This window comes from Sinohyriopsis cumingii, chromosome 17, assembly GCF_028554795.1.
Source record: "Sinohyriopsis cumingii isolate HCF-2022 chromosome 17, ASM2855479v2, whole genome shotgun sequence".
Lineage (NCBI taxonomy): Eukaryota > Metazoa > Mollusca > Bivalvia > Unionida > Unionidae > Sinohyriopsis > Sinohyriopsis cumingii.
Genome location: NC_142977.1, coordinates 120807745 through 121038759, shown reverse-complemented (window position 1 = coordinate 121038759; position 231015 = coordinate 120807745). Strand labels below are relative to the sequence as shown.

Here is a 231015-nt window from a genome sequence, read left to right as displayed (position 1 = left end):
TAGCCAACATCTATAGTAACAATTATTTGTATGACTTATTTTTAAATTAATACTACTTTTTACAACATTGTTTTACACGTTTGCTACTACTATTTGTATGAATCCTGTATCTATCAATCTTCAAATCCTTGTACATTTCCATTGCACACATGTTTGCTACTACTATTTGTATGAATCCTGTATCTATCAATCTTCAAATCCTTGTACATTTCCATTGTACACATGTTTGCTACTACTATTTGTATGAATCCTGTATGTATCAATCTTCAAAGCCTTAGATCAAGATCAACTGTCTAGTTTATAACAGCATTTGTTGTTTTAAGACACCGCATCTTGTAAAAATTGTACATTATATATATATATATATATATATATATATATATATATATATATATATATATATATATATATATATACACATGCACACACATATAATTGTAAAAAGTCTTGTCATTATTATTATTATTATTAATATTCCCAAAATAATCTGTCGGAATCAATTCTTAGTCTGTTTATTCTGTCCTTTTCTTCATTTTATCTGCTGCATATTGAAGCTAATACTCTTGAGAAATTACAAATTTGTCAACAAAAATATTTTTGCACATGTCTCTGTTACATGACACTAAAAATGCCATTGAAATAAAAGTACTTTTTGAAACATTTAAATTTAAATTTAAACGAGTTCAGGAAGGTAAATAGATTCAATTAGATTTTAATATTCATGACTTTTAATCTCATACAGAAGGATTCATTTAAGGGTTTAAACATCTCTTAAGACAATTATTATCTGATGTGTGAACTTGTTATAGATGTTTACATCATAAATTTGATGTCACATTAGCATCATTTTCATTTGTGCATCATAAGAAGTCTTTTGGTGACAAATCCATGTCAATATCAGGATCCATCCTGAGGGAGTAGGACCATCAAGACATGATAAGAAGTTGTTTTGGTAAAGACACCATGCTGATATGATTTCATTTTGGAAGAATAACAATAACAAGATTTTCAAGATGGCTGCCATGGTAGCCATAATGGATGCCAGATTGAAACATTTCCTTTAGACCAGATGGACAACGTTGATATGGCCAGCCATCTATTAGTGATAACAAGATTTTCAAGATGTGGAGGCCATAATGAAGGTCAAATTAACACCATCTTCATTTCAGGCAAAAAGTCTTTCAGTAACATCCCCCTATTTATATGACTATTCAATCAGAGGAAGTAGTGATGATATGATTTTCAAGATGGTCTCTGTGGTGGCTATACTGGATTTCTGAGTAGCACAATTTTCATTTAGAATCAACTTAACATCATCAAAAGACTTCTATTAAAATGATACAATCATCCATTCTTAATAGGTAGTTACAAAATTATTTTCAAGATTGCAAAAGCACTATTTTCATTTTGGATCAACTAGACATCATAAAAAGTCTTAAGTTCTGGCAAAAACCTCATGTCAATATGACTTTTCGTTCAGAAGATGTAGCAAAAAGATTTTCATTGGCTGCTGCATTGGCCATATTGAATTTAGACAGATCTGCAAAAGTTTCACTTAGGGCCAACTAGAAATTATAACAAGTCTTTCAGTGAAAGCACCATATTGATATCACCATCCATTCAGAAGGAATAATATACCAACATGGTGACCATTTTGGATGTCAAGTCAGAACCATTTTCAATTAGGATCAAAAAAGACATAAGAATTCTGGAGAAACCTTATGTCAACATGACTCTCTGGTTCAGGAAAAGTGACAATAACAAGATTTTCAAGATGGCTGCTGTACGACCATATTTAACGTCAGTCACTGGCTATATTTTCTTTCCAGACCAACTATACATCATAAAAAGACTTTAACTGAAAATGTTAGCATGACCATTCACTCAGAAGGAGTAGCAATAAGATATGGGATGACCCATCGGCACCATTATCTTTTAGGACCAAGATGACCATATCAGGAATTTGTGTTTAAAGTTTCATGGTACTCCTCCAAGTAGTTATGGATAACAAAGATAACAGCCATTTGCTAATGGATAGACTGGTCTATGACCTGTCTAGCTAAACACCAGAGTCAACATCTTTGACATTAAAATAAATGTATAGCACTCACTATCAACTTGTTCTTTATTGGAATGCAATAAGAAACAAAGTCTGATTAAATTTATTTTCTTTATGTACAAGTCGACGTGTTCAAAAGCTCAATGAAGTCCAAAAATGCAAGCAATGATCTCAGACTTAACCCCAAGGTCAATTAGGCATGGTTTACAATAATACTCCTACACAAAAGTGCAGATCTAATTGTAGTGAAAATTTCTGTCAATGACACAATTCATGCAATTTTCAAAATTTTCTAGATGGCCAATAATGAAGGTGATCTGAGTATAAAAGTGTTCAGTTAATTAAGGCCAATAACACACGAAAACTCCATGCTGACACCTTCAGGAGAAATAGTGATATGAAGACTGCCGCCATGGCTATAACGTTAGCAGTCTGATCAGCACAACTGTCATTAATGACCCACCAACACTCATAAGAAATCTCCAAGTCTAGATAATCATCTGTTCAGGAGAAGTAGCAATAAACATCATATGAAGTCTTTCAGTAACAACCCCATTTTGATATAGGTGGCGCTATACAGTTTCGCATTTTGCATAGGGTTAGGATTTTAAAGAAAAAGAATTTCCCCGGCTTTCCTCACTGGTTATACTGGCTATTTAAAAAAGACCTTGTATATCTTAGGTATAATGCAAAGAACCTTTAATTCCCTTTATTTTGGTGTATGATTGATGGGTGTACTATGGGTTATAGAGTATACAGCTTGGCCTTACTTCAAATGTTCACCTTTCAAAAAAGTGCTAGCTCTACTTGGTCATTTTCACTTCCTGAACTTCAGAGGTAAATTGTATAAAAAAGAGCCGATAACGTTTTTTACATTTTATATATTTGGTAATTCATTCATTGCACTTTCAGAAGCTGGTATTGTTTAGTCTGGCAAAATTCATTTTCCCTATTTTAATAGCTGCTATGTATAGTGTACTTTAGACTAATTCAGACTGATTTTTTAACACAAGGGAGCAGTCATTGTAGTTAGCAGTGTGCTTAAATCATGTAAAATTTCCAAAAGTACAATATCCAAAAGAAATATCATCCACATTACATTAATGTAGCATAGAGGTATGCAAACATTCTCTCCACTGTGCATGTTTTAAATGTGAACTACTTCACCTTACATACGTCACTCTCTCAAAAGTACATATTATCTGGTAAGCGCCACCATAACCATCCATTCAGGAGTATTGGTCATCCGATTTTCAAGACCACTGTGGGAGCCATGGTGGATGTCTGAGGGGCACCCTTTTCACACATGACCATCTAGTTTCTAGGATAAATGTGTGCAAGGTTTTCATGGCAATTTTAGCTCCCAGTAGTTAAAAAGGAGTACACAAAAAACAAACTTAATGAAGCAGTGACTAATGAACAATGGAGAACAGGCCATTGCATAAGATCCTTTGTTCTGTACCCAGTATAACTGGCTATTTTAATGTTAAACCACATATTAGTACTTGTGAATTAATATTCAGTGTATTCTATGTACTCATGCAAAAACATTAAATTTTACACAAAACATACAAAACGTGTTATCTTGATGCCTTGTTTGATGATCCTGACCTTTAAACTAATGACTGTTTGCAACAAATGATGAAGTCATGACGTGTATCTGGGGAAATTTTCATGAAAGTATCTCAATAAATTCAAAAATTACTGACCAGGCCCAAAAGCAAGTAAGAAACAAACACGTTGATAAGTTACATTTTCTCCATATGACTATGGCCTTTTAGCTAGGGACCTGACAATAGAAACATGGCACACCCTAGAGTCATAGAAAGTAAGAAATAAAGAAACATGGCACACCCTACAGTCATAGAAAGTAAGAAACACAGAAACCTAAGCACACCCCATATTCATAGAAAGTAAAAAATAAAGAAACATGGCACACCCTAGAGTCATAGAAAGTAAGAAACACAGAAACCTAAGCACACCCCATATTCATAGAAAGTAAAAGATAAAAAACATGGCACACCCCATAGTCAAAGAAAGTAAGAAACAGAAACATAGCACACCCTATAGTCAAAGAAACATAGAAACATGACACACCCTATAGTCAAAGAAACATAGAAACATGACACACCCTATAGTCATAGAAAGTAAGAAAGATAGAAACATGACGCACACGTACTATAGTCATAGAAAGTAAGAAACATGGCACACCCTACAGTCAAAGACACATAGTAATATGACACACCCTAGAGACAAAGAAACAGACAGTACATGGCACAAACTACAGTCAAATAAACAAATAAACATGGCACACTCTATAGTCATGATGTATTATAATACATGTAGGCAAAGATAAATAAAAATATATCAAGTGCTTGCAAAGTCAAAGCACTGACACAGACCAAGTCACATATAGTTCAGTTAAAAGAATTAGGCCACTGAAGCAAGTCATACTGATTCAAGTCACGTGCTATTTACATGTCCCTTACAATAGCTGCTACCGTTAATTATCTGAGTTAGGGATCAAAGTTGAATTTATAACACAATCTGATTAAAACTGAATTTTTTGACATAACGGATATCTGACAGACACAGGTAAGAGGTAATGTTCTGTTGACCTTTCCATTCATCAATCATTTTACAACTTTCACATTTATTAAAGTGATGAATATCATTCAAAACATAGCATCTCTAACAATAAATCTCCCTAGCACAAAATACAATGCTTTATCTTGACAGAATAATAAACAGTAAGTGGACTGGAAACTCCAAAGGTCACCAGCACATGACCTTCAATGAAGAAACAAGTCAGACTACCAGCTGATATAAATTTTAATCAGAATAAAATTATCATCTTCCTTTTTTAAACAGATGTATATGGCATATGCCATATACATGTGAAATACTATTTCATCCATGGTAAAAAGAATTGTATAAAATGTGAAATACTCTCTTTTTTCAATTTTTAAATAGATCAGCTATTTGCCATATGTAAAATATAATTTCACATAAGTAAAAAATAATTTCACACTATGCAAATAAGCCTTTTTTTCACATTTTAAATATGTAAAATAGCTTTATCATATACCACAAAAAGAGGAATTAATGCCAGATATGGGGTGGAACATGCTGTACTTCATCACTTTTCACTCTGGAGTCCTTAAATCCAAATCTTTGTTGCCACATTTGCACTCCTTTTTTAAGGAATTAATGTACAGTTTACAGTACTCCTGGTTTGAAAGAGAAAAAGTACCCTGTATTCCAGAGTACAGTTTTGAAATACAAAAGAAATTTAGACAATTAAAATAGCAATCCTTTCCTCACTAATATTTTATCTTCAAAATTTTTGTTTATATCCATACTAAATTCATCTTAGCAAAAGCAGAATATTTAAGCATTTCTTTTCTTCTTGACTGACCTTTATTTGTTAACCTAAAAGTCATCATAATTCCCAGGATTCTAATGGAAAGGACTGAGGATATTTAATACCCTATTGATTTCTGAAACCAAGAATGTGTGTACAGTGTATATGGTGTGGACTATAAGTAATCTGGTAAAAATACTGACAATGAAAATGTGTGCAAGCACACACATACACCTCATTGATAATGCATAAAAACTTTAAAAAATTTAAATTCCTACACAGCTGTAATGATCATGCAATGTTACTTTACTTAACTGAGAAACTGTGGCATGAAAGCAGTGTTTTCAAAAAACACTGTATTCATCATTAAGAAGACTGTCTTCTGTTTATTTATTTCAGTTTGAAATGTACTGGGTATCCGTGTTTCTCGAGCTAAACAATAAACACGTCCTTAATTATACAACTAACAATGTTCTGCATAGTCGACCATTCAATGTTACAGCTTTTCAAAGTCCTTTCTCTACGTATGCTCAAATACATAAAATTATAACATCTGCAGTTTCATTCTAAAATTATGATAACAGTTTCATTCTAAAATTAAGATAACATTAACAGTTTCATAAAATTTAGATAATACTGACAGTTTCAGAGTAAAATTAAGATAACAGTGACAAGTTTAGTCCAAAATTAAGATCACATTAACAGCTTCCTTCAAACATTAAGACAACATTGACAGTTTCAGACTAAAATTAAGATTTAATTTCCCACATCCCTTGGTCATATGAATCATATATAGGTGAACTTAAAGTTTATTACATACATGTGAACCCAAATTGAATGAATGTTTGTTTTGCTTTAATCATGTGGTTTTAAAAATAAAAAGTAACTCTCTTTATAAAAAAATGTTATGCTTAGAATAAAGGAATTTAGTGTGCAGTGCAACACAATACAGTTTTGTTCTTTCTTAAAGACCAAACAGTACAGTGTCAGGTTTCTAAATTCTATGCCAATGACATGTCACGAGTACACCATCTGTATCAAGAATATGTCAAAAGTACCCCATCTGTGTTGTGAGTATTCTTACTCCTAATTATGAAAGTAAAGTTCTATTCCTCTAAAAATTTATATTTGGATTTAAAATACTTTATTTCAGTGTTAGCTTCTCATCTCGTGATACCTCCCTTTTACTGTTGAGTGTGTGACTTGGATTTTTAACGTAGCTTTAACAAGTTTTCAGTCATATTACTACGATGTCTGCAGTTTGGCAGTTTATAGTGATGCCTAAGCACTAGGGCATCATGTTGCAGACATGTAGCATGATGTCCCACACAGTCACATGATCCTGACACCAGACCGACCAGTCCTAACACTAACCTCTTAATGCTGAGCACCAAGCGAGGCAGCTGTTAGTACCATTTTTGTAAGTCTTTGGTATGACTCAGCCAGGGACTGAACTCATGACCTCCCGCATCTGAGGCGGACGCCCTAACCCTTTTACTGTTGATGTTTATATATATATATATATATAAAATAAGCTTTTCTATTAGTGGTATAATTTTAAGTCAGAAGTATAATATTATACTATATTTTTAGGACAGGAACCATAGAAAGCAGAAGTCTCTTTCCCATGACACTGATACAGCCAATTCCAACCTAGGTAAGCATAGCTGGCATTTTAATCCAGATGATACATTCACCCCTGCTGTTTCTTTGACTGCTGCTGTTCCACAGACCACAAGCAACCTCATTTGTATCTTAACAGAAAATGGGTGATATCCGAAATCTCACTGGAATTTTCAGTCTCCTAGTATGTTAGTCCTAGATCATTGTCACACAGAAAAGTAACCTTCAGAACAACAAAGCAAAATCATACGTGTCATTACTTTATTAACATATGATGGGAACATTGTACAAAATGGAGATTGGCAATTCCTCAGTGCTACATGTTGCCATCAATTTCCTGTTGTATGTAAAGTGTGTTCCCGTCATCTTCAAGATCAAATGCACAGCAGGGGTTAATTTGCTCTCAGGCCAAAACCTAAGTGTGCTTAGCTAGATCAGGCAACAAGTTGGAAGTATCACTTTATCAAGTAAATTGATATAAATGTTCTTTCCTATTTTAAATTTTGATTGAGTATTTTACTTGTATCAATATCAAAACAAAAACAAATTCTTCCATCCACTCTGATATGTTTTTGTAGACAGCAAAGTAAACAATTCAGTGCAAAATTTCTTTTTCCCCTTACGTAATCCCGGAATTGTAATTTTAAGCATGAAAAATGGGTAGAATTAAATAAATTATTTAGATAAAATTAGTAGAAGTGCTTGTTTTTAAATGTACTGAGCAAACACAAACGTTATTCATTTATAATTTGGGTTAATGTTAATTACCTCAAATTAGTGAGCAGTGATTGGAATAGAATACTGTTTTTGCTTTGTTTAAAATAAGTTAGGCTTAACAGTCTAATATAGATAGTACAGTATAGTGTTTCATCATACCAGTGCTGCGGAGGGGTGACTTGAATGTCTCTGAAACGAAACAACATAAAAGACTGTCTGGGTTTTGCTACGAACAAAATTCCTGCCAATACAGTTAAATTTGCCTGGTTTCCTTTCCTCTTTGGCAATGGGATTTTAAACCTGTGGTCACCGACTCATAATACGGAAGAGGACTAAGGCTAAAATGCTGACTGGCGGATCCAGGCTTATAATACTTACTTCTTACGCAACCCGGTAGCCCAGTTTATAAAGGATCGTTGTGCATGCGTAATAAGTGATGGTTGCATCTAATATATTTTCAGGCAGCCTATTTGAACCTCAGAAGCTACGTGATAGAACATCTGACTCGTAATGTAAGGGTCGCGGGTTCGACACTATGCTCATGCCGGCGTGTGTCCTTGGGGAAGGCATGTAGCTCCCATCTCCTCCACATTAAACAGTTAATAATGTGTTAAAAGTGCCGTTAAAACCAACAAAACAAACTTAATACTGGCTGTAGTTTGAATTTTGGTACGCATCATTATCTTTTCTCGTAAACAAAGCGCATGCGCCGACTCAAGCTTAACACAATTTAGTATGTAACTGAGCCGATATTAAGTAATATCCAAGTGCGTTGAACTCTAATTAGTGTCTAAAACAAAAGAAATGATGAAACAAATGTCACTGACATTTCAAAATAGTGAATTTCTAATGAGGATTTTACTTCTCGTCCCTTACAATCTGCTTAAAAGTCAAATCTCGCTATACAGATAGGACTTCTGAAAGATGGACTTTTATAACTTGTGTTTTTAGTAGTGAAGTATACTGTATACTAATTGAAAATATCATCTCTTTTAATTTATTATTGTTTTAGCTGGGTGATCTTGCAATCGGGGTGGCCGTTGAGCATGTTCTAGTGTTGTGCTTATGCGTCTCATTCGCCACATACGAAAGTATAAAATTCAGCACACACTGAAGCGGTCCAGGAACATTAACACTTTCTGTATACTGCAGACTTGTATTTCGGTCTCGAGTAGAAGTCACATTTTGACGATATGCTCTCTGATTAGTCAATGTCCGATGGTACCCATTTAGCAAATAATTATTGCGCATTCTGATACGCGAACGTCACCGTAGCTACTTAATACCTGGCCTAGGAAACTTAATTTACCTTACATCGAGCCATAACTGTGAAATCAACTGGGGGGTGATTTATTTTCTCAGAAATAGCGAGTACAATAAATCCACTGACAGATGAAACGAAACTTCAGCGTTGATTAAATTTGACCAGATAATTGTCGTATCATTTGCATTGCTAGTTACATGACTTCCCAAATCTGGTAACCTACATGTCCATGAGATTAGAGGGATAGAGGCCACGTGATATCAACTATTGACTCCTTTCCAAAGTTGTTGTTCAAAAATATTTGAAAATATGAAAATGCAAGTCACGTAATGTTTCTGAGATAACGTAAGGACACATACTTTTCAAGTTATTTAATCCACAACAATGATCTGAAACTAATCGCTCTCGCAGCAACCTAAAGAAAGCCATAAATAATAGAGCACGTGTCAATGACGTTTTCCTTGGTATCACGTGTCTACCGCGTTGACATGTACTCTTTTCTTGATGAATCGGACTTTCTTTAGATTGATGAGACAGCGACAGGTTTCTGAGAGCGTGGTGTCCAAATAAAAATATTCAGTGTATTTTTACAAATTCGATTATGTGTAATGAATTTTCATCTCTTGAAAAGACGGAATCAGAAAGCAGCGGTTGCAGGTCTCACAAAGTACAGTCACAAGAGGATAAAGCTGTCACTGACTTGAATGCGTAGCAGAACTAATGTTGTGGAAGCAAATCACCATTAATGTATTTTAAAACTATTTTTGATCATTCCTCATTATATGTATATGTGTAATAATAAATATAAAATGTCTGTTTTTATATCATAATCATGTTTATCATCATCTGCTTTTTATTTTGCTCCTTCTTCTTCTTCTTCTTGTATGGATATTCAACAAAAACGGATAAGCATGGGATCCTAAACTCAAACTTGAAAAATCATTGACCGGTTTTAAATACGACAAGCTTCTCTTTTCCACTAAATAAAAGTGGACATATTTAGGTGACATTTGTTTCATCATTTCTTCTTTCTCTAGGCACATTTTAGGATCATGGTGCCTCAAAATCACATAATTTACATGGGCTCGCATGGTAAATTGTGACAATTCGTACTTAGTTCGAGTCCGCTCACCAGTATTTTTATATAAAATAATTACGCGAACTCGCAGTAAACTGCCATTATTAAGGCAATCTTGAAACATTAATTGTGCTTAAATTAGAAGAAATCATTAGTAATTATGTATCCCAATAATTCTTTATCAACTTGGCTCCTGGTTGAGTGATAGTACAAAAAGTATTGTGGAATATGAGAGTTTGCATTTTAGACTCTCTCGAGTCCGTGTTAATAAATTAGTACTAACCACTGTAAGCTGCAAAAGGGCAAAATGAATCGGTAAAGAACCAGACAAATGATCAGATGTATTCCGAATGATTCTGCACTTTTCGAAAATCTAAAAAGCAAGCGATGGTAATGTGAATAGGTGTAAAGTATTCTGAACGAGTTTGTCTATGTCTGTTCGAAACCCACTGATATACAGGGTAACACCAAGTGTTTTACTGAAGTAAGTTTGAGAAGAATAAATTAAAATCAAAATAGTTACTTTCATTTTGTGACGTTGATATAAATTTAAAGTCCAGGCTACTTGATGTAGGACCAAATAACAAATCATTGAACATGCATTTTTGAATGTTAATGTAACATGTAAGGGACAGGCAGAACAAGGTGAAAGATTTTCTGTTCAAAGTCTACGAAATGTGAAGGTAGGTTCGAAACAGCAGTGCATCACGATACCATTGAGATACGCGATATCGAGCTATGCACCTTTTCAGGGGTTCACGTATTTTATATTTCTTGTGTTGTCATGCTCTAAAATAGTAGGGTAAAATTAATAACAACTCATTATATAAACGAATGAATATAAATTAGCATTCACTTGGTATACCTTCTTGATCGTAATTATTTAAAACAAAAATATCTTTTTTTTATTATTTAAAAAGCTGATCAGTAGTGTCAGAGTAACATGGCCTAAAACCGTTTCACTGTCGGGAAGATTATATTCAGAAATAAGCAACAAAAATATCTATGATTGGTGCATTATGTAAGAGCATGAACGGCGTTTGGGGGTGGCAAGTGGGGCGACCGCCCCAGGCCCCGCTCATGAGGGGCCCCGCGCTTCAGGCCTGAGGTCGTCCATATGAATTTGTCGAGCTATATTCTCCGGAAAATTGGAATTACAGGTTACTACATTTGTATGGGAAAATATGAACGAGTTTTTCGAATGGAAATACTACACGACCTTGGGAGTGAAGTATATCCATCCGACAAAACGAGTTCATATTTTCCGATACAAATGCAGTAACCTTTTTATTATATGCTAAAAAAATTATTCTACCTAATGCTTAATTATATTAACAAAATATACTACATGAAACAAAGTAATTGAACGTATGCCGCATTCCAAACTAAATACACAAGCGCAAATTCATCATTATTATATGCTCATTTTTTCCCCCGTTAACTTTACATTATCAGAATTGTTCAATATTACCCGACACAGAACGCGCTGACAATACACATATAGCATTCACGTGCATAAAGGAACTACTTTCTATTGTAAACAAACAATGGACGCAGACGCCATCACTTTGATTTTGTACACAAATCATGTACACTCGCGTAAGAGGCTCTTTACGTTGTGGTTGTTTAAATTTGTTTCTGAATGAACTAAAACAGATGTTTCGTAGACTGTCACACACCAGCTGCTTTGGCACTTTCCGCGTTGATACAATGTTACGGATTTAGGCTAGCTACATTATATAACAGACGCAAGATAATCACCTTATAAATAACATACAATTGACAAGTCATATACTCTCTTCTTTAGCTGGTGATAAGAATCGCAAAATAAAATATAGTTTTACATTCTGAATTTCCTCAAAAAGTATTTTCTTAATTCTGCAAATCCGAATTACATGTGCCATTTCATAGGTTTTCAATCTGGATTACACATTTCGAAATGGCGCTGTAATTTCGATGATAGGTGCAATTGCATCCTACTTACTGCACTCAAAATGAAATAAGCATTAAATTCCATAGCGTCTTTTCGATAATTGCAATTGAAAGACTTCATATTTTTCCCACATTATGATTTCAAACATTAAATTACAGAAAAAGAAACACATATGCAGATGTCATCACGCTTCTCCCTAGCTTATTGAATCTCATGTATTTCATGTGGAATCGTCACATACAAATCCTGTCAATAATCACGAAATTTCCTAGAATCGAGAAAAATACCAAAATCTATTGATTCCAGATCAAATGGAAAAGTTTTTGCAATGCACATTCATTCACAATATGACTGCAAATTTCAATTTTAACTAGACACGCCATTTTCTTTCGAAAGTTATGTCGACCGCGCGACTAAGTTCAAATTTATCTGGGCGGAGTTATGTGCGCAGTAATAATGTTGATTTGTGTAATGATGAATATGCGCTTGTGTATTTAGTTTGGAATGCGGCATTCATTCATTTACGTTGTTTCTTGTAGTGTATTCTGTTTATATAAATAAACCTGAGGCAGAAGAAAAAAATGAGCATATAATAATAAGGTTACTGCATTTGTATGGGAAAATATGAACTCGTTTTGTCGGAAGGATATACTGCACTCCCAAGGTCGTGCAGTATTCCATCCCAAAACTAGTTCATATTTTCACATAAAAATGCAGTAACATATAATTATTATATGCTCATTATTTTCCCCGTTAACTTTACATTGTCAGAATCGTTTAATATTCCCCGATACTGAACGCGCGCGACAATACACATATAGCATTTACGTGAATAAAGGAACTACTTTCTATTGTAAACAAACAGTGACGCAGACGCCAGCACTTTTGATTTGTAAACAAGTCATATGCACTTGCGTAAGGGGCTCTTTACGTTGTGATTGTTTAAATTTGTTTCTGAATGAACTAAAACATGTTTCGTGGACTGCAAAAAAACCCAGCTGTTTTGGCACATTCCGCGTTGATACAATGTTACGGATTTAGGCTAGCTACATTAAATAAAAGACGGAAGATTATGTCCTTTCAAATAACATACAAGTGACAAGGCATATACTGTCTTGTTTATCTGGTGATAAGAATCGCAAAATAAAATATACTTAGTTTTACATCCTGAATTTCCTCAAAACGTTTTTTTTTTTTTTAATTCTGCAAATCCGAATTGCATGAGCCATGTCATAGGTTTTCAATCTGGATTACACATTTCGAAATTGTGCTGTAATTTCGATGATAGGTGCAATTGCATCCTCCTTACTACACTCAAAATGAAATACACATTAAATTCCATATTTTTCCCACGTTATGATTTCAAACATTCAATGACAGAAACAGAAACACATTTGCAGACATAAGCACGCTTCTCCCGCGCCACTTCAATCCGATGTATTTCATGTATAATTTGCACAGATGAATCCAGTCCAAAATCACGAACTTTCGTCGAATCGAAACAAAATACCAAAATATATTCATTCCAGATCAAATGGAAAAGTTGTTGCAATGCGCATTCATTTACAATATGACTGCAAATTTCAATTTTAGCTAGACACGCCATTTTCTTTCTAAGGCTATGCCAAGCGCGCGACTAAGCTCAAATTTATCTGGGCGGAATTATGTGCGCATTAATAATGATGACATTGTGTAATGACAAATATGCGCTTGTGTATTTAGTTTGGAATACGGTATTCATTCATTTACGTTGTTTCTTGTAGTGTATTTTTTTATATAATTAAACCTTAGGTAGAATAAAAAAAATGAGCATATAATAAAAAGGTTACTGCATTTGTATGGGAAAATATGAACTTGTTTTGTCGGAAGGATCTACTGCACTCACAAGTTCGTGCAATATTCCATCCCAAAACTTGGTCATATTTTCCCATACAAATGCAGTAACCTATATTACACAACAACATTATTACTGCGCACACAACTCCGCCCAGATAAATTTGAACTTAGTCGCGCGCTCGACATAACTTTCGAAAGCAAATGACGTGTCTAGTTAAAATTGAAATTTGGAGTCATATTGTTAATGAATGCGCATTGCAACAACTTTTCCATTTGATCTAGGATGAATAGAATTTGGTATGTTTGTCGATTCTACGAAATTTTGTGATTATGGACATGAAATACATGGGATTGGAGAAGCGTGCTGACATCTGCAAATGTGTTTCTGTTTCTATCACTGAATGTTTGAAATCATAATGTGGGGAAAATATGAAGTCTTTCAATTGCAATTCTCAAAAAGACGCTATAGAATTTGATGTTTATTTCACTTTGAATGCAGTAAGGAGGATGTATTCGAAATTACAGTACAATTTCAAAATATGTAATCAAGATTGAGAACCTATACCATGGCTCATGTAATTCGGATTTGCAGAAGTAAGAGAAAAATTGTGAAAAAGAAATATGCCATTATGTATAAGTTAGGTCGAGACTAAGCGGCATCTCTATGTGATTGAAGCACGTTCAAAAGGTTCATTTATATGGCTTGGTTTGGAAAATCCTTTTTACAACTAACTGGGGACTATGGTTACGTTGCGTATACACGTATGTCCCCTGATCGGTACAACATGATTTATCCATCGTATATTTATAGGCTACTGCATTTGTATGGGAAAATATGAACGAGTTTTCGGAATGAATACTGAACGAACTTGTGAGTGCAGTATATCCTTCCGACAAAACGAGTTCATATTTTCCCATACAAATGCAGTAACCTTTTTATTATATGCTCATTTTTTTATTCTACCTAAGGTTTAATTATATAAACAAAATACACTACAAGAAACAACGACAATGAATGAATGCCGTATTCCAAACTAAATACACAAGCGCAGATTTAACATTACAAAATGACATCATTATTACTGCGCACATAACTCCGCGCAGATAAATTTGAACTTAGTCGCGCGGTCGACATAACTTTCGAAAGAAAATGGCGTGTCTAGTTGAAATTGAAATTTGCAGTCATATTGTGAATGAATGTGCATTGCAACGACTTTTCCATTTGATCTGGAATGAATATATTTTGGTATTTTGTTTCGATTCGACGAAAGTTTGTGATTTTGGTTTGGATTCGTCTGTGCAAATTATACATGAAATACATCGGATTGAAGTGGCGCGGGAGAAGCTTGTTTACGTCTGCAAATGTGTTTCTGTTTCTGCCACTGAATGTTTGAAATCATAACGTGGGAAAAATATGAAGTCTTTCAATTGCAATTGGGAAAAATATGAAGTCTTTCAATTGCAATTTTCAAAAAGACGCTATGGAATTTAATGTGTATTTCATTTTGAGTGCAGTAAGGAGGATGCAATTGCACTTATCATCGAAATTACAGCACCATTTCGAAATGTGTAATCCAGATTGAAAACCTATGACATGGCTCATGTAATTGGGATTTGCAGAATTAAGAAAGCACAATTTGAGGAAATTCAGGATGTAAAACTGTAAGTGTATTTGTTTGCCATTCTTATCACCAGCTAAAGAAGACAGTATATGCCTTGTCACTTGTATGTTCATTGTAAGGCCCCTTTCTTGCGTCTGTTGTATACTGTAGCTAGCTTAAATCCGAAACATTGTATCAACACGGAATGTGCCAAAGCAGCTGGTATGTGGCAGTTCACGAAACATCTGCTTTAGTTCATTCAGAAACAAATTTAAACAACCACAATGTAAGTGTACATGATTTGTTTACAAATCGAAAGTGCTGGCGTCTGAGTCCACGGGAATCAATATCTGTATTTGCACGCGAGTTCAGTATCGGGTAATACTGAACGATTCTGAGAATGTAAAGTTAACAGAAAAAAAGAGCATATAATAAACGCTGATACAGGCCGCACGTAATGCACGCAAAGTTGCGAAGTCAACTTAGTCAACGTGAAAGTTGATCTAGTCTAGACATAATCAGTGTTTGCAGTAGTATACCAATCGAGACACCGATACTCTAACCCCGCGCGTTCATGGTCGGCCCTAGACCCCGCGTACTCCTAACGCCGCCTCTGTGTAAAAGTTCTTGTTTCTTTCAGGCTTAAATTCAAGTTGAAACATTGGGCATCATATAATATTAAGTTAATTGATATCGAGATCACATTTTGTATTTTTTTCTTCTTTTTTGTGAAAACGTTTGATACATATTATTGAACATGCTTCTACTGTGACTGGATAATTTTTGTTGTGTAGTCCAGCAGATCTGGGTAAAATTGACACTCTAATATTGCTATGACAGTGTATGAAACGCACGCTGAAGTCGAATAGAAAGTATATTTATTTCACCAAACGCTAGCATTGAGGTCTATGGAGAAACCTTAACGTAATATCATTATCTAAAGCAGGGTGGGCCCATATCATCTACACCGCGGGCCACATGGACCAAAAATGTATAGTTCGCGGGTCATATATATATATATATATATATATATATATATATATATATATATATATATATATGTGTGTGTGTGTGTGTGTGTGTGTGTGTCTTTTAAAGTGTTGGTATAAAGCAATTTGATATATCAGTACTGTAGGTATATCAAATTGTAATCCGCCCATGGCGCAATGATACGCATATATAAACATTCTTGCAGCTGTGTGCTGTTGATTTAGACCTGTAGATCAATGATGAATTTCCACTGAATTTCCACTCATCAATAATTTGTGACGTATGAAAATAACGATAAAAAGCATTGATAATCCCCGTTTTCTAAATGAATCCTTTCTGCTATTGGTTCCCCCCTTTCCTCTTATGCATAAGGGACAGTTACGCAGAAGTCTGGAGTGAGAGAGAAAAAGAGTTTGGGCTGGATGAAAACCTTGAAAATGAACTTAAACAAGTAACCTACAAGAATATGGTTCGTCTTAACGATATGTGCACATTTTCCTTGGGATTTATCTACAGTGTTTATATAATCAATGATACAAAGTTACAATAACTTGTCGACACTATACGGTAAATTTTCAGTTACGAGGAACACATACTGTAATTTAATGCTTTTTTGTTTCTCAAACCTATTGTAATGATATAAATAACAATTATTATCAATTAAATATAAAATTGTCCAAAGCCCCACCTCTCTCTCTCTCTCTCTCTCTCTCTCTCTCTCTGGACCATTGTAGCAATATACGTGCGAAAATCCATGAAAAGACGAGTGTAAAGGAGTTTCACTTGTGTCATACGACGATGTCTCTGGTCCTATGAATGATGGTAAAAGTTAAGGCAAAGTTAAGAGAGAATTCTCTGGTCGGTAATAATATTCGTTAAAGCAGAATAATTTTTTAGATCAACTGTAAATATATTAAAATATTTCAATTACCTCTTGTCGCTTCGCCATTTCGCTTACTTTCTATTCCACACTATGTTCCATGTTCTGGTACGTGATTGGCTGATAGTTCAGTGTTCAAGCGGTCAGCGATGTGTTTGCTGTGCTCTATTTTCTTTATTAAAACCATCTTTCATGTTTAAATCATAAGTGTGTCTTATACTGATTTAATCAATGTGAATAGAAACTTTAAAATGAAAACAATCAACTTATCAATATGTAAAGGTGATTGTGAATAGCCACAAAAGGCAGAAGACAACGTTTTTAGCGGACACACTCGGCAGTGATGTGAGGAGTTCATTCACTCAGTCAATACACAGTTGCCTGTAGTCATTCTTAAACCCGTTCAAGGGCAAATATGTGTATTAGTATATGATATAAATAAAATATATGTATAGTATGTAACCTGTATCAGTGGCACACCCCTTGTTGTATAAATTCCTCATTAAAGGAAACTCGGCAAGCCCGTTTCCTTTGTGAATGAAAAATGTATACATCTTGTAGTATATCACTGATACAGCGCAAATTATATATATATATATATATATATATATATATATATATATATATATATATATATATATATAATAATAATAATAATAAATTACCCGCGGGTCTGTAGTTGCACCACTCTGAGCTAAGCCCTGTTTGCAAGCGGTAAATTGTCATGTTTGCTAATTATCGTAAAACGTTCCTCCTGTCTCTTTCAACCAGACATGTCCCATGACTCACTGAGACCTACGCCATTATAGGGTCTGGTAAAGGTGTATACCATTGAGGCTTGCACACACCAAAAATGGTGAAGTCGTCGCTGATTTATTGACAGGTTAGTCGGCGATATAATATGTACATGCTTGTGTAAGTACACAATTGTAATATCTTTGTTTATGGCTTGGATCGACCACGTAAAATATGTATTGATAATACAAGTTTTTGCTACTGCACGAAAAAGTCGTGCAAATCGTCTGACCGCGGCTGAGTGCATAAAAGGGGCACGTTTAGGCCGTCTTAACACCAATGCATGCTACAAGCTCTAAAGTACGTTACAAACATGTCTCCATTTGTTGTTTAGGCACGGAAAATACAGTTACGATATAGACGCTATGTTTTCTGAACAGAACAAAAGAAAGAAACAAAAGAGAAAAGCGATATATCACTCACTAACAACCAGTTCAACAGACCTTTCCAGACTTTCGTTCAGCGTAGATCCCGATCTGGAAAGAGGCTGACTATGCAAATCTCATTTTCGCAGGCAGGATGAGACGGTCCTAAAGCAATATTTTATTATTATTTTTTTTATTTTTTTTATAATTATACATAATAAATTTATGGAAGATTTAGTCCAAAATGATTTACTCCCATTGGGTATTCTTCTTTTAATGGGAACACATTCATGTCACTCTGCACCATCGTTGCTAAGTAAGCGCCTCTGCTATCTGCCGACAAATTATCCAATTTTGGATAGTATCCCTACGACGACCAGCTTGGAGACTTGCACATTAAATGTAACAAAATAGTTCCAAACAATTGGTCTCATCACTTTATTTTTATAACATGCTTGTAATTTAAACTAAGTTTAATTCTTCATAAATAAATTGTATTAATACGTGTTTTTACATAAAACTGCCCAAACTTATGGGAGCACTTCTTTTGTAAAATCTTCTTTTTGGAGGTGAGTAGTTTTTCACGTTGTTAAGCGCTTCAGTTTCGGAGGTAAGTAAATCTTCAATGTAATCCTCAATCGCATACTACTTTATGGAAGTGATCGATTTTGAAAAACACCGAACTTGTGAAATTTATCTTCTTATTGAAAATGAGTGTTGCCAAGTTGTTTGCTTTATTGATGTAAAAAGTTATTTTAAAATATGTTTTTGCTGAACTTCGAATATTAACATTTAATTTATACGTATAGTTTTTGCTTGTACGTATGATATATATGTTTTTTTTATGTTTGCAATGTTTTTACTTTATATTTTAATTTAGATATATGGACAAAAGAGAAAAGAGATATATATCTTTATTTCCTTTAGAATTAATTTAGTGTTGACTACTGTTGCTTTTTGTTGTATGTTGCTATTTACTTCCCTATATGTTTAAAGCTCACTGCAGGAGGTATGGACAAACATTGCAGTCACAACTATAAGCGCTTTTTTGTATGTATTCAGTCACAGCAGCGATTACTTGGATTCAGAAAGGGTGTAAAAGATATGGTCAAATTTTCAGTATGAACACAAGTAAAGACGGCAAAGAGGAAAAATAAACAGAATAGAAAGCGAACGCAGTCATGGCAATATTGACAGATTTATAGATGCCATTTGTCTTTGCACGACAGATATCACATGTACTTAAAAAGTAATCTTGAACGTTTGTTTGTCAGGACTGTTTGACACCCAGATAAGGCATGAAAAGTGAATTTGACATCAGCCCATAGGTTTACATACATACATACATACATACATACTTGCATACTGTTTCTACGATTCACATGTGCAGAAGAGAGTTACTGCTGAAGACATGGCTGAAATGACAACTTTGTGTTGGGGTACGTCTGCCTGGAGTGGCAGTTGACACTATGACTAGTGCTAATGTAGCTATTATTATTCCAGAGAATGGCTTGAATTTTGAATTTGGATCTTTGCGACTTCTTATCATCGGTGGAATGTTTGCCTGTTCCGACAGATTGTTCTCCATCGCTACCAGAATATGACGATTTAAAAAAAAATAGAATGAAGAGTCAGAGTCAGAGACGTTTTCTCAACGCCAAAGGAGAAGAAAGAATACCAGACAAACAATAGCCATTTATAATGAAAAAAAATGAAAAAAAAAGAAAGAAAAAAGAACGCAAGAGAAAAAAAACCCCAAGAAGTAGAGGAAAAGAGAAAACAACAAGATGCGATGGAAACGATAAGCAATAAACAGAGTGAAGCTATTGAAAACAGAACTGTCAGTCTCTTACATGTCATTTTGACGGAGCTAAAAAACACTTGAGAGAAATGTATGAAGTCACTTTAGTGAAACCTAAGAGAAGGAGACACACACTTTATCAAACCCTCTAATAGCAAGATGGCAGCAGCCATGGAAGCATCCACTACCACAACGGTAGTAGAACATGGACGTGGTGATGGTTTAAGACAGTTATAGCCGATGTTGAAAAGTCTATGATATTTTTCACTTCAAACCCTATGGCCCTTTTCAGGGTTACTAATTTTTCTCAATAAAAATAAACTATTCTTGTTGCTGAATCAAAAGAGATATCTTACATTCATCTCGAGCCTAATAGTCTGGTATCTCAACTCATCTTGCTTGTGATGTATTTTCTACTCACTCTCGGTAAATCAGCATCCACAGGTGTGATCTATTGGAACCTCTTCTTTATTCGCAGACTGAATGTTGACATGAATTATATATTTTTGGGGTGGGTAAGCGGTGTCGGGGTTTATAAATATAGGTAGTTACGTAACTCTAATCATTACGTAACTCTAATCAAATTTAAAATGAACCGTATGAAGTAATGAAACGATTACATACTCCCAAGGATGAACCAGAGACAAAGCGACAATGCATTTCCTTCTCACGCAGCACTATCCAAGGATGAACCAGAGACAACGCGACAATGCATTTCCTTCTCACGCAGCACTATCTAAGACGTTTTGGCAACATTTCACCATATCGACTTTGAAAAGGAAATGATTGATCCCTATCCAACACCATCCACGTCTTGATTCTCAATACCGAGATAGTGAAAATTGGCAAAGAAATAAAATCATTCAGTAACTCTGCAAGATTATTTGCACGTTCATCCTTCCACCAAAGTGACTTTAAGAGTATTTAGAACGGCTGCTTACGCTTCCACGGTAAATTTTAAAAAGATCAAGTCTCAATTCCCTGCTGAGAAAGCGACTGCCTCTAAAACTGACTTATTCAAGTCTATTTAAGGAGTTGAAACGTTAGTTCCAATCTAAAGATCAAGATAGCCTGTGACTCTTGGTTACTCACGACAGTCTGAAATCTCCTGTCTGGATGGAAGTTAGTACACCTGCGGAATTAACTTCCTCCTAAACAGTTGGCAAACTTCAACACTTCCGACATTCCAATGATGAGTTCGATATAAATAATTGAAAAGTTAACCTTTATATAACACACGTTTAACCTCGTTCATGCAGCTGACGACGCAGTTTTAACTGTTGATCATCTCATCAGAGTGTGGTAAAGATTAATAACGACCAAAATCAGATATATTTTGCTCGCGTCATTTTGGTAACCAGAGCATTGGCAAAAGAAACAATACACCGGACCGGAATGGAAAGCATTATGGGTCAAAATTTAAACATCGGACAAAGCCAAATAACAACGATACGCAAACATCCTTCTGAAACAGTCAAGAATTTCGAAAGAACGTGTCTGGACCTGTTGAAATACAGAAAATTCATGGCATGTCAGCCCTTTGTTACACGTTGAAAGTTTACCCTCGGGTAATTCGAGGGTGTTTCATGTTTCAAGTATGCCATTTTCCGTTACATTCAAGGCTATCATTACGACATCATTTCTATGATACAGTTACTTTTGTGACAACTGTGACCAGGGATTTATCAATCGGGAGCAAAATATATATTGTGCAGGGATAGGTGTGTTTGTTTAGCGTTATGTCCATATATTCATGATGGTCAAAAATGATTCAGTGCTCAACAGTGGACGAACATTCGTGGCCCCTAAACAGCGAAATCTCATGAAACTGTCCTAAGAACAGAAAAGAGCTTTTAAATTATTGAAAGTGTGTCAAACCTGTGGAGAGTATGTTTGTACCAATAACAACTAGCCACGCGTTTGTCCAGGTAAGAAACAATGGCGTTCATGTGGTCATGTCGTTGAGTTGGATCATCAGTGTTACATTGAGAGAATTGACAACTAACTAAAGGAACCATCGTGTAGATTTATGTTTGACACTTTATGTTCTCAAGAGATACGTATTCACGTACCTTACATTCGTGTAGCTCATCTTGCCTGCCACGACTTTTTTCAAAAATTGTAGTTTGATATCAGGCGGACATGAACATACATTTCTTGAATCAGTGATCTTAGTGGTTGTAGACACCATGGATGATACCTGGGATGGAGATGAGGTGGATCGATACGCAACACTCGTTACCTACAAATTCTTGAGATACGAGATACGACACTTTCTTTTGTAAATATTTTCAGACCAAGGAACAAAAGTTCCACAAGTTATCATAAATGGAACCAAAATCATTTACATGAACGTAAGAAAATCACAGTTTAAAGATTCCATGAGTTATTTTGCTTTGCCCTTGGTTTAAATGACAAAAACTTTTGAAATAAAGGAAATGGATAAAGGATATTTTTCGCACTTTTTCAGTACCGAAGAAAATCAACATGTCGTTCTCCTGCATTTGCACGAATCCCATTAGTATGATTCCGACATTATGCGAACATAACTGCGAAACGTGTTTTGTTTACGCCCGGTACAAACGTCACTCTGACTTTCGATTTTCAGGAAGAAATGTAGCAATACTGTCGGTACGATGTTTACATTTTACAAAGTTGTTGTAGAAAATTTCAAACGTTATTTATTTAGCACGGAGGTGTCGATTCCTTGAAGGGAGCGTCCACTATGCCAGTGATTGTGGCTTGGTGCACCGAAAGAAGTTCATGCTTGAGAACAAATTTGCCTTCATACGCCTCAGTCCTGTCCATCCATTAGCTGTCGATATTCGGCAAAATCTTTGCTTTGGTTCCATTGCTTGTATGAAACTAAAGACAAGTGGATACACAATGCTAGGAATGGCGGTGCAAAGAAGATTACATCTTTTTATGTTGATGGTTGGGATTTGAAAAAACTCACATATTGTGTAAGAATTTCATGACTGTTTATTTCGCCCAGAATTGAAAAATTCCTTAACAGTTTGCTGCGGATGATTTGTGCGACAAAACGTACAAATGACGTCAGAGTTTGAAAATTCGGGATACTTTGCGGAAGAAAGATGTTACTTTGTTTATTTCAAATATAAAAAAGACAGACTCCAGTGCTATTGTAAACATGATTCTTACATATTGCTTTTAATGCTGATAACACAACGGTAAGTAACACTGGCCCCGACACTTCAGTATAAAGAAGGAATTATTTAGGAATTTTAATTGAGCAAATACACAGATGTATATGCAGCTAAATTTACATTGCAAATTGAAGAGATCGTATACTTTACAAGGTCAATCTGTAATTACTAAATAAAAACAAAGACAGAATTTATGGAGAATGAAGTTTAAGGATATAGTGACTAAGTGCATGAAGTAGTTACTTTGGAATCTACTAATGGTGTGGCAAAACTTTACATAAATCTGAAACCATTTATGATTTAGAAAAGACTGAAAAGACACTTCATATCGTTGAAAATCAAGGAAGAAGCTACAGACACTTCAAATCGTTGAGAATAAAAGAAGAATCTGTTTTAGTTTTTGTCTGTTGGCATATTAATGACGCCTAAAGATAATTTATGAAGCATAAAGTATGATAATGACAACGAACAGTATATAAGACATTGCTACACTTCTGTCCAGTTGCTTGCACCAATACCAATAATTGTGGCAACAAATTAAACGGAACAAAATGGAAATAAAATATAGTTAATAGAAGGTGTGGTTAAACTAGCAATCTACTTTCACGTTATGCAAGCGAGAAAATTATTTTGAGCATATATTTGTTACGTCGATGATCAGTAGCATGCAAATCCGACTTGTATGAAAGAATTATTAAAATTAAAGGTTCTATTTAAATAGACTATTACAGTGACATAATTTCTCAAAATATGTTCGGGCTGAAAAAGTGAGAACAAAAATGGAGATGATGTACATGATATTTCAAGATATATCTTCAATCTTCATAATTTTCAACAGACCTTATCCGGAAACAAAAACCAGAAATCTGTGGCTGTCGCAGCAGCCAGGAGGAAAAGCCACATTCATCACACAGAAAGCACGTGTAAACGCGGGTTTGTTGTCATAACCTGACTACCAGACCTCTGACGTTTCAGGCATATAGGCCGGAAAAGTTGTGTGGTCACGTGACTAGCACTGCAAAGTGGAGAGTACCAGATACAATTTCATCAACGTTGTAGTTTCTTCTTGTCTGTAAATGGAATAAAAACTCAACGAATGTTATATTTGCAATTTCGGAGAAGAGAAATCAACATTCTATCGATTTCATTCAGGTATGGCTTGATGTCAGGTCATTTACGTTTGATAGGCCCAGTATAAAGTGGCTACCCTTAGCGAGTTTCGCTTGTTTGATAGGAAATGCACTTTGACCCAACATCCCAACATAAATGTCAAAATATCTTAAATGGCGTAGGAAAGATCAGAGGAACATGGCCTATTGGAACATCTATACATACAAGCGGATACATGTTCCGAATCTATTCCATAACAGCCTTTGCAAATGTCTACCATTCGATCTTACTGAGGAAATATTAGAAATAGGCAAGTAATCTTAGGTGATCCAGAGCTTAACAAATTGAAGACTCTATGAAATAGAATATAAAGGGTATGGTGCTTCTAAATGACACAAAATGGCATATTCCAAGTTGAAACGATTTTTAACACAAAACGAATGAATAGTAGAAAGTATTATTTCTGAAATGGAAATCATACGATGAATCGATGAACACTGGGAAGGAGCTGGAACAGTATGCCAATAAGTAAATGATATGTCAAAGACACACATCTCCGGCGGAGGCACCGTACCTAAAGTACACCGCCATATAGGATGACTGAGGAGTTCATGCACAGAGGTATTAAAGATGACGATAACTTCTAAGTTTTGAAAGAGATCGACTTCTTGGAATATAATAGATGTGGAAAAACATTGCAAAAGATATTAATGGAGTCGAAACCTGTATGATATATGTAATATCAGAGGTAGAAACGAAGGATGGGAATCCACAAATCATCACATATAAAGAACATCGTGGCACACATAAACATCACAAAGATAACTTGTTTTTCAGTGTTTCTTCCAACTGCAGTTGACGCCAACGTTTGTATTAAATTTTTTTAACATATTTTCTTGATTGGTTAACACATTAGCACGCGCTCAAACCCAAACACAGGTGCCACATGGTCATTAGTTCAAATACACAAAATAAACTTTCCTTATGAGGTTATGCAACAAATTAAATCGCTAGGGAATAGAACGTTCGATCTAGAATAAGTTTGTGTTTGTCATCATCTTGCAAAACGAAATAAGTAAAAATAAAATTTCTCACTTATGTTCAGGTGTATTTTCAGTTCTTTTAGGATACAATAGGCACTCAAAACAAGGTGATTTAAGTTAGCGTCTACATAAAGAAACAATCATAGTCGTACATATGTGAGAATGTGCGACTGGTGACTGTCCATTGGAACGGTGAATCTAGCTTTGTTTCACAACTATATATATATATATATATATATATATATATATATATATATATATATATATATATATATATATATATATATATATATATATATGTGTGTGTGTGTGTGTGTGTGTGTGTGTGTGTATCTATGTATGTATTGCGCATACATATAATGCTATTACATACATGCGTAAGAGAGCGATATTTCATGTAAATTTTGGTATCTTCATACAAAACATTGTTATACCATTGCCATTGTTATAACGATCGTGATCATTGCTTCGAATGTAATTGAACTAAACAGTGGGTGTTACAAAAGGCTGATAAAACTCAACCAACATAGAATGAATGATTTGCACACTTATTTTGCGTCAAGTTAAAATGAATTATACAACTGTTTTAAACCTGAGAGTAAGGTACTTAGAATACCTCTGAGCATTTTGTGAGTTCTTAGCTATAAACATTTTTATAAAAACAGATGAAGAAAATGCCGCAATTCGTGAAGCAATTACACTTAACAAATAACCAAAGTACCAATCTCACAGATCCAGTTCAAACATTGGCTAATATGAATTTTGTTTTAAAAACAAGTTGGTATTGTAATATATTATGCTCCGAAGGATAACAGTTTGCAATAAACATTGACAATAAATTATAAAGCTATTGATCAATGACTTTACAAACTTTCAGCGCTACAAGGATTGACTGATGAGAATAGAAAAATCACATAATTCACTGGATACATATTAAGCATCTTACATGATGCTATTCAAGAAATACAGATGGTAAGGAGGAGAGAAAATGTTCTTCCAGATGGAAACCTATACAAAAGCAATACAATATTTAACATGCGAGAATTTATAGAGCTGATCGGAGATAAAGGTTTGGGATACCTATATCTGGAAAGTAAAATGTATTTTGTAGAATAAAGTAGTTTACAGCCTTGAACAGGTACAGAGGGACTTTAATTTACAAAATCGAACATCATGACCGTGAAATTAAAAAGATGATGAATGATTTTGGCTCAAAACACAAAATTGACTAGCCTAACAATAATAACATTCTCTTAGAGTTGCAGATATTAGGAACGATTTAACAGAGTTAACCGATATGATAGCTGGACAAAACACGAATGTGAATGGAAGCACCCTTAGATCTAAGAAAACAACATAGGATTTAAATATTACAGATTTAAATGATAACATAAAAACGTTAAAAGCTGTTGCAGTTAATAAATTTTGCTACAAACTACATTCGTAGATTGAACAATCTGAAATACATTCAAAATAATATGTTAGACAAAACTGGCTGAAAAAACCGGCGTGGCGCAAGGCAATATTCACGAAATAGACAACATTTGCCGTTGATTTGTCACATGTTACTTATAATTCGCCATAGTATAATCCTGGTGGCCGTCGCAGAATTCTCAGACTTGCTAATCGCGTCAAGAAATGAAGGAATAATCGGCACCACCAATTGTTTCATGATCATTACAGAACTGTGTTTAGAGCCAAAAATAACATTTCTCACTCCTCTGCAAAATCGCAGAAGGTGCGAAGTTGGAATGAAGCATGAAAATTTTTCTTCACCTCTAAGTTGTGTTTGACGTGCGGCAATCCCAAATTTAAATTAGGATTCACGCTGACGAGTACCTATTCGGGGGTTAGCAGTAGAAGTTGTGCGATTAATCTGATTATGTTCAGGAAGATCCGAGGTAAGCTTGGCGAACATCGCTGACAGGCCTGCTATGCAAGAATAATCAGCGCTGCATATTGCCAATCCGAATTTTGTCGTACACATATCAACGTTGTCTGAGCAGTTCTTCGCTTTTTTTTCCAATGATGAGAGATCGTACGTTCTTAAAGAGACCTATTATTCCGTTATTGAGGAATCTTATCCTGGTTACTTTTCCGCGAACGCCACAGATGTGATTTTAGTAAAACTGATCATCCTTCAACTTAAGTAAATGTATCGGTGGGTAAGAAATATCGACTTTTGTTTTGAACTTGTAGTTCTTTTGGCCAAAGATAGTTTGTAACTCTCGCGTCATAAGAATGATGTTGAAGAATGCGCACAGTTTTGTCTTTGAGCACCTGTTCGTCCATATAAAATGCTCTATCAGATAAATGCTTGAACATTTCTTTATTATACTCGTGCGTGCGTTCGTCTAAGTGAGCGCATTAGTCCACTGCCGTCAATTAAATTTACAGGTATATAGTCACGATTCATCTGTGAATTAGGTACAACCATCGTTTGTTCAGCCAGTGAACGAAACGACGTTTCCCGTGCCAGTACTTTCAGTTGCTGCTGTGCTGCATTGTTTATTATTGTTTTGATTCCCGCTGGCGCGTTAGCTGTTGACGGTTTGATGCGAATGTGTAATAGGTGGAACAGCCAAACAAAGTCTGCCGTGGTCGTACTAACCTGGCCAATCGATCCCGTATTAACGAAAATGCTTTTATGTTGCTTTTACTGACCAGATCACCGACGGTCCCGATGAAATTATCACAGATAACGTAAATGGCCTTCACACAAAGTTGTTTAGCGATAGACATCACTTTTGGAGCTTTCTTCTAAACAGATCTGCGACAACTTCGCCAATTGCATTGCACCGCGATATACATGCATCTCAAAGGTCGTGTGTGACACTCATGTTGCAAAATAGTTATTATTTATTTCATTCGGGACTAATCCACTGACTTGATTAGGGATACACACACTAATCGCAAGTGTCTTGCGCGCAAACATCAAAATGTCCATCGTGGTCCGTGAGAGAAAACCTTACTCGGAACAATGTCGTCTTATTACAGAGCAGATAAACCGGATGCGTAGGCGATCGAAATAAGGTTTCCCGACGTCATATCAGTGTTTAAACTGCATAAAATGTATCCTTCCACTGTTTAACATTACTGCGATGATTGACAAATGCCCTGAACGTTAATTCGTCGAAGCAATATTGACAATTTTGACGTAATATGAGACCCGTCCCCGTCAGGATACCTGTTATATCGGGATTTACAAGGCACCTACCCCAACCTATACTGGCCGAATCACAGCAAACTAGGACGTGTTGAGGTCATCTTGGTATCCATCGGTGGATATTGAAATGGCTACATTGAGTGCTGTTCTTTGACGTTGATGGCGATTTTAGATTATATGCCCTTGATTGATTTGATCCGCTGAAATTCTTTTGTAGGGATTATTTTGCCACGCGAACACGAGTGAATTATTTGAACGAAGAATTCCTAACGGTTCCGAACGAAACATGATTTCAAATTCCGGTCTGTTCGTACTATGGTGGTATTCAGTGTTCTATTAACAACCAAGCGTTGCATTGAGAAACTTGTGTCGATGGTGGTTAATTATTACAATTATGGTCAGTTAATTGTGATACCAATTATGAGTCGTTGTGATACACCTCATCAATTAATTCATGCATCAGTTATACGTGTATGTGTCCATTACGCGCGCGACAAGTAATCGCTGACAAAGTTGGGTGGCTTTGTTGATTGCTTCCGTGCAGTGTTACAAGCCCATAATGACCCAATGAATGATTTCAAATGATCAACCATTGGAATCACGTAGTGGGTCTGGCAGGTAACCAATAGGTCTCAACCGACGTCGTTGGTTGCACTGGTGACTTGCGTGTGTTTCTTTCGGTTTTCTTTAAGCCGGCTGTCTCGTTCATGGGTGGTGGGCTGTGGTGACAGATATTGCTGCCGTCTTTGGATCCAGAATTCATTCATCCTCGGGCGAACGCTAGCAAAAGAAACATTATAATTCATCGCTAAGATGCTCCCTCTTATTGATGATATCTGACATTGCTCACGAAAAATATATTTTTTAGCCAATCTTGAAATTCTTTGGGTTCGTTACCCAGTAGCAGCCATTTTCTTCTACAATTATAAAACTCTAGTTCTCTCAGATATTTTTGTAATGACTCGAGTCGTTGTTGGGCTAAGCGTTCGGTCTGGCTTGAACGGGCCAGTGCCATTATGGATTCTGATTATTTATTACCACGCTGGTGTGTACAACTCACAATCAAAAGTCTTCATCTAAATCGGTTCGATGGCGAGTGTGTGGAGCAGATACATTTATAGTTTCAAAGCCTTGAGGTTTCTCCTGTCAATGCGCGAAGAAGTTCTTGAATTAATTCCAATACATATCGCCAACGCATCTCTTGTGGTAAATAATTCTCAAGCTGTGCACGTCTGTCCCATTGAACACCATTGACATATTGGTTTTGTGACGGATCACTTTTTGAATCTGGGAGTATCTCTGGGTAACATAGATGACATCTGTGCTTTATGGCTTGTCGAACATCAAGTCGTCGTACACCACCAAATTGTTCACGGATGGACGGTGCTTCGCTGATATCGCTGATGAATTCAACAGATTATCTTTCTTGGCTACATCGTAGACCTGATCGAAGCCTTTCAACACGTCATAATATTGTTGTTGATCGTCCGCGGATGGGGAGGCTAGATATAATTTATCCCGCTTAAGCCATCGCATCAGATTTAGTTACACTTAGTCGAACTGTAAGAATGCAGCATAGTACTCTCTGATCGAATTGTGGTAATGGAGGGAAATTCTTGATATAATACACCCATGAGTTCATATTGTGTTTGATGTTAATCTTGGATCAAAACTATCTAAGAAATTCCAACTGTAACACCAATGGGTAAACAGGTACCCACAGAAACATGTGCCTGCTTTGGCAAAATAATATAGATTTTACGATTCACCAGTGACTCATGCACACGAGACAGTCTTGTACAGCGAAGATATCGCTGCCGCGTTGGGTAAGTTGCCAGGCACCTCGTCCGCCAAATATCCTGGCGGAAACCATCTTCTCTAGATACAGTAAATGGGGACCTGGAATACGATTGGATATACGATGGAACGGCAGTGATCAACCGTGCATTGTTGAAAGGCCGATAAACCATATTAATAGTGCATGTTACGGACACGATTTTCCGTAAAAGTATTCAAAATCACTTGTGGAGAGACATATCTCTAATGTAAAGTGTGAAGTATGTGCGATAAAGGATACCAGAATACGAGATGTGATCTCACGATGGAATATCAACACGTGCATGAAAGTAAAATATCATGCTTGGCGGCTCCACACTAGCGAGTTTACAGAGTGATAGCAAAATCTCTATGGGCTAAGCATCATTGAATATGTGTATTAGAGTCCACGCGGTTATTGGAAATGAATGGTTGCCATTAGCAAATTAGCGAGAGTCACTCGTGGCGTTACAGAGGTTGTTTTCGGGCAAGCTGTAATTTATTTACCGGCACCAAGAAATACCACAAGAGTCGTTTAATGTTGGAACGCAAAACGAAGTTCTTCAGGTTGATATTTCTTGTTGCTACACGACGTGGTTCGCATACATACATACAGGTACACTTGGACGGTTGTTGATATCGCCTTGTGATCCAAAAGCTGAACCACCAAATCTTCTGCAGGTGGATCCCGACAAAAATATTTTTAGGAACAGTTTCGACACTGATGAAACAACAGTAAGTATAAATTCGTCGCGGACACGTCAACGTTCATGGCGAATAAGGCATCGTTAAGCAATTTAACCGTACACACTAATATGCGCACCGGTTATAAGTCACCGCTCAATTGGCGTAGAGCCAGACGCCAGGGGTTGCTTCTGACGGTGGGAGAGATCAACAGGTTACACTGGACAGCTACTGCCCGCCTCAAACTGGACAGCCCCCACCCAATAAGGTGCCGTCCCGCTACAGTTCGCCTGTCTTGCTGGGTACATAAGGCTTAAGGTACGTGAGCACCTGACAAGCGGACTGCAACTACTGCACCAAGAAATAACAAAAGAAAACCAATAAGGAAACCTCCAATCCTCAAGCTAGGTACCTGGAATGTCCGGACCATGCTGACTGGGTTTTCAGATGATCTCCAGGCAATCAGCGACGTTTTAAAGACTTCAGTCATCAACGACGAACTTGCAAGACTCCAGGGCGACATCGCCTCGTTACAGGAGACACGACTACCAGATTCCTGGTCCCTCAGAGAAAAGAACTACACATTCTTCCGGCAAGTAAAGAGCGCAGACGAAAATAGAGAGTTTGGTGTCGGATTCTCCGTCAGGAACACTCTGCTGGGGATAATAGAACCCTGCCAACAAGGAAGTGGAAGACTGCTATCCCTTTGCCTCCACACCACAAATGGGCTTGTCAACCTGATCAGCGTTTACGCTCCCACACTAAGTGCCTCAAAAGACACCAAGGATGAGTTTTACGATGAGTTAAACTCGCTCATCGACAGGATTCCCAAGGAAGAGAATTTGATTTTGCTGGGCGACTTCAATGCTAGGGTGGGTGCCGACCATGACTAATGGCCCTCCTGTCTTGGCAAGTTTGGCGTTGGGAAGATGAATGAGAATGGGCAGCACCTTCTAGAGATGTGCTCGTACCACAACCTCAGCATCACCAATTCATTGTTTCAGACAAAGCCACAGCATAAAGTGTCTTGGAGGAATCCCCGGTCTAAACACTGGCACCAGCTGGACTTGATCATTACAAGACGGTCAGCCACGAAGGGTGTGCTTCTTACCCGTACCTTCCGCAGTGCTGTCTGCGACACCGACCACTCGCTGGTGTGCTGCAAAATGAAGCTTCAGCCAAAGAAGATCCACCGCTCTAGGCAAGAGGGTAAACCACGCATAGATGTGAGCAAAACGTCATATCCAGACAAGGCTGAGGGATTCACCTATGCTGTTTCCAAGACGGTTGATTCAGAACCTCCCAACGGCAGTGCCAAAGAAAGATGGGATCATATCAGAGATACTGTACAGCACAGCCACACGGATCTTTGGTGAGAAGCAATCAAAGAAGAATGACTGGTTTGAGGTTAACTCCTCCACACTCATGCCAGCCATAGAAGAGCTTCGCAGTGCTCACCTGCAATACAAGCGATCCCCCCCCCCCCCGCCAGAAGACACTACAGGCATACAGGTCTAACAGAAGCAAAGTGCAGAGATTAGCACGGCAGTGTGCCAATGAATACTGGCTTCAGCTCTGTCAGAGCATCCAGTCAGCAGCAGATATTGGAAACATCAGAGGCATGTACGATGGCATAAAGAATGCAATGGGTCCCACGAAGAAACTGATAGCACCACTTAAGTCTGCAACAGGCGATACCATTCACAACAAGGGCAAGCAGATGGAGCGTTGGGTGGAATACTATTCTGAACTGTACTCCAGTGAGACCCACGTGACCAATGATGCCCTCAACGCCATTGAAAACCTCTCTCTCATGGCCGAACTAGACGAGAACCTATTGTAGCCGAACTAAAGAAGGCCTTAGAGAAACTGTCCTTAGGTAAAGCCTCAGGGAAGCATGGCATCCCAGCAAAAATCATCAAGTGCGGCTGTAGCGTGCTGATCACACACCTGCATGACCTCCTCTGCCAGTTCTGGGATGAGGGTGCAGTGCCTCAGGACATGAGAGACGCCAACATCGTAACCCTGTACATTATTGTACAAGAACAAGGGCGAAAGAAGCGACTGCAACAACTGCAGGGGCATATCCCTTCTCAGCATCGTGGGTAAAGTTTTCACTTCATCCTGAACAGACTGCAAACGCTTGCTGACAGAGTGTATCGAGAGTCGCAGTGCGGGCTCAGCGCAGAGAGCTCCACAATCGACATGATCATTCCCGTCAGGCAACTGCAGGATAAATGTGGAGAAAAACACAGGCCCCTCTTCCTGGCCTTTATAGACCTCACCAAGGCGTGCGACCATATAGCTGGAAGTGGCATAATTTGTCACACAGATAACTTCGAATTATTGGAGCTACGCGATCAAACGCCTTTTTGGTCATGTCAGTGGGATCAATAAAAGATTCAATCATGCATCTGTAAGTATCATATACGGTTGTAATTGATACATGTGAGTCTTATATCTCTAATTTGAAGAATAACCATCAGTAACGCGTGTTAATGATTCGCTCGCTTCGCCAATGTTTTTATTAGCTTCGTTCCAAATTGTCCATTGAAAACTATTACCACAACACATTTTGCACAGCGCATATTTACCTTTAACACCAATCCTACATTGTGCACACGGAATAGGACACCAGCTTTTACGAACCGCAGCTGCGTGTATCGAGCAATATTCATGTATACATCGTCGCTCACACTTCACTATTTCTCCAAGGGAATCGATGTACACTGATTTTTGTGCAATCATTTTTTAATATGTTATATCATCTTCTATTTAATGAGTATTAATTCTGCAAAGAGACCTTCATGGGTGCCTATGAATACATATGCAAAATACGTAAAACCACAAAAGGACGCTCTTTCTCAAGTAGTCAGGAGGACAAAACCGGGTTTGTAAGATTCGCAAACGCCAACGACTAGGTTGCATGAAATCGTTTGGGGTCGCTTAGGGTGCTGTTTCGTGACTTCTTTGTTTCTACAAGATGATATTTTTCTGTCCAACTGAACATCTTTCACGGATCCAAATAATATATACGTAATAATAATATCGAATGTCTTTTCCGAAACCAAAACTAGAAACTAGAAAAATTATCCTGAACAGGCCAAGAACATTAATGCTATTCATCTCTACCATTGTTTACCAATCTCATTTGGTTTACTTTATTGTAAATATATAATGCCTCTGTTTTAAGATATATTAAAAATATTACAAAGATCAACGTCATGAGCGCATCATGCGACACAACATTTTGAACGTCGTTGCACATGTTCCTATTCCTAAAATCAATTTTCTTATGCAACAATGAAACTAAAAAGTATAAACATTATAGTGAACAGTACAATGACATTAATGTTACTCATCTCGAATATTGTTTGGCAATCTCACTTGATTTCCTTGTTCAATGTATGTATGCAGATCACATGTTCTAGAATAATGTGCTGAACGTGTCATGCGTCCTAGTATTAGACACATCTTTAGAGATGTTTGTGTGCAACGTTTGTACGCATTAAATATCGCACAAGCTTTAGATAAATCAATGACTAAGAAATGACTCACACAGCACTTTTTAAGGCACCGAAACCTGGTAAAAGACTATACGTAAGCATGCAACGATATAAAGTCGTTAATTTTATTATCATTGGTGGAAAGAAAACGTAGGAGTAAATAGAACCATGGTACAAAAGTCATTTTTGTATATCTCAAGTTCTTCAGGTGCTAGATGGTAATTCTGCATCAGATGTGTCGGTATATTCATATCCGCTCTAATATGCAACCTGAATTACTATTTTCAGGTATCAAGTCTTTCGGGCATGTTTTCTCCTACTCATATAGTTTGTACATCGTCTTTCATTTAAAGTTGTTCCTGCTCATGACCCAACAATATAAATTATTCATGTCCGGATAGATTTTGTATGGTTTTTACTTTGACCTTTCGTACGTGCTATCGTTTTCTAATTTGTCTTAGTATTAGTTATTTATTTTGTGTATATGTGTGGTATCATACAATTCCACTATAAATTCTGCTTTCCATCATTATAAAATGGCCTAAGCTATCAAAAGGTCGAAACATATATCTGTAAAGTGGCAACATGAGCTAGTTCAATAGCTCTGAAATAGTTTGTCCTACAGACATTAAAAACTTGTCGAACGTGTCAGGCAGCATTGTAGTATTATTTATGAAGATCACCCAATGTTTGACGGTAAAAATGTGATATCACATCATGCACGTAAAGCTCATCGACATCAAATAACTTGAAAATCATTAACCAATTAGTAAACTTTTGTACAGTATCATCGTTTCATTGGTCTATCAAAACTATCGAAGTTCTCAGAAATTGATTTCCTGTCTATTCAATCAAGCTCGTAGACCTTGTTGAATGAAATATATTTCATGTCTCTATTCGATATGGGCTTAACGTCATTTTATTGATTTATCAGTTATTTTTGAACAGGCGTGAATCGTAACCTGACAGATAGTGAATGAAAGTAGAATAAATTACGGATATTTAAATTTATATTGCACTTGTGTGCATGGCCTCTATGTAGTCAAATGGTGACGATTATGCAGCTTGTTTCGAATAATGATCACCATTACATATTTATATGTTTTCTTAGCGAAGACGATTGGTTTAGAATTTTCGTGTGTCAGTTCATCGCACAATATTTTGGCGATCGTACCCTATGCCTTGTAAAATACCTGATTGCAATCAGTGCCTCTGTAAACGAATGGTCTATAATATTTATCAAACAAATGCATCCAGAACCCTGATGTAATGTGTTTAGATGTTTGCATGGTGCAGTATTTATTTGATTTATGCATATCAATATCACACGATTGTGGTATGTTGATACTTTCAAAATCACAATAGACAACCGATGCTGATCATTTTCAAAGCTTTCAACTAAGCTTTATAAATAAAATGAGAGAGAGAGAGAGAGAGAGAGAGAGAGAGAGAGAGAGAGAGAGAGAAAGAGTTGTCTACTCTGGCAGATAATATTTTGTGTGCGGATAACTGTCTGTGTCTCTTGTAGCATTAAACTCTTTAATTTTTTACATTCTGTGTATAGCAGTGTTTTGTTATATTCGAAATGCTTTAACAGCTAATAGTGCTATTGTTAAATGGTAATTTTCCAATTAAAATGCTGATCAATTTTTATTTGATCACTAATTGAAATGTTGACTCTAATACATTTCCTCCACTATATATTTAATGTAGGCATTATAATTAGCACACGTTTAGAGAATGAAAAATCAAACTGTAATCGTTTAGAATTCGTCTCAGGTTTTAAACTATATCGATTCGCTTGAAGAAGTGTTTATATTATTCATGTACCATGCTTCTTCCAAAATAGCGCCGGTGCTATAAAATTGGCCCATCCCGATATTTCCGTATGAAAAATTGCCGATTAGGGAATGTTTTATTCGTTCATAACCTCTAATAATCACCCATCACTACTTATTGGTCATCTTTGATCAAATTAAACACATGTGAAAGAAACGGGTCTCATTCTCACCTGAAAATTAAAAAAAATTGCAGAACGGCTCAGTAATTTCTCAAGGTAATTTTCATAAACAATAATGTATCAAATGCTTTCTTGTAGCTCCGTATGACTGCCTAGTCTTCACATAGATCATGATACCCTTTGAACTGGCGACACCCAGCTGGAGTACCACGAATAACATTAGTTATGAAAAGAGCTGTGGCTAATACAAATGGACTTCGACAGTCGTTAAATTAGCAACATATTTAACTTACAACAATACAACCATACAGATGGGTATATTACCAGTTGAGAAGAAATGCTCGTGAATAACTGTTTCCAAACAAATGAAAAATATATTCTGTCAAAAAAGGATAATTTCCAATATTTTGGGAGTTATGTCATTACCAAATTTCAGTGTTACGCTAATAAACATACCCAAATTAATGCATGGATCACAACATTTATCAGTAATCTAGGGACACTCGTTAATTTGATTAGTACACAAAAATCATATCATGATAATACTATGATTAAACAGAATATAAAGCCTTGTCCAAGTTACATATAGGTGGAAGTGTCTTGATGTGAATAATAATCGCTATTATTTAGACCTAGTCTTAAGGTTCCGCTTTGTCGCATACAACATTCGTAAATATTAAATAAAAGCCTAAATTATACATTATCCATTCTTACCACATAATCTATATGCTATATAAAACCACTATTATACTACGGTGCCTATTTATGTTAGGGCATGAGTCTGACAAAATGCACATGAAAATGTCAAGAGTCATGTAATAAGCATCGTCCACTTTATTTACTATTTCGAAAATATTTTAACACCGATTTAAGTGTTTCCATTGCTGTTATTCTTCTTTACACTGTGTATAATCATGCATATTTTATTGAGTATTAAATTTTTAATGTACATTTATTGTTTTCTATCTCATCCTTTTGATTTACCAATAAGGATTTAATATGTCTACAACTTTGAAATGAACCATCAACATCAAAGTTTGAGTTCATGAAAGAAGTAAAACAATATTTTGTTTGCATATTTATTGCTACCTGTTTTGGTTGGCGTCAATGGCATTTTTAAGATACTATTTGCTACATCATGCTGAGAAAATGGGAGCTATGTGCCTTTTTCATGGACACACCGAAGCAAACGATCAATTGTTCTGAGCGAGCATCAAACCCGCGACCACAGGATTATAAAACATGCGTTACAAAAAAGATTTTATTAGACGACACAACACAGTATCGTAATGAAAAGAGGTTGAAATTGTATTGGACGCCTTGATCATTACAGTATTTACTTGTATAACAGTATGATGTTACTATTAGTCTCATTAGGTATTATGTGTATTTTATACAAAATAATATGATATGAGCATATGAATCGAGTAATAAAGTAGTCATTTATAAAACTTTTTAAAGAACCTTTTAAGGCTACCAACTATGTTCTAAGAACCATTGATCCAACAGTTGAGTGGAATCTTCCAGATACTCGACTGTTCCGTGTCAATACACATGTCATTGATAAACAATGCAAAATTTCATCCTATACCTACATATCATGAGCAGCTTCAGTTAACGTAACAGAGATCTACGAAGCAAATTGTTGTTGCCAGCACAATAAAGCTATAAGAAACATCTAACTGCTACGATGTACTAATAAATCTGCCTTGGAATTGACAGGAGACGAAGCACTGTTTCCATAATGATTACTGTGCCAATTGAGCATACATATTCAAATCCACCATCCGTCAGTTTCAATTCAATGTCGATGTGGCGACTCTCTCAGGTTTGTAAGCGCAGCTCTAAATTTCGAAGCTGAAATGGGTTGGAAACACAAGCTTGCAATTGTTTGGTATTTTGTAAGTCTCGGTAAATCAGTCAATCTTAAATTCCAATTCTGTACATAATTAACAGTAAGTTTTTCTGAAAAAATGAATGATCGTTTTATGGTATCTTCAACCTTGATTTAAACAAACGTGATGATAACCCAATGATAATAATTAATGTCGAAAAAGAAGACATGATAAAATCAGAATTCAAAATCTTAAAACAATATTTAAACAGTATTAATAATGTTTCTATACCTTTATGTGAACATCCAAGTTCCCAACTGCAAAATCTTTTCTGCATAGTTTTTCTTCAAATAAACGATTGAAAAGTTGCATATATACTTCTTCAGTATAATTTGTATTCGAAAAACACAAAACGTCTGATCCATGGTTATATACTGGCAAGGCCAATCTGACAAAACGGTTAAGTATTTGACATACACGTTTATTTATAAAGTGATGACACAGATATATGTTCATGTTCTGTAAAAACATGTTCGTAAGAGCTCGTCTACTAAAGTTCTATGAGTTTCCATAAAAGGTATTACAGGATGTTGCTGCTTTCGTTCTCTTATAAGTTGTACATGACATGGTCTATCTCAGTATTGTACAAATATGAAAAATATGCTGCAAGACAATATAGTTATCCTAAGTTACCTTTTTATATATATCCTATTCTAATATTCAAGTGGTCTGTTCGTTTGCAGATATACGGGTTTCTGTTGCCTAGACTTAGGTATGTTAGTCACAATTCATCCAACAGCGATGTACCATGTCAAAATGCACTAGTGCTCTGAAGATAGAGAAGGATCCTGTAGAACAACACCACCATTTGTAACATTTCGTGTGTACCACAGATAGGTTGTGGTGCTATTTTAATTGTTTCTCGATTCTGTAATTGGTTCAAGTTCTTCCAGTTTTAAGAAAGGTTCAGATATGCTCTTCCATCATATCGCTACAATGTCTGCAGTGTGACAGTTTATAGTGACGTCTTGCACTGGGGCATCATGCCGCAGACATGTAGCATGATGTCCCACCCAGTCACATTATCCTGACACCAGGCCGACCAGTCGTAACACCAACCTTTTAATGCTGAGCGCCTAACGAGGCAGCTGTTAGTATCATTTTTGTAAGTCTTTGGTATGACTCTGCCGGGGTTCGAGCCCACGACCTACCCCCTCTAACCAGTAATCCACCGGAGCGGTCCAAACGTGATGAAAACCGAATGATAATAATTATTGTCGAAAAAGAAGCCATAATTTATTTGGTTGGAAAATGATCGATTTCTTTGTGCAACATACTATTCAGTTTAAATATATTTCGTAATATCAGAATTCAAAATCTTAAAACAGTATTACTAATGTTTCTGTACCTTTATGTGAACATCCAAGTTCCCAACAGCAAAATCATTTCTGCATAATTTTTCTTCAAATAAACGTTTGAAAAGCTGCATATATACTTCTTCAGTATAATTTGTATTCGAAAAACACAAAACGTCTGATCCATGGTTATATATTGGCAAGGCCAATCTGACAAAACGGTTAAGTATTTGACATACACATGTGTATTTATAAAGTGACGACACAGATATATGTTCATTTTCTGTAAAAACATTTCCGTAAGAGTTCGTCCTACTAAAGTTCTGTGAGTTTCCATAAAAGGTATTACATATGTTGCAACAGGAAGTTGCTGCTTTCGTTGTCTTATAAGCTGTATATGACTTGGTTTATCTCACTATTATATAAATACGAAAAATATCCTGCACGGCAATATAGTTATTCAAAGTTACCTTTTATATATATCCTATTCTAATATTCAAGTAGTCTGTTCGTTTGCAGAAATACGGGTTCTGTTGCCTAGACTTAGGTAGAATGTTAGTCACAATTCACCCCACATCGATGTACCATGTCAAAATGCACTGGTACTCTGAAGATAGAGGAGGATCTTGTAGAACAACACCACCATTTGTAACATTTCGTGTGTACCACAGATTGGTTGTGGTGATATTTTGATTGTTTCTCGATTCTGTAATTGGTTCAAGTTCTTCCAGTTTTAAGAAATGCTCTTCTATCAGACTAGAACAATTCAACACAGAATAAACCGTCTGTATATAAACAAATTAAAACTGACTTCGGCGTCAAAAATAATTTCAGACTGTTGAAATTATATGCAAATATTAGCTTCAACAAATCTCCTAATGTCTGCTCATAATATGAGAACTAAAAACTGGCAGATTTTGGTGCAATCGAATCGATAGAAGTGAAATATATTGTATGCCCTATTCTGTGCGATAGCTATGTTGTTTCTTTAAGCGTGTTCAGGTCATATGTTATGTTAACAGTTTACTTCTTCAAAGGTCACCTTCAGTTACTATAAAAAGGACCAAGGTTTATAACTTTCAAGAGCAATGAAATATTACCAGTCAAATTGAGATTTTTGTTATAAATTGCTGCCAGTGGCTCTTTAGGCATGAAACGTATTTGTATATAGCTTATTTACACGCTAACGAATGTTATTTGGGGATCTTGTACAACATGAAACATTATTTATTGAAAGATTAAAAATTGAGTTTTCCTTGTTTCTTGATTGGCTTCGTATGATTTTGCCTTCTTTGGTATGTTCATATGCTATTTTAACATATGAACCATTGACAACAGCTGTAGTTAGCACAAAAATGTCAAGACGTCTACATACAACTGATTATTTCCGAGCAACACAACTGCCAGAAATAGACCTGTAAAATCCACGGATCTCTTCCATAAAACTCCTGTCACAGAATCCATAGATGATTGGATTGGCAATATTATTGATAAAGAAGCTCCATCTAAAAGTCTGGTAGGCCGCAGTTCCTTCAAATGGTAGATTTGGTAGAAAGGTTTTATCAAGGAAAGCTGTAATGAGAAGAGCGAAATGGGGAAGAAAGCTGCAGAAATATACAACTGTGATGAAGAACAAAACTCGAGTAACAAGGATTGGTTTATGTAGTGTATTTTTATTACATCTTTTATCAGTATATAACCTGAGAGAACTATAGTTTTTCTTGCTGCAATCCAAATATTCACCGCTTTTTTGCCTTCTGTTAATGTCAAGGTGTTGGTCTCGACGAGATCGTTGATATTTCCCTCCACTGTCTTTTCATTTGAGTCTGAACTTGAAAATTGGGTCGTTTGTGTTTAAACTATGTAGCCTTGCGAGGACTGTGCCTGATTCATGCCGAAACGTGTTTTCCTCATATCCAGTATTTGCTTTCTTATCAGAGTGTAGATAATGACTAGAACAATTAATGCTACGAAATTTACAGAAAGTATAAAAATGTTGAAATTTGCTGGGTATTTTGTGTGTGCAAAATCGTCGGCCACAGCACATTCGGTACCATTGATGTAATCAACTGCAGTTTCGTTGGCCCTGTTCCCATACATTGCACCGACAGGCCATGACAAGAAACATCTGGCTAGTAAGTCTAGAACGCATATATATCTGGACATGCGTTCTGAAAGTTGTGTGCCTTGGGGGGCACATATTTTACGATATCTGTCTACTGCAATATTTATCAGAATCAATCCAGACCCCATGCATAGAGCATGTGTGAAAAATATTATGGGATATCTCAAAATTACTATGAAGAAAGGCATTGATGTACAACATGTGGCCAGATCAACTATCGCCAGACAAATGATAAATGTCCTATAGGTTGATGGCTTATATTTTCGCAAGTACACAAATAGAGCAACGGTATTTCCAGGAATTCCCAGAGTCATCACAAGACTGATAAATACAATGCCTGGTATGTTTTCCGTGAACTTTTTGTTATTTATGTTTCGAATCATTACGTCCATCGTCTCTATCGTTTCCATTCATGACTTTTTTCGCACGAAATTATATTTTTCTGTCCAGCTGAATATCTTTCTCTTATCCAGATAACATATAAATACTGCTCTGAAATACCATAGTAAGCTTTTGTTTCCTAATATCAATTGTCTTTTCCGAAACCAAAACCGGAAACTAGAAAAATTATCATGAACAAGACATGCATATTTATCTTATTGATCTCGTCCATTGATTGGCAATATCACTTGGTATCCTGTGTAGTAAATATATAATGTCATAGTTTTGAAATAAAATCATTTTTTAAAAATTAAAGTCCTGAGGGTTTAACGTGGCACTGCATTTGCGACTTCATTACACATGATTTACACGTGATTTTGCTTCCTAATATCAGTTGTCTTATACACTGAAACTAGAAAGTAGAATAATTCCCCTGAACAGTACAAGAGCATTAATGTTATGCATCTCGAATATTGTTTGATAATCTCACATAATTTACATTTCAATGTAACTGTTTAATTCCTTTGTTTAGAAAAAAAATGCTGAACGCGTCATGTGACACAGTTACAGCAACATCTGTACAGATACTTGTGTGCGTAACAACCAAGTTTTATGATAATTCAATGACTAAGAAATTACTCGCAGATCACTTTTTAAGGCACCGAAACCTTGTTAAAGACAAAGAGTACATGAAAACATGCAATGATGCAAAGACGGTAATTTTGTCATGATTAGTGGCAAGAAAACACGGAGCACAGGAAACAATGGGTATGATGGCACAAAAATTGCAAAAAGGCGCAAGAATAAAAGAAATCTGCCCTATGTTTTTACCTAAAACAAGGTGTTAATTAGGGTATAATAAAGAACACGCACACAAAGGTTCGTACATACAAAGAGTGAAATAAGTAGAACAATACGCGTTTCCATTTGGCACAGAGAGTTAAAACTATCAAAATTAATGCTAAGGTCAGTGCAAAGGTAAATAATACAGGAAAAGAATCTTTAAAAAAACGACACAAAACCCCGCCACCGAAAACAGAATAACTTAAAAGAAGTATAGCAAGAGAAGAACTAAGTAGAATACAAATGACAGTTCTGAAAAGCCAATAACATCTGAATACTAAAGACCTATTTGGTTTGGAATGTGCCCAAACACAACACAGACAGTAACAATAATAGACTTATTAATACAAAAACATGGTCTCTCAACGACCATATGCCTATTTCCGTAAAGACAAGGTCTCCCTTCAGCCATCAGCTTATTGCTGTAAATACAAGGCCTCCCATCAGCCATCTACCTATTGCTGTAAATGCAATGCCTCCCATCAGCCCTCTACCTATTGATGTAAAGACAGGACCTCACATCAGCCATCTACCTATTGCTTTAAAGACAATACATCACATCAACCCTCGTCCTATTGCTGTAGAAACAAAACCTCCCATCAGCCATCTATCTATTGCTGTAAATGCAAGGTCTCCCATTAGCCCTCTACCTATTGATGTAAAGACAGGACCTCACATCAGCCATCTACCTATTGCTTTAAAGACAATACATCACATCAACCCTCTTCCTATTGCAGTAGAAACAAAGCCTCCCATCAGCCATCTATCTATTGCTGTAAATGCAAGGTCTCCCATCAGACCTTTACCTATGGCTGTAAAGGCAAGGTCTCCCATCAGACCTTTACCTATTGCTGTAAAAACAAGGCCTCTCATCAGCCATATACCTGTTGATGTAAATACAAGGCCCCATATCAAGCCATATGCCTATTGCTGTAAAGACAAGACCTGCCATCAGCCCTTTATATATTGCTGTAGAAACAAGACCTCTCGTCAGCCATCTACCTACTGCTGTAAATGCAAGGCATCCTATCAAGCTATATGCATATTGCTGTAAAGACAATGCCTCTCTTCGGCCATCTACCTATTGCTGTAAATGCAAGGCCTCCTATCAAGCCATCTGCTTGTTGCTGTAAAAACAAGGCCTCTCATCAGCCATCTACCCATTGCTGTAAATGCAAGGCCTCTTACCAAGCCATATGCCTATTGCTCTAAAGACTTGGTATCTCAACAGCCGTCTACTGACTGCTGTACCAAAGTGAATGCTAAATATCTCTAATTTTTAATGTACATAATAACTTTGGTACAGATTTTGAATATCCTTGGATTCATTGTTATGTATATTTAATTTAATTGTTTGCTTGTTAGTTTACATTTTGTATTTCATTAATTGCTATTGTAATGTAACCTTGTATGTAGGACTGGACCTTGTCCAAAACTGAGTTCATTTATGCTTGACAAAAGTCCACAAAACTGACACCCAATGTTTTATCTTTTTCACGTATTATTCACGATCACTCAGATTATATGAAGGTTGAAGTGTATTATCAAATCATGTACATACTGCTAATCGTCATCATATATATTCAAATCGTTAACCGATGAGAAAACTGTTCTAAAGGAAGTACCATCGTTTCAATGAATATGTCGAAACTATCCACATACCCATATGGTCATAGGTCCAATCTCAGATATGTAAGCTTCTTAAACTCAAGGAACTTTCTCAGAAATTGTTTTCCTATTCGAGTACCTGTCCTATAAGTTGTACCTAATTTTATATATCTCACGAGTATGCATAGAACAAAACCATCTTACAAAGGCACGATAGGGACACATAGTTATCTATATTATATTCTACTATTACAGTAATTTGTTCAGTTGCTGAGATTTACGGGTTCAGTGGCCATGACTTAAGTAGGATGTAAGTTGCAATTCATACCACACGTATCAAAGCATATAAGTGTTCTGAAAGTAGAGGACGAGAACACCAACATTAATAAATCCCTGTGCACCGTGTAGCCCATCGTGTCATATTAAGCACTGGAAGGTTGTTGTTTTTTTGCTGATGTTATTTTGTGGTTTAAAACCCTTTCTCAACGCAACATAGGCTTTATGGCAGCCAGAATAACTGGTTGATGAAGAAACCGGAAAGCCCCATAAGAATCACCAATGAACGGAAAGCGACTTAAGTAGAATGTTAGCTGCTATTCATACCACACCTGTGAACCATGTCAAAAGATGATGATGATGATGATGATGATGATGATGATAATCGTCCATCGTTGTCGATGATGACTATTCGCTGTCATCGATTCAGTGGGGGTGGGTCCGGAGATGGCTGATCAGTCCGATCCGGGCCCGGAAGAGTCTGTTGCAGTGGGGACATGGATGTACAGGTTGCTGACTGTGAGTTGCGGAACTTCAGTTCCTTGATTTACGCAGATTACTTTTCTCAGGTGCGTCTACCAGTCTTTTCTGCTCAAAGGATGCCGCACCGGCAATAACTTGACTTCGCCAAGCAGATCGATTAGCATCAACACTCTCCCAGCTGCCAGGGTTAATGCCTACGTTCTTCAGCGAGGCATTAAGGGTATCCTTTTACCTCTCTTTTCACCACCATGAGATTTCATAGAAGACGTTCTTAGGTAGAAGTTCTACTGGCATGCTGACAACATGGCCATTTAATAGTCAGCCTTGTCTTATGTATTACTTGCTTTAATAGCCAAACTTATGTCTTGCTTGCTTTAATAGTCAGCATTGTCTTGCTTCCTTTAATAGTCAGTATTTGTGTCTTGTTTGCTATAATAGACAGTCATATGTCTTGTTTGCTTTAACAGTCAGTCTTATGTCTTGCTTGCTTTAATATCCAGTCTTATGTCTTGCTTGCTTTAATAGTAAGTATTAATGTCTTGCTTGATTTAATGCTCAGACTTGTCTTGCTTCTTTAAATAGTCTTTGGTTTTGCTTGCTTTAATAGCAAGTCTTATGTATATCTTGCTTTAATATTCAGTCTCATATCTTGCTTGCTTTAATACTCAGCCTTATGTCTTGCAAGCTGTAATAGTCAGTCTTATGTCTTGCTTGCCTTAATAGTCACTCTCATTTCTTGCTTGCTTTAATAGCCATTATGTCTTGCAGGCCTTAATAGCCAGTCTAACGTCTTGCTTGATTTAATAGTCATTCTTATGTCTTGCTTCCTTTAATAGTCAGTATGTCTTGCTTACATTAACAGTCAGTCTTATATCATGATTGCTTTAATAGTCAGTCTTATGTCTTGCTTGAATTAATATTTAGCATTGTCATGCTTGATTTAACAGTTAGTATTTCTGTTTTGCTAGCTGTAACAGTCAGTCTTTGTCTTGTTTCCTTTAATAGTCATTCTTATTTCTTGGTTGATTTCATAGTCAGCCTGATGTCTTCCTTGCTTTAATAGTCAGATGTATGTCTTGCTTGCTTTAGCAGTCAGTCATTATGTCTTGCTTGCTTTAATAGTCAGTCTTTGTCTTGTTTGTTTTAATGGTTAGTCTTTCATCTAGGCTGCTTAAATAGTATTATGCTTGCTTTCTGTAATGGTCAGTCTTATGTCTTACTTGCTTTAATACTCAGTCCTAAGTCTCGCTTGCTTAAATAGTCCTATGTATTGCTTGCGTTAGTAGTAAATCTCATTTCCTGCTTGCATTTTAGTTAGTCATTGTGTCTTGCAGGCTTTAATATTCAGTCTAACGTCTTGCTTGATTTAATAGTCATTATTATGTCTTGCTTCCTTTAAAAGTCATTGTGTCTTTCTTACATTAACAGTCAGTATTATATCATACTTGCTTTAATTGTCAGCCCTAAGTCTTCCTTGCTTTAATAGTGAGTCTTATGTCTTGCTTGCTTTAATAGTCAGTCATTATGTCTTGCTTTTGCATTATTTAGCATTGTCTTGCTTGATTTAACAGTTAGTATTTCTGTTTTGTAAATTGTAATCGTCAGTCTTTGTCTTGTTTCCTTTAATAGTCAGTCTCACATATTGTTTGCTTTAATAGTCAGTCTTGTCCTGCTTGCTATAATAGTCATTCTTTGTTTGCTTGAATAGTAAGCCTTATGTCTTGCTTGATTTCACATTCAGCCTGATATCTTCCTTGCTTTAATAGTCAGCCTTGTCTTGCTCGATTTAATAGTCAGTCTTATGTCTTGCTTGCTTTAGCAGTCAGTCATTATGTCTTGCTTGCTCTAATAGGCAACCTTGTCTTCCTTGATTTAATAGTCAGTCTTATGTCTTGCTTGCATTAATAGTCAGCCTTGTCTTGCTTGGTTTAATAGTCAGTCTTCATGTCTTGTTTTCTTTAATAGACAGTCTTATGTATTCCTTGCCTTGATGGCTTTAATAGTCAGTCTTCATGTCTTGTTCGCTTTAATTGCCAGTCGTCATGTCTTGCTTGCTTTATTAGTGAGCCCTGTCTAGATTGCTTCATTAGTCAGTCTATATGTCTAGTCTGTTTTAATAGTCAGTCATTATGTCTTGCTTGCTTTAATAGTCAGTCTCTATGTCTTGCTTGCTGTAATAGTCTGTCTTATGTCTTGCTTGTTTTAATAGTCTTATGTCTTGCTTCCTTTACCATCCAGTCTTATGTCATGCTTGCTTTAATAGTTAGCATTATGTCTTGTTTGCTTTAATAATCAAACTTATGTCTGGATAGCTTTATTAGTCAGCCTTATATCTTGCTTGATTTAGTATTCAGCCTTCCGTCCTGCTTGCTTTAATATTCAGGATTATGTCTTGCTTTCTTTAAGACTCAATCTTATGTCTTGATTTGTTTTGTTAGTCAGCCATATATCTTGCTTGCTTTGATATTCAGTGATTATGTCTTGCTTGTTTTAATTGTCAACCTAATGTATTGCTTGATTTAATAGCCGGATGTGTGTCTGGCATTACAAGCCAGACTTATGTCTTGTTTGCTTAAATAGTCTTATGTCTTTCTTGATTTAATAGTCAGCCTTATGTCCCGGATACTTTAATGGTCAGCCTTATATATGGCTTGCTATAATTGTCAGCTTTATGTCTTGCTTCCTTAAATAGTCTTAGGTCTTGTTTGTTTTAATAGTTAGCCTTATATATCGCTTCCTTTAACAGTCAGTCTTATGTCTTCCTTGCTTTAATAGTCAGTCTTATGTCTTGCTTGCTTTAATACTCCACCTAATGTCTTCCTTGCTTTAACAGTCAGTCATTATCCCTTGCGTGCTTTAATAGTCAGTATTTGTCTTATTTGCATTAATAGTCGGTCATATGACTTGTTTGCTTTACTAGTTAGTTTTCAATCTTTCTTGCTTTAAGAGTCAGTCTTATGTCTTGTGTGCTTTAATAGTTAGTTTTATGTCTTGTTTGTTTAAAAGTCAGTCTTATGTCTTGCTTGTTTAATAGTTATTCATCATGTCTTGCTTACTTTAACAGTCAGTCTCATGTCTTGCTTGCTTTAATAGTCAGATTTATGTCCTGCTTTAAAAGCCAGTCTTTTGTCTTGCTTTATTGCTCAGCCTGATGTCTTTCTTGCTTAAATAGTTTTATGTCTTGCTTGCTTTAGTAGTCAGCCTTAAGTATGGCTTGCTTTAAGAGTCGCTCTTATGTCGTTCTTGCTTTAATAGTCAGTTTTATGTCTTGCTTGCGTAAATTGTCTTATGTCCTGCTTGCTTTAGTAGAGGATCTTATGTCTTGCTTGCTTTAATAGTTAGCTTTATAGATGCGTTGATGTCAATCTTATGTGCTGCTTTCTTTATAAGCCAGTATCATGTGTTGCTTGCTTAAATATTCAGCCTTATGTCTTGCTTTCTTTAACAGTTAGTCCTTATGTCTCGCTTGCTTAAATAATCAGATTTATGTCTTGCTTTAAAAGCCAGTCTAATGTCTTGCTTGCTTTAATAGTCAGTCTTATGTCTTGCTTGCTTTAATAGTCGGTCCTATGTCTTGATTGCTTTAATAACCATTCACCACTTCATGCTTACTTTAATAGCCAGCCTGTTTTGCTTGCTTTAATAGGCAGCCATATATATGGCTTGCTTTAATAGCCACTCTTATGTCGTGCTTGCTTTAATAGTCAGGCTAATGTCTTCCTTAATTTAATAGTTAGATTTATGTCATGCTTTAAAAGCAAGTCTTATGTCTTCCTTGCGTAAATTGTATTATGTCCTGTTTGCTTTATTAGTGGGCCTTATGTCTTGCTTGCTTTAATAGTTACCTTTATATATGCTTGCTTTGATGTCAGTCTTTTGTCTGGCTTTATTTAATAGCCAGTCTCATGTGTTGCTTGCTTTAGTACTCAGCCTTACGTCTTGCTTGCTTAACAGTTGGTCTATATGTATTGCTTGCATTAATAGTCAGATTTATGTCTTGCTTTAAAAGCCAGTCTTATGTTTTGCTTGTGTAAATTGTATTATGTCCTGTTTGCTTTATAATTGGGCTTTATGTCTTCCTTGCTTTAATAGCTACCTTTATATATGCTTGCTTTGATGTCAATCTTTTATCTTGCTTTCTTTAATTGCCTATCTCATGTGTTGCTTGCTTTAATAGTCAGCCTTATATCTTGCTTGCTTTAACAGTTAGTATTTATATCTTCCTTGTTTTAATAGTCAGATGTATGTTTTGCTATGAAAGGCAGTGTTATGTCTTGCTTGCTTAATAGTTAGATGTATATATGCTTGCTTTGATGTCAGTCTTATATCTTGCTTTCATTAATAGCCAGTCTCATGTGTTGATTTTTTAATAGTCAGACTTACCTCTTGCTTGCTTTAACACTTAGTCTTTGTCTTGCTTGCTTTATTAGTCAGATTTATGTCTTGCTTAAAAAATCAGTCTTATGTCTTGCTTGCTTTAATAGAGTTATGTCTAGCTTGCATTAATAGTCAGACTTATGTCTTGCTTGCTTTAATAGTCAACCTCATGTCTTGCTTGCTTTAATAGTCAGATTTATGTCTTGCTTTACATGCCAGACTTATGTCTTACTTGCATAAATTATCTTATGTCTTGCTTGCTTTATTACTCAGCCTTATGTCTTTCTTGCTTAAATTATCTTAAGTCTTGCTTGCTTTAATAGTCAGCCTTATATATGGCTTGCTTTAATAGTCATTCTTATGTCGTGCTTGCTTTAATAGTCAGACTGATGTCTTCCTTGATTTAATAGTTAGATTGATGTCTTGCTTTAGAAGCAAGTAATGTCTTGCTTGCGTAAATTGTATTATGTCCTGCTTGTTTTATTAGAGGGCCTTATGTCCTGCTTGCATTAATAGTTAGCTTTATATATATGCCTGCTTTGATGTCAGTCTTATATGTTGTTTTCTTTAATAGCCCGTCTTATGTGTTGCTTGCTTTAATAGTCAGAATTACGTCTTCCTGCTTTAATAGTTAGTCTTTATGTCTTGCTTGCTTTAATAGTCAGATTTATGTCTTCCTTTAAAAGCCAGTCTTATGTCTTTCTTGCTTTAATAGTGAGCCTTATGTCTTGCTACTTTAATGGTCAGATTTATATCTTTCTTTAAAATCCAGCCTTTTCTTTTGTTTGCTTTAATACTCATCCTTATATATTGGTTGCTTTAATATGCAAAGTTTTATTTGCCTGCTTTAAAAGTTGGTCTTATATCTTCCTTGCTTAAATAGTCTGATGTCTTGCTTGCTTTAATAGTCAGTCGTATGTCCTTCTTTTTTAAATAGTCTTATTTAGTACATGCTTTAATAGTCAGTCTTATGTTTTGCTTGTTTTATCAGTCAACCTCATGTCTTGCATCCTTTAATAGTCATTATATCTTGCTTGCTTTAATGGTCAGTCTTTGTCTTGTTTGCTTTAATGGTTAGTCTTGCATCTAAGTTGCTTAAATATTATGTTTTCTTGCTTTAATAGTCAGTCTCTTGTATCGCTTGCTTTATAGTCAATCGTTATGTCTTGTTTGCTTTAATAGTCAGTCGTATGTCCTTCTTTTTTAAATAGTCTTATTTAGTACATGCTTTAATAGTCAGTCTTATGTCTTGCTTGTTTTATCAGTTTGCCTTATGTCTTGCAACCTTTAATGGTCTGTCATTATGTCTTGCTTGCTTTAATGGTCAGTCTTTGTCTTGTTTGCTTTAATGGTTAGTCTTGCATCTAAGTTGTTTAAATAGTATTATGTTTGCTTGCTTTTATAGTCAGTCTTCATATCTTGTTTGCTTTAATAGTCAGTCTTTATGTCATGCTTGCTTTAATAGTCTGAGTTATGTCTATCTTGCTTTAAAAGTAAACCTTATGTCTTGCATGCTTTAGTAGTCATTCACAATGTCATGCTTACTTTAATAGTCAACCTCATGTCTTGCTTGCTTTAATAGTCAGACTGATGTCTTGCTTTATAAGCCAGTCTTATGTCTTGCTTGCTGTAATAGTCAGCCTTATGACTTGCTGGCTTTAATAGTCAGCCTTAATGTTTTGCTTTGATAGTCAGTCTAATATATGGCTTGCTTTAATTGTCAGCCTTATGTCTTGCTTGCTTTAATGGTCAGATTTATATCTTTCTTTAAAATCCAGCCTTTTCTCTTGTTTGCTTTAATACTCAGCCTTATATATTGGTTGCTTTATTATTCAAAGTTATGTATAGCTTGCTTTAAAAGTCAGTCTTATGTCTTCCTTGCTTTAATAGTCAGTCTTTATGTCTATCATATTTAAATAGTCTTATATATTACATGCTTTAATAGTCAGTCTTGCTTGTTTTATCATCAACCTTATGTCTTGCATCCTTTAATAGTCAGTCATTATTTCTTGCTTGCTTTAATGGTCAGTCTTTGTCTTGTTTGCTTTAACGGTTAGTCTTGCATCTAGGTTGCTTAAATAGTATTATGTTTGCTTGCTTTAATAGTCAGTGTCATGTCTTGCTTGTTTTTATAGTCATTCTTTATGTCTTGTTTGCTTAAATAATCAGTCTTTATGTCTTGTTTGCTTTAATAGTCAGAGTTATGTCTATCTTGCTTTAAAAGTTGGCCTTATGTCTTGCTTGCCTTAATAGTCATTTGCCATGTCATGCTTGCCTTCATAGTCAACCTCATGTCTTGCTTGCTTTATAAGCCATACTTATGTCTTGGTTGCATAAATTATCTTATGTCTTGCTTGCTTTATTACTCAGCCATGTGTCTTTCTTGCTTAAATAGTCTTCAGTCTTGCTTGCTTTAATAGTCACTCTTACGTCGTGCTTGCTTTAGTAGTCAGACTGATATTTTCCTAAATTTAATAGTTAGATTTATGTCTTGGTTTAAAAGCAAGTCTTATGTCTTGCTTCCATTAATTGTCTTATGTCCTACTTGTTTTATAAGAGGGCCTTATGTCTTGCTTGCATTAATAGTTAGCTTTATATATGCTTGCTTTGATGTCAGTCTTATATTTTGCTTTCATTAAAAGCCAGTCTCATGTGTTGCATTTTTAAGTCAGAATTACGTCTTGCTTGCTTTAACAGTTAGTCTTTATGTCTTGCTTGCTTTAATAGTCAGATTGGTCTTGCTTTAATAGCCAGCCTTATGTCTTGCTTGCTTTAATAGTCATTCACCCTGTCATGCTTACTTTGATAGTCAACCTCATGTCTTTATTGCTTTAATAGTCAGAGTTATTTCTTGCTTTACATGCCAGACTTATGTCTTGCTTGCTTTATTACTCAGCCTAATGTCTTTCTTGCTTAAATAGTCTTAAGTCTTGCTTGCTTTAATAGACAGCATTATATATGGCTTGCTTTAATAGTCACAGTTATGTTGTGCTTGCTTTAATAGTCAGACTGATGTCTTCCTTAATTTAATAGATTTATGTCTTGCTTTAAAAGCAAGTCTTATGTCTTGCTTGCATAAATTGTCTTATGTCCTGCTTGTTTTATTAGAGGGCCTTATGTATTGATTGCATTAATAGTAAGATTTATGTCTTGCTTGCTTTAATAGTAAGATTTATTTTTCCTTTATAAGCCAGTCTTATGTCTTGCTTGCTTTAACAGTGAGCCTTATGTCTTGCTTGCTTTAATAGTCAACCATATATATGTTTTGCTTTAATAGTCAGTCTAATATATGGCTTGCTTTAATTGTCAGCCTTATGTCTTGCTTGCTTTAATGGTCAGTTATATCTTTCTTTAAAATCCAGCCTTTTCACTTGTTTGCTTTAATACTCAGTCGTATATATTGAATCAGTCTTATGTCTTCCTTGCTTTAATAGTCAGTCTATGTCTATCTTTTTTAAATAGTCTTATATATTACATGCTTTAATAGTGAGTCTTATGTCTTGCTTGTTTTATCATCAACCTTATGTCTCGCATCCCTTAATGGTCAGTTTTTGTCTCATTTGCTTAAACGGTTAGTCTTGCATCTAGGTTGCTTAAATAGTATTATGTTTCCTTGCTTTAATAGTCAGTATTATGTCTTGCTTGCTTTATAGTCAGTCTTTATGTCTTGTTTGCTTTAATAGCCAGTCTTTATGTCTTGTTTGCTTTAATAGTCAGTCTTTATGTCTTGTTTGCTTTAATAGTCAGAGTTATGTCTATCTTGCTTTATAAGCCAGACTTATGTCTTGCTTGCGTAAATTATCTTATGTCTTGCTTGCTCTATTACTCAGCCTTGTCTTTCTTGCTTTAATAGTCAGCCTTATATGTCGTGCTTGCTTTAATAGTCAGACTGATGTCTTTCTTAATTTAATAGTCAGATTTATGTCTCGCTTTAAAAGCAAGTCTTATGTCTTGCTTGCGTAAATTGTCTTATGTCCTGCTTGTTTTATTAGAGGGCCTTGTGTCTTGCTTGCATTAATAGATTTATATATGCTTACTTTGATGTCAGTTTTATATCTTGCTTTCTTTAATAGCCAGTTTTATGTGTTGCTTTTTTAATAGCCAGACTTATATCTTGCTTGCTTTAACAGTTAGTCTTTATGTCTTTAAGACTTATAAAAATGGTACTATCAGCTGCCTCGCTAGGCACTCAACATTAAGAGGTTAGTGTTAGGAATGGTTGGCCTGGTGTCAGGATAATTGACTGGGTGGGACATCATACTACATGTCTGCGGCATGATACCCCAGTACTAGAGAGCACTATAAACTGCCACACTAAATGAAATTTTTTTAAAGTTAAGTTAACAATGCAAACCACACACACACACACACATACATACATAAGAATGGCATATGAAATCTTTGATAATGTGACTCAGCCAAAAATCATTTGGTTCTAAATCATGGCCATATGGAGCATGTGCTTTGTTATTGTGCAGAAACTGTTTTCCTTCTTTGTCACAATGACCTTGCCATTGAGCTTTCGACTCCAAAATCAACCTAACTTTTCCTTACCCATGTGCAAACCACTCACAAAGTATGGAAACTGTAGATGGTGGATTGCTAAAGTAATTGTGTGGAAACAGAATCTGTATTATGCATTCTTACCTCATTAAGTTCCTGGTTATTTTCTTTGAGGGTTCCAAGGTCATATAAAAGTAACGTGCAAATTGAATCAAATAATTGATACTCTAAACACTTATAATTTTGTATGCAAACGTTTATTTCAAATTTTATCTTTAAAACTTCACAAGTTATATATTAATGTTTTGCATGAAGTTTCTAACAAATATTCAATTCATAGAATAGTTGTTTACAACCTGTAGGCCGTGACCCAAGCCTAAAAGTACAACTATTTGCATGTGGGGGTTTGCACAAGTCTTGGGAAGTTATGGAGGGGTCCTCATGCTTGGAAAGGTTACTGGCATAGATAATATCTCGAAAGATGCCAAGGTCTTGTGCAGTTCATTCTGTGCAAATCCGGACACAGCCAGAGTGTTAATATGCCAATAAATGTTACCTGTGTGCTGAAAATATTGTCTTGTGTTCTTACTTCTATCCTTACGGTGGTCATTACCTGCCAGGATACAGATGTCATATGGGTCAAATTGGATTAATTATTCAAGAAGTGTATCTTTTGTTTTTTGTATGAATGAAAGATGGATGAGACACCATTTCAACTTTCTGTGTAAGTTGTGAAGGCATTTATAAATATTATCAAGGGAGCAGTTATATGTCACTGATGTGGTCATTTATGAGGAAATTTGATCAACTTTGATGATGACCATAAATGAAACCCAAACCTTGAAAATTTTCACAAAGCTATCTGGATATATTCCAGATGCCCTACAATTTCATCAGGAGAGAGAGAGAAAGTCCACGTTTCATCTTTGTTATAAAAAAAATGCCTACATGATTTTCTGTGTATGATAACATAAATAACAATGGGGTTGGGTGGAAGGTTTGTGCAGCATCTATGACAAATTATCCTACACATTTGTAGAGGAGTTCATGAGAGGAATTTGACTAAAATTAAATGCTTTAACAAAGAAAATACCAACAATTTATCACTAGGAGACCTGTTCTGCTTCCTATTAAGTTAACTTTATTTAATGACCTACATACAGCATAGCAAGGCATTTCAGTGCTCATGAAAAGCATTCATCTACTCGAGTAAAAATTGGTGGGGCCAAGTAAAACTTTACTACATACTCGTCCATGGACCGAGGAGATGTACCTTAAATATAAATCTGAATGCATTTTCAACCCAAAATAAGCACTTTTGTTCAATATTGTTTAACACATCAGTTATAAATAACTTTTACCTAATCTGCATACTTGTTGTCACTCTAGAACATGAAACCACTTTGTTTTTGTACACAGGTACCTAATGCAAGCTAAAATGGGTAACATAGTATACTGCAGTTTCACACATAGCCCTGAATTTCTTAATGGTGTTTGCATTAATTGTGTGTGTGTGTGATTAGGATTTTTAACATAGCTTTAACAATTTTTCAGTCATATCGCTACAATGTCTGCAGTGTGCCAGTTTATAGTGATGTCTAGCACTGGGGGCATCATGCCGCAGACATGTAGCATGATGTCCCACCCAGTCACATTATCCTGACACCAGGCCGACTAGTCCCAACACTAACCTCTTAATGCCAAGCACCTAGCGAGGCAGCTGTTAGTACCATTTTTGTAAGTCTTTGGTAAGACTCGGCCGGGGTTTGAACCCCGACCTCCCGCTTCCAAGGCGGACGGTTAAACCACTAGGCCACCGGAGCGGTTGCATTAATTGTCACATTTCAGTAATTTAAGCATCATTATGGAATGCATCAATGAATAAGAATGGACATTTTTCGGAAACCCACCCTCTCAACCCTCATATGTTGTTTTTCATAAAACTATTATGTTCCTGTCCAAGTCTAATTAAAAAACTCTTCAGTACAAATGGCTTTATCTGGTAACCAGCATAAGATGGTGCAGGAAATCAAAAGAAGGAAGAAAAAAAAAATGGTACAATTTTTAAATATTTGCTCAATCTGAAATAAGAGAATTTGATCCTTGTGGTATTTAGTGACTTCTGTTACCATGACACCTATAAAGAACATGATCACAATAAAATAAAAAGCATGTACAATTTTAACACTGGTAGAGAGGGAGCCATATATTTATGGATGATGTCACCTTGACCTGTATGCAGGAACCATATATTTATGGTCATATGTCACCTAGCTCTGTATGTATATTTATGGCACATGGCAGTGACGTCTGTGGTCTCAGCAATTATTAATCGTGTGCCTATAATGTCTGGGAGAAAGTATGTGTAATAGTCCAGTAGACAATGCATCTGAATTACTGTAACAGCTCATCAGAGAAACAAACATTATAACATATTTATTTGACTGGGAAGGTCTGTTATCAACAGTGGACGTTAATGTAAACAATATGGTGGCTGTTAAGTAGGTGCAGTCTCACAGATGTCTCATAGTTACTGCTGATTTAATACCATATATATAGGGTAGTCCTAATTTGAATAAACTATTGGCAGATGGAAGAACAGAAGAGCTGCTCCATTTACACATACATGGTATCCAGGAAAGGCCATTTCTAAAAATATATTACATAGTATTCTGATTACTGAAAACATTTCTAAACTGTATTTATTGGTGATTACACCTGTATAAATTGCCTTTATCACAGTTATGTTTTTGCTGCAACAGTCCAGAGATATTGCTATTAATCTTTCGTTCATTATTGTACACATACTGCTATAAACAGTTGTCACAAAATTTGACTAAATGTCATTTTCTTTACCAGTTAGACAAAAGTTCTTTTAACATTTAAAACATTTTAGAAATGAAATACATTTTTTATTGTTTTAAGTAAATGTAATACTATTAGTGGATAGGATTTCAATTACGGCTAATCATTTACTTAAATCTGAATAGTGTCCCTAGACATCAAAATTTAATGTGCCATTGGATCAAGATTCTGTGAATATTTTAAGACTGTAAAGTTTGTTACTGTTATAAGAAACACGACATATTTGGTATGGAGGGCACTATGACATGGGGGGGGGGGTGAAATCCTTCGAAGCAGAAGAAAAAGCAAGCTAATCTTACTTTCCAGTCCTTTATTTTACTTGACAATGTTTTTTTTAATACTCAGCATCATGTATATACAAAGAGACTAAACTCCCATCCCATCATGATCTTTTCAACATACATGTATATACAAAGAGACTAAACTCCCATCCCATCATGATCATTTCAACATACATGTATATACAAAGAGACCAAACTCCCATCCCATCATGATCATTTCAACATACATGTATATACAAAGAGACTAAACTCCCATCCCATCATGATCATTTCAACATACATGTATATACAAAGAGACTAAACTCCCATCCCATCATGATCATTTCAACATACATGTATATACAAAGAGACTAAACTCCCATCCCATCATGATTATTTCAACATGCATGTATATACAAAGAGACTAAACTCCCATCCCATCCCATCATGATCATTTCAACATACATGTATATACAAAGAGACTAAACTCCCATCCCATCATGATCATTTCAACATACATGTACCGTTTTTGAAATATTCATCCCAAAGTCCTTCCTGGTCTCCTAGAGAACCTATGCTTTGCATAATGATGACATCAAAGTTATGTTATATATATATATGTGTGTGTGTGTGTCTCATACTGGCATGAATATTGTTCAGTGCTTCATTCTGAAGGGGAGGGGGCCGAGTGGTATAAAGCGCTCTCTGTTACGGATCACTGCCATCTCACCTCTGGGTGGGTTCGAGTCTTGGATTTGGCCAAAGTTGGATTGTGAGAAAGCTTGCCAGTAGCTTCGCATGGGTCGGTGGTTCTTTCCAGGGTTTTCCCAGGTTCTTCCTTCACCATTTATAATGGCCACCATGTAAAGCCTATCGTGTGCTGAAAAATGGCGTTAAGCCCCACAACTTCTGAAAGGGGCATATATATAGCCAGCATTTCAGCTTGAATATCTTGGGAAATTTATCTTTATGACTGTTATGTATAATCTCCAGAGCTCGCAGATACACTGTATTATCTTTTGGATACATCTGCTCCAATATAGGATTTTTAACCAACATAAACTTTGTTGAATCAGCAATGGTTTACCGACTAATTTGCCAGATTTCTTATCTGTTCCATAATGCTGTATTACGGCTTTAAGTCCATCAATGCCATAGTCTTCTTGTGCAGACAGAGGTATTCAAAAAATATCTTTATTTCTTAATTTCACTTTTCATCCTTATTCAGTTTACCTTAACCCTGATATGGATATATGGTTTTGTAGCACATGATCCTCAGGGCCAAACATGACTGATAAAAAAAAAATGAAAATCGCATTATACTTTTAAATTGTCTGTTTTAAATAGGCTCAGTATTCTGCCCTTTCTAAATTTATAAATACTGCTGAGAGATTGACCACCATCATGCTGCCGATTTTTGTCCATTTAGTATGCAAATCTGACTCGTATTTAACACCATTTTTGGGCTCAAAATCACTCAATGGTACCTCCAGTAACTTTCCCACCTCCAATAATCTGATATGCCTCATAACTTTAGACATTACTGTCATCGCCACTACCATCAGCCAGTATTTGCCAAACGAAATCGAAATGAACCACACCAGGAACCGCCAATATTTTGGGTTTTCTAGGTAGTCTGTATTTCAAAGAATCATTGATAATACTTCCTGCATGGAAGGTTCAAACTACGCCATAATAATGCTTATTCCTAGTGACCATGTGCCAATCAAATTTAGTTTAACAACCATTCATGTCAGGCTTGAAGAACCCAGATGTGTAAACACTTGCCTAACCGAAAAACAGATGTCTTAACAAGAACAGTTAAATAAAATTTGTATACTTCACCAAACACATTTTCATATGAGAGATTTTCAACTAATTTGCAGGAGTTCTCACGCATCACTGTTCTCCAAATTTGTACAAATTTTGCATGATTCATGCAATTGCACACCATGGCATCATCTCCGTTTAAGTACATTACATATCAAGTAATGACATCTGTGTTAAGTTTGTATGTTGCTTTGGCAATAATTTCTGTTTGTCACACAAGGAATAAGCTACATTAAATTCTGATTGGTGGTTTTTGTTTAACCTGGAATGGAACAATCAATAACCACCAATGAGAATTCAATGTAACATATTTCATCGTGTGACACAACAGTAGTGTAGCTTTCAAATCAACCCAAGTAAACATAATACAATTCAACACAGAAACTTTGCGTAAAAGTGATTATTAAATGACGAGTAAAGTATATTCATTAAACATGTGGAACATGTCTGTAATGTATAGTATAGGCTGAACATACTGCTGGGTCAAGATAATTAGCTAGCTAAGGGGGTGGGGCAGATTACGAAGCATGTAACTTTTATCGTAATTTACAGATGGCAAGTAGGTAATCTCAAGTCTTTTTCATTTTACTAATAAAAATGAGTGCCTGTGACTGAAGATCACATTTCAGATGAATTCTAATTTTAAAGAATAATAAAGCAAACTAATAATAATTATTCATGACTGATGAAGACTAAAATTTGCACACGGTTAAGTATTGTTTTGTATTGATTCACTGTCTCTTGTAGTGATATGTGCATTTTTAATAGCAAAAGTATTGATATATCAATGAATCGTTTCATCCTTAGAATTCAATCCCTATCATACTTGGAGGCTTCTCTGTTACCTTGACAACCATTAAGAACATGATCACAATAATTCATGTACTCATGGGTGCAATTAAAGAATGTGGTCAATTGTATTTTCTGTACTGCAATAAACAGGTATAAATAACTTCTACTTGTGCATTTATATTGTATTTGATGCTTATTGTATTAACCCTTTTTTAACCTAGTATACTAGCATGAGGTGACCATTAAATCAATCCATATTCCTTGCAGAATAAACCTAAGGTTGATGGTCTCATTTTCTCTTCTGGGCTGTAAAAAAGTGACGCTTTTTTTACCCCACTTTCCATCAACATTATACTGGGTATAGAATGAATCATTTGCGAAAGCAAAACAAATTGTAATTGACCAAGCTTTTAACATATCTATCTTTGTGAAATTTTGTACACAATATGATTTGGTTTGGCTTGCTATTTTGTACATAAAATGAAACAGAAAGGTATTCTTATAATACATTACAACAAAAGAACAAAAATGTTTCTTCTGAGGTTGAAAAAAAAATGAAGCCCTTTAAGCAATTTGGTTCAGTGATTTATAAGAATGGCCACATCGTTTGCAAAAGCAATTATTGAATTACCTATTCAATATAACCAGCTAACATCAATTTTAATCATATATACATATGCACAATGCACATATGATATAACACACACACACACACACACACACACACACACGCAATTTATGCACCTTTTACTATAATTTGTTTATTATTCTGAACATTTTTGATACTCTTAGAAAACCATTCCACTGAAAGAACGAAGAAAAAAAAATGTTTTACTTGATATTACAAAATTAGATCTTGGAAGTACTTGGTACATCGATTTTTAAGAACCACACCATTTTCAAAAGCACAGTTGATGAATTGAATAATCAATATAATCAGCTAAAAGAATGATTTTAATTACATGTATATGCATATTGTAAGACAACTTTCTGTATATGCATACTGTAAGACAACTTTCTGTATATGCATACTGTAAGACAACTTTATCTACAGCTGTAAGTGTACCATTACATTATATAGAAATACATCGATAGAGGACCTCTAATGAGTTATGGAACTGATGGACAGAAGATATTATATATATATATATATATATATATATATGGTACTGCATGTATTTAGCACACAAATTCTTGTCATAGCTGCAACCAATATAATTTTTCTGATACTTTATTGCTCTAAAGCGTTCATTATTCAAACAAAGTCTTAGAAACTCTAGAATATTCACAGTGCATGTTGAAAAAGACTCTAACGTGACAGGACTCTTAAGACAAGCATATGAAATCAAGGCATTACAAATACTGATGGATTGGAGGGCTGAAAGCTAATTAACACAAGATCAGATAGAATAACATATGGGCTGCATCATTTAAATGTACACAGTACCCAGGAAAGGCAGTTTTAAAGAAATTCATGCCTGGGTATTTTGATTGCTGAAAGAGTTTATATAGAAAAAGATTCAAAACTGAATCTATTGGTGATAATGCCTGTTGAAAGTGCCTTTCCTGGGTCTCACAATGTTTTACTGGAGCAGTCATTAACTCCAGAGATCTTGATATTCATGGTATTTCCAGAATTATATATATATTGTTATAAACAGTCTTTATAAAAATGGCCTAAATTTTCTTTTTCTTTATCTATCAGAAGATAATTCATTTTAATATTTAAACATTTTAGAAATGACCAATTTCCTTTTAAATGCATTATCTACTACTGCACCAAGTTCTATCATCAGTGGCACGTTATCCAAGGGGAGATCATTTCAATCATGGTTAATCAGATACATAATTTGAATTGTCCTTCTTGACGTAAAAATTTGACGTGAAAAACTAATGGATCTAGTTTTTGTGGATATTTTAAAACCGTAATGTTTGTTACTGTTATTAGAAACACAAAACTATATTTGATAATGGTGGACACTACACCATAAGCATGGAGGAATCAAGATCCTTCAAAAGCAAAAGAAAGTAGGATAATTTTACTTTCCAGTCCTTTATTTTACTTGACAATATTTTGTAAAGTCAAACATTCATGTTTATATATACAAAGAGATTCCCATCCTATCAAAATCATTTATACATACAAAGAGATTCCCATCCTATCAAAATCATTTCAACATACTGGTTTAGAAATACTCTTCTCAAAGTCCATTCTGGTCTCCCACAGAACCTGTTTTTTGCATAACTGAAATACAAAAAGATCACTCTAGGAGGTCTTTAATATCTTTACATCTGCATTCTACAGAACACAAACACTGAATATAATATTTCACTTAATATGTCAAAATTTTATCTTTCTCCTTTAAAAGTCCAAGAACTGAACACCTTTTTTGTATTAAATAATTAAAAATAAATTTAAATTATCTTTATACAAAAAGAGATTAGGCATCAGACAACATTTTGTTGATATCATCAACAAGGCGACGCCCATGCTCTTGCCAATTGATAGGATTTGCTGTTGTACAAACTGTCTTGAGACGGCTTTCATTCTGTAAACAACAAAAGAGTAAAATAAGTAATATTTTTCATTTTTCATACCTCTGTATTTCTGAAAAAGGACAAATTGTGAAATTGCTGGTAATAATAGATACAGAACAGATGTGTATTATTATTGTTATAGAGACTCTCCAATGGGTAATGATTTAATACTGAATTTAAGAAACAAGTTGAATAAAGTCAAGCTTTTGCAAGCCTCGGATCACAAAAGCTGGACCACTCCAGTGGCCTATTGGTTAGAGCATCTGCCTCAGATGTGGGAGGTCTTGGGTTCAATCCCTGGCCGAGTCCTAACAAAGACTTACAAAAATGGTACTAACAGCTGCCTCGCTTGGCGCTCAGCATTAGGAGGTTAGTGTTAGGACTGGCTGGCCTGGTGTCGGGATAATGTGACTGGGTGGGACATCATGCTACATGTCTGCTGCATGATGCCCCAGTGCTAGATATCACTATGAACTGCCACACTGCAGACATCATAGCAATATGACTGAAAAATTGTTAAAGCTATGTTAAAAATCCAAATTACACACACACACACACACACACACACACACACACACACACAAGCTGGATATTACTGAATGAGTTTCATAAATTTAATATTAAATCATTACCAATCTGAAATTCTTTTTACCACATAGTTTTTATTTCAGTGGAAATTATTTAGATTGAAAGAAGAATGAATAATTTTCATTCTGACAGATGCTGTGCATAAAAAACAGTCCCAAGCAGAGTTGAACTAGTAAAGGTAGATTATACTTTTTTGCAAAATACATCCATCCAAATAAACAGAATATATTATAAAGACAAATAGGTAGATTATACTTTTTTGCAAAATACAAACTGAAGAACAATCATCCATCCAAATAAACAGAATATATTATAAAGACAAATTCATTTTTCAACACAGAATGTCCAATGCATGTCATGTCATATTGTTTGATAAGTTATGCAGTACAGGTTAGAGTCCATGTTCACCCTAACATGTCACTTTTACAACTAAACATTACATTGTTGTGATATTTGTGAAAAAGCAGATTATTGGATGCACAAATTCCCTATTTACTGTACTGTATTTGTGACCGGATATTTGCAGTATTTGATTTGGATCAGTAGACTGTACAGAAGACATACACAAATTTCTTTTTGAGTCAGATGTGCATCACATATTTGCCATGTAAATATGATGTGGTTGGACAAAGTTCAGTCAGTTGGGACACCGGTTATGTCCACATTCTTCTGTGAACAGAGGTGAGTTTATTTACTTATGTAAGTTAACATTTAAACCATGGTGGATTCTATGTTACAGATATACCACCCCCATCCCACACGCCTGCTATCAAATGAACAATACCCTTTGTTTTACTTCTAATTGTTGTTCTTATCTCTGCCATTTTTCATGTGATGATATTATTATTCATGACATAACAAACCCCTGTTTTGGTAAATTGGCCACATTCAGACAGACTGGACCATTTTCCCCCAATTCCCTTTTGTAAGTGGAGTAAAAAAATGCCCACCAAAATGTTCAATGAAAACAAAAAATTCCAGTAGTTAGGGTTAAAGTTTTTCCACGACTGCGGCCAATCAGTAAAGAGAATACTGCACAATAATTTCATGGACTTATTTGGGCAAATCAGAATTAAATAAAGTGATATGTAACATATATTTACATCAAAAATATGAAACTACATATACTATAGAAAAACTATACCAACTATGTGATAAATTGCAATCTGACAAGTATAACCTTGTACACCTCTCCCTCGATAACTCGCACACATTGGGGTCCACAAACATAGACCACACTATAAGCGAGGTGCGAGTTACCGAGGGACCTCCAAAAATTGAAAAAATCACTTTGACATCGAGATAAACGCAGGAGGGGGTGTGCGGTATTAAGGAACTGGGCTGTTTAATGACTGAATCCTCATTTTACAATCACGTCAATAATAATTTTTAATAATGCACTTTTTCTAATGAAGTTGTTCATCATTCTGTTTAAATAACATTTTTGTTTTCTCAAAATATCCAACATATGAAAGATCATTTCAACTGGTTTGAAGAACCATCACGTGTGCGCAAAAAATCTGTATTACATCACTGCTTTTTGTTTTCTTGATGAGTCTGGTTCCCATAGTGGTATTTAATATTATCTTGCCAAATCGTTAGACCACAATTTGGGAACTAGACTAATTGTTGATACACCACCAAACAAGAATCCTTTTTTTTCAAAAACACGTGACATTTATTTCATGACATGTCTAAGTTGAAATTCAATTTTTTATTGTTCAATTAGAACAATGTTAATGTCGTGACTTCATTGGAAGTAATAATGAAATTTCTTATCATCCCTGAGGATATCTCAAAAAGCCAGTTCAAGAATTCTCTGAAACTCGCTTGCCCACAAGGGTTCGTATCTGTGAAATCAAGCTCTTTATTTTACGAAGTATCCTTTTCGCTTTGCTGCCTTGTTATCTTTGATCACAGTTATGATAGTTAATTTAAGGTAGTTTCTGTTACATACACAATAATGTTTATTACAGTGTTCGCTTGATCAAATGAAGTGAGTTCACCTGACATACGACCAAGGCCACTCAATTTTAAGTTAGTCCGATTTTTGTGCCTTTTAACTTTTCTTTTATTCCACCTCCTTTTTTATTCAAAACACATAATGTGATAATATAAAGGAGGCCAGCTTTTAATTCAGTGCAACAATACAACAAATACCTCCCCAATTAAGTTATCATAACACAGTTGGCACTTAATTAGGTTCTCAGAGAAATGCTCGCGGACATAGCTGTTACGGTTGATTGATGTATTTTACGTTTAATTACAAGAGGACACATTGCATTTATGATGATTACACTTATAAGGAACTAAAAGATGGAATTAGAACACAACTTTCAATTGATAAAAAAATTATTTAATTTGTATTTATTTAATAAAGTACTGCCTTAATTTGGCGTGACATTTTCATTGATCGAACTTTCCTTACATATCATTAATTGCGGTGTACTAGGAATGTCATTTGGAAAGAAAATGTAAAAGATTAGATGAGTTATTTATAAATTTGATATTTCATAATGTTGATCAAAATTTCCAGGTCCTATCTACCGTTTTCAACGATAAAACGAGCGATACATCAGAGTTTCCGTTACCAATTTTGATCATGATTTTCTTCAAGTTCAACAAATAGGGATAATTTTTCTTTGGTATTTTTGGGTTTAAAAAATGGGATCCATGCCTGATACTGTGTTATAAGTGGGTTCGTGAGTTATCAGGGTGTGAGTTATCGAGAGAGTGGTGTATTATGATACAGAGGTTCTAATATGATATGCATCATCATAAAGAGGTACCAATAATATTTATAACAATACAAAAGTTTCAATATGATGTGCATCATGAAACAGCTTTCCCACCATGATGGTATTATTGGACACATAAGAGCTATGTATAATTACTAGGTTTGCAAAACAATGTGTATCACAATACAAAGATCTCAATATGATTATTTTTATTTTGACATCGCAATTTACTATTATTTTTTTCTTTTTCCTCCATAAACAGTTTAGCATATATTTTGTATTGAAAAAACCTGATGGATGAGAGTAAAATTTGAAAAGTTGAACCAGTCTATAAATTCTACATTTTTGTCTGTCTGAAAAATAATAGTACTGAAAAGTTTCATCTTGCCATGTCTTCTTACTGGATACATATATTTTCATGGCTGTGTTTTTCATGATACAGAGACTATGTTAATACATAATGTATCATGGCTGTGTTTTTCATGATATGGGGACTAAGTTAATACATAATGTATCATGGCATGTACATGTGTATGTAGAGAGAGAGAGATTACTCAAACTTACATTGTATGTCTCCACCTTTGCCCTAAGGTTGACGATAAAAGATTTAAACAGGGCATCCTGGAATACTTGGTCAAAAGCAGCTTCATTCTGAAACAAAAAGATAAAATATTAAGTTGGATAATATATCTTTTTAAAGACAGCATCTAATATATATATATATATATATATATATATATATATATATATATATAGAGAGAGAGAGAGAGAGAGAGAGAGAGAGAGAGAGAGAGAGAGATATACAATCTGGTATGAGCAGAAAAAACTCAAGCTCATGGTTAAGTTAAAAATTTAACAAAACCAAAACACGTAACACAAAAGCCTACAGAAAACCTGAACTATTTAAATGACTGAATGACTGGAAATCAACAAAAACAGAGTCAAATAATGGAAAAAAATTCAAATAAAAACAGCATCAAAAAGCAAATAATGAAGCAGGATGTAAAAATCAAAGCAATATTTACATGGGTCATAAGAATGATTTTGAGTGATGTAAATAATAAACAAATATTTACATGGGGAAAAATTACCATGAAGATTTATGAACAATTCATAAACTGATACCTGGCTGAAAATTTTGACAAGACTACATTGGGAAGGTTACATATTTTCATCTAGACCAAATTACCCATGAGTTTTTAGCTGCAGAATTATGAATCATTCCTTATATGTTATTGCTTTATCCAGTCTATCCCAGGTTAGACTTAATCGGTAGTTTGTCAAAGGACTTGATTCAAGGTCAGTCGAGTTTGTGATGGTTGGCTAGTATTGTATTGTACTGATTTCACTGTGAATGTGACTCTGATGGTCATTCATTTCTTCCTGAAAATCATCCATTTCACCAGAACATCAGATGACAGATTTTCATGTCAGCTGCTATAATACATTTCTATCTTACATCCTAACTTTTGATTTATAGTAGTACTAACTCTGTAGCTGAACTTCGGAACAATCTGGTCTCAGGCACAAACTTGCAGATTAGGCAGTGCATGTCTTTGTAACTGTATGTATCCGCATTTGTGATCATGTCTTAAGTTACTTTGGTATGTCCCTGATTGTCCTGAGATTGTTAGGTTTACTGAATCAACCATAGCAATGTCATACATTCAGAAGGTCTAATAAATGATCTGTTGTAATTTTGGGGCATCAAGGGGGTAAATAACCATAAATGGTGATGCTTTCTTGGTTTATTATTTTAAAAGGCATTTATGTAGAAGGTTATAGTTTTGTCTATGGCCTCATCAATCAGATCAAAATAAGTCTCATGAGTGGCAACAAGCTCAACTAATCAGATAACTCATAAATATGTACTGCTCTTGCATATGATTATCTCATCCAGAATCCTAATACCACCTCAACATCTTTGTAAGGCAAAGTTCTGATATGTTGGTGGATTTATTAGATATTTAAGTTCTTAGCTCTAGTAACATCTGTTGGATTTCAATAGTTTCCTCCCTTGGTATGTAATGCCAACTAACCAACAGCATGTAACAGTGACTCACTGTACATCTGATGAAAATTATGGAAGCAATCGATTTAAAAAAAGGATACTGTTCAAATTTAATATTGAAAGTATGCATGTTTGCACAAATGCATCCATTCCCTCAATTACACCTGTAATGGCTTCTTTCTGGTTTGTAGTTGTATATACCAGAAAGCAACCATTACAGGTGTATTTTGAAGAAAAGTATGTATTTGCACAAACATGGACTGGGCAGTGAATAATAGCTTATTTATTAGTCCATTTCAGTTGTGTACACCCCTTGTCTCAATCATGGAGGAACAGTGGTCTAATTTGAACAACTTGATTTTGATTGGATGCATCCAATGAAATTAACAGACCCAAAGCAGTGAAATATCTGAATGATCTGCCAAGGTGTAGCTAAGCTAACATATCATAACCTTGGCTTACGAAGATGCCATCTAAAGAATTTGACGAAAATCTGATCAGAAATAGAGCTGCTTGAGTGCAAGCAAACTCGGCCAATCAATTGCAAGATCACCCCATTAATATCCATGGATCTCACTCATCATCTAACTTGTTAGAGATCTTGACGGTACTTGCCCATATTTCAAGTCTGATCAAAACGGGATCAGGAATATGAACAAGCTCAGCCAATCAGATGCAAAATCATGCCAATAATATGCATGGCTATTGCCGATCAGAGAATATGATAAAAGTTTAAACACTGTGTTCAAGATCTTAATGACAATTGCCTAAATTTCATGTCTGATCCAAATCAAGGAATTCTTGACTGTCACAACGATGTCTGCAGTGTGGCAGTTTATAGTGATGTCCAGCACTGAGGCATCATACCACAGACATGTAGCATGATGTCCCACCCTGCCACATTATCCTAAGATCAGGCCGACCAGTCCTAACACTAACCTCTTTATGCTGAGCAACGAGGCAGATGCTCTAACCACAAGCCACCAGAACGGTCACTGACTCTTGTAACCATCTCTAATATTCACTGAGCAATAAGATTTTCCAATTAAAAACAGTGGTAACTATATTGTCTATATGATCTACTCCATTTTCATTTAGGACAAAATATATCTGATTAGAAGACTTTTGGTGAATCTCTGTGTTGATATGACCATATACTCAGGAATGTTTGTGACAAGATTTCAAAGTCTGAGGTCCAATTAGCATAATTTTCATTCAGGACCAACTAGATATCACAATTAGTCTTGAGGAGAAAACTTATGTTGATATGACTTTCAATTTAGGAGGAATAGCAGTATAAAGATTTTCAAGATGGCTGCCATGGTGGCCATAGTGGATGTAAGACCAACACCAATTTCATTTAATACCAGCATAAAAAGATTTCTGATGAAAATCCAATGATGCTATGACTTTTCATCTAGGAATTGCAATAAAATGTTTAAGATTGCTACTGGAGATTGGAGATCAGACTGGCAAAATATTCGACCAAATGGACAACACAAGAAACATCCTGTCAAAACCCCATGCTGATACAATCATTACTTCAGGTGGAGTACCATTAAAATTTAGCACAATTCTCATTTATAACCAACATGATTTTAAACATGGCAGCTTGGGTTGACATGTCAGTTGCCAAAGTGGAAACATCTTCATTTAGGACCAGCTAGAAGTTAGACATCACAAGTCTTCTAATGAAAATCCCACGTTGATTTGACTGTGTTCATGAGGAGTATTTTCAAGATGACTGCCATGGTGGTAATCTTGGATATCCAAATGGCATCATTTTCTGTCTAGCATTAACTAGATATTATAAGAAGCCTTTCAGTAGAAGTAGTGAAAAAAATTTCAATATGGCCACTGTGGTGGCCATACTGGATGCCCATGCAGAACAATTTTCAGTAAGGACCAATTATACATCATAAGAAGACCTTGTGTGAAAACCCGATGTCAACAAGACTATCTGCTGAGGAGGAGTAGCAATAACAAGATTTTCATAGTGACCATATTTGATGTCATACTGGTACCATTTTCATTTGGGACCAGCTAGCCATAAGAAGTCTTTTAGTAAAAACGCCTTGCTAGTATGACCATCTATTCTGGAGAAGTACCAATAATAAGAGTTTCTGTGCCTGCCATATTGGATATCCTAGCGATATTTTCATTCAAGAAAAACTATACTTTGAGATAAATGTGTTTGTGAAGTTTTGTGGCAATCCTAAAAGTAATTTAGGACAGCAATGATAGCAAACTTGTGCTAACAGACAGATGGATGACAAACAATACCCCATCCCATAAGCTGAAATGTTCTGGTCCAAAGCTAAATATAAGGATTCAAGTAATGACATAATCTTGATGCATATTACAGACAATTAACATGATGTTTGCTTAGCAATACCCTGCTCTATGGCTGACACAATTTTACTTACAGACTCCCTGAGGTGCCCCAGTTCAGCAGCTGTTTTTCCCAGGAGCATTTCAGCAGAATCTTGGAAACAAGTAACCCACTGATTGTCAGAGAAATCAGCCAGATTGACCTGAAGATGAAAATGACACATTTCGGGGCGGTAAAAACTACTTTTCTCAAGACCAGTACAAGTTGCAAATTTTGAAATGCAATAAATTAACATGCTAACTGCCATTTTCCTTTTAAATTTAAACTTGCTGCAACATATTTAGGTACATTTCTTAACCTCATTTGGTTGCAAAAAGTGCATTATATATCGGGGGGGGGTCTAAAAGAAGTCTTCCAATAAATGTAAAAATGTATTATTATAACATACAAAGGTAAAGAAGTTATAAGTTCGCAAATTGTATGTAAAATAAAAAAAATAATGGTAACAAAATTTAAAAAGTCTGTAAAATATACAAATCCACAATCAAAGTAACACTGTAAAAACCACTAGACCATGGCACCAAGGTTTGAACAGTATGTTGCAAAATGTCTTGGCTTAACAAGAATAAACAAAATCAATCAAGTAGTTTAGGAAAAAAAGTAAATTTTAACCAAAACCTTAATGCAAATGTTCTATGACTGGCTATGACACACTGGCAAGGAGAAAGAGATGGTATCACAGATTTGTCTTAGCTTCAAAAATGTTAAAACTTTAACCCAAATCTTTCAATGATCATTGCACAATTAAACATCTTCTGCTTTATAACGATTGATTCTAAATACATACATATATATATATATATATATATATATATATATATATATATATATATATATATATATATATATATGTATTATAACAGATCAGAGAGTCATAATTTGTCCGAATCTAACCCATATTGTGAATAAAGGCATCCCCCAAAAATGTTAGAACATGGTCAAATAAAAGGTCTTGAACATTCAGCTAAATGCACAAACTCTTATGAATTTTAGATTTAGAAATTCAAGTACATGTACATGAAATTTATAATTAAAAATTGACCAACATATCTATAGAAAGGATTGTAATTATCCCTGGATTGAACATTGTATGTGTGTATACTTCATAATATGAAAGAAATTTGCATACAATGATATCTGTATGATCAAACAGGTTACATCTTCGCTAGCCAAAGTTCCAATAACCCTATCTACACCTTGGCAGATCAAACAGCTTTAATGGTGCTTTGTCCAAGCAACATCTATTAGATTTCATGAGTTGCCTCCCTTTGTATGTAATGCCAACTAAGCAATAGCGTAATGCAATGTACATCAGACAAAAATGGTGGGGGCAATTGACATAAAAAGGATACATTGTAAGTTTAACATCAAAAGTATGACTATGTATCAGACGAAAGCCATTAGATGTATTTGAGTGAAAGGTATTTGTTCAAACACAGACCAGCAACAGAAAATTGGTTATTTATCAGTCTATTCAAATTTTGTGCTTCCCTTGTCTCGATCACATAGGAACAGTGTTCAAATTTGAACAACTTAATTTTCATTTGATGTGGTAGCTTGCCACCACATCCACTGAAATTCACTGAGCCGAAGCACAGAAATGTCTACTTGTTATGTCAAGGTGTAGATAGGGTTATTGAAACCTTGGCTAACGAAGATGAACAGGTTACAGAGTTAAATTTTGCCCCAAGTAGCAATCAATATGGTGTCACAAGAAGCTGTGTTATGTTTAGCTACTGTATTAACAATCAGCAATTAGTGGAGGGATTAGATTTGATTTTCATTGATGATTTATGGTACAGCAACACAAGTAGGTTTTTTGGTGCCGAAATAATCGGAGTCAAATTCATTGACCAAGGACACACCAAGAACTGAGCTAATATGAGTGAAGGATTTAAATCCAGTCCTTTCATTTTTGAGATCAGCATGCTAATCACTTTGCCACTGTGACTTCTGCTTAAATTAGTCACACATAATGACATGCAGGAAACATAATGGTACTACAAGAAGCTATGTTATGTTTAGCTACTGTATTAAGAATCAGCAATCAGTGGAGGGATTAGTTTTGGTTTAATTTGGTGATTTATGGTACAGCAACATAAGTACCATATACTTGCATAAAAACCCATTTGCATATATGCTAACCCGCCAAACTGAATAGGTATAAACACTAAATATGTCCATGACCTGCATATAAGCCGACCCAAAAGTCTGAGACGACATCACAAGATGCATGCCTTAAGTTCTAAATGCATTTATTTAGGCAAACTTACATTAGGAATAATTACCTGTATAACTCTCCGGGTTGGCATGTATGATTATTACACAGAAATGGTATAAATTTGTTTGAAAAGTAACAACTTTATTTAATTTTCAGTTTTTTTTATTGTTTTTGCCTAATTCAGATCTGTGTATAACTTGATCACACAATGACAAGAATTAAGCGGTGTTGTAATACTACCTCTACCTTTGACTTCATCATTGTTTATGTGTTATTGTATTAGACTTTTTTTTTAACAGTAATTAAATTTTTATTTTACCTTGAAATTGTAAATACCTAACTCATTAAAATATTATCCCAGTATGACAACAATGAACAACAACAGGGTTTAATTCAACAGTCGCAATTAGGCTAATGAGCGTATTTACATAATGGAGCCACCGTATGTACATTGTAGTTTTGAACAAGCATTGAATGAAGTATATTCCGCTAAATGAAGTACATCCCTTGCATTTGAATCATAAGCATCACTGCACTAAACTTTAATGATAAATCCAAAATACAATAATGAAGTTTCAGAAGTAATGGTTAAAAAATTATGCTAACACCATAAAAACTGAGTTGCAGTTGATCTTACACCCCTGATTTACTAAATTACGGTAATCACACTAATATTACAGACTGAAAGGCATCAAAGTACTGGTATAGTTCCTGTCAAAATTCCCAATTAACACAAGTCAGTTTCAGGGTTTTAATGATTAAGTGGCATGTATTGATTCGGAAAACAAAACAAAAATCTGCCAATTATAATCAGAGAAGATGCCGAAACATCCAGCTTTCCATTCTGTGGAAAATCATGATTTTGTTCAGCCAAAACACAAAAGCAAAATAGATTGATGATGATCTTAATTGATCTTTATTCAGGATTTTAGCATTTATTATTACCCTTCTTTCATGAACATGTAACGGTTATGCTAGTTGTGCCTTGCACAATTGAATGTGTGTACCTTTCCTCAATTTGTAGCATTGCTTACATCACTGAAAAAGAGTAACCTGTGAACATGTGGATCAATGTAAATGAAACAGCTATTACCAACAAGCTGAAGTATTATCTGGAAGAATGTGATTTGGTCAAAAAAAATGAATAAAGCAAAATCTGCATCTAATAAGATTGGAATACACAAGGCTTTGCACTGTGTAAGTACTGTACATTATAGTACAGCCTGGTCTCCTGGGTAAACTCCAACCAGCCCCTTGAATTATGAAGTCTTTATTTACCTTTATTTATTTAATTTTGTGTTGAAGAAATCAGAAATTATGCACATGCAAAATAATAACAAAATCAATCATGGTACTTTATAATAGTTTAGTGTTCACAGAGAATGTATTTTTTTTCTCACATGCATATACATCTTAGGACAAGGAAAAAAATTATTTTTTCATGTCCCAAAATTTACAGCCATTATGGTAGTCAAAAAATCTTAAAAACTTTCAAGTTTAGACCTTGGCCCATTGATAAGCTGAGCCACCTTCTTCCCAGCCTTTATTTTGTCCTATATTATTCAGCTTAAATGTGAGTAGATATGGTAGGTTATTTAGTGCCAAAATAATCGGAGTCAAATTCCTTGACCAAGGACTCACCATGGTAGCTAAACTGGGCTAATATGAGTGTTGGATTATAACCCACATCCTTTCATTTGCAAGTTCAGCATGCTAATCACTTTGCCACTGTGACTTCTGCCTAAATTAGTCACATGTAATGTGCAGGGTTTATTTTACATTCATTAATATGAATGCCCACTGCAGTGACTTAAATGCAAAACTAGGCAGACAGACAAATGGATGGACATGTTAACACCATATGCTCCCTCCAAATTTTGGACAAAGAATAAGTACCACTGACAACTTTTTCAGTACTCCTGTCTTTGACATACAGCCTCTGTAATGTTATAATCTTAGCTTACTGAAAGTATCATCCTCCACTTGAAATCAGGAAACTCTCTATTGCATTTCTCACACCTGAACATCCCGTTGCCCTGGTCAATAACTTTTTTGTTACATGTCTCTGTTGGACAGGCCTGCAATGAAGTCATGCTTTTAAAATGGTATAATATATGCATTCAGATTTTCTCCTCTGAGGTTTTTCTCCTCCGAAGTTTGTACAAAAAATATTTTCAAGATTTAGCAGTCACAGAGCACCTAAATTCAACATTTTCAATGAAAATATAATACAGCAGTTATTTATAAGTATCCCAAGAAATGAAACATAAACTGGTGTGAACTTTACGTAATCTAGGTGGATATAGTACAGCTGTTCCAAGAACACAATGTAATAAGTAAGCATGACTGACTTCAAAAGAGAATACAGTGGAACCCCACTATAATGCAATAATTGGGGTCCAAAAATTGGATCACGTTAATATCGAAGTCGCATCAATGCGGGGTTTTACAGTATTTTACTTTTTTCAGAGAACAGCTCATTGACACATATACGTGTATTCATGTCTAATGTACATGATGAATAGGGTATCAACATCGTTTACTATCGTGCCATCGTGGCATGCAATTCATCCATAAGGCATGTAATTCCATTGAAAATTGCACACATATTTACAATCTTCAATAATTTTTTCCCAGATCATTGTGTCTGAATTCAACGTCTAATATACAGCATGAACAGAGTATTAGCACCGTTTACTTGCCGTCTGATATCGTACCATCGGGGCTTGCAGTTAAAGAAGAAACACATGTTGGTTATTGTTTGAGCAATGATTGTAAACAGAATTAATTGAAGACAATCACAAAGATGACTTACTGGCTTTACTCATGGACCAGTAATAAGTAACATTTCTGATAAAGTTTATTTTCACATAACACTTCAAGAACCCCGTGAAATTGTTAAATTTCAGAAGTGACGCCAGGATCGTATTATATTTAATATTCATCTGCAACTCATATTCAAAATGATAATAGATGTATTAAACACTATTTTTCATACTTAAAAAAAAAAAAATTTCCCAGTATGAGAAAAATACACGTACATGTATTTCAAATTTCAGGAACCACGCCATGATCATATTATATTCGAATTCATATGCAATCTCTTCCCCAAAAAGATAATAAAATTTTTATACACTATTTCACGTACCTGGTTCAAAATATATTTTTTCATGTGCGAATGAATAAAAAAAATTTTGGGAGCCACCCCACAACCGTGTTATATCCAAATTTGTGCTATCGTGGGGCACGTTATGGCAGGGTCGCACTGTACATTCAGTTATTTTCATTGCTACATAAGAATAATAGGAACATTAAAGTGAAGTTAATGAATACAGAATAATATTTATGAAATTAAAATGATGGTCATTTCAGACCTCTGCATTAAAATTATACTTCCTGCTTCAATTTCATCAGTATGATTTCCTGTATGGAAAGCATCGGAAATGCAAAAATATGTCATCTTCAAAACAGGGCTTTTTTTAAAAGAACATCCAACAAATGATGTATGTGGCACAGCATCTAATTAATAAGTGTAGTATATTGTGTATTTGATTTGAAATGTAACTGTTATAAACTAGTAATGCAAGTTAGACAAGAAATCATTATATACATTAAATAGTTATAAAACATATAAGGACATGAACACATGTAAGCAAAGTATCTATGTATGTATGTATGTATGTATGTATGTATGTGTGTATGTGTGTGTATGTATGTGTGTGTATGTATGTATGTATGTATGTATGTATGTATGTACATATGTATGTATGTGTGTGTGTGTGTGTATGTATGCATGTATGTACAGATATCTCGCAAGGATTTTAAAACTAGGAGTCCAGGACTCCCATTTTTGGTAACAATAGGAGTCCAACCATCAAATGTTGCAGTTCCTTACAGACGTGAGTGTATCTAACTTTCGTAATGTAATCATCCACTACAATATAGATTCATTACAACAGTCCATTGAGAAGATTGCAAATTTATGGTTTATTTATTTGTATATGTACTTGTAGTAATTTTAGGCAAATAAATATTATCTGATTTGGTGTTTTTTACCCATATTTTCACACATACGTGTCAAGTCAGAAAACAGCTTAGACCTTAAAGCGCATCTTGCGAATTCCACAACATAGAACTGTCCCATATGTTTCTGACCTATATAATTTGCATTTTAAAGTTATATCTTTAAAAAAATAATACCTAGGCTTTGGTTCCAATGATTCATATATTTTTTCTGAATATATTTGCCCGATGATTTAAGAAAACAGACAACCTAATAAACTGGTACATCCCAGACTAGGCGGAGTCTGCCATTATTTCCCGTTAAGCCTATTGGTTCACTTACAGTTTCAAACTAATTTTATGATGAAATATTGTATAAGAGGAAGTTAATATATATCCAGATCACCGATTCTGATCTTAAAACACAAGTTTGTATGTTTTATCATCAAAGAATAGCATGCAGGAAATTGATAGTTGCTACCTTACTCGGAAAAGGGCTAATGGTCAATCAGCTATCAAAACATGCTTGTGAATGGGCAAGAGTTTGTTTGTCAACGTAATTGGTATCAAAACTAGGCCTAGCTACTTATGTCCTGATGAATACATTTTGCTACAACACTAGAACTAACCGGGCTAAGGCAAGGGGAATTTTTAAAAACAAAGTATGGTCAGTCAACATACCTCTTAAATAGCTCTTGTTCATCCATCAGAGTGATACTGAATTTTGTCAATCCAAGTAAGGACTTATTCCAAACACTAAGCTAGGCATCACACACTTTCTGACACTTAGCTACTGTCCTATCTGAACTATCAATTCCAGCAGCTTTAGGACTCTTCTGAATCTCGTTACAATGTTCGCAAGTTTGCCGTTTAACCCCAAAATATTTATCCAAATTTACGAATGTCATTTTGTCTAAGACCCAACATGTCTTGATTCTCAGGTCACGTGCACTATGTATTCCGATACATTCGGAAATGAACACAATAACAAAAGCTAAAGTTGTTTATTTGATGTACTTTTATAAATAACCGCATGTACATCTCTGGGTCTTTCTGACTCTGAATTCAATCACTGTAAACATCAGTACATTTTCCCAACCAACCGCCAGTCAAAGCCTTTGATCTTGCCACCCAGCTATTACAACATGTTCTTTTTTATGTACTCTTATAATGACAGCATGCATGTACATCAAGGGGTCTTTCAGTCACAGAATTATGTCATTGTAAATATCAGCACAGCTAACTGATCAACACATTTTCCCACAAAGCAGGTGGCTGAAGCAGGACTGGCAAGTCTTTGAATTTTGCCGTACACCTATTACATGCGTATGGAGGACTCCCGCCTAAGTGATTTTCTGCATCCCAGATCAAAAATTGGCATCCAAATACGTGTAATTAAGTGTTTCCGAGATCTCTGTATGTATGTATGATTAAATACAACACTACATCTGGCCTGCAAATTAAACTACAAAGTATAAATATGTCACTTTCACAAACTTAAAGCATTTTAACATCTGACTGCCACGAAAATTACCCTTGTGAAAAAGTGACACCAATGAATGTAACCAAGATAAACAGTCCAAAACAGTCAATGATCTTCTCACAGTGACCGATCTAGGATCGCTTTATTTTTAATAGATGTCAGCTTAAAACCCCTAATAAGCCATATGACATAAAAACAAGGAAATTAAAGTATACAAAAGTTTGCGTGAACCAATTACCATGCAATATATTACCTGATACATGCATTTATCTTTATGGAGGAAGACGACTGTTCCCTTGCTGGTAAAGTAGTCAGCTTTGTCTCCCTGACCCAGCTTCTCAGACTTCACTTGACTGAGGAACTTCCAATTGGTTTGACCTCCTCATTTTTCAAAACAGAGAAAGAAAACATTAGAACTAGAATCTAATTGTAAGAAAATTAACCAGTCTCCATTCTGCAGACACAAAGACATGAAAAATATTGGGTCACAAAAGGTCTACACAAATCTATAGTGATGCTACAATGAATGAAGCTCATGAATTTAGCAGGATGATTAGTTGGACTGACTATGTAAGCCCTTTGTCCTGCTTGCTTGCTTAAACAGTGTGCCCTATGCATTGCTTGCTATAACAGGAAAGAAGTAGTTTCCAGCTTGCTGGAACAGGTAGCCATAAGTCTTCTTTGCTGTAACAGCTAGCCCTATGGTTTGCTTGGTGTAACAGCTAGCCCTATGGTTTGCTTGGTGTAACAGCTAGCCCTATGGTTTGCTTGGTGTAACAGCTAGCCCTATGGTTTGCTTGGTGTAAGAGGTCAACCCTATATATTAGTATAACATAGAGGTAGTTAGGCCTATGTGTTGTTTGCTATAACAGTTAGGCCTATGTTCTGCTTGCTATAACAGTTAGGCCTACGTTCTGCTTGCTGTAACAGTTAGGCCTATGTTTCGCTTGCTGTAACAGTTAGGCCTATGTTTTACTCGCTGTAACGGTCAGCCCTATTCAGTAACACACAAAAAGTTATCCCTATGTCTTGCATGCATTAATAATCAGAAATAGGACTTGCTTGCTTTAACAGTTAGTCTTTATGTCTTGCATGCTTTAATAGTCAGTCTTTATTTGTTGCTTGCTTTACTATTCAGTCTCATGTCTTGCTTGCTTTGATAGCCAGTCTTTATGTCTTACTTGCTTTAATAGTCAGTCACTAAGTCTTTCTTCCTTTAATAGTCATTATGTTTTGCTTGCTTTAATAGTCAGTCTTTATGTCTTACTTGCTTTAATAGTGCAACATTATGTCTTGGTTGCAATAATAGTCATTTATGATGTCTTGCTTGCTGTAATAGTCAGTCCTAATATCTTGCTTCCTTTATTAGTCAGTCTCATATCTTGCTTTCTTTAATAGTAAGTCATTATGTCTTGCTTCCTTTATTAGTCAGTCATTATTTGTTTCTTGCTTGCTTTGATAGTCAGTCACTAAGTCTTTCTTCCCTTAATAGTCATTATGTCTTACTTGCTTTATTAGTCAGCCTTATGAACTGTCTGCTTTAATAGTCAGTCTCATGTCTTGCTTTCTTTAATAGTAAGTCATTATGTCTTGCTTCCTTTATTAGTCAGTCTCATGTCTTCATTTTTGTAATAGTCAGTCTTATGTCATGCATGATTTAATAGTCTTATGTCTTGCTTGCTTTAATAGTCAATCTACTGTCTTGTTTGCTTTGATAGTCAGTCTTATGTCTTCCTTGCTTAAATAGTCTTATGTCTTGCATGCTTTAATATTCAGTCTTATGTCTTGCTTGCTTTAATAGTCAATCTTATGTCTTAAATGCTTTAATAGTCACTCTTATGTCTTGCTTGCCTTAATAGTCAGCCTTGTATTGCTTGCTTTAATAGTCAATCTTATTTCTTCCTTGCTTTAATAGTCAATCTTATGTCTTGCTTGCTTTATTACTCAGCCTAATGTATTGTTTGCATTAATAGTTAGTCTCATGTCTCGCATGCTTAAATAGTCAGTTTCATGTCTTGCTTGCTTCAACAGTCAGTCATTTAGTTTTGCTTTCTTAATAAGTCAGTCATCATGTCTTGCTTGCTTTAATAGCCAGTCTTATGTCTTGCTTGCTTTAATAGTCAGTCATTATGTCTTCCTTACTTTAATAGTCAGTCTTATGTCTTGTTTGCTTTATAGTCAGTCTTTGTCTTGTTTGCATTAACAGTTTATCTTATGTTATGCTTGCTTTAGTTGTCAGTCTTATGTCGTGCTTGCTTTAATATTCACTCTTATGTCTTGGACGCTTGAAGAGTCAGTCATTATGTCTTGCTGGCTTTAATAGACAGTCAATATGTCTTGTTTGCATTAATAGTTTATCTTATGTCTTGCTTTAATTGTCAGTCATATGTCTTGCTTGCATTAATAGTCAATCTAATGTCGTATTTGCATTAATAATTTATCTTATGTTTTGCTTAATTTATTAGTCAGCCTTACGTCTTGCTTGGTCCAATAGTCAGTATTATATCTTGCTTGCTTCAGCAGGCAGTCTTATATCTTGCATGCTATAATAGTCATTATGTCTTGCTTGCTTTAATAGTCAGTATTATATCTTGCTGGCTTTATTAGTCAGTATATGTATTGTTTGCTTTAATAGTAAGTCTCAGGTCTTCCTTGCTTTAATAGTCAGTCTTATGTCTGGCTTGCTTTATTAGTCAGTCTTTATTAGTTGCTTGCCTCATTAGTCAGTCTCATGTCTTGCTTGCTTTAATGGTCAGTCATATGTATTGCTTGCTTAAATAGTCTTTTGTCATGGACGCTTTAATAGTCAGTGAATATGTCTTGCTTGATCTGATAGTCAGTTTTTATGTATTGCTTGCCTTATTAGTCTGTGCCACGGATGTAGACGTAGCAAATTTAAAAAGCTGCTGCAAGAAAATCTTATGTCATGCTTTAATAGTCAGTCTTTATGTCTTGCTTGCTTTAAGATTCAGCCATAGGTCTTGTTTGCTTTAATAGTCAGTCTCATGTCTTGCTTGTTTGAATAGACTGCTTTAATAGTCTTATGTTTTGCTTACTTTAGTAGTCAGTCTTATGTCTTGCTTGCTATAATAAGCGGGTCATTATGTCCTGCTTGCTTTAATAGTCATTATCTCTTGCTTGCTGTAATAGTCAGTCTTATATCTTGCTTGCTTTAATAGTGAGTCCTTATGTCTTCCTTTATTAGTCAGTCCTTATGTCTTGCTTTCTTTAATAGTCAGTCCTATGTCTTGCTAGCTTTAATAGTCAGTCTTATGTCTTGCTTGCTTTAATAGTCAATTTAATGTCTTGTTTGCTTTAATAGTCAGTCTTATGTCTTGCTTTTTTTAATAGTCAGTCTCATGTCTTGCTTTAATAGACAGCCATGATGTCTTGCTTGCTATGATATTCAGTCATTATGTCTTCCTTGCTTTAATAGTCAGTCTCATGTCTTGCATGCTTTAATAGTCATTCATTGTCTTGTTTGCTTTAATAGTCAGTCTTATGTCTTGCTTGCTTTAATAGTCAGTCTTATGTCTTGCTTTTTTAATAGTCAGTATTATGTCTTGTTTGCTTTAATAATCAGTCTTATGTCTTCCTTGCTTTATTACTCAGCCTAATATATTATTTGCTTTAATAGGTCAGTCTTTGTCTTGCTTGCTTCAATAGTCAGTCTTTATGCCTTGTTTCCTTTAATAGTCAGTCATTGTGTCTTGCTTGCATTATAGTCATTTAATACGTCTTGCTTTAATAGTCAGTCCTTATATCTTCCTCCCTTTATTAGTCAGTCTCATGTCTTGCTTTCTTTAATAGTCAATCTAATGTCTTGTATGCTTTAATTATCAGTCTTATGTCTTGCTTGCTTCAGTAGTCAGTCTTATGTCTTGTTTGCTTCAGTAGTCAGACATTGTGTCTTGTTTGCTTTAACTGTCATTCTTACGCCTTGCTTGCTTTAATAGTCAGTCACGATGTCATGCTTGCTTTAATAGTCAGTCATTATCTGTTGCTTTCTGTAATAGTCAGTCTTATATCTTGCTTGCTTAAATACTCTTATGTCTTGCATGCTTAAATAGTCTTATGTCTTGAATGCTTAAACATCCAGTCTTATATCTTGTTTGCTGTAATAGTCATTCTTAGGTCTTGCTTCCTTTAATAGTCAATCTTATGTCTTGTTCTCTTCAGTAGTCAGTCTTATGTCTTTCTTGCCTTAATAGTCAGCCTTGTCTTCTTTGCTTTAATAGTCAGTCTTATGTCTTGCCTGCTATAATATTCAATCTTTTGTCTTGTTTGCTTTATTACTCAGCCTAATGTATTATTTGCGTTAATAGTTAGTCTCATGTCTCACTTGTTTAAATAGTCGGTTATTATGTCTTACTTGCTTTAATAATCAGTCATTATGTGTTGCTTGCTTTATAAGTCAGTCTCATGACTTGCTTGCTTTAATAGTCAATCATTAAGTCTTGCTTTCTTAAATAGTCAGTCGTTATGTCTTGCTTGCTTTAACAGTCAGTCATTATGTCTTGCTTGCTTTAATAGTCAGTCATTATGTCTTGCTTGCTTTAATAGTCAGTCTTACATCTTGCTTGTTTAATAGTCAGTTATTATGTCTTGCTGCTTTAATAGTCAGTCTTACATCTTGCTTGCTTTAATAGTCAGTCATTATGTCTTGCTGGCTTTAATAGTCAGTCATTGTGTCTTGCTTGCTTTAACAGTGAATCTTATGTCTTGTTTGCTTTAAGAGTCAATATTATGTCTTGCTTGCTTTAATATCAGTCTTTCTCTTGTTTGCTTTAATAGTCACTCATTATGTCTTGCTTGCTTTAATAGTCAGTCTTAAGTCTTGCTTGTTTTAATAGCCATTATGTCTTGCTTTATTAGTCATCCATATGTCTTGCTTGCTTTTTTAGTCAGCTTAAGTCTATCTTGCTTTAATAGTCAGTCATTATGTCTTGCTTGCTTTAATAGTCAGTCATTATGTCTTGCTTGCTTTAATAGTCAGTCTTACGTCTTGCTTGTTTAATAATCAGTCATTATGTCTTGCTTGCTTTAACAGTGAATCTTATGTCTTGCTTGCTTTAATAGTCAGTCTTTCTCTTGTTTGCTTTAATAGTCACTCATTATGTCTTGCTTGCTTTAATAGTCAGTCTTAAGTCTTGCTTGTTTTAATAGCCATTATGTCTTGCTTGCTTTATTAGTCAGCTAAAGTCTATCTTGCTTTAATAGTCAGCCATTATGTTTTGCTTGCTTTATTAGTCAGTCTTTATGTCCTGTTTGCTTTAATAGTCAGTCTTTGTCTTGTTTGCTTTAATAGTCAGTCTTTGTCTTGTTTGCTTTAATAGTCAGTTATTATGTCCTGCTTGCTTTATTAGTCAGTCTTTGGGTTCTAGACCTCATCCAATGATAAACAGCAGACATGAATGTAATGCTATTTGTTATTGAAGAATAACTGCAGAAGGCGTTCTATAGTATTTATTATATACAAGACATCAATACAGCTTGGAAGGGGAGTAAAGTCTGCCCTGAGTGTATATTTCCCATGGAACTTAAACCCTAGTGAATGTATAACATAAACCAGCTGTTGGTGTGTATCAGTTCTAGTCCAGTGTGGAATGTCTGATTACTTTTACTGTCAAGTAATATTTCAAAGCTAATTAGATTAAGGCTTACACTACATCTCCCTTCCTGAGAAGTTTACATTAAAACGAAACGTGATCTGATGACCGCATTTCTAAAGAAGCTACATCAGCTTAATTTATTTTACAAGTTCAGTCTCTCAGGTGGTTTTGACAATCTTCCCGAACGTGTGAAATATCCGTTTTGACTGGTTGGCACTGCTTTGCTTTCATCTGAGTCAGTCAACGTATCAGGGTCTGAAGCAGTCACTTTGAGAGGCTCCGATAATGTGGTAGGCATGGGAACTAAATTTCTCCTATTACGCCGTATCTCTCCCTCGTCAGTTACTACCATGTATGAACGAGGTGTATATGCCTCAGATTTAATTATCCCTGAAGAAAAATGATCTTTAATCCATACCTTATTCCCTACCTGAAGATTTTTCATATTTCGGGCGCGATGTCAACGATCATAATTTCTCTTTTGAGTTTGCTTTTGATAGTTTTCCAATTTCTTCAGTTTCATTAAATCTGGCCATTTCGGCTCTAAGTTGTTTGGTGCCATTGGCAAAGTAGTTTGTAATTTTCTTCCCATCAGTAATTCAGCAGGGCTGTATCCATTTGGTAATGGTGTTGCGCGATATGTCAAAAGAGCTATGTAAGGACCGTTTGGTTTTTTAAGCATTCTTTTAATTGTCTCAACAGCCCTTTCGGCGAGCCCATTGCTCTGTGGATATTTTGGACTACTTGTAATATGCCTGAATCCATAACTTTTTGCAAAATCTTTGAGTATTGCGGATGTGTATTGTGGACCATTATCTGAAACTAAAACTTCTGGTATACCGTGTCGCGCAAAGATTGATTTGAGATGACTGACAATTGCTTTCGAACCTGTGCCTTGCAATTTTGCTATTTCGATGTATCATGAGAAATAATCAATCACCAAGAGATATGTTTGACCATTCAGTTCAAACAAGTCTGAAGTGACTCTTTGCCAAGGTCGACTTGGAAATTCATTTGGTATCATTGGTTCAGCTTGATCTCGTGAGTTTTCAATGCAATTTTGGCAAGACTTTACCAAGTGCTCTAGCTGAGTACTTAGTCCTTTCCACCAAACTGACGTTTTGGCGCGTTCTCAGCATTTAACTATGCCTTGGTGACCATTGTGAATTCTCTCTAGGATTTCTCTTTGAAGCGATTCTGGTACGGCAAGGCATGTACCTTTCATTAAAAGACCATTTTGAATTGTAAATTCACCTCTATCTGCCCAGTACAATTGAAGTTTTCCGTCAATAGTGGATTTCTCTGGCCACCCCGTTTCACAGAACTGTACAAGTTGTTTGCAAATCGAATCATTTCGATATTCAGACTTTATTTGTTCAAGTCGAGTATTTGATGCAGGCAAATTGCTAACTACGAAATCAACGTAGGCGTTAGTTTCAGCCTGAAATTCTCTGTCACTCTCAGAGTGATAACTTAAAGGTGCTCTGGATAGAGCATCAGCAGTTAATAGATTTTTGCCAGCAACATGAACTATACAAAAGTTGAATCTCATCAAATGCATTCTAAAGCGTTGAATTCTAGGGGGTAAATCTCCCAAGATTTTTGTGCTCATTAGTGACACTAATGGCTTATGGTCAGTTTCAAGTTTGAATTGTGACCCAATTAAACAGCTACTGAAGCGTTCACGAGCCCAAGTGATTGCAAGGGCCTCTTTTTCTAATTGAGCATGGCGTTGCTCAGTTTCTGACATACCTTGTGATGCAAACGCCACCGGTCTCAGAGTGCTACCGTGCTTCTGCCGTAGCACAGCACCTAGTCCAAATGAAGATGCATCTGCAGATACAACTATTTCTCTATTTGGATCATAATGTGCTAAAGTTGGTGAAGATATCATTTCTTGCTTGATATCTCTAAAAGCTTGTTCTTGATCTGGACCCCAAGTCCACGAGTTTTTACCTTTCAAAAGCTCACGTAATGGTTTTGATTTTTCTGCCAAATTTGGACTAAATTTGCCAAGCTGATTTGCCATACCGAGAAATTGTCGTATATATGTTACACATTTCGGTGTTTCCATTTCCGTTATAGCTTTGACTTTTTCTGGATCAGGTCGGCAACCATTTTCGTCAACAACATGCCCAAGAAACCTTATTGATGGTCTCGAAAATTCACACTTTTCAGCGTTCAAAGTGATGCTGGCCTTTTGAATTGATTTCATTACCATTTCTAGTCTTTCGTCATGCTGTTTCTGCGTTTCCCCAAAGACAAGAACATCGTCCATGTGACAGAGTGTTCGGTCAAGTCGCTCCAGCGTTTCTGACATCCTTTTCTGAAAAAATTCAGGCGCAGAACTGATTCCGAATGGAAGGCGATTAAAATAAAACCTACCAAAAGGAGTAATGAAAGTTGTAAGGCGGCGAGAAATCTTCTGACAGGTTTATCTGCCAAAAGCCTGAGTTTGCATCAAGTTTGGTGAAAAACTTTGCACCTGCTAGTTTTGCAAGGGATTCTTCAACTGATGGTAGTGGGTGGTTTTCTCTTTTAACTGATTCATTCAGTTTTGTTAGATCCACGCAAATTCGTACTGTACCGTTTGGTTTCGGAACAACAACCATTGCCACGCACCACCCAGTGGGCTCATCTACTTTTGAAATAACACCTATTTTTTCCATTCTATCCAACTCCTCTTGAACTTTATTTAATAAAGGGATAGGAACCTTTCTTGGGGTAGATAAGGCATAAGGTTTGTCATTTTTGTCCAGAGTTATGTTATAGAACCATTTTGTTTTCCCTAGACCTTTAAACAAATTTGGAAATTTCTCGCGATAATCCCTATCTAAATGTATGGATTTATCGTGAATTTTGCTTGCATTTTGTGAGTTTTTATCTGAGGCATTTACTGAGGATATATTTACCTGTTCAATTATCTTGAGAGCCTGATTTGCGGGCCTGCCCAAGAGTGCCTGATTCAGTCCCTTTACAACAAATATGCCTTGTACACTGAATGCATCGTTTGATTCAAGTCCACATGTGAATTTTCCCAGCACTTTAAGTTCAAAGTTTCCAGGTCCATACAGTTTTCGATCAGACTTTGATAGTTTTTGGTCTCCGATTTTTCTTAAATCCCTCTCAGGAATTACAGTCACATCAGGTCCAGTATCAATCTTGAATACAAGTGAAGTGTTGTTTAATCTCACACGCGTTATCCACGGCTGACCCTTCTTCATGCTAATAGTCCCTATAAATCCAGATTCCTCTCTAGATTCTATTGTGCGAACTGTTGACTTTGACAGATAGCATTTTGCATAGTGTCCTCTTTTCTTACACTTGTAGCATTCTGCTTCTTTTGCTGGACATTGGTCTCGAGAATGATTAATTTTCTTTCCACATCTCATGCATCCTTTTCTGCTGACATTATTTTGTTGAACATTTGGGATTTTATGTTTCTGTTTCCCATATTTCAGTGACGACGATTTTACTGCATCCATTTCAGACATTCGTTCTCCACTTGCTCGTATCGTTGTTTGTTGCTTTTTCACAGCTTCATTTTGTCGAGCTTGACTAACGGCTGACTCTAGAGTTAGATTTGCATCTAACTGCAATTTTTCTGACAGCTTTGAATTTCGCAGTCCAACTACAAGTCGATCTCTGATCATTTCATCATGTAGTGGCCTGAAATTACAATTATCTGCTAAAACATAGATAGCTGTAACAAAACTGTCCACTGTTTCTCCCTCTTTCTCATTTGTCTTTAATTAAATTTTGCCCTTTGAAAAATTACATTCCTCTTTGGAATGAAATATCGCATGAATCTATCTGTCATGGGCTTCCACTTCTTTTTAGCTTCCTCTGTCAGGTTGAACGAAGACAAAATGTCATCAGCCTCACTTCCCATGGAATAAATCAAGGTATTCACTTGAATTTCTTCCTCTTTTTCACTAAGTCCAGACGCTTGACGAAAGTGTTCAAAGCGCTGAAACCACTTTTCCCACGTTTCAGGTCTCGAAGAGTCAAATTTGTCCGGATTTGTAAATTGAAATGAAGCCATTTTCAACTCTGATATTTTCAATCCTGTGTTTTTACTGCTGCCACCATGTAATGTTATTTGTTATTTAAGAATAACTGCAGAAGGCGTTCTATAGTATTTATTATATACAAGACATCAATACAGCTTGGAAGGGGAGTAAAGTCTGCCCTGAGTGTATATTTCCCATGGAACTTAAACCCTAGTGAATGTATAACATAAACCAGCTGTTGGTGTGTATCAGTTCTGGTCCAGTGTGGAATGTCTGATTACTTTTACTGTCAAGTGATATTTCAAAGCTAATTAGATTAAGGCTTACACTACAATGAATGCTGTTTGTCCTTTGGCAATTAGTACATGCAATGTAGGTGGGATGTATAGCCCATGTGGCTTTTTTATGCACACATTTTCCCACATTCTACCTCTATACAACTGCAAACAGAAATAATAATAATAAAATTAATTGATCACATGAGATCTGTAGCCAAAAACAATCTGACATCGGCAATACTGTACCTGCCTGTATAGTATTGATGACAATTGTAAGTGTTGTGAGACCTATGGTCAAGCATGATCAACAATACTTAACGGAAGTATTGAAAATAAAAATGATTGAGACACCAGCAGAAATGTAATATTATTATAATGAAACAAATTAACATAGCTGCCAACCTTCCAGGCTCACAATTAGTGAAAATAGGGTTAAAAAGTCCTGAATTTGGACATGAATTCGTGAAAAATACCATGACAATAACTCCATCCACTCTGACCACTCCGACCGTCAATACTACACTATATCAAGTTCGCAAAATAAATATAAAACACTACACATATGCAGAAATATTTATTTATCAAGAGATTATACTGTGGCAGACTTGAACTTCCTCAACTGCTTGATCATAAATTTGTTTTCTAAACAGTTCCGACTTATTGCCTGCAGGTTGATGTTGGGACTAAAATTGCTGACAAATTTTCTGCAGCTAAGGAGGCCCTAAAATCGTTTTATTTTTCCTCGCTAAAGAAAATACTCTTATGCTGTCACTGTTGCTGTGAGTAATGCACAGGAACTGCAGCATTTTTGGTTCTTCCACAGGAAAAAAAGCGATTTTCGAGTCCGGGAACATTTGTCATAACAAATGTTTAGCATGGTCTCCAGCTGATAAAGGTAGATTGCATTCGACAAGAAAACTCACAAATAATGCTTCAGCGCTGGTAGCCTGCAGGTCTTCCGCAAATGGTTTAAAATATTCCAGAGATGAAATCTGCGAATTCTTAATTTTCCCAACTTCTACGTGTTTTTTTGCAAACGACATTCTTCCTCACATCGTCTCTGTGATGACACACTGAGCGCAAAAAGCATGAATGAATATCAATGTTTAATGGCAGAATGCACGGCAAATTTTTGATGTATTCCAAATTAAACTTCACTTTTTGAGTAATACATTTCTTTTTCCTTGGTGGTGAAGTCATTTTCAAAATCTTACATGCGAGGCTGAACGGTAACTCAAATCAGTGTTTTGACGCATGCGTGGAGCAAATTTCCAGTTAAGCCCCAGTTTCTCTCAAAAGCATTTGTAAAACTACTCTTATACATATAGATTAAAAGAGGCTAAAATGCTTGCTACCGGGCCAACTGTACTAACCGGCTGTAGATCTACTAATATCGTGACCAGCAGTACCGGACCGTTTCGGCAACTGCGAATATCACGTCTAGCGCTTAATGGGAAATCGGTTATTTTATTAAAGATTTAAAATAATTGAGGATTGGAAAATTCGTGAATTTTTGGCTTACGGCGTGAATCCGTGAATCGCTAAAAAAGTCGTGAAATTCACACCAAATTTGTGAGGGTTGGCAGCTATGAATTAATGATGCAACTCTGACTCACTATAGAACAAAATGAACGGTCTGTGACCTGTGGTCAACCATTATTTAATATCGGTAATACTTTACTCAAGTATTGTTGACAAGGAATGTTTTGTATTCAACACAAAATAATTGTAAATGAATAGTGTGACCATGTGATCACAGAAAAGGATAATAATGCTGGTGTATGACTCTCTAAACTGAGTCTAGAAATTAAAATTAGCATTAGTCAATGTATCATCATTAATCAGATGATTTCGAATTAAATGTAGACAAAACAGGTCACAGTCACAAACAAATCTGGAGATGAATAGGGAGACTAACTTCTAAAGAGTCTGGAAACAACCAAATATAATTATTTTCAAAATTAGGTACAATTAAAGAAGACCGAATCAACAATAGGAGCAGAGTTACATAAGGGCAGTGCTGTCAAGCAGAACACAAACATCCTCATCTCACAAGACAGCAACAACTGCGATTATATGTGGAATGGACTTGAGGGCGTAATATTCTAACAATATGGAACCTCTATTTGGATGTGTGCTAGACAAAGAGAAGGCAATATTTCTGTACAGTGTGAAAATTCCAATCCAATCCAATATGCTGTCTGTCAAAAAGAGGATGACTACTGCCTATGACATGCTGAACAAACTGAGTCTATGCTAATTCTAGTTCTGGACTTTCTGGAACTTTTCATCTAATGGGAGGGTGGACATTTTTTATACAGATTTGGATAATTTCTATTCTGGAAAATTTAAGTAAATCATTAACAGCAGGTAATATATTGATGATATAACTTACCAACTAATCCATTTGGTTGTGTCTTCTCAAGTTCATTTATCTTCACAAAATTAAACGTCATTGTGGGCAGATCCACATCATCTTCACAGGGCTCAATGCAGGTATTATTATTAAATGTCATCTCATAGTCATTTTTCACAGTGGAGTATTGTTTGTTGGCTGTCTTCACTGTTGCTCTGCTTATGTAGAAAACCTGTGGAAAACAGTAACAAAAACTAATTAACATTATATACAGCTTAATAGGTTTTTGACTCACTTAATCAGTGCAAGTTCAGGAAATTTAGCCCTGATGTTGGGTCTCACTATGGCTAACCAACAAAGCTGCTTCAGTTTCCAATTTGCATTGCATGCAAATTGGAGTTGAAATGAATCCAGCAACCTTTCCTCTGTCCAGCAGAAAACATATATTTTTCTTGTCTTTTGGTTAATAAGTGACATGAAAATTCATGGAAACAAATACATACAATACAAGTGAGAGTCATAAGAAGGGACTGGTGCTCAGCTGATTGAAAAGAATTTCCAGGTATGAAAGATAAGATCATTTTTTTTTTAAACTACTGTTGTTGTTGTTGTGGGGTTTAACACCATTTTTCAGCACACGATAGGCTATACATGGCGACCAGTGTTAATGGTGGAGGAAGAACCCGGGAAAACCCTGGAAAGATCCACCGACCCACAAGAAGCTACTGGCAAGCTTTCTCACATACCCACACTGGCTGAATCCAAGACTCGAACCAGTGCAGACAGAGGTGAGATGGCAGTGATCCATAATGGAGAGCGCTTTAGACCACATGGCCACTCAGGGCCCTTATTTTTTAACTGCAGAGAGTAGAAAACATCTGTGGTATTCTTGAGCAATAGCAAGATTTGTGAGATGTCTGATGTCCATTTTGGATTCAAGATCAGCACCATTTTCAGTGAGGACCAATTAGACCTCAGTAACTTATCTTTTGGTAAAAACCCAATGATGATATGACCATCCATTCAGGAGGAATAATGCAATAACAAGATTTTCAATATGCATTATTGGTGGCCATACTGGACATAAGATTGGCACCATATCCAATTAGGTATCATATCAAGTCCTTTAGTGAACAATCCATGTTCATACGACTATCCATTTAGGAGTAGGGAAAACAAGATTTTCAAAATGGAAGTCATGGTGGTCACATCGGATATCAGAGGGGCACCATCTTCCTTTATGAAACATCAATATTAGTCTCTTGGTGAAAACTTTATGTTGACACCACCATCCTTCAGAAGTAGATATAACATGATTTTCAAGATGACCACCATGGTAGTGCAACCAAGTTATTGTCAGAAAGCCATTTCTCTTCTTTCAGTCATACTGAACTTGACATTTGATCTTTTGACCCCGAAAGTGAATTTTTCCTTACCCCAAATGCAAGTCATCCACTGCTTGGTCCAGGTATGTAAGCAGCACTAATGTTATTGTTTGGAAACCATTTTTCTTCTTTTAGCCACATGACCTTGACATCTCACGCAAAAGTTGATAGAGCTATTCCTTACTTCAGGAGCAAGCAATCACCAAACTTTGGTAACAGTAGATAGTGGACATTTCAAGTTTTAGAAAATGGTAACTGCTTAAGGCAATTTTTTTTTTACAGATTTGTATAATTTATACTATCAGAATGTGGAACAGCATCATAACACAACATGCTTATAATGGGCTTATAATAAGTTATATAAATCTGTATAAAAAATACTGCCTGAAGCAGTTCTACATTTTGATAAAATATGTATACTTTACTTTATTTACCTGCCACAAATAATTTTTGCATAAATTTATTTACAAGGTGTTTGTCAAAAAAGTCAAAGTAAGCAAAGTCCAGAAATGTCTAAAACAAATATGAAACAAGGTCACAGTCACCAGACCTAAAACAGGCCTGGGAACCAAGACCAGGGTATCCAAACATCCAAACTGGTCTGGTTTTCCTCAAACGTTTTGCAGCTACCTTGCTTGCAAGTAAATATGACGGACAGACAGCAAAAAACACAATTTATATGTGTGTGTATGGAGACAATACATTTTACAGCACTTTACATATATTGTGTTTTAAATACTGAATTGCAAGTTTATTTCATGTGCAATGAAGATACAATATTTTGTGGATTGGAAAATTACCATTTTAAACACTCTGATACATTTGTAATCAGTTCACATGCATGAAAAAAAATAAGAAAACTGGCTATTAACATTCCTAGACATAATGGTGAAATTATATTATATCAATTAGTAAGGTATATAAAAGTTTACCAAGTTGGAAGGGATAAATTTTAATCTGCTAACCTGTTTTGTAGGTCCACAATCTTTCCAGCAACCGTTTGTGAAATAGGGATAAAGTAGGGCTACTTAAAAAAAGAAGGGCAAATGTAAGATATTGTATGATGAAATTTAGTATGAAATTGATGCACATTACTGACAAAATATATAACCTTTGCTTTACTTACCTTACAAAAGCATGCCCTTACATAAAAGCTGCTCTTTAGTTCAGGTTACCTCTATTTTCTTAACATCCTGCTCACCATCACAGAGGCCATAACTGTATTTTTATTAGTTAATCAGAATTTGTATAGCAAAAAAACAATCACTAAGCTTAGCAGTATATAAAAAATGAAAATGAAATGCTATGCTTTTACAAATTCTATTTAGTGCATTAACATGAAATTGTTAACATAACATCCTTTCTAAGCAGATCTGGAAATGCAGAGGCCAACATAGAATATCTTCAGTTATCAGCTGAATGATTTCCATTTTGGGGATTTAAAAACAATTTATATAGAAGAAAGGAAGAAACATATGCACAACTATTTTGTACCTGTATGAAAAACTCAAAGCATTTTATCTTCATTTGTGTAGCAAACATGAATAGAAACACAGCTAGGCAGTTAGTAAGATAAGAAGAGAAATAATCTAACTTTAAGCAGATCTCTTTGAATGTTATACAATGTATTAGTACTGAGCTGCTACAATGGTAATAAAAAGACCACTGAAAAATCATCATGATTATAACCACTCATACAAAAAATACAGGATAAGTGACAGAAGGAACAAAGATTATGCTGCTTTCTACAACTCTTGCAGATACCATATCCAAAAAAACTAGACTGATAATCTAAGAAAGATAGCAGATAATCAAACATCGCTAAATATGACAAAGCTGCATTATGATAGGACAACACAAATGCAGAAGTGCTGGTTTACAATTATGTGTAAGCTTTCACCAAAGTCACCTAGATGCTACATTTGAAATTTTCTCAACCATCCACAATGCATGTCATTGCAAAGAACTTTATCTTGAACAACTGCAAAAATTCTAAGGTAAATTACCATGTAAATACTCATAGTGGCCCTCCCACATGAACATTTTCAACCTTTATGATAAAAAAGCATTAGTCATACAAAGAATATAGTTTTAAATGCTGATTGTCAATTATTTCCACAAGCACTATGTGTATGCCTATACCATAATAATGCTGTGGCAAAACTCAGTGATAACATACCCACAAAGCACAAAAGAATTAATGATGGAAAAGTCAATGCATGTTTTATTTACTAGCCACACATCTAGCCTTGATAAAAGATACTAACAGCCTTGAAACATTTGGCAGATATCTTTCACTTTGAAGAACAAATCAACTTGTTGATGGGAGTATTAATCAAAATGGAACATTGAATTGAACTTGCATAATTATCAATCTTCCTTTCTTCTTGTCAATTTAATTTTTTAGTGTCCATGCTTTCAAACACTTCTGTTGTTTTCTGCAGGTTTGATATTACCACCTCCCAAAGACCATTAGCTATATTGATTTCCTTAAAGTTCAGATTCTTTACTACAGAATTCAGTCTTTCACTTCTGCAAACAACTTCTGAAGCTCTTTTTGAAAGGCTCATTCACTTTCATTCAGTTATGAATCTTTTTCTGATAGCCTTTGCTTCCTATTTTCATGCTTTTTCATGGCATCTGTCATGATGCTCTATTTGATTTTGCTTTTGCTTCCTCTGCAGTTCTGACTTGGATTTTCCCGTAACATGATCGTACAGTGTGATTTCTCCAGAGCACAAGCTCTGATTTAATATTAGTTATGTTTATGTCAGGTAAGTCTTAGTCTGATCTGCAATACTTTGTTTTAATAACTGTCAACCCTCTTATTAAGCTCTCCATTATCATGTTCCATCCATTCTTCTAGGACCTTTTCACTGATCCATTAAAAGAGGCACATCAAATTATCTGATATCTGCTAAGCTTTCTGCAAGCCTTCTTATGCATCTAGTTGCCACATCTTGATGTAAGCACTGTAAATTTTGAACAACGGACTTATCAAGAGGTAGGCATATACAATGGTATACTGAAAACTCCTGCAGGAAGGCTTAAGTTTTTGCCAAGAACCTATGTTGTTGGTCCCTCAAATAGTGTCATGCTACTATGGGGATGAGACCTCCAAAGAACATTTCCATCTCATGCAGTGCAGACCATAAATGGATGTTGCTGTTGTCCAGCAAGACTGTAGATGTTTCTAGAGTGGCATGCTAACAGAGGTAAAGCTCTGATATGAGGGCTATTCATCTAAAGCACTGAAATGCCCCTGAAGACAATGATTCATGCTTCAAGAGACTGAAGGAGTCCATGGAAAAGAAATTGGTGTGTAAGGCAATCATCACTAGAGTGCAGGCCTTAAGCTCTAAGGCCTCACGATTTTTTACTGGAAGGCATGCTCTGACCCTGGCTGATATCCCCTCTTGTGATACACCAAAGTTCAATGGTGATGGGGCCTAAGGGGCTAAGATGGAGAATGTACTCAATTTCTGGAGGCAGAAACCAGCAGCTGGACTACAAAAGGGGTTAAGATAACCCCTTCTGGTACCTGGATAATTCCTGGCCCTGGGAAAACTTCTGTATGTTATCAGGCCTTCACAGAGTGTGGAAGCAGCAGAAGACCTAGACAAGTGGAGGCCACAGAAAGCCTCTATGACTGGAGACAATCTTCTTGTCCTCAGTTTATTATACAAGTCCAGGGGGCAAAAGGCAGTGAACCAATGTTCAAACTTATTCCTCTTCCAACACCAGACTCAACAGATGGGAAAGTGCATGAAACTGTTGCCAATGGTGTTCACTCAACTCTTTTGAAGGACAGGTCCATGGTCTGTCATATCCTCCTTACCTTGAAACCAAGGCAGGGGCATCCATGACATCATGAGAGAAGGAGAACTCACTTTCCAGTAAAGGGGGTACCCAAATCCTATAAGGATTAAATGGGAACATAGAAAAGGGGAATGCCACTCCAATCCCTATCAATAGTTGGATGTGTACAACTGGACTCCCTATCACAAATGGGATTAAACAGTAACATAGAAATGGAGGTTGGGATATTAGCCCAATCCTTGTCCCCAGACTGATAAAAATGACCTGTCACCAATCAGATATAATCCAGCAACAAAGATCTGGTAAAAGAACAACTGTTACCTGACAATATCTTTATCTCTGGGAAGCTGACCGTAAGAGGACACTGCTCATCTCTTAATTGGAGGCAAGATTTACTCTCAGGTGTTTCCCTCCCTTGCCGATCCCTCAATGGCACTGATGGATTCATAATGAGCATCAGGGATCCTTGGCCTATGGGCAGTCTCCAAACCACAAAGTTTGCTCTAGTACTTTCCTTGCCCCACAAGATATGACTTCCCCAATACGAAAGAGATCCAGACCATAGTCGCTGCTGCTGTGGCACTGGCCTGGGTGTGCTAAGGATGTGTGCCACTCAACAAGCAGACTCTCATGTATGTCCTGTGGGATTTGAGGTGGGGAATGATAAACTTTACTGTTTGTTGGAAGACGGTCATTGGGACTAAGTCCAACACAGAATCTATTGCCACAATATTCTTACCAACTGTTATGTATCATTAAAAGACTTCCACCCATGTTTACTGAGTTTGGTTTTGACATCTCAAGGTTATAATATCTTTGTCAGGGATGTCCATGTAAAATATTCGAATTTAAGTCTTATAGTACTTCTTACTAAAATTTGATGAAAGGCATCATTGTGAAAAGAAGAGTCTGTTGACATTAGGTTTATTTAATTGTCTGTACTGTAAACAACCCAAAAGATTGGCATCTTGACCAGGCTGTGGTAGCAGTTTGAACACCAGTTCATCCTTCTTGATTAGCAATTCAACTGATACTGTAACTTTGGGAGGGGGACAAAATTCTGATGGAAAGAAACAAAAGATTTCCTTGACTGATACCCAGTCTTCTCTTGCACAATTTGAAATGTAGCTGGCGAAGACTGTCTAAAGGGGTGGACCATGATGCATGCCCAATGTCCTGAGTGGAATACCATCACTTCAAAATGATCAGTAAGTGCTCCCTTTAAGTGGTAAAGGCATGAGAATGAAATGAATTTATATCCTGTGTATAATGGAGCACAGAACTTGGACATCATGTGCATCGAGTGACTTGTGGCACTACCCTGGGAATGCAAAACCAGGAGAGTGCCTATGTGGGCTGAGGAGATTTGACTCTGTTGGCTTAAAGAGCAAGATCAATTGTGGTGATGAGATGACGGCAAAGCCATAATTTAACAGAGCAATTTTATGATGCTTTTCAATTCTTTATATTGGGATGATTTAAGGAATATCTGAACACAGAACCAGATTGTACTTCTAATGTGTGACACAATATCTGAGTTGGCTTGATTTAATTTCAGTCACACTCAAATGTGGCCAATAAAGATGAAAGGCCATCAAACGCATGTGGTATCAGGACTATTGGTTCCACAGAGAAAGGTTCGGCATCTTGAGGATGTGTAGATGGAGTCAGAGCTGCCACTGTCACTGATTGGGAAAACTTAAGATCACTTTGAGGCTGGAGTGTAATGCCCCTCAAGAACTAAATTATTCACATAAATGATGTCAGCATGTATACTAACAGCATCCTCAACAGTCAAGGTGTATTTCTGCGCATTTCACCTTTGTGGCAACAGTACTGCAGCCTACTGACCCACAGTCCAAGAGGAACATATCTAACTTGAATTTATGAATTGGCAACTGGAGCAAGCAAGACATGTAACATGTTTGTCATTCCCATGTTCCCATTGTTTATACAGCTTATACCTCATATTGCCCATGGACTAAATCTGTAAGCTAAAGATAGAGCAGGAAATATATACAGGTGTAGCCAAGCATGCATCCTGCTTTATAAACTCAGAGTGGATGTAGAGTGCTACAAACAATTTAAAAAATTAACCTGTATGAAGGGTCCATGTGGTGACCTATACAGGTAAAATTATTGAAGTGTCACAATTAATACTTACGAAGTGGACACTACTTAATAAATTCTAAACATATAAACTTACCTACAGTAAAGGCCAAATAGATTGCCTATACAGAATTGCTTTAATAACTAGGAAGTGGATGCTATGAATATAAATTATTTATTAAAAAACTGTATGTATAAGACTGCAGTGGAAATAATGCAGCAAGTTACATCAAGTTTTCTAAAGCACACATAACAGTAAATACCTGCACATAAAATAAAGCTACACCAGTGTTAGAGGATGCATTAGCAACCCATGCTGGTATGTACCAGGGGTGAGTATGTGCTTGATAACGACAAATTTATATTTCTACAAAAGACAGACAAATTGAAAAAAAGGAGCAAGAAAGAGTTGGACAATTATAGATGGAGTATAAATTCCCCTTCAAAGAGAAAACTCCAACTTGCTTTAAGGTAGAATGACTTTCAATGACTTGTAGATGGTTTAAAAGGCTTCTCATCAGGAGTGAGCACGCTGCTTGGCACAAGTGGAAGCAGTAACTGAATAATTCATGGAATGTAGCATCTATTACTGTATCAATGGGAGACCACTCTATTTAAATGCCACCTATGAGGGCAGGTAACAGCTTTCTAAGCTAAAACAATTAGCTTGGTAGAGCTAGATTTCCAAGGTAGTAATAGTTATCCTAAGGTATTATCAGGTCAGATATCTGAGGAAGAAACACTTATGATAGCTGGGTCTGATATAAAGTGCTGACCAAAAATGAGCATGGATGGCTTCTAAATTTCTCCTGGCTCAGTTGCTATGCATTTACATAAGAAGTTTTTTAGTGAAAAACATTTGAATCAGACCATTCATTCAGGAACAGCAACAAGAAGATTTTTCAAGAAACAAGGACAAAATTGGATGTTCGAGGGGCAACCATTTCCTTTTGGACCAGTTCAACCTCTGGATTTCATACAAGGAAATAGATTAGGAGGAGCAGTGATAACAACTACCAGACAATGAATGAACAGTGATAACAGTTACAAGACAACGAATGAACTGTGATAACAACTACCAGACAACGAATGAACTGTGATAACAACTACCAGACAACAAATGAACAGTGGTAACAACTACCAGACAACAAATGAACAGATTTAGAGCCATCACATAAGCTCTTCTGGTCTTGTACCAGTAAACTTAACATACAACTTCCATTTTGTTCAGTTTATCTCCTACTTAGCTAAAAAGCAAAAAATCTTTAACATTGACCACAATCTGGGGAGTTGACAGACTGGCATGCATACAGATGCCAAAGTAATCATTATATTTAGCTCCTGCCAAGGGAAACAGAAATGGCACAGAAGAGATAATAACTGAAAATTATATAACAAATACAGTACTATCACTCATTCTTTCCTCATAGGACATTTGATATTAGCATGTAAAACTATATCCATAGATATTTACTTTGCTGACTTCCAGCAAATTATAGAATTTCTCCACTGCATCATTGAATCCTGTTGCTCTTATTTCTCCACTCTCATCAACAAGGATGACATTGAATAGTCTCCCCTCCCCTCGAGAATTACTCCAGGTGCGGATATCGCTCTTGTATGTGACACAGGCACGAATACTCCCTCTATGATAAAAAAAGGCACAATATTTTAAAATTTATATACTAACATCTTCTTTCAGCAGTCTATGGTAGTATTTTTGAATTATCCAAAACAGATGTGATTTGCATGAAAAGTTAAACTTGTTTGATAAACTACTTCCCATTGGAGTGAATTTCAAGCAACAATTATCTCATATCAAGAGATACAGACTTTTTTCTCCTAACAAAACATCTAAAAGTTTTAATGACCCACTTTGCCAGGTGTAACTGTTGACAAAAGCTAAATTTTAAATATTAAAACCAGGTGCAACTTAGCAGGTAAAACTATATCCATAGACATTACTTTGTTAATGCAGTTAATTGAGTAGAAGTATCTGTATGATATATATGTTCTTTTATGTTTACAATGGTTTTACTTTATATCTAGGGGGCCCCGAGTGGCCGAGTGGTCTAAAGCGCTCTCCGTTACGGATCACTGCCATCTCACCTCTGTCTGCGTGGGTTTGAGTCTCAGATTCGGCTAATGTGGGTATGTGAGAAAGCTTGCCAGTAGCTTCTCGTGGGTCGGTGGTTCTTTCCGGGGTTTTTCCGGGTTCTTCCTCCACCATTAATACTGGCCGCCATGTATAGCCTATCGTGTGCTGCAAAATGGCGTTAAACCCTACAACAACAACAACAACTTTATATCTATATTTTAATTTAGATGTATGGACTATGTAGTCTGAAATAAAGAATTCTTATCTTAATTCAAGTATTCTTTACATTTAAGTTGTTAGTATGAGATCATCTTTCAGTTGCCAGATATGACCTGAAGAAAAGGATCAACCTGGGATCAAACTGTGAACTAGAGAGTTATAATGCAATGGTATGACCACTGTGCTATCAAGGATCCTAAAAAACAATCTTTTATTTCAGGACTAGAAGATGTTTTGGTGTCTTTATCATTACAAAGAGCCATTTTAGCTGCCTCAACAATGCTTTGTTAATAAAATGGCTATTTTGTGAAGGTAAAATGAAGTTGGCGGGGACTAACATTAGTTATGTAATACTCGTCTGTTACCATTGCTTTGCTTATTTCTTTTCCTGGAGGTAGTTCTCAGTCCAAGATATGTATTCCCTCCTCCAGATGCAGTTTGAAACCCTACTCACTGATGTTAGAAGGCATGTTCTACCTCACCTTTATCATTTATTAAATTATTTAAGTCCAAAACTCTGGTCTTTTTGATATAACACATGGGGTGTTACAGGGGTATATATATATATATATATATATATATATATATATATATATATATATATATATATATATATATATATATATATATATGTGTGTGTGTGTGTGTGTGCATTAAATGGCACCTCAGCACAATAATAATCATACAAGTCATACATCTGTGGATTGTTGTGCATAAACAACCCTCTTTGCTGTGACAGCAAATTCATCTTTGTACAGGTCTATGAGATTGCTGAACTATGACCACTGGCAACACAGAGGGCTATCGGAATTAGCCATAAGATTGAAATCCTGACACTGCTAAGGACTTAGAGGGATTATGACTTTCCAAATTAATTTTTAAGTGAAATCCTTATATTAATATGGCCATTCATTCATGAGAAGAGGCAAGAACAATATTTTTAAGATGGCCACTGTGTCAGCCATATCAGATAAATTGGATGTACAATTTTCATTAAGGATCCACTAGACATCATTGCGAGTCTTCTAGGAAAACTCCACATCAACATGACTTTACAATCAGGAGGAGCAGAAATAAGATTTGGAACATGGTTGCCATATTTGATGCCAGATCAGCACCATTTTCATTTAGGGCCCATTACACATCATAAAAAGTTTATTGGTTCAAATTTGATGTTGAAGTCACATTTCATTCAGAAGCAACAGAGATAAGATTTTCAAGATGCTTGGATGGTGGTCATAATGGTAGTCAGATTGGCACCATTTTATTTATGACCAACTAGACATCATAAAAAGTCTTATTATTAAAACTCTTCTTGATCATCCATTCAGTAGGAGTAGCAATAACTAGATTTTCAAGATTATCACCATGACAGCCACACTGGATGTATGAGCAGCACCATTTTCACTTGTGACCAACTAGACAATGGGATGAATGACTGTGCAAGGTTTTATGGAGTAGCAGCAACACACATGTGCAAGTGGACAGAAGGACAATATACAGCAGGCCATCCCACAAGCTCTTGTAGTCTAAGACCTGCAAAGCTAAAAAGGGATGGAAACAGTGCTTAAGTAGTGTGTGCAAAAAAGTAACAAAATGACCATGGCATCAATAATTGCAAATAAATGCAAGGACTGGGGAGGAAAGATCAACTATAACAAAGAAATCGATATGATAAAATTAAATTAAGGTAAAACACACATTAGAACATATATTAATCACCCAGAGATAGATGTTATACTTCAAGCCCATGAAAAAGAAGAACAATATTCAGAATGATGGAAGTGAGTTAGGCATTGGAATGAACTGTGTTGTTTTTGCTCTAAACCTACAATTACTAACTGGAAGAAGTAATCACCTTGGAAATGAGAACTAGTCTCCCGGATAGGAGACATGCAAAATAATAACTGCAGGTCATGTATTAATGCTATTCTAAAAAATTACAATTTATGTCCAACAGTTCTCAAATAAAGTTAGAACTGTGATATTCGGATTACCTGTTTTGAAGTGGTGTGAGGCTTGCAATAGGAAGAACATGGACACTAGTGGGTCTGGTTGGTGTGCTACTTTTGATGCTGCATGAACTACTGCCAGTACCTGTTGCTGCTGCTGGAACATTGGCTAATAAAGGAAGATGATAATAATTCAGTTATATCTGAAATTTCAGTCATATTTTATTCCAAATTTCCATAAAAAGAATTAAGTAACGTGAAGAATAAATTATTTTGGCTGCCTTTTTTAAAACAGAAGACAAAAAAACATTTGTTTTGCCTCACAAAGATCCTAGTATCACAACTCCAAACCCAAACATAAAAAATATTTCTAAAAAATTATTCAAACAATATGCAACATCTAATCAATATATCAAGATATGGTTAGAAACTTGCCAAGGACAATTAATGCTGAAGAGATACACCTGGACACCAAGGCTGGTTTAGAAAGAATATGGAAGGTTTATGAGTCTAATCTATCAACCAAGTCACCACGTGCTGAAAACAAAATATTACTGCATTATACTACTTATTATAATGCATCAACAGATATTTTGTTGGGTTCAAGCAAAGTTTTGATAAATACATCTACAAAGTTTATTTCAAGTCAAAATTGAAGGGCATAATAAGAAACTTTAACTTGCTGGAGTTACTTTACAGACTCTAAATAAAAACATAATTTATTGCAACAATCAAATTTGTTTTCCATTAAGTTATAAAATTAGGCTTTCTATGCTCAAACTGCATAAGAATAGATTTTACTCTCTCAGTTATACACAGTATTAACACACGTTCTTAATTACTGGCCAATACATATTTACTTAATTTATTTCCTGCCACCCACCCTCAATTTCTTAATTTCTATTAAAAAATTTACATGCTAAGAAATCAATTTAAATGCACAGAATATACTCTGTACTTACATACAGTGTTAAAATGTACTGGATAAAATAATGGCTGGCCAATACACACTTAATGATACCATTTTACATGCACACCTATTTTAAATATACAATGACCAAAACAAGACTACTATGCAAAACATACAGAAAGCACACACACACACACACACACAAAGATATATATATATATATGATAAGTGTTAATGCAAAGGAAGCATATAACTAAGAAGTAAATCATCTAAAATGGAAGGAAAATCCATCCAAAACCATGTGCAAGTGACACAAAACAACATTTAGGACAGCCAAAAGCTACAAGCATATACTAAGGCTAGAAAGAAGAGATGAAATAATGTTAAAGATAAAGAGGTGACAAACAAATGGCTGAACATACAAGTGTCACTTATGAGTGAAAAGTAGTTCACTATGATCTACTTATGGCATGGCTGAGTCAGTCTCCTTGTGAGGCATCACATACTAATTTTTAGCAGTGCGGGTGAAATAAGGTCCAAGATAATGAGGTTGCAGCTAAAGGTTAGCAGAAAATACAAAGTCATTCCTGTCTGAAAATCAGGACACAGCAACCTAGGTTGGGTTACTGTTTTTGAGATGCATCTACATACAAATTTTCATGTATAGTTGAAGTAAGTAAGTTCCAAAATAATGAGACTGTAATGATAGCTGAAAATATGCCACAAAGTGTGAAAAAAGGTCATGCTGATCTCATTTTTGCAATATTAGGTTGCTCACCTTTAGAAGCTTCCACATAACCAGTTTATGTGAATGTAGTTAAAATACAGTCCATGGCGAGGATGTAGAAAACGAATTCCTGAAAACTGGCTCACACTGACCTACTTTTTACAAGGTGAGTTACTCCCACTGAGATACATCCATGTGCCAATTTTCAAAATGCTGGTGAAATGTCCAAGATATTGTGGGTGTAAAAAATGAACAACTGAAAATACAAGTTCATCTAATGTGCAAATTAGGTCACAGTCATCTAGTTTTGGTATAGCGTAATCACTCTCCTTGAGATACATGCATATACAAAAATTTCATCACAGTTAATATTTAGGAATCTAACCAGTTTGTCAAGAATGGGTAGCATGTTGTGAAGATGTTAAGAATAAACTAGTGTATATAATTCATGAGCCTATACATACTTGTAGGCTGTGTCTACAGTCTACTGTCAGATGTTAGTGTTTGTTGAAAAGAGGCTCTGAAAGCACTTCAGACTTTAAATACTCATAAATATTATTTATTATATATGTTCATGTACTACTATGATAATAAAGACAGTTTTAACACAAAACATATTTTTGTTAATTATTAATTATTCATTTTGAAAAACATTACATTCCAGACACGTTAACAGTGCTGTGAAAAGTTTCCTTTTTGTAGGGAAAAAGTTATGCATTACATTTCAGACAGATAAAAATGGGACATTACTCATCTACATAAGAAAGATTACATTATCATTTTTTTATCATTGCAAGTACACAAAACTATGGCTGTTTGGTACAAACCGGCATACTCTGATCTATAACGTGTAAAAATTGTCTTGCTAGTTGGAAAAATGATGTTAAAATGTTTCATGCAGGAAGCACGTTATTCGTTGGGGAATGTAGATTCACTACCGCCATCTGTTTTGCATCTTGGTCATTACTGCAGCACTTGGGTTGCCACTATACATCCATTAAGTGCTATCTGCAACATAACCACCTCATTATTGTGCATTTAGCTCTGTTCTTTAGTAGAGGCTATCTGGGATTGAGATCACCTCAAGTCATTTTAGCTCTCAAGTAGGAATTACACTGGAATCTTAAGTAGGGAGCATAACAACTATGTGTCATGATGTTTTGATTTAGATAATATTGTTTACATGAGTAGGATATTCTAGTTATTTTAGTTAGACGGAGATTAATGTACATGTCATTTTTATGTACTTAATCAAAGAATATACAAATTTGAACAGACTTCTCGTCTTGAGTTCTCTGAAAGAGTATTTATTGTGATTCCTACACTCATTGTATTCTTATCTCTCTTTGCTTTTTGCACACTTACATCTGTTAGTGGTGATTATATCATGTATTAATATCTTACATTATCTATATTTGTCAAGTAGTAGGGCTGGGGTATTAGTATCTACTTGGATACCTATCAGGAGAACATAACTACCCCATGTCTATTCAGACTTAAGCAGCAAACTCATTTGGAGTTTCAGTCAATCATACATGCTCACTCTGTGTAGGCATGATGTCTGCCATAGAAAACTGCTGTCACAAATAAAAATGAAAAAAGGATGACTGGCTCCAGTCCAATATATTTATCTGACCTCACCCAGATGTACACCCCATCTAGAAACTTATACTTCTCTTCCAACACTTATGCTTCTTTTCCAACACTCACATTCTCATTGCTCCCAGTTACATCAAGTCATATGGACAATGTTCTTTTGCATATCTAAGGCCCAGCTACATGGAATGAATTGCAAACAGATTCTAGAAACAAGGTCAATGGGACCGCTTTCATGAAAGCTGTTAAAACTCATCTATTATGACTACAAGAGCAGACAAACAGTTAATATTTACTTTCTTATGTATTGTCAGCAATTTTTATCAGTTCTGTAATCTCATGGTTTTCTGTTCCTAATCTTGTCAGTATAATTTCTATGTGTTATCTATATATTATTGTAAAGTACTATTTTTTTATAACTCTTTCGTATGCTCAGTCGGGGTTTGAACCTGTGGCCTCCTGCATCCGAGGCAAATGCTCTAACCATTTATGCTACCAGGGGAGTCATAACAATGCATAATATTCATCCTCAATTATTACTAAGATATTTCTTTGAAGCAATGATACCCTCATATCTACCTATCTTGGTATTAAATGTATGGCTCAAAATTAGCAGTAGTTTGATTGCCCAAGCCAAAAATATTTCCTATCAGACTAATACTTTCATAATTTGAACTGTCCGATGGCAAGTGAATCTCAACATGTGCCTGACATTGTTTTGTGGGAAAAACTAGTGAAGATACAGCAGGACTAGTAAATTTACTTGTTCTTCTGGCTACAAAGAAATTAATGTTAAATTCTAGGTCTGTGATAAGGTTATCAATGTTCAAAATTCTGACAGATCCATATCTTTACCATATTACTGACATGTGTATTTTTGCCTATGATATGCATTTCAATTTGCTGTATGAACAGATTATATTGAATCTACATTTGTACCATTCCATAACAAGTAAAACATTTACTTTCTTAAACTGAGAATTGTTCACTCGTATCAAAATTTGTCAGCTGACATGAACATACATTCTTTTACCAAACTACTCAAAATTACTGAACTCTGTGTTTAAGTAAAATTATTAAATACAATTTTTACAAAGCAATATTGTACTTGAAAAAAAATATTACTAAGTAATAATATTTAACTTAGCAAAATTGTTTCTAAATTAGTATAAAACAGTAATATTTTACCTAGTAAAGTAATTACTAAGTAATATTTTACTTCATAATATTTACTTGCTGTCTTTTACTTGCAATTAATTAATTTTCTTTTACTTATTATTACTTGCAAATACCAGTAATTACTCATCAAACATTTTTTTACTCAGATTTTACTCCTTTTGAGTAAAGTAACTGCTACTAATATTTTTGAGTGGCAAGATCACTAGTCCAAAATGTTTTAGGAGGATACTGACCAATTAAAGCAAGGAACATTAAGACTGATGGGGAAAATGCTATTTTCATCTTCAGAATTTCCTAAAGCTCAAGTCTTCTCAAGGATAACATTACTGACTGACTGTAAAAATGTGACACATTATGAAATACTTTTGTGCCAATTATGAACAATTTTGTACAAAATGTAAATAGCTAACTTAATTCACATACTTCCATGTCTTGTTTATTTTCTCAAGAACTGCATGATCTTGCTTAAGCTATTAAAATGCAGTGCACACAATTTGGAAAAAAGCTTTGACATGTATTGCTATCCTTACCACTGCTGGTTGTCTCCCCTGGTTTGAAGGGTTGTGGTTCCTCTTCTGGTAACTTCATGACATGCCTGAAAGTTACAAAGGCTATTTTCTTTTCATGCTTCCTTGCCAAGCAGCTATATAAATGGAATACCTGGAAACTCAAGATGGTATGTGGAAGGATGCATACGTGTTTTAAACATGAAAACAGCTTTTTATCCATAGACAACACTAGATCACATGAAATTACTGTTTGATGAAGAAAAACAAAAATACAAATAAAATATTAATAAGATTTGAGTGATGATACATACCTCCATCCATCCCATCACCACTCCTGTGGGACCTCATTTATGTAAAGACACTTAATAAAAGTTGTTATCATCCAACACTCTCATTTTTTATACTGCTTATAGCGGTACAATATTATCAAGCAAATGCAATTAATAAACTACTTAAACAATTAGATAGTTTACTTCATACTTAAGTGTGAGAACACAACATGTTTATATAAATAATATTCTGTCTAAATCTGGAACAATTAGATATGGAGTACCACAAGTATCAATTCTAGGTCCATTACTGTCTATTTTATTTATTAATGACCTACCAGTGTTACTAAGAGACATCATCTACAGATCTCTATGCAGATGACACAACATTGTCAGACATTCAAAACACAAAGTATGAACTCGAAATTTCTTTACAGAACCTAAACAAACTGTACAACTGGTGCACATGCAATGGCATGGTGGTATATACTTGTAAAATTAAAATATTACTTATCTCAACAAGGCAAAAAAGGACAAATCTTGATAGTGATGAACTGTGTGTGACATGGAAGGATAAAAATTTGCAAATGGTCTGTCATGATAGACTATTTGGTGTTTTGGTACATAATAACCTATCATGGACTGAACAAATCAAACATATCAGTAAAAAAGTCAATTCAAGTTTATGGCTTCTCAGTAGGATAAGACATTTTCTTCCTGAAAGGCACAAAACATATTTTATAACAGTTACATACAACCCTATTTAGACTACTGTAATACAGTATGGGGGAATTCAAATGATAAAAACATAGCAAAGCTGGCATATCTTCAAAAAAAAAGCATTTGGGCTAATATCAATCCAGAAAGAAAGGAAGGAAAATTTAGCTGGTAAGTTAAAAATATTACCTATTAAAGACTGAATCCATTTGACAACAGCCAAATTAATGTACAGGATATCCAATAATAGTGCTCCTGAATATTTACAATCACTATTCCAGTAAGGGCTACTTGGCAATACTCCCCACCTGCAATCCATGTCTACCAAACAGTATAAAATTCCCAAACCAAATAACGAATTATTTTAAAAAAAGTTTCCAATACTCTGGAACTTTGCTCTGGAATAGTATTCCAGTTGAGATTAGAAATGCTCTATTTCCTTCTTCCAAACCTAACATATCCAGTGGCTTCAGAGATGCAACTAAAATAAATAAATTCCTTTGTATGAGGGCCTCAAGGTAGATTAGTTCTTGGCTAATTGTGTTACCCTCTTTAAATAAAGTCATTATTATTATTATGCTCCACTTTGTTTCCATGGAAATATAAAAAATACAGATTATGCAAAATAAATTTTAGGTATAACAAGACAACTTTAACTCGCTTGACATGTGTACCAAGATTGGTTGAAATACCTTTAACAGTTTAAAAATCTATGCTTCAGAAACTAAAAGGTATATAGGCATACACAGTATGGAAAGACAGACCGATGAATACAACAAATGATGGAGACAAATTATTGACAGACAGACAAAAGGACACAGTGGTAGCTATATCTCGCCATATTATGTTCCTGGGAGATGAAAATGGTTCAGCAGAACATAGTAGAGCTAGATATCATGAAAAAGTTTCTACGATGGTATGTCTGAACATACCACAATATGTATCATGATATTCCACAATTATATTAGGGACAAATACTTTAATGTTCTGGGGCAGGTACCTGACACTTAAAAAAAAAATCCATCTTTTAATAGCTGTTAATATCATACTATATCCATTATCTGAAGAAAAAAAATTCGTCTTGTGATAAAATAAGATATCTCAGCTCAAAAGAAACTTGCATCTTCCTCCCAAGTTAAACAGTCAGTACCTTAAAGCAGATAAATTTGTAAAGTGGGATGATTATGCTTGCACTGTAGCTGATGCCCTGTGAAAGACATTGTACTGATACAAGACAGCTTGTTGCTAAAACAGATCGTGTTGACAATGAAGCCTACATTTTACTGCCAACACTATTGATTTAATAGGCATGGAAACTTTGAGCACGGTGCCAACACTTGGGGAAGATATCTATCTGAGAGGGGCAATAAACATAAAACAAACCTACTCAACAAATAAAACAATGTTTTGTGGAATTGAGAAATTAAATAAAATTAAAATAGGAAACAACTCACTTGAAAATATGAGCGATGATCTATCTGCAGTCTTAAAAAGGAATACATGCAGTTGATGCATTAATATATGCTAGTCAATAAATAAATTTAAAAAAAGATTTTTCCAAAACTGATAATGAAGAACGTGAATTTCAAACCCTTTACACTGAATATTAGCACTGACACCAGCAGCAGTAAAAAATTAAAACTATGTCTTCGTGTTCACACAAAAGACAACTAAAGGAATGCTAAACAATTTGCTCAAATAAACGTACCCACTCAACCCCATCTCCTGCATCTAAGCCCTGCCCCATGACGGAGATAAGTCCATAGTAAGACAAGACAGAGTCCTTCCAACAGACAGATGCTCACAGAGCTGATTTCTTTTTCTTCCAGGAATCTAAGATAGGTCTTATTCTACTTTTCTTATATTCTTTTTAACTACTGAACCTTGAAACCATCTATAATATTCCTCAGAAACTGCAATATACTGTACCACATATACTGTACCACATATACTGTACCACATATGGTAACAAAAATATTTTCTTACATGTCTTAGTCACAAAGTAACTGTTATAAAATTCTTTGTCATGGCCTTTGACCTTGAATCTAATACCACAGAGTCATGATCATTGAACTTATTTCAATGTCATGATATACCAACATGCTAAGTTTGGCTTAATCAAAGTTTAAATATTTTTAGGGGAAACACCAAAATGTCAAGAGTTGAGAACTTTGACATTAAAATTAACATCAGAATGCTGACTTTGAAGTTATCCACTGGAATGCAACTAAATACAAAATTTGGTCAAAATTCACACGTAGAGAAAACCCAATGAAATCACAGTATTGAATGAAATACAAAATAAAAGTAATGACCATTGACTTGAGCCCTGTTTTTCAAAACTACTACACAAAATTGCAGATATGGTGGTTGTCAGATGTGCACAATATTCATTCAGAACCAACTGGATATTGTAAAAAGTGTTTCAGTAAAATCCCATATCAATGTTACAATTTAAGCAACGTAATGATTAAAATATTCTTGAAATGACCACTATTATGCCATGTTGGAAGTCAGATGAGCACCATTTTGCTTGAATGTTTTAGTTAAAATCCCATGTTGGTACAACCACATACTTCAAAAGAAGCAGCCATATAGAAACTTCAGGATGGCTGTCAAGACCGCCATTTTGGAAGTCAGATCATCATCATACTGATATAATATATTGCAAATAACATATTTTTTAAATATAAATGTTCATATGGCCATCTGTAGAGAAAATGTAGCTGTTAAAGTATATTTTAGATTTTGGGATTTCACACTGGACTCATTTTCATTTAGGACCAGCTACATAGAGATAGAAGTATTTCTGAGAAAACCGCCTGTTGAGATGAACATACTTACAAATGGAGAAGTGAAAATAAGAGTTTAATGATGGCAGCCACTGACTGTCATTTTTATTTAGGATAACAAGCTTTTTTGTAAAACCTCTATGTCTGTATCTGTCTGTTTAGAAGTAGCTATAACAAGATTTTTAAGATGGCTCCCATGGCAACCACTTTTGGTGGTTTGACTAGCACTGTTTTCATTTAGAGGCAACTACATATCATGTGAAGTCTATTAAAAAGAAGTAGCATTCACATGATTTTCAGGATGACCCCTATGGCCATGAATCTGGCTGATTCATTAGCACCATTCTGACATAAGACCAGCTAAACATCATAAGAAGTCTTTCAGTGAAAACTTATTGATTTAATCAATTTATCAGAAAGAGAGATGTAACAAGATTTCAATATGGGCACAGTGGTGGTAACATTGTATGCTTCAGGGGCAGTATTTTCATGTAATGCCAACTGGACATATCAAGAACTTGTTTAGTGAAAAGCCCATGCTGACACAACTGTCCATTCTGGTGGAGTAGCAATAATAAAGTTTGACAAAAAAATAATTCTGGCAAATTTATAAAATTGATAACAATCTGCCATCAAATATGGCCACCACTGCAAAATGTAGACAAAAAGATCTTTAAATGTCTTGACTTCTTCTCAAAACCCACAAATGAATTAGACCAAATTTTCATGAAAACACCTTGGATTGAATTCCTTTAATTTCACAGTGTACACTTTATGAAATATTTTTTGCTATTATTTATGTTGAAATAAGGAACTAGGTATGTCTTATTGTCAGGTTTAACATTTATTTTATCATAGTTTTTTGTGGTGATAGTCAACTTATGTTTCACATTATGTTGGTAATGCAAATGTGTTGAAATGTATTAACAAATTTGTGCTTTAGATGGATCCATTGGTAGCTGATAATCAAGTATACTATCACGTAGTATGGAGAAAGAGGATCTGACAAACTTTCAAATTTTTCTAAAACCTTTTGTTTGACTGCCAAAGGAGCAAATTTCTAACTGAAAAGCCATGCATATTTTATCTCTATATCTCTCCATTCTTTTTTCTGTCCATATTCATGGTCAACCTTTCTTTTCATCAATGTAATATCTGGGACTCAATTGTCACTGCTTTTTATATATATCTCCAATTTTGTTTAGTATGGTTTCTTTATGTGGTTGAAAAGCATGAGTTTTATAAATTTTCATGTGTATCAGGAGGGCGATTGGTCTGACTCTAATGAGGAATGAAAGAAGGATCAGTTCTGCTATGCCAATCTTTTTAGTGATTTGGTTTCTGCATTCACTTATCAGTCTGAAAATACATACACAGTTGATGGTTAAAAGCCTTACTCAGCAACTCCTTATTTCACTCTCTACAACCAACTGGAAAGCAATAAAATGAAGCCTAGTCTGATTTGTTACATAATGTTGGAATATTTATGGAAATGGTTACAACAATATGAACTAAAATATAGGAATTATACAGGAATTTGCTGTTGCAGAAATGTAAAAGCTACTGCTTTGATTTTGCTATAATCTAAGATTATCTTACTTTCACCTAGCATCAAGAGTCTGTACAATTTCAAAACTTTTTATGCATTAAAAAGTACTTTTTTATCTTATGGAATGTTGGCAGAGCTTGGTGCAAATTTCAAAAAGATCTGTTGAGGTTCATTCTGGTAATAATAATAATAATATTTTCTTAGAGAAGGTAGAAGCTAACTCAATTAGTTGCATAACTAATCTACCTTGCGGCGTTCTGTTTGTATAGACAATATTCACAGCTTAACATAATAAATTTGACTTGATACTACCAAGTTATTATGAAGAAAAAAAGCGTCAAGAACAGAATATATGCACAAGCACCAGTGAACACATAAAAATATGTTAAATATCATCCTGCACTGAAAAATTAATCTGTGAAAAAGACACATAAGAAAACCATGATATATTCACATTACTAAAACTGTTTGATTATCTTAAGAATGCATCCATTTGAAACACTGATTATGAGAAGAAGAAATGAAAGGAGCCTGACTTATTTTTATTCCAAAACAATGGACCAGTATACTGAAAACTCTTTTTAGCAAATTCCTTCTTTGGCCTTGTCATAATGTAAATTTTACTGCTAACAGATCTTAAATTTGGAGTACCATCAGCATTTCTTTTGTGAATGATATTGCTTAGGTAGATATGAATGGCTTTTTAGGACACTTTATACATCACTTTGGCCTTTCTAAGAAATATTGTTAAAAAACTTTATATTATTCATTGCATCCTGGAAATTGTCTATACATTCATCTAGAATTAAATGATATGTCCTCTTTTATGGTTTTAAAAGTTTCGTTATGTTTGAATTAGAGGTATTACCCCAAATTATATCAAAATGGTCAAGATATGGCTGAATATATTACTTTTAAAAGATGACCCTATAGTGAAAACGAAAGATTTTCCTAAATAGCCACAATAAGAATTAACCTTTTTTCGGGTGAATATATCAGATTAGATTATTATCTATAAATACATCAAGAATTTTATTGTGAGAGGTCATAGTAAGGTTCAGAGTCAAATAGAACTTAGAGTCTGTCATCATCTAGCTCTGCTTGTTTTTGTTTTGTTGTAACTAGCAGAGCTCTTGTTTTTCCTTATTTATAATCATGCTGTTCTCCTTGCACCATGCTTTAAGTCTGCTAATAGCATCATGGACATATTTTCAAATGCAGTTTTGGTTTTACCTGATGTGGATAGTGTAGTGTCATCTGCAAAAAGGTCAGTGAAAGAAACTGAATTTCCTAGCTTAAGCAACAAGTCATTAGTCAATAGAATGAATAACAGAGGTCCAAGAAAAGAGCCCAGTGGTATTCCACATTTCATAATTTTACTTTGAGAAAGTTGACCATTTAATTATATTTTTGAACTCTATCAGTCATGTAAGAACTAAACCCTATTAGGGAATTTTCATTGCACTGACATATTTTCAGGTTTTCAAGTAAACGTTTATGGTTTACAAGATCAAACCTCAAGGAAAAGTACCCATAACAGATTTGGTCAAAAGCCAGATTGATTATCATGAATTAGATAATGTGCTCGAATAGTTGATGGAAGAATCATGTACATTTTATTCTTGTAGTTTGGAAGGATAGAAATGGGTCTGTAGTTATTTACATCATCTTTTGTTCCTGCTTTAAGCAGTAGTGTAACCCTGGCAGTTTTCCAAGTCTGTAGAAATTTATTAGACCTAATACTATCATTGCAAATAAAACTATACTCTTTACTACAGCAAAGTGCCCCTGCCTTTAATAGTTTTGGTCCAATCATATCAAGTCCTGTAGCTTTACAATCATCCATTTACAACACAATTTCATGACACATATCAGGAATTTCAAACTTTATATTGTTACAGAGTATTTTTATCATGAACTTTTTGGGTTCCAGATGATCAGTGAAACTATTAGGTTCATTAAATTTTTTAGCAATTTGAATAAAAAAGTTGTTAAAATAAATTGGAGATCAGTTGGATTATCAATATAAATGACCTTCTGATTGAGGGATAAAATTTCAGTTTTATTCTTTCATTTCCCTGCACCAAACACGGTAAAAATCTCTCCAGATAGGTTTTGGGCTATTTCTATTTTCATCCTAGATTTTTTGTATTTTACTCTTTTGGCTTGACTTATCATTTTATTAACTTTATTCCTCCAAATTTTATATTCAGCTTGATTTCTCACAGATTTTAGATGGTTTCTTTGCTTCATTGTGTCTGAAATTTCTGGGTAGATCATACCTTTACCTTATGCATTTTTAAAGGTGCATGTTTGTTTACTATTTCCATGAAAAGATCCATCCAAGGACCAAAAATCATCATTATCTTCAAAGATTTGGATTGTATTCCATGGAATCTGTTTTAGATTGTCTGTGAATTAATAGTATAAAGATTTTAAAAGATCCATAAGTAAATTGGTTTATGGATATTATTTTTCTTTGATTTGCTACTGACTTTACATGTGAGAAAAATTGCAAAGTGGTCACTTAAATCAATCTTAGATACCATCACTTCCACAATCTTTTCGTTCATATTTGTAGAAAAATGGTCTATAAGTGTTCTCCAGGTACATGTTACTTTCATGGGATCATTCACCAGTTGCTTCATAACAGAAGAACAATAAAATCCATAAAATTCATTTTCATTTGATCACTGAGGTCTTGGTTTATGTTGCCTAGATTGTAAAATTCATTTTCTTTACTTGAAATATTATCTATCTTTAGTTCAAAATATTCACACCAATCAGTATGTAATCACAGAGGTCTGTACAAAAAAAAACAACTATGTAAGGCTTAGGTGACAGGAGTAATCTGTAGCCAACTGGATTCTATTTTTAGTGTTTCTAGGTCTTCCACTCTTTCAGGAACATTACCTATTTTAACATACACAAGGAGCCCATCTCTTCCTGCTTTCCTCTCACAATGAAAACTTCATCATATCCACTGATATACATGAAATTTTCATCCTGATTTCTGTCAACATTGTTTCTTAGAGTCCAAATAAATGTACATTATTATTCAGAAAAGTTAGCAATAGCTTCACTTTATCTATCTTTCCATCAATACCCTGAATATTTAAATGACCTACGTGTAAATCCTTACCAGAAGCCCATTAATTCATGAGATTTACATCAGTACTATTATTAAAGGCACTCAAGAAGAGATTAACAGTATTAAAACTATGGTCACAATAGCAGTTGCCATTTTTAGATTCATAGTATAAATCTGAAATTTCAGTTACGCTTGAACATGTCCTATTACTTATTAAGTAAATTTCCACATTCAGAACTACTATCAGCAAGGGGATCAAATTCTGTTTTGAGAAGGGATTGGGCAAATTGGGACACATGGTTTTTGAGTAAAGCTATTTAAAGGATTTTTTGTTTTTGGAAACAGATGGCATATTTGATGATAAATCAGAATCACCTGTACTAATGTGCAAGCTCTTCATTTACAAAGTTGGTCAAATTGTGATTAAAGGATTGATGGAAGGACAAATAGTGCTTAAAATATTAAAAGTGAAGAAAGTATTATACTGATTTTTCAATACAGTAAAGCTGTATTTTGGCTAACCTATTATGTTCAGTCATGTTATAAGTTGTGTTCATTTCACCAGTCTCCATCATTTCCTTCGGCTTAGTGGCAAGCATGGCATCTGAAATGGATAACAATCAAACATCTTACAGTGACTAGAATGCACATCATAAATGCATTGGAGTTTGGTTTATGATTTAGAACTTCTACAAGCTACTTTTAGAGGGCCTTTGGGATGGGAGAGGTTGCTGGAGGAATTATGTAGGGATGTGTTGGATTTGTGATAGCCTGAGCCATCAAAGTTTCTCTAATCATGCAAATGTAGTTATCCAGACAAGGACCCAGTAACAGCACTTATTTAATCAACTGAGATGAGTAATTTCAAGTCTGACAAGTAACAGTTTTCACTCACTTGACAGTTTGACAAGTGTTTTGTTTCAAGAAAAGTGTCAAGAAAATGTTGTAACATTTACATGATCCAAACCATCTGCATCCTTAATGAATGCTGCTTAAATAGCTGTCAAGAGTAACAAAAAATAACAATTTAAGTAAAAACAGGAATGAACACAATTTGTTGCACATACTCACTGAAAAGTATAAGTAGAATCAAAGGAGTACATTACAGCTAATCCTGCAACGTTGTTAAAAACGTACACCAGGCATCTTTGTACAAACAGTGATGTGATATTCTAGATGATGCACTGAAAAAGTCATCTGAAGACATCAAACTCAAAGATGAACTAGAAACAAACAATGGACTGAACATGGTATGTATGTATGTATGTATGTTATGTTTAATGTCACCTGAGCAAATTGCTGTATGGTATCAACTAAAAGTAAAGTTAACAAAAAATGAAGAATTGCACAAAATGTTTATGAACATAAACCCTTCCAAATAAATATGAACATGAAGTACCGCATGATAAAGAAATAAAAACTGGCAAAACTGTACAGGCAAAAACTATAAAAGCCTTAAAATACATAGTGAAAATTTGTTTTCTTTTCAATCAGCCATGCATATTTACCCCTGCTGAGGTTGTGTTTCTCATTCAGATTTTTAATGTATCTTTAATAATTTTCCAGTCATACTGTTATGATGTCTGCAGTGTGGCAGTTTATAGTGATACCTAGCACTGGGGCATCATGCTGCAGACATGTAGCATCATGTTCCACCCAGTCACATTATCCTGATGCCAGGCCAACCAGTCCTAAAACTAACCTTTTAATGCTGAGTGCCAAGTGAGGCAGCTGCTAGTACCATCTTTATAAGTCTTTAGTATGACTTAGCCAGGGTTCAAACCCATGATCTCCAGCATCTGAGGCAGATGATCTAACCATTTAAGCCATCAGAGCAGTCCTTCCTCCTGTTGATTCGATATAAGTTTGACTCCTGATTTAAGAATAAGTTGAAAATGATTCACATTACACGTGAAAAGATTTTTCGGTGCATCATAATATCTCTTAAGGGAAAGATCACACCATTAAAATTGGATTAAATTCTGGAGTTTCTAGCTCCAATCAAGGTTATGGTCAAATGAATCAATCAATATCACAGCCAATCCAATTTAACATAAGAAAGCAACAAATTATGCACATATGCCAGATGTACCAAAATCCTTAGTTTGTTATCATCAGGTAATGTGAGACAAGACTGAGCAGACGGGACTCTTGTAAAAATTGTTTGCAATTAATATAAATGGAATAAAATACATTATGTCAACATTTAAGATTTTTATATAATTTTATATATATATATAGTTAAATTTGAGTTAACTATCAGTTAATTTAGCAAAGTAGTTTCCGAAAATCAATTTAGTTCAAAATTCTAAAGGTGTTTAATGAAACTTCAATTTTTAAATTTCTGTTTTTGTTGAGTCATTATAGATAGAACTAGCAAAAGTCAAAATGTCTTGAATCAATAACATATCACAAAGACTACATAAATGTATTGCAAATATAAAATGAATACCTGTTTAATATTTTATAAATTTTATAGTTTGGTTTCACATAATTACGTTTTACTGGTATATTTTCTCTCACCAAGGGAACTAGTAATTTCAAAGTCATGCTAACTAAAAATTAGATGCAGTTCTCCTGCTTTATGAAACATCAAAGAACATTTTCCTTGATGCAAGACATGAGCAAATTAATGTTTTATTTTTCTTATTTTTCAAGACAGCTCTGAAGACCACATTATCTAAACAATATAAAATACATATATTTCAGATTCAGACTTTATTACCTTAGTACAAAAATCAGAATATACTCAAATACTTAAGATCTGATTTTAATGTAAATTTAACAATAATTTTAAATGATATTTTAAACATTTGAAATCAATGACAGCAAAGAAGAAAAATATTTAAGGCATCATTACTATGATCCTTAAAGTACAGTGGCTTCCAAAAATAGCAACCAATTGTGGAAACAAAATAAACAGGATAAAATTAAAATAGTGAAGCACAGACTAAGTCGAATTAAACACTCTAAGCTAAAAGAATTGTTAAGTAAATAATCTACATACGCATAACACAAACAAGCTAAAAGATCCCAACAGAAAGATTTATGTTAGTCAAATGGATTTTCAGCAGTAGACTGATAATGTTGACATGCAAATGTAAGAAAATTACAACAATGGATACAAATACATCTTGACAGGGGGCCCCGAGTGGCTGAGTGGTCTACAGCACTCTCCGTTATGGATCACTGCCATCTCAACTCTGTCTGCATGGGTTTGAGTCTCAGATTCAGCCAATGTGGGTATGTGAGAAAGCTTGCCAGTAGCTTCTCGTCGGTTGGTGGTTCTTTCCAGGGGTTTTCCCAGGTTCTTCCTCCACCATTAATACTGACCACCATGTATAGCCTATCGTGTGCTGAAAAATGGTGTTAAACCCTACAACAACAACAAAAACAGCATCTTGACAGTGACTGATATATTTTCAAAATGTCTTGGGTTTAGAAAGTGAAAACAAAAAAGGGAGAAAACATGCACAAAGCTTTCAGAGAAATCTTTAATTTGGAAAAGATAGTTTGATGAACAGAACAAATTTAAAACAAAAATGGTCAAAAGAAACTAAGGAAAAAAGAAAGCATCACTTTTCTACTTACTCTGAAGAAGAGGTCCCTACAGTAGAAAGATTTAATAGACTAGAATATGGAAGCATTTCTCTGAAAATGAAACAGAAAATGGGTAGATTTATTGCCTCATCTTATTAATGGATACAACAGTTCCCATCATAGGTCAATAGTTATGTCACCAATTAAAGTAAGTGCTTCTAAAACAGGTTAGAAGTATGGATTGACTTATTTGGCTATAACAAAAGGTGAGAAAATTAAGGATATCAACACAAAAAATATATTTTTGTGAAAGGCTAGCTTTCATGGAAGACGTTTTAAAAATCTGAGAAGTAATATTGGGTTAGCCAATATTATGTAAGTAGTTAGACTTAAAGGGAGGGAATATTGAGGGGTATTTTATGAGGAGGAGCTACCTCTATATGACAAAATGAGTTCAAAATTGAGTAAATTTGGAGAGAGAAAAAAATATATTGGCAAAATATGTTTGCTTAATAGTCAATTTTATATCTTGCTTCTTCAATAGTGAGCCATACATATTGTTTGCTTCAAAAGTCAGTCTCTTGTCTTGCTTGCTTTAATAGACAGTCATTATGTCTTCCTTGTTATAATAGTCAGTCATTATGTCTTGCTTGTTTTAAATCATTTATTAGGTCTTGCTTGCTTTAATAGTCAGTCCTTATGTCTTCCTTCATTATTCCGTCTCATGTCTTGCTTTCTTTAATAGTCAGTCTTATGTCTTGCTTGCTTAACAGTCAATCTAATGTCTTGTATGCTTTAATAGTCAGTCTCATGTCTTGCTTGTTTTAATAGTCAGTCATTATGTCTTGCTTCCTTCAATAGTCAATCTTATGTCTTGCATCATTTGATACTCAGTCTTTTTCTTGTTTGCTTTAATAGTCAGTCTTATATCTTACTTGCTTCAATAGTCAATATAACATCTTAATTGCTTCAATATTCAGTATTATATCTTGATGGTTCAATAGTCAGTTTTATATCTTGCTTGCTTTAATAGTCAGTCATTATGTCTTGCTTGCTTTAATAGTCAGTTTTTGTCTTGCCTGCTTTAAAAGTCATTATGCCTTGCTTCCTTTATTAATCAGCCTCATGTCTTGTTTGCATTAATAGTCAGCCTTATGTCCTCCTTGCCTTAAAAGTCAGACTTATGTCTTGTTTGCTTTAATAGTCAACCTTATGTCTTGCTTGCTTTAATAGTCAGTCTTATGTCTTGTTTGCATTGATAGTCAGTCTTTGTCTTGTTTGCTTTAAAAGCAAGCCATGTGACTTGCTTCCTTTAATAGTCAATGTTATGTTGTGGTTGCTTTAATAATCAATCTTATGTCTTGCTTGCTTTAAGAGTCAGTCATTGTGTTTTGCTTGCTTTATTAGTCAGTCTTGATGTGTTGCTTGCCTTATTAGTCAGTCTCATGTCTTGCTTGCTTTAAGTCAGTGATTATGTCTTACTTGCTTTATTAGCCAGTCTTATATCTTTCTTGCTTTAATAGTTCCTTATGTCTTGCTACCTTTAAAAGACAGTCTTTATGTCTTGCTTGCGCTAATAGTCAGTCTTTATGTCTTGTTTGCTTTATTAGTCAGTCTCCTGTCTAGCTTGATTTAATAGTCAGTCATTAAGTCTTGCTTGCTTTAATAGTCAGTTTTATGTCTTGCTTCCATTAATATTCAGTCTCATATCATGCTTGCTTTAATAGTAATTATGCTTTGCTTGCTTTGATAGTCAGTCTTAAGTCTTGCTTGCTTAAATAGTCTTATGTCTTGCTTCCTTTAATAGTCAGTCTTATGTCTTGATTGCTTTAATAGAAAATCTTATGTTGTGTTTGCTTTAATAGTCAGTCTTATGTCTTGTTTGCTGTAATAGTCAGTCTTATGTCTTGCTTGCTTTAATAGTCAGCCATTATATATTGCTTGCTTTATTAGTCAGTCTTATGTCTTGCTTCCTTTAATATTCAATCTAATATCTTGCTTGTTTTAATAGTCAGTAATTATGTCTTGCTTGCTTTAATAGTCCTTGTTATGTCTGGCGTGCTTTAAAAGTCAGTCTTACATCTCACTTGCTTAAATAGTCTAATGGCTCGCATGCTTTAATTTTCAGTCTTCTCTTTCTTGCTGTAATAGTCAATTTTATGTCTTGCTTGATGTAATAGTCTTATGTCTTGCTTGCTTTAATGGTCATAATTTTATGTCTTGTTTGCTTTAATAGTGAGCCTTATATCTTGCTTCCTTCAATAGTCAGTATTATATCTTGCTTGTTTTAATAGTCAGTAATTATGTCTTGCTTGCTTTAATAGTCCTTCTTATGTCTGGCGTGCTTTAAAAGTCAGTCTTACATCTCACTTGCTTAAATAGTCTAATGTCTCGCATGCTTTAATATTCAGTCTTGTCTTTCTTGCTGTAATAGTCAATCTTATGTCTTGCTTGATGTAATAGTTAGTCTTATGTCTTGCTTGCTTTAATGATCATAATTTTATGTCTTGTTTGCTTTAATAGTGAGCCTTATATCTTGCTTCCTTCATTAGTCAGTATTATATTTTGCTTGCTTCAATAGTTAGTCTTTTTCTTGCTTTCTTTAATAGTCAGTCTTATGTCTTGCTTGCTTAAATAGTCTTATGTCTTGGATGCTTTAATAGTCAGTCATTATCTCTTACTTGCTTTATTAGTCAGTCTTTATGTGTTTCTTGCCTTATTAGTCAGTCTCATGTCTTGCTTGCTTTAATAGTCAGTCAATGTGTCTTGCTTGCTTTAATAATCAGTCTATGTCTTACATCTTGTTTGCTTTAATAGTCAGTCTTATGTTATACTTGCTTTGATAGTTAGTCTCATGTCTTGCTTGCATGAACAGTCCTTATGTCTTGCTTGCTTTAGTCATCAGTCTTTATGTGTTGCTTGCTTTATTAGTCAGTCTTATGTCTGGCTCACTTTAATATTCAGTCTTATGTCTTGCTTGCTTAAATAGTCTTATGTCTTGGACACTTTAATAGTCAGTCATTATGTCTTGCTTGCTTTGATAGTCAGAATTATGTCTTGCTTGCTTCAATTGTCAGCCATTAAGTCTTGCTTGCTTTAATAGTCAGTCTTATGTCTGGCTTGCTTTAATAGTTATTCTTATGTCTTGCTTGCTTTGATAGTCAGTCTTATGTCTAGCTTGCTTCAATTGTCAGTCATTATGCCTTGCTTGCTTTAATAGTCAGTCTGATGTCTTGCTTGCTTTAATAGTCAATCTTATGTCTTGCTTGCTTTATTACTCAGCCTAATATATTGTTTGCTTTAATAGTCAGTCTTGTGTCTCACTTGCTACAATAGTCAGTCATTATGTCTTGCTTGCTTTAATAGTCAGCCTTTATATCTTGCTTGCTTCAATAGTTAGTCATTATGTCTTGCTTGCTTTAATAGTCAGTCTTATATCTTGCTTGCTTTAATATCCTTATGTCTTGTTTCCCTTAATAGTCAGTCTTTATGTCTTGCTTGTTTTAATAGTGAGACATGTCTTCTTGCATTAATAGTTATTTATTATGTCTTGCTTTAAATGTCAGTCCTTATTTCTTCCTTCCTTTATTAGTCAGTCTCATGTCTTGCTTTCTTTAATAGTCTTTTTTATGTCTTGCTTGCTTTACTAGTCAATATAATGTCTTGTTTGCTTTAATAGTCAGCCATTATATCTTACTTGCTTTAATGTGTCTGTTTGTGTGTGTGTGTGTGTGTGTGTGATTGAGATTTTTAATGTATCTTTTTAAAAAATTCAGTCATATCACTACGATGACTGCAGTGTGGCAGTTTATAGTGATGTCTAGCACTGGGGCATCATGCCGCAGACATGTAGCATACCGCATCCTTTAATACTCAGTCTTTGTCTTGTTTGCTTTAATAGTCAGTCTCATGTCTTGCTTGCTTTAGTAGACAGCCTTGTCTTGCTTGCTTTAATAGTCAGTCTTATGTCTTGCTTGATTTAATGATCCATCTTATGTCTTGCTTGCTTCAATAGTCAGTATTATATCTTGCTTGCCTTAATTGTCAGTCATTATGTCTTGCTTGCTTTAATAGTCAGTCTTACATCTTCCTTGCTTTAAAGGTCAGTCTTATGTCTTGCTTGCTTTAATAGTCAGTCATTATGTCTTGCTTGCTTTAATAGTCAGTCATTATGTCTGGCTTGCTTTAATAGTCAGTCTTATGTCTTGCTTGCTTAAATACTATTATGTCTTGCATGCTTAAATAGTCTTATGTCTTACAAGCTTCAACATTCAGTCTTATATCTTGCTTGCTGTAATAGTGAGTCTTATGTCTTGCTTCCTTTAATAGTCAGTCTTATGCCCTGTTCACTTCAATAACCAGTCTTCTGTCTTTCTTACCTTAATAGTCAGCCTTGTCTTGCTTGCTTTAATAGTCAGTCTTTGTCTTGCTTGCTTTAATAGTCACTCTTATGTCTTGTTCACTTCAATAGCCAGTCTTATATCTTGCCTGCTTTAATAGTCAGTCTTGTCTTGCTTCCTTTAATAGTTAGTCATTATGTCTTGTTTGCTTTAATAGTCAGTCTTATTTTCTTGCTTGCTTTATTAGTCAGTCTGATGTCTTGCTTGCTATAATAGTCAATCTTTTGTCTTGTTTGCTTTAATAGTCAATCTTATGTCTTGCTTGCTTTATTACGCAGCCTAATGTATTGTTTTCTTTAATAGTCAGTCTATAATAGTCAATCTTTTGTGTTGTTTGCTTTAATAGTCAGTTTCATGTCTCGCTTGCTTAAATAGTCAGTCGTTATGTCTTGCCTGCTTTAATAGTCAGTTTTTGTCTTGCTTGCTTTAATACTCAATCTTATGTCTTTCTTGCTTTAATAGTCAGTCTTATGTCTTACTTGCTTTAATAGTAATTATGTCTTGCTTGCTTTATTAGTCATCCTGATTTTTTCTTTCTTTATTAGTAGCTTTATGTCTTTCTTGCTTTAATAGTCAGTCATTATGTCTTGCCTGCTTTTATAGTCAGTTACGCTCAATCAACTTTTTGTAGCAATTCTGTAGCGCGTTCCTAGCCAGCGCTGTCAATTTCTGTCTCAATAATTCCTTAATCTTGTACAGCGTATCAAGTACCAAGTACTTGTGCACCAGCTTATTCCCATCAAAATGCGGAATCACTCTGTCGTACATTGCCAATCTATCATTAAACTGTACCGCAACGTACCTCCTCAGCAGCGGCTCCTTTTGTAGCTTAAATTCTTCGCTGCTCATTCGTTTCCACTCTTCGTTCTCCGTCATTATATCTCTAGCCTCCTTTTCAATCCAATATGGCCGCTCGTTCATCGTAATCAGCCAATAGGCTCGTGCAGTAAGCGTACCGCCAAAAGTCTTTGTAGTAAACTTGTTGCCATGCGCTCCATTTCTCAATGTCGCTTGGTTACTCACTTTGTTTAAATCGTGGTTCTTCCAGTCGCTCAGCAATATCAAGTTTTCTCTATCTTTAGGCGCAAATCTGCAAACTCCGTTAGCATCGTTTGCCACTTGCTTCACCTTGCTGTTTAAGTCTGCATAAAGGCTCTTGCCCGTCTTTGCCGCTCCGTAAAACACAAGCTCTGGAAAATTGTCTTGAAATTTTCGTTCGTGAATAAATGGCAAGTTCTGTAACACTCTTATAAACATAGCTCGTTGCTCCGGAAACAATCCTCGGAACATTTCATTATCTGTCGTAATGTTCGCTGCATCTCTGCAAATGCTCCGCATTTTCTTTGTTTCTCTGTTAGCCAAGTCTATAAATATATCTAAGTCCTCTTCCGGCTTGCTTTGCTCTTCCTCACAGAGAATCTCGTGGTAAATCTTTACCAAATGTAAGTCGTCCTTAATCTTCTTTATAAATCCTTCCTTCATGCCGTGCTTGTAAGCAGCCTTCATCAAATTGTCTTGCGTAATCGGCAGCATCTCAGCCATCAAATACTTTATCAAAGTCTTGTACTTTTCACCAGTATTTACTGCTTCGTGTATCCCCATCTTCCTGTCAGCTTTAAAACAATAGCCAATCGCGTTCTTTTTACTGCTCACCATAGGCTCCACATAGCTCAAAGCGCCTTGTATCTCATCTTCCTTTAACTTTAAAGCTTCAGCTATAAGCTTCCTTGCTCGGCTCCTCACAATTACTGCAGGAAAATTTCCATCACAAGCTTGTAGCATTAACACTCCGTGTCTGTGTTCGTAGCTTACTTCTTCGTCAGCAATCTCTCTATAGCCCAAGTAAACAGCGTAATGTAGTTTATCGTTGCCTCGCTCCGTCGCCAGTAAAGGCTTTTCCTTATCCTCAAAATATAAGCCCATCGCCTCCTTTATCTCTGTAAAATTTGTTACTAGCTGCTGTACCAAAGTAAAACACCAATTCCGGCTCCGCTTCTTTCCTTCAGCAGGCAAGTTAATCGTAAATTCCGCCATCTTCTTTCTCAATCAAAGTAATAGCTCTTCTCTAGTCAACACTCAAGCATCAAATGCCGTTACCCTTCAAAATCTGCTTTATATAGTCTTAGCCACCATCTTTAAACCAGGCAAAAAACTTTATAAAATATAAAGCGCTAGTCGCTGGTACCAGCAAAAAGTTTTAAAAAAATGTAACCGCTGGTCGCTGGTTGGCTGGTAGCACATAAAATTAGCCTAAAAATGGCTAAAATGTGCATAGTAAAATATCATTAAATGTGCATAGTTTGTGCATAAAATTGTTACACTAAAATGTGCACAATCTAAAAATAAATTAGTCAAATGGGCGACAGCTTCACGCGCTACCACGCGCTCGCTGTCGTCATAGCTCAACTTACAAATAAATAAAGTACCACGCGCCACAACTCCACTCGCTAACGCTCGCTCCGTTGTGTCACGTGTCTAAATTAAACAAAGTACCATCAATACTATCTCAATATAATAAACAAGTCCATATATCTCCCGGGGCCGAAGGCCCCGCGGGAGGCCGAAGGCCACGCGGAGTGCCGTTACCATCCAGCACCAGCTTACTGATATGCCAGTCGACTGGCATTAATCATTAATCAAATGATTTCAAATTAAATGTAGACAAAACAGGTCACAGTCACCAACAAATCTGGAGATGAATAGGGAGACTGACTTCTCAAGAGTCTGGAAACAACCAATATAATTTAATTATATTCAAAATTAGGTACAATTAAAGAAGACCCACTCAACAATAGCAGCAGGGTTACATAAGGGCAGTGCTGTCAAGCAGAACACAAACATCCTCATCTCACAAGACGGCAACAACTGCGATTATATATGGAATGGACTTGAGGGCATAATATTCTAACAATATGGAAACCTCTGTTTGGATGCTCAAAATGTGTGCTAGACAAAGAGAAGGCAATATTTCTGTATAGTGTGAAAATTCCAATCCAATCCAATATGCTGTCTGTCTAAAGGAGGATGACAACTGCCTATGACATGTTGAACAGACGGAGTCTATGCTAATTCTAGTTCTGAACTTTCTAGAACTTTTCATCTAATGGGAGGGTGGACATTTTTTATGCAGATTTGGATAATTTCTATTCTCGAAAATTTAAGTAAAGCATTAACAGCAGGTAATATATTGAGGATATTAAAATAATGGTATAACTTACCAGCTAATCCATTTGGTTGTGTCTTTTCAAGTTCATTTATCTTCACAAAATTAAACGTCATTGTGGGCAGATCCACGTCATCTTCACATGGCTCAATGCAGGTATCATTATTAAATGTCATCTCATAGTCATTTTTCACAGTGGAGTATTGCTTGTTGGCTGTCTTCAGCGTTGCTCTGCTTATATAGAAAACCTGTGGAAAACAGTAATAAAAACTAATTAACATTATATACAGTTTAATAGATTTTTTGACTTGCTTAATCAGTGCAAGTTCAGGAAATTTAGCTCTGATGTTGGGGCCCCGAGTGGCCGAGTGGTCTAAAGTGCTCACCGTTATGGATCACTGCCATCTCACCTCTGTCCGTGTCGGTTCGAGTCTCGGATTTGGCTAATGTGATTATGTGAGAAATCTTGCCAGTAGCTTCTCGTGGGTCGGTGGTTCTTTCTGGGGTTTTTCCGGGTTCTTCCTCCACCATTAATACTGGCCGCCATGTATGGCCTATCTTGTGCTGAAAAGTGGCGTTAAACCCTACAACAACAAAAAGGCTCTGATGTTGGGTCCCACTAAGTCTGACCATCAAAGTTGCTTCAGTTTCCAATTTGCATTGCATGCAAATTGGAGTTGAAATCAATCCAGCAACCTTTCCTCTGTCCAGCAGAAAACATATCTTTTTCTTGTCTCATGGTTTACAAGTGACATGAAAATTCAAGGAAACAAATAAATTCAATATAAGCAAGAGTCATAAGAAGGGACTGATGCTCTACTGATTGAAAAGAATTTCCAGGCATGAAAGATAAGATCATTTCTTTTTTTTTACTGCAGAGAGTTGAAAACATCTTGAGCAATAGCAAGATTTGTAAGATGTCTAATGTAATGTCCATTTTGGATGCAAGATCAGCACTATTTTCACTGAGGACCAACTAAACATCATTAAGTCATCTTTTGGTAAAAACCCAATGATGATATGACCATCCATTCAGGAGGAATAATGCAATAACAAGATTTTCAATATGCATTATTGGTGGCCATGCTGGACATAAGATTGGTACCATATCCAATTAGGTATCATATCAAGTCTTTTAGTGAATAATCCATGTTCATATGACTATCCATTTAGGAGTAGGGAAAACAAGATTTTCAAGCGGGCTGTCATGGTGGTCACATCGGATATCAGAGGGGCACCATCTTTCTTTAGGAGACATCAGTATGAGTCTCTTGGTCAAAAAATTATGCTGACATCATCATCCTCCTGAACTAGAGATAACATGATTTTCCAAGATGACCACGGTGGTAGTGCAACCAAGTTATTGTGAGAAAGCCATTTGTCTTCTTTCAGTCATACTGAACTTGACATTTGATCTTTTGACCCCGAAAGTGAATTTTTCCTTACCCCAAATGCAAGTCATCCACTGCTTGGTCCAGATATGTAAGCAGCACTAATGTTATTGTTTGAAAACCATTTTTCTTCTTTTAGCCACAGTGACCTTGACATCTCACCCCAAAATTGATAGAGTTATTCCTTACTTCAGGAGCAAGCTATCACCAAACTTTGGTAACAGTACATAGTGGACATTTCAAGTTTTAAAAAATGGTAACTGCTTAAGGCAATTTTTAAACAGATTTGTATAATTTATACTATCAGAATGTGGAACAGCATCATAACACAACATGCTTATAATGGGCTTATAATAAGTTATATAAATCTGTATAAAAAATACTGCCTGAAGTAGTTCTACATTTTGATAAAATATGTATACTTTACTTTATTTACCTGCCACAAATAATTTTTGCATAAATTTATTTACAAGGTGTTTGTCAAAAAAGTCAAAGTAAGCAAAGTCCAGAAATTTCTAAAACAAATATGAAACAAGGTCACAGTCACCAGACCCAAAACAGGTCTGGGAACCAAGCCCAGGGTATCCAAACATCCAAACTGGTCTGGTTTTCCTCAAAAGTTTTGCAGCTACCTTGCTTACAATATGATGGACGGACAGCAAAAACACAATTTATATGTGTGTGTGTGGAGACATAATACATTTTACAGCACTTTACATATATTGTGTTTTAAACATTGAATTGCAAGTTTATTTCATGTACAATGAAGCTGCAATAATTTGTGGATTGGAAAAATTACCATTTTAAACACTCTAATACATTTGTAATCAGTTCACATGCATGAAAAAAATAAGAAAACTGGCTATTAACATTCCAAAACATATTGGTGAAATTATATCAATTAGTACAGCATGTAAAAGTTACCAAGTTGGAAGGGATAAATTTTAATCTGCTAACCTTTTTTTTAGGTCCACAATCTTTCCAGCAACCATTTGTGAAATAGGGATAAAGTAGGGCTACTTAAAAAAAGGAAGAGCAAATGTAAGATATTGTATGATGAAATTTAGTATGAAATTGATGCACATTACTGACAAAATATATAGCCCTTGTTTTACTTGCCTTACAAAAGCATGCCCTTACGTAAAAGCTGCTCTTTAGTCCAGGTTACCTCTATTTTCTTAACATCCTGCTCACCATCACAGAGGCCATAACTGTATTTTTATTAGTTAATCAGAATTTGTATAGCAAAAAAACAATCACTAAGCTTAGCAGTATATAAAAAATGAAAATGAAATGCTATGCTTTTACAAATTCTATTTAGTGCATTAACATGAAATTGTAAATATAACATCCTTTCTAAGCAGATCTGGAAATGCAGAGGCCAACATAGAATATCTTCTCTTATCATCTGAATGATTGCATTTTGGGGATTTAAAAACAACCTATATATAAAAAAGGAAGAAACATATGCGCAACTATTTTGTACCTGTATGAAAAACTATCAAAGCATTTTATCTTCATTTGTGTAGCAAACAGGAATAGTAACACAGCTAGGCAGTTAGTACTGGTGCATTTCTTAGATAAAAAGAAAAATAATCTAACTTTAAGCAGATCTCTTTGAATATTATACAATGTATTAGTACTGAGCTGTTACTATGGTAATAAAAAGAACAGAGAAATCATCATGATTATAACCACTCATACAAAAAATACAGGGTAAGTGACAGAAGGAACAAAGATTATGCTGCTTTCTACAACTCTTGCAGATACCATATACAAAAAAACTAGACTGATAATCTAAGAAAGATAGCAGATAATCAAACATCGCTAAATATGACAAACCTGCATTATGATAGGACAACACAAATGCAGAAGTGCTGGTTTACAATTATGTGTAAGCTTTCACCAAAGTCAGCTAAATGCTACATTTGAAATTTTCTCAATCATCCACAATGCATGTCATTGCAAAGAACTTTATCTTGAACAACTGCAAACATTCTAATGTAAATTACCATGTAAATACTTATAGTGGCCCTCCCACATGAACATTTTCAACCTTTATGATAAAAAAGCATTAGTCATACAAAGAATATAGTTTTAAACGCTGATTGTCAATTATTTCCACAAGCACTATGTGTATGCCTATACAGTAATAATGCTGTGGCATAAAGAAGTGATAACATATCCACAAAGCACAAAAGAATTAATGATGGAAAAGTCAATGCATGTTTTATTTACTAGCCACACATCTAGCCTTGATAAAAGATACTAACAGCCTTAAAACATTTGGCAGATATCTTTCACTTTGAAGAACAAATCAACTTTTTGATGGGAGTATTAATCAAAATGGAACATTGAATTGAACTTGCATAATGATCAATCTTCCTTTCTTCTCATCAATTTAATTTTTTGGTGTCTGTGCTTTCTAACACTTCTGTTGATTTCTGCAGGTTTGATATTACCACCTCCAAAAGACCACTAGCTATATTGATTTCCTTAAAGTTCAGATTCTTTACTACAGAATTCAGTCTTTCACTTCTGCAAACAACTTCTGAAGCTCTTTTTGAAAGGCTCCTTCACTTTCATTCAGTCTCCTATTTCATGCTTTTTCATGGCATCTGTCAGGATGCTCAATCATCACTAGAATGCAGGCCTTAAGCTCTAAGGCCTCAAGGTTTTTTTTTACTGGAAGGCATGCTCTGACCCTGGCTGATATCCCCACCTGTGATACACCAAAGTTCAATGGTGATGGGGCCTAAGGGGCCAAGATGGAGAATGTACTTAATTTCTGGAGGCAGATACCAGCAGCTGGACTACAAAAGGGGTTAAGATAACCCCTTCTGGTGCCTGGATAATTCCTGGCCCTGGGAAAACTTCTGTATATGTTATCAGGCCTTCAGAGTGTGGAAGCAGCAGAAGACCTAGACAAGTGGAGGCCACAGAAAGCCTCTATGACTGGAGATAATCTTCTTGTTCTCAGTTTATGATACAAGTCCGGGGGGCAAAAGACAGTGAACCAATGTTCAAACTTATTCCTCCTCCAACACCAGACTCAACAGATGGGAAAGTGCAGGAAAATGTCGCCAATGGTGCTCACTCAACTCTTTTGAAGGACAAGGCCAGGGGAGACAAAGCAGGTCCATGGTCTGTCATATCCTCCTTACCTTGAAACCAAGGCAGGGGCATCCATGACATCATGAGAGAAGGAGAACTCACTTTCCAGTAAAGGGGGTACCCAAATCCTATAAGGATTAAATGGGAACATAGAGAAGGGGGAATGCCACTTCAATCTCTATCCCTAGCTGGATGTGTACAACTGGACTCCCTATCACAAATGGGATTAAACAGTAACATAGAAATGGACATTGGGATATCAGCCCAATCCTTGTCCCCAGACTGATAAAAATGACCTGTCACCAATCAGATATAATCCAGCAAGAAAGATCTGATAGAAAAGCAACTATTACCTGACAATATCTTTGTCACTGGGAAGCTGACCGTAAGCGGACACTGCTCATCTCTTAATGGGTGGCAAGATTTACTCTCAGGTGTTTTCCCTCCCTTACCGATCCCTCAATGGCACTGGTGGATTCATAACGAGCATCAGGGATCCTTGGCCTATGAGCAGTCTCCAAACCACAAAGTTTGCTCTAGTACTTTCCTGCCCCACAAGATATGACTTCCCCAATACGAGAAGAGATCCAGACCATAGTCGCTGCTGCTGTGGCACTGGCCTGGGTGTGCTAAGGATGTGTGCCACTCAACAAGCAGACTCTCATGTATGTCCTGTGGTATTTAAAGTGGGGAATGATAAACTTTACTGTTTGTTGGAAGACTGTCATTGGGACCAAGTCCAACACAGAATCTATTGCCACAATATTCTTCACCAACTGTTATGTATCATTAGAAGACTTCTACCCATGTTTACTGAGTTTGGTTTTGACATCCCAAGGCTATAATATCTTTGCCAGGGATATCCATGTAAAATACTAGAGTTTAGGTCTTATAGAACTTGCTACTAAAATTTGATGAAAGGCATCATTGTGAAAAGAAGAGTCTGTTGACATTAGGTTTATTTAAACTTCTGTGTAAACATTGCAAAAGGTCGGCATCTTTCTTGATTAGCAAGTCAACTGATACTGGAACTTTAGGAGGAGGACAAAATTCTGATGGCAAGAAACAAAAGATTTCCTTGACTGATACCCAGAGTCTTCTCTTGTCATAGTAAGATCCAACAAAGATGATGGACCTTGTGAGCTAACTTTGTCACCTCTAGGTGAGTGAAGCCATGGCAATGCCTTCTGCACAATTTGAAATGTAGCTGGCGAAGACTGTCTAAAGGGGTGGACTATGATGCATGCCCAATGTCCTGAGTGGGATACCATCACTTCAAAATGATCACTAAATGCTCCCTTTAAGTGGTAAAGGCATGAGAATGAAATGAATTTATATCCTGTGTATACTGGAGCACTGAACTGGGCATCATGTGCATTGAGTGACTTGTGGCACTACCCTGGGAATGCTGATCCAGGAGAGTGCCTGTGTGGGCTAAGGAGACTGGACTCTGTTGGCTTAAAGAGCAAGATCAATTGTGGTGATGAGATGACAGCAAAGTCATAATGGAACAGTGCAATTTTATGATGCTTTTCAATTCTTTATATTGGGATGATTTAAGGAATATCTGAACACAGAACCAGATTGTACTTCTAATGTGTGACATAATATATGAGTTGGCTTGATTTAATTTCAGTCACACTCAAATGTGGCCAATAAAGATGATAGGCCATCGAACGCATGTGGTATCAGGACTATTGGTTCCACAGAGAAAGGTTCGGCATCTTGAGGCTGTGTAGATGGAGTCAGAGCTGTCACTGTCACTGATTGGGAAAACTTAAGATCACTTTGTGGCTGGAGTGTAATGTCCTTCAAGAACTAAATTATTCACATAAATGATGTCAGCATGTATACTAACAGCATCCTCAACAGTCAAGGTGTATTTCTGCGTATTTCACCTTTGTGCCAACAGTACTGCAACCTAATGACCCACAGTCCAAAAGGAATATATCTAACTTGAATTTATGAAGTGGCAACTGGAGCAAGCAAGACATGTAACATGTTTGTCATTCCCATGTTCCCATTGTTTATACAGCTTATACCTCATATTGCCCATGGACTAAATCTGTAAGCTAGAAATAGAGCAGGAAATATATACAGGTGTAGCCAAGCATGCATCCTGCTTTATAAACTCAGAGTGGATGCAAAGTGCTACACACAATTTAAAAATTAACCTATATGAAGGGTCCATGTGGTGACCTATACAGGTAAAATTATTGAAGTGTCACAATTAATACTTACGAAGTGGACACTACTTAATAAATTCTAAACACATAAACTTACCTATAGTAAAGGCCAAATAGATTGCCTATACAGAATTGCTTTAATAACTAGGAAGTGGATGCTATGAATATAAATTATTTATTAAAAAATTGTATGTATAAGACTGCAGTGGAAATAATGCAGCAAGTTACATCAAGTTTTCTAAAGCACACATAATAGTAAATACCTGCACATAAAATAAAGCTACACCAGTGTTAGAGGATGCATTAGCAACCCATGCCGGTATGTACCAGAGGTGAGTATGTGCTTGATAACAACAAATTTATATTTCTACAAAAGACAGACAAATTGAAAAAAGAAGCAAGAAAGAGTTGGACAATTATAGATGGAGTATAAATTCCCCTTCAAAGAGAAAACTCCAACTTGCTTTAAGGTAGAATGACTTTCAGTGACTTGTAGATGGTTTAATAGGCTTCTCATCAGGAGAGAGCATGCTGCTTGGCACAAGTGGAAGCAGTAACTGAATAATTCATGGAATGTAGCATCTATTACTGTATCAATGGGAGATCACTCTATTTAAATGCCACCTATGAGGGCAGGTAACAGCTTTCTAAGCTAAAACAATTAGCTTGGTAGAGCTAGATTTCTAAGGTAGTAATAGTTATCCTAAGGTATTATCAGGTCAGATATCTGAGGAAGAAACACTTGTGATAGCTGGGTCTGACATAAAGTGCTGACCAAAAATGAGCATGGATGGCTTCTAAATTTCTCCTGGCTCAGTTGTTATGCATTTACATAAGTTTTTTATTGAAAAACATTTGAATCAGACCATTCATTCAGGAACAGCAACAACAAGATTTTTCAAGAAACAAGGACAAAATTGGATGTTCGAGGGGCAACCATTTCCTTTTGGACCAGTTCAACCTCTGGACTTCATACATGGAAATAGATTAGGAGGAGCAGTGATAACAACTACCAGACAATGAATGAACAGTGATAACAGTTACAAGACAACGAATGAACTGTGATAACAACTACCAGACAATGAATGAACTGTGATAACAACTACCAGACAACAAATGAACAGTGGTAACAACTACCAGACAACAAATGAACAGATTTAGAGCCATCACATAAGCTCTTCTGGTCTTGTACCAGTAAACTTAACATACAACTTCCATTTTGTTCAGTTTATCTCTTATTTAGCTAAAAAGCAAAAAATCTTTAACATTGACCACAATCTGGGGAGTTGACAGACTGGCATGCATACAGATGCCAAAGTAATCATTATATTTAGCTCCTGCCAAGGGAAACAGAAATGGCACAGAAGAGATAATAACTGAAAATTATATAACAAATACAGTACTATCACTCATTCTTTCCGCATAGGACATTTGATATTAGCATGTAAAACTATATCCATAGATATTTACTTTGCTGACTTCCAGCAAATTATAGAATTTCTCCACTGCATCAGTGAATCCTGTTGCTCTTATTTCTCCACTCTCATCAACAAGGATGACATTGAATAGTCTCCCCTCCCCTCGAGAATTACTCCAGGTGCGGATATCGCTCTTGTATGTGACACAGGCACGAATACTTCCTCTATGATAAAAAAAGGCACAATATTTTAAAATTTATATACTAACATCTTTCAGCAGTCTATGGTAGTATTTTTGAATTATCCAAAACAGATGTGATTTGCATGAAAAGTTAAACTTGTTTGATAAACTACTTCCCATTGGAGTGAATTTCAAGCAACAATTATCTCATATCAAGAGATACAGACTTTTTTCTCCTAACAAAACATCTAAAAGTTTTAATGACCCACTTTGCCAGGTGTAACTGTTGACAAAAGCTAAATTTTAAATATTAAAACCAGGTGCAACTTAGCAGGTAAAACTATATTCATAGACATTACTTTGTTAATGCAGTTAATTGAGTAGATGTATCTGTATGATATATATGTTCTTTTATGTTAACAATGGTTTTACTTTATATCTAGGGGGCCCCGAGTGGCCGAGTGGTCTAAAGCGCTCTCCGTTATGGATCACTGCCATCTCACCTCTGTCTGCGTGGGTTCGAGTCTCGGATTCAGCTAATGTGGGTATGTGAGAAAGCTTGCCAGTAGCTTCTCGTGGGTCGGTGGTTCTTTCTGGGGTTTTTCCGGGTTCTTCCTCCACCATTAATACTGGCCACCATGTATAGCCTATCGTGTGCTGCAAAATGGTGTTAAACCCTACAACAACAACAACAACTTTATATCTATATTTTAATTTAGATGTATGGACTATGTAGTCTGAAATAAAGAATTCTTATCTTAATTCAAGTATTCTTTACATTTAAGTTGTTAGTATGAGATCATCTTTCAGTTGCCAGATATGACCTGAAGAAAAGGATCAACCTGGGATCAAACTGTGAACTAGAGAGTTATAATGCAATGGTATGACTACTGTGCTATCAAGGATCCTAAAAAACAATCTTTTATTTCAGGACTAGAAGATGTTTTGGTGTCTTTATCATTACAAAGAGCCATTTTAGCAGCCTCAACAATGCTTTGTTAATAAAATGGCTATTTTGTGAAGGTAAAATGAAGTTGGCGGGGACTAACATTAGTTATGTAATACTCGTCTGTTACCATTGCTTTGCTTATTTCTTTTCCTGGAGGTAGTTCTCAGTCCAAGATAAGTATTCCCTCCTCCAGATGCAGTTTGAAACCCTACTCACTGATGTTAGAAGGCATGTTCTACCTCACCTTTATCATTTATTAAATTATTTAAGTCCAAAACTCTGGTCTTTTTGATATAACACATTGGGTGTTACAGGGGTATATATATATATATATATATATATATATATATATATATATATATATATATATATATATATATATATATATATGTGTGTGTGTGTGTGTGTGTGTGTGTGTGTGTGCATTAAATGGCACCTCAGCACAATAATAATCATACAAGTCATACATTTGTGGATTGTTGTGCATAAACAACCCTCTTTGCTGTGACAGCAAATTCATCTTTGTACAGGTCTATGAGATTGCTGAACTATGACCACTGGCAACACAGAGGGCTATCGGAATTAGCCATAAGATTGAAATCCTGACACTGCTAAGGACTTAGAGGGATTATGACTTTCCAAATTAATTTTTAAGTGAAATCCTTATATTAATATGGCCATTCATTCATGAGAAGAGGCAAGAACAATATTTTTAAGATGGCCACTGTGTCAGCCATATCAGATAAATTGGATGTACAATTTTCATTAAGGATCCACTAGACATCATTGCGAGTCTTCTAGGAAAACTCCACATCAACATGACTTTACATTCAGGAGGAGCAGAAATAAGATTTGGAACATGGTTGCCATATTTGATGCCAGATCAGCACCATTTTCATTTAGGGCCCATTACACATCATAAAAAGTTTATTGGTGCAAATTTGATGTTGAAGTCACATTTCATTCAGAAGCAACAGAGATAAGATTTTCAAGATGCTTGGATGATGGTCATAATGGTGGTCAGATTGGCACCATTTTATTTATGACCAACTAGACATCATAAAAAGTCTTATTATTAAAACTCATCTTGATCATCCATTCAGTAGGAGTAGCAATAACTAGATTTCAAGATTATCACCATGACAGCCACACTGGATGTATGAGCAGCACCATTTTCACTTGTGACCAACTAGACAATGGGATGAATGACTGTGCAAGGTTTTATGGAGTAGCAGCAACACACATGTGCAAGTGGACAGAAGGACAATATACAGCAGGCCATCCCACAAGCTCTTGTAGTCTAAGACCTGCAAAGCTAAAAAGGGATGGAAACAGTGCTTAAGTAGTGTGTGCAAAAAAGTAACAAAATGACCATGGCACCAATAATTGCAAATAAATGCAAGGACTGGGGAGGAAAGATCAACTATAACAAAGAAATCGATATGATAAAATTAAATTAAGGTAATACACACATTAGAACATATATTAATCACCCAGAGATAGATGTTATTCTTCAAGCCCATGAAAAAGAAGAACAATATTCAGAATGATGGAAGTGAGTTAGGCATTGGAATGGACTGTGTTGTTTTTGCTCTAAACCTACAATTACTAACTGGAAGAAGTAATCACCTTGGAAATGAGAACTAGTCTCCCAGATAGGAGACATGCAAAATAATAACTGCAGGTCATGTATTAATGTCTAAAAAATTACAATTTATGTCCAACAGTTCTCAAATAAAGTTAGAACTGTGATATTCGGATTACCTGTTTTGAAGTGGTGTGAGGCTTGCAATAGGAAGAACATGGACACTAGTGGGTCTGGTTGGTGTGCTACTTTTGATGCTGCATGAACTACTGCCAGTTGCTGCTGCTGGAACACTGGCTAATAAAGGAAGATGATAATAATTCAGTTATATCTGAAATTTCAGTCATATTTTATTCCAAATTTCCATAAAAAGAATTAAGTAAGGTGAAGAATAAATTATTTTGGCTGCCTTTTAAGACAAAAAAACATTTGTTTTGCCTCACAAAGATCCTAGTATCACAACTCCAAACCCAAACATAAAAAATATTTCTAAAAAATTATTCAAACAATATGCAACATCTAATCAATATATCAAGATATGGCTAGAAACTTGCCAAGGACAATTAATGCTAAAGAGATACACCTGGACACCAAGGCTGGTTTAGAAAGAATATGGAAGGTTTATGAGTCTAATCTATCAACCAAGACACCACGTGCTGAAAACAAAATATTACTGCATTATACTACTTATTACAATGCATCAACAGATATTTTGTTGGGTTCAAGCAAAGTTTTGATAAATACATCTACAAAGTTTATTTCAAGTCAAAATTGAAGGGCATAATAAGAAACTTTAACTTGCTGGAGTTACTTTACAGACTCTAAATAAAAATATAATTTATTGCAACAATCAAATTTGTTTTCCATTAAGTTATAAAATTAGGCTTTCTATGATCAAACTGCATAAGAATAGATTTTACTCTCTCAGTTATACACAGTATTATAACACGTTCTTAATTACTGGCCAATACATATTTACTTAATTTACTTCCTGCCACCCACCCTCAATTTCTTAATTTCTATTAAAAAAAATTACATGCTAAAGAAATCAACTTAAATGCAAAGAATATACTCTGTACTTACATACAGTGTTAAAATATACTGGATAAAATAATGGCTGGCATTAACACACTTAATGATACCATTTTACATACACACCTATTTTAAATATACAATGACCAAAATGAGACTACTATGCAAAACATACAGAAAGCACACACACACACACACACACACAAAGTTATATATATATATATATATATATATATATATATATATATATATATATATATGATATGTTTTAATGCAAAGGAAGCATATAACTAAGAAGTAAATCATCTAAAATGGAAGGAAAATCCATCCAAAACCATGTGCAAGTGACACAAGACAACATTTAGGACAGCCAAAAGCTACAAGCATATATTAAGGCTAGAAAGAAGAGCTGAAATAATGTTAATGATACAGAAGTGATAAACAAATGGATGAACATACAAGTGCCACTTATGAGTGAAAAGTAGTTCACTATGATCTACTTATGGCATAGCTGAGTCAGTCTCCTTGTGAGGCATCACATACTAATTTTTAGCAGTGCGGGTGAAATAAGGTCCAAGATAATGAGGTTGCAGCTAAAGGTTAGCAGAAAATACAAAGTCACTCCTATCTGAAAATCAGGATTATGAAAAGAAGAAATGTATGTATGTATGCATGCATGCATGTGTGCGTGCGTGCGTGCATATGTATGTATGTATGTATGTATGTATGTTTAATGTCACCTGAGGAAATTGCTTTACGGCATCAACTAAGAGTAAAGTTTACAAAAAATGAAGAATCGCACAAAATGTTTATGAAGATAAACCCTTCCAAATAAATATGAACATGAAGTACCGCATGATAAAGAAATAAAAAGAAAAGTTGTTGATATTCTGTAAAATTTACCAAACAATAAATTGTACAGGCAAAAACTATAAAAGCCTTAAAATAGATAGTGAAAATTTGTTTTCTTTTTAATCGGCCATGCATACTTACCCCTGCTGAGTTTATGTTTCTCATTCAGATTTTTAATGTATCTTTAATAATTTTCCAGTCATACTGTTATGATGTCTGCAGTGTAGCAGTTTATAGTGATATCTAGCACTGGGGCATCATGCTGTAGACGTGAAGCATCATGTTCCACCCAGTCACATTACCCTGATGCCAGGCCAACCAATCCTAAGACTAACCTTTCAATGCTGAGTGCCAAGTGAGGCAGCTGCTAGCACCATTTTTATAAGTCTTTAGTATGACTTGGCCAGGGTTCAAACCCACGATCTACCACATCTGAGGCAGATGCTCTAACCACTTAGACCACCAGAGTGGCCCTTACTCCTGTTGATTCGATATAAATTTGACTCCTGATTCAAGAATAAGTTGAAAATGATTCACATTACAAGTGAAAAGATTATTCAGTGTATCATAATATCTCTGAAGGGAAAGATCACACCACTAAAATTGGATTAAATTCTGGAGTTCCTAGCCTTAAATATATGGGTTCCAATTAAGGTCATGGTCAAATAAATCAATCAATATCACAGCCAATCCAATTTAACATAAGAAAGCAACAAATTATGCATGTATGCCAGATGTATCAAAATCCTTAGTTTGTTATCATCAGGTAATACGAGACACGACTGAGCAGATGGGACTTTTGTTAAAATTGTTTGCAATTAATACAAATGGAATAAATACATTAAGTCAACATTTAAGATTTTTATATCATTTTTTTATAAATACATAGTTAAATTTGAGTTAACTATCAGTTAATTTATCAAAGTAGTTTCCAAAAATTAATTTAGTTCAAAATTCTAAAGGTGTTTAATGAAACTTCAATTTTTAAATTTCTGTTTTTGTTGAGTCTTTATAGATAGAACTAGCAAAAGTTAGAATGTCTTGAATCTATAATATATCACAAAGCTTAAAAAGACTACATAAATTTATTGCAAATATAAAATGAATACCTGTTTAATATTTTATCAATTTTATAGTTTGGTTTCACTTAATTATGTTTTATTGGTATATCTTCTCTCACCAAGGGAACTATTAATGTCAATGTCATGCTAACTAAAAATTAGATGCAGTTCTCCTGCTTTATGAAACATCGAAGAATATTTTTCTTGATGTAAGACAGGAGCAAATTAATGTTTTATTTTTCTTTTTTGTCAAGACAGTTCTGAAGACAACATTATCTAAACAATATAAAATACATACATTTCAGATGCAGACTTTATTACCTTAGTACAAAAATCAGAATATACTCAAATACTTAAGATCTGATTTTAATGTAACTCATCTAAATTAAATGATATTTTTAAAATTTTAAAACAATGACAGCAAAGAAGAAAAATATTTAATGCATCATTACTATGATCCTTAAAGTCCAGTGGCTTTCAAAAATAGCAATCAATTGTGGAAACAAAATAAACAGGATAAAATTAAAATACTGAAGCAAAGACTAAGTCAAATTAAATACTCTGAACTAAAAGAATTGTTAAGTAAATAATCTACATATGCATAATACAAACAAGCAAAAAAATCCCAACAGAAAGATTTATGTTAGTCACATGGAATTTCAGCAGTAGACTGGAAATGTTGACATGCAAATGAAATAAAATTACAACAATGGATACAAATACATCTTGACAGGGGGCCCCGAGTGGCCGAGTGGTCTAATGCGCTCTCCGTTACGGATCACTGCCATCTCACCTCTGCATGGCTTCGAGTCTCGGAGTCAGCCAATGTGGGTATGTGAGAAAGCTTGCCAGTAGCTTCTTGTGGGTCAGTGGTTCTTTCCAGGGGTTTTCCCGGGTTCTTCCTCCATCATTAATACTGGCCACCATGTATAGCCTATCGTGTGCTGAAAAATGGCATTAAACCCTACAACAACAATAACAACAACATCTTGACAGTGACTGATATATTTTCAAAATGTCTTGGGCTTCGAAAGTGAAAACAAAAAAGGGAAAAAACATGCACAAAGCTTTCAGAGAAATCTTTAATTTGGAAAAGATAGTTTGATGAACAGAACAAATTTAAAACAAAAATGGTTAAAAGAAACTAAGGAAAAAAGAAAGCATCACTTTTCTACTTACTCTGAAGAAGAGGTCCCTACAGTATAAAGATTTAATAGACTAGAATATGGAAGTATTTCTCTGAAAATGAAACAGAAAATGGGTAGATTTATTACCTCATCTTATTGATGGATACAACAATTCCTATCATAGGTCAATAGTTATGTCACCAATTAAAGTAAGTGCTTCTAAAACAGGTTAGAAGTACGGATTGACTTATTTGGCTATAACAAAAGGTGAAAAAATTAAGGATATCAACACAAAAAATATATTTTTGTGAAAGGCTAGCTTTCATGAAAGAGGTTTTAAAAATCTGAAAAGTAATAATGGGTTACCCAGTATTATGTAAGTAGTTAGACTTACATGTTAAAAATTGAGTAAATTCAAGAGAGAAAAAAAATATATGCAAATTAATGGAAAGAATAAGATGATTCTAGCTGGTATCCTGATGAAAATCTTATAGAAAACTTCAAAAGGTGAAACTGAGCTTTAAAACATTTACTCCAACATTCGAAAAACAACCTCAAAAAAACTATTCTGAAGGACAGAGATTTAAACATTTTGTATGACAAAACAATACTTTTTGAAAGGCCTCAAGATATTTGTTGGTACTATAGCAAAGTTTTGATGATAATAAAAAAAGTAAATTCTTGATCAAAAAAGATAAAGGTACTATATTAACATCTGAAGATAAGTATTGCAGCCTCCAATAATTAATCTTTCTTCCAGAAAAAACACAAATATATAATCAATAGACAATTAAAATAATATTATCATCAGAAAGTTCCAGAAACCTCATTTATTAGATCTTTCAACATGTTTCGATTCAAAGTGGGAGAAAATTAAATTAATCTGGATTTGTTTTTAGTTTTTGAAGACACATAACCATACTAATGAAAAATAATATGTTGAAAAACTAGAGATTTGGGCATAGTACAACTCAGCTAGGTTTATCAATTACATATGGAGTGAGAGAAGATAACATATTATGTTTTATATACTGGTAAATTACCAAGTGTATCCTAGATATTAAAATTAAATGGAAGAAATTTTCTGAATACAGGAGGGATTTGATGAAGAAATAAAAGTGGGCCTTGTTTTTATTATGTGCAATTTTCATGCATGCAGTTCATTTTTCAGCTCAAATGTTTAGAAATGCATTCTAGAATAGGCAATGGATTTGTATCACAGACCAGTTCATATAATGATAAAAAGAAACTGAAATAGAAAGCAAATTTTAAAGCATATTTGATATACCAAACCACAAAATTTGGTTAGGTTGAAAGTCATGATGTACATTAGCTTCTTGTCAGAATATATTACACGTTGATAGATAGACCAATAAGAGAAAATTCACGAACAGAATTACCATAATGAATAAAAGATACAAGCCCTGCATTAATCAGACATGATTCTGGTGTTCCATAAAAAAAAGCAGAAAATTTTTAAGGGGCTTTTGGGCAGCACTGCTGATCCAGGCATAAAACGCATTTTACACTCATAAAAAACTGCTCCTAGTGCAACTTATGATGATAAAATAAACCAAAATAATCATGTGAAAAACTAATAAACTGACCAAAAATGTTCAACTTGACTTCAATAATTTCATGATATTTATAGTCACATGAACTTGTTCTCCAATACTATTGATGCTGAAGTTATTTCATGTGTATGTCAGTGTTCACATCATAATTAAGTCACAATAATTTCACAATATTTGCAGCAAATATATTATACTTTTCTCTTTCCAAAACAAATCTGTAAAATAAACACCCAAGTACATTAACTATCTACAAATAATCCCATACATTCAGTTGTCTTTTCTCCAAAGGACACAACCTGATGATTTGCCAGTCAAGCTCTTTTTGTGGCTTTGGCAAAGATTTCTTTAGCCTTCCTTTTTGTCACCACTGACGTTTTTGGCTCAATGTACAATTGTTTCTTTTCCTTCTCAATAAGAGTATTTTTCCTTTCAAGTTGGTGCTTGTATTGGCGACATGCAGTGTGCATATTCTAACAGAGGGCTACATCTGTTCTCTCATGTAGTAATAGCAATTAATTGCACTTTTTCCAGATGCATTTTGAGCTTCAATTTTTCCGTATGCAGCTTCTTTTGTAGGTGCTGTTCCAAACTCTTCCAACCGTGATTACCCTAGAGCAGAGGTCACAAAATGCCAGTCCACTAGCATTCAGTTTTCTTACAAACTGACTAACTAAATTTCCATCAACTTTTTGCTCCAGCCTTACCCATTTCCATATGGTTTTTAAACCTTTATCTAAACTTTTCGTGTCATGCTCTCTCTCAACAACTCAAGATGCCAAGTTTTGAAAACATGCTTCTTCTTTCCATTGCCATCAGTTTCCATTACACAAAGATTCATTGGATGAATTTAAACCTTTCACTAATCAGAATACTCTTTACAAGAGTCGTGTGCAAACTAATATATGGAACGAATAATTTTGCAAGGGTAATCGCAGAATGGGAGCAGACAGACCTTTCTTAAAAAACTGGATTGGAGATGATATAAAAAACGGACTATAGCAAGAAAAATCTGATTCAAGTCAGGAGAAAAGCGGATTTCTGCTTTAAAACAGAGAAAAATCATGTCTGATTAATGTACAGAAAAAGGACATAATTTTATGCAGCTGAATCTATTGGCACTATTAACCTGCTTGTATGGAGTTGACAGACTTCCTTATGAAATTTGATGAGTATATTTCCACCTAAGAAAAGATTTTCAAATTAGCTGCTTTTGCAGCCATAAAGGATGCAAGATAGGCACCATTTGTATTTATGACAAACCAGACACCATTAGAAGACTTTTGGTGAAAACCTAATGCCAATTTGACCATTCATTCAAGAGAATTAGTGATAAGAATTTCAATATGTTTATTGTCACAGACATATTGCACGAATGCATGCCACCATTTTCACTGTGTAAGAACTAGATCATAAGAAGTCTTCTGGTAAAAACCATGTGCCAATATAACTTGCCACCTAGAACAAGTAGGTAACATTTTTAAGATGGCCAACATGGAGGCCCGATTGGATATCTGATTAATATAATTTTGTTAAAGACCAATTAGGCACTATAAGAAGTCCTCCAATGAAACCTCATGCTGATATGATTTTGCATTCACAAGTTGCAATAAAATGTTCAAGATAGCTGCCATGGTGGCCATACTAAATGTTAGATCAGCATAATTTTAAGTCAGGCCCAACTGGACACCAGAATTTAAAGTTAGTTGCTGCAATGGACATACTGAATGTTAGATTAGGCACTGTAGTAAAACTGGAAGGAAACTTCTAACACTAATATATTTCAATTGCAAAAGAAAAGAATGATTTAATAGAAATAACCAAAAATGATACAGGCAAAGAAAATGAAAATAAATATGAGAAAGTATACTTAGATTCATGAGAAGGACCTAGAGTTTATCAGCACTTGAATAAAGAAACAAAATAAATTTCTGAAAGACCTCAAAAATGAACTTAATGCTGGAATAAAAGAAAACAAAAGCAGCAAAGAATATACTGATTGAGAACTAGCTAATAAAAGAGTGGAACAATGAGTAATTGATGAATAATATGGGTGAAATGATTAAGAAATATTTTAATAATTCAATACAACAGAAAAAGAAGCAGTTAAACATGTGATAGATAAAAAGACTTTACCATTAAGTGAAATAATGTTGAAGTTAAATCAGATATAGGTGATGAACAGAATTAAGCACAGATATGGCTTTTGCAATAGATCCTACAGTAGAAGAAATTAAAACTGGTCTGAATGATCATGATAAAAGGGTAAATAAATTAAATGATGAATTACCCAGAAGAATACTGCTATTTGATTTTTGTAATATATTAAAACTTAGTATTTTTGCTGCTGTCAAAAATGAAACATAATTTTTAGATCTGAAAAGAGCGTATCATTATGTTATACGGTTTATTTAATATATTTAATGCTCAACAGCAGCTACTATTCATGTAGAGACTATGCTTCTCAACATTTTGCTGAATATGTTATATACAATACATACCATGCTTTATTATCTTATTTGAATAAAGAAATCAGGCTGATACACAAATTTTATAAACCTGAGCATTGACTCTTAAAGTGATCACGAGTTTTATAGGTTTAGAGGTTTTTAATAATATTCTTTTTTAATCAATAATTATCAAAGAGAAACCTGCTGATAAAGTAACTCAGGATACCATGGAATAAAAGAAGAAAAACCATTATGAAGAATAAAACTATATTTAATTTTAATAATAATTAAAGCTGAATTTACTTAAAATTTTGTAGTTTTTCATTTAGGACCTTTGAAAGATACTTCTGTTATTGACCCAAAATGAAATAGCAACATGCTGTCTGAGCTATGCAAATTTAACATTAGCTACCCTAAATAGATTTGTCACAGCTATACCCTGAAATGTTTAGTAAGCTTTAATGATGATATTTAATCTGTTTTAAATTTGCCTGTAATCTCCATTACAATACAAAATCACTTTGGAAAACATTTTAAACAGGTACTGACTCTAGTAGGCATTAATTATTGGACATCAAAGACTCAGTGGAGCTGACAGTATAGTACTCTTCATTGTTTTTCATTTGGAGAAAGAAAATATATTCATTCTTGGAGTCATAAAAATCTGCAAACTGTGTCCAATATCTGGCTTTTGAATCCAAGCAATTGAGACTTGCTCTTGGTTGTACACATTATAAATGTTGATCAGATTTACTAAAACTTCTGAATTGTTTTAAGCACTCAGTATCAAGGTTATCTTATTAACAGTCATTAACTCGTTAACTTTGATTACCTTTCTTCAATGTGTTTGAGAATCCATTTGAAATTTTAAAATGTTTTTGTTGCAGTCATATTGTTAATGAAAGAGAACATAGGTTGCTTGTTTTTGCTATTTAAAATATTGCAATAACCATCTACAAAATCTATTCTCTGTATTAAAATGGATAAATTTACCATTTCTATTATCATCTGGAAATTTTATTTGATTTATTTTAGTATTGTCTTTTCACAGATTAACTTTCCATTTAAGTATCGAAAATTAAAACAATTAAATTTCAAGCAACCAACAGATACAGACTATCTCTTTACATTGCAGTTTCTCCAGAACTTTCTCCTTTATCTTCTTTCAATTGAAAAAAAATATATATATTTTTAACTCTTAAATATCTTGGCTTTGTGTGTTACCAGCCTTCTTCCCAGCTGCATTCTTTATCTCCTTGCACCTGTCGGCAACTATCATATTAAATTCCTCATGAATTATTTTATTGCCACTTATTGCTTCATTCACAATATGTTTAATACTTGTGTTTTAAAAAATTATTGTATGGAATTTTTCTTTGAACTGCACCAACTTAAAGCCTGAGGTATAAGCACTGTTACTGTTTCTGTGACTAAATTACAACCAACACATATACCACCTGATGCAGTTGGCATGCTAACTTCTACCCAGAAAAATTCTTGTGTTGTCATGTTCTTTTTTCTGACACCTCCGTATTGCTCCATTTTTAAGCAAATCATTCTTACATTCATTGACTTTCATCAACCAAAAATTAATTCTGTTATCTGTAGGCAGAATAATACTGGGTGCAATGGTAATGAACTATAGTAGTCCCCCTCTTGAACGGCCCTGGACCAGTGGCCACCCACTTCTTATAGCCAGAATGTCTTGGCACCAATGAGTTTGTATTCAAAAGTACCAGTCAAGAATGGCCACCCCCCTAATGTGACCAGCGGCCAGCATATTAGTATAAAAATGTAAAATGTTTCCCTCACAAACACCCACTTTTTTCCAAATGTATCCAGAACCAATAATTAATTCATATCATGATGTAAGGTAAGTAATCAGATTATCTCTATCATTGATACATGTCTCCCAATGTCAAATTTCTGTTACTGAAAGAAATGTTGACTAAAGTACACGTAACACTAAGATTAATATTATATCATTGTCCATGAAAGCCAGCATTTACAGGAAACGGGTGTATCAATGTTATCATAGAGTCTTGGGCTTCACACATCTGTCAAGTTCTTCTCTTTGATGATTACAACCGAATGTAATTGTCAAGATCATAACATGCTCAGCATAGGCTAAAAATAGATTTTGTTGATTATTACATACATAGAAATTAAACTTGAACAAAACAGGGTACCAGACAAGGACCAAAAAGTCATGTAACAATACATTTATAGCTTCTTTTAGGAAGACATTTCATCCACCCGACAAAAGTTTCGTCTGCATAATTAAATTGCATACAGTTAGAAACATCCAAAAACAAATCATTACCAAACATTAACATGTCATCACGTAAACAGAGACGTATTATTTTAGAAGGATGTTGGTTATTCTACTCGACGACATCGGGTAAGGTGGACTTGGCAAACAATTTTATGTAGAAAAGACTTGAATAAACAATACCGTAACAGATAAGGAGATTATTCAGCAGCAGTGGGAAAATGGAAAGAGAATTATGTATGTACCAAGATTTAAATGACGTTTTTGAATGGTTTTGCAATGTGAATGACAACACTACCCGCTAGCATAGATCAAGAATAAGAACTATTAATGTATATTCATTTGAAATAAGTCTATTATTATAACAAGAAGAACCTTTTAATAATTAATGTTACTTTTACACGAAGATATTAAATGAAGATATTAAATAATTTTAAGTATTTAGCTTTCTTACTACATACATTACATATACATTTCACAAAAAATTTAGTCCCCCTCTGGAAAGGCCACCTGTCTTATTAGGCCACTTTCCTGGTGCAGAAGGGAAAGCCGTATAAGAGTGGGAGCACTAGCTGTTTTCTTTTCCATTTAAAGGCTTGAAATAAACTAGACTTAGTGCCAGTGCTTGTTTAACCATTAGTTGTACACAATTTATTAGGCTTTATTTGATTAAATCTCTTTTGACAATGTTCTCTTCTCTTACGATCTTGCTGCTCTTTTAGGCTTTCTTTTATTTGCTTTTTAACACAGAAATATATTTACCTTGCTTAGGTCCCCTTGCACTCATTTCTTTACTTATTTTGTCTGGTAGCTTCCCCTGTGCTATCAGATAATCAATAACAAACTCACTTTAAGAAATCGGAATAATCAACTTTGTGATTTCTTGAGACATCTTCAACATTTAAAAACCTGCCGTCACTAAATATCAGAGACAAATTTAATGATGCATGTTAAATAATGTTAATTTTGTCATTTGTCTCACTTGCTATTTATTTATCGAAAAATCCATTAATTTTTAAAAACTTTGACTACAAATTTTCACAACACTAACAGCATTTCTGAAAATGGAGTTGCTCATTCTTTACCTAATTTAACTGGCTGTTATTTCTGAGGTTGCATATCAAATGGAACAGTTTTAAAAACAGCTTGTTGGGTATGCTTTTGAATACATCAATTCCAAACCTACCAACATAATTATGCCAGCAACAAAATAATACATTATGCTTCGGCATACTTTTGAGTTACCTGTTGGTTCTATTTTCATAAATTAAGTTTTATCTTGCTCTTATTTAGTCACTTCTGCTTTGGCTTGTCAAAATTTCTGGTGAATGTTTTGTAATATATTTTCCAAGTTCAATGTGGTTTTCTTTTCTTTTGTGAAGAAATCTCCTCTGGTAATTTAAGAACTTGTTTGCTTCTCTCTGCAGTCTGTAAAGTTTCTTACATTTCACTTCCACTAACTTGTTTGTTTTTGTCATTCATTGCTTCGCTAGTATAAAGATTCCATTTTTTTGCCACCAGTTAATGACATATAATTTTCAGTTAAGTATATTCAACATCTTGTTACAACTAAATTTTATTTCATCTTTATCTCCTTTTAAATTAATGCTGAAAATAATGGAAGAAAAGATTCTGAAGCCTAAACCATACAAAATGAGCCGAAACAAGGACTGACTGTCCACTGACTGAAAAGAATTTCCCAGAATTCAAGATCAGATCACTTCTTCTTTCAAACTTTCAAACTCTCATCTCTGATATTCTACAGTTAGAACAAGATTTTCAAATTGACCACTGTGACAACCAAGTTTTGTCATCATCACCATTTTCATTCAGCACCAATCAAAAACATCACAAGAAGTATTTTGGTAAAAACTATGCTGATATGGCCATCCACTCAGGAGAAAATCAATAAAATGATTTTCAAGATGGCCATCATGGCAGCCACATTAGATGTAAGATTGGCACCGTTTTCATTTAGGACCAAATAGATATCATAAGAAGTCATTTAGTGAAAACTCGATGTCAATTTTACCAGAGATCTTGGAAACACTTAATTATGCATATTTGGATGCCAATTTTTGATCTGGAACGCAGAAAATCATTGAGGCGGGAGTCCTCTGTTCGCATGTGATAGGTGTGCAGCAAAATTCGAAGACTTGCCAGTCCTGCTTCAGCCACCTGCTTTGTGGGAAAATGTGTTGATCACAATAGCTGTGCTGATATTTACAATGACAGAATTCAGTGACTGAAAGATCCCTTGATGTACATACATGTTGCCATTAAAAGAGTACATCAAAAAGAACATGATGCAATAGCTGGGCGGCAAGTTCAAAGGCTCTGACTGGCGGACGGATGTAAAAATGTACTGATATTTACAGTGATTGAATTCAGAGTCAGAAGGACCCAGAGATGTACATGTGGTCATTTATAAAAGTACATCAAATAAACAACTTTAGCTTTCGTTATTGTGTTAATTTCCAAATGTATCGGAATAAGTAATGCACGAGAATCAAGACATGTTGAGACGTAGACAAAATGCCATTCGTAAATTTGGATAAGTATTTTGGGGTTAAATGGCAAACTTACGAAGATTGTAACAAGATTGAGAAGAGTGCTAAAGCTGCTAGAATTGATAGTTCGGATGGGACAGTAGATAAGTGTAAGAACGTGTGTGATGCCTAGCTTAGTGTTTGGAGTAAGTCCTTACTTGGATTGACAAAATTCAGTATCACTCTGATGGACGAACAAGAGCTATTTTAGACCAACACATTGAACAATGAACAATGTGTTGGTCTAGAGCTATTTAAGAGATACAATGACTGACCATACTTTTTTAAAATGTCCCTCACCTTAGCCCGGTTAGTTCTAGTGTTGTAGTGAAATGTATTCATCAATACATCAGTAGCTAGGCCTAGTTTTGATATTAATTATGTTGACAAACAAACTCTTGCCCATTCACATGCATATGTTTTGATAGCTGATTGACCATTAACCCTTTTCCGAGTAAGGTAGCAACTATCAATTTCCTGCATGATATCCTTTGATGATAAAACATACAAACATGTGTTTTAAGATCAGAATCGGTGATCTGGATATATATTAACTGCCTCTTGTACACTATTTCGTCATTAAATTAGTTTGAAACTGTAAGTGAACTAGTAGGCCTAACGGGAAATAATGGCGGACTTCGCTAAGTCTGGGATGTACCAGTTTATTAGATTGTCTGTTTTTGTAAATCATCGGGCAAATATTTTCAGAAAAATATACAGATCATTGAAAGCAAAGCCAAGGTATTATTTTATTAAAGATTTAACTTTAGAATGCAACTTATGTAGGTCAGAAACATATGGGACAATGCTATGTTGTGGAATTCGCGAGATGCGCTTTACGGTCTAAGATGTTTTCCGACCTGACACGTATTTGCGAAAATACGGGAAAAAAACAGCAAATCAGATACTATTTAACCATTGCCTAAAATTACTACAGGACGCAGACAAATAAATAAACCATTAATTTGCAATCCTGTCAATAGACTGTTGTAATGAAGCTATATTAAAGTGAGTGATTACATTAAGAAAACCTCTCCATCTAAAAATAGATGCACTCACATCTGTGTTGATTCTGTAGGAAAGAAGGGACTGCAGCTTTTGATGGTGGGACTCCTATTTTTACCAAAATGGGAGTCCTGGACTCCTAGTTTTAAAATCCTAGCGAGACCTCTGATTACCATCTATTCAGGATGAATATTGCTAATGAGATTTCCAAGACAGCTTCCATGGTGGCTACATGTAATGTTATGCCACCATCAATTTCTGCATAAAAATCTTCTGGCAAATCCCCCTGGTTGATATGAATTTCTGTTTCAAAGAAGCAGCAATAACAACATGTTCAAAATGGGTGCCATGTTGGCCATTATGGACATATGACTGGCACAATTTTCATTCATGACAAACTAGATATTATACAGTCTTTTCGTGAAAAACCCATGTAGATATGATGATGAATCTATAAGAAGTAGCAAAAGAGTTTTTGAGATGGCTGCCTTATAAGCTATATTCAATGCCAGATTGGCACAATTTTAATTTTAGACCAAGTAGACATCATAAAAAGTCTTTTGGTGACAACCCCAGGTTAATATGACCATCCATGTTTGTGAAGTAGTGAAAACATTTTAAGATGGGCACCAAGGCAACCATAATGGAGATAAAATTAGAACCATTTTCATTTAGGACCAACAGGACATCATAAAAAGTCTTTTAGCAAAAATCCCATTTTAGAAGAATAGCAATAACAAGGTATTCAAGTTGCCTGCTGTGACCACCATACTGGATTTCAGATCATCACCATTTTCATTTAGGACCAACTAAACATGATAAGAAGTCTTTCAGTGAAAACCTCATGTTAAAGTGACCTATTCAGGAGGAGTAACATAAGATTTTTTATATGCCCAAACAGCATTTTTTAATTTAGGATCAACTAGACTTTGAGGTGTGTGTGTATTATAGCATTCTTCCAAGTAGTTTAGGAGGAGCAGTAATAACAAATGCGTACTAAAGAATGAATGGATGATGACAACTGACTACGCTCTTCTAGTCTATGACCAGTTGAGCAAAAAAAGTACAAAATTAGACATAATAAGAAATCATTTAGTAAAACTATTTAGGAGATGTAGGAATAACAATATTTTCAACATGGCCAATGTGGTGGCCATACTGGATGTGCAAGCATTACCATTTTCATTTAAGATCAGTTAGACATCATAAGAAGTCTTCTGGTGAAAACCTGATGGGAATATTGCTTTTCATTCAGTTGGAATAACAATAACAAGATTTTCAAGATGCCATGGCATCCATTTTAGATATCACATCAGCACCATTTAAATTTAGGACCATAAGAACTCTTTTTAGTGAAAAAACCATGCTGACATAATCATCCAACCAGAAGGAGTAGTATTAATTAAATTTTCCAAAATGGCCAATCTGGATCTTGGAATTTTTATGTACACATACTCATAATTATTGTTAAACCTGTATGAAGTTATCATACTGGCAATATATATTTGCACAAACATAAAGAAAAAATGAAGATTGATGGTTACAAGAGCAGGTTTAATGGCACAATGGCATTAATAGCTCAGCCTAACTGAAGTGACATTTAACATCATTCTATCCATCATCAATCAACCTTTATATTTGCGGACACTTTGGAACTTGTAACTTTCTATAGCTGCCTGGCAACAAAAGCATACATGTTATATCAAATGAGATGCTAACCAGATATTAAAATATAATATTCATTTGTAAAGGTTGCCACAACCAAGAAGTTATACAAGTGGATGAAATTCAATAAATTCTGATTCCAGTGTTTGCAGTTATAAGAAAGAGATCATGCTAAGTTAACAGTTCAATACAAACCTGCCAATGGTTCTCCTATAAAAGGTTTCTCTTCCATCTCTAGCATTTCTTTAAGAAACTTTTGTTTTGCTTCTACAAGACATTCCTTGAATGTATTGTATGTGTCATAGTCTCTGCGCTGAATATGTTCAACCAGTCTTCTGATTTTGTCTGATGTTGTCTTCTCATCCTAAAAATTGTTTCAGAAAAGAGCCTTGCAATCATATACATCTTGAATATGTTTAACATGAACAAAATAAATCAATATCTTACTTAGAAAACAAACTTTGAAAGATCTGACTTATAACTCTAATTCCATTTATGACTGTTTTCAAATAAAACTGAAAATTTCATTTATTTGTACCATTGAATTTTGTGCAACTGCTCTATAATCTGTGTATAATCTAAGCTTATTTGCAGTGGAGTTACATATATGGCTTTGAATTCACAACAAAATAATTATTTATCTGATGATAAACCATGCTTGATGAAATTAGCCCACCTATATTTATAGAAAATTTGGCCAAATATTTACTAAGGATATCTTTGACAAATTCACTTTGACTTTAGTTTTATCTCTGGTCTTATCACTACAGAAATTGTAGAGCTTTTTATTACAGTACTCTACCACCCCAATCATGTTTCACATACTGTACTTTGTGACCTCTTGTTATGACTGCATGGTTTTGGTTTGTTAAAAAAAATATTACAAAATGTCCTGTTATTGTAATGGTAAATTTTGTATCTTTGACATCTGACCCCCTCCAAGATATCCAAGGGGAAGGGTCCAAAACTTACGCTCATCGTGCATATAGTTATTATATGGGGAACCTACTCTATGTACCAAGTTTGGTGAATTTCCACCAAATAATTTAGGAGAAGACAGAGATATGGCGGTGATCAGTGTTCCTAATGCCTTTTGAAACAAGCTGGAGGATAAACATGGAAAACAACAAACAATTTATCACTAGCAAATAAGCAGTACTGGAGGACTCTGCAAGATTGATACTGGAGGACTCTGCAAGATCGAAACAGACTGACTGTGACAAATTGAATGACATGCAGTACAATTTTGTAAGCTCAAACACCCAAGGGATATAGCCAATCCATTCAAAGGATCCACAGCAAAGTGACCAGATATGATGTTTAAGTCAACAAGAGTCTATTTATATACTGTTATGTATATATTATGTGTGTTCATTTCCATGATTATAGATTGTATGGGTCATTTAGTAAATAACATATTAAATACTAATTTTCTTTATGATTGTAACTTTCTACTTTAATATGAGGTCACTTTAGTAAACACATTACATAGTCTCAAGATAGTGAGCAGTACGTCCAATTAAAGTGAACATGCGATTTAAGTTCAGGTCATGGATTTTCTTGATTAACCAGGTTGACTTAATTAATAATTGGCTAGCTGCTGAAGTATCTGACCTTGTTGACAGAATTAGAATGATCTGGAATGAATATTCAACACTCATCCATTTCTGTTATTGCATCCTAGTTTTCTATATAATGGGGAGTCATTTAGTTATGTTCAATTCAGATGAGAGGATTTATTTCAATTATTTAGTACCTGTTTTGGAATTACTGTGAATTCATTTAAAGACATTTTATATTACATCACTGTGATATATCAAGACTATTGGTACATCAGCACAAAAGACAACTTCATTTGGAATACCACTGGAAGTCATTTGGAAAACTCGATACTTTTGGACTTGTGATAAGACTTTAGAACTATTTAGGATTTCATTGGCCATACTGAATGTGCAAGAATTCAAGATAAGACCATTTCTTCTTTTTAACTGCTGACTGTTGATATCTTGTCTGATTTTTCTGAGCAATAACAAGAGTTTCAAAGTAACTGCTGCAGCAGCCATATTTAATATAAGTACCATTTTCATTTAGGACAGACAAGACATTATTAGATGTCTTTAGGCAAAACAAACCCATGTGAATATGACCATCCATTCAGGAGAAGTGATAACTAGACTTTCAAGACTGCTAAAACAATGACCATACTGGATGTCAGACTGGCACCATCTTAATTCAGAACAAGCAATATATCATAAGACAACTTCCAGTGCAAACCAAATATTAATATGACTTTTTATTGAAGAGTAATAACAAGATTTTCAAGATATCAGCCGTGATGGTGATACTGGATGCCAGATCAGTACCATTTTCATTTAGAGCTAGACATCACAAGTTATTTTTTGTGGAGAAAATGATATATGAGTATTCATCTAGGGCAAATAGTGACAAGATTTTCAAAGCAACCACTGTTATTGCCATATTGGAGGTCTGATCAGCACTATTTTCATTTGGGACTGACTATACAACGTAAGAATTCTTCTGGTGAATAAATGATGCCGACATAATGTTCCATTTGGGATGAGTACTGATAACATTTTCAAGGTGGCTGCCATTGTGGCCATACTGGATGTCAGATCTGCACAATTTTTATTTAGGACCAACTAGACATCATATGAAGTCTTTTCATGAAAACCCCATACTGACATGACTTTCCATACAGGAGGAGCAGCAGTTACAAGATTTTCAATAGGGCTGCTGTGGTGGTCATATTGGAAATCAGACTGGCACCATTTTCATTTAGGAACAACTACACACCATATGAAATCTTTAAGTCAAAACCTGATGTCAATATGACTATTCAATATGTAGCAGTAGCAATAACAAGATTTTCAATATGGCCACTGTGTTAGCATACTCGATGGCCAAGTACCACCACTTTCATTTCAGACCAACTAGACATCTAAAGAAATCTGCAGGTGAAACCCCATGTCAATATGACGTTCAGGAGCAGAAGCAATAACAAGATTTTTAGAAGACTGCCATGGTAGCCATACTGGACATCGGGTCCGCACCATTTTCCTTTAGTACATACTAGACATCACAAGAGACTGTACCAGTGGCCTAGTGGTTAGATCGTCTGCCTTGGATGCAGGAGGTCGTGGGTTCGAACCCTGGCAGAGTCATACTAAAGACTTTTAAAAATGGTACTAGCAGCTACCTCACTTGGTGTTTAGTATCACCTACTCCTGCTGCTTTTTTGAACTCTGCCAGCTACTTTATTTCTTAATGAAAACCCTGGAAAACTGTACTTTATTTACTATTGTAGGACTTGCTAATAAACATTTATTCTTTAAAAATTGCTTCCACTGTTTAGGAAATTTCTTTGACTTTCAAACTGTATCAGATATAATCAGTTTTAGCTGTCAATATCTCATCTACCCCTTGGTCTCATACTAGCATAATTCAAAAGTTCTCAAATCTTTTGCAATACTTGTGCCCACTGATGATGGACACCATACAATGGATAGAGGAGGGATGAAACACATTTGTAAAAGCTGTTTTGGTCTAAGATCAGTAAGCTAACAAATAATTATGTCATTCACTTCTTACAGATATGTCCCTTACTGTCACTTGTGGGAGAATGTCTTTTTGAATCACGTAATCCAAAACGGTTGTAAAATCAAGGTCCTTAACAAGTTCTGGAAGACATTTACTCAAGGCTTTTTCATGCATTTTTACTGAAAAGGAAAGACAAAACAAGCATAAACCACATCAATACTATAAAAATTTGTGACTGACTCTTATGTACAACTTTTTATTTGATCATGCTGAAATATTAGGTAATCAATTTTTCAAAATATATATGCGACTTTGCTATCAGGTTTAGAAATCTTGCTTAACTCAATACATATATTATAAAAGTTTCTTCTATCAGTGTATAAAATCAACTCATTTTAGTACACTCATGACCCTAGACATATGCTACAAAAAGAGGCCCGTGTGGGTGATATCACTCATTTGGCTTACATAACAGGAAACCATGTAGTTTTGCAAGAACAAAAGCCTAAGTAAACTGTCCCAACTTTTATATCATGTTTATTTTGATTATTTTACTCTAGTCTGATAACAACATAATAAAGCATCTGATGATGATGATATGAACCTACTTACCAAGATTTATTCCAATTGGATTAGACATGTTAGTTTCAGTTCAAAATAAGGTAACAAGCTCATCCAATCAAATGCTAGATACATCTCATTAATATGCACAGACCTCACTTATTACAGAACATGTCTCAGACAACAATAATACATGTTTATTTACCATGTAAGAGAAAAAAATACTATCAAAATTATGTCTGCAGCCAGGTAACAAACTTGGCCAATCATATCATGATTACTTCATAAATATTTGTAGATCCTGCTCATGATCAAACTCATAAAACATTCTGATGATGCAAGATCATTTAACAACTTTGATCAAATTCTGATATACCTGCCAAAGTGTTGGCAAGCTCAGCCCATGATTAATAACTTATGGATCTTGCTCATACACACACTCAACCAAGATCATGATGACACAAGCCTGTTTACCAAGTTTTATTAAAATCTGGTAAGAAATATGGTCTCTTGAGTGATAAGATCAATCAAACAGATGCTACATTACCTCATTAATATGCATGGATCATGTTTATGAAAAAACTTGTTGGATATTTTGACAATATGAGCCAATTTACCCAGATCGATAATAAAAAAAATCTTACCATAATTACTCACTAAAGTGTTGCCAAGTTCACTCATAATCATACCCATCCTAAATCTTGATAACTCAAGTTTGTTTACTGATGCTGGAACAGAAACTAAAGTGATAACAAGTTCCACCAACCTGATCTCATTAATAAACATGATTCTTACTAATGAATTAAAGTAAAATCTTGATTATATAGGGTTATTTTACCGAAAATCACATAATAAAATGTGGCATCATGAGTGGTACAAATTCCAGCCAATCAGATGCAAGATCTCCTCATTAATATGTAAGTACCATGTTCATTACTGAACTTGTGAGATCTTGCTGATATAAAGCCTTCCAAGTTAAATAAACTGGAATATGGTCTCTAGAGGGTAAATAAACCTGAGCCAATCAAATGCAAGATCACCTCATTAAGATTATTGATCAAACTCAATATTCATTTTTGTTTAGATCTTGATGACATAAGCCCACATACCAAGTCTGATCAACATCAGATCAGAAATGTAGTCTCCTGAGCAGTAACATGCTCAGCCCAACTGATATACCAAGTATATACTGAGACATGAGGAAACAAGAGTCCCTCAGAGGGACTGACACACTACTGATCAAACAAATTTCCAAGAATTTAAGGTAACACCATCTCGTCCTTTTGACTGCTGCGTGTTGAAACAACTCTGATATTCTTCAGTGATAGCAAGATTTTCAAATAAGCTGATGTGGTGGCCATATTGGATGTTCAAACAGCAACATGGTGTTTAGGGCCAACTAGTCATCATAAGAAGTCTTTTGGTGAAAAACCACCGTTTCCATTCATGAGGCATAGTGATGGAATGATTTTCAATATGGCTGATGTGGTGGCCATAATTGACATCAGATCAGCACCATTTTCATTCAGGTCAAAAAAAATATCATAGGAGGTGAGGTGATAACAAGATCTTCAAGATGGACAATGCAGCATCCATACAGAGTTTCTGAACAGCACAATTTTCATTTAGACCCAACAAGACCTTGGGATGAATGTGTTTGTAAAGCTTCATGCCAATCTTCCAAGTAGTTTTAAAATGAAAACAAACTTGTGCTAATGGCAGAAAGACAACTGATAGACAACATGGGCTCTTCTAGTCAATGTCCAGTAAAACTATAAAGATAAAACTCAAGATAAACTCATTTATTGGTACAACAATCAGGTTATCTATTTGTGTATGTTAACATGTAGAAAAAATTTCATTTGCCTTGATAAAGCAATTTAACTGTTTTCAAAACAATGTTACTGTCAAAAATTGAGAGTCCTAATTGGACCTGATATCACTCTGCTGGGATACATTGGTAAAAATAAAAATTATAACAAGGTGGGTGCGTTCGGTCGATAGACACCCGCATCTGGATAATTCCAGCTTTCAGTAGAAACTGGTGAATTATTGGTAAAAATATCAAAATTAAAACTAAACATAGATGCACCAAATTAGGCATAAAGCATGCTGCAATGCAGCTCATGCATAACTTAAGAAAGGAGCAAACAGTATGGCACATGATAGTATTCAAGACAATGACAGATAAAACAGTCATTTTTGCTGGGGGGGGGGTATTCTTTGCAAATATTGCACATACAAATTTTACCATTCCAGGATAGACTTAATGATCAAAATGAATTAAAATCTGATTGTTCTCTAAAGTGATCTGGTAGCTCATTCCATAGAATGGCCACTGCTTATCTAAAAGATTGTTTGCCAAAAGTTGAGGTTTTAATTCTTGGGACATCAAAAATATTTGAATATCTAAAATTGTATTTATCATGTTTAAAACATGAAATCATCCAAACATTTGGGATAACACTTATTCAAGACTCTGAGCATCTCTAGACCCATAACCCAAAGTCTGAGCACTTCACAGTTGTCATTTTTACCACCAGTAAGAATTTATGATAGCTGCTTGTGCAATCATCATACACAAATTTCAGAGCATGCTCCTGTATTTGTTCAAGTTGAAAATAAGTTTTCACTTTTGGTTCTTATAGAAGCCACATCACTATGTGGGAAGCCACCCCAAAACACATTTTGGGAGGGCATTTCCTGTGAAGCATTCCTATCAAGTCTAAATGAAATTGGCACTGCAGTATTTAAGAAGTTAAAAATAGCATTGCGGACATAAGACACATGATAGATGACACATGCTGGAAGCAAGGCCTGTAAGCTTACTTGTCCTAACAACCAGGTGAGCTAAAACAGAAACTAAACAGCAAACAGGGGTCCCAAGTGGGTCTGATACTGCTCACCAGAATTACATAACCTAACAGTTGACCATTTTATTAAGCTGGCTCATGGTGTATTCTAAGAACACAAACCTATGCAATCTCCCAAAATTTACAGTGCTTCAATTCTACTCATTTTGGCATATTATGACAAGAATTCTTTCCACAAATAAAGGTATACTCGAGATGCACATATCTTGCTCATAATTAATCTCATCCACATCTAGATGATGTAAACCTTTATAACAAATCCTATCAAAATCAGACAAGAAAAAATGTCTCTAGAGAGGAAAAAAGCTCACCCAATCAGATGCAAGATCACCTCATCAATATGCACAGATCTCATTTGTTATTGGAATTGTATTAGACAATATCTCATCATTAATCCAAATATCTGATGCTACAATTTTCCAGACACCATATTTCCAAAAATTTTAATAACTTTCAATTTCTGGACACCAAGTACGTTTTTTAAAACCTGACTGTAAACAAACATTTGTGGCTGTGATTTCAACACCATTTTTCAGCACATGACAGCCAGTGTATCTGGCGGAGGAAGAACCTGTGAAGACCTGGAAGCTACAAACCAGCTTTCTCACCTAGCCTTAGAGTCAAACCCACTTGGACAGAGGTTAGATGTCAGTGATCTGTAAAGGGGAGTACCTTAGACCACTTGGCTATCTGGAGCCCCATAAATTTGTTTTACCCATAATCAACCAGAGTGCAATCAATGATTACATAGCTCGCCTCTGCTTTTGATAGTCTCCAGCAGCCACTGTAAACATTACCATTCAGAAAAACTATTCAAACATAACTGATTTTGTTCCCTTTTTTAACTCAAGATATTTTTGTAATCATTTATCTTCAAACTTAAAATTTTAAACCTTTTAAAATTTAAAATTGTAACTTTTAATAAGCACTATATAGCCAGTATTGTGCTGACATACTGTAAAACAACCTACCTACCTATTGACCTATCCACCCACCTACTGTTGGGGACATAAAAGACATAAAACAATAAAAAGAACAATATTTTATACGATATCAAAGCTGAGGTACTAGAATGAGTTGATAAAAACCAGATTTTAATGTTAGCAGCACGTAAATAGGGGGATCCAAGTTCACACGTCTGTTTTTCTGATGACCTTCTCATTTTCCAATATAACAGCAAAGGACAGATAAAATCATTTTCATCATGAGCTTGGGACTTCAAATGCCAGTTCTGCTATGGAAATATATTTTGTCTGTATGAGTTTGTTATGGGGTAAAACTCTGAAGAATCATTGGAATAGCATCCGGTGTGCTCAGAGACCCCCTTATTGTTACATACTACTGATGATGATGACTATAACATTGTTATACAAAAATGCTGCCAGATTCATGATATCTTATATGATGAAATATTAATGCATTTAAAAAGAAAGATACTCAAGTTATATATAATGACTTGGAAGGAACATCCCATCTACAACTTGTATGAAATGGATGAAACAATCTGTGTGTTGAAGTTAGTCAGCATATTAGGACAGCATGACCAGAACAAGCAACAAACAACGAGTCTGGCAAACAAGAAATTTTTGCTTCCATGTTTAAAGCTGAAAACTCTTGGCATGAGCCACAGAGATTTTGTTTTGTTGTAATGGCATAACAAGCCTTACTCACCTATCTACAAATGTGCATTTTCTTTTTGTTTTGCTGAGGCAGCATATTTTTGTTTTGCCTGGGCATCATACATATCATACATTTTTTGGTGCTTATATCACATTCAGTTCTAAAAAAAACATCTGGTGCTTTGTCATTAGATTTAGTTTTATGGTGGCTGTAAACCATGTTGACTCCATCATCAGGGATAAATGCCTGTCATCATAAGCAGATAGACCAATTTTATTAAGCACTATTGTGTTCAAAACGTGGTAATCAGACCTGAATGTATTCATCTCTGCATCTTGTTTTTACCAGGAATCATCATATGTCATACCATTTATTTACAACTATTTTCTTTATACTTATGGCATGTTATTCTGACTAATGCAACAGCCTCAGTAGATGCATTTTAGATCTGAGCACAAGAATTTCAATGTCAGCTACATATTGTGTCACATATGGATCACAGTGAAATCACCGAAGCATGAAATACAAGTCAGTGACCTATTTTATAGTATAGTATAGTATTTATTATGACACATCCCCTTATAAAGTTTCAGGATTCCAGGTAAAACATTATTAGATATTGTGAAGCTTGGCAGGGGAAGAGAGTGTCATTATTTATCATTTTACGTTATGGGGCAAATTTTTCAGGCACATTTCATTAGTCTCTTGGTTTAGGGACAAGGAAAATAGATTTTTCTGTCCCAAGATATATGATGATTACAGTACTGATTGTGAACACACTGCCATCACTGATAAGGTCAGTATTCTGTTTCTATACATGTCCAAGATGTTTCTCTTACACTGAACAACGTCACCAAGCAGTTAGAAGAACACATTTCAAAATATGTGCACTAAAGTCTGCAAAATTCTGAACAAAGCAGCTAACAGTTCTTTCTTCGAATTACTCGCAAACTTACTGGTAAGTTCTTTTGCCTGAATACAGGAAATAGTTTCATTTCGGGGCTTTTTACTTGGGGATGAAGTCATCTTCCTGTAAATAGACATTATAAATCAAAAACAAAGTGTATCAACATGCACTTTTAACAAACTTTTAAACAACTTATTAGATACATGATATCAGGAAACAAAGTATGTCTGAACACTGTTTCTATAATGTACAACCCTTTTATAATGATTGTTATGAGACTCTTGGTGGTTGGCCAAGAGTCACACTAGTAATAAACTGAACACTGGTACTTTCAGCTTAAAGCCTCAGCAAACAATGAAACATGAGCAAAATTAAACAGGGACCCCTCCATTTCAAAGGCATATCTATGAATTTTGAGTACCCCAAAAACAAATTTAAGTGGGGGCTGCAGTGGGGCCAAACCATGAAAAATTGATACCCACAAGAATGTAGATGACTTTACAGTAAATTAGATTGAAATTAATAAACTAAAGAATCATATCAAACTCACATAAAACTAGATTTCTGGGAAATTCTTCATTTCAAAACATTAATGTTTGTAATAACAAAAACAAAGACAATACCAAAACATTAAATATAAGAAGATTTCAGTCAGACTATATGAAAGTGTTAATGCTTGAACTGATTTTTGTTTTCAAAAGGCTGGAATTTTGGATCTTGAAAATAACTCTGAAGATTTCAGTCAGACTATATGAAAGTGTTAATGCTTGAACTGATTTTTGTTTTCAAAAGGCTGGAATTTTGGATCTTGAAAATAACTCTAAAGTATATTGTTTCAAGTACTCCAATGTTAACAAAACATCCTTATCATTGTCACAGACATGCCTGATACCAATAGTTCAAACAACAGAGAGACTCGACCAACAAAGTACTGTCTGTAGGTAAAACATAATGTATAAATCTCCAACTGACTTTTATAAACATTTACTTTGCAGAACCCACCTGCCACACAGCAAGGGTGTTGCCTTGTCTCATGCAATAGAATTTGAAAAGACTGGAATTTAATTTTGTCACCGTTCATAAGATCTCTTTACCACCATGATGTATATGGCTACACAAACCTTAATGTACCTGGGCATTTGTCACATTGGACTTGTGCACATGAATTATATGTCATATACCTGCTTAGCTGTCATGATCAGGTGGACCAGCTTGTCCTTATGTGTCTCTATAAATTGACAGAGTTTTGTTTCTTAGTAATTTAACAGCACTTTTTAAACACATTATTGGCTATATCATTTTGAAGAAAAGGGACCTAAATGCCTTTTGTTAAGATAACATGGATTGGCCATGGCAGACAATATGACCATGTGACCCTTAGGTTGCAAGTCCAATTGCTGTACCAGCTGAGAAGCTATATGAATGGCCCTAGACAGAACAAATGGCAGTGCCAGCCCTTTTGGAACACATCTTTTGCACTTTGCCAGTGTTCAACTGCAACATTTTTAATGCTTCATACATTTTTGTTTTTATTTTTCAACTTAATGTGTACATGAATGATGCTTTTATATATGTGCATGAGCATGCAAACTAAAATCAGGTCAGTACTGGGCCAAATGGTCAACTACACAGACATTACAAAGGAAATTAAGAGTATTGGTAAATGGAAATACCAGTAGGGCTTGCAGACATGGACACCCCAGCCCTCTATCCATTGACCAATACTCTTAATCCATTGTAATTAGCCCCTGGGATCAACTATAGTTGCTCAATTATTTCAAATCATATTATACAGTAACAGAATGGTCATTTTTCTTTATTAAAGGCAGTCCTAGGTAAGAATTAAATATGTATTTAAGGAAAAGAGAGAGACCTATATTAAATGTATTAGTTACATTTAAATCTGATTGTCGGCCAAAATCGACCCTTATCCTTTTGTCAAACTTTTGAGAACAAGTTAACTTAAATTTTACGTTATCTTTCATCTCCAATATTAAGTACATATTAAAACTCATTCAAATCAGAATTATCTTCTTTCCCCTAACTTTCTGAACATTAAACTTCACTGGAGTATTGAGGTTGGATATTTATATAGGAATTTGTTACACCTGGAGATTTTGAAGTGATTTGTCACCTTTTGGACCAAAAGTTTTGGTACTGTATCACTTCTGGTAGCAAACATGTTCTAAAAACTCAATATCAAGGTCACACACACACAGGGGTAGAAAAAGTTTGATCCATGGTTGTCCCTGGGCAAACAACTTTGAAATTTGTTTTGTTGCCGAGCAGATTTTTTTGGTTGCCTGCTAAATTACTGCAGTTGCCCCAAAATGCTATAATCAAAATTATTCAATAACTAAATTTGTCATATAGATAAAAAGCCAACAATACTTAATATAACCTACCATCAGTCCCACTAATGGAATGTGCCACACATATTGACACACCTATTTAATTGGTTTGAAAATACGAAACAAAAGATAATCATACAATTTCCTGTTTTTGATGGTGTTTTGTAGTCAGATAAATAAGGCCAATAAAGCCATGGTATTTCTGCAAAGTGAAGATTACACACAAATTTGTTACCATGCTTCATGCATTATATGGATGGTGGACCATTTCAAGAAATATAAAAAGTAGGTAATTTCAACCGCCATTTACTTTTTATGGGTGTTAACTTAAGTGGTAAATACAAATGCACACATGACATTACAGGACCGTAAAAAAAGTAATGGGGCTAAGAAATTAAGCTACCTGCAACAAAGAGTGTCTGGCCATGGATGTATCAAGAAGGGAGGGTTGGGAGGGGCTTGGAGAGCTTGGGACATTCCTACAGCAAGTTTTCTTTACAGTTGCAGTTAAAAGTATGGTTCCATCCTCCAGACCCCTAACCTACTTTTTATGCCTCCATCCAATGCTGATATTTCTGGCTCTGAACAATTATGGCCATTGCCATAAAAGCTGGTGACCCTGTGTAATAAAGTGATGAAGGTCAACACTGCAGAAGAAACATGTTGTATTAAAAATCTGACTGTACAAAATAGAATTAGGTCAATCATGATGGAGAAATATATAAGCAAATATTGTATACCACAAGTGCAACCATTACTTCAGCAATTTTTGGCTGCTATCATGCCTCAAAGAACTGAAATGGTGGTCAGAGATTTAGAAAAACCCAATTACTTGATTGTGCATGGGAATACTTTCAATAAGACAAAAGGCATCAAAGTATAGTACTATTACATGAATATGTGCAACAGTATCAATACAGGGTGCTGACTATGCAAGAAATTCTTGAATTTGCCCCCCCCCCAAGTTCCAATATTGAGTGACCTCAGTGTCACAATGAGCTACACAGCACAGCTTATTCATCCAGAGACGTCAACTCCCACCATGCGTGTTAGGGTTGTTGCTTCACATTGTAGGAATATTTCACCCGAGTGGCAGATGAATGGACACCATTCAATATGATATGTATGTTATCACTACTGGAAATTAATATGGAGTAGAGGGGGAATCCTACAATCTCTTTTTATTAATTAATTCTATGTCCTTTAATTGTGTGCACGTTATGTACATAACAAGAAACTACATTATAAAATACAGTAAATAAGCTCTCACTCAAGCTCCACTATAAAATAACAAACTATTTTTAATGTCACAGAAATAATTATTGCCAATTATTTCTGCACCAGTAATCTGATGTGCACGTGTGCCAATAATTTAAATCTAAATGAAAAGATAATTTGCACTAGCAATGTCGATAGTTAAATTTAGATAAAAATATCAAAACATTGTGGACATGCATAATTATCATTGTTCCACCACACTTCAATTTCTTTACTCAAACTTTCTTCTTTGCATCTTGTATGTACTACAGATGCTTCTGTAGGGCATCATAATTATGGAATTTTTCTTTACATTATTCAGAGTTCTTTTATCTTTTCAGGTAAATATCACACAAAGAGTCATCGTTTAACAGATTAATCATAGTTAAGGCCTGGCAGCAACTCTCAAACATTATGATCTCAAAAGCATTTGATCTATTTTGTGTTGACTCATTTTGAACTTGTACATTAATTAATAATGATGTAAACTGTGATGGTGTGGCCGAGTGGTCTAAGGAACTCACCTTTACAGATCACTCAAATGCCAGTAACTTCCAGAGGGTCAGTGGTTCTTCCTCTGCCAAATATACTGGCTGCCATGTATAGCCAATCATGTGCTGCAGATGGCATGAAGCCCACAAACCAGAGCACTATCTACAGCACATGCACTGAATTGATTTAGTTTCTGTTTGAAAAATATATTTAAATTTGTGTTTATAGAAAGGGAAAAATAATCATACTTTATATGAATGTTAGCAAGTAAAATTGTGCTGTCCAATTTTGTAATACAGGCAACAATTTCAATACATTTTAAAATTATCATCTGAAGGGAGGAACACAATTTTATCTCCCAGGCTTTATTAGATTTTGAATGCCTAAAATTTCAGAGAATTCAATTAAGACAAATACCAAGGAAGCTCAGACTTTTATCTGCACGCACACACACACTTTAAACGAATTATTTTTAAAATGTTAAAACTTGAGATGATTATGATACAAATATTAATAATATTAAAAACGCTAGTTTCATTTTTTCATTAACTAATTATATATAGCTTACAACCAATCCTTCTACAACAGAAAATAGCAGTTTATATTTTATAATATTAATGGGTTGGTGGTAATTAATGCTGTCTCTAGTTTCACATGATTATGGTTGTGCGTTATGTATAAATGGTACTGAAAATTAAAATAAAAGTCTTGTCTCTATAAAATGAATGTGTGTAGTTTACAAGTTTTAACTTTAAGTCAAAATGCATGTAAACGTAATCTGTTTCTGTCATGAACAAGCCATTTCATGGAAGATGTACTTCATCAATCTCTCACATCTGTCTGCATGGGTTCAAGTCTCAAGTTCAGCCAATGTGGGTATGTGAGAAAGCATGCCAGTAGCTTCTCATGCGTCTCTTTCCGGGGTTCTTCCTCCACCATTTATACTGGCTGCCATGTATAGCCTATGTTGTGCTGAAAAATGGTGTTAAACCCTACAACTACAACACTTTCATCAATCAATTAAAGTTTAGTTTTTTTAAATCTTAGTACTGATAGTAGTCTAAACCTTCTCCTAATTATCTTTGACAGTCATAACTTTTAAATAGGTCCAAAGTGACTTAATAGTATCATTAACTCATTTTGGGGAAAAATGGTTGAAATTACGTCTTCCTGACCACATGTCCATCTGTCCCTCCACCAATCCATCCATTACCAATGTAGTGCACCACTTATACTGTTGAAGATATGAAACAGTGGGATATGATTATAGGTGTGCACTGTGGTTTTAAAAGTTTGATTGACATATAGTGTGGGATCAGTGTTTTAAATCTCAACAATTTAAGCACTGAAGATGGAGATCTCAAAGTTGGCTTTATTATCAAAGTCATATAAAAAAATATGAAATGTAGTTTTGTATTACACTCTCTGGTTTTGCCTCTATAATGGACCATGTGGAGTTGTTCTTGGGTCATAAATTGGAAACTGTCAAGATCTGCACCCTATAGCAACATCTAAGTTTGAACAACATGAAAACAGATTTATATCCAAGACAGGCCATTCGGAAGGGGATTAGCTTCTGCATCATAACTTGGAAACTGTTGTGATTCCCAGTCTACAGCCACATTTAGTTTGAAAGGCATGTGGAGATAAAATGATACATATATTTGATACGGACCTTTGATTTGTGTCCCTGAAATTGGGAACTTGAATATGGCCCTATCACTGAAACTATTAAGATTCCCACCATACAACGATGTATAGATTTAATTGGTACAAGATAAATTTCCACCTTGTAACCATATATATATATATATATATATATATACTAACTGGATATGAAAAGAGAAATACACATTTGCAATGTTGAAACATTGGTCCCTGGGTTGAGCAATGTCCCTTGTGTAACAACTTGGAAGTGTTGGGATATGCAATGGCATTAGTTCTTGCTTTTCTGCATCTCACTTTGAAATATTATGCAACATCATAGTTTAGGTTAAATTAAATTCTGATGCTTACCCATCATCTAGTGTGAAAACTACATTTGTAACACTGCCCACATAAGACTAATAAGTCTAAACTGTCAAAGTCCTTTCCTGACACATCTCACTTCAAATTTTATATAACACTTTTACTTTAGTGATGAAGACAACTTTATCAATTTTATTAATTCAGTGTAAAGGTTATGCTAAAGAATTTTTCTCAAGTCTCAATCATTAACATCTTTATTTCTGAATTTATTTTAACTGAATTCACTCCTGCATCATTATAGCAATTTATCCTATGGCAATTTCATGCCTTGTTAGAATTATATAAAAATTTTAAATATGCGTTTGCGAGCTAGTTGGGTTACCCCCTGAAACCAGAGACTATTATTTTTTTTGTTATTATTATTGCAAAGTGCAGAGTATGTTAATTTAAAAAGATATTTCAGCCTTTTTGATGAACTGTACTGCAATTCTAAAGTACAAAGGACTCAAATACATACATGCAGAGGTGCGATGTATGATCTGTTACGATGAGCATAGTTATGTACATCATTATTGATTTATTTGTGTGTGTGATTTGGATTTTTAACATAGCTTTAACAACTGTTCAGTCATATTGCTACAATGTCTGCAGTGAGGCAGTTTATAGTGGTGTCTAGCATTGGGACATCATTCCACAGACATGTAGCATGATGTCCCACCCAGTCATTATCCTGACACCAGGCCAATCAGTGCTAACACTAACCTCTTAATGCTGAGCGCCAAGTGAGGCAGCTGTTTAAGTACCATTTTTGCAAGTCTTTGGTATGACTCAGCCGGGGATCAAACCCATGACCTCCTGCATCCAAGGCGGATGCTCTAACCACTAGGCCACCGGAGAGGTTGATTTATTTGTATTATCATAACATTTATATATATATATATATATATATATATATGGACACACACACGTCATACATTCTCTTAAGGAATATATATAACCTGTTCCACAAAGGAAACTTGCCTTGCACATATATATTCAAGAGATAGATAATTAAGTTGATAGATTATGCAGTTATCATTTTAAATTATGTATCATCAGTTTGCTACATTCTAAAAGCAATTTATTGCAAGAGAGAGTAAGAAGATGCAATACACCTGTAACATGTTTACACTGGTAACATTTTAGTGATGAAATGGTGGCTGAGGATTTAATCGCTTTGTATCTGTTGGATTTGCAAATTCAACGAAAAGGAATCAGATTTTTTAAATACATTCAGTATAATATACATGTAGACACAATGCAGCATTTGTGAAATGTATGCCCATTTAAATTATATTTAAGAAACAAGTCAATAAATTTCTGTTGTTATGAACTTTAGTATGGTAAATAGTTAATATTCAAATGATTACAACTGTAAAATAAAAATAAAATTCTAGAAATATGAAGTGAATGAAATAATCAAGTTTGGAAGCCTTGATCTTTATGCCTTTGTCTAACATTACAAACCAGGGTAATTTTATATGCTTCAGAGAAGTATGACATGATTTGATATGCTTATAATATGGCAGTGCAGAGTGCCACACAGATCATATCTTGTCCGATGCAAGCTCAACTCCCACTTCAAGCCTAGGACCAGACAACAAGGAGGTACCCCGAGAATGAAGCTCAAGATCAATAACTTTTTGTGTGCAGACATCAAGGCAGAATTTCAAGAGAGCCTGCAGTCTAGACTTGAAGGACCTAATTTTCCACCAGATCTACCTCCGGAATATATGTTGAATCACATCAAGACTGCCATCTGCAAACCTCAGAAGAAATCCTTGGATTTACCACTAAGAAAAACAAATACTGGTTTAATGCAAACAACCAAGACATCCAAGAGCTGCTTGCCAAAAAGAGATCAGCATTCCAAGCCCACCAAGCTCAACCATCCTGTCCACATCACCATTTTGATTTAGGCCCAACTTGACATCATAAAAAGCCTTTCTATGAAAACTCCATGTTGATATGACCACCCATCCAGCAGTAGTAGCAATAACAAGATTTTCAAGACGGCCACTGTGGTAGCCATATTGGATGTCTAGGCAGCAGAGTTTTCATTTAGGACCAACTAAACCATAAGACGATTGTGAGTTTAAAGTTTCATACAATCCTCCACATAGATTAGGAGTAATAATAACAAACTTGTGCTAACGAATAGACAGACAAAAGACTAGAGCTGAGTAGGATGAAATTTATTTTAGAATGCTATATTTCTGAACATACATTGGTATACTGAAATTATTCTAGGGACTAACAATGTTATTTTTCTGGGCCAGGGATTTGTTTAAAAATAATTTATTTGAAACAAATTATCTTGAGATGAAAGAGAAAAAAATATATCAGTTAGAAGACAAAATTGCACCCCCACCCCAAAAATAAAATGGTCCATACCCTATGGTGGATGTATCTTCTATGTTTATCTTAATTGCTGTGTAAGTTGTCATCTAAAAATTGGGACTAAAGTGGGTTGATTACCAGTAACCTTACATTATAGCTGACACACTGTAAAAGCCATTGTGCTGATATCAGTTAGTTGACACAGAGTCTACAGCTAACTAGTTAAACTATTCATATGATCAGTAGTGGTGAAACAATTCATCGATATACTGATGCATCTATACTTTTGCTGTAACGATACACATATCAATAAAAGTGATGGAGAATCGATACAAAACAATACTAATTACCATATGCAAGTTATTTTAGTCTTCAGCAGTCATGAATAATTATTATTAGTCTGCCAGGTTGTTATTCTTTAAAATTAGAATTCATCTGAAACGTGATCTGCAGTCACAGGCACTCATTTTTATTACTAAAACTGAAAAGGACTTGACAATAATCGCTCATTGCCAACAAATTATCACAAAGTGACACGGTTTAATTGTATCTGGTCTACTTTGGTCAATTTGAAAGCTACAGTGAAATATGTTACATTGAACTCTCATTGGTGGTTATAACTTGTAACAGTCCAAGTTAAACAATAACCACCAATCAGAAATTAATGTAGCTTATTCCCTGCGTGACAAACATGAAGTATTGGCAAAGCATCTAAGAAGCGTTGCGCAAAAGTCATTAATTAATATGTAAAGTACTTGTACAGAGATGCTGTCAAGGTGTGCAATTGCATGAATCGCATAAAATCTGTATGAATTGTGCAATGGAGAACAGTGAAATGTAACTCCTGCAAATTGGTTGAAAGTCCCACATGTGAACAGGAAAAATTGCTCTCCTAAAAATCTTAGGATGATCCTTAATCTTACATAGGCAATACATGTGCTTAACACATTAACATACACTAGTAATTAAGTAAAACCAACGACATCTTTTTCTCTTTTTATTTGGTGAGATATTTTCAAAAGTTGGATTTGGCCTGAATATCTTTCATCACATTTGGCTGCCACTTTGACATATGAGACATATGTCAAACATGCAATTTGTAACCAACTCTTGCTTGTAGGAGAAATTTGTGTTCAGACAAGCTACTTATTGATTTAATCTATTAGACAGTTTAGGAGTTCCTACATAGGTTATGCAATCTTGGACCACCAAAAGTACTTCAAAGAGATGGAATCCTTTCTTCTTAGCTTAGTTAATGGCCAAGGTGTTCATGCAGTTGTGGTTTTCATACATCTGATGTTGGGAACCTTGACACACTGACAGTATATTCAAAGGATGCGAGTAGATAAAGTAGACAATCAAGGTGGGCAAAAAATCACAAATTTAAGCAAAAAACTTCAGGCATCTGTAGGAGACTACATTCAATTCAGCACTAGTGAATTTGGGGAAAGATGTGTTAGTAACTTACTGTCTAGAGTGTCACTGCTATGTTCTAGATACAAGGAACCAGGGTGGGTGGAAGTGAATTCAGACGAAGTCACTCCAAGTAATCCATGGGATCAGACTGACTCGTTAAAGAACTTGTGGCATTTTAAAGCTTTGAATTTTATTGTTAATTAAGTAGATTATGTTGCATGCAGTTACCTGCAATTATCTTACACTGAGTTATGATGTGTATTTGCATTTATTAGAATGTAATAAGCGTAGATTTATATTTGTATGAACCTAGATTGATTGAGTTTGGCATGTCTTCATTCATTTTTATATTGCAAGCAGTATGAATAATAATACCTCATGATGTCGTAGATTACTGAATAGAAAGATATCAACATCTGGATGGTGTGTTACCATATTCACAGAAAAAGTAGTTATTTCTTATTTAGTGGTGTATAACTGTACAGTTTATGTAAAGAGATATGTAGCTGTATATTGGACCTTGTACGATTGGTTGCCAATTAATCTTATGGCAAATCTGTTGAGAAAAGTTCATCAATTACCTGAAGGTAGAGCACAAGTGCAAGAGATTATGTCCTTCCTGGAGGGAGCTCTCAGGGGGCCAGCACAAGAGCAGCCCAGAGATAGAAGGGAGAAGGGCAGAAATGGAAAGGAAGGATAACTGGCAAGAAAGATAAATGTTGGAAGAAAGTAGAAAACATACGAGTCCAGAAGCAACACAATAATGATCGCTACTCAGAACAAATCAGACTTTTATAGGATGAGCAAATGTACAATGGAGTTTAATCTACTAGGTCAACTGCTATGAGAATATTATAAATTCTTGAGTAGAGATTGAGAAATTGTGTTTACTATATTTACTAAATACGCTCTTTACATTTTATTTGTTTATAAAGGGTTTTTTAGTCTTGAGTATACGTGTTTAAAGTGTCAGCTTAAGTTGACTTGGAGCTTGCAAATTTTAATGCACACATGTATAATCCAGCAGCCTGGTCATTATATGATATAAAGTTCATAAACAGCATTATATTTTTAATATTCAAAATTAATGTGACAAATACAACAAATAATAATAACAATAATAATAATAATAAATTTTGCATTATTTTGTCATGGAAAATGAAAATATGTTTTCAACATCATTAAATTCATAACAAAATTACTCAGGAATTTCTGTACATTCCTTACTGATGGAAGCTACTGAAATACTGGTACAATGAAAAAATACTGCGGTAAACTGGTATACTGGTAATACTGTGCATCTCTATGAAAGACAATCCAGTCTATGGTCAGTAGAGCAAACAACATCACCACCCAATAACCGGTTCTCGGGAGCATGGTTTGCAATAATTTTAATGCAGAAAGTGTCATTGTTTGCATGTTTGATGTTTCACAGACATCAACCATGGGTGAAATGATACACATGCCACATACGATTCATGATACACAACCTACAATTCTAACCATTATTAACACATAAATCAACTAGTAAAATACTCTTTATCTTTTGTATCGATATAGAAAAAGTATATATGCCTGTGCACTCTTCCTATTTAATTTTCCCTATAATATATATATATATATATATATATATATATATATGGAAAATTAAATAGGAAGAGTGCACAGGCCAAGACCATTAAGGTTAAGCACATTGCCAATAAACAATGTGGTGGCTCTGTGTGTGTATTAATGGGAGGCAAGATTTTCTCAAGGAATTAGCTATATACATAAAAGTGTTATGAAAAATTTCAACAGAAATAAATAACTGTGATGCAAGACTCCCTAAATGAACTACCTATAATATATATGTGTGAGAGGCAAGATTCCCTCAAGGAACCAACTATATTTACCTGTGTGGCAAAATCTCTTCAGGAGACTGGCTCTATATAACAGTGTGTGGCAAAATTCCCTCAGGAAACTGGCTATATATGACCTTAACTATATTACCCAGGAGGTAGGCAATATAAGGCAAGATCCAAAAGGAAACTGGTTATCTGTAAACAGGATGCTCAGGGAACTTGATTCATATGGGTATGATACTGGCTATACACAGGTTAAGTGTGTGCTGCATGAAACAAAACCCTAAATGCATCCCCTTTAGTGCTCTGCCCCTCCAACTTGTCACCCGTAAGTTTGCCCTTTATGACAACCCTGGCTATATCAATTCATGTGAGTATTCCCTCAAAGAACTGGCTATATATTAAAGGGACTGTACTTTATTGCATGGCTGTTGGTTCATATTTAAATCATACTTTTCTAAAATAGCATCTGGCAAGATTCCCCACAGAACAGACTATACAATGCCTTAAAGCTCCAGGGTCACGCTACCAGACGAAGTGGACAACTAAGACTGAAAATGTAAACTTTGCCTTCTTCTGTTAGGAAAGCAAAAATTACTTCGCCCTGTAATGTTTTAAGAGGTACATTGACTGACGATACTTTCTGAGATGCCCACTCGCCTCGCCTTAGCCAGGTTAGTTCTTATGTTGTGTTGTAGCAAAATGTATTCATCAAGCAATCAGTGGCTAGTCCGAGTTTTGATATCAATTATGCTGACAAACTCTTGCACATTCACAGGCATGTGTTTTGTATATATGATGCATTTCTTTATTCATGTACACTTCTACCTGTTGAGCTCTCACTTCTCCCTGTGCTGTCCAAAAGGAGAAGTCACTTCTCCCTAAAATTAAAATCTAGCTTGACCCCTCAAGCTGATATTAAAACAGTGTAAGGTATTTGAGGGAACCATCATCCATATAATACAGTACAATATCGTAATAAAGCAGAGATTGAACCAACATACACTTTACGGAATAATACTTTTAAACTGGCAAAGACCACTGGTAAGATTCATGAGTGGAACCAACAACAATGAAATAAAGTACAGTGTCATAAAGCAGATACTATAAGTGTTCTTACAAGACTCGTAACAAGTACAGCAGATATATGTATTCTTACAAGTACAGTAGATATATGTGTTCTGACAAGTACAATAGATATATAAGTGTTCTTACAAGTACAGCAAATGTTTATGAGGAAAGAGAAAGAAGGAAAGGAAGTGTAAGCAAGATGAGGGATAGATGGAAAATGAAAGGAAGTGTAAGCAAAGATGAGTGATAGATGGAGAAGGATAGGAAGTGTAAGCAAAGATGAGTTCTACAGTATTTATTACATGAAAAGAGAAATGCACAAGTATACTCTTTACAACATCAATAGTTTAAAAGTAATTATCACCCATCCGATCATTCATAGCAGGAATACAAGTCAAAATTAATTGCTTACATTACTACAATAATGTTGTGTTTGATGTCGGCCACTTTCATGACTTTGAACTGAATGCGAATGTTATTCAGAACCCAAAATGAACTATGTATTTACAACAGAACAACTCTTTCAGCAAAGTCTATATATATCAAGAGGTCCTCAGTTTTTACACACTTTAAAAACATTTTTAGCTCTTCAGAAAAACACTCCATTTAAAGACATTCCTCTCGTATCATTTGAAACAGTAGTCGTTTTAGCAAAGCAAGCCAACAATCAATAATGTACTCCCTCATACTCATATGGCATGTTTGCAACCAGACCCTTATGGTAGAATTCCGACTCGTACAATGCTGTATACATCATCCATGACCAATGGATATATCAAAATGTAAAATTTGTAGCACATTCAAAAGAAAAATCACTAAAAGAAACATTATTTAGCATCCCTTTTTTAATAATACTTGTTTTGGGGAAAGACTTCTTCTCGCGATCTAAGAGAATCAAATTGGGAAAAATTTTCATGTTATAAGAAGACTGTTTACTTGTAAGCAAAACATATCAGATTCATCTTAGTTAACTATTTTTTTTACAATTTTATTGACAATGTATGAAACCAATCTCTTAAATGTATTGCTTTTGAAATTCAAGATTGTCCTGCATTTTTTACAACTCATTTCCCTGGAAGTGCAAATAACCAGGGACAAAAGATGTGACTGTTCATTTAACTTTACAAATCGATGATAAAACAGGTTTTTCTTGGAATTATGTAATCATGCACAATTGTGAAACACAGGGAGCCATCACTGATCATCAGCTATATATGAAACTTTATAACCGAGTACACCATTGTGCTACTGATGCAGTTATCCACTGTGCTGCGATCAGCTGAAATTAAGGAAAGTAAATATTATGATGACCATTCATCATAAAAGGTCAGACTTTAGCCATCTCATAAAACTGTCCTCTTACATATATACAAACAGGTGCTAGGTTCTTGATGACCATTTAAAACACAGCGCTTTTTCAAGATGGTCATGTGTCAAATATATTTCTCATTCTTAATTCAACATATTGGCTCTTCAAACAATAACAATTGGAGCTTACTGATGTAAATATGTGAATCAATCTGCCAGAGTCAAAAGATGCTGCAATCTCTTAGTTTGAAACTGAACAAGTGCTGGGAAGGACTTATTTTGAAGATATATATATATATATATATATATATATATATATATATATATATATATATATATATACTTTACACTAAGCTGACAGTTTACATAAAGGATTAATAGTACTGGATTAACAACAGCATCAGCCATAATAATGTAAACTCTGATAAATTTAAAATACAGGCAGGTCTCCATTCATAATTGGCAAGCTAGACAAAATCTGATGGAAAACAATATGCCATACAAAATAAAGGAAATTTTTTGTTTACCTTTTATTTACTAATATGTCAAACAAATTAACATAAGCATGTAAACATGTGAATCTTTCTATTAGCTGGAATGATGGGGAGTTACAAGCATTGTGCACAGTGTTGAGTACTTACATGTTATATATGACAAAAGTTAAATTATTTTTAACACACCAGCCATGGGAGCAATTGTAGAAATTTACCAGGCAACCAGAAAATCTACTGAGGAACCGCATCTGCACACCTAGTTTTGTAGTTGCCCCAGGACAATCATGGATTTTCAAACTTTGCCTACCCCTCAATGCATTAAGAAAATCAACTGCCCATCTGAAATATTGTTTTTATAATATAATCTACATGTATTGGGGGACCACTTAAAATGAATTAAATCATGTATCTGCTACTCATTCTTGCAGCCTGATGCAGACCCATCCAAGGGAGATCACCAAAATTGCAGATTACCCAGGCTGACAACAACAATAACAACATTAACAGCAACAATTCATGATAAAACAAAATGGATCATATATAGAAATCATGATGTGCTGTTATTTAGGTGGTAGGGAAGATTTTCGAAAATTTGCCCCATGGCAAATTTCTTAGCTTAAGGCTATCATGTCACTTTCTGAGCTATTATTGTTTAATAATTACAGATATGAATATATCTGAATTGGGTGTTTCAGGCTTGTAATGTTCTTCAAACTGATGTGAGGCTAGTACACCTCCCATATCTAGAAAACTAGGTTAGTTGCCCATCCTATGATGGGAATTTTAAAAAACATTTACAAAAATAAAAAAATTGGGACGAGCAAGTTTAAAAGACAGTTTGAACATAAAGATACACAAAAAATATTTAAAAAATTGAGATGCCGCAGCAAGTTTCGAACTAGCAACCTCTTATTTGGCAGCGAGGTCAAACAGAAAGACAAATTTGGGTATTTATTAACAAGATGGCAGTATAAAGAAGTTTTAGTATTGTTTATACAAAAGAAACTGGAAAATTTGCAAACTAAATAAAAATTTCAGTTACAATTTATAAATTTTGTTCTGAACACAATCTATACGCCTTAGCTTTTTAGCAGTAAGGTATAAAATACTTAATAATAAGAAAAAGTCTGAATATAAAAAAAATAACAAAAAGTATTTTAAAAATTTGGGATGAGCAAGTTTACAAGATAGTTTGAACATAAAAACAACAAAAAAAATTTGATGAGTTTCAAATTTGTGGCCTCTTGTTTGGCAGCCAGAGCATACAGACAAATGTAGATGTTTATTATTGTTTATATGCCATATGGCCAAATATAAATGTTTCCTACTGCACTGGTTTTAAAATTAGGGTAGGTAGGTAGTTTTTTTTAACATTGTACATATCACAATGGCTAGTATATATAATGTACTAAGTGCTTCAAGTACCAGGGAAAACCGGTTCAAATGGATGCACAAATCTTGCAATTTCAATTATTATTTTTTTCTTTACATTTTTTAACCTTGGGAGAAAAAGCGCTAGGGTCGGAAACAAAAAATAGGGACAGTTGGCTGACCAGAAACATTTATTTTACCTAAACTGAAACACTTGTGTACAAATTATAAATTTGCATTATAATTCATTAATTTTGTTCCATCAGAACATAATCTGTATGCCTACGTTGTTTAATAGTGATGTATGTAATAAACGATAAAAAAAAAGTTTCAACTTAAAAATAAAAAATAGGTATAAAATGTTTTCCAAAAGTATCGCCCATCGAAAGGGCTTGCGTTTGCATTCTGGGCATCATGTGCTGTCAAAAATGGTCTTTGAACGTGAAAAATTCATGTATGAGTTTGGGGTTGGAGCGGATAAACTTGTTTTATTCCTTTGGCTTGAATGATATTTTTATGTTTTGCTTTATCATACCTATCCAAAGATATTTATCTTATTAACCTCACTCGTATATTTTTGTTTTATATTAATTTTTATATTAGTCTGTTGTATGCGGCGGCATTCAATTTATGCATAACTGTCCATTGGCTTGCACCCTGAACTATTTATCAGGCCCCGTTAGGTCCTAGAGGAAACACTGTACAAAACAAGGCAAATCAATTCGACAGTACTTCCCCACAAACTTGAAAATGCAAAAAAAAAAAATTGTTTACAAATAAAAGCAAAGAAAAGAAAACGGCCCGATATGAAAATAAAAACGTATGAACAAAATAAATAGCAGGATTTCTACACGCATCTGCCTCAGACCAAACAAGACGCGTTCCACAAAAGAGAAAGAAATCCTACATTAGAATATAACGGAAAATTGGAATTTTTGAGTTACATAAAACAACGTTGTGGCTATCATTTATAACTGAGTAGATAATATCGTTCTTTAAAACACCGCGGTAACGTGAACAAATCCGTAAACTCAGTCTCTTCATCTAACACGGTTCCCAGCGCGTTATTTGCTAATGTCGATATGGGCCCTATGGCCGAGTAAACGTGATACTGAAAACATATTACTGAGCGAAACACACTTTTAAAAAAATAAAAAATTTAAAAAAATAAACGCTAAGGCTCCACCAGCAAGAAATCTAAAACATTTTGAACAGCATGTCACGCACAAGAAATGGAACATACAAACTATCCTGTATAACTACAAGGAAGTAATGTGGAACGGTGGTGAGAAAAACACGGAAAAACCCTTACGTCACGACCCTTAAACGAAATTGGTTCCATAGTCTGGTTCCCTGCTTAGTATGCTCCCTGCGTTGCCCTCCAGCAGCAGAGAGGGTGAACAGACCACATAATCCGAGCAAAAATCATCTTATGGACCAAAAACAATCCGTGCTCGTTCATATAGGTCATACCACGTCTACGATTATTGTTTGTCCCAAACAGAATTGTAGACGAACCCTCTCTGCTGCTATTAATCATGGGAATCTTTTGTTTTGTTCTTCAAGTAATATTCAAGTTCTGATGGTGGTTTTGGATTTATGTTCTTTCTTTTTCTGTAATATATCATCAGACTTCTGTATCGATCACCACCGCAATTTTTGCAAATCTGATATAATCCTCTAACGCCGTTGTTACATCCAACACAACTTCGTGGACCAGCATGAGGATTTTTCTTTAAAATATAATTATGTTTTTTACAATATTCTCGACGACACCTTTTGTTGCATTTATCTGTTCCTTGAATTAACCACGCACAATTGTTCATTATATTAATGATATCTGTTTAATTAAATTTATTAATTTATCCAAATATTTTATCAAGACCCACACGATATTTTGTTCTAGGATCATGAGCAGCAGGGAGGGCGAATCCTACAAGCTACTTTTCCGAGACACCCCTTCCACTGAAACTTTTCCCGATAGAAGCGTTATTTCCATGAAATAACACTTTTATTCAGAAAACGAGACAAAAAAAAATGTCCCCGATCCCTCGAAGAGTTTTCGCGGGGAAATTAAATCGTGGACAAATAAATAATGGCAAATATTGGAGAAGCATTCACAACTAGATTGGCACGACAACGACTAGCCGCGATTAAAAAATTTCTTCCGGTTCGTGATTCCGTCAAAGAAAAATTAAAAGCAAGACAAGAAGCGCGAGTTGAGTTTGCAACATCTGCGGAGGAATTATTTAAGCCTATTACAGCAGCTACTGGTGAAGTTAAAACTGCAATTGTAGGAAAAACTGATCCTGCTGACCCTACCAAAACAAAACGAGGGTTACTTCAAGCAATAGAAGAACTTAAACAGCAACAGGCAGATGAAGGTGCTGTAGTTGATCCAGGTGCCGCCGGAGTAGTGACAGTTGCTAAGGAAACATTTATTAATAAATTTACCGAAGATGGTATTACTGAGATAAAAAATATTCCACTTACTAGCGTGGATGAACTTAAGGAGTTTTCTGCTTGGATTGTCTTAAATTATCCTAACCGGCAAGATTTTCTAAAACCAGGAGCTGCCTCGGGTATAACCCAGGCTGATTGGAGGGATTATGTTTACAAAGTAAACCGAGGTATTTCTCGAATATCTAGCACTGATGATACCTATAATTTTATAAAAACTGGCGTAATTGGGGTTAATAAGGAACTAAGAGACCAACAAATGAAGGCAAAGGAAAGGGAAAGGCAGGCAAAAATACAGGAAATGGAAATGAAAAGGCAGGAAAGGGAGGAAGAAAAGAAGAAAAAAATACAGGAAAAGGAAATGAAAAAACAGTCGAGACTACAGGAGAAGAAACCACCAGCTCTAAAAATAGACCCCGCAATGACACTGCCTGATCCAGTGCTTGAAATTTCATCACCTGAACAAATGGGGGCTAGCGCTCCTGATGATGATTTTACCACTCCTGTTTCGTCGCCCATCCCCCACGATATATCAGAAGAGGAAATACTGAAAAGCAAAATAAAAGAATTACAAAATGAATTAAAAGATTTAAGGGAGGAAAAAGAAAAATTACAAAAAGGAATACCGAAAAAGGGTACCTACTCTAAGGTAGAAAAGATAGAAAAAAAGGAAAGATCTGTAACTGATGAAATTGTTAAAATATCAGCAAAACTAAAGAAAACAGGAAAAGGTTACACCGGTCGCGGATATAACAACCACATCTGTCCTGATAATATCATCAATGACGTATCACGGTTGGAAGTTCTCATAGGAGGAAAACGAGCCGGAAACAACTCTCGGGAAATTATAAATGAAGCCGCAGATATCTGTCAGAGACTATTTCAGCGTGGCATTATGGATATCGGCGTTTACCGGGGACTTATTGATGAACTCGCGGATGGTTACTACAGCGACTAGTAAATTTAGTTAGAGAAACAATAATTAAATAAAATGATCGTGCACAATTCTCAACCCGGACACGCTCGTGTGTTACAAGTCCGCGTAGTAAACTCGCGATTACCAGTCTACAGAGCAACCTACGGAGATGGTCTCGGTGATACAGTTACTGGTTTGTTTTCAAGAATAGCCCCTAAGGTGTTACCGATTGCAAAACAATTGTCGATGAAAGCTATTGATGTTGTCAAGGATAAAGCCCTTGGATCTGTTGGTGATCTCGCCGGGAAGGCATTCGCGTCAATCAAGGATAGACTGTTACGGTTAACTCGTAGATCAAAAAAACCGCCACCGGTGAAACTGGCCAGTACTGAACTTATGCCCGCGGACGTCAGTAAAGTAATAAATCAGGCTGCCAATCAAAAACTTGCAGAGCTTGTAACCCAAACACCCGAACAAATAAATACAAGCCTGATATCAGGAAGTGGATTTCGTTTTAGAAGACAATAATTTTATATAAAATGTTTAAACCTATATCTGATCCAGCGTTTGACATGGATGCACCAACACTAAAAGATGAGTCCGTGCGTGATTATCAGTATTATTCTTATGAGGCAACAGTACCTAATCAACGCGGACGAATTGAATTACGAGTCCAGGATACAAGTAGATATTTCCTGCCCGCTGAAGCATTTCTTGAAGTCACGGGTGAACTTGTAACAGATGTTGTCGCTAATACAGCATACGGAGCTAATGTTCGAGTTGGTTTTGTTAACAACGGTATCATGGCGCTGTTCAAAAGTGCTTCATACAGCATTGACGGAAGAGAAATTGAAATAATTCAGGATAATGTTGACGTTGCTACAACAATCCTGGGATTAGCGAGATACTCAGATGATTACACTAGATCAGCTGGTCCGACTATGATGTTCGCTAAGGATAATTCTGATCATCCTGAACACAGATCTGCTATTCAAGTACAAACAGCACAAGGCACTGCTGTAGACCCACAACCGGCTGGATTTGCGGCCAGGCCAGGTGCTGCATTTCCAATATTAAGGCCTAGTCCAGATTACAATTTAGGTTTTGCTACGCGTAAATTAATGTTATCAGGTGAACGTAGGAGATTTTCATGCGCAATTCCACTGTCTCACATCTTTGGATTTTGCAGACATGTCAGAAGGGTTATTTTTGGAGCCAATCATACAGTTGTACTTAACCGAAAAAGTGATGACGTTGACGCCATCTGGCGAGAAGACGGTGTTGCTGGCGGTAAAGTAATATTATTCAAGCTTGCTTTGTGGATGCCAGTGATGTCTCCATCACTCGTTGAAGAGCAACGGTTACTCTCTTTCATGGACACAGGTGGTAAATCACTGATATCGTGGTTAACAACATCAACAGATTCCATTCAAGGTGCCGGTCTCGGGCAGTTTACGTGGCATATATCATCACAACAGGGAATATCAGCGCCGCGACATATTTTTGTTGCACTCCAGCAAAATGCGAGGTTGACTTCCCAACTACAGAGTCATATGATATTTGACAAACTTGCTGTCTCTGAAGTTTCGCTGCGAATAAACGGACATCAAGAACCATCCGAAGATATAGTGATAGATTTTGAAAATAATCAAGTTGCGCGTGCGTATCATCGTTTGATGACATTTATGGGACGTGATCAAAATATTGATACCGGCTTGCAGATATCACAGTTGGATTTCACAACGTTGTATCCGATTTATTACTTTTCGCTGGAACATTTGGATCTAACCAAACAATCTGTCGTTGATATACACTTCAAAGCTCATGTAGGTGAGTTTCCCGCCGGCCCGCCTGCTGGTTTTAGAGCTGTCGCGGTTATACTCTCCGATAAAGCAATGCTGCTTGAAGGTGTTGGTGGACGAATGAGGGTCATCGACGCTCCAATCGAGAATATGTAACGCAATTAAAATCAAACTTAGGATATAATGTCATACAATCACGTGAATGTTACTTTGTCGCCGTCGCAAATAAAAAAATTACAATCAGCGGCACGCGCACGTACCGGTGTGACTATCACGCTGTCGCATAATCAATTCGGTGGCGGTACAAATAAAATATCACTGACAAATACGCAATTTAATCATGTCAAAAAGGCCCGTGCAAGTGGTTCAGGAGCACGAATAGATTTTTCTGCTGCTGCTGTCGCCGACATGAGTAAAGCCGGCGGAATATTTCCTCTCATTCCAATACTCGCCGCAGCACTTCCCGCAGCGTTAGGAGCAGCAGCAAAGGCCGCAGCGTTAGGAGCAGTTGGAACCGCAGCTGGTCTCGCTGTAAAGAAGGCCGTTGGTGGAAAATATAAAACTCGCACAGGCGGAAATATATTCCCACTCATGTCCGCGTTGACGGGAACTCCGATACCGATTAAGGAATTAGTTAAAAATATAATATTACCCAAACTTGCCGCGGCGAATATTCGCGCGGGATCCGGATACAAAAAAAAAGGGAGATCCGCTCGCGGATCAGGGCTAAGACTACCAGGAACTCCGGCATCATGGTACCCAAAACGGGTTTAAAAACGCTTCGTGAGACGCAGTCTCCAATGAGCAATTTTGATTTATTAGATGCTGTTAAAAAATTGCGTATAAAACATTTCAGAGGTGTATTCATGCGAGATCAATTACCGCAACGACCAAATAATCCAGAAACTGGCATTATCAATCTCGACAACAAAGACGGTCCTGGAACTCACTGGGTTGCTTACGCGATCGATCCACGTGGAATTATCTATTTTGATTCGTACGGTTTAGCACCGCCAGTTGAGTTTCTCAAGTATGTCCGCGGAGTGCCTCGCACTCTCAACAGCAGATTTTATAATGTTCCAGTGTGGCAGTCGACGCTACCAACACAAACATTAGTTGATCCGCCCATTTGTGGGAACGAGGTTTTAAATGTTCTTGATGCAATCTCAAGAAATCCAGCAACGTCTCCGCATCGAGTAGTGTATGAATATACCGCATCGAGAAACGCTAGCGTTTCCAATGCTTAGCATTTCTGGAAGTCCAAAGGACTTCTCACGCATTTGAAAAACAGCAATAAGAATAATGGTGGATATTTACGGAAGACCTTTCACAAGAAAAGTCAAACCTGGCACGGATGTTGATCTCTCAAAATATGCGACCCGAGATGAAGTCGATAATCTTTTGAATATAGCTGGAGTTGACCCAGATGAAGTTGCTATTTTTCAGGACAGGCAAGGAAAACTAAGAACGAGCAACATTAAGTGGAATGATATAATTCGCAGAGTTCTTGGAGCTACCAAGGATAACTTCGTCGCATTTAGTGATGGCGGCCGGATCAAGGACTCGAATATATCAATCGCAAGCATCAAAGACAGTATTGATAAAGGTGTTGACAAGTGCGTGAAAAAAGACGGCGACGTAATGACAGGAGAACTCAGCATGAACGGCAACAAAATAACCATCCTAAAAAATCCGGAAGGTCTCGAAGATGCCGCAAATAAACAATACGTCGACGCGCAGTACCAACTCGTTGCTGGCCTAGTCAGCGATAAAGTAACAAAATCCGGCGACGTAATGACCGGAGAACTCAGCATGAGCGGCAACAAAATAACCGCGTTAGCGAATCCCGAATCCGACCAGGATGCGTCAAACAAACAATATGTGGACATCATCAACGGTAAACTAAATACGCTGCGGTCAGAGTATGATGTTCACGTGAGCGGGTTTAAAAGACTCCAAAGAAACTTCGCAAAAACTGATGAGTCCGTGGATAAGTTCTTTGGGACTCCTCCAGTCGTCGGTGTAAACCTCGCTGATATCAAGACCGACATTAGCACGATCAAACAAAGACAGCAGGATATCATATCGGGTATTCCTGATATCGTTAACAAAACCAGTTTGATTAAAGTTCCCACTGGAGTTACTCCCGGGCATATCACCAACATCGTATTCACGGTATCATCGGGATTCGCAACATGGTCACAACAAAATAGCACTATCAAATATACAGCAACAGTCACCGGTGTTTACAGGTTGTCTGTGTTTTCAGCCGCTAAATTTGAAATCTTCACAACATATCCTTGGAGACATTCCACCGATAAGTATTCCGGGGTTTGCACTGTAATACTAAACAGCAACGCCGAGGAAACATTTATGCTTGTAGCCGACGACAAGGAATTAACATCAACATCTTACTGGTGGTGTTTGGAATTCGTCGCTGCAACGCCTCAATTGGTTACGTAATTGAAAATTACCAGTAATTTTAAATAATGTCAACGACGCCAGATGCTCAACAATATCGATATAATCAAGTCCGTGAGTGGCAATCTGAGTTAAAAACTGTCATCGACGCGACGTCCCAAAAAGTAAAAAAATACCGCAGACGCATAACAGTGTTAGACGTTATGGTTTATTCAGTATCCGCCGTTGTTGCATCCGCGGGAGTAATACTATCAGCGGTCACTCCGGTAACAGCAGTAGTCGCTGCCACGATCTGTGTTTGTACGACCACTACCGCGGCAGGAGTTTTCGGCATCATAGCAAAAAAAATATCCTCGTGCGCGGTCACAAAATTACACGATTACACGACAAAATTAAATACAGCCACGACCGCATATCAGAAATTATCATCGCTGATATCATCATCGTTAGACGCGCAATCCAGCGACGCCGCGTCGATATCAGATTCTGAATTTAAACTAATGTCAGATGCGTACAATGACTATTTGAAAACTAAACAAATAAATAATGTCACTGATGGCAACGCCACAGGAACTGCTTCAACAAATAGTCACAAACACAACGCCGGTAAGGACCACAATGATCTCAGTGTCCTCGACGACACCACAATTCGGTATTAATTTTCGAACTCCAATTGCCGTAAACGAAATCGCGTTGTCGAAGCTCAGTGTGTATCACAGCTGGCCCAATATCAGGTCGGCATCATTTGGTGGTCTGCAGCCGAATAATTCGTTTGTGTTCGGGAAACCCAGCGGGGACCCACAACAACGTGAACTTGAATGGGATACAATTACGCTACCCACTGGGAGTTATCAGATCGAAGAAATCAACAATGAGATACAACGCCAAATAAAACGAATCACCGGCAAGGAAGCCAAAATATCTATAACAGCTCATGAACCAACGCTGTCTGCGGTCATTGAAATCTCAACACCGGGATACGCCGTGGATATATACAATAGCTCAATCCGAACAGTATTAGGATGGCCACGAGAACGACCCGAGGTTGAACCGGGTCCACCACCACCCGCGAAATCAGATTTCGAGACCAACAAAGAAGTACTACACGACCTCGTCGGGGATCATTTATTATTTGCAGATAAATTAATATCCGGCGAGGCCTGGTTTGCAACATCACCTAAAGTTCCCGTAAATGTGTTACGGTCAGCTTTTTTTGATGGGTATGGATCCCGGGATTACCAACCAGAAGATATAGAAGCTCATTTTTTTAATCCGATCAAACAAGCACATAAACAACAGCTAGAACTGTTGCGAGTATATTTTCAAGATTATATTTCTGATATAACAAGTGGAACTGCAAGCAGTTCGGGAACTGGAAACGCTAGCGTTTCTGCAAGCAGTTCTCGCAATAAAATTATCACAGCCATAGAAAAACTAAACAAACTCGCATCCGCGATGGAAATTATAAATCAAAAAATAATTCAGCATCTACTGAATCTCAAGGGCGATTACGGAAACGAAAAAAGATCGAATTTTGCATCCCAATTTGGTATTCCCGTGGAGAAGATTTCAGAATTTACACTTCCGGGATATAACGCGCGCGCGCTACGAAAATCAGTCCAGGATCTCATCGCGGAATCTTTCAAAGATATCACTGACGCGTACACGCGAACAAAACCGCAGCCGGTTATTCTCAAGCACGACAACAGTACAGCATCCGATGGCAGACACATCTCACCCGGGATCGTTTCGATCACAGATGTGGTCGCGGTCAATCTTGTATGTGACGTCATCGACGGTAGCTACAGCGCTGGCAGCGCTAGCGCTGCCCAACAGGGGTTTATCCTATATACGTTCACACCAAAAGATCCACCGGGTTTTTTGATTGTGCAAGAACCAATCAATGTGGTCTATCTACGGTGTAATAATCCGTGGTTGTCAACGATAAATTTCAAACTCGTCGACCAACGGGGAAATTTGTTGGACCTGCGTGGCGAGACTGTGAGTATAAACCTGTTGGTGAAGTCTTAGGACTTCTCTGGAAATGCAAAGCATTTCTCACGCTAGCATTTCCACATTTAAAAAATTACAGTTGTGTATAATGCACGAGTATATCCATGTCCGAGTTCGCGTACATGACAAACAAATTCTCAACGCGGCAATCAGGACCGCATTTGGAACCGCTGGCGTTTCTGGAAACTCAAAGAGTTTCTCGGGACAGTATTCGGAACTTGACACTGTCGAGTTCCCCGTCGGAATAGTCGTTGACGAGTACGGCAACGAAGACTTCTTGTTGACACGGCCACAACAAGAACAGTTACAGAAGTATCACACGATCACAGTTTTTTGTGACCAAGAACACATCATGAACTATTCTCATTCGTGTATTGATGCTGAAACACTCAAGCAAATCCTGGAACTCAAAGAGTTCTGAGAAATCTAAGGACTTCCAGAGAAGTCCCTTGGACTTCCATGGCAATCTCAGAAATCAGAGATTTCCACGATTGCTCAGAAATGTTTCACATTTCCACAGTAGAATTTCAAAGACAAAAAAAAATAATACTTTTTTTTTACCCTTGGAAACTCACAATGGGGGGATCAAAGCATTTCTCAAGTCTAACGTAAAAACGCTAGCGTTGGAAGTCTTTGACTTGAGAAATGCTTTGATCCCCCCATTGTGAGTTTCCAAGGGTAAAAAAAAAGTATTATTTTTTTTTTGTCTTTGAAATTCTACTGTGGAAATGTGAAACATTTCTGAGCAATCGTGGAAATCTCTGATTTCTGAGATTGCCATGGAAGTCCAAGGGACTTCTCTGGAAGTCCTTAGATTTCTCAGAACTCTTTGAGTTCCAGGATTTGCTTGAGTGTTTCAGCATCAATACACGAATGAGAATAGTTCATGATGTGTTCTTGGTCACAAAAAACTGTGATCGTGTGATACTTCTGTAACTGTTCTTGTTGTGGCCGTGTCAACAAGAAGTCTTCGTTGCCGTACTCGTCAATGACTATTCCGACGGGGAACTCGACAGTGTCAAGTTCCGAATACTGTCCCGAGAAACTCTTTGAGTTTCCAGAAACGCCAGCGGTTCCAAATGCGGTCCTGATTGCCGCGTTGAGAATTTGTTTGTCATGTACGCGAACTCGGACATGGATATACTCGTGCATTATACACAACTGTAATTTTTTAAATGTGGAAATGCTAGCGTGAGAAATGCTTTGCATTTCCAGAGAAGTCCTAAGACTTCACCAACAGGTTTATACTCACAGTCTCGCCACGCAGGTCCAACAAATTTCCCCGTTGGTCGACGAGTTTGAAATTTATCGTTGACAACCACGGATTATTACACCGTAGATAGACCACATTGATTGGTTCTTGCACAATCAAAAAACCCGGTGGATCTTTTGGTGTGAACGTATATAGGATAAACCCCTGTTGGGCAGCGCTAGCGCTGCCAGCGCTGTAGCTACCGTCGATGACGTCACATACAAGATTGACCGCGACCACATCTGTGATCGAAACGATCCCGGGTGAGATGTGTCTGCCATCGGATGCTGTACTGTTGTCGTGCTTGAGAATAACCGGCTGCGGTTTTGTTCGCGTGTACGCGTCAGTGATATCTTTGAAAGATTCCGCGATGAGATCCTGGACTGATTTTCGTAGCACGGGTGCGTTATACCCAGGAAATTTAAAATTTGGAATATCCTTCACTTGAATACCGTATTTAGTTGCAAATTCTAATCTAGTTTGCTGTCCATATTCCCCAAAGACATTCCGAGGATCCTCCTTAAACGCATCCGGATCCCCGAGATCCAGCAACATCTGAATTATTTTTAGATTTATGATTTCCATCGCGGATGCGAGTTTGTTTAGTTTTTCTATGGTTGTGATAATTTTATCGCGAGAACTGCTTGTAGAAACGCTAGCGTTTCCAGTTCCCGAACTGCTTGCAGTTCCACTTGTTAAATCGGAAATATAATCTTGGAAATATCCCCGCAACAATTGTAGCTGTTGTTGATGTTCGGTCTTGATCGGAATAAAAAATTTAGATTCTATATCATCAAATTTGTAATTATCTGCAATGTTGGTTCCATCATCACGTGGAACCTGGACAATCCAAAAATTAAATATATCATTTGGTGGTCTAAGATTTACTTTTCTTTTCTCTTCTTTTGTTAGTAATCTATTTGCAAGGGAAAAATAATTGCTGTACGCGAGGTCGTGTATTTCTTCCTTGGTGGTCTCAAAATCCGACTTTGATGGTGGGGGTGGACTCGGAGGGGGCTCGGGTCGTTCTCGTGGCCATCCTAATACTGTTCGGATTGAGCTATTGTATATATCCACGGCGTATCCCGGTGTTGAGATTTCAATGACCGCAGACAGCGTTGGTTCATGAGCTGTTATAGATATTTTGGCTTCCTTGCCGGTGATTCGTTTTATTTGGCGTTGTATCTCATTGTTGATTTCTTCGATCTGATAACTCCCAGTGGGTAGCGTAATTGTATCCCATTCAAGTTCACGTTGTTGTGGGTCCCCGCTGGGTTTCCCGAACACAAACGAATTATTCGGCTGCAGACCACCAAATGATGCCGACCTGATATTGGGCCAGCTGTGATACACACTGAGCTTCGACAACGCGATTTCGTTTACGGCAATTGGAGTTCGAAAATTAATACCGAATTGTGGTGTCGTCGAGGACACTGAGATCATTGTGGTCCTTACCGGCGTTGTGTTTGTGACTATTTGTTGAAGCAGTTCCTGTGGCGTTGCCATCAGTGACATTATTTATTTGTTTAGTTTTCAAATAGTCATTGTACGCATCTGACATTAGTTTAAATTCAGAATCTGATATCGACGCGGCGTCGCTGGATTGCGCGTCTAACGATGATGATATCAGCGATGATAATTTCTGATATGCGGTCGTGGCTGTATTTAATTTTGTCGTGTAATCGTGTAATTTTGTGACCGCGCACGAGGATATTTTTTTTGCTATGATGCCGAAAACTCCTGCCGCGGTAGTGGTCGTACAAACACAGATCGTGGCAGCGACTACTGCTGTTACCGGAGTGACCGCTGATAGTATTACTCCCGCGGATGCAACAACGGCGGATACTGAATAAACCATAACGTCTAACACTGTTATGCGTCTGCGGTATTTTTTTACTTTTTGGGACGTCGCGTCGATGACAGTTTTTAACTCAGATTGCCACTCACGGACTTGATTATATCGATATTGTTGAGCATCTGGCGTCGTTGACATTATTTAAAATTACTGGTAATTTTCAATTACGTAACCAATTGAGGCGTTGCAGCGACGAATTCCAAACACCACCAGTAAGATGTTGATGTTAATTCCTTGTCGTCGGCTACAAGCATAAATGTTTCCTCGGCGTTGCTGTTTAGTATTACAGTGCAAACCCCGGAATACTTATCGGTGGAATGTCTCCAAGGATATGTTGTGAAGATTTCAAATTTAGCGGCTGAAAACACAGACAACCTGTAAACACCGGTGACTGTTGCTGTATATTTGATAGTGCTATTTTGTTGTGACCATGTTGCGAATCCCGATGATACCGTGAATACGATGTTGGTGATATGCCCGGGAGTAACTCCAGTGGGAACTTTAATCAAACTGGTTTTGTTAACGATATCAGGAATACCCGATATGATATCCTGCTGTCTTTGTTTGATCGTGCTAATGTCGGTCTTGATATCAGCGAGGTTTACACCGACGACTGGAGGAGTCCCAAAGAACTTATCCACGGACTCATCAGTTTTTGCGAAGTTTCTTTGGAGTCTTTTAAACCCGCTCACGTGAACATCATACTCTGACCGCAGCGTATTTAGTTTACCGTTGATGATGTCCACATATTGTTTGTTTGACGCATCCTGGTCGGATTCGGGATTCGCTAACGCGGTTATTTTGTTGCCGCTCATGCTGAGTTCTCCGGTCATTACGTCGCCGGATTTTGTTACTTTATCGCTGACTAGGCCAGCAACGAGTTGGTACTGCGCGTCGACGTATTGTTTATTTGCGGCATCTTCGAGACCTTCCGGATTTTTTAGGATGGTTATTTTGTTGCCGTTCATGCTGAGTTCTCCTGTCATTACGTCGCCGTCTTTTTTCACGCACTTGTCAACACCTTTATCAATACTGTCTTTGATGCTTGCGATTGATATATTCGAGTCCTTGATCCGGCCGCCATCACTAAATGCGACGAAGTTATCCTTGGTAGCTCCAAGAACTCTGCGAATTATATCATTCCACTTAATGTTGCTCGTTCTTAGTTTTCCTTGCCTGTCCTGAAAAATAGCAACTTCATCTGGGTCAACTCCAGCTATATTCAAAAGATTATCGACTTCATCTCGGGTCGCATATTTTGAGAGATCAACATCCGTGCCAGGTTTGACTTTTCTTGTGAAAGGTCTTCCGTAAATATCCACCATTATTCTTATTGCTGTTTTTCAAATGCGTGAGAAGTCCTTTGGACTTCCAGAAATGCTAAGCATTGGAAACGCTAGCGTTTCTCGATGCGGTATATTCATACACTACTCGATGCGGAGACGTTGCTGGATTTCTTGAGATTGCATCAAGAACATTTAAAACCTCGTTCCCACAAATGGGCGGATCAACTAATGTTTGTGTTGGTAGCGTCGACTGCCACACTGGAACATTATAAAATCTGCTGTTGAGAGTGCGAGGCACTCCGCGGACATACTTGAGAAACTCAACTGGCGGTGCTAAACCGTACGAATCAAAATAGATAATTCCACGTGGATCGATCGCGTAAGCAACCCAGTGAGTTCCAGGACCGTCTTTGTTGTCGAGATTGATAATGCCAGTTTCTGGATTATTTGGTCGTTGCGGTAATTGATCTCGCATGAATACACCTCTGAAATGTTTTATACGCAATTTTTTAACAGCATCTAATAAATCAAAATTGCTCATTGGAGACTGCGTCTCACGAAGCGTTTTTAAACCCGTTTTGGGTACCATGATGCCGGAGTTCCTGGTAGTCTTAGCCCTGATCCGCGAGCGGATCTCCCTTTTTTTTTGTATCCGGATCCCGCGCGAATATTCGCCGCGGCAAGTTTGGGTAATATTATATTTTTAACTAATTCCTTAATCGGTATCGGAGTTCCCGTCAACGCGGACATGAGTGGGAATATATTTCCGCCTGTGCGAGTTTTATATTTTCCACCAACGGCCTTCTTTACAGCGAGACCAGCTGCGGTTCCAACTGCTCCTAACGCTGCGGCCTTTGCTGCTGCTCCTAACGCTGCGGGAAGTGCTGCGGCGAGTATTGGAATGAGAGGAAATATTCCGCCGGCTTTACTCATGTCGGCGACAGCAGCAGCAGAAAAATCTATTCGTGCTCCTGAACCACTTGCACGGGCCTTTTTGACATGATTAAATTGCGTATTTGTCAGTGATATTTTATTTGTACCGCCACCGAATTGATTATGCGACAGCGTGATAGTCACACCGGTACGTGCGCGTGCCGCTGATTGTAATTTTTTTATTTGCGACGGCGACAAAGTAACATTCACGTGATTGTATGACATTATATCCTAAGTTTGATTTTAATTGCGTTACATATTCTCGATTGGAGCGTCGATGACCCTCATTCGTCCACCAACACCTTCAAGCAGCATTGCTTTATCGGAGAGTATAACCGCGACAGCTCTAAAACCAGCAGGCGGGCCGGCGGGAAACTCACCTACATGAGCTTTGAAGTGTATATCAACGACAGATTGTTTGGTTAGATCCAAATGTTCCAGCGAAAAGTAATAAATCGGATACAACGTTGTGAAATCCAACTGTGATATCTGCAAGCCGGTATCAATATTTTGATCACGTCCCATAAATGTCATCAAACGATGATACGCACGCGCAACTTGATTATTTTCAAAATCTATCACTATATCTTCGGATGGTTCTTGATGTCCGTTTATTCGCAGCGAAACTTCAGAGACAGCAAGTTTGTCAAATATCATATGACTCTGTAGTTGGGAAGTCAACCTCGCATTTTGCTGGAGTGCAACAAAAATATGTCGCGGCGCTGATATTCCCTGTTGTGATGATATATGCCACGTAAACTGCCCGAGACCGGCACCTTGAATGGAATCTGTTGATGTTGTTAACCACGATATCAGTGATTTACCACCTGTGTCCATGAAAGAGAGTAACCGTTGCTCTTCAACGAGTGATGGAGACATCACTGGCATCCACAAAGCAAGCTTGAATAATATTACTTTACCGCCAGCAACACCGTCTTCTCGCCAGATGGCGTCAACGTCATCACTTTTTCGGTTAAGTACAACTGTATGATTGGCTCCAAAAATAACCCTTCTGACATGTCTGCAAAATCCAAAGATGTGAGACAGTGGAATTGCGCATGAAAATCTCCTACGTTCACCTGATAACATTAATTTACGCGTAGCAAAACCTAAATTGTAATCTGGACTAGGCCTTAATATTGGAAATGCAGCACCTGGCCTGGCCGCAAATCCAGCCGGTTGTGGGTCTACAGCAGTGCCTTGTGCTGTTTGTACTTGAATAGCAGATCTGTGTTCAGGATGATCAGAATTATCCTTAGCGAACATCATAGTCGGACCAGCTGATCTAGTGTAATCATCTGAGTATCTCGCTAATCCCAGGATTGTTGTAGCAACGTCAACATTATCCTGAATTATTTCAATTTCTCTTCCGTCAATGCTGTATGAAGCACTTTTGAACAGCGCCATGATACCGTTGTTAACAAAACCAACTCGAACATTAGCTCCGTATGCTGTATTAGCGACAACATCTGTTACAAGTTCACCCGTGACTTCAAGAAATGCTTCAGCGGGCAGGAAATATCTACTTGTATCCTGGACTCGTAATTCAATTCGTCCGCGTTGATTAGGTACTGTTGCCTCATAAGAATAATACTGATAATCACGCACGGACTCATCTTTTAGTGTTGGTGCATCCATGTCAAACGCTGGATCAGATATAGGTTTAAACATTTTATATAAAATTATTGTCTTCTAAAACGAAATCCACTTCCTGATATCAGGCTTGTATTTATTTGTTCGGGTGTTTGGGTTACAAGCTCTGCAAGTTTTTGATTGGCAGCCTGATTTATTACTTTACTGACGTCCGCGGGCATAAGTTCAGTACTGGCCAGTTTCACCGGTGGCGGTTTTTTTGATCTACGAGTTAACCGTAACAGTCTATCCTTGATTGACGCGAATGCCTTCCCGGCGAGATCACCAACAGATCCAAGGGCTTTATCCTTGACAACATCAATAGCTTTCATCGACAATTGTTTTGCAATCGGTAACACCTTAGGGGCTATTCTTGAAAACAAACCAGTAACTGTATCACCGAGACCATCTCCGTAGGTTGCTCTGTAGACTGGTAATCGCGAGTTTACTACGCGGACTTGTAACACACGAGCGTGTCCGGGTTGAGAATTGTGCACGATCATTTTATTTAATTATTGTTTCTCTAACTAAATTTACTAGTCGCTGTAGTAACCATCCGCGAGTTCATCAATAAGTCCCCGGTAAACGCCGATATCCATAATGCCACGCTGAAATAGTCTCTGACAGATATCTGCGGCTTCATTTATAATTTCCCGAGAGTTGTTTCCGGCTCGTTTTCCTCCTATGAGAACTTCCAACCGTGATACGTCATTGATGATATTATCAGGACAGATGTGGTTGTTATATCCGCGACCGGTGTAACCTTTTCCTGTTTTCTTTAGTTTTGCTGATATTTTAACAATTTCATCAGTTACAGATCTTTCCTTTTTTTCTATCTTTTCTACCTTAGAGTAGGTACCCTTTTTCGGTATTCCTTTTTGTAATTTTTCTTTTTCCTCCCTTAAATCTTTTAATTCATTTTGTAATTCTTTTATTTTGCTTTTCAGTATTTCCTCTTCTGATATATCGTGGGGGATGGGCGACGAAACAGGAGTGGTAAAATCATCATCAGGAGCGCTAGCCCCCATTTGTTCAGGTGATGAAATTTCAAGCACTGGATCAGGCAGTGTCATTGCGGGGTCTATTTTTAGAGCTGGTGGTTTCTTCTCCTGTAGTCTCGACTGTTTTTTCATTTCCTTTTCCTGTATTTTTTTCTTCTTTTCTTCCTCCCTTTCCTGCCTTTTCATTTCCATTTCCTGTATTTTTGCCTGCCTTTCCCTTTCCTTTGCCTTCATTTGTTGGTCTCTTAGTTCCTTATTAACCCCAATTACGCCAGTTTTTATAAAATTATAGGTATCATCAGTGCTAGATATTCGAGAAATACCTCGGTTTACTTTGTAAACATAATCCCTCCAATCAGCCTGGGTTATACCCGAGGCAGCTCCTGGTTTTAGAAAATCTTGCCGGTTAGGATAATTTAAGACAATCCAAGCAGAAAACTCCTTAAGTTCATCCACGCTAGTAAGTGGAATATTTTTTATCTCAGTAATACCATCTTCGGTAAATTTATTAATAAATGTTTCCTTAGCAACTGTCACTACTCCGGCGGCACCTGGATCAACTACAGCACCTTCATCTGCCTGTTGCTGTTTAAGTTCTTCTATTGCTTGAAGTAACCCTCGTTTTGTTTTGGTAGGGTCAGCAGGATCAGTTTTTCCTACAATTGCAGTTTTAACTTCACCAGTAGCTGCTGTAATAGGCTTAAATAATTCCTCCGCAGATGTTGCAAACTCAACTCGCGCTTCTTGTCTTGCTTTTAATTTTTCTTTGACGGAATCACGAACCGGAAGAAATTTTTTAATCGCGGCTAGTCGTTGTCGTGCCAATCTAGTTGTGAATGCTTCTCCAATATTTGCCATTATTTATTTGTCCACGATTTAATTTCCCCGCGAAAACTCTTCGAGGGATCGGGGACATTTTTTTTTGTCTCGTTTTCTGAATAAAAGTGTTATTTCATGGAAATAACGCTTCTATCGGGAAAAGTTTCAGTGGAAGGGGTGTCTCGGAAAAGTAGCTTGTAGGATTCGCCCTCCCTGCTGCTTCATGTAAATTTTTGTTATAAACCCATGCGGAGTAGCTTGCGCTCGTGAAAAGAAATTTCTGAATTTAATTATATCCATGTCACCGCTGCACCAAGTTTGATAAATATTTCGCAGCGTGTGTGTGTCTACGCCATTAAACACAACGAAAATATTACAATTGTCCTTGATTACTTTTGGTATTTGTGTATATCGCTGAGTAACATAGATCACATCTGTATTTTTATGTCTGCCGCGAGAAAATATCCTGGCTGGATTTGATTGTTTATCTAGTATCACATCATCATATACAACTAAATTATTAATAAATCCGTCTAAAACATCAACGGACGGTGCTTCATCAATATCTGTTATAAACTCTAAAACATCATTATCTTCGTCCAGTAATCTTGCATTTTCGTTAAAATCTTTTAATACTTCATAACATCGTTGATCATCAACGGATGGTGCTACTAAATATAATTTATCCCATTTCAACCATCTCATTATCAGATTAAGTAATAACTGCTTCTTACCTGATCCAGATGGTCCTATGATAATCATTCTGATGGAATTCGGTAACGCAGGATGATGTTTAACAGGTTCTCGTTTTCTTGTCGCTGAGAAATAAATTATATCCATATATATTATAACATGAATTTATATTGTTTACGCTGTAGAGTTAAAACTCCGACTACTGATTTAGCTACAGTTATAACAAAAAATAAAAAAATAGCGTATGGTGGAAAATGTTCTGTGTGCGGTAGAAAGAAATTTTCGTTTTTATCTAATAAGCGCGGTGGTGATGTTGCTAATTTGATGTCAAAGTTTCCAGGTGCTCCATGGGCTAAATACCCAGGAGAAAAACATCTACCAGGATATAATTATTGCGGTCCTGGTACTCGACTTGATCTCAGGCTCGATAATCAGGATCAACCAAAACCAGGCGAGGAACCAGTAAACGCTATTGATCGAGCTTGTCATATTCATGATGTAGCTTATAAAAGTAAAAATCTACAGGATAGGCATATTGCAGATGTGAAATTAATTCATGCGTTAAATTCCATAAAAAATAAAAATATCAGAGAATCATTAGCTAATTGGTTAGTAAGATCCGCGATGAAAGGTAAATTAGCGTTTGGGTCTGGTAATATATAATGGAATTCATTTATTATTCACCAAGAGGATATTGGAGAGGCAAAGCAGCAATTGGTAAACTCGCTGATGCAGCAGCGGTTAAACATTCTACTGCTAGCGCGTGGTTATCCAAACAGACAATATGGCAAATTTATCTACCACCACCGAAACGAATTCAGTACGCGTATTTCGATGTTAGTGTTCCTAATGAAGTTCATCAAGCTGATATTCTGTTTTTACCACATGATACTGTGCGTGGAAAAACGTACAAGTACGCGTTAACTGTAGTTGATGTTGCAAGTAGATATAAAGAGGCAGAGCCGCTATCAACGAAAACATCATCTGAAGTAGCCGATGCGTTTGAACGAATTTATCAACGAGGTGGTGGACCACAAAGTGGTCTGCGATGGCCACATCTGCTACAGGTTGATCCTGGTAAGGAATTTCTTGGTCCAGTATCATCGTTGATGAAACGACATAATACCAAAATACGACGAGGTCATACTGCAATTCACCGTGATCAGGCACTTGTTGAGCGATTTAATCGAACACTTGCTGAGCGGTTATTTGGATATCAATATGCTAAGGAATTTATTCAAGATAAAAGATATCGTGAATGGGTTGCAAGATTACCAAGCGTGATAGCTGCATTAAATAGCGAGATCACACGAACAACCAACATGAAACCCATTAGCGCAGTCACAAAAAAAAAATATACCAACACAACGAAAAGGTACTGAAAAACAAAAAAAATATTGGGTGATGTTACAGTTAGATATTTATATGAACCGGGTGAACTTGAAGGTGGTAGCGCGAGAGCGACTGATCCTATTTGGAGTGTTACCACACACAAAATATCCACCGTGACAAGATCGCCAGGTAGACCTGCAATCTACAGACTAGATTCGGCTGCTCCTCAACGTGGATTTGTACGTGAGCACCTACAAAAAAATCCCACGGATACACAATTACCACCGCGATCACTTAACTAGCATTGGTGGCAGCACCCAAGGCGCTAGCGCCTCTACGTCGATTACACTCAAGACAGGTCAGCATGGTATTTTCTCGTGTATGACCGCGACTATTATCTTTTCTGTCTACGGTAAATTGTCTTGAATCATTACTCGAATACCTCCACAGCATTATACAATTGCAACTTGCGCAATGATTATTCTGCTGCTGTTTTAACTCAATAATAAATTCAACATCAAGATCAAAGTCGCGTTTATTTTTTTATCAGATTGTTTGTATCCGATTAATTTTTTTCTTATTATATCATCATCGATGACGGTAAATTTATTAACGATTTCAGGAATTATAATTCTACGTAATTGAGATATTTTTCTGACCCTCGATACCGCTAAATAAACTAATTTGACCACTCGATGTGATCGTCTACAATCCAGACTCGTGTGTCAGAAATAGTTAATCCCTGAGACGAGTGGATCGTCATAGCGTATCTCAACACCCATGGAGATTTGTCAGCGCGTAATGCATCTTCGACCACACTGATATCAACGGCGACAATATCATTTAATACGAGATTTTGATTCTCAGTCTGTCCTGGAATATCAACATTAATATTCTGTTTTCGTGTATCTGATGGTCTATAACATAACGGTACGGGTAATTCTGAATATTTTTCTTTATGCAGCTGAAATAACTGCTGTTGTAAATCGTCTCTGATTATTTTTCTGCTTGCTACGATCAAATCGTTGGGTCTCCATAAATTCAAAAAATCACTCATTGAGGTCTCTGAGATTACTCCGCGTATTATTTCACACTGAATTTTGTTTGATTGTAATCTGATTAATTTTTTAAATTTCTTTAAATTTGCATCGAGAGCTCTATGATCATCATCTATTTCTTCGTAATAATCGACGAAATGTTTTAACCAATCATGTGGAGATGGTCCAACAAAAGGCGGTGGTTGACCATGATCGCCACACATTATTATAGCGGTATTTTTCGTCAACCACCAATCAAGAAACATTTTTAATGTATCCAATGACACCGTACATATCTCGTCCCAAGTAATTATTTTGGTATATACTTTTCTCCCATTCGTTCAGGAGTCCATGTATCCCCGCGCCACCGAAAGAAACTATGATACGTGCACGATTGTGCTTGCCGTTGTTTCATCTCGCGTGCAAGTCTATTGTGGGTGTCAGCACGATCATATCTGAATTTCTAAAAACATTAATCGCTCGAGTCGTCTTGCCGCATCCACCAGGTCCATTGAGATATACTGTCGTATATCTAGTTACTGGATCACTCAACGATGGCGCTTTCGACATTTCTGATATTTTATTGCACTTACGATAAAAATGTCTCATCGGAACATCTGCTGATTCTGTATAATTGTGTAACATTTCCTTTTTTATTCTCCACGAACTCCATCGTTCATCATTACTTGTAAAGTTCGTAACAGACTCTAAATATTTACTCGAAATATAAAACGAATCTGTTGCGACTCTGACTGCGGTCTCAGGAAATCTATTAATCATCGATAATAAATTTATGGAAACATAAGCCAACATGGAAGATCTTAGATGAGTATACTGTGGGGAGATATCATTTATGTAACTAACGATCGTACCCAATTTTGTTCCGTCGGATAAATAAACACTTTCTCGATTTACAAATATATTTCTCGCTGTTGTATCAGCGATTATAAAATCGTACTCGGCATCATCTAAAATTAATCGTGTGTGATGTCTTTTATGATCATATGCACCACCCTGAGTAAATTTATCTATAATTTTTCTACCGAGATCTTTTGCGGTTTTGAGTTTAATCTCGAGAATTTTAGGAGCTGCTTTGATAATATCATCTTCGGAAACATCAGGACATTTTTCCTTAAACTCGCTAATAACTTCATCAGCACTGATAGAATCTGACATGGGCAACCAAACTTCGGTCTGCGCGCGATATGATATAATTGCCTCACTAACCACCAACGATGTCAGTACCGCACAATCTAGCAAATATCGTAATAAAACTATAGGCGCCCAACGTTTTTCACAAAAATGTCTGCCAAACCAAACATAACAAATCTTGTGAAGATTTTCCTTAAGCTCGAATGATTCAACACAAGCGAATCCAGTCAGATCAAAATCAGGTAATGGTCCATTAATTGCCACTCGCGTCATCTCGTTTGTAGGGTGACCGAATCTTTTAAAGTATACAGAACAATCTCCGTATCCTAGAAAACTTCCCGGATAACATGCAACCATATCAACCGAAATAACATCGTTGTAATTATATTTGGTATTCCACAAGCCACCGTGTCCGTATTCGACGCAACTTGCGCGTACATCCTCGAGTAAATCAAATCGTGTTGGTTTCCATGAATTTCTTTCTCTAGCGAAATGAGCCGCAACAGATGGAACGGTAAAGCAATTAGTTAGTAATTTGTCAGTATTTTCCGCGGAGTGCTTGCACTCTAAAAACTTCTCCGCGAGATTTTTCATCTCGTCGTGGAGAGATTCTGTTCGATATATTTCACCGTTTGGTCTAACAAACTGATCAAATTCACCTTCCTCATTACTTTTAAATAACCATACCGATACAGGATCGTTTTTACTTATTTCGTTGATAAAATCAAACATATCTGCCCCAGAATTATCTGGGGGGTAAAATCTAATAGTTCGATCACGTGGAAATATTGTTACTGCGCTGGTCCATGCGTGCGCGTTATGATCAATAATATTTATTGAAGCTCCTTTCGATTTATATTTCGATTCGTACAGTATTTCTCCCGTTATTGTCGCTACGGTTATTGGAAATTTTAATATTTTTCCTAACTCAGCAACATCTTTTATTGTAGCACCGGTATCCTTAACTGAATCAGCCCACGAGTTTATTTTTTTACGTCTTAAATCAGTTAATCTATTTCCACGCATCGCGTTTGTAAAGTGTTCTATTACTCGCTCGGCTACACAATTTAACCTTGAAAATTTCATGGGTGTCAGTTTATCAACGTTGGGTTTTTTATTTATCTCATAGATTCCATAAATAACCGCTGTTACAGGATACGCTCGCTCATAATACGGTTTGTCAATACCCGTCAATAGACCCGGTCTGGAATTTTTACTTAATATGGCACTTTTATTATTGCCAAGGACAGGATCATATTTGTCACGGATAATCCAACAACCTGTTTCTGTTAATACAATAAATTTTGCTCTGAAGAAATATTTTTGATTGCCCTCATACTCAGCGATGTAGTTAATGATAGTTGCCGCTCGCTTGTCATTCATTGTGGCGTCCTTGACAGTATTGCGTATAATCTTGAACGTTGACCATGTATGAGATGCACCATACATGTAAAATTCTTTCTTGGCGTCGTGAATTTTATTGATCAAACTTTTATTTTTCGGATCAACCAGATCTCGTACTGGTAAATCAGAAGATAGTCTGTCGAGGTTGAATTTATATTTAACAGGCCTAGTTTGGGATAATCTCTCAAACTCATTCATATAATTAAAACAAATATTTAAATAAAGAAAATTATATATATACAATGTCTCAATGCAGATGGTTGATGATCGGCTCAGTAAATCGATGCAACAAATCCTGCAGAAAGGAATTTTGTTGGATGCACTTACAAAGTATACGACGAGGAAGTCTAGGACCAATACCGTGTCTGCGATGTGGTATTGGAGTGCGAGGAAAAACAGAATTATGTGGAAAGTGCGGTGGAAAACGGTTCAGAGAACTTAAAAGATATTATGACAAAAAAATTAATAATAGTGAAAACGCTATAAAATCCGTGGAGGATTATATATCAAGATTTCAGACAAACAATGATTTGAACAAATAATATTATTGCATATATGGAGCAAAATATATTTGTCACACATCCCACAATAACAAACTATGAATCAGATCGTAATGGCATGATCACACACTGCAGGTTGAAGAGACCGGTTGGCGTTGTTTCTAACACTGGCTATCTTAGATTTACAGTTGGGAAGAAAAGATATCTGTGTCATCGATTTACGTATGAGTGTTTCTTCGGAGTGATCAAAGATGATCTTGTTATTGATCATGTTGACGGGGATCCTCAGAACAACTCCTTATCCAACCTTCGTGTTGTCACACAAAGCGTGAACTCTGCACGTGGTAATACTGGAAGATGTAAAACAATCGGAAAGAGGGCGGTAAATTCCACAAACACAGAAACTGGGGAAGTAATTATATTTCGTTCGATACGTTCTGCTGCGAAATACTTTGATATTAATCCGTCCTCAGTACAAAGAATAGCAGAAAATATAACCAGATCTGCTTTCTCAAAAAAATATAAGCAGAAAATCACCTTTCAGTACTGTTAACTATCATTACCACCTCGAATTATATTTATTTTTTGGGGGGTCAGAAATTGTCATCATTATACTACTTATTTTTTGACTCATGAAAGGGAGGTAATTTATGGTCATAATCATATACAACATCCAAGGTCTGTGATGCCTGGTGGATACAGAAAGGATTTATGATTTCTAACTTACAAAAATATACAGTTCGTGTATTTTTATGCCCTATTAGAACAGCGCAACACATAGACATTACATCTAACCTACAGAAAACCGACATGTATATTCCAGCCTACTGAGTGCAGAATCCAGCGTCTAGTCTGTATCGTGTGGCGGGTTAATTTTAGATCCAATGTACTGACTCATAGGTCCACGATAGTGTTTGGAATTAAAAATCAGTTGCATTTTCCTTGTTCAGTGCAGAAATATAATGCGAGATTGTGTATGTATGTGTGATTATTTATTTATCGAGTAAACTCCCTTTGACCAGTCATGGGGGGGGGGTCTAGCGATTACATGATCTAGACCGGATGTTCTATCATACATGGCGTGGTATAGTAAATAGGAAATTCCTTAATTTAGCTTTGTTTGGTGAAAATATATCATATAAACGTATTTCTTGAATTCAGAATTGTATTTTGAGTAAATATATTCGAAATTAGTTCCTTTTCAATGATTATTAGCTATATATTAATTCCGAAACATATGTTTGTAACAAGATTTGATAGCTCAATCGGTATCGTATTGGACTGTGACGCTCGCGGTCCAGGATCGAAGCCCCATGGCTGACAACATGTCGGTGGTTTGCGCATAATTGCGATTTTTATAATAATTGAGGGCTCCGCCAAATCCCCCCCCCCCCGCTCAGCAAAACTTAACCACGTATCAACCGGTGGTTGATACATATTTTCGTATCACCCACGGGCTTGATTATTGTGGGTGGATTTTTGCTGAGCGTATGTCCTTCATTCATTATATGTTTGTACTGTCCTTCATTCATTATATGTTTGTAATGTCCTTCATTCATTGTACATACCCATTTCATTGATACTTAATGAACTTGCTAAAAAACTCGAATAGAAGTTCATTTCATAATATATGTTTGTGCAGTCATTCATTCATTTGTATATATCCATTTCATTGTACATACCCATTTCATTGTATATATCCATTTCATTGTACATACCCATTTCATTGTATATATCCATTTCATTGTACATACCCATTTCATTGTATATATCCATTTCATTGTATATCTTCACCAAACACACCCTCTTGGGCCTCTAGACCGTTGTTTGACGGGTTAGGGGCTCTCATAGCGGGGTAGTGTTTCGTGTACCTGTACCTTGAACTCGCTAAAGACTCGATAGGGGTTCTAGGGATAATTTTTTTTATTTTAAAGATTTATATATTATATAATGAACCATGAAAATATCAAAGACATTAGTTCTGCTATTAAAAAACTAGAAGAAAACGGAATTAATATATCTGATGAACTAAATCCTGAAAAAATAATATTTGATTTTGAAACGTTAGAAGAACTTAAAAATGAAAATAAGTATGTTCTATCATCTCAATATAAGTTCATAAAGCGGATTCAGGCAGCTATGTTTCAGTCCCTGGCTATGGTGAACGATGATCAAGTAAATGAATTTATTCCTCTTTCTGTTGCAATAGAAAAGATCAGGTCGGGATTATCCAGCGAATACGAAACAAAAAAAAACAATCAGTACCCGCATAAGATACTTAAGAAAAATTATGTCAGCGGGTAAAGACTGAGTAGTAATATAATTTCCCTCACTGTATATCACATCAGAATTAATTTACATAAAAAATAAAATATTTCAGAATAATAATAAAATATTTTTTGGAAAACTGATTGATTTCTATACTTTTAAGTACCAACCACCCCATCAGATTGATTCATAAAAAAATAAAATATTTCAGAATAATAATAAAAATATTTCAGAATAATAATACAATATTTTTTTTTTTGTAGTATTTTTTGGAAAACTGATTGATTTGTGTAATTTTCAGTACCAATTACCCCATCGGAATTAGCAAACTGATTGATTTGTATAATTTTCAGTACCAATTACCCCATTAGATTGTACAAAATTGATTAATTTATCCCATCAGTGATTATATTTATTTATTCTGAAATATTATTTTTTTAAGTTGATCGAGTTTAATACAGGAGTGTATATAATTTAGAATCTGATCTCTCTACAGATGATCTCGATAATATGTTCTCGGCGGAGCTCATCTAACTGTTCTCGCTTCCGTATTCATCAATAACTAAATTAACGCTAAATTGCTCTGTGTTTTGAAAACACTGTTCTGATGGCGTTTTTCAAGTGCTTCTTTGTCATGTATAAAAAACAATCACGTGCTGGTACATATATAACATTTACTGGATTAATTAAGATTTCACATACAGATTTATCACAAGCTCTTCTCCACGCATGTCAATTAAGCGATTAAGGTTGTCTGTGAGCTTAAAATTTATTCGTGTTAACATATTATTGTGACACCGCAGATACAGAGGATTAGTTGGTTCTTGCACGATTAAACTTCCAGGGGGAACTTGTGGTGTAAATGTATATAGGATGTATCCTTGTTGAGCCTGATTTGATTTTCCGAGATCTATTTGATAGCTGCCATCGACTACGTCACAAACCAGATTGACCACAATCGTGCTGGTTATATTAACGATTCCCGGAGAAACGTGCCTGCTGCCGCCATGTCGATCATTATTATGTCTAAGAACAGTTGGAGGTGGTGGTAGTTTTTTCCACGCATCGAGTATTTTAGGAAAATATTCATCAATGACATCATTGACAGATTTTCTCCGAGCGTCCGGGTCATAATCGGGAAAATTGAACGTTGCAATATCAGATTCCTTGATTTTATATTTATCAATTAAAAACTTTTTTGCAGCGGGAGATGATTTTAAAATTAGGTCTATAATTTTGTTGTGATTGCGTTCTATAGCTTCTGCGATATAATTCAGAATTTCTATTTGTTTGATAATTTCCCCTCGTGTCTCGTGGGATGTTATATCGAAAAGATACTCAGTGAGGCGTTCACGCAGTTTAGTTGATCTTTATGATCAAGATTGGAACTGTCAATAGTTCTTTTAATTTCTTCTTCATTAATATGGTTACGGAATGTACTTTCTGGTAAACCTGAAAATAAGCCACCCCCATAACCAATTAAATTATCCAAACTAATATCCCAAGTGTAAACTCCACGCCTCCACCACCAAATACCTGTCATTGTAACTTCGTGACGAGAGCTACTTGTTGACGTAAAATCAGATTTTTAGGTGGTCCGTCATACACCGGGGGTACATCCGGCCAACCTAGTACGGATCTTATCGTGGATTGATAAATATCAACGGCATAATCAGGAGAACGTATCTCAACCGTCGAGGACAGCGTCGGTTCATGAACGTTAATTGATATTTTTGCTTCTTTTCCGGTTATTGATTTTATTCTACGTTGAAATTCCTCATTGATTTGTTCTATCTCATAACTACCAGTGGGTATTCCAACATCTATCCAGTCAGGAGTACCATCTGGTTTGTTCTTGTTAGCAAATACAAGCGAATTATTTGCTGGTGTACCATTAAATGATTTTGATCTGACATTTGACCAGCTGTAATATACCCGTAATTGAGCTAATGCTATTTCTTTTACTGGAATTGCAGTAGGAATGTTAATACTAAATTCAGGATTAGTTGAACTTACCGAGATCATCGTTATCTTTGACGGAGTTGTATTAGTCACGATCTGCTGGAGTAATTCTGTCATTATTAGTACTTGTATCTTTAATACCGATACCTTCGTCGTATATTTTAGTCATCATTGAAAACTCGACATCAGATATAATTCCATCCCTGAGACTCGCTGATAACAACGAGGATAACTTCGAGTATGCGACCGTCGCTGTATGCAGTCTTATCATGTAATCGGATAATTTTTCATTCATGCAGGTGCATATTTTTTTGTGATGATATTGAGCACACCTGCAATCGTTGTTGCTGCTGAAATACAAATAGTTACGGCTGCTGGTGCCATCATTGTCACCGCTGATAATATAACACCGGTTCCAGCAACAACAGCGGATACTGAATAAACAATCACATCAACGATAGCTAATCGTCGTCGATATTTTTGTACTTTTACTGTATATTGTTCGACTTGATCTTTTAGCACCGCCTGCCATTCACGCGCTTGATTGTATCTGTATTGTGCACCGTCCATATATTTTTATGCAGTAACCAATTGAGGTGTTTCAGCTACAAATTCCAAACACCACCAGTAAGATGTTGCGGTTAATTTCTTATCATCTGCTTCCAGGATAAATATTTCTTCGGTTCCGCTATTTAATATAACAGATACAACTCCGGAAAACCTATCCGTTGAATGACGCCATGGATACGTTGCAAATATTTCAAATTTTGCACCACTGAACACAGACAACCTGTACACGCCAGTGACTGTTGCGGTATATTTGATGGTTTTCTTTTGCTGCGACCATGTTGCGAATCCCGATGATACAGTGCATACGATGTTTGTGATATGCCCAGGAGTTATTCCGGTTGAAATTTTAATCAAATTGGTTTTGTTAACGATATCATGAATCCCCGCTACGACGTTTTGCTGTGTTTGCTTGTTCGTGTCGATGTTCGTCTTGATATCAGAAAGTTTCATGTCAACGGAGTGCGGAATGCCAAAGAATTCTTCTACGGTTCTTTGATGGTTTCTGCGAAATCTTGCAAAAGCGCCCACGTGAACGTCATATTCGGCCCGCAACGTGGATAATTTACCATCTACGTTGTCGACGTATTTTTTTGTTGCTGCATCTTCGTCGGATGTTGGATCTCTTAAAACTACTATTTTATTTCCGTTCATGCTGAGTTCACCCGTCATTGTGTCACCGGTATTTTTCACGCGATTAGCAACGCTTCATGCAATTTCATCTCTAATTGTTGTAAACGATATACTTGAATCTTTGATTCTACCACCGTCAGTAAATACAGGAATATTATCTGTAACTGCACCAAGTACTCGTCGAACTATATCATTCCATCTGATATTGCTCGTTTTTAGTTTACCATATCGATCTTGAAAAATAACGACCTCATCTGGGTCAACTCCAGCCAGGCTCATGATATCAGCGAGTTCATCTTTAGTCGCATACTTCGACAGATCAACATCGCCGGATTTTCTCTTAACGCGGGAAGATCTTCTTCCGTAAATATCAACCATTATATAAGATCCTTCGGATCCAAGATCTATTTAAAACGCTTTACGCGCAAAGAAGCGGTTGCTTCTATAATCATGCACAACTTTATGTGGCGGTTTGGATGATTTTGATATAGCGTCGAGTACATTAATTACCTCACGGCCGCATATTGGCGGATCTGTCATTGTTTGTGTGGGTAGCGTTGAATACCAAACTTTACAACCAGAGGTTCTTGCGTGAAGTGGTGCAACATACTTGATAAATTCAGCAGGTGGAGCTAACCCGTACGATCAAAATAAACGATTCCACGTGGATCAACCGCGTATGATACCCAATGAGTACCAGGTCCGGAACGTTCGTCGAGATTAATAATACCTGTTTCGAGTTTGTTTGGTTGTTTTGGTAATTGATCTCGCATAAAAACACCTCTAAAGGCTTTTATTTTTAACTTTTAGCAGCATCAAGTAAATCAAAATTTGATGCTGGAACATCTAACGTGGGAGCCTCAGACCTCTTCCCCAGCGAGATCCCGCTAATCTTAGACCGCGTCCCTTTTTTTTGTACCCATTTCCTGTTGCTTTCTTTAGAGCCATTGCAGCAGCTGTTCCAACAGCACCTAAAGCGGCTGCTTTTGCTACGGCTGGAGCGGCAGCAGCTATTAACGCTGGAATAGCCGCAAGAAGTGGAAATATACCACCCGTTTTAACCATGTCTTTGATGGCGCTCGGAGAAAGACGTAATTGAACTCCAGTTTTTGATTCTAGGGCTTTATTGAAATGTTTAATCTGATTATTTGTCAACGATAATTTGTTTGGACCACCACCCATCTGATCTCGTTTTAGTGATATTTTAGTTCCGCATTTGCTGGTGGTTTTTGATTGAAGCTTTTTGACCTGACCGGGAGTCAGAGTAACATTAACATGACTATACGACATTTTTATATAAATAATATTTTTCTGAATAATTAAAGATTTTCCACTGGTGCATCAACGACTCTCATTCGACCACTACCACCTTCAAGTAACATGGCTTTATCGCTGAGTATGACCGCGATTGCTCTATAATTAGCACCACCTGTATTCAACGTTGCTTTAAGATGTACATCAACGACAGATTGTTTTGATAGATCAAGATGTTCCAGTGAAAAATAATAAATCGGATACAAAGTTCTGAAATCATATTGTGATATTTGCAATCCAGTATCAAAATTTTGATCACGTCCCATGAATGACATTAAACGATGATATGCACGTCCTATACGATTCTGTTCATAATTTAGTTGTATGTTTTCTGTTGGTTCTTGTTGTCCGTTTATCCGTAAAGAAATATCTGTGATACCTAGTTTATCAAATATCATATGAGAGTGAACTTGTGAGCCTAATCGATTAGTTTCCTGAAACGCAACAAAAATATGTCGCGGTGCAGAAACACCCTGTTGTGATGCTATATGCCATGTGAACTGACCGTTAACGTTAGTTTGCATACTATCTGTACTTGTTGTTAACCATGACAATAAGGATTTACCACCAGTGTCCATGAAAGAAATTAATTTTTGTTCTACTGCGATCGTTGGAGTCATTACCGGCATCCATAGTGAAAGTTTAGACAATATTACTTTACCAGCATCACCAAGAGGCCTCCATAGAGCATCGTTATCATCACCTTTTCGCACAAGAACAACCGTGTGTCTAGCTCCAAAAATAACCTTTCTAAAATTTCTACAAAATCCAAAAATATGCGATAGTGGAATTGCACATGAAAATCTTCTATTGTCTCCTAGTAACATACTTCTACGTGCTGCAAATCCCAAGTTGAAATTTTCGCTAGAACCATGAACCACTGGGGCCACATCAGCATCAGCGTTATTGGTAAAATTTCTTGGTCGTCTTATATTATACGGATCGCTTTCAGGGTGATTGGAGTTGTCTTTCACAAACATCATTGTAGGACCTGCTGATCTTGTATAATCATCAGAATATCTTGCTAATCCTATTATTGTTGTAGCAACGTGTACATCTTTCTGAATCGATTGAATATTTGTTCCATCGATCATATAAGTGGCGCTATCAAACAACGCCATAATCCCATTGTTGACAAAACCAACTTTTACTGCACCTCCGTAATTAGTATCATCCGTTTTTATAATTGTACCTTCTACCTCAAGAAAAGCCTCAGCGGGTAAAAAGTTTCTACTTGTATCATGAACTTGTAGTTCAATTCTTCCACGTTGATCTGGTATTCGTGCCTCATAAGAATAAAACTGATAATCACGTACCGATTCATCTTTAAGGACAGGTGCCTCCATATCAAATGCTTCATCGGATTCACGTTTAAACATTTTATTATAATTATTTTCGTCTAACACGAAAACCGTGTTTGGAAACTCCACTTCCTGATATCATGCTTGAAATATTATTTCCTGATTCACTGAGTCTTTGATCTATCAAATTTGATGTTATATTTCTTTCTGCCTCTTTAGATAATTCCGCTAGTTTTTTATTTGCAGCCTGATTTATTATTTTACTTACGTCTGCGGGCATAATTTCAGTACATGCCAGTTTCACTGGTGGTTGTTGTTTTCGTCGCAATAATCGGGCTAGTCTTTCTTTGATTGCCGAGAACGCCTTACCAGCAACATTGACAATTGCTCCAGGAGCTTTTTCACGAACAATATCGATAGCTTTCATCGATATTTGTTTTGCAATAGGTGCTGCTTTTGGAGCTATCTTTGTGAATAATCCCCGCACAACATCACCAAGTCCATCTCCGTAAGTAGCTCTTTAGATTGGTAATCGTGAGTTCACCGCTCTGACCTGTACAGGTTTACGATGATTATTATGTATGATCATCTTTTTTAATTTACCATTTAATTAACAACTAGTCATCAACAAGTTCATCGATAAGTTCTCGGTAAACTGCGATATCCATGATACCACCTTGAAATAATCGCCGACAAATATCAGTTGCTTCATTAATTATTTCTGGTGAATTATTTCCGCCACGTTTTCCCCCTATGAGAACTTCTAACCGTGACACGTCGTTGAGGATATTATCAGGACAAACAAAATTATTTCCTTCTGATGTAGTCAGGAACCCACTTCCTACAGCGCTTGGAGGATCATCGTCAGGATCTCTTTCTTTACCCAGTGAACGTAATTTCTCCTGTTGTTTAGTTTCTATATCTCTAAATATTTCTTCTTCTTGTTTCCATTTTTCTTCTGCTTTTCGCTTCATTTCCTTTTGCCGTCTGCTTCCTTTTCTCTCTAGATGGTTTTAACATCAATTGCTGTTGTTCTATTTGTTGTAAAGGTGGAGGAAGTTTCTGCTGGGTGAGTTGTTCTTGTTGTCTCAGTCACTCTATATAAAGTCTTTTTACTTCTTCATTAATAATTTCATATTCTTGACCTCTAGCTTGTTTTTTGTTGTAATATACGCGATATATATATTTAATAAGATTATCATCATTTACTTTTTCATAATGGGGTTTTAAAATACTAGATTTATTAAATAGTATATTTAATATTGCTTCGGGTAATTGTTCTTCTTTAGTATTTCTAATTTCTTCAACAACCCCTTTCCTAAATTTTGCAATCAATTCTACGTTTTTTTTCTACTAGTTCGGGTTCAGGTGTATGTTCTTTTTGCACGTCGGCGACTTCAGTACGAACTTTTCCAATACTTTCGAGTATTTCCTCACCAACAGGTGGAGGTTGAGCCGCAGCTATTTCCCTGGCTATGCCAGGTGGAAGATCTCGTAAAATCTTCTTTGTCTGTTTAGTTCTTCTTGCTATTTTTTCGGTTTGTTCTGCTGTTTATTTTGATACCGGAAGAAGATCTTCTTTGATGACAGCTGTAACCTTTTCAGTAGCTGCAGTGACGGGTTTAAACAGTTTTTTAGTTTCTTCTTCGTACTCAACTTGTGCTTCTTGCTGCGCTTGTAGATTTTTTTCTAAATGAGTCTGTGACAGGAAGAAATTTTTTAATTGCTTCTAATCGTTCTCGTGCTATTCTTGCAGTATGAGATTCTGGATATACCATTATTTTTAATATAACAATTTTTTAATTGATATCAGCAGAAGGGGTGTAAATTTAATTAAACAGATATCATTAATATAATGAACAACTGTGCGTGGTTAATTCAAGGAACAACAGATAAATGCAACAAAAGGTGTCGTGGAGAATATTGTAAAAAACATAATTATATTTTAAAGAAAAATCCTCATGCTGGTCCACGAAGTTGTGTCGGATGTAACAACGGCGTTAGAGGATTATATCAGATTTTCAAAAATTGCGGTGGAGATCGATACAGAAGTTTGATGATATATTAAAGAAAAAGAAAGAACATAAATTCAAAACCACCATCAGAACTTGAATATCACTTGAAGAACAAAACAAAAGATTCCCATGATTAATAGCAGCAGAGAGGGTTCGTCTACAATTCTGTTTGGGACAAACAATAATCGTAGACGTGGTATGACCTATATGAAAGAGCTCGGATTTTTTTATGGTCCAAAAGATGGTTTTTGCTCGGATTATGTGGTCTGTTCTCCCTCTCTGCTGCTCCTCCGCTATACTAAGGTGGCAGGGGCCACCTTCGTAAATTGGCCCCTGGTAAATTTCTTAACTTAAGGCTATGGTGTGACTTTTTCAGCTATTATTGTTTACTATTTATAGATATGAATATATTTGTGAACTAAGTGTTTCGGCCTTGTGTTGTTCTTGAAATTGATCTCAGGCATGTACACTTTCCATAGTTGCTCTGCGGTATGTTGATAGTGAAATACCAATAGTCGGCTAGGAAGAAGAGCTAGCCTCCCATAGCAGTAGACACGTGGGTTAAAGGCAAGTAGAGTATCTCAAAAACGGCTTGGATGACAACTATTCTGAATTGCATCAAACTATTTAGCAGACAATATTTTTCAAAATTTTCATCCAGGGAAAGAGCTTGCGTTTGCACTGTAAGCACCACATGCTGTCAAAAAATAGCATTTGGATGTGAAAAATGCATGTATAAAATAGGGGTTGGGGTGCATAAACTTCTTCTGCTATGAACTGCCATTGACTTCTCTGGTCAAGTGAATACTATTCTCATGCTTTGTTTTAATATAGGCATCTAAAAATATGGACCTTTTTGACTTCACTTGTATATTTGATTTTTTATACTAGGTCGCAGAGATTGCGGTATTAAATTTGTAGATAAAAACTGGCTCCTGCCCCATAAGTCAGGCGAACGCCGATGCCATATTGTCACGTGATCAAAACACATGGCCTCACATGGAGAGATCTCGGTAATCTGACCGTGGCACATTTATTGCTTTAATATTATGTTTGTTAGTGACAAAATGCGAACTTTACTACTACTTTCGAGATTAACTATAGCAGTCAACTATAGCAGTCATTATATTGTGTTCAAGCTTTACCAGCAAATCGGCTACGTAGGTATTTTTACAAATATTTCTACAATTAGGCGAAGACGAAGTATAGGTTGGGTCGGGAATCCGGGCACTATTTCTCATCCGGACATTTTCAGTGCATAGTTACGACCTCCGAGGTGAAAACGACCGCCATTGTGACTTTAGGAACGTGTGGGTGACATTTATACAACATTTTAAAATATGCCCAAGATTTGCAATTATTATTATAAACGTAGTGTGGATAAATGTACATATGTTGAAAAATGCGCAACTTTTAGTACTTATTAATCAAGGTTTAATAAGACAAATAAAGAATAATAATTATGGAAAAATATAAATTAATGAGAACTTTCAAAAAATAATTAGGATCACAAGTAATATCGACTGAAAATTTCAGATTTTGATACAGTTTTATTAAAGAAAAATAGGTTTGAGAAAAAGGTGTTCAATTACTTCAACGCAATATTTTGTTAAAAAGCAAACTTACCAGGTGTATATGTAAGATAGTTGCAAATATCAGGCCAAGTCACTTCAGACCAATTTGTTGGGTAATTTACCCAAATATTTGCTGGAAATTTATTTGGACAATCATTAATTTCCACAACTTTTAAGTTTCTGTAAATATCGTGCATTAGCATCGCTATCCAGCGTCTCTTTGAGCAGCAGGGAGGGCGAACGACCTCTAATTGGTTCATCTGTATTTCGCCAAAATACGACTTCCTGGGGGATCGCAAAAATCGTTAAAAAAAAATGCGATACAACTCCGTCAACGACAAATTGGTTTACCTGATTATCGCTGATGTTTTTTTTTTTTCTTCGATGCAACTTAAGGAAAAATGCGCGATTGTCGGTGACGCGTTGAGAGCGTCGCCCTCCCTGCTGCTATGAATTAAAAAATTGTTATAACAAATAATGGCCAATATTGGAGAAGCGTATACTACTAGATTAACTCGAGAGCGGCTAGAAGCAATTAAAAAATTTCTTCCTGTGTGGGATTCTGTCAAAGAAAAACTTCGAGCAAGACAAGAAGCGCAAGTTGAGTTTACAGAAGGTGCAGAACAGTTATTTAAACCCATTACAAAAGATACTAGTAAAATTGTGACGGGTATCGAGGCTGGCAAAGAGGGTATTCTTCAGTTATCAAAAAAATAAATTTAAAAAAATGGGGAGGCTACGGCGTCGTCGCAAGATGTTATCAAAACCTTGCCAACCCAAACTGCTGAAGCTGTAGAAGCTGCTAATCAAACACGCGCCGAAATCGATGATGTTACAAATATTGTCGATAAACTACCTAAACCAGAAATAAAAACTAGATATTTTACTCAGGATGCTTACGCGGAAATATTAAAGGATCCTGTTAGTGTTGCGGCGGTGGGATATCAACTAAAAAGTCAGCTACTGAAGCCACAATTTCATAATACTCCAGAACACGAGTGGAACGCAAGAGTATTTCGTGAGTTTAACGATATTCCAAAAATCATCGGTAAATATAAGCGTGAATATGATGATTTTGTTGGTCAGGTTAATAAGATGAGGGGGGTTGAAACACCGCCAGCGCGAAAACCTCGGTCACGGAGACGACGACAAGCATCGCCCGACCCGGGTGAAAAATCCGGTGATGGGTTTTCAGGAAGTAGTTTTATTGACTGTCCTAACAATATCATCAATGATGTGCAACGGTTAGAAATTCTCATAGGAGGAAAGCGAGCTGGGAATAACTCACCAGAAATAATAAATGAAGCAGCTGATATCTGTCGCCGATTATTTCAAGGAGATATCATGGATATCGATATCTACCGAGAACTTATTAATGAGCTCGTTGATGACTATCACAGTGACTAGTTGTTAGATAGATAAATAAATAAAATTATATAAATGATTATACACGAATCTCATCGTAGGCCAGTTAGGGTCAGGGTGGTAAATTCACGATTGCCAGTATACAAAATAACTCACGGAGATGGATTTGATGATGTTATTCAAGGCTTATTTGCGGGAATGGCTCCTAAAGCAATACTGATCGTAAAACAATTATCAATGAAAGCTATTTACGTTGTTCGTGATAAAGCTACTGGTGCTGTTGGTAAACTTGCCAGTAAAGCGCTCTTGGCAATCAAAGACAGACTAGCGCGATTAATACGCAGGCCAAAACCACCGGTGAAATTACCAAGCACTGAAGTGATGCCGGAAAATGTTAGTAAAGTATTAAATCAAGCTGCAAATAAAAAACTAGCAGAGTTGATAAATCAAGGGGCTGAACAAATAAATACAAGTCTGGTGTCGGGAAGTGGTCTTCGTTTTAGAAGATAACAAATTATAATAAAATGTTTAAACGTCAATCCGACCCTGCATTTGACATGGATGCACCGGTACTCAAGGACGAATCAGTGCGTGATTTTCAGTATTATTCTTATGGCATAGAACATTCAAATCAACGAGGACGAATTGAATTGCAGGTTCGAGACACAAGTAGATATTTCTTGCCCGCTGCAGCGTTTATCGAAGTAGAGGGTGAAATTTCAAGAACAAATAATACAAAACATACGAGGGATTTAAAGTTGGTTTCGTATCTCATTGACGGAAGAAAAAAATTGAGTCAACTGTGAACAATGTTGATGTGGCTACAACAATAATAGGTTTAGCAAGATACTCCGATGATTATACAAAATCAGCTGGCCCATCAATGATGTTTGCCAAGGACACTTCTGATTATCCTGACGATAATCAGTACGATATTAGACGACCAAGAAACTTTGCCAACAACGCCGACGCTGATGTGAATCTGGTGGTTCACGGTTATAATAATCATTTTAATCTAGGATTTCATACACGTAAACAAATGTTGAGTAGGACTGATAGAAAATGTTCTTGTGCCATTCCGCTGTCGCATATATTTGGATTTTGTAGAGATATCAAAAAGGTAATTTTTGGAGCAAAACATACGGTTATGCTTTTTAGAAAAGATAATGACAATGATGCTTTATGGCGAGAAGCTGGTATTGATGCTGATGCTGGTAAAGTATTAATAACAAAACTTTTGTTGTGGATGCCGGTAATGACTCCGACAATTGCTGAAGAACAGCGACTGCTTTCTTTTAAGGATCAAGATGGTAAAAAGTTGTTATCATGACTTACAGTAACCACAGAGCGCTCAGAGTACCGTTAATGGTTTGTTTACATGGCATGAAGCATCACAGCAGGGGTTTCTGCACCGCGACATATTTTCATTGCTCTTCAGGATACTACACGAAGAAGACAAACACGGAGTCATATGATATTTGACAAACTCGGTGTTACTGACGTTTCTTTAAGAATAAACGGGCATCAAGAACCATCTGAAAATATACAGTTAAATTTTGATAATTATCATGTTGCACGTGTATATCATCGCTTTATGAAATATCTAGTGCGTGACATAAATATCGATACTGGTTTGCAAATATCACAATTGGATTTTATGGCACATTATCCAATCTATTACTTTCCACTAGAGCATCTTGCTTTAACTAGACAGTCTGTCGTTGATGTGTATTTCAGAGCTCAAGTGGCAAAGGGGGTATAGATAATTACAGAGCAATTGCTGTTATACTCAGTGATAAAACAATGTTACTTGAAGGTGCTGGTGGCCGAATGAGAGTCGTTGATGCACCAGTAGAAAACATGTAGACAATTAGATCAATCGCGTTAATTATAAAATGTCATATAGTCACGTTAATGTCACTTTGACTTCTGGTCAGGCGAAAAAATTACAATCAAAGAACGCGAGTATGTGTGGGGCAACGATAACACCAAAAAAAAAAAGATCAAATTGTTAATGGTGGTCCAAACAAGTTATCGCTGACTAAAACCCAACTAAAACATTTCAATAAAGCGAAGCAAGCGAAAACCGGAGTTCAACTTGATTTCGCTCCAAAAGCTAGGAAATGATTAAAACAGGTGGTATATTTCCACTTCTCGCAGCAATACCAGCGCTTATAGCTACTGCTGCCCCAGCTATCGCAAAATCAGCCGGGTTAGGAGCTGTTGGAACAGCTGCTGGAATGGCATTAAAGAAAGCAACTGGAAAAGGATACAAAATAGGACGGGGTCTAAGACTTCCAGAAACTCCGTCTTCATGGTACACAAAACGGTTTTGACACAATACGAAGACACACCAATGTTAAATTTTGATTTGCTCCATGTTGCTTAACAACTTAAAATAAAAAATTTCAGAGGCGTCTTTATGCGAGATCAGTTACCGCAACAACCGAATAATCCAGAACTGGAATTATTAATCGATAACAGCGATGGTCCAGGAACTCACTGGGTTGCTTACGCGATCGATCCACGTGGAATTAACTATTTCGATTCTTATGGGTTAGCACCGCCAGTTGAATTCCTCAAATACGCACGTAGAGTACGAAGTACTCCAACTCCCATTCCAGTCTGGTATTCAACGCTACCAACACAAACATTAACCGATCCGCCAATATGTGGCCGTGAAGTATTAAATGTGCTTGACGCGATATCAAAATCAACCAAACCGCCTCACAAAGTCGTGCACGAGTATAGCGCGGGTCGATTTAAACAATCCTAAGAGAATAATGGTAGATATTTACGGAAGATCTCTCATGGAAGCAAAGATAAAAAAAAACGCGGTGATGTAGATTTATCAAAATATGCGACCAAAGATGAAATCGACAGTCTTCTAACGTTATCTGGGATAGACCCAGATGAGGTTGTTATTTTTCAGGACCGATATGGCAAGCTAAAAACCAGCAATCTCAAATTGAATTACATAATTCTCAGGGTTCTCGGAGCTACCCCGGATAACATTCCTGTGTTTACTGACAGCGGGAAAATCAGGGATTCAAGTGTATCAGTTGCAAGTTTCAGAGACGAGATGAAAAAAGTTTCAGCAAATCGTTTAAAAAACACTGGTGACACAATAACAAGTGAACTCAGCATGAACGGAAACAAAATATTGTTTTAACTGATCCAACATCCGACGAAGATGCTGCAACGAAAAAGTATGTTGACGTTAACTGTGGCACCGTTGACGATAAATTATCCACGTTGCGAGCCGAGTATGACGTTCACGTAAACGCGTTTTCAAGACTTCGTAGAAACTTTCAACAAATTGATGAAACCACAGAAGGATTCTTCGACACTCCGCACACCGTTCACATAAATCTTTCTGATATCAAAACCAACATTGACACGATCAAACAAACACAGCAAGATATCAAAACCAACATTGACACAATCAAACAAACACAGCAAGATATCGTAAGTAGGATTCCTGAAATTGTTAACAAAACCAGTTTGATTAAAATCCCACATGGAGTTACTCCCGGGCATTTTACCAACATAGTATGCACGGTATCATCTGGGTTCGCAACATGGTCTAAACAAAATAATACTATCAAATACACCGCAACAGCCATTGACGTGTACAGGTTTTCTGTGTTCAGTGCTGCAAAATTTGAGATTTTCACAACATATTCCTGGCGACATTCCACCGATAAGTTTTCCGGGGTTGTAACTGTCATATTAAACAAGGGAACCGAAGAGGAATTTATACTGGAAGCAGCCGATAAGACATTATACGCAACATCTTATTGGTGGTGTTTGGAATTCGTAGCTGAAACACCTCAATTGGTTACTGCGTAAAATAATAAATGACTCCGTTAACAGAGTCAGCGACAACAGCATCAACAACAACATTAGATGCGCAACAATATAGATATGATCAAGTGCGCGAATGGCAATCAGAGTTAAAAACCCTCATCGACAAATACAACCTAAAAGTAAAAAAATATAAACAACGAGCAGTCATCCTGGATGCGTTAGTATGCTCAGTATCCGCATTAGTTGCATCAACCGGAGTAGTATTATCAGCGCTAACACCAGTAACAATCGCAGTAACAATATGCGTCTCTTCATCAACAGCTATCGCAGGTTTTTTTTAATATAATCGCGAAAAAATATCCTCGTGCACGAGCACAAAATTGCACGATTATGTCATACAACTAAACACAGCAACAGCCGCATACTCAAAATTATCGTCGTTGATATCATCAAGCATTGATGATACAACAATATCAGATTCCGAATTCGCGTTAATGGTTAAGATATACGAAGACTGCACCCGCCATTTAAAAACAACAAAGATAGATAATGACAGAATTACTTCAACAGATAGTCGAAAATACAAGCCCCAAGAGAATTTCAATAATAACGGTAAGTTCGACTAACCCTGAATTTAGTATTAATTTTCCAACTGCAATTCCCGTGAAAGAAATCGCACTAGCACAATTACGAGTATATCACATCTGGCCCAATATCAGATCAAAATCGTTCGGTGGATTACCAGCGAATAATTCATTTGTGTTTGCACATAAAAACCGACCCGATGGTACACCCGACTGGAACGTCATTGGGATAACAACCGGGTCTTTTCAAATCGCTGAAATCAATGAGGAATTACAACGGCGAATAAAAAATACCACAGGAAAAGAATCCAAGATAGCAATAACTGTTCATGAACCAACTCTGTCTTCTGCGATCGAAATAAGCACTCCAGACTACGCTGTAGATATATATCAGAGTTCGATCAGAACAGTGTTAGGATGGCCTGAAATCCCACCTGAAGCACCACCAGAACCGAAAAAGTCTGATTATGTCACGGACAATAAATCATATCACGATGATGTCTTCACCATAATCCTTTCTCGTGTGCGAGATCTAACAAATCCAAGTGAATATCGTAATGGGTTTTGGTTTTTTGAAAGCAATGGGGTTTGGACTTCACTGGATCAAGCTGATATTTTCAGACATTTCGATACCCTTAATAAAGGATATAAGGACATGTTAAATGAACTACGGTAGAATTTTCAAGAACATATTTTTGATTTATCGTTAAAAACCTGTTATCAAACGTATAGAAATATTAAATCAAATTGCACATGATATGGAATTGTTTAACCTACGACTTATTCAAAGTGTATTAAATGTCAAAGATGGTTCTGTCAGAGTAGGGTTTGCAAATAGGTATAAAATACACGTAGACGATATTTCAACATTTAAATTTCCAGGGTATATTCCACCAAACGAACTCAAAAAATCAGTCAGTGATGTCATTGATGAGTTCTATGATGACATACTCGCACATTACAAAAAAAAAACCACTGCCACCAGCAACTATTCTCCGGCACAACAATGACCCAGAAGGGACAGGCCGATAGGTATCCCCGGAAATCGTAAATATAACTAATGTGGTCGCGGTCAATCTTGTATGTGAGGTAATCGATGGCAGCTACAGCACAGACACAACAGTATCAAATCAAGCCCAGCAAGGATTGTTCTTTATTCGTTCACCCCGAAAGAACCACCTGGATATCTGATTGTGCAAGAGCCGATCAATCAGGTTTATTTGCAGTGTTATAATCCACTGTTATCAAGAATAAATTTCAAACTAACAGACCAGTCTGGTCACCTAGATTTAAGAAATGAAATGCTACATAGTAATCTACTTGTGAAATCGTAACGATTTCCATCGTAAAGATTTCCATCCTAGAAGTCTTCGACTTCCAAATCTATGATTTTCAAGGATTTCTATCCTAAGAATCTCATTCCAAAAATAATCCTGAGTCAGCATGCTTTTTTACTGTCGCTCAGAATTATTTTTTCCTAACAGACCCTAATTTCTAATTAATCAAACGAGTATTATATATGTACCAGCACGTGAAGGTACAAGCACTTGAAAACTACATCAAAGAGGTGTTTATGCAGTCCCCGGTCAGCACAGTTGATTTGGTTATTGATGTATTCGGTAATGAAGACCTTTTATTAACGCAGGGACAGTTAGATGATCTGCGGCAAAAACGTATTTGTGTGATCACATGTGACAGAGATCAGATTTCAAATTACGCGCATTCCTGCATTAAATTTGATCGGCTTAAGGAAATATTATTTAACTCATCAGATGCAGATCAGATTGATACAAGTGAAACAGATGCAGATCAGATTGATACAAGTGAAAATAACTCATCAGATTGATTGATGTAGGTCAGATTGATGTAGGTAAAAACAAGATCATGCAGGTAAAAAAAAAAAATTTTACTGTCAGTACAATGAGACTGACATTCTACTTTCGATTTCATTTCCACGCACCTGACTTCATTTCCAAGAAATCAAGGGGATTTATCTTTCGATCTTTTTTCTCAACTGTCTTGCACGAGGATTAATTTTTTTTTTTTGGATTCGTATTCTTCAGATAATGCTGATCTAATTTTTTCGATTGCACGGCAGAGAGGGACAAATTCATCTAGTTCTTCTATTGTAGCTAGTGATTTATATAACTCTGTCTGGATTTTCTTTGTAAATTTATACTGAGCAGGCAAAATATACCGACCTTCCAATTTAGCCTCATATAGTGCTTCAAAATCAGACATAATTTATTTAGGATTTAATTCATCAGATATATTAATTCCGTTTTCTTCTAATTATTTAATAGCAACAATTACATCATTGATATTTTCGTAATTCATTATTTATATAATTATATATTTAAAAGAAAGAAGAAAAAAAAGAAGAAAAAATGATGAGCGGCTGTTGTGCAATGAAACCACCTTGATAAAATCAAGGAATGGGTAGTTCCATCATTGACTTTTACACAATCGCTGTGGAGTTATCTGTATCTAACACCAGTGGAATATAAGAGAACGAAATCCAGGCATTATGCGAGCATGAAAAAGCCGATTTAGTTATATTTTCTGCAACTTATCGTACCGCAGCGGTGTTAATACCAAAATATTTACCAGCCGCGCCCATTGACTGAGAAACCATATCTTTGCCGGTTTCTTCGTTGAAGGATTTAACTGCCTAAGGCTCTCTCTTCCCCCAGCACACCCACGTGCAACATTTTGACGTTGTGTAATAGCTTGCAGGTTAGATACATTATTATTAAGTTTCTCTCCGTCAATATGATCTATCACAAGACCGTCTTTGATCTCTCCCATGAAACATTCGTACACGAAACGATGACAGATAATTTTTCTTGCCCCAACAATAAACTTAAGATAACCACGATTATTAACAGTACCGTTTTTTTTCGACCTACAATTTCTAATATCACCATTATGATTCGCTTCGTAATTCTTGATGACAGGGTGTCGGACAAATTCCTGATTCATTTTATATAATAATGTTTTGTCTAATTTATAATTTGTCTGAAAACTTAGTTATATAATCGCGCTCACATTTCAGCACATCATTGTTATTTTTTTTGGTTATAATATCCTTTAAGTTCCCTGTATCGTTTACTGCCGCAACCTGCGCACAATTGTGTTTTACCCCTGACTCAAATACCACATTGCAGACAAGGTATTGGTCCCAAACTCACTCTTCGAATGCTTTGGGAATGTTCCCCACATAATTCTTTTCTGCAGGATTTGTTACAAGGAGTTACAGATGCCACTTTAAGCCACCTGCACTGATTGGTTTGAGGCATTATATATATATATATATATATATATATATATATATATATATATATATATAATATATATATATATATATATATATATATATATATATATATTATTTCTTATTTAAATGTTTGTCTTAAATATAATATGGATGAGTTTGAGAGATTATCTGCAATCAAGCCCCGGAAAGCTTCTGGATTTGATCTTGTGAGACTAACATCTGATTCGCGAAGGCGAGCCCTGACTGATCTGATTGATATTATCAGGGATGATAAAAAAAAAGAATTTCGTGATGATGGGGCATCTCACGTGTGGTCTACATTCAAACTTATACACGACGACGAAGTCATCGATGCTACAATGAGTTATGCAAGAGCGAAAACAATTATCGATTACCTCAATCAGAAATATCATTTTAGAATAAAGTTTATTGTGCAAGCAGATTCAGATACGTGGATTATCTGTGACAAACGTGACCCTGTCCTTGCTAATGGAAAACCCGCTCTGTTAAGTAAAGATTCCAAACCAGGAATGCTGACTGGGATTGATAAAACATATTACGCTCAAGCGTATCCTGTAACAGCGGTCATTTATGGAATCTATCAGCTAAATGATAGACCTAACATAAATTATCTTACCCCGATGAGATTTTCATCCTTGACAAAGTCAAGGTTGAATTGTGTAGCCGAGCGAGTAATCGAATATTTTACAAATGCGAAGCGTGGAAACGGTTTAACTGATCTGCGACGTGAAAAAATAGAGAAGTGGGCTGAATCGGTTAATGATACAGGAGCGTTAATAAACGATGTCGCTGAGTTATCAAGTAAATTAAAATTTCCAGTGGTAGTATAAACGTTAACGGGGGAGGTTTTATATGAATCAGCGAATAAAGGAAAGGGAGCGCCGATTGAAATTATTGACCATAACGATCAGGCTTGGACCTTCGCATTAACAATATTTCCACGAAATCGTGTTGTGAGATATTACTCGTCAGAAAGCTTTTGGAGTGGAATGTTTGATGCTATCAGCCGAATAAGCAAAAACGACCCTGTGTCAGTATGGTTGTTTAAAAGTTCCGAAGAAGGCGAGCATGATCAATTTGTAAGACCTAATGGTGAATTATATCGTAAAGAATCTCTCCACGAAGAAATGAGAAAACTCGCACAGAGATCCACATAAAATACTGAGCAATTATTAATTAATTGTTTTACAGTTCCTTCAGTTGCTGCCCATGCCGCGAGACAGAGAAACTCATGGAAAACAAACACACGCCGAGTTCCTTGAAGATGTCCAGGATAGTTGTATCGAATATGGACATGGCGGTTTGTGGAACACCGAGTATAATATCAGCGAGATGATTTCCGTGGACATGACCGCGTGTTATCCTGGAATTTTTCTTGGGATAGGCGAGTGTGCTGGATATTTTAAAAGATTTGGTCATCCTTGTCATGAGATGGTAAGAGTATCAATTAATGGTCCATTACCCAATTTTGATCTGACAGGATTTGCTTGTGTAGTGTCGTTTGAATTCGCTTTGAATCTTCATGCTATTTGTTATATTTGATTTGGCAGACGCTTCTCAGAGAAACGTTGGGCGCCAATAGTGTTATTACGATATATGCTTGACAGTAAAATATTGATATCGTTGGTTGTCAGCGAAACAATTATATCATATCGGCCGCAGACTTCGGTTTGGTTACCACCATCGGAGCGTATCAGTCTCGATGAAGTCATCGAAGAATATTCGCGGGAATATCCGGACCTGTCCGCGGATGTCATTGTTAATGATGCTTCTAATATTCTTAAGATTAAACTCAACAACAACGAAAAAACCGCAAAAGATCTCTGTAGAAGAATAATCAGTAAATTTACTCAGGGTGGTGCATATGATCATAAACGGCATCATTCACGATTGATTATGGATGATGTTGAATTAGATTTTATAATTAGTGATGCCACTGTGAGAAATATACTTTGTAATCGGGAAGATGCTTACTTGTCTGACGGAACACGGTTGGACACAATTGTTACTTATATCAATAGAGAATCGCCTCAGAACACACATTTAAGATCTTCGATGCTTGCTTACGTTTCTATAAATTTGCTATCGATGATATAGATTTCCTGACACTGTAGTTAGAGTTGCTACGGATTCATTTTATATCGATAAAAAAATATTCAGAATTACTGGCTCGTTTCACAAGTAATGATGAATCATGGAGTTCATGGAGAATAAAAAAGGAAATGTTACATTGTTATTGTGAATCCACTGCTGTTGCGGTTAATGATAGCTATTGCAAATCAGAATTATCAGAAATGTCCAATGCACCATCTGTGTATGATGCAGTATCCTGGAAAGTAACCTAGTTGCATTACCGTATATTAAAGGGCTTAAGAGGTAACATATGATACAGGTGTAAAAAAAAGAAAGGCTATGTGGCTTGACCTTGAATATAAGGTCTTTACTGTGATATGAGATTCTAGAAACTGAGAACCGTAAGTGTACCCCGTTTTTATCGTTTTGACTAGAAAAAAGATGAAAAAGAAAAACACCCCCTCCAAACAAACAAAAAAAAACAACAAAAACTACAAATACTGGCTTGCTACGTTGAATTTAAAGACTCCAAACGTGCAATGTAACAATGACAACATAAAAATTTACCATGCTTTCATCAGTATATCTTAAACTGCTGTTAAATTAAAGCAGAAGAGCAAATGTGACTAAAACCGGAACAATAGACCAGTGACTATGATCTTGAGGATAGAAACCCAATGTGGAATGCAGCGATGATATATAGTCCTATCACGTCATCCCTTCATATCTGATGGATTTAAAATGATAGGTTGGAAATACAGCATCCTCAGATGCGGGTTCGAACCTCGGCTGAGTCAAAGACTTATAAAAATGGTACTAACAGCTGCCTCGCTAGGCACTCAACATTAAGAGGTTAGTGTTAGGAATGGTCGGCCTGGAGTCAGGATAATGTGACTAGGTGGGACATCATGCTACATGTCTGCGGCATGAAACCCCAGTACTAGAGAGCACTATGAACTGCCACACTGCAAATATCGCAGTGATATGACTGAAAAATTGTTCAAGTTACGTTAACAATGCAAATCACATACATACACACACACACACACATACATATACAAGAACGGCTTTGATAATTTGACTCAGCCAAAAATCATTTGGTTCTAAATCACGGCCATATGGAGCATGTGCTTTGTTATTGTGCAGAAATTATTTTCCTTCTTGGTCACAATGGCCTTGCCAATGAGCTTTCAACTCCAAAATCAACCTAGTTTTTTTTTTACGCAAGTGCAAACCATCCACAAAGTATGGCAACTGTAGATGGTGGACTGCTAAAGGTATTGTGTGGAAAGAGAATCTGTATTATGCATTTTGACCTCAATAATTTCATGGTTATTTTCTTTGAGGGTTCCAAGGTCATATAAAAGTAATGTGCAAATTGAATCAAATAATTGATACTCTAAACACTCCTATAATTTTGTATGCAAACGTTTATTTCAAATTTTATTTTTAAAACTTCACAAGTTAGATATTAATGCTTTGCATGAAGTTTCTAACACATATTCAATTCATAGAATAGTTGTTTACAACCTGTAGGCCGTGACCCAAGCCTAAAAGTACAACTATTTGCATGTGGGGGTTTGCATAGTTTTTGGAAGTTATGGAGGGGTTCTCATACTTGAGGTTACTCGAAAGATGCCAAGGTCTTGTGCAGTTCATTATGTGCAAATGGGGACACAGCCAGAGTGTTAATATGCCAATAAATGTTACCTGTGTGCTGAAAATATTGTCTTGTGTTCTTACATCTGTTCTTACAGTGGTCATTACCTGCCAGGATACAGATGTCACATGGGTCATTAAAGTGCAAATTTAGTTAATTATTCAAGAAGTGTATCTTTTGTTTTTCATATGAATAAAGATGGATGAGTGACAAATTCAACTTTCTGTGTAAGTTGTGAAGGCATTTATAAATATTTTCAAGCATATGTCCAGTAGACAATGCATCTGCATTATTATAACAGTACATCAGAGAAACAAATATTATAACATACTTATTTGACTGGGAAGGTCTGTTGTCGACTGGACACTGATGTAAACAATATGGTGGCTGTTAAATAGGTGCAGTCTCACAGATGTCTCATAGTTACTGCTGATTTAATACCATATATATGGGGTAGTCCTAATTTGAATAAACTACTGGCAGACTGAAGAACAGAAGAGCTGCTCCATTTACACATACAGGGTATCCAGGAAAGGCCATTTCTAAAAATATATTACAGAGTATTCTGATTACTGAAAACATTTCTCAACTGTATTTATTGGTGATTACACCTGTATAAATTGTCTTTCCTTTATCACAATTATGTTTTTCTGCAACAGCCCAGATATATTGCTATTCATCTTTCGTTCATTATTGTATACATACTGCTATAAACAGCTGTCACAAAATTGGACTAAATTTCATTTTCTTTACCTGTCAGACAAAAGTTATTTTAACATTTAAAACATTTTAGAAATGAAATGCATTTTCTATTGTTTCAAGTACATGTAATACTATCAATGGAACATTACTCAAGGGAGAGGATTTCAATTACGGTTAATCATTTACTTAAATCTGAATAATGTCCCTAGATGTCTAAATTTAATGTGCCATTGGATCAAGTTTTTGTAAATATTTTAAGACCATAAAGTTTGTTACTGTTACAAGAAACACAACATACATTTGGTATGGAGGGCACTATGACATTGGGCAAGATTGAAATCCTTCAAAGCAGAAAAAAAGCATGCTAATCTTACTTTCCGGTCCTTTATCTTACTTGACAATGTTTGTTTATTATACTCGAGCATCATGTATATACAAAGAGACGAACTCCCACCCCATCATGATTATTTCAACATACATGTATATACAAAGAGACTAAACTCCCATCCCATCATGATTATTTCAACATACTGTACATGTACCGTTCTTGAAATATTCATCCCAAAGTCCTTCCTGGTCTCCTAGAGAACCTATGCTTTGCATAATGATGACATCGAAGTATGTTGTATATATGTATGTCTTATATTGGTATGAATATTGTTCAGTGCTTCCTTCTGGAGGGGCATATATATATAACCAGCTTTGTCAGCTCGAATATCTTGGGAAATTGATCTTTATGACTGCTATGTATAATCTCCAGAGTTTGCAGATACACTGTATTATCTTTTGGATACATCTGCTCCAAAATAGGATTTTTAAACAACATAAACTTTGCTGCTGAATCAGCAATGGTATACAGACTACTTTGCCAGATTTCTTTTCTGTTCCATAATGCTATATTATGGCTTTAAGTCGATCAATGCCATAGTCTTCTTGTGCAGACAGAGGTATTCAAAAAAAATATCTTTACTTCTTATTTCACTTTTCATCCTTATTCAGTTTATCTTAACCCTGATATGGATATTTGGTTTTGTAGCACATGATCCTCAGGGCCAAACCGATTGAGCAAAAAAAAAAAAAAATTGAAAATTGCATTATATTTTTAAACTGTCTGTTCTAAATAGGCTCAGTATTCTGCCCTTTCTAACTTTATAAATACTGCTGAAAGGGAGACTGACCATCATGCTGCCGATTTTTGTCCATTTATTATGCAAATCTGACTCGTATTTAACACCATTTTTGGGCTCAAAATCACTCAATGGTACCTCCAGTAACTTTCCCACCTCCATTAAACGGATATGCTTCATAACTTTAGACATTACCGTCATCACCACTACCATCGGCCAGTATTTGCCAAACGAAATCGAAATGAACCACACCAGGAACCACCAATATCTTGGGTTTTCTAGGTAGCCTGTATTTCAAAGAATCATTGATAATACTTCCTGCATGGAAGGTTCAAACTACGCCATAATAATGCTTATTCCTAGTGACCATGTACCAATCAAATTTAGTTTAACAACCATTCATCTCGGGCTTGAAGAACCCAGATGTGTAAACACTTGCCTAACCGAAAAACAATGTCATAACAAGAACAGTTAAATTAAATTTGTATACTTCTCCAAACGCATTTTCATATGCGAGATTTTCAACTAATCTGTGGGAGTTCTCACACATCACTGTTCTCCAAATTTGTGCAAATTTTGCACGATTCATGAAATTGCACACCATGGCAGCATCTCCGTTTAAGTACATTATATATCAAGTAATGACATCTGTGCTAAGTTTGTCTGTTGCTTTGGCAATAATTCCTGTTTGTCACACAAGGAATAAGCTACATTAAATTCTGATTGGTTGTTTTTGTTTAACCTGGAATGGAACAATCAATAACCGTCAATGAGAATTCAATGTAACATATGTCATTGTGTGACACAACGGTAGTGTAGCTTTCAAATCAACCCAAGTAGACATAATACAATTCAACATAGAAACTTTGTGTAAAAGTGATTATAAAATGATGAGTAAAGTACATTCATTAAACAAGTGGAACATGTCTGTAATGCATAGTATACGTGGAACATGCTGCTGGGTCAAGATAATTAGCTAGCAATGGGGGGGGGGCAGTAATTTATAGATGGCAAGCGAGTAATCTCAAGTCTTTTTCGTTTTACTAATAAAAATGAGTGCCTGTGACTGAAGATTACATTTCAGATGAATTCTAATTTTAAAGAATAATAAGGCAAACTAATAATAATTATTCATGACTGCTGAAGACTAAAATAACTTGCACACGGTTAAGTATTGTTTTGTATTGATTCTCCGTCTCTTGTATCAATATGTGCATCTTTAACAGCAAAAGTATTGAAATATCAATGAATCGTTTCATCCTTAGAATTTAATCCCTATGGTACTCTGTGACTTTTCTGTTACCTTGACAACCATTAAGAACATGATCACAATAATTCATGTATTCATGGGTGCAATTAAAGAATGTGGTCATTTTTATCTTCTGTACTGCAAGAATTATAGGTTACTGCATTTGTATGGGAAAATATGAACGAGTTTTCGGAATGAATACTGCACGAACTTGTGAGTGCAGTATATCCTTCCGACAAAACGAGTTCATATTTTCCCATACAAATGCAGTAACCTTTTTATTATATGCTCATTTTTTTAATTCTACCTAAGGTTTAATTATATAAACAAAATACACTACAAGAAACAACGTAAATGAATAAATGCCGTATTCCAAACTAAATACACAAGCGCAGATTTGACATTACAAAATGACGTCATTATTAATGCGCACATAGCTCCGCCCAGATAAATTTGAACTTGGTCGCACGGTCGACATAACTTTCGAAAGAAAATTGCGTGTCTAGTTAAAATTGAAATTTACAGTCATATTGTGAATGAATGCACATTGCAACGACTTTTCCATTTGATCTAGAGTGAATGTA

General features: G+C 35.8%; 2 protein-coding genes across 6 annotated transcripts in view; both read right to left on the bottom strand.

Moving 5' to 3' along the window:
• Window positions 1-8077, bottom strand: part of LOC149779774 (replication protein A 70 kDa DNA-binding subunit-like) — a 99899-nt gene extending 91822 nt beyond the window's left edge. For 2 of the 3 annotated variants that reach the window (XM_089940636.1, XM_089940638.1), the window contains exon 1: window positions 7923-8077. The gene's annotated coding sequence lies outside the window, so the exon portion shown is untranslated. Of the gene's footprint in view, window positions 1-2522; window positions 2622-7922 lie in introns of those variants that run through there. The other variant, XM_089940637.1, reaches the window with a different exon arrangement.
• Window positions 8078-57701: 49624 nt separating this feature from the next.
• On the bottom strand, window positions 57702-168301 carry LOC149779773 (replication protein A 70 kDa DNA-binding subunit-like). 3 transcript variants are annotated; one of them, XM_089940634.1, is made up of 18 exons: window positions 166606-168301; window positions 165228-165443; window positions 162523-162596; window positions 156564-156691; window positions 153150-153318; window positions 137550-137667; window positions 134708-134879; window positions 126602-126794; window positions 115966-116047; window positions 107047-107111; window positions 102150-102273; window positions 99310-99481; window positions 90562-90754; window positions 78517-78641; window positions 74743-74856; window positions 70592-70699; window positions 66719-66805; window positions 57702-62839 (listed from the first exon to the last, which is right to left on the bottom strand). In XM_089940634.1, exons 2-18 carry the CDS (start codon window positions 165299-165301, stop codon window positions 62732-62734), a joined length of 2106 nt encoding a protein of 701 aa, XP_089796760.1. In that variant the 5' UTR covers window positions 165302-165443; window positions 166606-168301; the 3' UTR covers window positions 57702-62731. The 3 variants fall into 3 exon arrangements, with proteins under 3 accessions (XP_089796760.1, XP_089796759.1, XP_089796761.1); XM_089940633.1 differs by having other exon boundaries at window positions 78517-78644; window positions 166606-168298; XM_089940635.1 differs by having other exon boundaries at window positions 78517-78644; window positions 165370-165443; window positions 166606-168297.
• Window positions 168302-231015: the final 62714 nt, after the last annotated feature.

What these genes read in the sequence shown, in the direction of transcription:
- LOC149779773 (XM_089940633.1), bottom strand. Translation starts at nt 165,301, where the DNA reads ATGTCCCAAGCTCTCCAAGCCCCTCCCAACCCTCCCTTCTTGATACAT. An exon ending in AGTGGAGGATGATACTTTCA is followed by an intron (nt 70,700 to 74,742) that starts GTAAGCTAAGAT and finishes TTTCATCTTCAG; the next exon opens with GTCAATCTGGCTGATTTCTC. An exon ending in CAAAGGTGGAGACATACAAT is followed by an intron (nt 62,840 to 66,718) that starts GTAAGTTTGAGT and finishes TGTTGTTTACAG; the next exon opens with AATGAAAGCCGTCTCAAGAC.